At 43.6% G+C, this 249,032-nt stretch overlaps 1 protein-coding gene across 15 annotated transcripts; it reads right to left on the bottom strand.

The window, feature by feature from the left end:
- Positions 1 to 33,331: 33,331 nt before the first annotated feature.
- On the bottom strand, positions 33,332 to 205,496 carry R3HDM2 (R3H domain containing 2). Of its 15 annotated transcripts, none has more exons than XM_040340927.1 (27): positions 205,141 to 205,496; positions 164,602 to 164,661; positions 123,452 to 123,642; positions 116,970 to 117,011; positions 111,231 to 111,317; positions 110,730 to 110,750; positions 105,591 to 105,708; positions 102,929 to 103,007; positions 98,858 to 98,917; positions 94,211 to 94,351; positions 93,924 to 94,032; positions 90,933 to 91,028; positions 89,077 to 89,108; positions 86,350 to 86,403; positions 74,513 to 74,742; positions 72,364 to 72,527; positions 59,408 to 59,500; positions 52,802 to 53,044; positions 48,164 to 48,290; positions 47,580 to 47,737; positions 43,392 to 43,546; positions 41,816 to 41,913; positions 39,759 to 39,931; positions 38,627 to 38,771; positions 38,376 to 38,509; positions 36,186 to 36,264; positions 33,332 to 34,553 (listed from the first exon to the last, which is right to left on the bottom strand). In XM_040340927.1, exons 3-27 carry the CDS (start codon positions 123,617 to 123,619, stop codon positions 34,204 to 34,206), a joined length of 3,156 nt encoding a protein of 1,051 aa, XP_040196861.1. In that variant the 5' UTR covers positions 123,620 to 123,642; positions 164,602 to 164,661; positions 205,141 to 205,496; the 3' UTR covers positions 33,332 to 34,203. The 15 variants fall into 15 exon arrangements, with proteins under 15 accessions (XP_040196861.1, XP_040196866.1, XP_040196870.1 ...); XM_040340932.1 differs by having other exon boundaries at positions 38,412 to 38,509; XM_040340936.1 differs by lacking the exon at positions 59,408 to 59,500.
- Positions 205,497 to 249,032: the final 43,536 nt, after the last annotated feature.

The raw sequence follows: 249,032 nt of genomic DNA, 5'->3' as shown, positions 1-249,032 counted from the left end.
GTAGAAGTTAGAGGGTTGAGATAAACCATTTATCACTGATAGAGGTGCTTACAATTATCAGCTTTTGTTAATTTAAAAACCTTAAAAAAAACTGTTGCTGTAACTGCTTAAAAAGTGTTAGTTGGAGTTCAGCTTCAATTTTTTAGCTGCACTAGCAGATTAAAATACACCAACACTACCCTCCTCTCAGATTAGCAATGCTGCTGTCCAAAGGTGTCTATATGCTCATTCATCCAGATTATAAGCACTATAATACAGGAGGTGTGTTACTGGCCAGATCACCAGGTGAAAACAAAGGGAAAAAAGCAAAATCAAATGTAATAATTGTTAGAAATTAAACTTAGACAATGAAAATGTAGTGTAGTTTTAAATTTGTGGTCAGTAGGGAAATTGTCCCCTCTTTATTAGTGGCCAATGAGAGAAAAAAAATGTATTACATTAGTGATGAGTGCAAGGAATGCCCTGTTACAATGTTATTTAATGTAGTGTTTAAACAGGAAGAGCCGTTGATCAGCTTTTCCTCACTCGTGTCTGACAGACATGAGTAGAGGAGAGCTGATCGGCTGCTCTCCTGACAGGGGGGGGGGGTCTGCGCTGATTGTTTATCAGCGCAGCCCCCCCTCGGATGCCACCCAGGACCACCAGAATGCCACTAGGACCACCAGAGATGACCACCCCACCAGGTATGCCACCCTAGACTCAGTGCCCAGGCAGCTTTCAATTAGTGCCCATGGAAAATGCCTGCCAGCCTTCAGTGCCCAGTGTCCCCAGATCAGTGCCACCCTTATCTGTGTCGCCTTATCAGTGCCCATCAGTGAAGGAGAAAAACTTTCTTATTTACAAAATTTTATTTAAATAAAACAAAGAAAAAAAGAAAAACAATTTTTCTTCAAAATTGTTTTTTTTTATTCGTTTAGCAAAAAATAAAAACTGCAGAGGTGATCAAATACCACCAAAAGAAAGCTCTGTTTGTGAAAACAAAATGATAAAATTTTAGTTTGGGTACAATGTAGCATGACAGCCTTTTTTTCGGGAGCAGTGAATTTAATAATGCTTAGAGTAAAACAATAAAAGTGAAATACTCCTTTAAATTTTGAATCTAGGGGGGTGTAAAGTAAGCATGTGAAAAAGCGCATGTTTCCCGTACTTAGAACTATCCCTGCACAAAGTGTCATTTCTGAAAGAAAAAAAGTCATTTAAAACCGGACTCGCGGCTATAATGAATTGTCGGCTCCCGGCAATTCAGAGAGAATTCATTCATAAATCTTTTTAAAAAGCGTGGGGGTCCCCCCAAATTCAATTACCAGGCCCTTCAGGTCTGGTATGATATTAAGGGGAACCCTGCCGTCAATTAAAAAAAAAAAAAAATGACGTGGGGTTCCCCCCAAATATCCATTTCAGACCCTTCAGGTCTAGTGTGGATTTTAAGGGGAATTCCACCCCAAAATGTTTTTTAAAATGGCATGGAGTTCCCAACAGAGTGTCCCCCCCTCTTTTCTGCGACCGGCCAGGTTAAGGTGCTCGTATAAGGGGTCTGGTGTGGATTTTTGGGGGGAACTCCACCCCAAATTTTTTAAAAAAATGGCGTGGAGTTCCCCTTAAAATCCACACCAGACCTGAAGGGTCTGGAATGGATATTTGGGGGGAACCCCACGTCATTTTTTTTTTAAATTGACGGCGGGGTTCCCCTTAATATCCATACCAGACCTGAAGGGCCTGGTAATTGAATTTGGGGGGATCCCCACGCTTTTTTTTAATGAATGAATTCTCTGAGCCGACAATTCATATATTAAATTACTTTTTTTCCTTCAGAAATTACACTTTGTGCAGAGACAGTTCTAAGTATGGGAAACATGCGCTATTTCACATGCATACTTTACACCCCCCCCCAGGTACGAAATTTAAAGGAATATTTCACTTTTATTGTTTCACTCTAAGCATTATTAAATTCACTGCTCCCGAAAAAACTTCAGTTTTTAAAACTTTTTTTGCATTCATACCTGTCCCCTGGGGCAGGACCCAGGTCCCCAAACACTTTATAGGACAATAACTTGCATATTAGCCTTTAAAATTAGCACTTTAGATTTCAAACGTTCGAGTCCAATAGACTTTAATGGGGTTCTAAAATTCACACAAACATTTGGTGTGTTCGCAGGTTCTGGTGCGAACCGAACAGGGGGGTGTTTGGCTCATCCCTAGTCCTGGCACTACATGGTTTTGGTAAATCTGAAGACAAAAATCTGCAGAAAATATAATAGTGTGTATGGGGCCTAACAAGGAGATGGAGTGGCCAAGATGGTTGCTATTGGAGAGGAGTGGGGAATACTTAACCTTGGGCTGGTCAGCTTTAGGCTTACCAGGCCACATACGGGGAGGATGAAACAAACACTCCACCACTGTGGTATAATCTCCACTGTATAAATAGGCAAGTCCAGGAAGACAGCAGGAAGCAGGATAGGAAAGGGATGACACTGGAGTGTAGCTCAGTTGCAGCATGTCCAGAATGGTTCACAGTACAGCCATACCCCAAAGATCTAAATGTGGAGGGGGGGCATGAACTGGGGGGGGATTGCAATGGGGACAGACTGACCATTGGAAAGGGATTGTAATGGGAGATAGTCTAAAGCTTGGAGGGGAATGGGGATGAGAGGATTTGTGTTGGCGGGGTGGAAGATGATTATTGCAAGGAGGTAGATGCGGGGGAGAGGATCTGTGCTCGAGAGAACATGGGGGGGGGGGGGGCGAAGGATTTCTGCCAGGCGTGAGGATTTATGCTGCCCATACATTATACAATTTTCTTCATAGATTTACCTGCAACTATGTAGTGCAAGGGCCTACCTGGATGTATACAAATTTAAAGTGTTTAGGTTTGATCTCACATTATACGATTTTGGTCAATACAAGAAACTTGTACAATGTATGGCCAGTTTAAGAGGGAGAGATTAGTATATTTGGGGGTGATGGAGAGGATTTGTGCAAAGTGGGGGAATAATATTTGTGTTGGTAGCGCTGTTTAATTTACATTGTCTGTGTATACAGCTGATGGCATTTAAATTATTTCTATAAAAATAAAACATCTAAGTTCCTTTTTCCAAATCGATATACAGCTGTCATATGACCCAGCTCTTTCCCAGTCTCTCTGCAGGGAAACATAAGCAGGGGGAGCTTTTAGTCATCTGTTGCTGACCACATGTTTGAGAAAAAAAAAAGCTTTGAGTATAGTACAGAATAAAATTAAGTAAATATCGTTAAACTGCTCTAACCATGTACGGACCACCTTATTTTACACTTCAGCATAGGGGGCGCAGAGGCAGATCCGCGGGGGCTGGGCAATAGTTGACTGCCAGCACCTGCTAATCGTCGGGCACAGACACAGAACGGAGCTCTGCCTATGTAATCAAGGCAAGTCGGGAATAAAACCCATCACTTTCCTTAGCAAAAGCACTCAACATAATACACAAAAACACAGGCCAGGCACACAGTTAACCCTTTGATTGCCCTAGATATTTAACCCCTTCACAGCCAGTGTCATTAGTACAGTGACCATGCATATTTTTAGCACTGATCACTATTAGTGTCACAGGTTCCCATTGTCAAAAGTGTCCTATTGTCCACCAAAACATTGCAGTCCTGCTATAAGTTGCTGATTGCCACCATTACTAGTATAAAAATAGAAATTCCAGTATATATCCCATAGCTATAAACTTTGCACAAACTAAATGAATATACCCCCCCTTTTTTATATAAAAATATGTAGCAGAATACATATTGCCATAAATTTATGAAGAAATTCTTTTTTTTTTCGAAACAGGATTTTTATAACAGCTTACCTGTAAAATCATTTTCTTTGAGTACACCACGGGACACAGAGCCATTCATTACATAATGGGTAAAGGGTCACCTGCAGTGATTGGACACTGGCACAACCAATGGAAGACAGTTCCCCTCCATATAACCGCTCCCATCGGGGAAGTACCTTCGTTTTGTAGCAAGCAATAAGGTTCCCATAAGAAGGGGGGGGGGGGTACCTCTGTTTCCTGTGGTGTACTCCAAGAAAAGGATTTTACAGGTAAGCCACTATAAAAATCCTGTTTTCTTTCTCGTACACAATGGGACACAGAGCCATTCATTACATAATGGGATGTCCCAGAGCAATGCTCAATGAAGGGTGGGAGACACAGATCAAGCAGGCCGCTACGGACAAGAAGCCCTATACTGCTGCTTGCAGCACACTTTGCCCGAAGGTGGCATCCTCTTGTCCTTTCACATCCACTTGATAGAATTTGGAAAATGTGTGGTATAAAGACCAAGTTGCAGCTATACAGATCTGAGCCAATGAAGCCGGGTGGTGCACTGCCCATGAAGCACTTATCGCCCTGGTAGAGTGCGCCCTAACAGAAAAAGGAGGAGTCCTGTTCTTTAGACCATAGGCTTGAATAATTGTTTAGCGCCAAATGAACAAATCCCGGGTGAAGTAATCTACTTGAGACAGGGAAAACCCTGAGACACTGTGTTCAGATAGACAGGTTGCCCACACTCAGGTGGCCCGTATGTGGTGAGGGTGAAAGACTGAGTAGGAAATATTGTTACTTTCCCACAGTGTCTAATTGTTATCAACCTCATCGTGAAGTATATATACCCAATCAAGCTTACTGGGTGGAAGGATTGTATTCACGCCACCATCAGGGTGGATGGACTTATGATTCATTTTAGTGACTTCTGACAGTGATTCGAGCTGTGTTTTTCAACTGCACATTCCAAGTGCATGAGGCTCGCCACCAGTACACGATTGGTTTTAATCTGTCTTGCAGTATTATGTGAACTGTTTTTGTTTGATCCATACCAATATACCAACAGTTGGATTTTGGGCCATGTATGTTTGAGGTGAATATATGATCATTTAGAGGTATCATCACTACTTGGTATCCACTTTTTGTATTTTCACTTATCAACACAGCACAAAAGTTTTTCTGGTGACCCCTTTTGGGACACCTGAAGTACATTAATACTCTGCTGGGGTTGATTCACTTATGGATCACAACTTTATTTTTATATTGTGATCATCACAACTTTATATACTTGGGTCAATTACTCACTAGTTTTTTTTCTATATATATATATATATATATATACACACACGAGTATATACGAGTCATTGTACCATAGTCACTGTATTTACCTTTCACGATAAGGTTGATAACAATTACAGACACTGTGGGAAAGTAACAATATTTCCTACTCAGTCTTTCACCCTCACCACATACGGGCCACCTGAGTGTGGGCAACCTGTCTATCTGAACACAGTGTCTCAGGGTTTTCCCTGTCTCAAGTAGATTCACTTCACCAGTGGATTTGTTCATTTGGCGCTACACTTATATTCACATTTACTTTTGCAATTTTCCTTGTTGTGTTGGCTGCCTACACATATATTTATTTATTATTGTTTTTTTCGGGTTTTGCGCAATATATCTACACAAATACACTTTTTGAATAATTGTTTGTCGAATCCACCTGGAGATAGTGGATCTTGAAGCAGCTTGTCCCCTCTTGGGACCATATGGCAAAATAAACAAATGTCTGTTTTGCGTATCTGAGCGGTTGCCTGCAGATACACCTTTACTGCTCTCACTAGATTTAGAGAGTGCAATAATTGTTCCTCCGCTGTCTGCGGATCCGGAAAAAAAGAAGTCAGAACAATGTCCTGATTTAAATGAAAAGCCAACACCACCTTAGGTAAAACAGCAGGATGGGGTCGTAGTACAATTTTGTCTTTGTGACAATTTAAACAAGGCTCTTTGCAAGAAAGAGCTGCTAATTCAGACACTCTTCTAGCCAAAGAGATAGCAATCAAAAGAGGCAATTTCCTGCTTAAAAGGATCAGCAGAATCTGGCAAATAGGTTCAAAAGGTTGTTTCTGCAACACTGACAGTACTAAATTCAGATCCCATGGGCACAAGGGAGACTTGACTGGCGGATTGATCCACAGTACCCCCTGAATGAAAGCCCCAACTAGGGAATGAGATGCCAGCGGTCTTTAAAAGACGACTGATAGAGCTGATATTTGACCCTTAATGGTACTAAGGGCTAATTTCATATCCACTTCTATCTGGCAAAAGGCGAGTGTAACGGGAGGGCCCATGGAACCCAGAAGCTCTTAGAAAGTATGAGCCAGAAAATAATGGACATGCAGAATATGTCTTGGATTGCTTTAACATGGGTCTGTAATTCACAATATATTCCAGGATATCTGTAAAGATCTATTTACTGGTTGTTGATTCTGAACTAAAACGGGGTAATTGAAAAAGTGTGACTCATTCATAATGTGGGGACACATACTGTTAGATGCTATTGCCATCAACTGCAGCCCACCTGTCTGTTGTGATTTAAATGAATCTAGAATGGCTTCTGAGGATCTTTAGTTGTGGCTTGTGCTAATTGACCCTGTATTGTGTGAAGGAGTCCTGTGATAATGTGTATTGTAAGTTAGCAGACAACCTAAAAGGTCAGGTGTCTGAGTCGTATTATTCTTAGGGGTCCCGGTCACCTGACTGTGGTGTCGGTAGCTGCCTTGTGTTCGGGAATGGAATATTCTAAACGGCGTTAACCCCCTTTCCCAAGATATGTCATATCTTTGAGGATTCCATTTCTTGGTTTCACACCAGAAAACATATGCCTTCCAGACTCTATAGTAGGTGCCGTTACAGTAAGAATCCTACTTATGTCATATCTTTGAGGATTCCATTTCTTGGTTTCACACCAGAAAACATATGCCTTCCAGACTCTATAGTAGATAAGCCTGGAGGCTGGCTTTCTAGCATTAAGGAGTGTAGAAAGAACTAGACCCGAGATCCCTCGTTTCTTCGAAATGTGGGTCTCAGCATCCAGGCCATAACATTTAGCTTTTCTAAGGAAGGATGGAACACTGGACTTTGCGACAGCAGGTCGTGACGAAGTGGAAGCTTCCAATGTCTTCCTATCGCCATCTTTATGATTTCGGCGTACCAGGACCTTCTGGGCCAATTTGGGGCCTCTAGGATTACTGGAATTCCTTCCTTCTTGATCCTGCAAAGTAGCCTTTGTAAAAGAGAGCAATCAGCAGAAACGCATAGATCAGTGAAAACTGATTCCACGGAATTATTAGAGCATCCGATCCGTAGGCCAGAGGATCTCTCGTCCTGGACACAAAGTTTTCCAACTTCCTGTTGAACCTGGAGGCTAGTAGATCTACATCCGGGGTCCCCCATTTCTGGCATATAGCCTGAAAGATATCGGGGTAGATAGAACACTCTCCTGGTAATAGTTGCTGGCGACTCAGATAGTCCGCTTGCCAGTTTTCTACCCCTGGAATGAATATTGCAGAGACAAGGAACATGTTCTTCTGCCCATGTCAAAATCTGATTCACCTCCTTCTGAGCACCCTGACTGCGGGTGCCTCCTTGGTGATTGATGTAAGCTACTGTAGTAGCATTGTCGGATTAAATCCAAACTGGGTGGCCCTGTAACCTGTGTGTCCAGGTTCTGAGGGCTAAGTATACTGCTCGCATTTCCAGTATGTTGATGGGCAGACTCCTTTTGGTCTTGGCCCAGGTTCCCTGGGCTGAAGCTTCTTGCAACACTGCTCCCCAGCCCATTAGGCTGGCATCCGTAGACACCACCTTCCAGGTGACTGAAGAAAGGATCTTCCTTTCCACAAGTTCTTGGTTTTTAACCACCAACAGGTGGCTAAAATACTACCTTGAAGTAGTATCGAATGAAACTGGGCGTAAGGGACGGCCTCGAAAGAGGCTACCATCTTCCCCAATAGCCTCATGCAAAGGCGAATAGATGGTGTTTTTTTTTTACCTTGTCGATCAGGTCCTTTAGCGACTTGATCTTTGGCTCTGGTAGGAATGCCTGGCTTTGGGCTGTGTCTATGATCATGCCCAAATACTCTACCCTTCTTTGGGCTTGTAGAGAGGATTTTTGTGAGGTTACAATCCATCCTAAATGCTCCAGGTGTCTTATTGTGGTGAGCACAGCGTGATCTAACCCTGCCACTGACTAATCTATCATGAGTAGATCGTCTAGGTAGGCTGTTATTGCTATAAATTGTGCTCTGAGATTTGCCAACAGAGGGGCTAGTACCTTTGCAAATACCCGGGGAGCGGTAGCCACACCAAAGGGAAGAGCCACAAACTGGAAGTGGCAAATTGCAATGTTCCACCGCAAACCTTAAGAACTTTTGGTGAGCGGGATGGATAGGCACATGTAAATATGCATCCTTGAGGTCTATAGACGCCATGAAATCTCCGCCTTGTAGGGTGGCGACCACTGATCAAATAGTTTCCATTCGGAAATGGCGAATGTTCAGAAAATGATTTAAAGATCCTAGATCCAGGATGGGGCTGACATCTCCATTTGGTTTTGGAATCACAAAGAGGTTTGAATAAAAACCTGAACCTTGCTTCTTAAGGGGTACTTCTGTGATCACAAGTGGTCAGGGTGCTCAGAAGGAGGTGAATCGGATTTTGACATGGGCGTGATCCAATCCCTTGAAGGAGGACGCTCTTTTTAGTGGATCTTTGGAGAGCCTTGAGCTTCGTAAATGAGGAGATGGGATCTCTCGAAATTCCAGCTTGTTCCCTAGGGATACTGTGGATACTGCATCAGAAACCCATATAATGTTACACCGTCTGATTTAGGTGCAAATTAATTAAATGCTCTCAGTGAATTATTAGTGCGTTCTTCCCCTCCAAGTAACCAAGTTATTGGCTAAATGACACGGGAGAAAAAATAATAAAAGATAAATTCACACAATGGTACTGGAATGTACCAAAAACCAGAAACTACAATTAATAAAAACTGTGTGACATATATATCAATGGTGCAGTATATAGAAAAGTCCCGTGTACAAAAACGTGACAACCTCAATATGTAAACACATGCATTGAACATACAGTGTATATCAAGAAAAATCCTGAATACTTGAAAAACTGTGAAAATCAATCAAACAGTGTGAAATGAAAAGTCCTTGTGAGATTGCAATGGAATAGACATGTGATCTCCTCGGCTAGTTTGGAGTGGAGTAAGTATTCCTCAGATACAATCCTCAATATGGACATAATAAAAATGAATGGGTACTCTTACCGGAACTGATGGACCCTCTATCTTTCCATATAGTGGGAGGGTCTTCAGAGCTTTAAGTAGACCGACTGTCTAGTCCGGATGTCCCTAAGGAGATGATCCTGGGCAGAGATGGTCAAGTGATGGACAAGTGATGGAAACTCCATAAAAACATATAAAAATATCAAAGCCACACGTATATGGAAATAAGCAAACTGAAAAAATATAAACAGCAGCAACTTCAACCCAGGGTGATTGATCCATTGCATCTCCACTGCATTTTTATTCTCTTTGGAATACTCCTTACACCTATCAAGGGTTGGAGTTGCTGCTGTTTATATTTTTTCAGTTTGCTTATTTCCATATACGTGTGGCTTTGATATTTTTATATGTTTTTATGGAGTTTCCATCACTTGTGTGAACTTTTGGAATTTTTTATTGGATTAAAAATCAGTTTTACACTATGAGGAGCCCCTCCCCTTTTTTTCTTTTCTCCTCTCCTATGACTGGGAGTGTTTGAGTTACTGTCAGCAAGTGGATTCCTTATTCATCAATCCTCTGGATAACTAGGATTAATTGGGGACCATCTCTGCCCAGGATCATCTCCTTAGGGACATCCGGACCTAGACAGCAAAGGCTCCAAATGTATAGGTACGTCAAAATTTACAGGGGAGGAAGGTACCGAGCAGGCACGGCTAGAGCCCCCTGTCTCAGGTGGCTGTGCTTTCTTGTCTTTTAGTTCCTGAATTCCTTCTAAGGGAAGACATATTACCAAGCAACAAGTCGAGGTACCACAACACATATACTACTGTGCTCAGTTTAGCAATCTACATATAGTATGCAACTTAAACACACAGTTTCATGCAATGGAGTAGGTGTCTCTCTTGGTAGTGCTCCACCAACCACCTAGACCTTACATGCCCCCTGAATGCTGCTGTGTCCCAAAGTAAGAGCTGCCAGCCTCCGAGACTCCTTTATTGCTCCTGTATTGAGCGCCATTGCTTTAAACCAGCGTGCCCATGCGCAAACCCACTCCTCCTCCGCCGATAAAGCGCGCGCGACCTAGGGCAAATGGCGGCTGTGCTGGGAAGAGGGAGAGCCTCCCCTGCTTGTCTGACTGTGCTGTGGTGTTCTTGCCCAGCATTTGGAGAGAAGCGGTGGCCGTTCTTATGCAGCGGAGGAAGTGTGCTTGTTCTGCTGGATACGACACTGTATAGAGCGTGGTGAGTAAAACACAGTTCTTTACTCCCTCTAGTGGTGAAAAAAGAGAAGACATCCTGCTCAAAATTGGAAAAGGGTGCTTAAGATTGTTCTTAGGATTCCTTTTCCTCTTACCTTTATCCCTGCCGCAGGTTTTTCTGCTGAAAATTCAGACAGCACCAATCTTCAACCATCACGGCGGGTTTTGTGTGCCAACCTTCAGGGATATGGCTTCCTATTTAAAGGAGACCTCTCCCCTGGGCCTTGTAAAAGACTCTTACCAGGACTTTTAGAGCCCAGTTTTCAGAAGAGAGACATTACAGGTGACACCTCGTGCATGGGGCCCGGATCCCATCCAGGTTCAGCATAATTTATGTGGCATCTTGAATGGATCCAAAAGCATAGCTCTTTTTACCCCCAGAGGGTCTCTTTGGCAGAGCTTTCCTTAGCACATCCTACACGCATCCAACACAAAAAAACGGAGGTACTTCCCTGATGGGAGGGGTTATATGGAGAGGAACGGTCTTCAATTGGTTGTGCCAGAGTCCAATCACCACTGGTGACCCTTAACCCACTATGAAATGAATGGCTGTGTACCGTGGTGTACGAGATAGAAATGTTATTTGTGTACAGCATTGCATGACCACGCAATTGTCAGTTAAATTAAAGCAGTGCCATATTGCAAAAAATGGCCTGGTCATGATGAAAGTGTAAAGTGCTTAGTCATACGAATACATAATTTTAAATAAAATCTTTATTATTTTGTGGAAATAGCATGGTGGGGCAGATTTCCAGTCACAGGCTGCCACACTCCTCCAGCCACCATTAATCTACATGTAATATCCTGCCCTTGTTGTGTTTAGATGGTTAGTGGATATATGGAGGAGGAGAAGGTAGAGAATGGGCTGCCATTTACCACTGTGTATACACCCACATGTGTGACTATAGTCACAGGGGCTGTTCAAATGTGATAGGAATGAAATGTTCAGCATAGAAACTCACTGAAAACTGAGCATGTGCAGAGCAAAAGCCCTAGCTAAATTGGGGACACAAACAGAAGGTGGCGATAGAGAGCAGCAGGATCAACCAGTTATTTTTGCAAAATGTAGAAAACAAATCTCATAGTGACTGAGCGAGTATGAACAGCATGTAATACAATTTATTGGTAGTTCTCATGACGTGGGTGTATTGACACTAAAGCATTCTGACCCTTTTTAACCACTTCCATACAGGGCAGTTATACACACATCCATACCAGGCCTATTCTGGCACTTCTCTCCTACATGTACAAATCATATTTTTTTTGCTAGAAAATTACACAGAACCCCCCAAACATTATAAATGTTTTTTTAGCAGACACCCTAGGGAATAAAACGACGGTCATTGAAACGTTTTATCTTGCACGCCATTTGCGCAATCATTTTTCAAATGCCTTTTTTTTGGAAAAAAATTGTTTCATGAATTAAAAAAATAACAAAACAGTAAAGTTAGCCCAATTTTTTTGTAAAATATGAAAGATGATGTTACACCGAGTAAATAGATACCTAACATGTCACGCTTTAAAATTGCGCACTCATGGAATGGCGCCAAACTTCGGTACTTAAAAATCTCCATAGGCAACGCTTTGAAATTTTTTACAGGTTACCAGTTTAGATTTACAGAGATCTAGTGCTAGAATTTTTGCTGGCACTCTAACGCACGCGGCGATACATCACATATGTGGTTTTAACGGCGTTTATATATGTCAGCGGGACTTGCGTGTGCGTTCGCTTCTGCGCGCGAGCTACTGGGGACAGGGGCGTTAAAAAAAAAATATTTTTTTTTTTTACATATTTATTTATTTTTTTACACTTTTTTTTTTTTTTTTATTATCACTTTTATTCCTATTACAAGGAATGTAAACATTCCTTGTAATAGGAATGTGTGTGTGACAGGTCCTCTTTATGGAGAGATGCGGGGTCCACAAGACCGCACATCTCTCCTCCAGGCTGGAAAGCATGAAATCGGTGAAAAAAAATTCACCGATCTCATGCTTACGGTTGCTTAGCAGCCGCAATTGCGGCTTTGTTTACTTACGGGGACCCGGGCGTGACGTCATCACATCGCGCCCGGGTCCTCCGACGGTCATAGAGATGACTGGTGACCATCTGGTCACCAGTCATCTCTATGCTTCCTGCCAGCGCCGGACGATTCGTTCTCCGGGCCCCCGATGGCACGGGAGAGCCCGGAGAAGCACCGGATGGCGGCGTGAGGGGGGGGGGGTGTCCCCTCCCGCCGCCTGTAAGAACGATCTAGCGGCGGAATCGCCGCTATGATCGTTCTTACGTTGTGCAGAATCGCCGGCAGGAGAGAAGGATATCTGAATGATGCCTCGAGCTGCAGGCATCATTCAGATATCCACCCGGAAAGCCCAGGACGTCATATGACGTCCTCCTGGATCGAGGAGGGGTTCCTGCCGCCGTCATTTCACAATGACGCGGTAAGGAAGTGGTTAAACTGTCACACTTGGCTTCCCAGTATTACAGAGACACTAATCTCTGATTGAAAAAAAATGTATTATATTTAGGTATGTATTCATTTAGATTTGTAGTGTGCAAAGCAAAATGCACATAACACAACTAACCTGCAGTGCTTGTTATAAGCAAACATAAGTGAGAAGGAAAAGGATTGGGTTCAGGAGCTCACGGAGGACAGCACAAAGCAGAACACCACAACAAAAGAAACAACTTCACAAGTACTAGATTACAGGGCCATGAAGTAGAGTGAGTGAGTTCCTTTTTGGAGAATATGGGTATTGTTGAACCACTTGCGTACAGGACACTTTCACCCCCTTCCGGCCCAAGCCATTTTTTCAGCTTTCAGCGTTGTCACACTTTGAATGACATAATGCACCATCATGCAACGCTGTACCCAAATGAAATTGTTATAAATTTTTTCACCACAAAGAGCTTTCTTTTGGTGGTATTTGATCACCGTTGCGGTTTTTATTTATTGCACTATAAATAAAAGAAGAGGGACAAGTTTGAAAAAAAAAAAAATATATATTTTTTACTTTTTGCTATAATAAATATCCATTTTTTTTGTTATTCAAATTTTTTTCTCAGTTTAGGCCGATATATATTCTTCTACATATTTTTGGTAAAAAAAATAAAATAAATCGCAATAAGCGTATATTGATTGGTTTGCGCAAAAGTTATAGGGTCTACAAAATAGGGGATAGATTTATAGCATAGGCGATCAGCGATTTTTATCGTGCCTGCGATATTGCAGCAGACACATTTTTGGGACCATTCACATTTAAACAGCGATCCCTGCTATAAAAACGCATTGATTACTGTATAAATGTGATTGGCAGGAAAGGGGTTAACACTAGGGGGCGAGGAAGGGGTTAATGTATTCCCTAAGGAGTGATTCTTACTGTGGGGAGAAGGGAGTGACTGGGGGAGGTGACAGATGGTTGTCCCTATGTACAAGGGACACACCATCGGTCTCCTCTCCCTGACAGGACATGGATCTGTGTGTGTAAACACACAGATCCACAGTCCTGCTCAGTTATTGGGCAATCGCAGCCGCCGGGCATGCACATCGGGTCCCCCAGTGACGCGGCGGGCACGTGCGCCCCCTAGTGGCTTAAAAGGGCGCAACGTCATAGGACGTCCACCCAGGTTCGTTTTTTATTTTCTAAATGGGTTCCTTTAAAGCGGAGGTTCACCCTAAATTTTCACTTTGGGTGAAGTCAACTACTAGCCATAGACAAGAAATAATCAACGTTTTTTTTTTTTTTAATTGCCATTGTTACCTTTGTACTGCTGCCGTCTGTGTCCTGTCAATCAAAATTCCCCGCGGGGAGTGGGCGTGTATGATCCTTTTCCCCCGACCAGCGCTATGCTATGTCTCCTGGGAGTGAGTGCTGAGAATCCCAGGAGACGCGCTGTGCTCTAATCCCGCGATATCTCGCGGGTCACGTGACTGAGCAAGTGTGTAGTGTTGACGGCGTATCCCGGAAGACTACCCTGTGGGCTTCACAGTGCCCGCAGTTAAAATGGAAACGCACATCGCTCGTTTTTATAAAATATCGTTTCCTCGAGAATACAGATTACGGCGGCTAAAGGAGTGGGACACACTGGTGCAGGGGTGCTAAAGGTAGGAGCGCAAGAATAATATATAAAAAAAAAATTGATAACCCGCGGAACCCCCGCTTTAAGCTAGTGCATTGTTGGTTCACTTACCTTTTCCTTAGATTTCCCTTCTAAATGTTTTTTTTCTTTGTCTGAATTTCTCACTTCCTGTTCCTCCTCAGTAAGCTGTTCTGGCTGACTAACCACCACTCGGGATGATGGTGGCAAGTTTACTGAGGAGAAACAGGAAGTGAGAAATTCAGACAAAGAAAAAAAACATTTAGAAGGGATATCGAAGGAAAAGGTAAGTGAATCAACAATGCACTAGCTTATAGGAACCCATTTAGAAAATAAAAAAAGGAACCTTTAAGTCCAATTTATAAATCACTGCCAGCCCCTCTATTAGAGCCTGGCATGCCACACTACGCAAATAATTTCTAAAAACGAGCATTGTAAATACCCATTTAGAGCTATCTTCATGCCAGTCACGTTGCGCAGCCACTTTACAGCTCTGATACATGGCTTCTCTGGGATATAAAAGTGTGTATTCAACAAAATATGTAATTTAGAGTGTCATGTACCACATTCAGTGCAAAATATGTGAATGCAACCCTATCACAAAAAAAACACTCAATCCCGTATATCAACACATATTGCCAAAGCATAAATCAAATATACTGTACATGTGTAAATGATCAATCACCTGTACATATAAGTAACAAAAAATAATATAAATAATACATTTTATAATTATTTACCAAGTTTCCCAGTAACAGCAATATTACATTTGAAATGACTTTTAAGAAAGTGGAGTCCATCAGTTCCAAAGGGAATCAAGTGCTCCTCCCCTGCAATATCACTTTGTGCACCCCTTGCCACACTTGTCTGCTTACCTTAATAAAACAACCTGGGTAATAAGGCTTGTTAATAAGGCTTGAGGTCTTAGAGGCTTGTTTCCAATGAAGGGTTAAACTAGTGATAGAATTTGTCCCCTGGTTAAGTACCCCAAAACATAGGCACCAGCTATATATTCCTCAAAGTGAATGAAGACATAAAAAAAGATTGAAAATGTAATAGTGATCACTATATTTATTGTGAGCGCATGTCGAGAAGATTAAAAACATCCATAAATAAAATGGACTTTTAATGTGACCTATAAACTGTACAACTCAGTTGAACAACAAACTGAAATCTTTTAGGTGGAGGGAAGTAAAAATAAAATATGGTTGCATAAGTGTACACACCCTTAAACTAATACTTTGTTGAAGCACCTATTGATTTTTTTTTTACAGCACTCAGTCTTTTTGGGTACGAGTCTATCAGCATGGCAATATTTGCCCACTCTTCTTTGCGGAAACTCCAAATCTGTCAGATTGCGAGAGCATCTCCTGTTCACAGCCCTCTTCATATCACCCCACACATTTTCAATCTGAGTCAGGTCTGGGCTCTGGCTGGGCCATTCCAAAACATTAATCTTCTTCTGGTGAAGCCATTTCTTTGTTGATTTGGATGTATGCTTTTGTGTCGTTGTCATGCTGAAAGATGAAGTTCCTGTTCATGTTCAGAGTTCTAGCAGAAGCCTGAAGCTTTTGTGTCAATATTGACTGGTATTTGGAACTGTTCATAATTCCCTCTATCTTGACTAAAGCCCCTGTTCCAGCCTTAAAGCATGATGCTGCCCCCACCATGTTTCACTCTGGTTATATTTTTGGGGATGTGAAGTGTTGTTATTGCACCAAACATATATTTTGGAATTCTGCCCAAAAGGTTCAACCTTGGTTTCATCAGACCAGAACACATTTTCCCACATGCTTTTGGGAGACCTCAGATGTGTTTTCGTAAAATTTAGCCAGGTTGGATGTTTTTCTTTGTAAGAAAAGGCTTCGGTCTTGCCACTCTACCCCATAGCCCCGCTATATGAAAAATACGGGAGATTGTTGTCACATGTACACCACAGCCAGTATTTGCCAGATATAGCTGGAGCTCCTTCAATGTTGTTGTAGGCCTCTTTTCATCAATTTTGTTTTTTTTTCGAATATGTTTATTAGGTTTTAAATAAATAGAAATACATATGCACATTACAACTTTTTTGTAACATTAATACAGAAGTGCAACATCAAACAGTGAATAATCATGTAATCCCAGAATAGGGGGGGGGGGAGTACAATCATGTAGGAAAAATAAACGAGTATATATCGTGACTCGTGAATGGGAAAGACATACATAGGAACCAGGAATATGAGGGTAGTGAACTCTTCCGTCAAGAATCAAGATACTTAACAAATGAAATAGAGATGTTGAAAGGAAATTAAAAAAAAAAAAAAAAAAAAAAAAAAAAAAAATATTCGAACCCTATATAAAATTAGTTGTCCAACAGAAATCTAAATCTACTAGACATTGTGAATTGTAACCAGCACGCCCATTTGCTATGGAATTTTCCGGAGGGATTACAGGATTGGTAAATTAGATCTTCCATATTTGCAATGTGTTGAACCTTACGCAACCAATCAGAGATAGAGGGAGGAGTAGGTTGCATCCATTTAACAGGGATGCACAGCCTAGCAGCATTGATAAGGTGCAAGACTATCGAATCTCTGTATACAGAGTGTGGTAAGGTGGAGTGATGCAATAAATATTGTTGTGCGGTATGATCAGGGGTAAAGGTAGTGATTTCATATATCAAGTCGTGGACTTTTTCCCAGAAAGGTTGAATCTCTACACATTCCCACCATATATGGAGCAGTGTTCCGGGAGCAGATTTGCATCGCCAGCATAAAGGGGATATATTTGAATTGTATTTGCTAACAATCTGAGGGGTCCTATACCACCTTGAATATAGTTTGTATCCATTTTCTTGGGTTAGCACATTAAGAGAACCTTTATGTAACCTTCTGAAGATAGTTTCCCATTGGTCTACCGAAAAAGACGTGTTTAATTCCTCTTCCCATTTGAGATTCGTCACATCCGATTTGAGATCAAAGTCTGAATAAAATAATGCGTGCATTGTGGAAATTAAATGCTTTTGGGGGGAGTTTTGAAGGCATATCTTTTCAAATGGAGTTTTAGGTCTGTGCCAGTCATTGCAGTTATTGTGTCTTTGTAAGAATTGTATGATAGTCTCAAAATCATTCAGAGATACTTTAGAGCAGGGGTGTTTAGCAAGGAAGGAGACATAAGATATGACAGTACTCTTTTCATAAAGTGTGCCAGCCCTTAACACATCAGTCCGCCTTTGAGCAGCGGTGATAACGGCAGTGTTTTCCAAAGGTATATCTGGGTTGTATAATAATGGGGTCAAGGGACCACATATAGACGAGATGTAGAATTTCTTACAAAGTGATCTGAAGATTTTTAATGTGGTTCCTGTTATGGGGTGGGAGGCGATCCTCTGCAGGAGCTTACGAGGATTGATCCATGGGAGATGTGTAAATGGGGCATGGTAAAAACAGGAGGATTCCTCTAGAGAAATCCAATCCTTAATATCATAATGAAGATGCCAATCAACAATTCGGGTCAAATGGCATGCCCAATAATACTTTTGTAGGTCTGGTAGACCTATCCCACCCAATAATTTGGGGATAATCAGCTTATCCCATCTGATCCTAGGTTGTCGCATGTTCCAGATAAATTTCAAACACATCTGTCGAAATTTCTTAAAAAAAGCACCAGGAATATTGATTGGTATAGTTTGTAGTAAATATAAAAATCTTGGAAGAACGTTCATTTTAATTATATCCGCTCTACCAAACCATGAGAAAAATCCTGAACCCCATTTAAGTAGATCAGTTTTGACCTTCTCGAGCATGGGTACAAAATTTTTGTGGTATAAATCCGACACATTAGGTGTCAGTTTAATTCCCAAGTAAGTCAAACATTCTGTCTCCCATTTAAAGGGAAAGTTTAGCTTGCATAAGTCAACCGTGGGACTAGGTAAAGAGATGTTCAAGGCTCTTGACTTGGCGAAATTAATTTTCAGATTAGAGATATTGCGGAACAAGGAAAAATCCTTCAATAAATTAGGTATTGTGGTGATGGGGTTGGACAAGAATAGGAGGATATCATCCGCAAACGCTGCTAGTTTATATGTTTTATCTTTAATGGTGACACCCCTAATATCAGTATTTGCCCTTAGTTTGCACAAAAACGGTTCCAATATGAGCACAAATATTAACGGAGAGAGTGGGCATCCCTGTCTTGTGCCGTTTGACACAGAGAAGGCCTCCGACAGTTCTCCATTAACCTTAATCTTGGCTGTGGGTATAGAGTATAATAAGTCTATAAATTGAAGCAAACGATCCTTTATACCCAGAGCTTTTAGTGCTTCGTGCATGTAGTCCCAGGCTACCCTGTCGAAGGCCTTCTCCGCGTCAAGGGACAGTAAAAATCTCGGTGATTTAGAATTTTGAAGCCACTTTTGAATAAGGATTGCTTTCGTAGTATTGTCCCTTGCCTCTCTGCCAGGGATGAATCCCACCTGATCCAGGGAGACAATATTAGGCAACAAGGGTAGCAAGCGATTGGCGATAACTTTAGCGTACAATTTTATGTCCACATTTAAGAGTGATATCGGCCTGTAGTTGGAAACCAGCGTTAAATCCTTATCCGGTTTAGGGATGACTGCTATATGAGCCTCTAATAAATTCTTGGTAATAGGGGGGGGAGCAGGAATAGAATTGAAGGCTTTTAAAAAATTTGGGATAATTGTATCTGCAAAGGTTTTAAAATAATTTACTGTAAAACCGTCTGACCCCGGGCATTTGCCTGTATTTAGTTGCTTAAGGGCGTAAAGGGTCTCAGAGAGCTCCAAAGGTTTCTCCAAATTGTCTGCAACTTTCGAATCAATAGGCTTAGGACTATATGATTTCAAAAAATTAGAAATCAAATCTTTTCTGCAAGGTGAATCTTTTAAGGGGGTAATAGAGGGTAAATTGTACAATTTGGAGTAAAATTCATGGAATTGGTTTGCAATGTCCTTAGAATTGTTGTAGATCCGACCACTAGAATCAGAGATAGAATATATGTTATTATATTTCTTTTTATTTTTTGAATCAAGGGAACTAGCCAGAAGTTTGCTGCTCTTGTTGCCAAATTCATAAAAAATCTTCTGCGATAAATGCAAATTTCGTTTAATCTTTTTTTCTAACAACAACAGAAGGTCTTCCCTGACTTTCAGAAGTTCTGTAAGGGTATCCTGAGCTAGTGATTGTTTATGTTTATTTTCCAAGTAATGAATCCTATTCGTGAGAGTATCGATGCAGGCCTGTCTTATCTTATTTCTCCTTGCAGCTACAGCAATCAATTCTCCCCTAATCACGCACTTGTGGGCAAGCCATATGTTTAGAGGATGAACATCAGTCGATCCGTTTTCATCAAAGTATTGGGTAATTTTAGAACCCAGTAATTCTACACATGTAGCGTCATTAAGCAGAGAATTATCCAGCTTCCAGATTCTGGGGACAATAGGCTTGTCTTTAAAGGTTAGGGATATAGTTATTGGGTTGTGGTCTGATATAGTCATTGGCTCTATCGTGGCTTCTACAAGTGTATCCAGGTCTTTTTGAGAAATTAAAAAATAGTCAAGCCTTGAGTACGTATTGTGGGGGGTTGAAAAGAAAGTAAAATCCTTAGAGTTAGGGTATAAAGTGCGCCACGTATCATGCAACGTCAATTTGTGTAATGAATCTTTAATCACTCTCAGAGCTTTATATGAAATCTTTGAAGACCCAGAGGAAGTATCTAATAAGGGATTGAGGGCCAGGTTAAAATCTCCCCCAACCACTAGCATGCCAGTTGTAAAAGAATTAAGCGTTTCTAATGTCTGAGCAAAAAATGGGGTATGCAATTTGTTGGGTGCGTATATATTCGCGATGGTGACAGGTTTGTTGTATAGAGAGCCTTTGATGAATAGAAATCTGCCCTCGGCGTCTATTTTGGTGTCTGTTAGCTGAAAAGGACAGTTTTTAGACACCAGAATCGAGACCCCCCTCGTCTTAGAATCAGGATTAGTAGCATTAAAGATTTGGGGAAATCTTTTGTCTTTAAATGTTGGAAGGTTGTCAGTTTTAAAGTGAGTCTCTTGGATTAATAAAATGTCAGCCCTTGACCTTTTCAGTAGCCATAGCAACTTGGATCTTTTTTCCGGTACATTAAGGCCCCGTACATTCATGGAAAAAAATTTGATTTTTTGAAGCGGGCTCGAAGAGACTTTATTCGGAAGAGCCATGGGGTTAAAAAAAAAAAGGGGGAACACAGGAAAAGTAGTGGGAATGAGGGGTAGCTGTATTCAAAGTCTAACTATGAATAATTAAAATAAAAAAATAAAAAAACAGAAAAAGAAAAATGTAAAATTAGAAGTATCTATAAACAGTCAGAGTAATATCAAAATATGAATAAATAGAAACAACCCTTAAGGGAAGTAAAAACTATAAGATAAATAGCAGAGCCTTCCCGTCGCAAACCAGGGTGGAATGGAGACAGTAAGTTCTGCTATATGGGGGTTGGAGTGAAACAGAACCAAGATAGAGCACAGAATCACCATACTACCCGTCACTACAGACCAGCATAGTTTAGTAAATGCTCATAAAAGAAACAGAGAGAGTAAGCCTAAAGACACATCAAAAACACTCATGAGTGAATGAAATGTCCTGGGGATTAACTGTATATCAACAATGTGTAAGTAACTTCAGGACATTTAGATACATAGTATATATATCATAAACACAGGTGGACCTTAGAGAACAAAAAAAAAAAAAAAAAGGAGGCAAACAAATACATTTCCACCATTTAAATAACAAGAGAGAATTCTATCCTCACTGTATACTAGTTACATTGTCATGACAATCTAACAGCGCCCAAGGAAAATAAGCAATATTAACATGGGCTAAAAAATATCTTAAAGAAAAAGAGATACATATGACCCCTGTAAAACCATCAAACAATTCCAGCCAGAGAATTAACAGCAGGAAGAGGAAAAAAGAGTATATATAGAGTATCCAGCATACCCTTAAAAAAAAGTGAATTGGTAGAGAGGAAAAAAAAACACACACACACACACACATTCCTACCTGCAGGCATAGACTCAACAGTAGTATAAATTACATATAGTACATGGCCAACAAACTGGATAATAGTGTGCTGACTAAAAGTGTGAGGTGTTAAACACTCCCGGATGGAAACAAAGAAAGCAAAGGTGTATATGTCAAAGGAATCAGCTACTTATGTGTCATACATGAGACCTGCAAAACAATAAAAATGAAGGAAAAAATAAACAACAGAAAGTCCTCAGTATTCTCTTCTAGCTTTTCTGTAGCGTGATGAGGCTGGTGAATGGAGATCGGAGGGTGGATCCTTAGAGGAGATGGGCAGTCTGTCCGCAGATTGTGAACGACGTCTTCTAAATCTTGTGGGAGCCGCATCCATTGAATCCTCATGCATACTGTCTTTTTTAGTAGATTTAAACCTAAAATCAGCATACCAGTCAGGTACATCCATGTAGGGGATATCCATCGCAATGCAAAAGGGACGCAAATCCTCAGGCACTCTCAATAGGGCTGAATGGCCCTGATTAGTGGCTAACAAACCAAATGGAAATTTCCAGCGATAAATTATATTCCTGCTGCGCAGGGCTTCCAGAAGGGGCTTCAGATCTCTTCTATGCTGGAGTGTTATGTGAGAAAGGTCCTGGAAGATTTGAATCAATGCGCCTTCAAACATACATTTCATCCTGAGTTTTGCATTCCTTAATACCTCTTCTTTGAGTTGATAGTCACTCAGACAGCAAATTACATCCCTCGGTGGGTCATTAGCTCTGCCTTTGGGTCTAAGGGCTCTGTGTATTCTGTCCATTTTGACTACAGTCAAGGGGGGGCGACCCAGAAGGTTGTTGAATATGCCAGTGATCGCATGAGTTAATTGATCATTTTCTACTGCTTCTGGTAAACCCCTAACTCTCAGATTGTGACGTCTACTATGGTTTTCCAAATTCTCCACTTGACGGTGGAGGTCTCTGAGGTGCAAGGTATGAGCATCCACTTTGCGGTTAACATGTCTCATCACTGCGCTCTGTTGCGCAGTTGTTTTTTCCACCTCTGATACTCGCGCTGTAACTGCGCGTACATCGATACTAAGCTCAGCTATGGCTGCAGCTAAAGTTTTTTTTATGTCCTCCGCAACTGAATGGAGGTCGCTCAAGTTGGGTCTTTGTGATAGATCATTTACAGCCCCGGTATTGTCATCAACATTAAGGGATAATGTCCCCTCAGGACCAGATTGGTGATGCGTTAACCCCTTCATGGTCTCCATCATATTAGGCAATGTAGCACCGGAGCGGTACAACTAGGGGCTTCCAAACAGTCAATTCCTATCGGATCTTTCCGCTAATTTGACAATGTGTGCTCCGGTATATACCGATTCCCGATCCAGTCTTTTTTTGAACCAAAATCAGCTTACCGACGCTCTATTTCGCTTATTCAGGTCCGCAGCAACGGGAGCTGTCAAACTAAGCCACCATCTTCAGTCCCGGCTAGACCACGCCCCCCTTTTCATCAATTTTGGAGGGACGTCCAGTTCTTGGTAATGTCACTGTTGTGCCATATTTTCTCCACTTGATGACTGTCTTCACTGTGTTCCATGTTATATCTAATGCCTTGGAAACTCTTTCGTACGCTTCTCCTGATACCTTTTAACAATGAAATTCCTCTGATGCTTTGGAAGCTGTCTGCAGACCATGGCTTTTGCTGTAGGATGCAACTAAGAAAATGCCAGGAACTACCTACTAGAACAGCTGAACTTTATTTAGGGTTAATCAGAGGCACTTTAAATGATGGCAGGTGTGTACTGCCTCCTATTTAACATGAGTTTGAATGTGATTGCATATTTCTGAACACAGCTACATCCCCAGTTATAAGAGGGTGTGCACACTTACGCAACCATATTTTATTTTTTAGTCTCCCTGCCTTTTAAAAGATTTCAGTTTTTTATAGGTCACATTAAAAGGTGGAAAAAGTTCTGAAATTATTAATTTTTTGACTCAATTTTTTACATCACAGAAACCTGACATTTTAACACGGTGTGTAGACTTTTTATATTCACTGTATACAAGTGACTTAGACTGATTAACATTTATGCATTGGAGATATGTAGTGATTTATGTGATTTTGTACACATTTTTAGAAACACACCAATTATCTGTGGTTGTTATCTTGGTTGGGTATAGTGAAAAAACTCTCAGTGTTGGCTTGCTGTCCTTTCAGCAGCAGACATAATTGCCCAGATTCGATTTGATTTTCTTATTTGTATTGTGTCACCAATTTGATAAAATGTCCCCCAATGTGTTTCTCCCTCTCTGGCTTGACCGATGTATTTTTTTGTGGTCGGTTTTGAACTAGTGTTGATTCTTATTTTGTTGAGCATAGGTGGGAAAAAACACACGATTCCACCATTTACTACTCTAAAATCAGCGTTTGCTGCTTCATTAAAAGCTTTTTTATTTCTTCTTCGTGTAGACCACTGCGGAAATCTTTACTATAACCCAAACGGTTGAATACTATCAAACAAAAATCTGCAGGCAGACCCAGAGTATAACCTTTCTCACCACAAACATTCCTTCATTATTTAAAATTTTTAGTAAAGCAGTCCAGAGAAGATGATCACAAATATCTGTGTCTCTCAAGGGACTGCAAGAAAAACAATTTACAGCAAGTGAAAAAATCCTATTGTCTCTCTCATAGATTGAGGGACATGGGAACAGAGCCAGCGGGCTGAATGAAAAAACGGAAGTGATTCACCCATCCACACAAGGGAGGTGGATGAAGGAATCCTCTCCGCTTTGCCACTGTATTATAACAGGACTCTTCCACTTTCCAAAATACAATGATCAGCGGCTGCACCTGCTGATCAACAAAAAATTTCCAACGATCGACTTATGTCAAGTGGGAAAGGCCATTGATGGATTCAAATTTGGCCTGCCCCTGCTAAACCAGCATGGCCAGCTTAGGTATCCCACAATGGTGATGCTGCAAGAGCACAAGGTCAGCACTGAGCCAACACCCTGGTGTGGCAGGGCTACAAACTGGTGCTGCAGTGGTCCTAGAGTAATGCTCAGACACAGTAAAGATGCAGGTAAGCATTTTGATGTACACAGAAGCCAGAAAGTCTCCCTAAGAGACAATTACAGTTCTAGTGGATTCCATCCAGAATGAGCACCCAAATGAAGACATTCAGGGTTTGGGATTTGGAACAGTGATCAGATTGGAAGTGGAACCCCTAGAACAATTCTGCAGCAAGGACCAGGGTTATGGCACCTTGGGCCAGAAGGAACTTCAGGAGGTATTACGTAAGTGTTTTGTGGGAGAGAGTGATTAGTAGTAGGGTGTTTTTATTATTTATGCAGGGAATGCATGGGGGGGGGGGCAGATAAACTTCCCGGCCCACCATATAGCAAAATGACGGACAGAAAGTGGTTGTTTTATCCAAAGACGTCATAGGACATCCAGCAGGATAAGCCACAGGGGTGCGGTGATCAGTCTGACACACTGCATCTCCTCCGATCTGGGAAAAGAGCTTATGACGGGTCTTATCAGTGCAGACCCATTGAAGATGCCCCATGGAGACCACTAGGGATGCCAATCAGTGCCCATCAGTAATGCCTGCCAGTGGCACCTCATCAGTGCAGGAGAAAACATTTACAAAGTTTGGTAACAAATGAAGAAAAAAAATATATTTTTTTTTCAAAATTGTTGTAGCGCAGAAAAAAAAAAAAACAGTGGTGATCAAATACCACCAAAATAAACCTCTATTTGTGGGGGGTGATACACATGTTGTTTGGGTATAGTGTTGCATCACCATGCAATGTGCAATTGTCATTCAAAATGCGCCAGCGCTGAAAATTGGACGAGCCACGAAGGGGGTGAAAGTGTCCTGTATTAAAGTGGTTAAACAGGAAAATATTCCAACACATGCTCCTTATAGAAAAACTGGTCTGGATGTAAAAATTAAAGACCCTGCTGGCTGCCACCACCTAAACTGATTGGGGAAAAACTTGTAAAAGACCTCACAAAAGCAGTATGTAGGACAGTCATTCTTGATATCCTTACATGCAAGCTACCTGGCTGCCTTTGTCAATACTTTAAGTCACTGCCCTGGTGCAAGTGAAAGCAGATTTTGCTCTTGGTTAGCAACTTAAAGTATTGAAACCAGAAGGTGAACATGACAGGCAACACGCAATAATGTAGCTCTGAATTCATTAATACATCATGAAATGCACAAGTGCCCTGAGTACTCAGAATTGTATCCTTTCTAAACGCAACTAAACTGACTGCACTTAAACGCAGGTAAATGCAGTGTGAATGGAACCAAAAAAAAAAGTTACATCAATTTATGTGCTTTTAGAAATGCCCTAAAATTGCATATAAATGCAGCATTGACAAAGCTATTTTGAATGAGACCTTGGCTCAGGGGTCCTCAAACTACGGCCCGCCAAGGTGATTTACCCGACCCACGGCACGGACTGCCCCTTTCATAAGATTGCAGCACTTCCCCCTCCCCTCTGCTACATTATTCACACAAGACGCAATGCATGACAGGTATAGACAAAGGGCGGGACTTTTCGAGTTAAGAAGCAGGTAATTGGTTACTAGACAGTGGGGCGGTCCCAGCAATCAATCATCTGCCTTTCACTTGAAAAGTCACGCACTTTGTCCGGACCTGCCGTGCTTCGCATCTTGTGTGAATAAGGTAGGGGAGGGGGGAGTGATGCGATCTTATGGAAGGGACAGTGTAATATCGCTGGGGGGAGTCTGTGAATGAAGGGGGGGGGAAGTCTGTGAATGAAGGGGGGGGAAGTCTGTGAATGAAGGGGGGGGGGGAAGTCTTTGAATGAAGGGGGGGGGGGAAGTCTTTGAATGAAGGGGGGGGGGAAGTCTTTGAATGAAGGGGGGGGGGGGAGTCTTTGAATGAAGGGGGGGGGAAGTCTGTGAATGAAGGGGGGGGGAAGTCTGTGAATGAAGGGGGGGGGGAAGTCTGTGAATGAAGGGGGGGGGGAAGTCTGTGAATGAAGGGGGGGGGAAGTCTGTGAATGAAGGGGGGGGGAAGTCTGTGAATGAAGGGGGGGGGGGAAGTCTGTGAATGAAGGGCGGCGGGGGGGAAAGTCTGTGAATGAAGGGGGGGGGGGAAGTCTGTGAATGAAGGGGGGGGAAGTCTGTGAATGAAGGGGGGGGAAGTCTGTGAATGAAGGGGGGGGGGAAGTCTGTGAATGAAGGGGGGGAAGTCTGTGAATGAAGGGGGGGAAGTCTGTGAATGAAGGGGGGGAAGTCTGTGAATGAAGGGGGAGGGGGAAGTCTGTGAATGAAGGGGGGGGGGGGAGTCTGTGAATGAAGGGGGGGGGGGAGTCTGTGAATGAAGGGGGGGGAAGTCTGTGAATGAAGGGGGGGGGAAGTCTGTGAATGAAGGGCGGCGGGGGGGAAGTCTGTGAATGAAGGGCGGCGGGGGGAAGTCTGTGAATGAAGGGCGGGGGGGGGGGGAAGTCTGAGAATGAAGGGCGGCGGGGGGGAAGTCTGTGAATGAAGGGCGGCGGGGGGGAAGTCTGTGAATGAAGGGCGGCGGGGGGGAAGTCTGTGAATGAAGGGCGGCGGGGGGGGGAGGAAGTCTGTGAATGAAGGGCGGCGGGGGGGGAAGTCTGTGAATGAAGGGCGGCGGGGGGGAAAGTCTGTGAATGAAGGGCAGCGGGGGGGAAAGTCTGTGAATGAAGGGCAGCGGGGGAGTCTGTGAATGAAGGGCGGCGGCGGGGGGGAGGGGAGTCTGTGAATGAAGGGCGGCGGAGTCTGTGAATGAAGGGCGGCGGGGGGGGGGGGGGGGGAGTCTGTGAATGAAGGGCGGCGGGGGGGAGTCTGTGAATGAAGGGGGGGAGAGTCTGTGAATGAAGGGGGGAGTCTGTGAATAAGGGGGGGGGGTCTGAATGAGGGGGGGGGAGGAGGAGTCTGTGAATGAAGGGGGGGGAGGAGTCTGTGAATGAAGGGGGGGGGAGGAGTCTGTGAATGAAGGGGGGAGAGTCTGTGAATGAAGGGGGGAGAGTCTGTGAATGAAGGGGGGAGAGTCTGTGAATGAAGGGGGGAGAGTCTGTGAATGAAGGGCGGCGGGGGGGGAAGTCTGTGAATGAAGGGCGGCTGGGGGGAGTCTGTGAATGAAGGGCGGCTGGGGGGAGTCTGTGAATGAAGGGCGGCGGCGGGGGGGGGGGGGGGGAGTCTGTGAATGAAGGGCGGCGGAGTCTGAATGAAGGGCTGCGGGGGGAAAGTCTGTGAATGAAGGGCGGCGGGGGGGTCTGTGGAATGGGGGGGGGGAGTCTGTGAATGAGGGGGGGGGGGAGTCTGTGAATGAGGGGGGGGGGAGTCTGTGAATGAAGGGGGGGGAGTCTGTGAATGAAGGGGGGGAGTCTGTGAATGAAGGGGGGGAGTCTGTGAATGAAGGGGGGGGGGAGTCTGTGAATGAAGGGGGGGGGGGAGTCTGTGAATGAAGGGGGGGGAGTCTGTGAATGAAGGGGGGGGAAGTCTGTGAATGAAGGGGGGGGGGAGAGTCTGTGAATGAAGGGGGGGGGGAGTCTGTGAATGAAGGGGGGGGAGTCTGTGAATGAAGGGGGGGGGGGGGAGTCTGTGAATGAAGGGGGGGGGAGTCTGTGAATGAAGGGGGGGGGGAGTCTGTGAATGAAGGGGGGGGGGAGTCTGTGAATGAAGGGGGGGGGGGGAGTCTGTGATGAAGGGGGGGGGGAGTCTGTGAATGAAGGGGGGGGAGTCTGTGAATGAAGGGGGGGGGGTCTGTGAATGAAGGGGGGGTCTGTGAATGAAGGGGGGGAGTCTGTGAATGAAGGGGGGGAGTCTGTGAATGAAGGGGGGAGTCTGTGAATGAAGGGGGGGGAGTCTGTGAATGAAGGGGGGGGAGTCTGTGAATGAAGGGGGGGAGTCTGTGAATGAAGGGGGGGAAGTCTGTGAATGAAGGGGGGGGGTCTGTGAATGAAGGGGGGGGGTCTGTGAATGAAGGGGGGAGTCTGTGAATGAAGGGAGGGGGGGGAGTCTGTGATGAAGGGGGGGGGGGAAGTCTGTGAATGAAGGGGGGGAGAGTCTGTGAATGAAGGGGGGGGAAGTCTGTGAATGAAGGGGGGGGAAGTCTGTGAATGAAGGGGGGGGGGAAGTCTTTTGAATGAAGGGGGGGAAGTCTTTGAATGAAGGGGGGGGGGGAAGTCTTTGAATGAAGGGGGGGAAGTCTGTGAATGAAGGGGGGGAAGTCTGTGAATGAAGGGGGGGGGGGAAGTCTGTGAATGAAGGGGGGGGAAGGAAGTCTGAATGAAGGGGGGGGGGAAGTCTGTGAATGAAGGGGGGGGGGGAAGTCTGTGAATGAAGGGGGGGGGGAAGTCTGTGAATGAAGGGGGGGGGGAAGTCTGTGAATGAAGGGGGGGGAAGTCTGTGAATGAAGGGGGGGGGGAAGTCTCGTGAATGAAGGGGGGGGGAAGTCTGTGAATGAAGGGGGGGGGGGAAGTCTGTGAATGAAGGGGGGGGAAGTCTGTGAATGAAGGGGGGGGGGAAGTCTGTGAATGAAGGGGGGGAAGTCTGTGAATGAAGGGGGGGGAAGTCTGTGAATGAAGGGGGGAAGTCTGTGAATGAAGGGGGGGGGAAAGTCTGTGAATGAAGGGGGGGAAGTCTGTGAATGAAGGGGGAGGGGGAAGTCTGTGAATGAAGGGGGGGGGGGGGAGTCTGTGAATGAAGGGGGGGGAGGTCTGTGAATGAAGGGGGGGGGGAAGTCTGTGAATGAAGGGCGGCGGGGGGGAAGTCTGTGAATGAAGGGCGGCGGGGGGAAGTCTGAATGAAGGGCGGGGGGGGGGGGGGAAGTCTGAGAATGAAGGGCGGCGGGGGGGAAGTCTGTGAATGAAGGGCGGCGGGGGGGAAGTCTGTGAATGAAGGGCGGCGGGGGGGGAAGTCTGTGAATGAAGGGCGGCGGGGGGGGGGGAAGTCTGTGAATGAAGGGCGGCGGGGGGGGAAGTCTGTGAATGAAGGGCGGCGGGGGGGAAAGTCTGTGAATGAAGGGCAGCGGGGGGGAAAGTCTGTGAATGAAGGGCAGCGGGGGAGTCTGTGAATGAAGGGCGGCGGCGGGGGGGGGGGGGGGAGTCTGTGAATGAAGGGCGGCGGAGTCTGTGAATGAAGGGCGGCGGGGGGGAGTCTGTGAATGAAGGGCGGCGGGGGGGAGTCTGTGAATGAAGGGGGGGAGAGTCTGTGAATGAAGGGGGGAGTCTGTGAATAAGGGGGGGGGGTCTGAATGAGGGGGGGGGGAGGAGTCTGTGAATGAAGGGGGGGAGGAGTCTGTGAATGAAGGGGGGGGGAGTCTGTGAATGAAGGGGGGAGAGTCTGTGAATGAAGGGGGGAGAGTCTGTGAATGAAGGGGGGAGTCTGTGAATAAGGGGGGGGGGTCTGAATGAGGGGGGGGGGAGGAGTCTGTGAATGAAGGGGGGGGAGGAGTCTGTGAATGAAGGGGGGAGAGTCTGTGAATGAAGGGGGGAGAGTCTGTGAATGAAGAGGGCAGAGTCTGTGAATGAAGGGCGGCGGGGGGGGGAAGTCTGTGAATGAAGGGCGGCTGGGGGGAGTCTGTGAATGAAGGGCGGCTGGGGGGAGTCTGTGAATGAAGGGCGGCGGCGGGGGGGGGGAGTCTGTGAATGAAGGGCGGCGGAGTCTGAATGAAGGGCTGCGGGGGGGAAAGTCTGTGAATGAAGGGCGGCGGGGGGGTCTGTGAATGGGGGGGGGGGCGAGTCTGTGAATGAGGGGGGGGGGAGTCTGTGAATGAGGGGGGGGGGGGGAGTCTGTGAATGAAGGGGGGGGGAGTCTGTGAATGAAGGGGGGGGGGGAGTCTGTGAATGAAGGGGGGGGGGAGTCTGTGAATGAAGGGGGGGAGTCTGTGAATGAAGGGGGGGGAGTCTGTGAATGAAGGGGGGGGGGGAGTCTGTGAATGAAGGGGGGGGGGAGTCTGTGAATGAAGGGGGGGGGGGGAGTCTGTGAATGAAGGGGGGGGGGAGTCTGTGAATGAAGGGGGGGGAGTCTGTGAATGAAGGGGGGGGGAGTCTGTGAATGAAGGGGGGGAGTCTGTGAATGAAGGGGGGGGAGTCTGTGAATGAAGGGGGGGGAGTCTCTGAATGAAGGGGGGAGTCTGTGAATGAAGGGGGGGAGTCTGTGAATGAAGGGGGGGAGTCTGTGAATGAAGGGGGGGAGTCTGTGAATGAAGGGGGGGGAGTCTGTGAATGAAGGGGGGGAGTCTGTGAATGAAGGGGGGGGAGTCTGTGAATGAAGGGGGGGGAGTCTGTGAATGAAGGGGGGGGGGTCTGTGAATGAAGGGGGGGGGTCTGTGAATGAAGGGGGGGAGTCTGTGAATGAAGGGAGGGGGGGGAGTCTGTGAATGAAGGGGGGGGGGGAGTCTGTGAATGAAGGGGGGGAGTCTGTGAATGAAGGGGGGAGTCTGTGAATGAAGGGGGGGAGTCTGTGAATGAAGGGGGGGAGTCTGTGAATGAAGGGGGGGGGAGTCTGTGAATGAAGGGGGGGGGAGTCTGTGAATGAAGGGGGGGGGGAGTCTGTGAATGAAGGGGGGGAGTCTGTGAATGAAGGGGGGGGGGGGGAGTCTGTGAATGAAGGGGGGGGGGAGTCTGTGAATGAAGAGGGGGGAGTCTGTGAATGAAGAGGGGGGAGTCTGTGAATGAAGAGGGGGGGAGTCTGTGAATGAAGAGGGGGAGTCTGTGAATGAAGAGGGGGGGAGTCTGAATGAAGGGGGGGGGGAGTCTGTGAATGAAGGGGGGGAGTCTGTGAATGAAGGGGGGGGGGGGAGTCTGTGAATGAAGGGGGGGGGAGTCTGTGAATGAAGAGGGGGGAGTCTGTGAATGAAGAGGGGGGGAGTCTGTGAATGAAGAGGGGGGGAGTCTGTGAATGAAGAGGGGGAGTCTGTGAATGAAGAGGGGGGGAGTCTGAATAAAGGGGGAGGATTCGTTTATATGTTTTCCAAACTATAGTCCGGCCCCCCAACAGTCTGAGGGACCATGAACTGGCCCCCTGTTTAAAAAGTTTGAGGACCCCTGCCTTAGCTTCTTGCAATTCCTAGTTCCAACTGGGAGAGGAAGACGTAGCACAAGAAACCAATTAGTTGTGCTGCAGTGCTCATGTGCCAACAAAATACATTTTGAAAACAAAATAACAGAAAGGTTAGCTCATTTGTGTGCTGCTTTTCTTTTCACTCTAATCAAACGCTAGGTGGGGGACATGCTCAAAGTATTAACCACATCAGAGAACGTTCAGGTCTCCTGTCCGATAGGACTGTGCAAATCTCCCTACTGCATGGGCAGAAATATGAATCGTTGGCAGGTAAAATGGCTCCCATATATGCATTTTATTTTTGTACCTAGCCATTTGCCTGCTTATCACCATAAAGCGATTGTAACATTTTTTTCTCTGTAGAAATAAACATGTTATACTTACCTGCCCTGTGTAGTGGTTTTGCACAGAGCAGCCTAGGTTCTCCTCTTCTCGTGTCCTTTGGCTCTTCCTCCTGTTGAGTGCCCCTACACCAGTGGTCTCAAAGTACCGGCCCGCGGGCCATTTGCGGCCCGCGGACCAGTTATAAATGGCCCTCAGGCAGGGTGGAAGTGAGGGGAGCAAAAAAAAAAAAAAAATTTTTTTTTTTTTTTTGAGCTGGTGCCATCTGGTGGTGGCCGTTGGTATTACAAGTTAAGCATTACAAGTTAAACAGCAATTCTAATGTCATTTTACACTATTTTCACTGCCATATTCTTCCCTCTAATTAGAAACCCCAAACATTATATATATTTTTTATCCTAACACCCTAGAGAATAAAATAGCGATCGTTGCAATACTTTCTGTTACGCCGTATTTGCGCAGCGGTCTTACAAGCGCACTTTTTTGGGAAAAAATTACACTTTTTTTAATTAAAAAATAAGACAACAGTAAAGTTATCCCCATTTTTTTTAATATTATGAAAGATAATGTTACCCTGAGTAAATTCATACCCAACATGTCACGCTTCAAAATTGTGTCCGCTTGTGGAATGCCGACAAACTTTTTTACCCTTTAAAATCTTCATAGGCGACGTTTAAAAAAATCTACATGTTGCATGTTTTAAGTTACAGAGGAGCTAGAATTATTGCTCTCACTCTACCAATCGCGGCGATACCTCACATGTGTGGTTTGAACACTGTTTACATATGCGGGCGCTGCTCACGTATGTGTTCGCTTCTGCGCGCAAGCTCGTCGGGACGGGGTGCGTTTTCTGGCTCCTAACTTTTTTAGCTGGCTCCTAGATTCCAAGCAAATTTGTCAAACCCTGACTTACACCAGTGCTGGTGGTAATAATGCGCTCGCTGACACCAGTGCTGGGGGTTAATAATGTGTTCGCTGACACCAGTACTGTTGCTTTTGAAGTTTGAAAGTTTGCATGCGGCCCCCCATGGCATATGAAAACTCGTCTTGTGGCCCTCAGGTAATTTGAGTTTGAGACCCCTGCCCTACACCAAGCAGCTTGCTATGCTATCCATTCAGACACAGAGCCCCAGTTCGATGCCGCCCCCCCTCTCTCCCCCAATTGGCTGACTGTGATTGACAGCAGCGCAAATCAATCAGGAGATAAAAATTCTTCTGCCTTTGCAACCACTTTAAAGACAGGTGCAACTCTGCTGATGGTAGCAATCCGGGTAATAGCCGATTTGATGCATTGGAGTCTTGTGATCTGTATTTTTTTTCTTTTTTTGGAGGGGGGGGGGTGCTGGATAGTTGGACAGCAATAGTAATAGACGATTGGTGTTAATAACAGAATGACACCAGAATACAGAACACAATATAAATCTTGTTTTACCAAAACTATAAAGAAAAAGACACACTTTGTTAATGTGACACATACTTCTTTTTTCCATATTTAAAAACAAAATCGGATTAAATAAAATTTACAGTGAGTACAGCCCATTTGTGCAAATAAATACCCATGTTAATGTACTCTCACAAGCATCAAAAAGAACAAAAAAAAAATCTATACAATGTTCAGGGACAACCAACTCTGAGAAAAGAAATAAAAAAAAAAAAAAAAAAAAAGGCAAAATGTTCAAAATTCCACTCAGGATGAAGAAAAAAATTCTGTCCATTCCTTTACCCTTTTGCCCTATGGCAGCTTTATACCCGCTACAGAGCGTCTCTGCTCTCGATCAGAAATTGGGTAATGTCTTTATAAAAAAGTACCGCAGAGAAGAATCTGACGAGAAAAACCAATATATAAAATTTGACGTAAAAGTAGAAGAACCTGCGGTGTCCGCAGGATGCGCAAGAAACAAAAGGGCATCAATGATATGGTGGTGGCGCTCATAGATAACAGTGTGCATCAGGAGACATTTGAAAGAAAAGCCAGACAACATAAAAAGAGGAAAGCGTGCAAGTTTAGGAAAGAAACAAAACGGGTGATATAAAGAAAGCAAGCAACTTAATAGATGTGTGAGTATTTGACAGCGAACCAGAAGTGGAGAACGATAAAACAAATTAAAAAGATGGACAAACAAAGTAAAATGGCTGAAGGAAGCGATTGAAAACAATAAAAAGTGCAGGGAGAAATAGAGGCTAGAAAGGTAGAGGCTGTATTTATAAGTCCAGTGTGCTTTCTTCAACTGGTGATGGGAAGAGGAGAGAGAAAGAGGCATGGTTAGAGGGGGAAGAGATGTATTCCTCCTTCTGTCCCCTCCCTCACACCTTCCCCCACCTATCTTCACATGCTATTGCGAGCTGGCACGTTCCAGTATGCGCAAATCATAGTTCTTTTTGATGCTGCGCAACTTGAAGCGGCTGAGTGGACTGTTTTGCTGCACTGAGGCGTTCTGTGCTGCCATGGTGCTGGGGAAGACTGCCACGATGGTATAAAAGGCTGCCAGGTCATTGCTGTGAATTTGGCGGCCATTTTCTGCAGGTCCATTATTGTTACCACTAGGCCCTGGGGCATGACCCTGAGCGTCCCTCAACCACTGTATTTTGGCCCCAGACATTGCCAGCTGTGTGAAAAGTTTTCCTGCTTCCACTCGAGTAATGCCTTCTGGTAGGTCTGTAATCTCCAGAACACGGCCCAGGACTACAAAAAAAAATAAAAAAATAAGGAAAATACAGAAACATTAGCATGTCATGCACAAAGCAAACAGAGGAAAAAGTAAATCGCTTTCTTCTAAAATGATGCTTGAATTGTGCACATCTGTTTAGATTAGAATGTGTAACCATTTTTCCTAGAACAAACAAGTTTAAAATCAATGAAGCAGTACAGAGTTAAAGGAAATGTGCAAAGTGTAGTAAAATAGCAACTAATCATTTTGGTTGCTCTTTTGTTATATAGAAAGCATACATTCTAGTTGATGTATATACGGTGCATTGCCATGAAATGAGATTTGCCATGGAATGAGATGGTCCGCCTCCATCTCATCCTATTGGCTCACTCATGTCACGTGACAAAACATCAGTCACAGCTAGGCTATCATAGGGAGAGGATCTCCTCTCCCTGTGATAGCCCGATAGCACTGTCAGCAGCGTGCCTCCCGCCAGCGCTAAGTACACCCCGCAGCTCTACTCCCCGTCCCCCGCAGCTCTACTCCCCGTCCCCCGTTAAGGCTCAGGGAACGGGGCGAGTCTACGCTATTAGACCACCAGCTCTGCCATCATTCTGGGGCGAGTCTACGCTATTAGCGTAGACCTAGCGTTGGCTACGTTACGCTACTAACGTAGCCAACGCTAGGTCTACACTAATAGCGTAGACTCGCCCCGTTCCCTGAGCCTTAACGGAGGACGGGGAGTAGAGCTGCGGGCGCGGGGTGTACTTAGCGCTGGCGGGAGGCACGCTGCTGACAGTGCTATCGGGCTATCACAGGGAGAGGAGATCCTCTCCCTATGATAGCCTAGCTGTGACTGATGTTTTGTCATGTGACATGAGTGAGCCAATAGGATGAGATGGAGGCGGACCATCTCATTTCATGGCAAATCTCATTTCATGGCAATGCAACGGCACTGTGCATATTATCAGCTGAAATGTCTCTAAACTCCACCTAAAACCTCTAGATTTGTTCCTTTCACAGTAACTAACAGCCTCCCGTTTTTACTGTCCCCTGTGTTAAAGTGGAGGTTCACCCGAAAACTTAATTTTTAACCTTAGATTGATGCTCATTTTGTCAAGGGGAATCGGGTAGTTTTTTTAAAATCTAAGCAGTATTTACCATTTTAGAGATAGATCATCTCCGCCGCTTCTGGGTATGGGCTGCGGGACTGGGCGTTCCTATTTGACAGTCTTCCGACGGTCGCGTCACGATTTTCCGAAAGTAGCCGAACGTCGGTGCGCAGGCGCCGTATAGAGCCGCACCGACGTTCGGCTTCTTTCGGCTACTCGTGACGCGATGACTGTCGCGAGAAGACTGTCAATCAAGTAGGAACGCCCAGTCCCAAAGACCATACCCGGAAGCGGCGGAGAAGATCGCTCTCTAAAATGCTAAGTACTGCTTAGATTTTAAAAAAAATACCTGATTCCCTTTGACAAAATGAGCATTAATCTAAGGTTAAAAAAAAAAAAAATTCGGGTGAACTCCCGCTTTAAAGGAGCCTAAAAAGGAGTCACTATGGGGCAATACTGCCCTTATTTGAGCTACATTGATAAAGGAGATCTAGTGAGTCTTAGTTAAGAAGTCAAACAAGAAAAATGACAAAAAGCCAAGCCTGTTTTACTTGCCTATATCCGCTGAACCAAGGTCTGTAGATGCCGATTTTAGTGCTTGCCTCTTTCCTCGGTTCCCATGTTTCATTCCTGTCTGTGCATTTAGCAGCATAAGTTTGAAGAAAAAAAAATTGATAATGAGACAGACATTTTGAAGTGTCCAACACCCAAAGCATGCAAAAAAAAAAAAAAAGACACAAAATATCAGCTCCGAAAAACATTTACCTATAGAAAGTGTGACACACTGCAATGCATTATACTACACTATACTATGACAGACCTGGTAGATTCCATGCAGAAATACTGGCCCCAAATTAAAACATTTAAGGGGTTTGAGCTCCAAGTTGAGGCAAATGACCCCTTTTAGTTTGATTTAGAATAAATCAGACTCTAAACCTCAGGAACTGGGACAATCACAACTTGCTTGAGAAAGCATATTAGGCTTGCATTGAGATCTGCTAACCTGTTTTATAGTGCAGGTACATTCGAACTAATGAAATGAAGGAAAGGGGGTTGGGAGTGAAATCCTAGTTTGCAGCCCCTGGAAACCATTTTCTCTTTCACCAGCCATTGCAGATGCTGGCTGCCCAAAGTTCATATAGGTTAACACAGACTCCCCACTTTGTAAAGTGGTGCCCTCCCCCCCCCCCCCCCCTATGCTGCAAAAGGCTTATCAGATGGTCTGAAGGACTTTGACATCCAGGGTTTAAGGGCAGAATGTGAGCCACATTTGGGTTTGGCTTTGTAAGGCCTGGGACTAACAAAAGGCATTCTTGTTGGATTCTAACAAACAGTGAGCCTCTCCTAGACTTCTTTGCCCTCAGTGAGATCCTTGATGAGGGTATTCACAGGGTTTCTAAAGAGATGCTGTGCCTCTAAGGGCTTGCAGAGCAATGAATTTTTGCATGGGGGTTCTCCAATTCGAAATTTTGACTAAAGGGGACTTTTGTCAACTGACAGGAGATTCATACAGGCAATGAGGCAGAAGACATCTAAAAATCCGTCCACACAGTTCGGGCTGTGAACATGAGCTCCAAACACTATATGCCCATAGGGATCAATTGCCATAGTGTTGAGGTCCCTTCTGATGGCTCTAGACCAGTCAGCTATAGTTTGGAAAGTAAAGGTCATGGTCTGGACAGGTTGCAATGCAGGGCCTGCCAGAACAAACAGGGTTCAAGAGAAGGCCTAGGGTTGCTCGTTGACGGGGGTTCTTTAAAAAAAAAAAAGTGCATCCTCCACTGAGAAACACTTTCTGAAGTTAGGACACTGTCGGGTCCAGAGGGGGCCAACCACCTTTTACTAAAAACCTCTTCAAATGAGTACAACGTTTATTGACACTTGCGAGGGGGATATACAGCTTATCAGGGTTCTTCCAGTCTCCATTAAGCAAGACTGCAAACAGCAGGTACACAGGAATGGATTTTACCATCTTAGGTGCCCTAAAGAACCTTCGAGAAGCGAACTGGTGTAAGCTATGGGCTGATCCTCAAGCTTTAGGGTGGTATAAAGCAAGGCATTAGGAGCCAAGAGCCATGTCTTGAAGTAATGGCAGCCATTCCTTCTGTAAGGAATCAACTGTCACAGTCTTGGTGGCAGAGAACTCAGGGGTTGCGAAGGCTGCAGGCAGATCAGATAGTGATACTGCAGGGGGAAGTTGTGGAAGTCGGCTTATGGCCTCTACAGTTAGTCAGCAATCAAATGCTCTATTTGATCTATAGAAATCCTGCCTAACTGCACTGAAATATTACAGGGATAGGGTCGCCCAATAAAGTGAAGGGCAAACAGAGTATGTCACAGATTCTAGAAGAGCTGAAAATTCTAGGTCATCAGTGTCATGCACCTCAGGGGCACACTGCTGGCAGCAGTTAGTGAAGTATGAGCTGAAGGGGCATGGTACTGAGGAACTCTCTGCCCCGTGTCTAGAACCAGGCATGTTGGGGTGCAAGCCTGAATGCAACTTTGCCTGGGTACAAAGTTAGACCGCATGTACTAAAGAAACTGTCTGCTGAAGTGGGGGTAGGTGGGTAGCAGAAACAAACAAGTGAGTTCCATGTGTCATCTACTGTTAGTAGCAAGATTGGAATATTCAGCACTCTCAACAATTGCTGGAGTTGAAAAGATAAGCGTTTAGACAGGTGCAAAAAAAAACAAAAAAAAAAAACAGGTAAAAAAACACAACACATTACGCAAGTACGAATGCACCTTAAAGCTACATTTCCCATGCCAATCAAACTGTACCAGTTGTGCAGAATAGGGGGGCTGGCTGTGCAGTATTTGGGGACAGACTGAAAGGTTGTACTGAAGTGGTTGTCCAAGCAAAGAATACCGAGCATCACCTAAAAAAAAAAAAATAAGAAAAATGTATATGCATACAATACACATGCAAATATAGCTTTTTTTTTTACATATAGGTTGGTCAGAATACAATTAAGGTGTCAAGTTATGAAATATACCTTGTGCAGGGCCAACAGGTCGGGGAAACTGAGGAATGACTGATAGTGGTGAAAGTCCAGTGCAGACACTGTTCATGTTAGAGCCCGGAGAAGGCGTTGGTGACTGTGCTGGGGATGTGATAGGGCTGTTCATAAGATTACTGGCCTGATAAAGAAGAAAAAAAATAAAAATAATCATGTATATTAATATTACAGTGTTTCCATTTTTAACCATGGCTATAGCAATAAGTCTTAAGGTATTCCTAGACGTGACATTACTGCTGCTTGATTTAGGCACACACTTAGCTCTGAATAGCACATCAACCAACTTAAAGTGGTATTACACCCAAAACCAAAAATATAGAATATATTGCAGCTTGCCAATCCTTAGATGTGGTGGCTGCATTAGTTTTCTTATTTTTAGGCTTTTCTCTCTACACTTTCACCTGGTGATCTAGCCAGTAACACCAGGATTGCCCCCCCACTGTAGATGAGGGAGTGCCTTTGGATAGTAGCGTTGTCAGTCTGAGCAGAGAGGGAGTGTTAGATGTGGTATCAGATTTACAGTATGTGTTCACTTTTGCACGCAGGGTTGGGGGCACTTTAATTTTCCTTTTAACACTGTCCCTTTAATTTGTATTTTTTTTTTATTGCTTTTATTACCATTACAGCTGCTGGCTGCTACTGAACTCAGTCTCTACAGCCACCTCCTGGTTTTAAAGTAAAAGAAGTGCAGCGTGTAATGTCGTTTTTTTGCAATATCAGTCGCACGCAATTTTAAGATTTGGAAGGTTTGATATTTGACGCAACTTTATTTTATATTTTACCAAAAAATGGGTATTCTATTGTGTGTGTTTGCACCAAAATGTATTTTATATTTTTTCCTTTAAAAGTTGTGCAAACATGTGACAAACATTTGCAACCATCATCGTTTTATTTTACAGGGCCTCCACTTTCAGAACATATACAATGTTCTGAGGGTTTTAGTAATTTTATTGCCAAAAATGAAGATTTTTTACATGTGTGCAAAAAATTAAAAAACAACTTTTCTCAGAGTTAAAGTGGTTAAAGGACACGTGCCATGTAGAAACTAGATGGCATTTTCCTGCTTGGTTGCAGGTTACAATAAATTGCTGTGCGTTATTCTTCCTACCTGAGTGCTGGCTTCTGCGGCATACAGATGCTCAGGTTTCTGACCCCTTTGGTCAACACTAAAATATTTGCAATGGTTCCATTGGACTACTGGTGGGTTCTGTGATGTTGTCTGTGGGCCATTGGGTACATTCAGCTGCATTACCACCACACCCATGCTTGAAGGGTTGACACCTGTAATGACAATACATGGTTACCTGAGAAACTTGTATGTCAAAAAAAGCAAAATGTGTGGATAATTGCGAAGGAAAATGCATTCGGCTCTACCTATATTTAAACATATTAATATAGAACAGACATGCAAATAGATGTTCCAGATAGAGAAGCAAATGTCTTGGTGTGCATGTTCCTTCAGTGAGTATTCCTGTCTATAAAACAGATGGATGGCTCACAAACTCTTCATTTCACATATTCTTCGCTTATTTTTAGGTATGTGTACATAAGATGAGTCACATGTTTTGAGAGACTTCGTGACAGCGGATTGCTACCTCTCACCAGTCACACAGCAGTTTACTGGAATTCTGAAGCTAGATTTTTGTTTTCAGGAAGCAAGGTGGCTTTAACGCTTAAAAACAGATGACATGTTCACAATGCCACTATGAGTGCAATTCGGTTTTTAACTCTTCATCCGCCAACATACAGCATATAAACATTAATGTTACAGTCAGCTTCAGGCTTTCAAATAGAAGTGATTCAGCTCTACAAGCATGTGTTCTAGGCTCATCTGTACCCTTAGGAGACCCAGGACATCCATGGTCAGCGTAAGGATAGAGAGAAGAGGTGGGTTGAGAAACATTTGTGTTCCGATATTCCTGTAATTAACCCACAAGCACTCAGCTCACTGAGCTATTCCAAGGTCTGAGCTGTCAAGATACTAAATGTTCCAGCTGGAAAACAGCAGATTAATGACAGCTTGTATTCAACTTGCTTGAATGGAGTACAGAAGAGCCATTAGGAATATAAAAACGGCCGTACGTGGATCGATAATCAGCTGGTTTAGCAGGGACCAGGCAAATTTTGATCCATGTATGGGCACGGAGGTAGTACCGAAGGTGATGGGTAAAGAGACTTCTGTACAACCGTCCTGTTGCAGTTTCTTCTCTCAATTTGCGCTGCAGGCTATAGCCAGCAATACTGATCCGTGAGGGGAAGTCTATCTGCTGTCAGAATACCATAAGCTCAGAGGAGAGGATTCCCCCATCGAGTCATTTTTTTCCCATTGAACCAGCTGGTTGAAGAAAAAAAAATAAAAAAGATCTATGGGCTGCCTAACAGACCCCTGATTGCTGCCATAAAGTGTACCTGTCAGTCCAAATATGTCATCACATGGACTGCTGCCATATAGAGTACTTGTTAATATGCCATCACATGGACTGCTGCCATATAGTATTTGTCAGTGTAAATATGCCATCACATGGAAGGCTTGACAGTCTCTTTGCGACAGCAATAAAGTAGAATTTAAAAAAATAAAAAAAATAAATGTAAAAGCCCCACGCATAAATATGTGTATGGGGTACACAAATATGTAAAAGACAACTGCGCAACGCATACATATGCAACACAGCACAAACTGGAGAGAAAATAATGCATCTTCTAGGCCCTGGGCCATCATTTACTTGTTAACACCAAACTGATGAGCTCTAGTTGTGCCTGTGGATAATTTTGGGTATTGTTTTTTTTTTTTTTGTTACTGTTTTGCAGGCATACAATTTTAAGGCTCGATATATCCTTTTTCTCTACAGTCTCATCATATATACATACACACAGCAAATTTGGAGATCGCCTCTATGAAAAAGCGAAGACTACAAAGAAAAATGTAAACACAAGCTCAAGGCTGCGATTGCACCCGTGTGCTTGTTTACAGCCCATTACCGCTGCATCATAGTACTTATGAAAGCTGGAGCAAAAAGGGAAAATCTAAAGTTACCCCTACAGTGGGGATGCAATTTTTATTTTCTAGGGTACAAAACTCAGTTTTAAGTTCTACATGTGCAACAAGTAAAAAATATCCTGCCCTTAATGTTCTGTTTTCCCAAGGCATTTTATTCATTTTCTTACCTGAATACTGCTGTTGCATTTGCTGAGGACTGCAGGGAGAAGGAGACTGAGACATCTGGTACTGTTCAGAGCCAGGAGGAAGATAACCCACAGAGGTGCTATGGTAAAGCAAATCAAGTCAACATCAGTACAAGAGCGTTTGTAGTACATAATAATGATTAAACTGATTTTATATCTGTGCAAAACAAGTCTTAAAGTGTGTGTTACCCTAAAAAAACAAAAAAACAAACCCTGTTCCTTTAAAAGCATTTTATACAGCACAGTGCTTGTGCAGTATAATCCCCCCCCCCCCGGTATTCACAAGTACAGAAAGTGTACTTAACCTGGTGGTATGATTCTTTCTGGTTTTAGGTGCTGAAAGCGGTACCATTATTTTGCAAGGAAATTTGGCGTTTTACATTGTAGGCCTGCAATTCTTAGGAATAACTCACTTAAATATGTACAAACAAGAGTCTAGTAGACATCCCGGGTATGATAAAGTTTGAAAAACAAAATCATAAATTATAATATAATAAAGAACTATAAATAATTATAACAAATAATAATATAATAATAAAAATATTCAATAATGTAATCAAATAAAAAAACACTGAAATTTGCTCAGTTGCAGAATTGTCGCTGTCATTACTTTTATTTTTTGATGACGAATTTCCCCACAAATCGCTATCGCTCAATTCTGCAAGTGATTATAATTTTTTATCGCCGTTTTCTAGCTGCTCTAAAACCACTTTTGACATAAAGGGACACTTTTGGTTGCTATGGATAATCTACAGTTTGCAGGCAGAAAGAACCGTTTTTATTATACAAAAGTACATGTAGGTCACTGGGCAGACCACTGGGGACAAGGGGGGTGTGTATTTTTTACATACAATACTGTAATCTATAAGATTACAGTATACTGTATGTAATGTGTTTATTTACTTTTTTTTTTATTTGGCGCCGTTTTATTTGGCGCCGTTTTTTTTATTTGGTCGTAAAGTCGCAGGGAACGGCGGCACACGGGCACTGTGTGAATCGAGCGAGGACGCCGCTCGCTCACACAGCGGGGAGGCATCACAGGATACAGGGACAAGGTAAGTAAACCATGTCTGTGGACACTGCAAGGCGATCACGTGTCCGGTTTGGGGATACCGCTTTTGGTACTGAAATCTTACCCCGAGCTAGATTCGGGAATACCGCCAGGGGGGTTAAAGTTATCATGGGGTCCTGCAGCCCCATTCCCAATAATGTAACTGCTGTACTTGCTATGACTCCTCTCTGTGTGCTATTAAACATTTTTGATAACACAGATGTTAGATTTGTGGACTATATAGTCTTCTAGTCTTAGAAGTATCATTATGATCAGAAAGGTTCATAGGAACTCAGATTCTGATAAATGACACTGGGGTGATGAGGAATTGTAGAGAACTAAAAATGCACAATTACGGAAGCCTTCTGTGCCTAGAGGCCCTGTACGTTAAACTTAAAATTGAGCATATACTAGTTCAAAAATGCCCAGCGCAGCATACTGCATTATGCCAATTACTCGATAGATTCCCACACAAGACCTGATTTATAAGAAAAAACAGTGTCATACCTGGAACCATTTTGCTGTGCTGGTGGTATAACACTGTAGTAGACTGGCATCCCTCCAGCTGGCATAGTTCCCTGCACAGTCTGATTGGTGGGAACAAGTACAGATTGCTGATAGGTCTGTGGCACAACTCCCTGTGATTCGTTTCCCACTGGAACCTGTTTCAAGGGCAAAGTTCATCTTACACAAACGGATTACCATTACTGTAAACGCTTCTAACTAGAAAAATTATTCAATTTAGTTATATAGAGCGCACTGCATTGTTCTCTGAGGGCTACAGAATCATGTCAGTAGTCCCACATATTTCTGTTATGCTAATACACAAGGGTGAGTGTTGTCTGTCACCCTAGGACAGGAAATAGGCTACTGGCAAAACCAACCAAAAAAATACAAAAAAAAAGAGAAAAAAAAAAGGGGGAAAAATAATGCAGACAACACATAGGATATTACATTTTGGTCTTTAACCTCTTGCCGACTCTTTAATGCATAAATGTGGTTACAAGAAAGGTGGTCTTCAATGACCTGCTGCTGCACAAATGCATTCATGTTCGCAGGAGGTTGCGACAATGACTGAGCTGTAACTGACACGGGGAGCAGCACCCAAAAAGTTTTTTACAAAAAAAAAAAGTTCTAACTTTAGAACCACTTTAACCACTTCAGCCCCAGAAGATTTTACCCACTTCCTGACCAGACCATTTTTTGTGGTACGGCACTGAGTCATTTTAACTGACAATTGCGCAGTCATGCGACATTGTACGCAAACAAAATTTGTGTTATTTTTTCCCCCCACAAATAGAGTTCTTTTGGTGGCATTTGATAACTTCCGCAGTTTTTATTCTTTGCACTATAAACAAAAGCAAAGCAACAATTTTCAGAAAAAAATATTTTTTTACATTTTGCTATAATAAATAACCCATTTATTTTATTTTTTTTTAAACACAAAAACAAAATTTCTCCTAAATCAGTTTAGGCAGATAGGTATTCTACATATTTTTGGTAAAAAAAAAAAAAAAAAATAGCAATACGCGTATATTTATTTGTGCAAAAGTTCTGGCGTCTACAAAATAGGGGATAGATTTATGGCATTATTTTTTTACCAATAATGGCGGTGATCAGCGATTTTTATCATGACTGCGACATTGCGGTGAAATAAAAAAAGGAAAAAAAAAAGGACAGTTAACACTTTTTTTGGTACCATTGTGATCACAGCTAAAAAAAATAGCCACAGATTACTGTAAAAAAGACACTGGCAAGGAAGGGGTTCAAACTAGGCAGGAAATTAAGGGGTTAAGTATGTTCTAGGGAGGCGCTTCTAACTGTAGGGGAATGTGACCGACTAGAGGAGGAGCCAGATCGTTGTTCCTACTAGTTGCTCCCCTGTCAGAACTGGGATTTGTGCGTTTACACACACAAATCCTCGTTCTGACTTTCGTGCCCACGATCGCCTGTAGCTGGCAGCAAGCGTACCTACTATGGCTCTTAAGGTGGCGCCGTACATATAGGGCGATTCACACAGAAGCCACCCTGACTCCGTATATGTACAGGAGCTGATCGGGAAGTGGTTAAAGCAGAACTAAACCCTACTAACCTTTTCAGCCAAGGAAGCTGCCATCCTAGCTTAGGTTTGATTTGCAAATGTCATAGAGCTGCACATGTGATCAGTTAGGACACCAGCCATTTGATGGTTTGGTTGAGAGCACAATCAAATGTGACAGTTAGCATTCAGGAAAGAGATCAGTTTTTTAAAAAATGTTTGAATAGAAACTTTGACAAAGCAAATTTCAGTTGATTCCAACCCCTCAAAGTAACAGACAGCAGTTCCTAATTTTCATAGTTCCATTTGTGAATAATGGGAACTTCGTTCAGCAGATAACTCTTCTGAACAGACTGAAATCCATCTGTACAGAAATATGGCAACTGTCGACTTAACAGATCAATTGATAAGAGTCTGAAAGGAGGGCTGCAACTAACGATTATTTTCTTAATTGATTAGTTGGCCGATTATTGTTTCGATTAATCGGTTAATAACCTTAGAAAAAAAGAATTTTGCGCCGATGTGCATTTTTTACTTTTTCTTTGGGCCAATTTGTTGTTGGGCAGATTAAAAAAAAACACAAAAATTGCCGGAAAAATGCATTACATGCTTTTCTGTAGCTTCTCCATTGGAGTATATTGAACCAAAAAAACATAATAGCATCGTTTTGCTTTAAAAAAAAAAAAAAAAGTCTTTGCCCTTTCCAAATACACAGCAGCTGAAAAAATCATGCATGTGAACCTGTCCCATAGGAAACCATGTAAATAAACTGTTTTTGAAAAAACACCTGAAAACAGAGGTGTGACCCAGACCTGAGATGTTTAGTAACAATGGGGTTAAAAAAACATTAACATTAGTACAAATAATCGCTACTGTAAGGGGTTTATTTTTTACTGTGGGGACAGTGAAAGTAATATTTACAGTAGCGATTTGCTCTTTTTGTACTATAAAGGGATATTTTTTTATTTTTTTAACCCCATTATGTTACTGGCCGATCGATTATGAAAATGGTAATCGATTAATTTCATAATCGATTAGTTGTCGATTAATCGATTAGTTGTTTCGACTCTATCTGAAAGTCTTTTCCTCTGAAAACCAGGCAGTTTTTAAACAGGACATTCAGTGCTGCAAAATGCACATCTAGGTGCTGTTCTTATGGAAAAATTCTTCTATGTCACCCACATCCATATACTACTCTCCGAGTCTTATTCAATTAATATGTTTGTTTTAGAGTCTCAATTTTACAGAAAGCCGATGCCAAATACATATATAGGAGCCTTCCTGATATTTACAAAGCCCCTGCACAGACAGGTCACCCTGACTTATGTCTAGTGCAGTTACGCAGAACAACTTGGTCAGGTACCCGCCCACAGCCTATCACTGAATAAAGCAGCACACTGATGACATAACTTCTCTGTTCTCTCTTCCCGTCACTGAATGCAGCACATATTTGCCTGTACTGCATCTTCCCATCCTAGTATAAATGCATCTGTATAGGCGATTACAAGAGGCTAAAATCAAGTCAGATTTAAATGGGTAGTAAAGGTAAATGTTTTTTCACCTTAATGCATCCTATGCATTAAGGTGAAAAAACATCTAACAGCACCGCCCCCCCCAAGCCCCCGTTTTACTTAACTCGCCCCTCAAAAGTCCCGAGCTCGTCCCTGTCATCCTGTTTGGTTCCCAGCCTGGTCGTTGATTGGCTAAAATGGATTGATAGCAGCGCAGCCATTGGCTGGCGCTGCTTTCAATCACATCCAATGACGTGGCGCGCCGGGGGGCAGGGCCGAGTGATGCAGTCGTCGGCTATGACCGCCGCTGTATCACAGGAGCGCGTCCGCAAGTACTTTCCACCATGCCAAAACATTTTTATCTTTAGTGTCGCTTTAATATCTACCTAGAGCAGGATTCGAGTGCCAGGTCGCACTTACGACTAGAATTAGCGACCTGGCGCGGCACAGCTGGGGTATTCTGTGTCTCCGTGCGCCCCCCCATCTTGTGGTGGCCGTTGGTATGACGAGAAGAAAACCAGCAATGCTAATGGGGCTTCCTGCCTGATTTTACTGCCCGCCCATCTCCTTCCCAAAGTGGAGAAGAGAAGGAAGTGTTTGCAGCCGTCATCTGGCGCCTAATGGAGAGTGTGGGATAGCTGGTTTAGATAGCTTCACCTTTTTTTTTGGAATAGCTTTTATTTTTATAAGTAAAAACTGTTTATTATTTTTTTCTTAATTAAAATTAATTCTTAGTCATCTCCCTGCTTGGCCCCTTTCACATGGGCTGTCTGATCAGGCTCGCTTGTCAGTTTTTCAGGCGGACCTGATCAGACCCTTAGACCCCTTTCACACTGAGCCGCCCATAGCGGTGGTGGTAAAACTCCACTATTTTTACTGCCGACGCTATGGGCGGATTTGCGGCGCATTTAGGCAGCTAGCAGGGCGCTTTTCAACCTACTAGCAGTTGAGAAAGGGTTAAAACCACCCACAATGCGCTGCTGCAGCAGCGTTTTGTCGGCAGTATAGCCGGGCGTAAAGCTCTGTTGGCTGTTATAAAAAAAAAAAAAAACCTGGCTCCTAGATTCCAAGCAAATTTGTCAAGCCCTGACCTAGAGTTCCACTTCAACAGTGAAAACATATTGACACAGATCTGTGTACACTCACCTGATATGAAGGGAGTGGAGTGTACTGCACCATCATGCTTTGCATTTGATTTCCAACACTTGCCCTCTGGTTATTAAGCATTGTAGGATTTTGTGACTGCTGGACACCCATCATTCCCTGGTAAGCAGGTGGCTGGTTGGAAATTATGGACTGCATACCTGTGATATACAAAATACAAAACAAAAACAGACAAAACAAGTTGTAACGAAAATGTGTGTTACGTTAACTTCTGTGCTGTGATATTAGCAAACCTAAAAGACAGTTTATGTAAGTAATGAGTGTATGGACTTCATCCTACAGGCAAAATAAATCATTACTACTGCATGCTTTTCCTTTTATTACAGCCAAAACAAACCACAATATCAAATCCACAAGTTAAAATTAAGCAAAACTAACATTTCTTTGATGCAAATGGACATTTAAAATAATAATTCCCAAAGAATGAAAACAAGGATGGAGGTGAAAAAAGGATGGGGAATAAACATGAGAACATTGTATTATACCCAGTATGATCAAAGAAAATCCAAGATAAAGACATAACATGTCCATTATAATAAATTCCCCATGTTTAAAGAACATCTCACCAGGTTGCTGAGGCGGCTGGGTGACCTGCTGATTGCGCTGCGAATTGTAGGCCGCTGGGTGCGAGAGAGGTCGGTATTGCTGGCTAGAGTTTGGGTACTGACCCGTGGGATAATAAGAGACCTGAATCTGAAGAAAACAAAAATACATGTTTTTGTAAAAGGCAGTTAACAGCAGTTTTTACCTGTTGGTCAAACAGGGTCATGTGGTTCCAAAAACCACAATTCAGTAGGCTAGACCTCCGCTCACAATGTCAAACACTCCAACGAAGGTTTCATATAGGTATTCGTGGCGGTCACAAGTCAGCATCCCATTCAGTTGTCATATGTAAGGGAACATCAAAAATGACCACAGTACAAACTGCCAGATGTTTATTTAACCACTTCATTACTGGGCACTTAAACCCCCTTCGTACCCAGGCCAATTTTCAGCGCCGACGCATTTTGAATGACAATTGCGCGGTCATACAACACTGTACCCAAATTATATTTTTATCATTTTCTTCCCACAAATAGAGCTTTCTTTTGGTGGCATTTGATCATCTCTGCGATTAAATTTTTTTGCGCTATAAACAAATAGACAGAAAATTTTGAAAAAAATAAATAAAAACACAATATTTTTAATTTTGTGTTATAATAATATCCCAATTTTTTTTTTTTTTTTTTCCTCGGTTTAGGCTGATACGTATTCTTCTACATATTTTTGTTACAAAATAAACATAAAAAATAAATCGCAATAAGTGTATATTGATTGGTTTGCGCAAAAGTTATAGCGCCTACAAAATAGGGGATAGATTTAGGATTTGTTTTTTATTAGTAATGGCCGCGATCAGCGATATTTTTTTTGTCAGGCCTGCGATATTGCGACCATACACTTTTGACACAATTTTGGGACCATTCACATTTATACAGCGATCAGTGCTATAAAAATGCACTAGTTAACTGTATAAATGTGACTGGCAGTGAAGGGGTTAACACTAGGGGGTGAGGAAGGGGTTAAATGTATTCCCTGGGTGTGTTCTAACTGTGTGGGGGGAGGGGACTGACTGGGGGAGGTGACCGATGATGTGTCCCTATGTACAAGGGACACAGATCGGTCTCCTCTCTCCCTGACAGGACGTGGAGCTCTGTGTTTACACAAAGAGCTCCACGTCCCTGCTGTCACCGCCGATCGCGGGTACCTGGGGGACATCGCGGCCGCCAGGCACACGCATCGGCTTCTCAGCGATGCGCCGGGCACAGTGTTTACCCGCTGCGTGCCCCCAGCGGCGCGCGCAGGTAATGCACATAAAAGGACGTCCACCCGGCACTTGAGAGCCGCGCTGTGGACATCTTTCGTCTATAGCGCGGCTCTCAAGTGGTTAAAAAAGTACTAAAACTCTTACAAAATCAGGAGAATAACGGCACTTGTAAAAAAAAAAAAAAACATCTCCACTTTATGAATATGCGATGACATCACAAGCACAGGCTTCACCCAATGTAATTTGTCATATATGGAACATGCGTTGGAACGTTTGACCTTGTGAGCGGAGGTCTAGCCTACTGAATGTTGGTTTGGCATCGCATAAGCCTGTTTGATTCTATACAGAGTATGCACATATACTGAGTTTGCATTGTTTTTATAAAGTGGTGGATCACTGAGTGATTTCATGGGTCATGGATTGTTACTCTTGAATACACCAAGATTCTCAGTGATTTTTGGACTTGATTCTCTGACTATCATTGTGGTTTTTATACAACTTGGACTTAATTCATGACTGCATTTTTTTATTCCCTACCTTTATTTACAATGGCTTTTCATATATAAATATCACGTTCTGTATAAAATTTGCTGAATGTAATTTATTCACATTTTTGTATCACACGTAGCTACTAGTGCTGCACTGTCTTTTATACTTACTTTGTGTACAACCAGCCTGACGGGTCTTTCCCAAACAATCAGAGCTACCGGCTGTAGCTGGCAACACTGATCATTGTATTCTGCCGGCAGAGAAGTTTCCCCGCCGGTAAAATACAATAGTATCACATGTAGCGCTGCACTAATTTTTATACTTACTTTGGGTCAATTGATGGGCTAGCGGCTGTATCCGCAATTCTCCCTTTATTGTATGGTTGTACATAAAACCATCAATAGATGGAATTGTGTACAACCAGCTAGCCATTACATGTATTGAAATTCAGGCAAGTTCCTGCAGAACCGGCTGAATTTCAATCCATGTATGACTGACTGGCTTTAGGCAGCAGAATTATGGAACACACTGTGCATTATAAGACTCTACCTCCAAAAAGATTAGAGATAATACAAACATTGCTCCTTTCAGGTGGAAAGTATCAAAAGCAAATGCATTTTCTACATTTCCCTGAACTGGTTGCACTGTACATAACAAAATGTACTAAGTCCATTCACACTTATGTGACTTAAAAATCATGTCATTTCCATTGCGACTTTACCCTACGACATGATGTGATTTTGATGCCAAATGCAACTTTGTTACGCCGTTGACCAATGTGATAATTTTGTTTATGTTCTATAAAGTCATTAGACCTGTGCAGAATGGAAAAAATTGTTTAGTGGTGTTTGGTTTCTATATTTTCTACCGCATGCAAAGGATGCTGCATGCTCAGATAAGGGTCGGGTATAGATTTTGTGAACGGGGGACCACCACGCCCCCCCCCTTTTAAAGTTTTGCTGTGGGGTTCCCTGTAAAATCCATACCACACCTGAAGAGTCTGGTATGCAGTCTGGACCCCCCAATGGCAATTTTTTTTTTCCATTGCCGGCATTCTTTTAACAAGTCGCATCTATATCATCCAGGTTCAACTTTCATGGGAGTTTTGAGAGTTTACATTGCGGTCTATGGACCTCAAGTTGCATGAAATTCAGACCAAGGAAGTGCAGGAACCAGGGCTGTGGAGTCGGTAGATAAATGTTCCGACTCCTCAGTTTTATGTACTTCCGACTCCGACTCCTCTGTATTAATATGCAAATGTATTTTATACATTCCTTGAGGGAAAGAAACGCAACCTACCACAGGACTACTGGCTGGGAAGCCAACAGTCTACTGTATTGCACAGTTTAAGCAAAAGACAAACACAATGAAAACAATCAAGTGGCTGGATAGTAGCAGCAGGCATAAACATCAGGAACAGGATCTTTACCAGTTCAAAAATACAAACCACATTATTTGGTTGTTTTAGAACAAAAACAAAGCTTATCTATAATGAACCAAAAACAAAATCTGTAAAACCTAGAAATGGTTTATATTAATCTTGAAATGTAGTTATAGGCTTAGCAAATGCAAATCAATTCAATGTAGAGTTCTAAGGAAGAGAATTGCCTCTGCCAGATCCTCTTTCATAGAGGCTCTTAAGTCAGACTTTATTATTTTTAGGGCTGAAAATAATCTTTCGACACTGACTTGGGTGGGTGGCATTGCAGTAACTATTCTGGCCACATCACTAACGATCTCTGGATAAACAAGGATGGCTTCTTCAACAGTAAGTTTTGATGAGCGATCATACTTTTCAACTTCTTTTAGTGCTTTATAAAACTCCTGTTGGAATTTTTTTATTTGGACACTTACTGGTTCTCTAACATGCGTTCCCTGTAAAAGCAGAACACAACACTATGGAAAGTATAAGTATTGCAGCTCCTAATTGTGCGTTGCGTGCCATATAGTGAAGCACATGAAAAGCATGCTTCTTCACGGCCACTTAACGTGTTCGTTTTGCGGTTACGCGAGGCACTGCATGCATTGGTCTTTATTCTTACAGTAGAGAAGTCATTAATTATAACTTTTTGTGAATTGGGACATTTAAACTTGCTTTTTTTTTATTTTAATTCCAATCTAAATTTAGTAGGAGTCGGTGCATTGTTTGCCGACTCCAGGTACCCAAAATTTCCCCCGACTCCTCGACTCCGACTCCACAGCCCTGGCAGGAACTACTTTGAAGTCGATGCGACTTGAAGTCGCACAGATATGTACGGTTATAGGGAAACACGGGTGCGACTTTGGGGTCCAAAGTGTTAAATACCCACAATTCACAGACTGCAATAAAAGAAAACGTGCAATAAATGCAAAAAGAATAAAAAATGAGCATACAGAGATAAACATAACATTTCTCAATTGTATTTAGAGCTGGCATGTCAGATTAGATTATTTTGGGCCACATTAGGTTCTTTAATTACTAATTTGCAGCCTTCAACTGGATTAACAATTTAAAGTGGACAAAGGCCCAGCTTTTCTCCAATTAACCACTTAAAGACCAGGCCTTTTTCTGTATCTTTTTGTTTAATTAGAATTTTTTAAAAGATTACTTAGAACCCACAAATAGTATACATATTTTTTTTTAGCAGACACCCTAGGAAATACAATGGCGATCATTGCAATTTTCTATGTCACACAGTATTTGCGAAATGATTTTTTAAATGCACTTTGGCATGGCTGTGCAGGCAGGAATAGAGTGCCTCTGTAAACTATGCTTGTTATTACACCCAAAAAAAAAAAAAAAAAACTTGGTGACCCTCAGGTCAATATTTGTGCTGGTGTACGCACACCATCATATTAATCGCCACATTGGTGTAAGCACAATTGGGCATAAAGACATTACAACCATATGATGTTTCCTTCCAATACCTACTTGCTGTGGAGGCTGCATGAATCCCTGTGGTGGCATGACTTGCTGCGTTGGGGAAGGGTGCCCTGAGGAAGGGTAGCCAGTTGAAGCGATGGCTTGTCCCCCAGATGTCATGATGAAGCCTGCTTGCTGGGGATGCTGGGAAATAATAGGTGACTGGTACATGGCAGTAGAAGGATCAGGAGCCTCAGATGAACCCTGCCGACTGAGAGTCATCTGCCCAAAGTGACTATTCAAATCATCAGCCTGTCATTAAAAACAGTTAAATTAGATAATTAGGTTCTGCACATACAATGACCTTGTAAAAACAAAGAGCCTGATATGACCAAGTCAAAACCGTGAGCAAACTGTTTGAATGGCATAAAAAGCATATTTTATTCAGGTAAAAAAGAAAGATCAGTATTAAGCCATCAACGTAACAGTTATCCATAGGGAAATAGTCAAGCAGATACATATTATGAAGAACAGAAAAAATGGAACCCTGCTTGTTGAGATTTACGCAGTAAAAAAAACAATTCAGCTAAGCAGACTTTCAAACATTTGTTTTTAGTGAAGGCTATAAAGTGAGTCATAATTCCACATTCATTAAATGTAATGTATAGCTGCTGGAACGCTGTATCTGGTTTTACATGTGCCTACAACTTCTCCCACAACAAAGTGCAAAGTGCTTAAAAAGCATAAGCAGCTTTAATGCACTGGACCACACTCAAAGTTTTCTCAGTTTTTATTTTTACATTAAAACCTTAGTCCTGCAAAAATGCAAATGGTAAGGAGCAAGAACATTTATGTTAATTGTGCAGCACCCTGGGATGGAAGGAACAATGTCCTGGTTGAGCGTGAAGGGCAGGAACTACTTTAGGAAAGTCCTGTGCTTTAAACACCCATATTTTCCCTGTTCAAAACCAAAAAGTGTTCCTTCCAGCAGTGGTTCTTAACCACTTCAGCCCCGGACCATTTGGCTGCGAAATGACCAGGCCACTTTTTGCGATTCGGCACTGCGTCGCAGAGCGACAATTTAAAGAAAACATTTTTTGGACTTTTTGCCATAATAAATATCCCCATTTTTTATTTTTTCTAAGCAATTTCTCAGTTTAGGCTGATACGTATTCTACATATTTTTGGTTAAAAAAAAAAAAAAAAAAAAAAAAACACGCAATAAGCGTAAATTGATTGGTTTGCGCAAAAGTTATAGCGTCTACAAAATAGGGGTCGTTTTATGGCATTTTTATTTATATTATATATTTTTTTTACTTGTTATGGCGGCGATCTGCGATTTTTATCATGACTGCGACATGGCGAAAACAGACACTTTTGGCACCGTTTTTGGACCATTCATATACAGCGATCAGTGCTATAAAAATGCACCGATTACTTTGTAAATGTGACTGGCAGGAATGGAATAAGTGTGTCCTAGGGAGCGATTCTGTTAGGGGCGTGGCTTACTGTGACACGTCACTGATCTCGCTGCTCCCGATGAGAGGGAGCAGACGATCAGCGACATGTCACCAGGCAGAATAGGGAGATGTCTTGTTTACAAAGACATACCCCTGTTCTGCTGTTCCGTGACCCGATTGCTGGACACCAACGGACATAAGAGTCCGCAGGTCCCACGGGCATGGTCACGGAGAACGGGGCAGCCGCCATGCTAGAGGGCAGGTTTGAAATTATATATATATATATATATATATATATATATATATATATATATATATATATATATATATATATATATATATATATATATATATATATCTTCCGGGTCCTCCCCTCTGCTAAACCTAAAAGTTTCTCCGCCCGGGAGTGTTCCTTCCCTCCAGCTGCCTGTAATGTGTACTCGCCCCGGCCCAGAGCTAGTGCGGGCAGTGAGGTCTGCTTGCGATGAGGTTTCCTCCGGAGCCCTATGGGGGGGGGGGGGGGGGGTGGTGTCAGTCACACAGGCGAGACGCCCAGAGCTGGTGTGATAAGGAGTGCTTGTGTCCGGTGCCCTGAGCTGGTCTGATAAGGGGGGTGGGGGGCACAGTGGCTGCATTTGATGGGGCACAAGTGGCTGCTTATGATGGCCACAGTGGCAGCATTTGATGAGGGCACAGGTGGCTGCATTTGATGGGCACAAGTGGCGGCATTTGACGGGCACAGTGGCTGCATTTGATGGGGCACAAGTGGCGGCATTTGACAGGCACAGTGGCGGCATTTGATGGGGCACAAGTGGCGGCATTTGATGGGGCACAAGTGGCTGCATTTGATGGGGCACATGTGGCGGCATTTTACAGGCACAGTGGCTGCATTTGATGGGGCACAAGTGGCTGCATTTGATGGGGCACATGTGGCAGCATTTTACAGGCACAGTGGCTGCATTTGATGGGGCACAAGTGGCTGCATTTGATGGGGCACAAGTGGCTGCATTTGATGGGCACAGTGGCAGCATTTGATGCGACACATCTCTGCTGAGAGCTGTCATTGGTTGCTAGGACTGCCAGCATGCTAGCAACCAATTACATCATGCCCCCCCCCCCCCCTGCGGAGTGCTTCTCCTTTTCAGCTACTGTTTTCTGCTTGCCAACTACAGGGCCTTGTAGCAACACGACTTGTTGTCGGCAGGTCACAGCATCTTGCCTGCGGTCATAAGATCCCGTCCAGCAAGCAGCACACCGTGACAGCAGGTCAGTTCCAAAATCAAATTAATCAGAATTTCAGGGGGGGGGGGGGTGACACCATGTTTTACCGCACCAGGTAACACCAACCCTAGTGACGCCACTGTTCCTCCCACTTTCTCATGTCGGCATGTCTGCAGCACAGGACAGGAGAGAAGAAAGCTAGGCCGGGGGGAAAAAGAGAAAACTCAGAAAAAATCATGTACAGTACTACAGGAGACATGGAAATAGAAAGAGGACTGTGCTGAGGGAACTAATAGCCCCAGCACCACCAGATAGAGCCACACTGTACCCGCACCACCAGATAGAGCCACGCTGTACCCGCGCCACCATTTTATTTAAAATATATACTGTCATTTTTGGTAAGGGTCATTTTCGGTTTCGGTTTCGGCCTGACATTTTTTTTTATTTCGGTTTCGTTTCGGTTCTGAAATTTCCATTTCGGTGCACCTCTAATATATATATATATATATATATATATATATATATATATATATATATATATATATATATATATATATATATATATATATATATATATATATACACACACACACACACACACACACACACACACACACACACACACACACACGTTGCTTTGACTGCCCGTGCCATTCTGTCGACGAATATCTACGTGAGGAAGTCGTCAAGCACCTCAAACAGGACATTTTTGCAGATTTTCCTTCATCTTGCACAGGTGCCTTAAATCAGAGTCAATGGTTTGGTATTATGGACAGCTATTTTATAGCACACTTTTAAGGGTACTTGAGGACAGAGTTGAGAACCACTGCCTTATAGGATATGGCTGTCACAGTTCAGGCATCCTCCTCACTGTGACTTACCTTATGGGTGAGAATAGGGAAAAGTTTCTAATTGGTTTAAATGACAAATTTCTGAAGCACAGAGAAAACCAGATTCAGACCCAACAGAGTCACTGGGGAATTACATAGCAGAGCACCTGTAAAGTGGTCTTAATCAAAGAGTGAGGCCAACGGTCTGAAAGAAACTAGAAAGGCCAGAAACCTAACCCTTGAAAGTACTGAGAGCACCACACAAACCCAGCTGCAGTAAAGAGAATTAATTTCACAAAGAAACTTCAGGGGTGGAAGCCCCAAGACTCACAGTTAAGTATGCCTTCTATGTCTGATGATAGACCTTGCAAGAAGCAGACTTCATATGCTCCATCATTGTAAGAATCACACACTCAGATGTACTTGCCCAATAGAATCTAGGCTTCAACAGCTGTGTCAATGAAGCCAGCAACTGAGGCGATAAATCAAACCGATCCTTGGGACAGAGGATCCTGATGATTTGATAGCACCCATGAAGCCTTTGCCAGTTACTGGGCCAGGTGCATTACATATGTCTGTTCCAGTCTGAAACAATAAGGATCACTGGAATACTCTCAATCAAATAAGGAAGAACATTCAGGAAAGGAGTGGCATAGATCAGGGCATAACTACCTCCATTAGATGGCTCCTATACCTGTATATAAACCTGTCCAGGACTTTAGAGATGGGAAGCCAAACTTTAGTCAGGACGTCAAGGCTGTGTAGTGCAGAAACAAAAAAAAAAGGGGACATTTCCCAATAGACTGAAATGAAAATTTCTTCAATTAAGATGAGGAATACAAAAAGCACATTCAGAAACGCATCCAGAATGCAGAAATTGTGGTGTGAACAGGGCCTTAAAGACAGACATGTCCCCTACTAGAATACAAATTGACCAGTTAATAACATACACGGCCTAATCCAGAGTAGGAATAGACCATTTCTGCACAGAATCCTCACTAAATAGATACAAATCCAAAAACCACTCGGGGAAAGTAAACAGCTTCTCAGAATATTTCCAATCTGCATAGAGAAACAGTTGAAACAGCAGGTGCCATGTGAAAAAAAAGTGTTTACAGCATTATGAGTATTTATAAGAGCCAATAGCGTCTTCTTTCAATTTTGGGAAAATAGCAGTAGACTGCAAATCCTTATGGGTAAGCTAATCTGTCAAGGACTGGAGCGACTCAAAATCAGTCTGAAGCCATTGGCTTGTAAGACACTAAAACTGGAGAAATTGGCATCTGCAGGAGAGTGTGTGGGAGCTCCATGTTTGTGGCATCTGATCAGTGTCTGAATAACTGGGTGATTTGGGTCGTAAAATCTTGCATGACAACGGGAGAGAAAAAAAAGTAAACAAGGAAGCTCAGAGGGTAGCAGAACATACACTAAAAGATAACATGATTAAATACTGAAGATGTTACACCCTCAATCAACAAACAGCCGCAGACCCTTTTGTATGTTAGCAGGGGACACCCAATACAGCAGGACTACCCCTAACCATGTTTAGAATCAGACCCCAGGGGAGATAAGGCGACTTGTAAGCTTGGGGTAAGAAAAAAGTCCTCAGTAACCAAGACAGTTGTTAGTAGGGACAGGTGGCCAGAGGTGACCAAAGTCACTGTGGTTAGTGAGCAAGAGTGCATCAAATATTGAATTTCCATGCATCTCATATCAAGCAGGATCCACATTGGGGTGAATAGTTGCCTCCTTGATGCTGTATGCTGGGAGGGAGAGAGCTTGCAGCACACATGACACTCTCCCAAGCTTTAAACCCTTTCATGGCAACACCAGTGGAAACAGGAACCAAAGGCACTACAGCAACCAATATATTCATGCAGCTCCTAGGGTTTGGCCTGACCAGCCTACTCACAAAGAAGTCTTCAGAGATGGGGGAATGCACCGGGGCATTGCCAAAAAGCTCTAGGCATAGAAAGTGCTCCACAGCTAACTTTCACCAGAACAGAGTCTGAAAAACCTTGTGTGTGGGGGAGGGAGGAACCCGGTCAATAGACTGTCTTCTGTTGAACAGACCACTTTCTGCTAAACCGACCGACTTTTGGTACATGTAAACCCAGCTTTAGTCTCAACATAACAAAGTTGTTCAAAAGACATCCATCCTACTAGAACACCAGAAAAAAGGCATGTGTAGGCATGGGCTGGTCTACAGTTTGTTTGCCAGTGTCCAATCCTTTTCTTGGAGTTTTAAGCCTTCCTATGTCCCTCAATGGATGACAACATACGACATTTAAAAAAAAAATTATCAGCATGACACTCATAATAGGCACAGCAGTGGGGTGATGTGGGAATTTAAAACGTGTAAGAAGTGTAATCGTTGCTTAACACTAAAGTCTTATTTTTAAACTTGTACCTTTAGGTGAGCCTATATTACCTGTGGTTACAGTGAATATCTCCTAAACTTGCACAGTTTCAGAGATATTCACACTGCATACAGCCAGGTGATGTCACCGATGCATGTGCTCTGAAGGGATGGCATAACCGTGCTGTACCTTCAGAGCTCTATACCGCAGGAGTGATGCCATTGTGGCTCAGCCAGACAGCTGGAGCATGTGAAACCTGGAAGGAAGACTGTGTGTAAATGGAAGCCCTGTCAGCGAAAACAGCGTGCCGCTATAGGGCTTAGTTCGAAGGTAAGCATTTCATAATGTGCTAGTATGAGATGCATACTAGCACATTATGTCATTAACTTGCATTTTTTTTTTTTAAAGGATGCAGTTTACTACAGCTTTAAATTGTTCCGTCTAGTATTTGAATATCAGCTTTAGTTGAACTAAATAAGTCATTACTAAATTAAGAAGGCTTCAAATGCCGGTGCCTCACACTAAAAAAAATCCTGTAAAAGTCTTTAAAGTGGGTACATTCCTGTACTATATTAAATGAGTATGCAACCATAGCCTTTTTTGTAAAATAAAAAAACAATTGCTGCTTAAAATGTCAAATGTCTACCAAACTACAATGAATGGAATGCAAGTGTGATTGCATCAAACCTATACTCACAGTCCCCAAATATTTTTCCATTTGAAAGAACTGCTAGCTGTTTACCAACTCCTCAAACAAGCAGAGATCCAATAAGAAAGGAGGAGGGAACAGTTAAGTGAATATACCAGATTGTACTGCTGGGGAGGTGAAACTGGCAGAAGGACTTGGGGGCAGGAGCTGGCGGAGTACTGGACCGGTTGTGGAGAGGGCTGAAGGGTCTTGGCGCCAGCACAGCAGCATGCAGAGAACAGGACAAAAAAGGGTGGGATGATGCAATGTGAGAAGATGAAGGGGAACAGTGGTTGGATATTAGGAAAGGGTTAAGGAAAAAAATAAAAAAAGACAAAAGGAAAAAAAGGAAAATAATGTTAGTTGTGCATTTTTATTTCCAAGTTATATATTTAGAAAGACATTTAAAAGCAAAGCACTATTTTAATTAGTTTTGTTTTCCGATTCTGGAATCATGTACTGATATAGGCTTCAAATGAGTCATAACTTATGCTATAAAAACCTGAAAACCATTTTAAAATCATATTCCCATTAACCCGTGATGAGAAAGGCAACAGAAAAACATTTTTTTCCCTTATGAACACTCCAATATTCCACTACAACCACACAAATGATCCAACACAAATCCCAAATGAATATACAGTATGGTAAAATAAACTGGATTCTTCAGAATGATACACACACTAGTACTCCTTCCTTAACAAGAAATGCTACAATCTTTTTATAGGAAAGTCTCACGTGTATGATAACATTTCCTTGTCAAAATATGTTTATTATGCGAGTCAGAAAAAAATTGTGCAAGTAACATAACAAATACATTACATAGGGGAGAAACTCCTTTGCGCATATACAATAGTATATTAAAGGGGAGGTTCCCCTAAAAATAAACTTTTAACATTGCATTTCCCACATTAATGACAATTAGAATCGGCTGGTTTTATTAAAAAAAAACGTCCGTACGTACCGTTTGCTATATGCGTTCTCACCGCCACTTCCGGATATGATGGTGGGGCTGGGCATTCCTAATTGATGGACAGGCATCCGACCGACGCATACATCGCGTCAGGAGATGCCGAAAGAAGCCGAACGTCGGTGCGGCTCTATACGGCGCATGCGCACCGACGTTCGGCTTCTTTCGGCATCTCGTGACGCGATGTATGCGTCGGTCGGATGCCTGTCCATCAATTAGGAACGCCCAGCCCCACCATCATACCCGGAAGCGGCGGTGAGAACGCATATAGCAAACGGTACGTACGGACGTTTTTTTTTTTATAAAACCAGCCGATTCGAATTGTCATTAATGTGGGAAATGCAATGTTAAAAGTTTATTTTTAGGGGAACCTCCACTTTAATGTATGATAACATTTCAATAACAGACCAGGATATCACACTATTAAGATATAAAAGGGCTCAATTCACAAAGCCAACACCTAGCTAGGGATCTTGCCCCCCCCCCCCAGTGACAGATAATAGCAGTTTCCAATGAAAAGGAGTTAAAACATCCTTCAGGTGTTTATTGCCGTTTGTGTCCTTATTACAGAAATGTCTTTGTTTTGGTGACCCCCACCAAGCGAGAGTCTAGGCGGGCATGCAAACGTGCATTTTTCATGCACTCCCATTAAAGTCACTGAGGCCAAAAATGTGCAATTCTGCCCCAAAAGGAGCTCCTGGAATTTTCTGAGCTTGACACCCAAGCGACAACGCTTAGGTGTGAACATGTTCATTGAGAATAAAATCATCTTAATGTTGAACATTGTCGCGATTTGGGACAGACAGATTTACCAGAATACTAATCCTAGATGCCTGTAGTCCAATTAAAAGGCAGCTTGGTACCCAGAATGTGGCTATTCTGGTTTTTGCACATTTAAAAAAAGGCCAATATTTTTTGTTACAAAACTGGGAATAATCATGTAATTAGGGTAAAGTTCTTCCTACTCAGCACTCCAATTTATTTGTTTATTACAGGGATTAAAGCAGATACTTTTTTTATTTTCATTTTGGATAGAGCAAGGGAAGATTATAGCCCCGGTCATATTCCTTTTTTTGTAGAGGTGCACCGAATGGAAATTTTGGTGAAGAGATCGAATCGAAATGAAGGATGCACTTAGCCGGGAAAAACGAAAAGCCGAAAATGACAGTTTTTAACCACTTGACCACTGGGCACTTAAACCCCCTTAATAACCAGACCAATTTTCAGCTTTCGGTGCGCTCACATTTTGAATGACAAATAGTCATACAACACTGTACCCAAATTAAATTTTCTTTTGGTGGTATTTAATCACCGTTAAAAGACTGAAAATTCTGTAAAAAAATGAATTTTCTTTGTTTCTGTTATAAAATTTAGCAAATTTGTCCACAAGCTATGGTGCCAATATCTGAAAATTGATCACACCTGAAGTACTGATGGCCTATCTCAATTCTTGAGACCCTAACATGCCAGAAAAGTACAAATACCCCCCAAATTACCCCTTTTTGGAAAGAAGACATTCCAAGGTATTTAGAAAGAGGCATGGTGAGTTTTTTGAAGTTGTAATTTTTTCCCACAATTCTTTGCAAAATCAAGATTTTTTTTATTTTTATTTTCACAAAATGTTCATATTAGCAGGTTATTTCTCACACACAGCATATGCATACCACAAATTACACCCCAAAACACATTCTGCTATTACTCCCGAGTACTGTGAGACTTTAACACAGCGTGGCCACATAGAGAGACCCAACATGCAGGGAACACCTTCAAGCGTTCTGAAGCACCCAGGCCAATTCTGACATTTCTTTCCTCCATGTAAAAATCAATTTATTTGCTAGAAAATTAAATAGAACCCCAAAACATTATATATGCTTTTTTAGCAAAGACCCTAGAGAATACAATGGCAGTCGTTGTCTTTTTATCGTGCACGGCATTTGCACAGCAATTTTTGGAACGCATTTTCTTTGGAAATAAAACCGTTTTGTGCTTTAAACAAAAAAAAAAAACATTAAAGGTAGCCCAATGTTTTTGCATAATATGAAAGATGGAGTTACGCCGAGTAAATAGATACCCAACATGTCACCCTTCAAAATTGCACACGCTTGTGAAATGGCGCCAAACTTCGCTACTTAAAAATCTCCATAGGTGACATTTTAAATATTTTTACTGGTTACATCTCTTTAGTTGGAGAAGAGGTCTAGGGCCAAAATTATTGCTCTCACTCTACCGTTCGCAGCGATACCTCACATGTGTGGTTTGAACACCGTTTTCATATGTGGGCGGGACTTACGTGTGCGTTCGCTTCTGTATACGAGCACACGGGAACAGGGGCGCTTTAAAAAAAATTTTTTATTATATTGTTCATTTTACTTTATTTTAGTTTGACACATTTTTCCCCAAAAATAAATGTAAAAATAAATGCAGAGTACTGCGCGGGGGGTATTGCAGAGTACTGCGCGGGGGGTATTGCAGAGTACTGCGCGGGGGGTATTGCAGAGTACTGCGCGGGGGGTATTGCAGAGTACTGCGCGGGGGGTATTGCAGAGTACTGCGCGGGGGGTATTGCAGAGGATGGCTGGATTTGTGACTGCAATAGTCACAGATCCAGCCCACAGCGCTGCCGACACTCGCTCTCTCCTCTCACACTGTACCGATCGGTACAGAGAGAGGAGGGAGGAACCGGCGTCATCAAATGATGCCGGTTTGTTTACATGTGATCGCTCCGTCATTGGACGGAGCGATCACATGGTAAACGTCCACTATCAGCAGCAACTTACCGTGATCCGTGAGGACCAGGCGGTCAAGGACATTCCCACGTGCGCGCCCCAAGAGCGCGATTCTGGGAGGACGTACGTAAATGTACGCCCTCCCAGAGTTAACGAACCGCCCTGTAGACGTATTTTGTCTATGGGCGGGTCGTTAAGTGGTTAAAAAATATTTATATACACAATTGTATTATATTAGACTTATTAGCACCTTTCGCGCAAGAAAATCTTAATTCCTTTAACCACTTCAGGCCCGGGCCAATTCTGACACTTTGTTTCTTTGCTAGAAAATTGCATAGAACCCCCAAACACATTATATATATATATATATATATATATATATATATATATATATATATATATATATATATATATATATATATATATATATATATATATATATATATATATATATATATGTTTTTTTTAGCAGAGACCCTAGAGAATACAATTTTTTTTGGGGGGGGAGAAACGGTTCCATGCTTCAAAAAAGTTAAGTTAGCCCAATTTTTTTGCATAATGTGAAAGTTATGCCGAGTAAATATATACCCAACATATCACGCTTCAAAATTGCACACGCTCGTGGAATGACACCATACTTCGGTACCTAAAAATCCGCATTCATTTTTTTTTTTACTGGTTACAAGTTTTGAGGGCTAGAATTATTGCTCTCGCTCTAAGGTTAACCGCGACACCTCACATGTGTGGTTTGAACACCGTTTTCATATGTGGGCGGGTCTTGCGTATGCGTTCACTTCTGCGTGCGAGCTCACGGGGACTTAATTTTTTTATTTTGACACTTTAAAAAAAATAGGATTTTTATAACAGCTTACCTGTAAAATCCTTTTCTTGGAGAACATCACGGGACACAGAGCTGCATAGCCATTACATGTGGTTATAGAGTCTACCTTCAGGTGATGGACACTGGTGTAATCAATTAAACAGGAAGTTCCCTCCCTATATAACCCCTCCCCTACTGGGAGTACCTCAGTTTTTGTAGCAAAGCAATAAGTGTCCCAATATCCCCAAACAAGAGGGGTGGGAGCTCTGTGTCCCGTGATGTACTCCAAGAAAAGGATTTTACAGGTAAGCCGTTATAAAAATCCTATTTTCTTTATCGTACATCACGGGACACAGAGCTGCATAGCCATTACATGTGGGATGTCCCAAAGCAATGCTTACTGAGGGGAGGGAGACACCAACAACGCAGACCGCCATCAGACGTGAGGACCTATAATGCTGCCTGCAGCATACTGCGCCAAAAAGCTGCATCCTCTTGCCGTCTTATGTTCACCTGATAGGAGTTAGTGAACGTAAGCACAGATGACCAAGTTGCGGCCTTGAAAATCTGCGTCATAAAGGCTTGGAAATGCATTGCGCATAAAGCGCTTACCATCCTGGTAGGGAGCACCCCCACAAAAAACAGGGGGAATCCTACTCTAACCACAAGCCTGAATAATAACCTGATGAATCAACCTTAAAAACAGTTGATTTTAGACGCTGCCTGCCCTTTCCTGGGGCCTCCTGGTAGCGCAACAACAGAGAGAGAGAGTGTAACTATTTTAATAGCTGACCTGAACACTGCCTGCCCATCTAGGGTCTTCTGGCAGCCCAATAAAAACGTCAGCTTTCTATATCTGAAACCTTCAGATAGGTATTTAACTGCTCTCATCTCAATTGAGAGAAAAGCAATAACCTTTCCTTCCGTGAAACAAGGTTTTGAAAAAAGGGAAGGTAAGAATATCTAGATTCAAATGAATACTAGATCCTTCTAGTAAATAAGGTTGGGTGAGGGTGAAAATCACTCTACTTGTAAGAATAATTGAGTATGGCTCTATACCAAGAAAGTTGCCAATACTGAAACTCTCTTGGAGGCTACCACAACCAAGAACACCAATTCCTTGTTAAAGGATGAAGAGAAATATGGTGCATCGGCCCAAGGAGCTGACCCTGTAAGCCGACAAAACTAGAGCCAATCCTCCGAGCACAAGGGCGACCCAACTGGTGGACTTATGCACGTCACCCCTTGTATAACAGCCCGGACCAAAGAGTGTGAAGTAAGCGACCTTTGGATGCAAGGCCGAGATCGGATCCTTGATATAACTTAAGGCTAGCTCCGTCTCCTTTCCAAATGTAGGAAGGCAGGAATTTTACCTTTGACAAACTTCCACGGATGCCACCATCTGGTTTCACACCAGGAACATGGGTCTTCCAGACCGTAGGATATCTGGTCCTGGAGGCCAGCTTTCTTGTATGAATCAAGGGAATTGCCGCTGATTCTGAAAGCCCCGATCCTCGAGAATGTGGGCTATAATAGCCAGACCATTAATTCACCTGTTGCAAGGCAGGATGTAATACCCCCTGCAAAGTAGGCCTGGACAAGATGTAGGGGACTGTGGGTCCTCTACTACCACCCTTACTGTTCCTGCACCGAGAGGTCGTCAGGGTTATGCCGGAGTAATCAGGCCAGCTTCCGTTCTCCGTTCTAATGTTGCATAGAAGCCACAAAAGTCGCGGCACTGGGGGGAGAGACACAACCAGTGACAACTGGTCCCCCCGGATTACAAACACATCTGCCCCGCATGCGGGTGGATCCTTTATCCTTGACCCCAAGCTGTTCAATCTCTTGTTGAGCCTGGACGCCAATACATCTTATGTACAGGGTACTATTTCTGTGACATTTGGTCAGGAAAACAGTCGGGGTGTAGAGGTCATTCTCCCGGAGACACTTGTTGACGGCTCCAGCGAATCGCCTGCCAATTCTGCATTTCATGAAATGACGAATGTCAATAGGCAAGGCACAAGCTCCTCCTTGGTAAATTAAGTAAATCACTAGTATGGCATAGTCTGATTGTACTCTGACAGAACCAACCTGCCACCTGAACGTTCAGGCCCCTAAGCCAGATGCTCCATCGGTAGCTCTAGCTGACAGATAAGGCTCCCTTGGAGCTTGACTACTTCCCCTGGGCCATGGTCTCTTCCTGACCTGGCAAACCCTTTTAGTTAAGAATCACCAAGAGGAATTCCAGCATATCTCTGGGACCGGGTTCTTTGGATAACGCTAGGTCAAGATCCACTCTTTCTAGGCCGACAAAATACTGTTTATAACAGCCCTGAATAAAAGTTAGTATAGGGAACTGTCTTGAATGAAGCCAGCATCTTCCCTAGTGCCTTAATCAAAAGGCCAAAAGTAAGGAACTGTTCCTTGCCGTGACCACATAGACCAGTTTTCTTATAGCGATGGTCTTGTCTGAGGCCAAAAAACTCTCCTTTTTGGACTGTGCCAAACATACCCAGCTTCTTGTCAAATGAAAGAATGTATCTTTAGAGTTCCAGAAACTTGACCATGCTGGACACCCTTAGGTCCAGCCATGCTACTGACTGACCCATCAGCAGGAGTTTGCTTCGGTATGCCATTACTGCTATACCCTGGGCCTACAGACCTGCTAGAGGTGGGCCCTAGCACCCTGACAACCCAGGCACGGAGGCTAACCCAAAAGGGCAAGACCACCAACTGGAGATAGTGCTGTTCCCCTGCGAAACGCAGACAACCTCTGCAGACCCAAGTAAATAAACACATATGCAACTGGCTCCCCATGTGTGTATGTGGCAAGTGTTAAAGCCATATGCCTCAATGGAAGTGTGTGTACATGGCAGCGTGTGTTCCTGGAAGCATGAATTCATATAAATATGTTTTAAGCAAAACATGCATATAGCATGTGTGCTCTGGAACAAGCATCTTGCAAGCAAGCATGCGCTATAAACGTGTTATGCAACAATGTGCAACATGAACCCATGCAGACACGTATTTCTATGCAAACACAAGGAATCCTGTATTGCTTAATTAGGCCGCCATGTGCAACTTTAAAGTAATCATGCATCCTTATGCGATTCAGCATCTTCCATGCGATCAACATCTTATGCATTTTAAGCACTACTGTGCGGACAAGAACCCTTGTGTGACCAAGGACTCTTGTGTGACCAAGCACCCCTGTGCGATCCAGCATCCTTATGCACTCAAGCATCTTAATGCGACTTTAGGCATTTCTGTGAAACAAGCCTCTCTATGTGATCAAGTATCCTTGGGTAATCCAGGACGCTGTTGATCCGACAACCATGTGTGATCCAGCTTCTTTTTGCATTCAAGCATCTTTAAGCGATCTTTAGGCATTCTTGTAGAAACAAGCCTCTCTGTGCGACCAAAATATCCTCGAATAATCAAGGACTTGGGTGATGGGGTAATCATGTGTGATTCAGCATTTTTATGCCTTCAAGCCTCTTTATGCGATTCTAGGCATTTCTGTGGAAACAAGCCTCTTTGTGTGACCAAATATCCTTGGGGAATCAAGGGCTTGGGTGATCAAGTAATCATGTGTGATTCCAGCATTTTTATGCATACAAGCATCTTTATGCAAACTTAGGCACTTCTGTGTAAACAAGCCTCTCTGTGTGACCAAATATCCTTGGGTAATCCAGGACGCGGATGATCAGGTAACCATGTGTGATCCAGCATCTTTTTTGCATCCAAGCAACTTTATGCGATTTTAGGCATTTCTGTGGAAACAAACCACTTCTGTGTGACCAAACATCCTTGGGTAATCAAGGATTTGGGTGATCAGGTAAACATGTGTGATCCAGCATTTTTATACATACAAACGTCTTTATGCGATTTTAGACCTTTCTGTGGAAACAAGTCTCTCTGTGTGACCAAATATCCTTGGGTAATCCAGGACTTGAGTGATCAGGTAACTAGCATCTTTATGCACTCAAGCATTTCTATGCAACTCTAACAAACATGCAACACCATACAGACAGAAACATGTATCCTTATGCGATCCACAATAAAACATGCTCGGTTACTTGTTTTTATCCCACATGCATTCCAAACTCATGTATCTTATGCAACATGCGGACTGGTAAAGAGGAAGTTATCCTCTGTAGATGTGCGTTTCCTCAATTAAAAGACGTTAGCAATGTGTACCAGCAACTGTGCATCCCTCAGATGTGCATTTGGTTAGCCTGAAGCCAACACCAGGCTGAGGACCATATGGAGGTCTTACTAGCCACCTATAGGAAAACCTCTCTTTACACTCTAAGGAGAAGATAGAGGCTTTGGCCAAGTAGGCAGAGGGAAGTTATATGCATCATGAATCTCTGAAAAGACTGCAGGTGCAATCAGAACCTGTAGGGCTTTTGATAGCTTCTCCTCGTTAGGCTGCAGCTCCTGTCTCCTGTCCTCTGACAGTGAACCTTCATTCCCAGCTCTTCTAATCCCTTTGTTTAAGGATTAAAGCAGGAAAAGGGACACACCCTGCTTTTTTTTTTTTTTGCTTCTTGTGAGGATGCTGCGAACATAGCAGTTAACCTCTTGTAGAACAACAAATGTGATGCAAAAAACAAAACACATGCAGAGTGGCTGCAATGTTGGGGGAGGCTGCTTTGATTGCCTGACAGGTCTGATGGCTCAATCTGTGAGCTGTCTCTACAGGGGAGAATAAGGGGCCACCAGGTTCAGGTGGCGATTCCTTTTTATATTCCTACCCCTGACCTTATTCAATGGGGAGACCAAAGTCCTAAGCTAAAAGCAGAGGAGCTTAACCCAGGTGTATCAACAGCTGAACTTAGTCTGGCAGCAACAATGCCAGCTAGATGCGGAGTAGGCGTCTTAGATGAATCTGTATCCAACTCACACAAGGTGCTTGCGTTTGTGTCCCCCCAGCTTTACAGAGCTCTGACGTCTGGGCCTTTTTGAAGAGCCCTCTCTGCGACTGCACTGAGCCGGTGAGCACGTGCGACATGGTAGAGCCTGAAGCTGAGGAAGTGGGACGCACAATAGACCAGCTAACACTTAAGCTTCCGTCTTTGGAAAGCATGGTAAGCGAAAACATCAGGCATGTCTTTTACTGCCCATAGTAGTGGAAAAACAGATAAGACTTGCAGCTACTCATGGAAGACAATGCTTTGCATAGGATTAAGGGCATTTTTTTTTTTTTTTTATGTACCAGCCCCTTCAAGGGGAGATATATGGGTACTACAGCCATCCTGTCTGAACAGACATAGTGGCCCAGGCTACATGCCGGCTAGGGGAGGTATATGGGTGCCCTGAGCCATCCCGTCTCAGAAGACATCGTGGTTTACATTGCCCATGCATAAAAACATAATATAGGCGAGACCCATAGTCCCCTACAGAAGACCTACTGTCGAACCAAGTCCCGTAGGTCCCTCTCTTACCTTTCCACGCTGCAGGGTATTGCCAAGCAAGAGGCCCAATCTTCCCCCTTCACCATGGGTATAGTCCTAGACCTTCAGGGACCGGGGTCCATGGCAGGAACACCACACCCCTGGACCTATATAGCACCCTGGCAGCAGAAAAAACATTTGGTCCTTAGAAGGCACAAAGTTCTGGAACCCAGGATCCAGCCCTCCGCAGAAAGAGACATTATAGGCTAAACCTCGTTCTTCGTACCGAGGCCCGGGTACCGTCCACTTTGGCTATGAAGCACCTTGGACGGATCCGGATTTATGGAGGCTTTTTACATCCAGCATGGATCCCTCCAGTGGAGCTCCTAAGAGCACATGTTAACTCGTGACCAACACCTTAGACACTGATGAAAAAACTGAGGTACTCCCAGTAGGGGAGGGGTTATATAGGGAGGGAACTTCCTGTTTAATTGATTACACCAGTGTCCATCACCTGAAGGTAGACTCTATAACCACATGTAATGGCTATGCAGCTCTGTGTCCCGTGATGTACGATAAAGAAAAAAAATTTGATCACTTTTATTCCTATTACAAGGAATGTAAACATCCCTTGTAATAGTAGTATGGCATGACAGGACCTCTTTACAGTGAGATACGGGGGTCAATAAGACCCGCTAAAAATAGCAACGCTTTACTGCAGATGCCCCAACCGCCCCAGTGTGAAAGGGGCCTAAGAGATGGTGGTCGGCTGTTTAATAACAACCGATGAGGCTGAAATCGTAAAGCAAACGGGAGGGGACATGTTAGGCATCTATTTACTCAGTGTAACTTTATCTTTCACATCATGCAAAAAAAAAATTGGGCTAACTTTACTGTTCTTTTTTTTTTTTTAAAGCATGACATTTTTCTATGTAATTTTCTAGCGAAAAATTATGATTTTCACATGCAATAAGCGTAAAATGATTGGTTTGCACAGAAGATCACGTCTACAAAATAAGGAATAGATTCATGGCATTTTAATAATTTTTTTACTATTAATAGCAGCGGGCCTGCGATATTGCGGCAGACAGGTTGGACACCTGACTTTTTTGGGAACCAGTGACATTATTACAGTAATCAGTGCTAAAAATATGTACCGTTATTGTACCGACACTGGCAGGGAAGGGGGTTAACATCAGGGTCTACAAGGGGTTAAATGTGTTCACCGTTTGTGTGTTAACAGTAGAGCTGCACGATTAATCGCGGAGAATCGTGATTCTCCGCCCCCCGCAATCTCAACTGCTGGATTTGGCGATTCCCAGCGTGAGGCTGCCTGTGTCCCTGTGTTGGAGAGGAGGGCAATCATCGGCCGCGACGGAGCCAGCGTGAAACGCATATGGCTCGGAGATACCGGAACTGACGGCAGCTAAGACGGTATCTCCGAGCCATTTGTGTTTCACGCTGGCTCCGTTGCGGCCAATTGGCAGCAGGACTCCTTCCCAGGGGACAGTGCAGCTAGTACAAGGCAAGGCAAGCCTGTATATGTCGCACACTGCGCACAGGCAAGTGTAATGTAAGCTGCTGTTAGTATATAATTTATGTATGCGATTGTGTATTCTCTCTGGCAAACATTAACTTAATATATTATTCTCTGGCAAATATTCTCTTAATATATTCTCTGGCAAATATTCTCTTAATATATTCTCTGGCAAATATTAGCTTAATATATTCTCTGGCAAATATTAGCTTAATATATTCTCTCTGGAAAATAGTTTTATATTCTCTCTGGCAAATATTAATTTTATATATTCTCTCTGGCAAATATTAATTTAAAATCTTTCTGTCTCTCTGGCAAATATTAATTTTAAATCTCTGGCAAATAATATATCTCTCTCAAATAATTAAAGCACCAAACCCCCTCCCCCCCCCCCCCCCGTGAGTTTGCATGCAGAACGCATACGCAAGTCTCGCCCGTATATTTAAATTACTTCCTAATTTTCAGAGTTTGTAAATTTTTTAAATAACATTTTTGAGAATCGTGAGAGAATTGTGATCTTCATTCTAAGCAAAAGAATCGCGATTCTCATTTTTCCCAGAATCGTGCAGCTCTAGTTACCAGTATGGGGAACTGTGTGACTGGGGAACTGTGTGACTGGGGAACACACAGATCTGTCTTCCCGAATACACACGCAGATCCCCGTTCTGTCACTGTGGAGAGGAACAACCGCGGGTGGCCGGCGGACATAGAGCCCACCGGACCAGCTCATTGCCTCCCCCGCTGGCCTATGGGAGCGCACGCACAAAAGTACAGCTACGGTGATTTGCGGGAACCAGCCACCTTGGTTAAAGGGTCACTAAAGGAAAACATTTTTTTTTGCTGAAATGACTGTTTACAGGGTGAAGACACATAAAAGTTTACGGATTCCTTTTAAAAATGATTAAAAATAGATTAAATTGAATCCTATAATGTGCCTCTAGTTTTACTTTTGGTTTTAAACTGGTTTCATGTTTCTGTGAAGTAAAGAGACCCACAGAACAAAAACAAACAAATCCAGGGCAGTGTTTTGTTTTTAAAATGAATCCGATTGGTTCTGTTAAGTTTTAGACACACAGTAATGACAGCTTAGACCACCGTGAAAAGCTCCCAGTACTGTGGTTATAAGGAGCCAGACAACCAGGAAGTGTGGAGATCACAGCAGAATTACAGCTACTTCAAAGCAAAAACGAACTATGAGGACATGAAACCAGTACTGCAGTAAGGTAAAGGAAGCAATTTAGCTTAAAAAAAAAAATCCTTTAGTGATCCTTTAAGGCATCTGAGTGCAAACAAAGTTCTCACACAACATAGAGGGTGAAGTTATGAAACGAGCAAAGAAAGCAAGTGGATCAACCTTTGATGACAGCATTTTAGGGTTCAGATAATTTAATGGATTTAAAAAGGCGTATGCTACACTTATTCAGCTCAGGTCAACATAAATACATGAAAGAATGCAGGCGAAATTAAGCAAGATAGAAAAGCATCACACAACCCACAGTCAAATGGAGACTATCAAACACAAAAACGTATTATTAAAAGGCTAGAGTGAAGGTGACTGCAGATGTATGCAGAGTGACAGGATGTACAAGCTGGACTGGATGACACTGTCTGGTGACTCACCTGTGACATTAAGTGGTTATTCATGGATTGTTGCTGAGGAGTGGGTGGAAGTGCCTGGTGAGGATGGGGATGTTGTTGCTGTGCAGTGCAAGGTATGATGCTTCTAGTGGACTGCTGCGAGGAGGCGGCTTGGCTGCATACTTCTGGGGTGCCGATTGGCAAGCCTGCCACAACAAACAACAAAGAGCAGATAAGAAATAAAATTTCAGTTCCAAAAAAATGGACGACTGCCTCACTATTGTCAATACTATAATACCATATAAATTAAACTGCTACAAAAACAGCAAACCAGATATACAGACTTATGCAGCTAGTGTACAAGAAAAAGAAAAAGCGCATTGACCAATGAGTCCAGCAATGACTAAAAAGATAAACCAACTAGACAGATTATAGCAAATCCTCCGAACAAGGACCTGACAGAAGATGAAACTCATTCCCTGTTGTGAATGTAGAGTTTATGTTCTTTAAAGTTCTTAATAGTGCAAGGATGGACTTCAGTCCCATTTTTACTGAAAACTGGGGCGTTCAGTATCCAGGTGATTTCCCCTCACATACTGTTCTGATAGAAACCATTTCGCCAGAAAGGAAATTAAGCTAAATCTCCAGCAGCAACACAGAATGGAATAAAAATGCTTTTTTAAAAGGGTTGTAAAGAATTGTGTTTTTTCACCTTAATGCTTTCTATGCATCAAGGTGAAAAAGTACCTGGCAATGACAGCAACCTCGTTTTACTTACCTGAGCCTGTTCACCTGCTGTGCGCGTCCCCCAGCGTCCTCTTCTCCACTGCTTATTGGGGTTGATTGGATAGATTCATAGCAGCGCAGCCATTGGCTCATGCTGCTGTCAATTAAATCCAACGACACGGCTTCAGGGGGGGCGTGACTGAGACATGCACTCTGTGTCTATGGACGCAGAGAGTATGAGATGGAAGCGCGCCCGCAAGTTAACCCCATCAGGAGAGAGCTTCCTGAGGGGGTTAGCTATTGCAGGGAGGAGCCGAGACAGCCAGCAAGGGACCCCAGAAGACATGGATCGGGGCCGCTGTGTGAAAAAATAACTGCACAGTGGAGGCAAGTATGACATATTTGTTATTAAAAAAAAAAAAAAAAGGAAGCTTTACAACCCCTTTAACCTCTTTGGCGTGCGAGAAGGCTAGGATTCAGAATTTTTTTTTTTTTGTTCGGTCAGTGCCTTGTCATTTCTGGTGACCATTATCCTTGTGTTATTAAAGTGATTGTTAACCCACATTTCATAGTTTATACAATCCTCCTGGGCTCCCAAGGATATGTCCCAGTGTGTGTGTTTTATTATAATAAGCCGTCCTTTACATCATCTCAGGGGCTCTCTCCTCTCACTGTGACAGATGCAGCGATTCCCCTGCTGTCAGTCTGTAGGGGAGGAGGAGAGAGTCGGTGGATCACGTGAGCACCGATCGGCGCTCCAAGATAAGGTAAAGGAAGACTTATTTTAATAAAACACACACACAGGGGGACATATCCTTAGGAGACCAGGAGGATTGTATAAACAAATGTTATCTCAGCAGCAGGAGGGGGGGGGGGGGGGGGCGGTTCCTGACACAGGAGCCGACAGGCAGGGAGGAGAGGACAGGAGAGACGCGGATGACAGAGGCAGGTAAACTGACCATGTGGTCAGCTTACAGGGGGAAGGGTATAGCCAGGCTGGATCAGCCAGGTTTTTTTAGGCGTTACAGAGGGTCAAATGACACAAGCACTCTGCTGTATAACATGCTTAAAGGGAACAGGCTCCACAAACGCTTTAATTATTCTCTCAGAGTAATATATATATATATATATATATATATATATATATATATATATATATATATTTATATATTATATATATATATATATATATATATATATATAAAAAAATAAAAAATAAAAACACAGAAGGGATTCTAATACTTCCCCACCATCTAATGCTAAAAGTAAAAGAAAAAATGCTTGGGCTAGGAGTTTCACTTTAAAAACAATACTACAATGCTCGAACGAGATTTTTTTTTTTCTGTGATGAGTTTTACTGTAGAATAGCTTGTACCGGTAATTTACAACTTAAAAAACAAGTGCTCAAAAACACCAAACATTTATAAAGTAGGAAGAAATAATGCTTTAAACAGGGATACATCACCTGGTCGGCCTGTCCGGTTGGCTGCGTTCTTATTGCTGCCAATGCTATCTCCCCTGGTCAGGATTGAAATGCCACTAAAGCTGCTTGCTTTGGTTACAGGAGGACGCATATTACGGCAGGAACCATCAGAGTCTGTGCTGCTCCAAGGTCTTGGATCCAGAGATTTCAGTTCACTTTCGGTACTGCTCTGTCGACTACCAGAGCCTCTATTCAGAAAGTCTCTGTTGCCTCTACAGGTAAAAACAATACATGCATTAAAGTATATATTTATTTTACTCCTTTCATTTCTGTAGTAAGGCAGGTCTTTTTAATTAACAGGGAAATGAAAGCTATTATAATTGTGCATAAGGGATAAATATTTTCCAAAAGAGCTATAGACCGAAACTGTTCCGATTTTTACAGAAAAGTCTTGCTATGCTTTTTGGTTGCAACAGAAAAATTGGATTTTTGTACTCACTGCAAAATGCATTTCTCTGAACTCATTGGTGGACACAGTGCCTCCTTAATCTTGACCATTGGGTTATATTGCCTCCGGACTAGGCAGAACAAAAAACACCCGGCTACACCAATGGGCTGTCCCTTAGTAAATAACCCCCTCCATGCTCTAGGTATTCAGTTTAGTAGCAAGCAGCAACAGAACGCCCCTTTGTAGAAAAGATTCGAGACACAGAAAAGATCTAGAATGTATGCCAATCAACTCACATCAAGAAATGTATGCTTTCCAAACACGATGATATATCTTACTAGAAGTCTACTTCCTCGTCTTCACCATAGTAGAGATTACTGATCCCGACAGATCCCCATCTCTCAATACCTGGCTTTCATTGCCAGGTCATTAAAACCAGATACTGTAAAGCAGGATGGAAGCTCAGCCCTCAGTACAACTGGTCCATATTGAGACGTAGATTCCAAGGGACGTTTACGGCCACCAGAATATCCAGGAGACTTTCGCCCTCAGTCCTTGGCAGACACCGCAGAAGAGGAAGGTGTTGGCCCCACAGTGGCACTAGGACGACTGCGGCGTATACCAGAGGAACCACAGGTCTCAGTTACTTCCTGTTGAATTGAACCTGCTGATAGTAATCAACGTTTGAGAAGAAAAACAACTAACCTGAATAGCATTCACTCCAGAGTCAGACCCAGGTAACTCAATTTCCTGGATGGGGCTAGAGGGGACCTTGGGTAGTTCGGACGTCACCCGAACCTTTACAGAAATTATACCCACACAAGGAGACACAGGGCCTCCCGAAGTGTACGAACTCTGACCCCCTTCTTTTTGTTACCCCCAAAAGGTTCAATTTGTGGACCCCCTTGATGCTCACGAAGGACATCCATGAATCTGGAAACCAGCAAAAATGTCTCCCCACCCCAGCAATGGGTGAGGGCAGACCTTTATGCTAAGAGAGTCTTGTCCATGGATCCGGAGAAGCCTGCTCTAGGCTTACCAGACCAAGATTGTTTAGATCTTCCAGGGGAAGACAGAGATCCGTTTCCTTTATCTGCAGTCCCGGGGAGCCCGGAATTTTTTTTATGGTCTGAGAAGGAAGGTCCCGTCTGTGACAAGGCTCCCTTCCTTTCCTAGATGGAGGCAGGAAGGTACACCCCTGTGACAACCTTAATGTCATCCAGGGTAGTTACAAACAGGCGGTCGCCTTGAAAGGACAGATCAATGAGAGCTTTCTTAGAGGCTTGGTCTGCTGACCAAATCTTAAGCCACAGCACACAACTAATCACCGCTGCTGAAACAAAGCATGGACAGCACAGGAGCTGCTGCATCCAAGGCTGCATCACAAATATACAGCAGCCCATGGACCAACTGGTCCGCTAAATCAACATAAGCAGCGGGAACCTGCTCACTACAGAGACTCTGGAGCAAAAGCTAGGTCCATTCAGTTGGGGTCGGCGACACCAGGATGGGTCGTAATGCCAAACCAGTCATAGTAAACATGCTGTGTGCCAAAGCCTCCGCTTTCCTGTCAGCCGGGACCCGCAGACTCGATGTCCGCCGGTGTCCCACGATCAGGTCACGCAACAGCAGAAGAGGGGGATGCGTTTGTAAACAAGGCATCTCCCTGTTCTGCCTAGTGACACAAACACTGATTGTCTGCTTTCTCTCATCGTGAGCAGGGATCAGTGACGTGTCACAGTAAGCCATGTTCCCCAACCCTAGGCCCCTAGTTAGAATTACTCCCTAGGACACCTAATATTTTTCCCACCCCCTACTGGTTAACCCCTTCCCATAATAGCGCCAAAAGTTTCTGATGTGTCCGCCATAATGTCACAGTCACGATAAAAATCGAAGATCGCTGCCATAAATAAAAAAAAATAATAAAAATGCCATAGAACTACCCCCTATTTTGTAGACGCTACAACTTTTGCGCAAACCAATCAATATACGCTTATTGCAAAAAAATATTAAAAAAATTACCAAAAATATGTAGAAGAATAAGTATGAGGAAATTTTTTTTAAATTGGGGATATTTATTATAGCAAAATATTTTTGTATATAGCACAACAAATAAAAACCGCAGAGGTGATCAAATACCACCAAAAGAAAGCTCTATTTGTGAAAAAAAACGTCAATTTATTTTGTTTTGGGAGCAAAACAAAAAGTGATTCTTCAAAGGGATAGCGTACTGAGAAACGTATGGGGACCACAAAGGGTAACTTTGGCTGTTCCCATTCCTTATAGGTAAACCTATTAAAATGAGCAAGATAAGTAAACACCTTTGGTGTGCGAAGTGACATATGCATACCAAAGGACAAAGTCACATCTGTGGCCGTCAGACGCATCCTCCATCTTTAGAATCTCCCGCACCTCAGTAACAAGTGCGTCCACCAGTGCCATTTTACTGGCTGCTGAGACCACAGAGGAAACCAATGGAAAATGGCCACCTGGATGTCATCGGCCGTTTGATATGCGAAAGCATGCTGCTAGGATCCCTCAACATCGCTGCACCCTCTGCCAAGGAACCCCCCTTGATAAAAGGAACTGTACTCCACCAGGCAGGGTAAACACTCAAGTGGACTGTTGTGCACTCTGCACCGCCCAAGGCACTTTAGGATGGGAGGAGGGATCCTGCACGCAGGTCCGACCATCCCTGGAGGGTACCTGCATCCTCGCTAAACCACAGAGTGGGAAAGGGGGACTGTACTTACTGATCCATGATGCGGGTGACCCTCCAGACGGAACTCCTCACCACCGCAGTGGGGGAGCTGTCGGACATGGGACTGCTGCGACTCGGGCCAGGGCCTGGTCGAATCCAACCCTGCGAGACGTTTAACTCACATGTCAGTCTCCGTCCTTTGAGGCTATGCCACAGCTGACCTAGGGCATAGCTGCAATCTGCACATGCTTGCTGACTGGGCAGGGACGACCACTAGATCTAGATTATCCAGCCCATTGCCCAGCCCAGCAGTTAATTGTAGCTCTTCCAGGAGTAAATGCATGGAAGAAAGACAAAGTAAAATTTGCTAGGACCACAAGATCCCAGCAAGGAGCTAGGTCCTTACTTCTAACTAGACAGAAATAAACCAAATACCTAGAGCAGGGTTATATACTGTCTGAGGTTATATACTGTCCCAGCCCATGGGCGTAGCCAGGTGTTTTTTGTTCTGCCTAGTCCTACTCCTGCGGAGGCGATATAACCCGCTTGTCAAGATTAAGGAGGTACTGTGTCCATTGATGAACAAAAGAAAAATTCTTATATCCACAACATTCTTTTCCCCTAACCCAAATGTCCCGCCATCCGATCATTCACAAGGATATAATCTTGAAATAATCATAACTCCCTAAAAAGAAGTTTAAAATGGTGAAAAATGAAGCTGCTACATGCCGTTACCCAGAAATTAGTATGAAAGGAGAAAAACAAGCTTTCAGTGGACAAACGCAGATTTGCTTGAAGCACTGTTAAAATCACAACAATGGCCGAGTATTACCTTGGTACTGAGAAGGGGCAATGCATTTGATTCTTGTAATGATTTAAAATATATTTGAAAACATCTGGGTACCAAAAAACATGCACAGAAAGGGCATTTTATCCTTTTTCTCACCAATATAGACATTAATTCAATAGTTGATTGCAGTGTTTGGTAAAGTGTGAACATGAACTACCAGTGGCACATGCCCTCTATAATCACTTGTCCTACCAAGGTACATTTATACCCCTTTCACACTTGGCCACAGCAGAGCTAAAGTGCCACTCGTTTTAGCGGTGCTTTTTGGACGCTAGCGGAGCGATTTTGACACCAAAAAGGGAGTCAAAAGCGCCCGTGTCGCGATGCTTATGAATAGTTTTTTTTAGTTGCTTTGGAAGCACTGCTCATTCATTTCAATGGGCAGGGTGTTTTGGGAGTGCTGTATACGGCGCTCCCAATCCGCCCCAAAGATGCTGCTTGCAGCACTTTTCCCAATGTCCCGCAAGCGCACTGCCTCAGTGTGAAAAGTCACATTTAAATTAATGGGAGGTTGTTTTCAGTCGTTAAAGGCCATTTCTAATGCTGAAAACTGCCTCAGTGTGAAAAGGGTCTTATAGAGTTTAACAAGTGGTTAAATCAAGCTCCCAGCTGCAGCTGGGAGCCTGATACCAGGTTTGTGAGCCAATTAATTTTTTCCCCAATAAAAGTGATCCAATAGACCCCCATTATCTCCATAAGGAGAACCTGTCACCTGCCCATGCCATCATATAGAGGGCTTGTTAGTTACTTTTTACAGCAATAAAGTAAAAAAAAAAAAAAAAGAAGGAGTAAAGCAACCCAATTACCCCCCTGCACGTGCGACCACGTGTTTGTAAACATCAAATGCACCACACATATGAGGGCAACATTGCAAATGTCAGAGCGACAGCAATAATTATAGAGCAATCACTGTTAACTGATATGCTGTAAAGGCTTTTACAGTGTCGCCTTTGAAAAGAAGAAGCCGGAGACGAGGGGATCAATAGTTTGCTAGGTGTCTAAAGCTGACAATGAATGGATCGAAAAGGAGCCAGTTCAACATGGACCAGCTAAATTTCGATGTGTGGCTACTGAAGTTGAACCGAATTCAATAATTTGATTGACTTCTGTTCAATCACTCTGTCATAAAAAAGCCACTCAATCAGCAAAAGGCAGCCGAGCTGATCTGTGCATTCTGCTGCTGTCAGAATGCAATAGCGCATCAGGTAGCATGTTCCCCTCCACCTCGAATGTGTGGATGGGGAAAGCCCTCTATGGCCAGCTTTAGTGTATGTTCATTTTGCTATACTTTGACATGTCCATCAGTTCTTGGCACCCAATTACACACAAGAAATCTTTATTTTACTAAAAAAAAAAAAAAAAGAAGAAGAAGGAGCAAATGTATCCACAGACTCCGAGTTTTTTTTTTTACGGTAAAAAAACTAATTTGCATATAGCCAAAAATTCCTCTCACTATAGATCTTTAAACAACAAATGAAAACCAAACAGCTGGGATGGCTGATATGTTAATATGCCAACACATCATTCAGTGAACTTATTAATCAGACACGTCCTTCACCCAAATGATCCAGGAGGTCTGGCGTGGCCCCAGAAACACCAGTTCTTTTTTGGTTGACCTGATCTTAAATCACATATTAGCACCATGAGCAAATACTCCTTGCAAAAGTCTAAGAACATGGTCTGAAAGAATCTGAACTGCACAATTAACCACTTAGGGACTGTCTCTTGCACATTTATGTTGGCAGAATGGCATGGCTGGGCACAGGCACGTACCTGTACGTCCTCTTTAGTGCCCAGCCGTGGGTCGGGCGGCACGCCCACGACCCGGCCCGAAGCTCTGTGACCGGGGGACCTGGTCGCCGCCGGTGTCCCGTGATCGGTCACAGGAGCTGAAGAACGGGGAGAGGTGTGTGTAAACACACCTTCCCCGTTCTTCACAGTGGCAAGGTTACTGATCGTCTGTTCCCTGATATAGGGAAAGGCGATCAGTGACGTCACATGTCCAGCCCCGCCCCCCTACAGTTAGAAACACATATGAGGTCACACATAACCCCTACAGTACCCCCTAGTGTTAACTCCTAAACTGCACTGTCATTTTCACAGTAAACAATGCATTTTTATAGCATTTTTTGCTGTGAAAATGACAATGGTCCCAAAAATTTGTCATAATTGTCCGATGTGTCCGCCATGTCGCAGTCACAAAAAATAAAAATAAAACGCGGATCGGCGCTATTCGTAGTAAAAATTTTTTTTTTTAAATAAAAATGCCATTAAACTATCCCCTATTTTGCAAACGCTATAAATTTTGCGCAAACCAATCGTTAAATGCTTATTGCAATTTTTTTTTTACCAAAAATATGTAGAAGAATACGTATCGGCCTAAACTAAGAAAAAAAAATGTTTTTTTTATATCTTTTTTGGGGGTATTTATTATAGCAAAAAGTAAAAAATATTTTTTTTTTTTCAAAATTGTCGCTCTAGTTTTGTTTATAGCGCAAAAAAAAAAAAAAAAAAAAGAAAAAAACGCAGAGGTGATCAAATACCACTAAAAGAAATCTCTATTTGTGGGAGGGAAAAAAGGACATCAATTTTGCTTGGGAGCCACGTCGCACGACCGCGCAATTGTCAGTTAAAGCGACGCAGTGCCGAATCGCAAAAACTGACCAGGTCCTTTACCTGCATATTGGTCCGGGTTTTAAGTGGTTAAAGAAGAATTTCAGGCATGGTATAATTTTTACATAGTTTTATTGGTCCACCATGAACCAATATAACTGGGTACAACTCTTATTGGAATTGGGGTTGTATATACCATACCTGACGCATGCCCCTGGAAGCTGAAAATCACTGAAGTAGACACCGCTACTCCTGTGATTCCCACTTGCTTTTGGGTCCCATGCTAAATGGCTGGACTCATGCACTGCAAACAGTGGAGGTCAGCCGCCTTTCATCAACGAGGTGGAAAGCACGACATCACCAGTCTCTCCACCTTGTCCAATCATAGAATGCTTTGCTTTCATTCAGAAAATGCAAAGCCTTCTCTGGATGGCACCCGCGCCGAGCAGTCAACCTCCTGCATTTGAGATGCATCAGGAAAGTGGAGATCACTGAAGTAGCAATGTCTGCTTCATTGATTTCCAGCTTTACAGAGCAGTGACCAGGTATATATGCTAAATCAATATAATCATGTAAAAATATATCATGCCTCAAATTCTTAAAAAAAAGTCACAAAGTACCAAACGGAAGATTCAACCTTGGGCAGCCATCAACAAAGAATGTGTAAATCTATTTTATGACCATAAAGTCTTTGCCCTCTGGTGGGCTTAACCCCTGGGTCTTCAGGGACAAGAATCCAGACAGGTGCATTGTGACCCTGGACTTTGAAAGTGCGCTGCAGCTCACTCTCACATTGCAAACAGGTGTCTAAGTGATCGCCTTCAGCAAAACCCAATGTCTAATGACACATTAAATGCAGGGCCCGCTTCTTCTCATTGGGGTCTGGGTATGGCTTCTATGCCAGTACTGAGGATAAATCCATCTGGAAAGCTGCAAAATGAGCCCCTTCTGGCTCTGCAGCAACTGAAAATGTCTCGCTTTTTATCAAGATTGTTTTACGTTCCGAAAAAGGTTTTCCTTCTCTTTAGAGGACAGAAGACAGCCATTCTCATTGGACACTAACAAAAAAACTAAAGCATACTGAAGTGGGGGGGGGGGGGGGGTTTATACTAGGCAATCTTTTTTTTGCCAGTGTCAAAACCCAATGCCCCTGAATTACTTCACCCTGTATCATTTAAAGTGTTTGAAAACCTTTATTTATAGCCAGTGACCGGCCTCAGGTGATAGAGAGATGAAGCAAACCTTCCTACAAAAGTTGTACCTGTTTTTTTACAGCAATCTGTCCTGTACAGCCTTCAACACACAAGAGTTTACACAATCTCTCAGCATCACAAATAAGGGGGTGGTGATCTGAATGCACACACTGCAGTTAAGGGAGAAGAACTGAGCCCTGATTGTTGGGAAGGGACATACCCCCACACTACAGCTGTGGCTGTCAATCACAGGCAGTGTGTTGGAGCTCTACTCTCTACCATGTTTTCACTTGGTGTCAGGGAAAAGTGATCAGAAATGACTAAGAGAGATAACAGAGGAATGGGGCAGCAGAGAGAAATCACACTCAGAGCTTTTTGGCTAAAAGTACACAGTATAGAAGGATATGTTTTGTTCAGATTTCATGTCTGAGGTTTACAACCACTTTAACATAGGAATATTAAAAAATATATATTATCGTGTATTTATTTTTTATATAAAAAATAAAAATGGTTAAAAATCACTAGATGTGCAAATAAATGTCCATCAATGAATAAATGAAGAGCTGAAAAACATATGGCCACATCAATCGTCATAGACAGGACATTCTTCCCAGCAAAGGGAGTAGATGAAATATTCTTACCGGATGGAGAGGATCTGCCCGTAAACGCATGGATGGTCCCTAATAGGATCCACTCGACTTGACAAAGGCCGGATGGTGGAAGTCACATGGGATACCCGAATGTGTTTCAATGGTCCTGGACTGGAACCTCTCAGTGGAAGGGATTCGATCAGGGTCAAGACCAAAGACAGAGGCAGAAAACCTATTACTCCAGGCAGATGGTGCGTAGTAGGAGAAAGTACCCGCTCAGGGGTAAAAAGGCACAATGGTGAAGCTTAAAACCTTAGTCCAGCAGGTCATAAAGGGAAAAAGAAATAACAATGCTCCGGGTGGTGCAAGTAAAAAAGGATTGTTTTATTGTAATAAAACCAAATAATGACATAAAAGTGATCACAAAAACAGATAAAATGAAAGATGAAAAGCAATATGAGTAGGCGTACGCCTGGGCTTGGTACGCCTACTCCTCATATTGCTTTTTATCTTCCATTTTATCTGTTTTTGTGATCACTTTTATGTCATTATTTGGTTTTATTACAATAAAACCGATCTTTTTTTACCTGCACCATCCAGAGCATTGTTTTTTCTTTTTCTCCGTATGACCTGCTGGACTAAGGTTTTAAGCTTCACCATTGTGCCTTTTTACCCCTGAGCGGGTACTTTCTCCTACTACGCACCATCTGTCTGGAGTAAAGGGTTTTCTGCCTCTGTCTTTGGTCTTGACCCTGATCGAATCACTTCTACTGAGAGGTTCCAGTCCAGGACCATTGAAACACATTCGGGTATCCCGTGTGACCTCCACCATTCAGCCTTTGTCAAGTCGAGTGAATCCTATTGGGGACCATCCATGCGTTTACAAACTGTTGTCGCTGACAGGCAGATCCTCTCCATCCGGTAAGAGTATTTCATCTAATCCGTTTTGCTGGGAAGAATGTCCTGTCTATGACGATCAATGTGACCATATGTTTTTCAGCTCTTCATTTATTAATTGATGGACATTTGCACATTTATTGCTGTTTTTTCACTTATATGTTCATCACCCATTTGTCACGCTAGGTGACATTATCATTAGCGCTACATATTTCTTCTACCACTTGTCTAATTTTTGTCACATTGTTGTGTAGCTGATCACAATTCACTCATTTAGATTAGCGCAATTTTTTCTTCTTTTTCACATTTAAAAATCACTAACTGATGGCCTACAAATATAAGTAACTTTACATGCACAGCCGCCTACCTTGTGCTTTCTAATTTAGGGTTTGTAAACTGCATCCTATTATATAGTGAAAGGGGACCATAAGAAATCAGATGTGGAAATGTGGCCCACCTACACTTTTGTTCCATAGGTCTCACTTTTAGTCCAACTTTTTTTAGTCTTTAAATTATATGGAAGTGCATAACATGGAACTTTGACAATTTATAATCTGGCACTAGTATTTATAATAGAATCCTAAAACAGAGTGCTTTTACATCAGTGAGTCCAAGGAAAACCAAGGCTTACAGCATCTACATGGACCACTCTTTGAAACCAATTTCTGACACTTCACAAACATCTCTATTTAACAATCTGGCTTTACACATTCCATGTAGCTGGACTGTTGGCAAATACTGGCATCCATTAAAAAAAAGCATAACGGACATCCCTTTAAAATAATTCTGCATGTGGACCTTAGAATTTTGGTGAAAAGTTTAACATATGTACATGCATTTGCCTAACAAAATGTGCCACCCAAATTAGACTTAAGGATCTGGGCCAATAGGCTTTACAATGGCATCAGTTTGAGAAGCTGCTGAGATCATCCAGAAGTCATTGGCAGGAGCATATTACTTGTAGCTCACGCCATTCTGACCAGCTCACGGAGGGTTTTGCATTCCTATAGACAGTATGATTATATGTTTTCTGATATGAAAGGGTTAAGCTAAAACTAATGAGTTTTCATATGACTTGCACCTTGATATTGTGTTGCCTTTAGAAATCCCAGCACTGTCAGCATCTGGCCACTAGTGGGTCTGTTAATAAGGGTTAATCCCTCAATACCAAACCAGGCTATTTAAGGATGCTTACAATGGTGCTGGGTAAACTTGATAAAGGAGGCCGCGCACTCCGAAACCTTGTATGTGATCAAACATAGCGGCAGCTGCATTTGGTCCAGGACTGCTGCCATCTCAACAATGTCAGCTGGAGCTCCTATTAAGGGCAGTGAAGGAATTTTGGTGCACAGTACTATGGTGGGGAGATGTGATTGATAAGCTCTGACTTATCTTTGCTTGTGAGTGCTTTTTTGTCTAGTTATATTACAAAAATAAAGGGCATTGCACCACATCCTGTGCACGCTTGTCTTCTGCTTGTGTTTTATGGAAATGCAAAGCCTACTTGAAGTGAAGAAAAGCCCATTGACAAAGGTCCTAACTGCCTCTACAAGATACCACTTACACAGCCTTAAAGTGGAGTTCCACCCATTTTTTTATGTTTGTCTGTGTTGCATGCTCTAATCTCATAGTGTTCAGAATGGACAATTTTTATTTAATTTGTTGCTTGTAAATACCTTTATTTTGTAGTCCTTCATTACTTCCTCCTCCTTATTTGCCTAGGCTATTCGCAAGGGTTTCTGGGATAGGCATCATGTTTCCCAGTAGTCCTTGCAAACCTGACTGAAATCTATTACATTGCTTGTGCACTGAGCATGTGCGAGATATGCAAAGCTGAAATCCAGGAAGTCATACAGTCTGGCTTCATGATGCCCACACTTAAGATGGCCACGGTCTATTTCTAGATTATAAACTAAATGCTGTAACAACCTAACAAAACGGACCTTAGTTTACAGACTAACTTTACTAGAATACATTAAGCTTGTGTATTACAGGGGTATTTATATTTAAAAAGTGAAATTGTGGGTGGAACTGCCCTTTAATTTGGATTTTCGGACTAATGCATTTTTTTTTACGAAAAACGAAATAAATAAAAAGGAATTTTGGGAGTAACTAAATCAATTTATTTTTTCGGACGATAACGAAATTACGAAACAAAATATTTCAGTGTGCACATGTTTGAGGTATACAGAATGTAATGTTATATACTTGTTTTTTGGGTGAACCTCCGCTTTAATTTACAAGTCAAATATAAAACTGTCGGAAAAGCAGAAAAACGGTAAGAAATACAAAGCACATCATATTCTGCTAGCCTTTCTGTATTCTGGACCTTGTGGTACAAGAGCACTGAACAGCCAAGAGTTGTAAATGTTTTATTAAACAAAAAATGATGGACAAAAAAACATTATGAAGCAGCCATGAATATCGGCCGATGGAGAGAACAGTTCTGCCCGATGCCCCGACATTACAAAACAGGACACTGCAACAAACTACATGTCAATAAGAACCTCACAAGCAGCCATGCGAGGAAGGCGTGGGTATCAGTGACCTTGACAGATAATACTCAAGTACACAACATAGAAGATACCTAAACAACTGTCTCCTTTTGTGAGAGAGGGTGGAAAAGCCTTCTCTGTAGACTCTGTTGGTTACATTAAGAGGGAAGGAGAGAAACCATTTTAAGTCTTCTTTATCCTATTACAGCAAAGTTTTCAAGGTGGATAAGAAGAATTACAACTAAAATGATGTGATGAAATGCATATGTACTGTCCAATTCCAAGTAAAACTATGCTCATATATAGAACGTTTGATTAAATCGAAAACGACAAAATCTGAAGGAATTCTTCACTTTAAAAGCATCACCCATGTTACAGACTATTCCATTGGAGCAATTCAAATAGGTCCACATCTGTCACAATTTTTCCTAAACTGGAAGGTGCATCTCTAGATTTCACTCAGCAGGTGAAAATTTGTATTGCAAATTACACACTGTGTACAGCAACTATGGCACACAGGTTCAGTGGAGATCTCCTTTACATAAAGATGTTTATATACTATGAGTAGATCCACTTGTCAGTATGTACATTTGCACTAAATGTACATAACAGCACAAATAATGTTAATATAGTTTACAAGGACCCATCATCACAATTAACCAAAAATTAAAAAATAAATAAAAAATCTGCTTTAAATTTCCTCATGTGACAAAGTCTAGGCAGGCTACATCACTTGGTCTATGGCCATTATATAATAAGAAATTGCTGAGTCTATTGCAAGGATCCTCAAACTATGGCCCTCCAGCTGTTGTAGAACTACACATCCCATGAGGCATTGTAACACACTGACATTCACAGACATGAATCTAGGTATGATGGGAATTGTAGTTCCTGAACAACTGGAGGGCCGTAGTTTGAAGACCCATGGTCTATTGTTTCAGTCAACTGGCAGACCTGTTGCCTGCATATGGAATGTTCAAATATGGCTGTTGCCAAGTACATATGGACTTCAAACCTGAACCAATACATTTGCTTACAATGATGAAGTTATTTAGATTACACAAACCTTGTCACGTGCATAAAAAAATGCCATGTTAAAGTGCACAAGCCACCTATACTCAGACGCAATCTATAACTGACCCATAAATCCATCTGGTTCCTTATGATAGAGATCAGTGGGACCAAGGACAATAAAATACTTCTACTCATCTATACTCTTAAAATGAAGGTGACAGCTTAAAAAAGATCCCCATATCAAGTTTAAACAGTTTAAAACGGTAGCAGTAAACATATGTAGTTGTTGCCCAAAAATTATACTTTAAATACCAACTCCAGAAAGAAAAACAACCCTAAATACATTCCCCCCCCCCCCCACTTACCTTGAGCTGCGGTGACATGATCATCCAGCGCTGGGTCTTCAGCTGTGTGTTTACGTCCTGGATGGATCCTTCCACTGGGTGTCCATGTCACACAGGTTTTTACTGGCTGGCTAGAGGAGGGATCCTTTAAAGTGGTTGTGAACCCTATTACACCACTTGTACCTACAGGCAAGGCTATAATAAGGCTTACCTGTAGGTACTGTAACTTTCTCCTAAACCTTTATGGTTTAGGAGATATTTAACATATATGCTTGTGCCGACGTCATCAGCGCATACGCACGGAAAAATTACTTAACCGCGCGCATTTGTGCACGAGTGGCGTCATTGCAGCTTCGGAGCAGCAAACTCAGAAATAAGTAGTATGCAGGGCCACTGCAACAGCTTAGAACTAAGGTAAGTATTTCATAATGAGCGAGTATGTGCTGCATACTCGCTCATCATGCCTTTGTCATACAGCCTTTTATAAATGTATTTATTTTCAAGTTTACAACCCCAGAAGGGGACCGAGATCAGACAGAGGGGAGTGAGAAGGTTCAGCTGGTGGGGATTAATATGCAGGACTGGACTAGCAGTCCCTGCAGGTGGGTACAGCATCAGCATCAGCAAGGGACCTAGATAGGGGGTACCTTAGGTGAGAATAAAGGAATTCACCAGGTATGGAAGATATACCCAGTGAAGTGACTAGCCTCAGGTGATGCAGAGATTAAACAAATCCCCCTACATAAGCTGTATCTGTTTATTTGCAGTCTTCTCTTCAGCTGCTCAAAGTCCAGAATTTGTAACGCTTTCCTGAGCCATCAGGAAAAAAAGGGGGCAGAATTCTGGACTTACACACTGCAGCTCAGTGAGGAGAGCTGATTGGAAGGAAGGAAGGAAAACACCCCTTTACACAGCACACAGGAACAGAGCTGAGGCTATCAGCTGCAGGTACCTTCCCGTCGCCTATTTTTCTTACGGTCAGGAAAACTTGTCAGAAGTGATTCATGCTGATAGAGGAACAAAGCAGCAGACAGAAACGACACTTTGAGCTCTTAATGAAGACAAGTACACACTATAGAGGGATATGCGTTGATCAAATTTCATGTCTAAGGTTTACAACCACTTTAACAGCTGGCAGGATGGATTAGAGGGGGGTAAGGGAATGGAAGGAGTAATGATTCTGCTTGGAGTTGGGCTTTAAAAGCAACCACCTAAATTGGGCAAACACCTTCCTCTCAAAAACCCATAAGTAGATCTTCACGAACATCAAAAAAAATAAAAGAAAAGAAAGGGAGGTGCATACATTTCAAGAGCCAAGCGATTATCAGGCTGGGTCTAGTCATCCCACACAATCTAGCCAGCACTGCTGGTCACAGGTACACATTTTCTTAAGAAACACACAAATATTTTATTGTACCCATAGGGTGGTGAAAGGGAAACGTGATGCAAGGCCTGGCTTACCTGCCATCAGTAATATGACCATTCTGGGCTGACTGAAAGACAGAAATTAAAGAAAAATTAAGAATCATGCAGAAGAAATATATAGTTCTATTTTATGCAGGACCATGCAAAAGTGACTATGGTAACCCAGTGAATTTTTCACTATCCATATTTTATAGCTGGCAAACATTTAAGTCTGAGACAGACAAATACACTTGCTATGCACTTCAAGTGGTTGACCACTAAAGTTTTTATTGCTTGTATGAAGAGCATGCCCGGTTTTATTAGCCTTGGAAGGTTGTCTGCCTGCAGGGGGCAGACCATTTCCCTAGCTGGTTATTCAACCGCATGTTCTTTAGCACCAAGCTGGACTTTTAACCTGCTCCTACTCATCAATGGGTGGAACACACCCCAGAAATAAAAGGATAGTGACTCCCTTAAAGCAGAACTTCACCTTAAAGGGGAAGTTGTGCCAATGCTCCTCTCAATTCCCCCTCCTCCGGTCGCGTCATACATTCCATTCACAGTCTTCTGTGAATGTGAAAACTACAAGTACCGACAGCATTTGTGGCTATCGGTTTGTATTTCTTGGATGAATGAACTATCAGAGCACGTTTTAAGTGTTCCAGGTAGTTCATTAAGTTTCCTGTCAAGAGTGTAATTGCCTGCCATGCTTTACAGGCTCCTAACAACATTTTTTTTTTTATAAATGCATATTTTTTTACCTGAAAGCGGTGCAAGTTTGGGGGATGATCTGACATCCATGTGGGTTCATGCACAAACGTCTATTGAAATCACCCTCGAAGTAACCAAAAGTAGTGCAAGGAACTACTTTTGGAAATCAGTGTGGTGTTGCATCGATTGGGACAACGCCACTGCTGGCAATAGGCTGCTATTTGACATGTCAAATTGCGCCGATGTAAAGGGGGCTTTAGCAAAAAACATATTCAAGCAGACTTCCACTACCTCACATCAGTTCCAAAATAAAGGAACCTGGGTCTGGGATAACTTTAGGCATACTGAGGTGTGCCCAACTTATTTAAGAAGCCCATCAATCAACATAGCAACCTTAGTGAACAATTTCCTGACTGAACTGCTGTTACACATAGTTGTTGCGTTACTGCATGCATCACAATTGTGAAGTTTCCCATGTACAGAAACAGGTACCACAGGTAAATGTGACAAATGTTACCTTTACTGGGAAACTGATGGGAATATGTGGCAAATGGGCCTGGCAAAAACATTGCACACTAATATTAATCTTTGAAATCTTGTTCCATCAACACAGCACCAAGTGATTTGCATAGCAGGAAAAGCACACTTTTGCCTAAATGCTTAAGAGGGGAGCTAGGAAAATCTCAGTGAAAACCAACAACGTTACGAAAGTCTAGACACATTTCATATTAGCATTCTTAAGCTGGTCTTGGATAGATCGAATTTTGGTCGGTTCCTGAAGAACCAGACAAAATTCCCCATGACATCATGCCGAAATCCTTGAATTGAAAAAAAAAAAATACAGGTTAAAAAAAAAAAAAAAAACTTGTCTGTTGAACATCCAATCAGATGCAGGCATTGGTATTTGACAGCCGGCGGTGCCGACTGTCAGAATACAATGAGTGAGTAACTTGTATAGCGCTACAAATGCGAACTAAACCGCCTCAATAGCTGTAGCCGGAGATTTGTCCATCAATGCCGTTTAGCACGAATGGAGGAAATTGTTAGATTATTTTCAGCCCACAGACTGAACAAAAAAAGTCTATGCATGTTTGGACAGCTTTAAACACTAAGCACTGGGGAAAAAAGAAATACATTTATAAAACGGACTAATTCACTTTAAAAATATGTGCTTGCACAGAGTAATCGTAATCTTAACTTACCTCCCTTGCGAAAATTCTCTCCCGAACCCTCTGATACTCCTCCTCTCGCTCTTCTATGGATTTACTCCTCCTTCCATCTTGCAAAGGTACTCGAATCTGTATTTATTGGGAAGATCAATGAGATAAAAAAGACATATGTTGGAGTAATAGGAATCATTTTCTAATGAACACCATGAGATAGAGCAGTTAAACTAGTAGCTTGCATAACCCACCAGAGCCTAGGAGGGACACCACCTCCAAATACCATGAATATTTTACAGACCCAAAAATTCAAGAAGCAAAACACATTTAGACCTCTTACAAAAGGGTGGGCTCAATGGGAGTCCGCCGATCCCCACTGAGCAGGTCCATCCGTGTTTGCTCCACTTACGCAGAGAGGGCACAGACTTAGCCCGTTGTCCTCTATGGGCGATCAGATGTAAACAAACCGCCTGTTCGTTTACACCTGTTTGCCATCTGACCTGCCAGACAAATGGGGAACGGATCCCCAAGCGGCTATTTTTACCAGATAGGATTGGATGTCGGTGGGAGTGAACCAACATGTCCATTGGACCCTCGCCGCTCCATAGGAGGAGACTGGAGGGTACGATAAGGTCCGCCTGAAAAACCATCAGGCGGACCTAAATCGGTCCACCCGTATGAAAGGGCCCCAATACATTATTAAAGTATAAGCAAAAGTAAAAAGTACAACACACAAGCATTACTGTAATTAAACACAAAACAGACATTGAAACAAAATGAGTTTCATATGAAAGTGGTAGTAAACCGCCACAAAAAAAAAAAAAAAAAGTGCACCCCTGTAGGTTTTAAGTCATAATGTATTAGTATGCACTGGATACCACTACATTATGACCAAATTACCTGTACAAGAAGCCCTCCAGCGCAGTACTGTCACGGATCCCCGACGTTTCCAGCTTCACCCGGTCTTTCTTCTGGGATCGCGGGCGCCAGATGTATAAATAGCCAGTCCTGCAATGATGTCACTCCTGTGCATATGTGTGCGGGGGCTCCGGTGCGAAGCTCTGAAGGTACTGCATGGGTATGTCGTCTCTTCAGAGCGCAGAAGGCCGGTGACGGCACCGGATGAATCCCATGTGAATATCTCCTAAATAGTGCGGGTTTAGGAGAAAAATCACTATACCTACAAAGTAAGTCTTATTAAAGGCTTACCTGTAGGCACAAGTTAATAAGTGGACTTTATTTTCCACTTTAACAAATAGCAAGGTAACCAATTCCAGAGACCTGAGAGTCTGGTCAGAGTTATGATGCCAACTGGAGGAGAAAGACAGATCATATAAAGACTCCTTGTCAACAATGCTTCAACTGAAATTTAGAGCTTGTTTACCCTAGCAATGGAATGCATTTTTAAACGCAGTACAAATGCCAAATGTAAGAAATATTAATGTATGCCAATGAGCCCAATTTACACCATTGTGGTGCTTTCATGTTTTTTCTTTTTAAACAAAGTATGGTATGCAGCATTTTTTCATAAACGTACCAGAACACACGTAAAAAAAAAAAAAAAAAAAAAAAATGGAAGCACCACAAACTTGTAAATGCAACTCAGGAAAAAAAAAATCATAAATACCCCGAAAAAATGCAATGCAAAAGCAGAACTCCACAGTGAACACTGGGATTGCCGTGTAAATGAGACCTTACTGTGTAAACCAATGCAGAATGGTTAATTTTGGACTTTAAAGGCACACTTTTGAAGAAAACAGCAAGGTCCTAAATCTGATTTGCCATATTTCCAAATACATTTTATTAAAATCTATCCTTACTATCGCACTTATTGAAAGAATACGAACAAGCAATGGCCTACAATGATGCTTTGCTTCCAAACTCTGCTCATCTTTTTGCTCTCCTGGTATACACTTATCACTTCATTTGTTAAAAAATAGCAAGTCCCTAAGGCGGTTTTCTTCATATCTGGGACGCGTTCTGTTCTGAAGGGCGTTCTCAACAAAACTGTAAAACTCTGAACACTGTGGAATATTTTGTATTGTACCTTTACATTCATCTCTAAGTTCAGCAGTGTGTGTGTATATATAAATAAAACACACACACACACACACACACACACACACACACACACACACACACACACACACGGTTCCTTAAACCGCTATGTTTTTTTTGCATTCAGGCATTTTTCTTCACTGAAGCTGGGTTCACACTAGTGCGATGCGGGAACCCTGCGAATCCACTGCGGTTTAATGCATCGCACCTGACTCGCAAGGCGGTTCACACTGCACTATGCGAACTGCTGAAAGTTTCAATAGAAAGTTAATGACACCCCAAATCAGTTTGCATATGACCGTGTATGGTGTTTGTCAGTTCAGACATGTAACACCCATGCGATCCGATTCTGGTGGAGACCAAAAAAAAAGGGTCCTGTGCGAGCCTGGTCAGACATTGCATGTGATTTGCAGTGCGGTGCGAACATCATGCAATATCGCACGGTGCACTGGTCTGAACTGCGGCTGATTCTAAATATAGCCTATTATTTTATTGGGCCTGTAGACACATGCAAACTAATGTGTGCCATTTATAGATCAGTGAAAAAGAATAAAACTGAGCTGGCGGTAAGTATTTTTACTCCTGTGTACATGAAAATATTCATACACGTCACATTCCCTTGATTTAAAAAAATAAATAAATAAATAAAATGCATGACTACGAGCAAGTGCTAAACAGTTTATTCTTGTGCATTTTTCTGCCAGGAATACCTGACGTTCATGCATCATTACTGTGTACCCTAAAATGCATAGAGTACTAAATAAGCATAAAAGAGATAAAAATGTTAGCACATCAGTATAGAATGATGCGGTCAAGAATTTACATTCTGAGAAGAGAGATAAATAGAGTAAAAAATAGTAGACATTACATGTTACTTCAATTGAAGGTTTAGTTAAGCAGCTCAGAAAAAACAAAAAGAATTAACACAAACAAACAAAAAAAAAAAGTCAACTGCCCACACACACCCCTTACCTGATTATCATCACGGTCCATGCTGGCATCGTCTCTTTTTAGGATGAATCTTTGTTGAAATTCACAACTCTTTTCATCTTTGATGTGCTCAGAGAACCTTTGCTCAGGTCTACAGAAGAAGAATATATGCAACTTTTAAACCAGAGTAGAACAGTTTAAATGAAGTCTTTTTTGTAACAGAAAGATAAATGTGACTTACAAAACTCACACATTTGTCAAATACTGTCAAACCATCCCATACACATACATAAAGATTGCAGCAAAGACTGTCAAAACAAGCTACTTACATTCTTGTGTTACTGGTTTTATTAATGATTACGGCTTTGCCTGTTTGGTCTACGTTATGATCCATGCCAAAATAAGCAGCAGCACGGTGTAAAAGCATCCTGTGATATGAGGTCATCTGTGGAAACTTCTTAAACTGATTGCTGAAAAAGGGAGACAATGTACATGCAAGGGTCAATAGATTTTTCCAAGAATGTTTTAAATTTATGTTTTTTCAATGGATGTAAACCCACTCTCATCCTTTCTAAACTACTGCCATAGTGCTGATCTATAAGGATATAGATCATGGGTGCTCAACCTGTGGCTCTCCAGCTGTTGCAAAACTACAATTCCCATAATGCCTCAGCCTTTGGGAGACATGCTTGTACCTGTCAGCGGCTTGCAATGCCTCATGGGAATTGTAGTTCCGCAACAGCTGGAGAGCCACAGGTTGAGCACCCATGATATAGATGCTTCCTGCATGTATCCTTACCTGTCAAATGTCTCCCCTCTGTTATAAGAACTAAAAACTGCAGATTCTGTGGGTGGGTCTGTTGTCTGGAGCTCGGTGGGTGAAGTTGTGATGTTAGTAGACTCTCCGTCCACCTCTACACTCCCCTTACACTAAATTCTGCTATGATCACCAACATCCAGTCAAAAACCAGAAAAGTAACCACATGACTTCAGAAAAGGAGTGGGAATTAAAAAATAATACCTGTCTCAGGCTAGTGCATGAGATATGTAAATAACCTGTCACTCACAGCAAGGGGGCGGAACGGACTAAGGTTTTTCTCTGTAAGTCCGTTTTATTTCACTGAACAATAAAAGAGGATTGCTCAGAGCTGGATTAACTCTGTGTGGCAAAACTGGGCACAAAATGATAGCAAATCTTATACTCTACATTGTGACATTTAAAAAAAAGTTTGGGTTTACATCCATTTTAATGTCTATGAACTGACAGAAATGTTTTAAATGTTATCCTCTGCTGCAGTGTAAGGCTTCATTCACACTTGTACGACTCCAAAGTCATGATTACTTTGGAGTACAACTTTGAATGGGTGGAACTTGGATGCGACTTGTTGTCCCTCTGCAAATTCAGACTCACTGTTGCATGTAAAACATTCTGGTATGACTTGCATGCAACTTTTGAGGGTAAACATTAAAGTCTATGGCCCTCAAGTACATGAAAGTATGGCCAAAGTAGTGTATGAACGACTTTAAGTCATCATTGGAAAACATGGTGTACAAAAGCGACTGATGTCCAAAGTCGCACAAGTGTGAATAAGGTTCACCTGCTGTTGCGGTTTTGCATTCAGCTGTGCTACATTAAACAGCTCTTGGGAAACGCATTGGAACATTTGTCTTTGCTTTAAAGTAATGAATATCTACATGGTTTTCTATAACATTACACGTGAATTACAATAAAGGCAGTGTCATATTGCTAAACTTAAAGCGTCACTAAACACACATCATAAAAAACGATCAATAAATCGTGTATTACATGCTGTTCATACTCAGTCACTCGGAGATTTGTTTTCTGTATTGTGCAAAAAAAAAAACCTGGTTGATCCTGCTGCTTTCTCTTCCCCTTTTTTCCCTGAGTCACCAATGCAGCTAGGAATTTTGCAAAGCAGTGTTGTCAGCTCTGCACATGCTCAATTTTCAGTGAGTTTCCACCATGAGCATTTCCACCCCATGACATCCGAGCAGCCCATGTGACTATAGAGTCACACATTTGGCCTTCTACACAGTGGTAAATTACATCCCACTCCCTCCCTCCTCTATGTCCACTAACCAGCTAAACACAATGGAGGTGGGATATTACAAGTATATTGATGGAAGCTTCGCCATCCTCTTATTCTAAAAAGACAGGCTGGAGGGGCGTGACAGCCTGTGACTGGCAGAAATCCACACGTTATTGCCAAAACAAAGATTTAATTTCAAATATACAAAAGTGAGTACACCCTTCACATTTTTTATAAATATTGCATATCATCTTTTCATGTAACACTGAAGAAATGATGCTTTGCTACAATGTAAAGTAGTGAATATCCAGCTTGTAAATTTGTGTAAATTTGCTCTCCCCTCAAAATAACTCAACACACAGCCATTAATGTCTAAACCACTGGCAACAAAAGAGAGTACAGCTTTAAGTAAAAAGGTTCAAATTTGTCCCAAAGTGTCAATATTTTGTGTGGCCACCATTATTTTCCAGCACTGCCTAAACCCTCATGGGCATGGAGTTCATCAGAGCTTCACAGGTTGCCACTGGAGTCCTCTTCTGTAGCTCCCCAGTGCCGGCAGCAGGACACCCTTTACATTGTATAAAATGTAATTTCTTCAGTGTTGTCACATCAAAAGATATAATAAAATATTTACAAAAAACGTGAGCAATGTCAATTTAAAACAGTTTATTGATATTATTTCTCCTGCAAGCAGCATCTTTGGAGCGGTGTGTATACCGCTCCTTCCCATTGAAAACAATGGGACCCCGCGGTAATACCGCTGGCAATGCGCCTCTACAGAGGCGCATTGTCGGCGGTATTAACCCTTTTTCTGCCACTAGCGGGGGTTAATACCGCACAGCTAGTGGCCGAATACCGCCGCTATACTGGCACCGCACATCCTGCCCCAGTGTGAAAGGGGCCTTACTCTGAATTCCAAAGGCTGTTTTTTTTTTATCTTGAACATGTGACCAGCAGCGGAGGACTAGAAGCTCCTCTTGCTTCTGTGTTTCTGTAGACAAATTGGGAAAGAGCAGATTCATGTTACTCCCATGTTGTGTGCTGTGACTTGTAGTGCATTTTTCCTTTTTTAATTAAAGGCAACCATCAAGGTTTTTTGGAGTGCGGCTGTCCATGTTTTCTTTTTCCAGATTCATGCGACTGCTGTATATCGATTAGGAAAAAGGTAGTTGGATTTTTTTTTATTAAAATAATTACAGTGCCATCACCCAGATACAGAAATAGAATGGACAATGTAAATTAAACCATGTGTGTTCTTTGTATCTGTAAAAGAATGGACAGTGCGCCAGGACGATGTAAGTCTAGTGTGCATTTGTCTTCATAATCAGTAGCCATCCTTCGACCAGTGACAGAAGATGCCCATTTAGAAGCAGCAGCAGAAAAGGAAGCAAGGATGCTTCTTTCAATATTGCTTGTCTGGATAAGTGTAGGTAGGAGAATGTAAACAGGAATCATAGGAATGCACCCCTGAATGTCCCTGGCTGACAAAAATCTAGTGGCAGTTCAAGTGTATGTAAAGCCAAAACCTGTTCTGGATGCAATGTGAAAGGGTCAGCACCTCTGTTTTTACTTCTGACTATGCCCAAGATTTATTCTCTCTAGGAACCATTATCTCATTTACAGGAAGCGATGCCAATCCAAAATTTGCATCTGTCACAGGTAAAAAAAATAATTCTAATGGGACACCAGTTCTAATGGCAATTGTCCAATGGGAGACCACCACTTGCTTCCAGTAACATTTTTTGGAACAGGTAGTGAAGAGAAATCTCTGTGGCTGGACAACATTAATAAAAAAAAAAAAAAAAAAAAAATTGGGATCTCCACCATTCCCTAGTCTTCCCAAAACAAAAAAATGTGTTGTATACATTTTACGCATATGCAGTTAATCACACAATTGATATGCAGAACTACATACATGTATGTGTTTGTATGCATTTTACATACATGTGTATTGCTTAGTCATCATGCAATATGAGAGAATAAAAACCAATAATTATTTCATAGTACGGTTGCAGGAATTTTTAAGAATGCAACGCACATAGATTTTAACTAGGTACAAACAAAAGGATGAGACTTTACCTTGGAATACAGTAAAGTTTATGCATTTTACTACAACACAAACAATTTTGAACACTACTATATCACCAAGACTCCTTTCACACTGGGGTGGTGCGGGCATTAGCGGTAAAGTGCCGCTAGTTTTAGTGGCACTTTTCTGTCACTAGCAGGGCGCTTTTAACCCCCTGCTAGTGGCTGAAAGGGTTAATAGCCCCCGTGTTGCGGCGCTTCGGCAGCACTGCTCATTAATTTCAATGGGCAAGGCGGTTTGAGTGCAGTGTATACACCGCTTCCACCCCAAAGATGCTGCTTGCAGGACTTTTTTTTACGGCCCTGCAAGCGCGCGACCCCAAAAAGTGAAAGCATTCAGGATTTTACACTGGGGTGGCTTGAGAGGCGCTTTACAGGCTCTATTTTTAGCGCTAAAATGCCTAGAAAGTGCCCCAGTGTGAAAGGGGTCTAAGAAATACTGGTTTACATTGTTCAGCAGTGATCAGGTAATATATCAGTACTAATAAGCATGGCAGTAGCTTGGGTAGAAATAATTCAAAATAGCAGACAAGATAATGATGAAGGAATGAAATGCATGTTTATAAGACCAGAATAGGCATTATGGCTTTTATCTTCCAACTACGATCATTTGAAGGCATGTAATCTAGTGTGTAAGAATTCTTTCCTTTCCAATGTGTGAATATACATCTACATCATTATCTTTAATGTTTTTTATTTAGGTCATGTGGTAAAAATACGATCACATCTGGGATTAGCACTACATAACATGCTACATTAAAGCAGGTTGAAGCTTGTTTATTCACAATATGCTTCTAGCTGTTTACATGGTGATAAGGATCTTTAAATCATACTTACCTATTATCATTAATAAATTCAAGGATTTCTTGTTCTAATTTTAGCAGCATCATTCTATCCCTAAAGGAATGAAATCAAAATTATTTCCCATCCATATAGAACAGCAATAGCACCTTTAATACAGCATAGTCTTAACACAGCAGTAGTAGCTTCAAACAGATCTAAAGTATAGCATGTGAAACCTTTGGTTACATTTGCCTGAACATCTGTCCTTCACTATACATATTACAATTGCAAAATAGAAAGACTAAATTTGCAAGAGGTAATGACATGCCTTTATGATTAAGCAATCATAAGTACTTAAAATGTTAAGTCCTTAAACATCTGAGATGTTATTAAAGAAAATGCCTGGGATTGCTGAAGTTTGATCTAAGAGTATAAACAGACCAGATTTAACTTGTTCATTGTCCAACTATGGGCTCAGGAACAGCTGGTAAAACAAACTGTATTGCCTAAAGCAGAGGTCCGCCTAAAAAAAAAAATATTAAAAGCCAGCAGCTTTTGTAACACCGGAGGGGTGGAGGGTTCCGAAAAGCGGAGGTTCCATTTTTGTGTGGACCCCCGCTTTAACTGCAGTATAGAGGAAGTAGCGAGGCTGTCTGGTTGAACAGTTCTAAATATTTTGGCAGACAAGAGTAATTGCAGAAGAGAAAAAAAAATAAAAAATCATGTGAACCCCCTAGAATTAACTGTTTTCTTCAGTAATTTGTCCAAAAATTTGATTTGAGCCTCATCTGCGTCACAATAGACAAAACATATTGTGCTTAAGCTGATTACTATTCTAATTTCTCTGGTCTTTACTGAACACTCCCATTAAACATTCAGTGTTGGGAGGAAAGAGTAAGTGAACCCATAGACTAATAACTTCAAATGCCAAATTGGAGTCCAATTGATGAAATTTGTTTGGAGGTGTAGTTTAGATTGATAGAAGACACTGACATTTTAAGATTGCCGATCATAAGAAGCATCAGCTGATGTGAACCATGCCTTGCCAAAAGGAGCTACTACTATTTGAAGACATAAGATCAACGAGAAGCTAACCTGCATAAGGGGGGCATTTGACAAAGACAAACTGTCTATAAATGGAGACCGTTTAGTATTGTGGCTACTCTTCCCAGAAGTGGGTGTCCAGCCAAGATCATTTCCAAGGCACAAAACAGAATCCTTAATGAGGAAAAGAACTACAAACATTTAACAGCTAAATGGCTTGAAGACATCACTGGACCTGTCAAACATCCACCATGTGCACGTCATTGAACAGACAGGGTGTCCATGGCAGAACATGGAGGAAGCTGCAGCTTTCAAAAAAAAAAAAAAAAAACATTGCTGCGTGCTGCGTGCCTGCAGTTTAGCAAAGAGCACCATGGCAAACCGCAGTGCTACTGGGAAAAGGTTTTATTGACTAATGAAACAAAAGTTGAATTGTTTGGGAAAACATTCAACATTATGTATGGCGCAAAAATGGGCATAGCCTGCCAACATCAAAGCATCATCCCAACTGTAAAGTATGGTAGAAGAAACATCGTGATTTGGGCTTGTTTCACTGCCTCGGGGCTTAGACCACTTGCCATTAGCAAAGGGCAGATTTATTTTAACAAAATATCCTACAGGATAATGTCATGGTGGCCGTCTGCCACCTGAAGCTTAGGAGAAGTTGAGTGATGCAGCAGGACATTGACCCTAAATATAAAAGTAAATCCACCACATCTCGTCAGAGAAAGAAAATACTGTTTTTGGAGTGGCCCAGTCAGAGCTCAGACCAAAACCCCAAAAGATGACCTCAAAAGAATAATTTACACCAGACATCTTACAAATGTGTCAGAGCTGAAGCAGTTTTGAAAAAGAAGAATGTCAAAATTTTCTCCTGAGCATTGTGCAGGTCTGGTCCAGAGCTATAGGAAGCACTTGCTTGAAGTCATTGCTGCCAAAAGGAGGTTCGACACACCATTCATTTCAAAGGTTTACTTACTTTTTTTTCCCAGCACTGTGAATGTTTAATTGGTGTGGTTCAATAAAGACACAAAAAATTTGAATTGTTTGCATAGTTTCAGCTTAAAGTGGATGTAAACCCACTCTCATCATTTCTAACCTACTGCCATAGTGATGATCTAAGGATATAGATGCCTCCTGCATGTATCCTTACCTGTCAAATGTCTCCCCTCTGTCTGTTATAAGAACTGAAAAACTGCAGATTCTGTGGGTGGGTCTGTTGTCTGGAGCTCGGTGGGTGGAGTTGTAATGTCAGGAGACTGCACCGCCCCCCTCTACACCCCCCTTGTCAACATGCATTTTCTCCTGTGTATTTCTTACACTAAATTCTGCTATGATCACTAACATCCAGTCAAAATCCAGAAAAGTAACCACATGACTTCAGAATAGGAGTGGGGGTTCAAACTAAAAAATAATGCCTGTCTCCAGGCTAGTGCATGACATATGTAAATAACCTGTCACTCACAGCAAGGGGGCGGAACGGACCCAGGTTTTTCTCCGTTAGTCCGTTTTATCTCACTGAACAATAAAAGAGAATTGCTCAGAGCTGGATTAACTCTGTGTGGTAAGACTGGGCACAGATGATGACATTTTTCTTTACATTGTGATAGCAAAAATAAATATATATATATATATATATATATATATATATATATATATATATATATATATATATATATATATATATATATATATATATATATATATATATATACACACATATATACACATATATACACACACATACACACATTTTGGGTTTACACCCACTTTAAGCATATTGGGGCTGATTTACTAAAGGCAAATCCACGTTGTACAACAAGTGCAGTCGCTGTAGATCTGAGGGGAAGCGCTGTCGATTTGTATCATCCAATCATGTACAAACAAAAATGCATTTTTTTTCTTGCATGCCCCCCTCAGATCTACAGCAACGCATGCCCCCCTCAGATCTACAGCAACTGCACATGCAATGCAAAGTGGATTTGCCTTTAGTAAATAAACCCCATTGTCCATTGTTGAAACTTAGACAAGAATCAGACGACATTTTAGGTCAGGTTCACATCTGTGGTAACCGGTTCACACCGGTTACCGCAGTCACCTGCACAGAAAAATGTGGTGGATGCGTGCGGGACTTAGGGCAAATTACTGCAGGAACCAGCTAAAGCAGTAAACTAATGGAATAAAAAAAGGTGGGCTCCTGGGAAATTTAAGCCATAATGTGCTACAATGCACCGCATACTAGCACAATATGACAGACTTGGCTTAAATTGAAGCCCTTCAGCGAAGTCAGCTGTCCACACTTTCATCTTCACCTGGTCTTCCTTCAAAGTTCGGTTTGTGCTCTCTGGCCAACAGAATGGTTGGGCCATGATGATGTCACTCCAGTGCATGAGCACGAGTTCACAGCTGCTAAACTTACAGCACACACTGACATCACCAGTGCTTCAAGTATGAATATCTCCCAAATACTGAAGGTCTAGGAGAGATTCACTGTACCCACAGGTAAGCCTTATAAAGGGCTTCCCTGTAGGTACAAGTTAAAAGGGGGCGTTAATTACCACTTGAATTCCAAGGAGTTTATGTATTTATTCTTGTCACTGGGGTCAGCTTAAAAGGGAAGGCAGATAAAGAAAATAAGCAGAAAAATACTGTACCCCGGGTACAAACTAAGCTTTTTTTTTAGTGCAGAATACTCCGATCAGCACTTTCTGCCATTGGCTGGGGGCACTGATCTGGAGTCGGTTGGATGCTAGTTTTTCAGAATCCCGGGCAGCTTCTGTCAGACTAACATACACACGGGCCCAATGTCAGTTTTTTTATTTTTTTAACAGGCAGCGGTCACATGACATTTGGCTTATGTGTATGGTGCTTAAGGAAAGGAGGTTAATTAGGGCTAATTAGAGTAAACGAGGGGTAAAGCAGCAACTGGTGTATGTGCTGGAATCACTATATCAGCGACAGTTGCAGTTCAGCAATATTCAATCAGCTCTTTGACTTGCAATCCTGCTAAAGATGCTAACAAAAAAGATTGTCAAATTAAGTGCCCAATTTTGAAAAGTTAAAATTGCATTTACAAGATACCTTGGGTTATTCTTCAGTGTGTTCACTAAAAATTCATGTACATCTATTCCAGTAGAATCCGTGTACTCCTGACTAGAATCTGTGGGGACAGAAGAAAGAAAATCACTTCTTATAAAACACCAAGTCTTATCTTGGAAGTCAGTAGTGTCTTTATAAACACAATGGATCCAACTTGCATTACTTTATAGAACATAATAATCAACAGTAACACTACTGCCATGGGAGTGCACCACCCTCAATAGACCCTGCTAAACACCAATTACCCTCTAGCGACATTATACATCACTGGTTTCACTTCAGAAAACAAGGGTCTATGTCATTGGCAGTCATACAGACATGGTAGAATAAAATGGGATTGTGTTTGACCACTGCTCACCCTCGTCTCTCACAACTAAGTGAATCCTACTCATAGGAAGCCAACAAAAAAAGAGCTTCATATTCGGGTCCTAGTGATGCAAAGGGGTTGGCAGTGAAATACCATCTCCCAGTAACCTTATAGTAAGGCACACTAGTAATAGCCACAAATATATCTTTCATTAATTCTATTTATAGGCAACTCTCCAAGCTTTTGAAAGTTAATCATGTGAAAATAGAAAAAAAAAAAAAAACGTGCTTAGTGAAAAATCCACGGAGAGACACAGAAATCCAGAAACTGATTTCATTGCCACCTACAGAAGGTTAGGACATTGGCAAACAGAAAAGTTGTAAGACAGCACCCCATATAACATCTCTTCTACCCAGCATGCCTCAGTTTTGTGAGAAAGCATTACAAAAGGCCAGCCAAAACACAGGGGAATGGGACATTGGCCCCTCAATGGACTTTAAGGAATATTAGCCACACTACTAAAACAAACTGATTAGGGACAGGCACGAGGAAGGAATCTGTAGAACTTCCCCAAGAGGCTGCAAATCAGCTGCAGAAGGAAGAAAAATCCATCTTTTGTGATCAGGTCCCATGAATGCCTCCAGATTTACACTATCCTCTATAACGGGCATGTGGGAGCACAGGGCTATCCCACAATGAATATGTGCCAAATAGGAAAGAAAGAGCAACCATGCGCTTTCCGACACTTCAAAGTGAAGACCAAGTGTTCAACGGTAGCATACCCAGCAGACAGACCAGGCAGAAAAAGCTTTCCAATAGGGGGTGGTAAGAAGGTGCCATCCAGTTCACTGTAAAAGACTGATTGCGTCTGGAACTTCCTGGTCTGAAGAGACCATCTGAATGTCTTTGCCTCAAGTCCAAGATCCCAGAAAGAGGGGGAGGCTGAAAAGAACCACAAGTCCACAAGGGAAGGAACCCAGTTGGGTGAGAACTAATAATCTAGAAGTCCTAAAAGGAGATGTAGGTAGAATATCCCCAACTGATAAGGAAGAGATCAATGGTCCTCTGTGAATGGACTACTTTAATGAGGATTTAGTGAGCAGAATAGCATTGCCCATGGAGAATTCAAAGTTACCAACGACAAACATCTGGGAAGCCGTATCCAGAGGGGACCTAGGTCTATCAGGAGGGTTAAGACAGAAATAGCCAAGAAAAAAAATTCTAGTAAATTGTTACATCCAACTGGAGTTGTTCTGTAATGTTGAAACAAATCCAGCTGAATGTGATTAACTACTGCTAGATATATCATGCACCACCACAGACAAAAAACCGACCCCCCTTCAGTGAGGATCTACAGAGCATATCACAATAGGGGATGACAAGGAAAGGTACTAGGGTGGACAGAAGATCCAGTGTCTCGAGCAGTTATAGGTGCTTCTGGAGGACACTGAAGGATCAGATCCTTACTAGGAGAGGGAACAGTAGGAACTGATCCCTATTCGCCTCATAAGTCAGGGAGTTGTTTTGAAAAGAGTGAGAGATAAGGGGCATATGAAAACGCAAAGGCAAGGTCCTACCACAGAAAGAACAAGATTACAGCGTGTGGGGATTCCACTCAGACCTTGTAAGATACACTGCCAAGTGCAGTAACACCCAAACCATGGTTAGGGGCAGGTGAATAACTTGCCAAACTCAAGGGTTTAGCTCGATGGCTACCAGGGGCGACTTGCGCACCCAAATGTTGAGTTGGCAAACTATCCAAGGAATCATCTGGGTAAACCAACATCCCTAACTTTTCGAAGTGGAGGGTGCAGTTGTCCCCTCAGCCTTAACCCTTACCACAGGAAAAATGGTGGTGGTGGGAAATTTGAAAAGGTGCCCAATGGTGAGGTAGCTCTCAATGCTTTAGCCCAACCAGCACCTGAGGCTATGACACGGCTCAGGACCTGGAAAGCAATCCATGGCGAATAGGCAAAGGTCTGGAAAGTCCCACAATGCCCAGTGCCCAAAGGTCACATACCTGGCTAGCCCTGCAAGTTATACCTTCCAGAGGAGTCAGTGTATGGCCTTCAAAGAATTTTATGAGGAAATGCTGATCCAGATAGCTGCTAAGTAGGTAGAGACAAGCACCAGTGTAGGAAAAATCCGCAAGAGGGGTTATACAGGGGCTGGCTTACAACTCTGTTTGCCAGTGTCCTAGCCTCCAGTAGGCAGCAGTCCAACCCAACTTTCTAAATTCCTGTGCCCCTCAAAAGGACAATGTAGAACGTCTGTTTTGACAGTAGCTGACAGTACTAAATCGGTCTAGACCAACTGATGTCACAATATTAAACCCACCTCTAGAGAGCATTTTCTTTGGCCCTTTTTCTTTATTTTTCTCATCCTTCTCAGGCCCATCCTTACAGCACTTCTCTTCCTTATCAGAAGGACAGCTAATATGCAAGTGAATGACATCCTAAAGCAAAAACAAAAAATAAATAAAAAAAAGTTCACATCACACATGCAGACAATAAAGCATGATTTAAAAACAATGCACTGTTCGGTATATTCAATGAGTAGCATATAAATCACTACCAATTAATAGAGCAACATTCAAATAATCAAGTAACAAAGCCCCTACACACCAGGGGGAGGCAATCAATTTGACCTAGGGGCCACGTGAGAAACTGGGACTGTTGTGGAGGGCTGAACTTTATTCGGCTCATTCATTTTGGACCTGGGAAAGTCCATATGTACGTAAGAATATAGAAAAAAAAATGAAACTAATAACAGGTAGGTGGGTGGTAAAAACGCTGATCAGCTCCTACAGTGGAGCCTTCACAGTCCTTGGAGCTCTCCACACAGACATCTGTCAGCATGCCTCTTTGAGCATGTCAGCCTCCTCATTGAGGAAGCAGACAGGCTGAGAACCACGCCGATAGTGGAGGCATCGAGCACTAACTGACAGACAAAGGGCCGGATTTAGCCTTGGCACCACAATTCGGCCAGGTCTGCCCTAAACCATACCTAGGAAACAGACAATACATTTCAACCATCAACTAGATAGAGAACTAGTTAAAGGTATATCAAATATGACAGATTCCAGGGTGCTAAACAATGGATCGACTCTCTAAGCTTCCCCCTTTGTGCCTGACCTCTACATACCCCCAAGGTGTCTCTCCCTGCCATTCTTATTCTAGTTCCTTACCTTCGCCATCATTGAGGAATTCCTTGTTGTACAGTTTGGACCAATCATTTCTTTCTCTTGAAAGGGACACAATAAAAACTCAAGCCCCCTTTGATGTGATTACTCTTCCATATTAATCAAGATCTATACCTAGCAATCAGAGTCATGCATTCTCTAGCCAGTATACATTCATTAAAGTGGTTCTAAATGCTCAAGTTTACCTTTGTGCATGTTAAGCATCAAGGTTAAAAAAAACTTCTGTATGCCGCAGCCCCCAAGCCCTCCTAATACTTACCTGAGTCCAATTGCAATCCAGTGATGTGCACGAGCTGGCTCCTGCTGCTTTCAATCACAGACAGTGAGCCAATGAGGAGAGAGAGGCGTGGCTGAGAGAATAAACATGCAGAGCAGCAGCTCAGAGGCAAGCCCTGCTTGGGTGCCCCTATAACAAGAGGTTTGCTCTGGGGGCACTTGGCAGGAGCGAGGGGCCAGGAGCGCTGGGGGGGACAAAAGAAATAGATGATCAGGGATGTTCTGTGCAAAAACTACTGCATCTTTTAAATGACTGACAAGTTCCTGGCATACATAAAGTACATCTGGATGAAGAGACATTTCTCTAATCTGCCTGCTGGGGGAGGTTCAGGGCATTCTGCAAACTTGGCAGTCCTTGGACAGTTTTGGGGTAATGTGTAGAGCCATGGTGCTGTTAGGCAAAGACCAGTACTCACTGCATCAATGTGTCCGCAGTAGAGAACATTTGGCACAAAGTTGTAGCTTGTACTCTGCTGTTTCTGCTACAAAATCAGGGACCTAAATACTGCCCTCCTTAACCTCTTTACCACCGGGCTTGTTTTTCAGATTCGGTGTTTACGAGACTAAAAGTTTTTTTTGCTAGAAAATTACTTAAAACCCCCAAACATTATATATATTTTTTTTCTAACACCCTAGAGAATAAAATGGCAGTCATTGCAATACTTTTTGTCACAACGTATTTGTGCAGCGGTCTTACAAGCGCACTATTTTTGAAAAAAAAAATCAATTTTGAATTAAAAAAATAAGACAACAATAAATTTTGCCCAATTTTTTTATATATTGTGAAAGATAATGTTACGCCGAGTAAAATGATACCCAACATGTCACTCTTAAAAATTGCGCCCGCTCGTGGCATGACGTCAAACTTTTACCCTTAAAAATCTCGATAGGCGACGTTTAAAAAATTCTACAGGTTGTATTTTTTGAGTTACAGAGTAGGTCTAGGGCTAGAATTATTGCTCTCGCTCCAACGATCGCGGCGATATCTCACTTGTGTGGTTTGAACACCGTTTTCATATGCGGGCGCTACTCGTGTTTGCGTTCGCTTCTGTGCGCGAGCTCGTCGGGACAGGGCGCTTTAAAAAACATTTTTTTTTTGTTTTCTTATTTATTTTTATTTAGTTTATAATTTTTTACACTGAAATTAAAATAAATAAATTGATCACTTTTATTCCTATTACAAGGAATGTAAACATCCCTTGTAATAGAAAAAAAGCACGACAGGTCCTCTTAAATATGAGATCTGGGGTCAAAAAGACCTCAGATCTCATATTTAGACTTAAATGCAAAAAAAAATTTGAAACGGTCATTTTTTCAAATGACAAAAAAAAAAAAAAGTTTCTTTAAGACGCTGGGCGGGACTGACGTTTTGATGTCACTTCCGCCCAGCAGAGCTATGGGGACGGGCGAAGGAAGTTTTTCCCTCACTCGCAACCCCAGTCAGCTGCCGAACGGACCCGATCTCCTCCGCCGCTACCGACGGCTCTGGTAAGCGGCGGAGGGCGCGGGAGAGCGACGGGAGGGCCCTCTCCTGCCACCGATAACGGCGATCTCGCGGCGAATCTGCCGCGGAGACCGCCGTTATCTTGTACAGCAGCCCTCAAAATTTGTACTTGCCTGCTAGCATTTGGCGAGTACAAATTAACTGGTTGCGAGTAGCAGAAAAGGTGCCCAATCAAGTGGCTTTCTCCTGTTGTCTCCCAAATCCCGCCTGTTAAAATGATTGGTTGCTAGCGTCCTAACAACCAATCAGGTGCTTGGAGGACTGGCAACCTGCTGACAACGGAAGGGAACAGGAGAGGACTTGCTGTCTGACACTTCTGAGATGACTGGCTGGGAGAATGAGGGGACCTGTGTGCTGTCTGGATCTGGACACTGCTGACGATTTGAGTGAGAAGAGAGTGAGCAGAGGAGTCCGACACTCAGAGCAGGGGGAGGGGTCAGGGATCACACTGAACAAGTGTAGAGGGAGGACATGTTCTCCCAGGTCCTAGAGCTGTGTACACTGAGCTGCAACACCGAGCCATTCATCGCCACACCATCCACAGTACCTGTACCATGGCTGCAGTCTCTCTGACCCTCTCCCTGTCATGCCTGCAGTCTCTCTGACCCTCTCCCTGTCATGCCTGCAGTCTCTCTGACCCTCTCTCTGTCATGTCTGCAGTCTCCAGTCTCTCTGACCCTCTCTCTGTCATGTCTGCAGTCTCTCTGGTCCTCTCCTGTAGTATGTCTGCAGTTTTTCTGACCCTCTCCGGTAGTGTTTCTACAGTGGGCACAGAAATGTTTGCCCAGGGTCCAATTAACATTATACGACCCTGCATACCATGTATGATCTGAATAAAATATGATCATTTACAAGGGGCAAGGTTGGGTGGGGCAACTGGCGGTGAGTAACTCTTTAGGCCTGGCTAGTAGCTCAGGACTTGAAATTTTGAGCCCTGGTGTACAGGACCGCCCACTGAAGAGATGGATATCTCGGTTGTGGCAGCAGCTGCTGCCGTTACCGAGATATCCATATTTAAAAAGAGGGCGTCTTTTTACCATGGGGCGGTGGTCAAGAGGATAATACCAAGGAAAGGAGCTTCTGATTTCTAAGCTGGGTCAGGTGGAAGAGAGTACATGTAAATATTGACATTCCAGAAGTTTCATAAAAAATTCATATATAGTGGTACAGAATTATGCCTTTGTCCAACAGGCCACATGGTGCGTGCCTGCTACGGGGTCAATCAGATAAAAGGTAGCAGTGTCATTATTGTACATTACTCAAGAGCAAAGGACAGCCATCACCCTGAGTGGTATTTCATAGTATCCTGTAGGGCATCTTTTTCAAGAAAAAAAAATACACTTAAATATGTTTTAATGCACACAAAGACAATACTCCATTTTTGGTAGAATTTTAACGAAGTTACACAGTAGATAAGATACCCAACTAACTTTCAAACGGCGCATTCTCGCAGAATCCCTATAAATACAAATAAGTTATCCATGAGGCTAAATGCTTTTTAAAGCCTTTACAGGTTACCAGTTTAAAGATATACATGAGGTCTGGCTCTAGGCTTATTTTGCCCTTGCGCCAACGTTGACAGCAATAACTCATGTGTGATGCGATCAACGTTTACATACGCGTGCAGCAACTACTTGCACATTCACATTTGTGTGCGGGCATGAGGGGACAGGATACACTTTTTTTTCTTTAATTCAACTTCATTGCCATTACAAGAGATGAAAAACATCCGTTGTGATAGTTGGGTGGTGACAGGTACTCTTTATGATGAGCTCGGGGGCCTATTTGACTGTAGATTTCTCCTCTGCCCTTCAAAACAGCTGATCTAATTGATCAGTTGCTTTACCAAATAGGTTATGTCTAGTCAAAAAAAAAAAAAAAAGTGATGAGATACTTGTTGATTCCAGTTTTTTTATGCCACAAAAAGAACAGAAATTCTGCTCACTCTTCATGGTAATTCCAAAGTGACAGGTCTTTTGTTCCACTGGGGGAACTTCATTCTGCTCCATGTAAAAGTGACAATTGCTTTTACATAAAAGAATCGTTGGCAATAAGTTTTGATGCTGGGATCATGGCTGCAGCTATGATCCTGGTATAACTGCTTCTCAATGAGGATGTAGATGTGTGCGTACAGCGGTCAGGAAGCGGTCAATTCTAGACACTGACAAAAAACGAGCAACATTTTATGCTAGTCAGAGGTTACCAATAAATGCAATACATTCATCTAACAACGCCAACAAACCCCCCTGCAAGTTTCATGGTTTAGCATGAGCTATAGGTTCTGCTGTAGTCCCATAGAGGGGGCGAGCACGACACTCCACACCAGGGAGAAAGCTTTGCATTACGGTGTGTAGTTACAGACAGAAGAACAGGAAGTGAGGATTTCTCAGAAGAAATAAGGACATTTAGAAGCAAAATGGAAGGATGAGGTAAGTGAAGGAGGAATGCACTAAGGTAAAGGAAGCTATTTAGGAAAAAAATACAAAAAATGTACCTTTACAACCCCTTTAAAGGCCTACAGAAAAAAAAAAAAGCACACTTATCCAGACAGCCTTCACAGATACCAAACCATTACAAAAGATTTTATGTCTAAAGCCAAAAAATAAATAAACATTTGGAAACATATCGCAGCTTACGGGTCTTTAGAAGAGGTGGCTGCATTTATTTTCAGGCTAAGAACATTTTGAGCAAGGGCAGAAAACACCCGTTGATTTCTCCAGAAATACATTGTCACTTCCCTTTGTGCTTAATTGAAAGGAAAAACACTCTTCTCAGCCTGTCAAGGTGTCCATTGAAAACTACCAATTACTCTACACCCCACATAATGGATACAGAAAATGTATTAATGATCCAAATCAAGAAAAAAGCCTGACCGACAACCATGGCTTCTTCTATATACAGTGGTAAAGTTAGTATAGCCATCCAAGGACAGGAAGTGTTATTCCCATAATTACCAGGTGAAAATAAGTAGGAAACAAGGAATACACAATATTACCTGAGGTTCCAAACATCCATCAACAAACGGCCCAGATGACTCTTCACACACCGCTAAACTTCTTACCAGCTTCAGTTTAGAGTTTGACTGGAGAAAGGGAGTGAAAAGAGACTTCCATTAGTAAAAAAAATAATTAGAAAAAAAAAAAAAAAGTTAGCATAGCAAACTAGAAAACATAAAAACCAATAGGGTTTAATAAGTTGCATAAGACGGTTCTCTATGTAATAAGTATCATTCTACTTGCCTTTAAATCCTTTTCTTGGAGTCCATTGCAAGACAATGGAGTTCTGATATGGTCGGGTTATACAGCATCCCACAAGCTGATCAACCATAACCCACCAAAACAGGTGAAAAAACAACAAAATTCAAATGAAGGGAAAAAAAGGGACCACAACCTAAAGTCATCATCAACAATAAATGGGACCAAGTCCCTAGAAGTAACAGGTCCAAAGAAGGAATGTAAAACAAAGGTCCAGACGAGGCGGACCAGTCATTCTAGAGCCAAAAGCCTTTACACCCCTGACATCCTAGAACCGATGAGCGTTCCACTTATGAAAAACTGAATGGTCACAAAATCAATCAAGGAAAACGCTAAATCAACTAGAACACAACCACATACAAGGAGTGCGACGTGATCCCCGAGTTCATCTGAGAGGACAGGACATAGAATCCCAAAGCTCAGAGATCAAGCATCTCGTCTACCAATGTCTTTAGCTACAGGTTTACGAATGTTCCTGACACCCCACAAGTGGCAGTATCCAAAAATGTTTGCACGATTAAAAGATAAAAATAAAGCTGGCCATAGACTCTGCGTTTTTTTTTATTTATTTTTTTCGCGTGTTGCGGGAAACACAATCACTCGATTCCACAAACAGCACAGTCGGTCAGTGTTGAGGCTGGAATCTTTTCCGCAAAAGCCATTGTGTTCTCCTGGCGGGGGAGAACCCTCCCAGCTAGGAGACACAGTGATTATCGCTAGCGGCCATAGCCGCAGGCAATAATCGCATGAAAGACAGGGTTCCCCCTACCATTTAAAATCGGGTTTTGATTTTTATCAAATTTATTTTAATAGTTAGAGTAGACATCTATCTAAAAAGATAATTTTCTATTCAAGATACATGATTTAGTTTATTCAGCATGAAATGGAACTTAGTTATGTAGCACAAGGCTGTATATTCGGCAATATTTAAATTTTTGGTAAACTCATTCAATGAATCCAAGCTCTGCAAGCTGAGATAACACGCAGTGGCAATATTATTGTTTTAATGAAATAAAATCATTTGAGTAGTTCAACTGTGTGATTAACCTATTAACCTCAAATTAACCTAAAAAAACGGTTATGAGGTTGCTGTTTTACTAACCTGACAGCTTATTATTCTAAATAGGAAACCTTAATTTTGATTGCAAATACTGGAAGACAGACAGACAGACATGTTTTTCTTATTAGACGTTCCTCTGACAGAACAATTGTCTGCCTTGCTTACATAGCTATCCAGCGAACGATCAGTGGGTCCTAGTGGCCATCGCTCCTGATGAAGTAATAGATCGCGTGCGCGCCTGCCCCAGATCCCTTACTCTATCCAAAATAAAAAGAAAAATGTTTTGCCTATAGTTCTACTCTAATAAATTAAACTGGGCAGGGTTGCACATTACTGTACAGCAGCACACTGCTGTATGGTGACATGAACAAAATGTCAGTTTTGCGCACTTCAAAAAAGGTGCGATGCTCTGAAATGCACATCATACTGTCCCCTTCCGCTGGCCTGCTGCAGCCAGAATGGTTTTCTGTAAGGCAGCTGTCCATTTATGTGTGAATGGGCCCTTAATGTCGTAGCCAGTTTTTATTTTTCTGATCCCATAGTATCTTCATGCCACAGATGTATTTAGAAAGGAAAATAAAAGTTGTGTGTCCTTTAATAATGAATGAAGCCATTTTCTCCTCTTGCTGGGTATACTTTTGTCTTTTATACAACGTACTTCTCTATTTGCTGCTTTTTTTGTTTGTTTTAGCCTTAGTGTGTGATATACAATTAATGCAGTTGCCATTTTGATTAAGAAAATTTGCATACATTTGTGCTTCGGAAATCTAAAAACTTTTATTATTGTAAAATTATTTCAGTTTGTGTTCCAATTTTCATTATTTCACCCCAATTTTTTTCTCGTCTTATTACACAATCCCCTTTTATCAGTACCAGGTCTAGAATATGATATCCTCTGCCTGGGCTTTTTGTAAGTTTTGGAGAAACCCCTTTCAAAGCAAAAGCAGCTTCTAGATTTCTCTCAGAAGCTTCCCAAACATAAGATTTTTTTCAAAAATGTAGCAGAATAGTATGGCGATCAAGTAAAAGGCAATCTCCAAATATCTGAAATTTCCTAAAAAGTTTATTTTTTCCCCAAAAAGTGTAGCAAAGTACCAACATCCAAAGAAAGTTTGACTCCCGTCGTAAATGTGCTTTGTATCTTATATGACAAACTGCAAAAATAATCTGTATAAAAAGGTCAGTTTAATAATTAAATTGAAGTGCAGGAATCTAAAATAATAAGTAATATTAGGCCTGCTGCACCCGGGCCAAATGTCGGGCGGCAGCAGCCAGTTCAATAGAAGCCAGCCGACATTCAGCCCGTTTGTACTGCAGTCGGTCCGAGAGAAGCCGGCTGAAAGGGTCATGACCGAAAAAGGTCTGCTGATCAGCGCGCTCAGTCAATGAAGACGTCCTCGTCAGAACACAATAGCACAGCAGGGAAGATCTCTATACCAACATTGCATAGTTAGTACAGCGGCTCCTGAGCTGTCAGTTTTTTTTTTCCCATTCAGCCCATTGGGTTTAAAAAAATAAATAGTAGTGTGTACTAGGCAATCTTTGCCTAGATAGCTGCAAAATCGATCTGAGCTGCAGCTGTCCCCCCGGCGCCACTGCGCTGAGAACTGAGCAATCAGACTTAGGGGGGGGGGAAAAAGCTGCTCCAGGTGAGCGAGCCTCTGGTTAATCCCCACACACAAGTCAGGTGCTAGCCCAGCTCGCATGCTGTGTAACAAAGAAATAATTCCGGACAGCTGCACTTCAAAAAATCCTTTTATTGAAGCTTCATATGACAAGTGGTTAACAGATGGAGCAGGGGACAAAAAGGTAGACGCATTTCGCACAAGTGTTGGCGCTTAGTCATTACCTAATGAAGGATTTTTGGAAGTGCAGGCGTCCAGAATTATTTCTTCATGAGCAATCAGACTACTGTCGCTCAGTTCTTGAGTCCAGAATGAGCGGTGACTGTTAGTCACTGCTCTGCACCTCCAGTGCTCACTGGAGTGCTGGGCTTGGAGGGTAGATGGGAGCAGCTGGCTCGGGCTCTCAACAGTGCACTGAGAGGCTGAGCCAGCTGCCAGACAGGCATCTGGGCAGATACCGACATTATTGCAAGGATCCATGCAGAATCTGGACTGGCTGTTTATCAGCAGCTGATAGACTTTATCCCACTGTCGGCTGAATCTGGATCACATGGGTACACTCCTGTGACCCACAGGAGAAGTATGGCCAAAAGAGATTTAAGATTAGATCAGGTATGCAGGGACAAAAATTGGTGTTACTTTGTCACTTTCACAGGTCTGCAATTTCTGTGTGCTTCTGTGTTTGACACTCACTAAGAGCAAAAATCAATAAGAAAATTCTATATTTTTAATGAAATCAGGAGGAAGGGGAGGGTGGTTACAGTTTTCTACAAGAGAAGTTACAGAAAATCTTATATTATTGAAATCATTCCAGTTAACATGACGCAGTGAGATGCACAGAGGGAGCAAAGCCTACCTGTTAGTGAGATGTGGCTGAAAAAAATAAGCAAACCATACTTTCGTACAAGGTCTGCTTTAAAATATCCGCTTATCTGTACATTACCAGTCTCTCTCTGATTGCAGAACCAAATAACCTTAGTAATAACCACAAAGCGCAGTGGCTTAGTAGTTAGCACTTCTGCCTTACAGCACTAGTGTCCATGGTTTCCCTTTGGCGTTTGCTTGCGTGGGATTACACTGGGTACTCCCTTTCCGCTCAAAAAAAATCCTTGTAGGTTAACTGGCACTGTCTAAATTGGCCATAGTATGTGGGTGTAAGTGCACTGCATGTATGCAAGTAAAAACAATGAGGTAAACTGTCAGAGCAAAAGACTAGTGCATAAAAAATGTAAATAAATATGGACAGATCTAAAAAACAGTCACAGGGGTAGATTCACAAAGGAGATACGCCGTCGTATCTCCGAGTCTGAGCCGTCGTATCTATGCGCCTGATTCATAGAATCAGTTACATAGAATCAGTTACGCATAGATTTCTATTAGATCTGACCGGCGTAAGTCTCTTATGCCGTCGGATCTTAACTGCATATTTACGCTGGCCGCTAGGGGCGTGTACGCTGATTTACGCCTAGAATATGTAAATCAGCTAGATATGCAAATTCACGAACGGACGCCCGACGCAGTACAGTTACGCCGTTTACGTTAGGCTTTTCCCGGCGTAAAGTTACCCCTGCTATATGGTGGCGTACATGCGGCGTACCAATGTTAAGTATGGACGTCGTTCCCGCGTCAAATTTTTAAAAATTTACGTTGTTTGCGCAAGTCGTCCGTGAATGGGGCCGGACTTCATTTGCGTTCACGTCGAAACCAATACGTCCTTGCGGCGTACTTTGGAGCAATGCACACTGGGAAATTCCACGGACAGCGCATGTGCCGTTTCGTGAAAAACGTTAATCACGTCGGGTCATGGTTAATTTACATAACACACGCCCACCTCTTCACAATTTGAATTAGGCGGGCTTACGCCGGCCTATTTATGCTACGCCGCCGCAATTTTCTATTGAGAATACGGCACTTGCCTGTAAAAGTTGCGGAGGCGTAACGTAAATAGGATACGTTACGTCTTCACAAAGATACGCCATTCTACCCCACAGTTCTTTAGTCCATATTCTAATATGTGGTAATAACCAATCCTTTAAAAAAGGGGAGGAGAGGGATAGGAGGATAGTAGGCGGCAGCTGTCCTCAGAGAAAGCCGGCTCTGTAAGGGGAAGACAGTGGAACAAAACAGGAAGCGCCACCTAAGTGCAATATGTTAGTCACAATTTATTGAGTTAAAAAGGAAATGCACTTACAAACATGTATAAAAAAATGGGCTCATCTGTGTGCTGTAATCGCGGTGCGGTCCGGTCTCAGGTGCATCCAGGCTCGAACACAGCGTGGAACACAGACGATGACGTCACAGGAAGTGAAACCAAAAAGAGCACCGGGGGAAGGACAGTATGAGGCAAACCACTGAGATTACAGCACACAGATGAGCTTGTTTTTTTATACATAAGTGCATTTCCTTTTTAACTCAATAAATTGTGATTAACATATTGCACTTAGGTGGCGCTTCCTGTTTTGTTCGCATGTATGCAAGTGATTGATGTGAAAGTACAATATGTAAAGTGCTTCAAACATTTTCAGCACCATATACAGTAAATACCGGTAGAAAATAGACTGTAAAAAAAAAAAAAAACGGTCATTGGAAACTATAGAAACCATCTTTGTTTGGACCAGCACTTAATTGTAGAATTTTACTTTGTCCCCAAAAATATGTACCTGTACTCTTGCATAGAATTGTAGGTATTTGAGCAGTGCAAGCAGAACATAAACTGGAAATGTAATGCGTATAAAGAGCATAAGTAGCCAGTGATTATTTCTAAAATGTGGGAGGCATGAGTTATACTTGTGTACCTTGGCTCGTTTCCTAGCATGGCCGTGGCTTGGATTCCGCCTCTGCGCCAGTGGTAGAAAATTGAGAGAGAAGAAAGAAAAATAAAACAGTAAGTGTAATGGAAAAACAAACACAATCCAATTTAGACACCGAGCATCTTGCATATCTTTTCTAGGGATAACTAATGAAATGCAATACCCTAATAAAGGCTGGGTTTACCTTAAAATGCTTCTCACATTAGAGCCAAAAGCACAACACACACACGTGCTAGATATATAAAACAGCAGTGCCTAAAGTAAAAGTTCCATTTCACAGTTCATCCTTTCCTATGAACTAATGAAATGGGAAAGTGTAATTCAAAATGCCAAATGTTTTTTTTTTCCCCCTTTGTGAATAGAGTAATGGAGGCACCCATCTTTTTCCCCATCTGTGCCCCATTGGCAAGATATCCCGTCACTTCATGAAACTTCATCATAAAAAAAAAAAAAAATACACACCCCATACATGTGCGGGGGTGGGGGAAGGTGGTCGGGGGTGGAGAGGAGCCATGTCAATATAAAGAGTAACTATACTTTTGTTTATAAAAGAAAATTGCAAGAATTTCAAAAGATTCCTACCTTTTGGAATTCTGAAGGAATAGCTTGTTTTTGTCTGTGTCCATGTGCAAAATGAAAGTATATTTAATTTACTTATTGATTTCATATTTATCAATCATCTGCTGCACATGTGGGGCTCTATTGAGGATAGTTTTAGGGTCTGCATCCCTTTAGATGCGGTTTCCTATTGGGAGGGTCTCATCAAAAATGACAATTTTGTTGCAGGGGCTTCTCAAAATCTGAGTTGTATTTTAGCCAATCACACAATCAGGAGCCGGTCAAGGCTCAGGCAAGATTGCAACAATGAAGTTGGGATCTGCCCACATGCATGGACCCGCACCCAGTTACGCATCTCAGTGAGCCGCTGAGAGCCTTAGCCGGGCACTCCTGCCTCCTCCACAGCCTAGCACTCCAGCAAGCGAGGGGGGTGTTAAAAAATTAAACATTGTAAAACACTGATGTATGGCACTGTTCCACATTGCAAATAATCATTTACTGCCAATTCTGCAATATATATTAAGTGCCGGTTCACACTACAGCGACTTGGGATCCGCCTTGTCAGACCTCAAGTTGCCCCAAGTCGCTGGACATAAGAAATTCCATTGAAGTGAATGAGAGCTGTCTAATGTAATGTACACTACTGAAGTTGCTCCGACTTCAGAAAAGGTTCCTGGTACTACTTCAAGGCGATTTCTAGGCAACTTGTACCCATAGATTTCAATGGAAGTCGTCTCCAAGCAACTTTACAGGAAAAGAAAATAGTTTACCCAGGCAAACCCTTCCCTCCCACAGAGCCGATTATTCTGCGATTGACCAAAGCCAAAGATGCCTGTCCTGGAGGCAACCTCAAGTTGCATTGTAAGTTGCTCAAAGTCGTGCTGAAGTCGCCTTGCAAAGTCGCGCTGTAAGTCGGGTTGCCCCTGTGTGAACCGGCACTAAGAGATTAATTTGCATCGATGAAGCAAAGGAGCAGATAAATAAAAGTATACAATTCTTTACAGATACAGCAGCTATTAGTCGTAACCACGTAATCTTCTCTAAAAGAAGATCAGGGCGGAAACCAATGTCCCAAAAAACGCATACATGATGGTATGCGCAAATTCAATGAAGAATGATGGAAAGCATACACATACGTCATGTATATTTGCTCTAATGGACAATGGTCCCAAGAAACAGGACCCGAGAGGTGGATAAACTGGCCTCCATTGAAGTCTTATGAAATATTTCCCTCACAAAAGATGTTCTGCCTGAAAAACTGCAGAAACTATACCATTTTTACTATTTGCAAAAAAGAGAAGAAAAAAAAAAAAAAGATACAAATGAAAAATAACTCCTCTCTTATTGTCAAAGTTGCATAAAACAAATGTATGTGCTCTTCTCCTTATGTATTGATAATTTCAGAACACAAAAAAAACAGTAATATTAGCCCAACATGGGATAAAAAAAAATGAATAAAGAGAACAGTGCAGTACAGTGAAGGAAATAAAATGCCATCCCCAAAACAGCTGGGTCTGGAAGCATTCTGAGAGTAACATTAGGACAAGCAAGAAATAAAGAGGAATTTGGGAGACCCCTATGGTGTAGTAAATTTAAAGCGGTTGTAAACCGCATATACAATTTTTTTTTTTTTTTTTACCTGCAAGGCAAAATGCATAATCAGCTAGTATGCACCGCATAATAGCTGATTATGAAATACTTACCTCAAAACGAGGTGAACAACACTTACCTGGTTCACGCCGAGCGAGATGTCATCTTGCTCCGGCGTGTCTTCCGGGTATCGCCGCTCCAGCGCTGTGATTGGCTGGAGCGGCGCCGCTCCAGCGCTGTGATTGGCTGGAGCGGCGATGACGTCACTCCCGCGCGTGCGCGCGGGAGATTTAAAATCGGCATGGTCCGGCGGCTGCCGGATCTTCTGCCGTGGATCCCTCCTGCGCATGCGCCGCCCGCATTGCGAGGGGAATATCTCCTAAACCGTACAGGTTTAGGAGATATTCTTTTTACCTACAGGTAAGCCTTGTTATAGGCTTACCTGTAGGTAAAAGTGAAAAATTAATGTTTACAACCGCTTTAATAAACCATAAAAACCAAGCTGAGTATCTAGGAAGTCAACATTCACTAATTGCTTATCACGACTTGTGCCAAGAATTGCAAGCACTGAGAAGACAGCGAAGGCAGCCTTTGAGTCAGCTATAGATGGAATGGCTCTCCCTTATTTCTGCATGTCCTTATTGTCAAGGAGCAGATAAATACTCACTGGACATTATGCAGTACAATGTGAAAAGGCAAAATCTTTACAATGAATTAAAATCATAAAACTCAGATATACCTGGCATTGAAACCACTAGGACATGGGTCTTCAAACTACGGCCCTCCAGGTGTTCAAGAACTACAATTCCCATCATGCCTAGTAGGGGTGTGCATCTTCACTGGTCTCACGATTCGATTACGATTATCTGGTCAACGATTCTGCGATGCATGACGATTACCGACGAGCTCTCACTTCCGCTTGGGCCGCCTAGGCCCTTCCTCCCTGCAAACTTCTGAGACACATCACAGGTCCCAGAAGATTGCCCGGCTATGCGGGACAGCGCAGTGAGACATGCGCACCTGGCTGTGAAGCGGCAAGCTTTCACTGCTGGATGCCCACAGTAGTATTGCCAGCACCGTGGACAGAATGGAGGGTTCGAGCGGCCACGTCGCTGGATTGTGGGACAGGCGAGTGTCTTTATTAAAAGTCAGAAGATAGCTGCTACAAAAAAAAGTGTATCTTCTGACTTTTAATAAAACAAAAAATCTACTGAACTCTGCTTTTAAATAAAAATAACCTCACTCCCTTAAAGTGGAGTTCCACCCAAAAGTGTAACTTCCGCTTTAAGCACTCCTCGCCCCCTGACATGTCACATTTGGCATGTCATTTTTTTTGGGGGGGGGGTGTCCTCTTTTTAGTGGGACTTCCTGTCCACCTAGGTGACTCCTCCTCTCGCCCTAGGTGGCCCCTCCCTGCCAGTGATCTTCTGGGACACAACACAGGTCCCAGAAGATTGGCTGGCCAATGGCAGATCACAGTGCGCGCCTGTCCATGAAGCCGTAAGCTATCATGGCCAGGTGCCCACAGTAGATATGACGGCGTTGAGGAGAGGAAAGGTACGGGGCTCTGTGCGGCTGCATCACTGGACTGTGGGACAGGTAAATGTCGGTTTAATAAAAGTCAGCAGTTACACTTTTTGTAGCTGCTGACTTTTACTAAACGAAAAAACGGTGTAACTCCGCTTTAAGTAGTGCACTAATACGGTGCACTACAAGGTACAGGAATATACGCATGTGGCTGCTAGGAGGGATCAGAATCCACAGAAAACAGTACTGTCTCTGTGTTGAAATTTCCCTGGGCTCCCAAGTTTGCACATTCCAGCACACTAGGAGTTAACATAATGGAATGTGCAAACTTGGGATCCCAGGGAAATGTCAACACAGAGCACGTGGGGGAGAAGAAATCATACTGCTGTTAGAATACCGTTTTGGAATACATGCCGTCATAATCCATTAAGTGGCCACCGATGTATGTGTTTTTTTTAAATATATGCAGCTTCTCATACCTGCATTTCGGTCTGTGTATACTCCACACATGTGACTCTGTCCGGCCCGCCTCTCGTTCTCCTCTTTCCTGAGGTCAGTGGGAGTTCTCGGCCCCGCCCACCGACTGTACTGTAGCTAGCTATCAGATCAGAAGAGATGCGGCGGGGCTGACGTCAGGAGAGATGTGGGAGGTGAGAGGCAGGCCGGAGCAAACAGTCACATGAGCAGAATATACAGAGTATACAGACAGAAATGCAGGTATGAAACACTGTATATTTTAAAAAGCACATGCAGCAGTGGCCACTTAATGGATTATAACAGCATGTATTGCAAAACTGGTATTTTATTAGACACGCTCGGAGCGATCTCCCGGGAGGGACGGGGGAAGTCGGGGTGAAGTCACCCGACATCGATTAATGGGGACACATGCATCGATGCTGCATCGGGGACCCCCGAATCGCGATGCATCGATTATATTCAGCACCCCTAATGCCTAGTCATGTCTGAATGTCAGTTTTGCAATGCCTCATGGGATTTGTAGTTCCGCAACAGCTGGAGGGCCGTAGTTTGAGGATCCCTGCACTAGGCTATATATATATTATATATATATATTATATATATATATATACATATATATATATATATATATATATATATATATATATATATATATACATATATATATATACATATATATACACACACATATACACACACATATACACACACATTTGAGGATCCCTGCACTAGGCTATATATATATATTATATATATTATATATATATATACACACACACACACACACACACACACACACACACTTAGGCCCCATGCACACGAGACGCTGCTAAACTCGAGTTTAGAGGCATTTGGGCATTTTTTTCAACTGCCCCTGAACACATTTAATGTTATCCTGTCCATGCACACAATCACGTTTTTTGGCGTTTTAAAAGCAGTTGGGTTTATGTCCGTTTTTTCAGACGCAAAATTTTGGGTTCAGAAGCGTTTTATTCTTGCGTTTTAAACTTTGGGAGGGTCTACAATGTCTTTGAGATAAGCGCTGACAGCCGCAAACGCGGTGAAACGTCGCTAATCACGACAAAACGCTGCGCAATTTGCGGCAAAAACTGGCGTTTTAAATGCCGGTTTTTGCCTTTGAAAACGTGAGTTTAGAGGTGTTTGTAATTGCTTCTCAAGTGCATGGGGCCTTAATATACCTGTACTTGCTTCAAGTAATATAAAAGACCAACTAGGAAATCACAAGTAATTAAAATGCCTCTCGGATGTGATATTGTATACAAAATTGTAATTGGTTCCAGTAAAATGTTCAATAAGATTAGAACATTAAGACTCAGGAGGCAAACCGCTAAAAACTAAAGCCTTGTAGAAATGACACATAGTACAAATACACATAGAACGCAACAATCAACTATTAGGCTCCATGTACACGGGACGCTGGTGCAAACTCATCTGAACAAATTTTTTTAAAGGTTAGATACCGGGGTTCAGAAACGCACGTTTTGCCACATTTAACCGCGTTTGCATCTAGAAGCGTTTATCAAGATAACCTAATAGGACCCTCCCCAGCTCCAAAAACATTGAGTGAGCAGCAGAGAGAGCAGCTGTATACTTGTATTTGCCTCTATTTCTGGGCTTTTTTTTTGCAAGGGATCCCATTACGAGCATATGTGAGGAAATGCTATTGATGAGGCTAGAACGACGTAGAAAATTGCGTGCTAGGTCCAGAGTCAGTTTGTCACTATTGGACCCATCCGTTGATTGAAAAATATCCTACAGACATTTGCTGCGCAAACACGTATGTACAGCTGCGTACCTATCCAACAATTTTTTTTATTTCACACGCATGTCCATTGCCACATTTGATCTTCTAGTAGGAATGGTTGAAAATGTTTTTTCATCGTTTTCTATCATATTTTTGTATTTTCAGGTAAAAAAATAGAGTACCTTTAAAAATGCTTATAAACGAAAATAAGCGTACCGCGTTTAGCGTCTGAAACGTGGAAATCTTCTGCGGCTGAATCCATTTTTTTGCTTTCAAAGAAACGCTGTTAAACGCAACAGCATTAAAACGGCAATAAACGAGACTGTGTACATGGTCACATAGGACAACATTGAATCTGTTCAGGAGCAGTTGAAAAAAAAAGTGTCCAACTGCCTCTGAACGTACGTTTAGCAGCGTCCCGTGTACATGGGGCCTTAAGAGATCTTAAACACCTGTGTGGCTACAAAAACTAGCTGTAATGCATAAAGAATATGTGTATGTGGGGGGGGGGGGGGGGGGGGTATAGAGGGTCCACTGAGAACATATCAACCTGTGGTTCTTGACGTGAATTCGGCTCATCTGATTCTGGTTCCTCTTTACTTGGTGATCTTGATACGGCCTTGCTTCTGTTTACAGACTCTTCAACCAGGCGTTTTTCAGACTCCTTCATGATCTCCAGGGTTTCCTGGGTCGTGTGGCCATGGGACATCTTCAGCATAGTACAAAGCAAATGGTAGAAACCTGCATTTAAAAAAAAAAAGGGGGGAAAAAAAAAAATTATTCACAAAAATGTTTATAATTATATATGCTACATTTTGTTTTTCTATCATTAATGGATGCAAACATATAAAGGTTTTAAAAATTCACAGAGCCACTTAAAGCGGAGCTCCACCCTAAAGTGGAACTTCCGCTCATCGGAACCCTCCCCCCTCCGGTGTCACAGTTGACACCTTACAGGGGGGTGCCACTGTTATTTTTGTCCTGTATGTTTGTCATTGTTTGTGTCTTCATTGTGCTGTTTGATGCACGTAATATGAACTAGCCTCATACGTGCATGTTTTGTGGCCGGTCAACTTATATAGGTTATCACTATAGCTAATTTAGCTTTTCAGTATCATAATTGTATCATTGTCCCATGTGTATCATATATATTATGTACATTATAAACTATTTATTAAACTTAATTTTTTACTACACAGATTGTCCGTCACTGTCATAGTAGCCTCTTGGTTGTCCCAGGGGTCACCACCTCTTGGTCTACCTGTTGGGGCAACAACCTTTCTTTTGTATATGCCTGTTATTGGCTACGCCAGTGTTCCCCTTATTAGAGGAAGTGATAATGTGTAAATAACTGGGACACTCACACTTACAACACAGTGTGGTAGAGGTAGCTTTGCTCATCTTTCTTTTTTATATGGGTGCAGATACCTATCTAAAGACAGGAATTTGCACCCACTTCCAGCCACACAGTCTGCGGGCAGGACGTCCGATCCCGTCCCATCCCCCGTTGTGTTCTGGGAGCTGTGTGTTTCACCGGAACACAGCGGGGACCAGTGAGCCACGCGCACACACCGGACTCGCGCATGCACCGTAAGGAACCGGGCAGTGAAGCCGCAATTGCTTCACTTCCTGGTTCCCTCACCAAGGATGGCGGTGGAGGCAGCAGAGTGACGAGCGATCGCTCGTCCTCTGCTGCCGACGGCACTGGACTCCAGGACAGGCAAGTGTCCTAGTATTAAAAGTCAGCAGCTGCAGTATTTGTAGCTGCTGGCTTTTAATATTTTTTTCAGGGGCTTGCACACACAAAAAAAAAAAAAAAAAAAAAAAGAAGTGGTGAAAGGCACTCAGTGGCCTCCCAAAAGAAAAAAAAAATGTTCATCAGTTTTTTTTACCAAAAATAACACAAGCGTACATTGGATTGGTTTGCGCAAAAGTTGCATCTACAAAATAGGGGATAGATTTGTCATTTTTTTTATTTTATTTTTATACTAGTAATGGCGGTGAGCTGCGATTTTTATCAGGACTGTGACATTGCGGCAGACAGATCAGACACTTGACACTATTTTGGGACCATTGACATTTATACAGCGATCAGAGTTAAAAATAGCCACTGATTACTGGCAGGGGCAGGGAAGGGGGCAATCAAGGGGTTAACTGTGTTCCAACTGTAGGAGGGGAGGAGACCGATCAGTGTTCCTACTTAGTAAGAACAGGCGATCTGTCTCCTCTCCCCTGAGAGAACCAGGGTGTGTGTGTGTGTACACACACACACACACACACACACACACACACACCTCCCCGTTCTGTGACGAGCGATCGTGGGTGCCGGTGGACATTGCGTGCCTGCCATGTCGTCTTAAAGAAGCGACATATAGCCATGGCGAATTGCGCAGCCATGCCAACCTGCCGCAGTATAACTGCGGAGGCTGGTCAGCTACCGGTTAATCCTTATGCTGTTAGCATTAGTAAAAAGATAGGAAGGTATATTATATTCACTTGTTTTCTTTAGTTGCCTCCTGTTTTTTTTTATCTAGGCCAAAATAATGTCACAAACCAGGAGACTTCAAGGGCATTGTTTTTTCCCCCCTCTCATTTAAAAGAGGGGAGGAGGGGTTTCTCAGCCAAGTACATCCTCCTGCCTGCATGCCTGGTCTAAGGGCAAATGGAATCCAGGAAGTAAATGCTACATAAAGCATCTGCCCTTAATAAAGATGGTCACAGCTAGACATATTGGGGAGGTTTTCTTAAAATAAAAGATTTCGTAAAATAAAAAGCATGGCGAAGTTTGCTCTGAATATCAGAAAATAATTAAATAGTGTTTTTAGTTTGTGATGCTCAGATACAGATAAAGTTCCACTTTAACAAGCATTTAGCCCTGCAGTGCTGGGAGAGAGCTCATTGCAAGTTTTTTTCCCTCGTGCCATATTTGCCCTTTCCAAACAGGAAGCGCGAGTTGGATATCCATTACTCGATGAATGAAAGGTCAGGTGATCCTATTGAACGCCTAGGACCCTCTTCTGCAATTAGAGGACCTCCAGCTGTTGCAAAACTACAAGTCCCATCATGCCTCTGCCTCTGGGTGTCATGCTTGTTGCTGTCAGAGTCTTGCTATGCCTCATGGGACTTGTAGTTCTGCAACAGCTGGAGGTCCACTAATTGCATATCCCTGGCCTAGGAGAAGGGGGATGCGCGGCGAAAGCCGTCATGATCCACACCACAAAAAGAGGCAAGAAGGCGACCAGATACGCTGCCCACCTGACCGCTTCCAAGATGGGGTAAGTGGCAGTGGCATGGTTTACATTTTGATGTCCCGGCTGTCCTCCTGGGGGTTGCTGCCTGACCGGGGAGGGGGTGGCGATTTATTCTCCCCCCCAGCCGCCACTGACACATGCAATCTTTCTGAATTAAAAAGGTTTCTGGAACAAAGTAATGAAAGTCTTTATACTGCATTACAGGTCTCCTTTTAGGGATGGTACACACCTTATTTTGTCAAATGAATTGAAAAAAAAAAAAATGAGTGCTGGTTCACACATATGCAATGTGGGAACCAATGCGATTCCAGAGCCGGTTCCTGCATTGGTACAACGTGCAGGCAGTTCACACTGCCCTATGCGAACCGCTGCGGATATTAATACAAAATTACACCCCCAGATCGGTTTACAAATCGCAGTGCGAACTGTGAATTCGGACAGGAATCGGATTACATGGGTGTAAACACTTATGCGATCCGATTCCAGTGTGGACAAAAAAAAAAAAAAAAGATTTTGGTCCGAATGCAATTGCAGCCATATCTGTATGGCTAAATTTGCATCGCACAGAAATCGCATGTGATCTGCACAGCAGTGCTGTGTCGGTCATCGCTATAGTGTGAACCAGCACTGATAGTCACTTGTATCCCCAATATTAGCAATTAAGCAAATTAACAGAAACAGGCACTCACCAAGAAGTGCACTGGCACAATATGGCAAAACATACCAGAAAAATAATCAACCTGGATAATATTGCTCTGCAGGTCTGCTCAATTCTGGTTTCTTTCATTAAGGTTTTCTAAAAGGCAGGCAGTTTTCACTGTATGAATGAATCAGTATGCGTCCCCCAGGACAGCGTGGGAGGCTGTGAGGAGGAGGAGGAGAGAGACATGATCATCTTTGACAAGAGCGTGCAAGAGCAAACATACAGTGGGAAGCAGGGGGGTAAGGTGCAAGTAAGAGCACAGTGTTTCAGTAAATGGCGCAACAATGCCAATAGATAAAGAGATGAAGTGCACATCAAGGTGCCCAGAGAGAAAATAAGCTTACTTCCATGTAAACAGATTAATCATGTTTCTACCTATCCTCATAGGTGATAACAGTCAGACAGGCACGACAGCGATACAAATTAGGTGACTATATTTATTACTACTGTGCTCCTCAAGACCCCTTTCGCATTGGGGCCGTGGCCACATTGGCACTGCTCGTTTTAGCTGTACTATACCGCTTAAGCAGCGCTTTTTGGCCATTAGCAGTCAAAGAAGGGGTTAAAATCGCCGTGTTGCAGCACATTCCCGAAGCGATTTTTCAGGCGCTTTGGAAGCGTTGCCCATTCATTTAAATGGGCAGGGCGTTTTGGGAGCGCTAAATACAGCGCTTCCAACCCACCGCAAAGATGCTGCTTGCAGTACTTTTTTTGAAGTACCGCAAGGGCACCACCACAGTGTCAAAAGACACACTGAAACACTTACCGGTATATGATACATAAGTATTTGTACAAATGTTATAATCGTGTACAATCATAATCGTGTAATCAATAAGAAGACACTCAAATGAATGGGAGGCGGTTTTCAGTTGCTATTTAGAGGCTATTTCTAGCGCTAAAACGCCTGAAAGGCACCGCAGTGCGAAAGGGGTCTTAACGCAACAGCCACATATACTTTTGTTTAAGTTTATCTTATTTATAGCTCATGCTTCACAACCTAAGCCACTGTAGGCTGTGCTCCTGCTAAAAGTCCCTTCTAACCCACCAAAACTGAGGTCAAGTTTTATAAAAAAATCCGCCAAGTTGGAGGTCAGCAATATGTCAATTGCAGGCATGCGACAGGTGGATTGTCTCCCAACTGTGCCGACCCGCCACCGCATGTGCTTTCCCCCGGAATGCTGAGCGGGGACAGAAAAGTGGCAGCGAGACAAGGCTACCTCACAATGACAACCAACCAGTGCCCAATTCATCAGCTATGGTCATGCCTACCCCTGTGATAATCTTATCTAAAGCTGAAGCGAACCGAGCTGGACGTGGGAGCGTGTACCTGTCAGCACCAGATACCCCACGCACCCCCAAAAGGTGGCAAATGTGGCGGAGGCAGACAAGTGGAGCTTCCCCTTTTGGGTGGAGCTCCGCTTTAATAATCTCAGAGAAATTATTAAAGCGGTGGTTCACCCTAATTGGCAACTTTTTCTGTTTCAAACCAGCTTCCACAGTACGCTCTGCATCCGTTTTTTTTTTTTTTTAATCAGCCTCCTTACCTTTGAACGAGGGCCTTTAGTGAGCTGTCACTCACTTTTCCCCGCGGGAGTGGGCGTGGCTTTCAATCCCCCACCAGCGCTATGTCTCCTGGGAGTTAGTCCTGAGAATCCCAGGAGACGCGCCGTGTTAGAAAATCCCGCGATATCTCGCGGGTCACGTGACTAGTAACTTGTCTGCTAGTCACAGCGGGGAGTGTCCTTTTCAGGACGCTGCCGGCCGTTGTCCTAGCAACGGCGCAGTGTTGACGGCGCTGCTCGCCGTCACACTGTGCGTGCGCCTGATACAATCACTGCATCCCGGAAGGGCTTCAGGAGGGCTTCAGAGTGCCCGCAGTCAAGATGGCAATGTCCATCATCGATTTTTATAAAATATTCTTTTGGGGGAAATCGTCTTGGTAGCGGCTGCAAGCAGGAGACTGGTGAGTACAATTTTCGTTGTACCATCAGTGTTACAAAAACTTCTTTAAAAAAAAACGTTTTCCAGCAGAACTCCCGCTTTAAGATACCTATTCAACAATACCATTACCAATATTTGCAAGTTAAATACAACAGTATAAAACCACATAAAAAAAAAAAATCGGGATCATAAACCGGAATACTCACATCTAACACTCACATCGAAGAATTATATAATTTGATGGTCACATATAAAGAATTATTTCTGGCGTCACCGGACGCTACATCATGGTTGTACAGAGAGGGTGTTACAAGGAGGCAGAAAAATACAGTAAAACCCTGTTCACACGTGAATTTTAGGCGCAGTGCGATTACATTTTGTATTATATATACATACACACACACACACACACACACACACACACACACACACACACACACACACACTTTGTTATTCATTCATGGCTGAGGTATACAACCACTTTAAAGCTGTTCTCCAGGCACCACCTATCTTCCCCACATCAATTTCTAAAGGCCCCTTTCACACTGGGGCAGGAGGTGCGGTGGCGGTAGAGTGCCGCTATTTTTAGCGGTGCTTTACCACTATTTGGCCGCTAGCGGGGCAGTTTTACTCCCGCTAGCGGGCAAGGGTTAAAACTGCACGCAATGTGCCTCTGCAGAGGCGTATTGCGGGTGGTATAGCCGCGCTGTCCCATCGATTTCAATGGGCGGGAGCGGTATACACACCATTCTTCACCGCTCCAAAGATACGGCTAGCAGTACTTTTTTCCCGTCCTGCTAGCGCACCGCTCCAGCAGCTGTTTAGGGTCGGTTTGCAGGCACTATTTTTAGCGCAATAGCACCTACAAACCGTTCCCGTGTGAAAGGGGTATAACTGATGGCATTATAAAATAAATAAAATAAAATCCACCAACACACACACACACACACACAAAGTGACTACCCAGGCCATTTCTGACACTTCATGCATTTTTTTCTAGAAAATTACTTCGAACCCACTTCGCTCTGTAGAAGTGATCAAGCAGCATTTTCAGCTGGTTGAAATTTTATACTGGTCTGATACCTGCAGGAGCAAACATCGCGGTATAGCCATTTCAACCCAAGGATATACGGGTACATCCTAAGGGGTTGAAGTGGTTAAGCTGCGCTCAAGTGACAATCTGTTTAAGCACTTCCTGTCCAGGGTATGTTCATAAACATCCTTGGACAGGAAGGGTGATCTCTTAGCCATCGCTGCAAAAATTATCAAAATATCCTATTTTAGGGCTGGTGATTTCTGCACAAAGTAAAAGTAATCCGAGCGGCTAAAGAGCCTGTGGATTAATAAAAAAAAAAAAAAAAAAAACGAAGAGGCATGGTGAGGCTGTGACCAGTGCATCCAACTCTAGGCACACAGTAAGATAAACAGATGCTATTCCTCCCACTGTGTGATGTCAGAAACAGGAAGCAAAGAGGATTTTGTCACTTCCTGTTTGGGGTCTTTGTTTACCTGGTCGTTACCAGCCAGGGAATCAGCTGGTCAGACCAATTGGTGTCTGATTGACTGCATTGGAGGCCAGAGGAGAGATCTAGGATTTAATAGACCCACTATCTTTCCATAAAGAGGACCTGTCACAGGCCATGCTACTACAAGAGATGTTGATTATCCCTTGTAATAGCAATTAAGTTAGTATAAAAACAAAAAACAAACACAAAATATTGAAATTGAATTAAAAATATAAAAATAAAGCGCCCCCGCTTCTCCAAGCGAACATGCACGCATATGTAAATTACGATTGTACCACACGTTGGGTATCAGAGCGAGACTAATAATTTTAGTGGCGTTTTTAGTGCCATACCTCCTGTACAACTCTAAACTGGTGATTCGTAAAGGCTTTTAAAGATGCCTAGATATTTAGGTGCTATAATTCAGGCTGTTTCACGGACGGACACAATTTTAAAGCATGACATGTTTGGCATTCTTTTATATTATACCAAACAATTGGGTATTACATTGTGTATTAAAATCCATTAAAGTGTAATTAAAAAAATAAAATAAAAATGGTTTAAAAAAACGCTGTGCAAATGTGACAAAAATATGCAATGCCCACCATTTTATTCTCTAGGGCCTCATATATTATATATATGAGGCCCTAGAGAATGTAATGTTTGGGGGTTCAAAGTCATTTTCTATCAAAAATAAATAAATTATGCCTTTTACATGGAGAGGAATGCAAGAAATGGCCTGGACTGAAAGTGGTTAAAGAATGTGGGTCCTTCAGGTGTCCGTCACTTCCTAATGCCTCTCTAGCAGTGGGTCCTGTCAGGATCCAGAAGAGGTGTCTGCAGTAATTTCAAGAGGCATACCAGGACCTGACTTCAGGAAAGTATAGTTCGTTTTAGAGAAAAGTCACCGCTCTGAACTAGTTTAATTTTGTGACAGTAGTGAACCTTTACTAGAAAAAATATTGGGGTGGCCATTACTAAATGCTGCGTTGCTGGCCTAGAATCAGTATTGGATGTCATTATCTGCATACTAGTCCTGCATTAGTGACTCAAAGTGTTGAAACAAGAGTCAGCATGATTTTCAGTAAATTAGCATCTGAATAATGGGAAATCAGCACCGGAAGCCTAGAAAGGCTTGCTTTAAAATAGGTTTAATTTATTTATTTTACTAGAAAGCAATCTCTTACATTTGTAATAATGCATCATACAGAAAGAAAAAAGGTTGCTATATAGAAGAATTTAATGAGTGAAATATATCCATTATTGTCAAAATACATTTTAACTGTGTTAAGATGTCTTTACTTGTAAACTACCTACATGACCATTGCTCAGAATATATGTTTTAAAGTTGACCTGAACTCAAAGTGCATTTTTTTTTGCTATACAGCACCAGAGACATAATTTACTTGTAATGAAATGTGTCCCATATCCAGATGGCTACTGCACAGTGTAAAAATCAAGGAAGAATGTGTAAAAACATAAAAATAAATAAAATGCCCCCCTCCACCATAAGAGCCGCTCACACAGGGGCAGCACAACTTGAGTTGCTCCTATTAGAACGGTTGCATAGTACAGAACGGAGCGCGACTTGTCAGGCCTGACGAGTCGCGCCTGTGTGAAGCGGCTCTTACAGTGTAAATTGTCCAGTGGCACCACAAAAGTGAGATATAATCACAACAAACATGTTGAAAATATAAATAAATGATGCACTAAAAGCGCATATTTTTTTTTACATGCTGCATAATGTAGAAATCTTTTCTCTGTGGCGTTCTGTGAATGAATGATGGGCAGATGATTTATAGGACCTGCCTCTTCCTTTGAATTTTAGGAAAGAATTCTAAAAGTTCTACAGTGCCAAAGCAATACCCTGAGGACAGTATTATATACCATGGTAAAGTGGTAAAGTAGTGGTAAAGTGGTTGTAACCCCCCCCCCCCCAAAAAAAACCTGCAAGACAAAGGCATAATGAGCTAGTATGCATAGCATACTAGCTCATTATGAAATACTCACTTTAACCTTACCTGTAGCAAAATAGTGGTTTGTAGGTGTTTAACGGACATATGACAACCATTTATTTTGAATGGCACCTCAACTTACTAAGGCACCTACCACCACCATGCATTGCTTTCAGAAAAAGCCCCTTGCTATGGGGCCCCTCGAGCCGAAGGCTGTGTGTCCATTCAGACATGGAGCTACGGCTCGGCACCACCTCCTCTCTCCTCATTGGCAGCAGCTGGCATCTGAGTCAACGAGGGAGAGTCCCCTGACAGCTGAGGCGCTCGTGTAACATCGCTGGATTGAAATGGGGCTCAGGTAAGAATTAGGGGGACAGAGGCAGCTGCATACAGAAGGTATTTTATCCTAATGCATAAAATGCATCAAGATAAAAATAGGCCAGTCGCTTCACTGGGTTTACAGCCATAAATTTTGCAGTTTAAACTGGAGTGTGCCTTTAAACAACACTTAGCAAGTATCTGGAGGTGCCCATCTTGGTTTACATATGAAGGGAAGCACAGGATGAGGATATGTATTAACCCAGTGCTATTTTTCCAGTGCCCGAGGCCACTTGAGAAGCACGAAGATGAGCGACTTCCTGTATTTATGTAATGCTGATGCTGCTGCATGGAAGGAGGAGAAGCAGCGACACATTCAGAAATCAAATGTGCTGCTCATACCATTAACTTGCCTTAAAATCTTTCCAAAACCAACTGCAGAAAGGAGAATGCTACACTACAAGGTTACATTGATGACATTATAAAGTTCTTTAATCTTACTGGAAGATGATACAAGCCAATCAGAATTTAAGCTCCGTGGCAACCAATTCTATCACCAAGAGCAGCCAGCTAAGATGCGATCCTTGTAGAGAAAAGCTCTGGAAAAATAAAACAACCCATTTGCAATCTATGCAGCCCAATAAGATGAGGACTACATTAAACTCACAGTGTAACGTGTATAAAATCCATACAAGTAGCGCGTCTTATTTGCTCTCTTTTAGTCCAGGAAATAGAACATTGAAGTGGTGGTTATAGTTGTTCATTAAAGCAGTATATTAACCTCAAAAATATAATATATTGTAGCTTACCAATCATTAGATGTGGTGGCTGCATTAGCTTTCCTTTTCAGGCTTTTTTCTCCTGGAGATCTGACCAGTAACACCTCCTGTATTAGAGTGCCCCCACTCTGAGTGAAGGGGCTACAGTAACACCTTGGAACAGCAGCATTGCCATTCTGGAGGCAAGCGTTAGATGTACTTGAAGATTTAAATACACCAACAAATTGAAGCCAAACTCCAGCTCAAATGTTAAGCAGTTGTCTTTTGTGATGAAAGGTTTAATATACATAAAAGCTGATCATTTTAGGCACCCATGTCAATGGTAAATGGCATGTCTTCACTATAACAAAAACAGACTTCCTGGCTAGCTCATCAGGTGACAGGGAAAGAAAGCCTAAACATGAAAACTAAATGCAGCCATCGCATCCAAGTTAGTAAGCTGCAACACAGTAAAAGGTTTGCTTTTGGGTTTAATGCCACTATAAAGCAGTTGAGATTTTTTTTTTTTTGTTAAAGAGGTTATATTTACCCAATACCTCGATCCTTCTGCTCTAGGATCCACTGTCAGAACTCTTGGCTCCTCCTCTTTTTCCATGTGCCACCATAGGAAGTCGCTTCCTTTGGTGGCACAAGTGCAAACTCAGTCCTGAGACAGGTTGTGCGCACCCATTGATACACGCAAAACGCAGCTCAGCCTCGCCCACCTGCTCACAGGTTTTGATTAGTAGCAGCCAATAACTTCAACTTTTATATCTGTCCTGTGAATGCAGGGGGAGTCTCTCGCTACAGACGGGCACAGCTCAGACTTTTTTTTTTTTACGATAAAAACCCCCTTCTCTTATGTAGCCCTATAGAGAACAAAATATCAGTAATTCGTCACATATTACTACAAAGGTTTAGGAATCGCAATATATTAGAAAAAAAAACATTAAAAAAACATTAAAGTTAAAAGTTATTTTAGGGGGGCAGAAAAACAATAAATTACCCAATGTTTTGGTCAAATACAAAAGACAAGATTGCAAGTAAACAGATACCAATATGTCAAACTTTAAATTTGCGTGCACCCATTAAATGGCGTCAAACCTCAGTACCCCATATTTTCCATACGCAAGGCTTTAAAAGGTCAACAGGTTAGGGTTACGAAGGTCATCTGGTGCTAGAATTATTGCTCTCATTCCACCATGCACAGCCGCTGGAGTGATTCTATCCAACAAGTAAACTGCCTGGTATCCAAAACGACATGTCCCGGGCGTCGGACAAAAGGAACCGTGCATCCCTGCGCAATTTATAGTCACCATGGCGGTCTGGCGCCTGAGATTTTTTAAGCCCTCCTTTAAGTGCATAAATATAGCTTTACACCCTGTCACCAGGAACCGTCCAACTTTCAGTATGTTTAAGATGGTTCAACAAAAGCCAGTCTAATGATCAGCTTTTGTCAGACGGTCTTGCTGGAAAACCAACAGATGTTTAGGGATTGCATTCAATGGCACCATGTAGGACGTTATTGGAGCTATCCTTGTGTACGTGTACCAAATAATTGCAAAATGCATAATGGGAGATAAATCCAAAGTCCCTACTGCAATTACATACAGGCTAGCAGATAAAATGGTGAACCGAGTACCGACAACCCCCAGAAAAGTGTCAGGCGATGAAGATTCTACAGCAAGCTTAGCTCTTCCAAACCGTAGAGATAGGCAGCACAAGCAGCAGGGCTAGGTAATTATTGAAGTGTATGCAAACCCAATCAATGAATTCTTATGTGCACTCTTTTGGCCTGGCAAATATACTGATGAAAGCATTACGATAGATCAGTTTGGAAAGTGCACTTAAAAATAAAAGAAGAAATCCTGTGCTGCCTTGTTTCCAGTGCCCTACGCAGATTTAAAGCTGAAGTTTAGTCTCCCTTCTGTTTTATTACATACATATTACGCCTTGAGGCGATTAAGTTCGCATTTGCTGCGCTATATAAGTCACTCACTCACTCACTCACTGTACCTCATTTTAGTCCCAGTGAAATTCATCACTGGGTCCATAGGCTCCTCTATACAATGTAGGCAGATCAAGGCTGGTTGGAGGGGCTGAGAGTGTGCTATATATGGCAATCCTGAAACCAAAGTACTTTTCCTCAATACCCCTCTCAAAAGCCTTCAGCGCTGATGCAAAACAGTGGACTGGCTCTTCAGGATTTGTAAAAATATTTAAAGTGGTTGTAAACCCATACAGACCACTTTAACCTTCAGGTAAGCCTAGATTAAGGCTTACCTGTAGGTGCAACAAATATCTCCTAAACCTACACGGTTTAGGAGATATTTGCAAAAGAAAGACGCCGATGTCTATGGCGCGCAGGCGCATTGAGTGTGCCGTTACCAGCGGCGATCATGCCATTAGTGGTTTCACTCGCGCGCATGCACGGGAGTGGCGTCATCGCGGCTCTGGCCAGTCACAGCGCTGGAGCCGCGATATGCGGAAGTGAATCGTGCAGAGATGCAGCCGCTGCCTTTGCCTTGCAGGGTTTACTTCCTCTTTAAAGTGGTTCTAAAGCCTAACAATTTTTACCTCTCTGCATTAGAAAAAAAAGTTTAGATCTCAGTATCGCCCCCTTACACCTGTCCAATTCCTCACTCGATCAAGCGCTGTGCCCATCTGCAGTGGCTGTCTTCTCTCCCCACTCTCACTGGCCTTACTGTAGCAGCGGGAGACATTGCTGTCAGCGAAATTCTGTGACGAGAGAATGGGGTGGGGCAGAGCAACTCATACTGTGTCTATGGACGCAGGGAGCATGGCTCAGGATGAAGCCCACACTAGTGCTCCCACAGAATGCAGTTTGCTATGGGGGAACTTGCAAAACAGAAGTAGCCAGCAGTGCCAGCAGATGACCCGAGAAGAGGTGTTGTGGGCAACTCTGAGATTCCAGAAAAATAGAACATGCATGTTATTTAAAAGTCTTAATGGGGGATGGCCAGTATGAAGGCGATAGGTATTCCTAGGCAGGCTGCAATGCATGCAGACTTTCCCAGGTAACAACCACATACGATTCTGTTCCTCCATTATTCAAAGAACTGAAATCCAATGAATGATAGTGGTGGGGCATGGACAGAAAGGCAGGGGGGGCATTGGTTAGAGAATGTAGGACATCCACCAGCCAAGAAACTAGGTGAGCGCTGACTTGCTGCAGTTTCAAATGCACACAGAGAAGGTTGAAGTCTGGATTTATCTTCAGCAAGGTTAGTAGTCCTGCCTAGTTCAGCTCTGGACTACAGACCCACCCCTCCCAATGTAGTGGAGATGGAGGAAAGGGAAAGGTGTTTTGTAGTCCCTGCACACTTCTTGTTCAAAAGGTAATAAAGCTGCTTCTCCATAGATACAGTTAGTTCAGTGTAGTAAAAATACTAAAACAGTGCCAGCATCTGAAGGGGGCAGACAGGGCCACCCACTGAGCATTACCTGCATGGCCAGTAAGGCTCCTATGTAAGAAATGTGTGCAAAGAAATAATTATTGCCCAAATCAAATTATACAGCTTCCAGTGCAGATTTGAAAAGGGAACAAGGATTCCAATTCATACAATTATATAAATAGGCTTTTTGCTTCTGCTGCTCCATTGTTGCACAAAAATACAGCTTGAAATCTGAAGGCAACCACACAGCCATTGTCCACGAAAAAGGCAGCATGCATTTCTATTGGCTGCACTATGGACTTCAATAATTAGCCAAATACAAAAGTTGTAATGTAAATATTTTATTTGAGAATATATAGTGATATAATAATAATTAAGCAGGATAGGGGATGAATTGTGTCAGAAAAATATATGGTCACTTTTATGACAAAGCCACAAGAACATATCATACAACGCCTCCTTCCTCCAGGGTTCAGAGTAATCAATCACACTGATAGTCCAGGTTCATCTATTCACTAACGCTCCTAGCTACATTAACTTGTTCAGACCTGGGAAATAACTGCAAATCACTGGAGACTGCATTGCAGATCTACAGGCATTTAATGGGTTACAGCACATTTATTTTTAGCCTGGGAACTGCCATTGACGTCACACATCTGTCACTTGGCAACCAAGACATAGGGATATCCTCCACGGGGGTTCCCATTTTGGCTTACATGGAAAAAGATTCAGGCTTTTTGCAGTTAAATGAAGGTTTAGTCACGAAGGGGCATTTCCAAGAACGTCAAGGTCATTATAGGGGATCTTGGTCTTGAATTTTGCTGAAAATCTCCTCAACAACCCATGACAGCAATCCCCTCCCAGTTTTTCCTCTGCATCTTTCGTTTCAGGTTGCCAATGTGCGTCACACAGACGGAAATCCCAGCTGACGTAGATGCATCAGGACAGATGCTATGCAGCTTCGGAGAGGAGGAGGAGAATGCAGATATTCCAGCAGGGCAGCATTTCACAAGAATCACAAACATCAGCACATTTTCAATTAGCCTTTCCCTTACCACAAAAACTAAAATAAAGAAGAACAAAAAGACACACACTCCTGTCCACCTATTCCCATAGGAAAGGACACAAAATAATCTATAACGATGCAATTTTTCAAAAGAACACACAATAACAACTGTCAATGTAACAAAACCATGCAACTTGTAGATGCACTCAAGTATTTCCAAGCAAATACAAAGTATGTCCAAAAAAAATAATAATATATATATATATATATATATATATATATATATATATATATATATATATATATATATATATATATATATATATATATATATATATATATATATATATATATATATTATCTCTATCACATATACACACACACACACACACACACACACACACACATATACAAAACACACGACAGGTAGATAAGAATCAGAAAAAAGCAGTCAGAAGATCACAACTTTGTTTTTAAATCCACTCCTCTCGTGCATATTAAAGCGGTGGTTCACCCTCCTTAACATCAGTCTAGCATTACATTCGGCATCGTAGCGCGAGCTACAGTATGCCGGTCTTACATTTTTTATCCCTGTACTCACTGTGCTATCGATCATTGAAGATTCTGACTCCCGCGGGGAATGGGCGTGCCTATGGAGAGGGAGGATGATTGACGGCCGGCTCTGGCACGTCACGCTCCCCGAAGACAGCCGGAGTAGGTCTCGGCTCTTCACGGCGCCTGCGCACAGGCTATGCGCAGGCGCCGTGAAGAGCCAAGCCTATTTTGGCTATTTCCGGAGAAGCGTGACGTGCCAGGGCCGGCCGTCAATCACCTTCTCTCACCATAGGAACGCCCATTCCCCGGAATCTTCAATGTACAATAGCACAGTGAGTACGGGGATAAAAAATGTAAGACCGGCATACTGTAGCTCGCGCTACGATGCCGAATGTAATGCTAGAATAATGCTTTTAATAGGGTGAACCCCCGCTTTAAGTAAAGTCAGCCATAGACTTGGCAATATTGTTTCCCTGCAACCCAAAAATCACTCGACTCGACTCCTTCCCCCCCCCCACATCGACAGTCAGTGTTGGATCAACTTGGGTACATTCAGCCTGCCCATACTTGGTTCGAATCGCGGATGGTTCAGCAATATTCAATCAATCTATGGCTGACTTATAACTGCAGCAATATAAAACAGGCCCCTGACCAATTCTTGTGTGTTTTTTAGGTGGGGGACAGGGATAGTTTGCAGAACTACAAACAAACATGATTTCAAACTACCAGTATTTGCTAAATGCACACATTTTGTATGGAATCCCTTTACTCCCCACAGCCATGCATGTAGAGTAAATATGCAATCTAGGACCTACATGTAGCCATTTTCCGAACATGCTACTGCAAACAAGGGTGGGAGTTGGAACAGACTCCCGCTTACTCTGGATTGAAGGAATGAAAACATAAAAAGGGGAAGGACGAGAGAAAGAGAAACATCCATCAAGCAGTCCCACAATTTGCAATTCTGTGCACCCTGTTTTATGGTCCAGGCACCTCAGCACCTTACACTCCAACAGAAGAACAGCCTGGCTAAGAAATCTTGCCAAAAACACAGCGCAGTGTGCTTATTGGACGGAAAAGGATCAACAGAGCACTCATGTAATCAGTTTGTGCCTCTTTCCCAGGTTTCCCAACAAAACGTGTGCAGGCAACAGTCTGATAAGTCTGAATCACCATGGTCTCCCTCGATTTCAGCCCTGGTAACGAATGCCAGGTACTCAGATTTAGAATTACAGTATTTATCAGCGTATAACACACACTTTTTTCCCCTGAAAATAGGGGGCAAATCGCGGGTGCGCGTTATACGCCGATATACAATGGAAGGTAAGGAGGGGGGACAAAAGGTCAGAATTCACAAGCTGTCATCACACGTCACACACACAGTCCCACCTCCGCCACTGGCATTGGACCAGTGTTCTGTCTATCACAGGAGCTGGTCCAATGGCGGAGGCGGGACTGTGTGTGACTGCAGAGAGCCAAACAGGAGTAAAAAAGGGGCATTGATAAGGCTGCTTGATGAGATGGGCATTGATAAGGCTGCATTTATCAGGTTGCATTGGAGATACGTGCTGCAGATGGGCATTGATCAGGCTACAGATGGGAATTGATCAGGCTGCATTGATGGGCACTGACCCATTTTAATTCAAAGTTGTTTAAAGTTTTTTCCCTGAAACGTTCCTCTTAAAAATGTAGGTGCGTGTTATATGCCGATAAACACGATATTTCAATTCCCCCAGCAAAATCCATATTCTCTACTTGAAATGTGATAATGGATTGGTCATGAAACCATTCTTCTAATGTATGGCCAGTATAAATGCAGTGCAAAATATTATTTCTAAAATTTTCTTTGATAGATATTCAGGGATATGCAATTAGCGGACCTTCAGATGTTGCAAAACTACAAATCCCATCACGCCTCTGGGTGTCATGCTTGTGGCTGTCAGAGTCTTGCTATGCCTCATGGGACTTGTAGTTCTGCAACAGCTGGAGGTCCGCTAATTGAATATCCCTGATAGAGAGATAGATAGAGATTATATATATATATATATATAAAGATATGGAGTTTACAAATTATCCTTTAAAGTAGGGTAGGCATAACACAAATTATATTTTATCAGCAGTCTTCCCAGCTTTAGAAACTAGGGCAAACTTGTTAACAGGTTTATATTTAGAGGTCTAAACCGCTCTCGCATTGCAATTTATGCAAACATTTCTATTAAGGCACAAGCTCTTCTATTAAAAAGATTATATAATTATTTTTTAAATAATAAAGAGGAGGATATATATTCAATCACATGTTTTAATCACAAATCCACAAGAAGTTTTTTTTTGTGAACAAGCTACTAAAAACATGCATAACAGATCCAGATCACATCTGCCACCTTAGCTGGCCCATGCCCCTTGCATTCAGTCAAGAGCCTCAGACTAGGAATCTAGGTAAATGTCGAATTGCTGTGAAGGATGGTGGGAATGTGCTTTGGATAAGCAGGTGGCTGTGGGGGATGAAGAGCAGGAGGGGGTTGTGAGGGCTGTTAGCAGTTGTCGGTGTCTTTTTTTTGCCTAATTAAAAATAAAACAGAAGCAAGATGAGGACTCGGCACATGGCAGATTTTGGGAGACATTTGTTAGCGGCAGGCAGAAGCAGCGAACAAGGTGGGAGAAAACGAAGTCACATTTTGCAATCTGTCAGTATACTTGTATGGCTTGTAGAGTTGCCACCAAAACAGACAATTTTGAATGCTAAATGTAAACTTGCAATCTGATAAGAACTTCATTAAATGACTTGGGTCCACCAAAGGCAGACTTTAAAGCGGGGGTTCACCCTTAGAGGGCACTTTTTAGCCTTAGATTCCTGCTCGTTTTGTCTAGGGGAATCGGCTATTTGTTGTAAAATATGAGCAGTACTTACCCGTTTACGAGATGCATCTTCTCCGCCGCTTCCGGGTATGGGCTGCGGGAATGGGCGTTCCTTCTTGATTGACAGTCTTCCGAGAGGCTTCCGACGGTCGCATCCATCGCGTCACGATTTTCCAAAAGGAGCCGAACGTCGGTGCGCAGGCGCAGTATAGAGCCGCACCGACGTTCGGCTTCTTTCGGCTACGAGTGACGCGATGGATGCGACCGTCGGAAGCCTCTCGGAAGACTGTCAATCAAGAAGGAACGCCCGCTCCCGAAGACCCATACCCGGAAGCGACGGAAGAAGATGCATCTCGAAAACGGGTAAGTACGGATCATATTTTAAAACAAATAGCCAATTCCCCTAGACAAAACGAGCAGGAAGCTAAGGGAAAAAAAAAAAGGAATTGGTTGAACTCCCACTTTAATAAGAAAACATTAAAAAACACAAAAAAATTGATGGAATCACTACGTATACAATTTGAAGGGAAAGCAGATACTGAATAAGGGGCTTTAGGAATAAAAATAAAAGCATTGTCTCGATATCAACCAAGCAGCATTCATGACATAAGAAAATTGAGACTTCTATTACTAAAAGCGGACTTAAGTTCCATTCTACAACTGCCATTTTCCGATGAAGGGTCCACCATGACAAGGTTGTTCATTTTCTATTTTTATACCCCTATTCTCTAATCTCTGTAATGGGGGAGTTTAATGTGCAGCAGTTCCTAAATGAATGTGCGGAAAATTTTGCTGTAGTGCACTATATACCTACCTCTTACCAACGCCAAATCAAACATCCATTCATGAACTACATACCTAAAATTCTTTAATGACGTTACACGGAAAAATATATTAATAGTATACCTGCTGCAGCAAATTATTAATTGTTCAAGTCAGATTACCATGCATTTCAGACACAACCCATTTAACAAAGCACAACAAAGAGTGCACACAGCATAGTGTCATTGGTGGCAGTCATCTGTGAGATTCTGGGAAATGACAATCACTACACATGTACTTATTGTTTAAACCAATCCGTATTGTCTTTAGAGCAGGAGAAAAGGGGCATATTTTTTAATCAAAGTTTGGCAGCAGATCCTGAATGCATCTGACGGTGGGAATCCCCTATAATGCCAAAGGCACATCAATGACGCCATCACATGAATGAATGGAGAGAGGGAGGGAGGGATGAATGAGAATGGCAAGAAAAGAATTTGTTCTTTTTTTCCAATAACCTCTTTAGCTGAAATTCACTGCTGACAGACATAGCAACGCTCTTTTACTGCAAAGAATATGTTTAAATGTCTCATTTGCTGGAACAAATGGATCACCTTAGATTTAAGCAAGCCGACAAAAACATGCATTTCATTTTTCTTACCCCTTCCAGAAAAACAAATGTATTGGCAGCAACAATGAACATACATAACCTGACACATACGCAAAGCATCTAAAATATAACACAAAGAACGCCTGTCTTCCCTGGAGCCAGCGAGAACATCCTTGCTGTGTATAGGCATTTTAACTCTCTAACCACCAGAGGCTTGGAAAACATGAAATGGCCTTGCCATCACCGACACGAGTTTATGAATGGGATAAAACAATCAGTGAACAGGGAAGGGATGAAGTGACGGTCGCTGCATACAAATGACTTCCACTCACCGTTAGAGGAGGGGGCGAGAGGCTGATTGATGAAAATCAGCTATTCCAACCTATGAAGGAGATCATCTTTGTCATGTGCAGGAGCAGCTCGATTTCAACGCAATTCAAATGCTGGATTTTTTTTCACATCTTTTCTTTTTTTTCTGCCAAACTGCCTTAAAATTTAGCCCCCTCCCCTTTTCAATTTTTGCTCTTCTTGTGAATGGATTGCTATGGACTCTGGCTGCCTTTCCTTTGCCAAGATAATTGCTCCGACAAGCTGCTCCGAAGCAGGGCAGAGCCCAGCTGTTCCCATCCGCTGTCACACTGAGAGTTCTGCCAATAGTCGCGCACACAGCCACCCACCCACACACACACACACACTCGCTCGCTCTCCCTCTTGCTCTCATTCAAAACACTTTAATGGAACAACCTCCGCAGCTGCTTAAAGACACAATGTACCTTGCAAAAAAAAAAGGAAAACTACTAGGTTGAAAGTCCACAAGAACAATGTAAGGCTCCTTTCACACTAGCAGCAGTGTGTAATGTTCCCTAAAAAGCGATCCGAGTTGGGCTGCTTTCCAGAGGACAGTGAAAAGAGGTTTGCCTGCATTTAGGAGGCAACACTTTGCCTTTTTTTTTCAGTTTTTGCATCACAGGATCGCGCCTGAACTGAAAGCCAATGGGTTGGGCTGGTAGTTGGAGACACTGCCATTCACTCGTATGGGAGAGTTTTACAGTCAGAGCCCCCTGTCAATCTCTGAATATTGCATTAAAATTCCCATGGCAATGTGTACGCCCTCAAACAGCACCATACCCACCTATAGGTGGGCAGCAAAACAAGAAGTCAAAACAAACAAGGAAAAAACACCAAACAAAAAGGCAAAACTCTAGACTTGTTACCTTTCCAGTGACATTTAGTACTGAACTCTTGACGGCCAGAACACTTAGGATAGATGTACATGTATACATTTCTCCATCTACACTAAACAGGAACAAAGTAATCTCTCCAGCATTCTATTTTGTTCGGACAGCCGGTGTCCAGCCGAGAATTGTCCCCCGGCAGATTTTGCCCGCTCTGTCCTGCGCAGGTGCAGCGGACCTACGAAAATTGTCGAACACCCTCAACACACCTCTTAATCGCCTGGACACGGCGCATGTGCCTTGACCACAATATTGTGCCACACACTGGCGCACGCTGCCGATGCTCACTCCACTCTGCAAGGGGAGCGTGTATATTACACTTATATCGTGTAAGGGGCGGATGCCACAAAGTCACCCATCAACAGTGCAAAACTCGCCCTTCTTTTCATACACCCGCCCCCCCCTTACAGACGATATAATAGTAATACACGCCCCCCGTGGCGTAGGTATTACTATTAAAAACCGTCTGATGGGGGGGCGGGTGTATGAAAGGGGCGAGTTTTGCACGGTTGATGGGTGACTTTGTGGCATCCGCCCCTTACATGATATAATTGTAATATACACGCCCCCCCCCCTGCAGAGTGGAGTGAGCATCGGCAGCGTGCGGCAACGACTGTCACTATGCCCTGTTTATTGCGCAGACGCAGTCTCCAGCTCATGCCCAGCTCTTCATGTTCTGTAATTTTCGGAGCTAGAGTGTTTCGCCTGCGCATCCCAGGGTGGTCTTTATCCGCCAGGGGGACACATCACGGCAGAACACCGACAATTCAGCTGACAATTTTCCACCTGACTGCTATGATAAAAGTCAATTGAAAAAAATGGACTTGAAAGTTGGGTGATGCCAACAGGGCCACTCATGGTGTAAATTCTGGCCCATTCAGCAGGAATCAGCCAAAACTCTTGCAATTTATGACAGGCTTTAGTTTATCATACACCATCATAGTCAAACTCAGTTCCTCAAAGGCCTTACAAGCCAACATTTAGAGTGGACAATAGACTTGCTTAGTTTAGGCAACCTTGGTATTCCAGCGGTTGTGAAACAGTTACATGAGGCATTGCAAGACTGACATCCATGGGCACGAATCTCAGAGGCATGTAGCTTCACCACAGCTGGACTATTAATGTTGCCTTATCCTGGTTGAGGGAATTCAAACATAAAAAAAACAAAAACAAATACAGTATAAATCTTTTCTAATGGCAAAACAGTTTTCAATCCCTAAACTGAAAAACAAATTGTCTGGGTAAATCTCGAAAACCAGACATCCAGAAAAATGTGTCATCTGTGCCTACATAAGGAGAACTATGGAGTTTCCAAAAAAAAAAAAAAACCTCAATACTCACTTTAATGATGTGAAACTGCAGATGTCCCATGTCAGCTCTAAGACCGAGAACTGAGAGATCCCACAACTGTTAGGCTGCATTCACACTATAGTGTACTGATTTGCTGCGTTTTGTCCCGCGAATTGCGGCCGCAAATAGCGGCGTTGTGTACCGCGATTAGCGGTGATAAAACGCCACGATTGTGAATGCAGCCTGTGACCCCCTCTATGGAGATGGTTCACATCTCCTAGCCGAACGCCGAAAGACACCTGAAAAAAAGGTCCGGGACCTTTTTGCAGGCGGCAGGCGTGGAGATGTGAACCATCTCCATAGAGGGCAATGCTAAAGCATCCCTCTGGCGTGTCGGGGCGGCAGCGGCATTCACACTACAGGCGTATATACGCCTAGGTGTGAACGGGGCCTGAATCACTCAGTTTTCTGCCTGGCTCAAAGCAGAGAGCAGTGACTGTCAGTTATTGCTCTCCGCTCTGCTGGAGAGTGATTGGACGCAGCTGGCTTCGGCTCTCATCCGCAGACTGAGAGCCAAGTCCAGCAGTCAGGCTTCTGGGTGCATCCCTACAACATGGTTGGGATCCTTCCAGAGCCTGGAGCGGCTTTGCCATGTCTAACAGCAGACTTTTGCCTGCCGCCAGCAGATTCTGGATCGCAGAAGAGCAAATAAGTGGACTCCTATGACAAAAAAGCTTTGGTCATATTTCCATTTCAAAATGTACCTGTAAAGATAGTGATACCTTAGCTGCCATTGCTTACTTTGACATTTTTTTTTTTAAATGTGAAGGTTCAAGGGATGTATACCTAGTAACCAACTTAAAACAAGCAAGCAAAAAGTAAAGCCAATAGCAGCCTCCATATTTATAGCTTTCCAGGTACCTTTTAAGATCACTGGGTGTCAGCGTACATCATTCTATAGCCACTCCACCTTTAAGAGAGAGGTGTCTGAGTGGTGGTTCTGAGAAGGCCACAACGCTGGTCCACCTCTAAAGAACTACTATTGCCGTGGACATCCCATTTTTGCAGAAAGTACACCATGGTAATATTAGGTGGCCAGACCTGAGTGCACTGCATGTTCCACAACCCCCCCCCCCCCATGCAAACAGTGATTGCATCACAAGATAGAGATCACCGCAAAAGCGCAATAGTTCTAGGGAGATCATTCATTGTTTGAAGACCCATCTAAAGGCTTTGCAGTGTTACCTTTTGACAACATTAGGTAAACCCAACATTTCATATTCTTGATATGTGTCTGCTGTACCATGTACTTGTATGAAAAAAAAGTACCTGTTCTCGTTCTATTGCTTTCTCTGTGTGAAATCCCTGGTGTTTCCGACAGTCCTACTGCTTTCCTTTAAAAAAAACTGACCACACTAGGCAGAACACCACATGGTCAGTTTTCTAGCTATGCTGGGAAAGCAGCCTGCTCTCCTTTAACGATCAGCATTGTCTTGACACATCCTACAATCTAAAAAAGTCCAGCAATGGCAGTATTTTAGAGGAAAAAAAATTTGAGAAAGCATGCGCTAGCCAGGAAAGGTATATTTCAATAAAAAAAAAAAAAAAGACGTTTAACTGGGTCCCTTCCTTTAAAAGTCAAGGATCACTACAAGTTACACCTTTTATCAATATTAGCAGCCAGTACACGCTAAACCTTTCAATGTGATAGAGATGTGGCAGATCTGTGGTTAAAATTACCCTTTTAAAACATTTTTTTTACATATCTTCAAAACTCGCTGTAATTCTCCAAACGCTAAAATGAACTGTTTTTGCTCAAAAAGATTTTTTTTCAGTTGTACAGGGCATAAAGCCAACCATACCAGTAGATGGATAAAAATTATTCTGACTCCGCAGGAACGCGCCAAGTTTCAATCCAAGTAAAGCGTGCCTGTTCAGCAGCCACTGATCAATGTACTGACAGCGGAGAGTCCTGCTTCCAGGATACAAAGTGCCAGCGGGGGGATTCCTTAAAGTGGAGTTCCACCCAAAAGTGGAACTTCCACTCATCTTATTCCTCCCCCCTCCGGTGTCACAATTGGCACCTTTCGGGGGGAGGGGGGACAGAATACCCGTCTGACAGGTATCCTTTCCCACTTCCGGGAGTCCCTGCCGCAGAGCTGTGACGTCACTGCGGGGCTCCCTCCTTCTCCCCTGCCTGCCGTGCCAATAGGAGACAAAAGTGGGGCCTCGCACATGCGCAGTAGGGAACCCGGCAGTGGGAAAGGATACGCGTCAATGCCGGCGGAGCGGGTGCCGACATCGCTGGACTCCAGGACAGGTAAGTGTCCATTTATTAAAAGCCAGCAGTTGCAGTATGTGTAGCTGCTGGCTTTTAATTTTATTTTTTTTGGGGCTGGAACACCACTTTAAAAGATTATAAAGTCTTTTTTTTTTTTCTATTAAAAAAACAAACATGTCATACTTACCTGCTCTGTTGTAGTGAATGTGCACAGAGCAGGCCAGATCCCCCTCTTCTCGGATCCCTCCCCTCCTGTTTAGTTCAGTGCCCCCACAGCAAGCAGCTTGCTATGGGGAAACCTGAGTCCATTCAAACACAGAGCACCGACCTGTCCCCCTCTCTCCCCTGACTGGCTAGCTGACTGATTCACAACAGCAGCCAATGGCGTCGCTGCTGTGTCCCAGCCAATCAGTAGGGAGAATCTGGGAAGGCTGAGACACACTCGTGGCCATTGCTGGATAGAGAGGGACCTCAGGTAAGCATTAGGGGGGCTGTTGCACACAGAAGGCTTTTTAGAATAGAATGCATTAGGATAAAATAAACTTCTGCCTTTACAACCACTTTAATCCACCTCACTTGTGTGGATTTAGGAGGGCTGAATCAAAAAAATCATTTGTACAAATGCATTAAATACAAAAAAAAAAAAAAAAGGCAAACCCCTGATGAGGACAGAGCACAATATGCAAGAATAAAGCAATGATAAAAGGGTGTTCAGATATGCAGCTAAATATTTTTTTTCAAATTAATTTCCATTTCCTAAGAATCTGCCCCATTATTTCAACCAATAGAATGTAGTGGTATTGCAACCATTCTTGGACACTGACAAAAACCAGTAGCACCATTTGTTACACGGATAACAGGTGGGCCGATCTCCGATTACTAACTTTGCAAACAAATATATAGGTCATTTGATTATCAGTAAGGAAAAGAGCCTATAAATTGATTCAATAAGTGCTCTTTTACTAGACATATCTATTTAAATGAATTGGATCTGGTTTTTGACAATAAAAAACATGTAGGGCTTCTTTTTTGTTGACTCAATTAGCTATAAGCCACTCCAGTAACAAGAGGGACGGCAGCTGCTGAGACTCGGCACCCACACTGTGCCTGAAGGGAACATTCATGCTTCTCCAATTTCTGATGTATAACAGAGAAAAACTAAACGGTCCTTCTATTATTTACTGCAGATAGATGCCTTCTCAGAATCCCTTGCTTTGATATAACCCAGTGTCCGCATCGCAGGACATGAACCAATTCTGTCAAGGGCTAAAGGCAAGCATGTGGCCATTAATAAGAGAAAAATTATCAATCCATTCCGCTCTGAACAATGATAAATAATTCATAGAGAATAAAATAAATCTCCTGACATACAAAGAGAGAAAAAAAAAAAAGACTAAAAATAGTATAAATAACCAAGCCTAAATAAAGAAGGGACCACTGCAATGGAATAGCATATTGGGGGCGACTGAAAATTCTTCCGTTTTACATGGGTATCTAAAGAGCGCACAGTTTTATACGATCACATATCTCTATGGTTACAGGCTTCAGAACACTCCAGAAGGGACAGTAATCTCACAAATGTATTTCCAGAAGAGGCACTTAAGCAGAAATGTCTAAAACACCTGAGGACATTCTTGGCATTGCTGCTTAAAATCTCCAGCAGGAAGTGGAATCGGTAGTTCACCTTTCGGTGGACAAAGTTGTATAGCCAGCAGGGTCAATATAAAAATGAAAGCCCATACCTCATCATAAGATGACATATACATAAGGGTTCCCAAGCACAAGCCAACACATTTCATGACCCTTTTGCTTTAACCCTACATGCACATCCCATAGGATGTGTCAAACGGTTACACTTTATCACACAGAACAATTTCTCAGCAGGTACAAAGAGATCTTTGGGAACCAGTTTTAATAAACCAAAATCAATGCCTGGTGCAACAATTTGCCTGTATTTATGGGCTGAAGCTGAACTCCAAGCAGATAAAAAAAACGCAATTTGATGCAGATCAATATTTATGAATACATCCTAAAGTGTTTGTAACCTTAAATAAGGTCACTGGGAGCCCCTCTATTTTATGCAGCCATAATGCATAATTTTTTAAACAAAAGCCTCTAAATACCTTTTTTTTCCCCCCAGAGATCTTCAGGCCACGTGACTCCCAGTGGATCTCCTCTGATCCAAGGTTACATCGGGAGGGGCCGAGATCTCACGGATGTCAGCCAGGTGGCCACGTAACCACCGTGCTGGCTGCTCAGCCTCTCCCACTGTAGCCCTGGATAGAACGTGTAGCGTGGCCGGGTCACGTGACTGGCCTGAAGCTATCTGAAAAAAGGTATTTAATGGCATCGTTTTTTACACAGGGCATTATGGCTGCATAAAATAGAGGGGGCTCCCAGTGAAATTTGTAAAGGTAAATCTTCTGACAGCGGCAGGAAGGGGGGGAGGGGAGACACAAACACAGACTCCAAGCTGATAGGCAGGGAAAGAGCAGAGCAGCGGTTGACAGGCATGTAAACTGACCACAGTAATCAGGGCTTAGCAGCTCTGATTACCGTAATTAGTACACAGCATGGGACACAGGAACTGGCAGGATCAGCTAGCTTTTTTTTTTTTTTACAGTTTAGATTGGAGCAGATTAGACTGTGCCATTTAAACTGCTATAAAAAAGGTAACAGATTCTCTTTTTTTAGGGTTACACCCACTTACAACCAAGTCTGGGTGAACACATATGCGATGCAGGAACCAGCACGATTCCAGTGCGGGTTCCCGCATGGCATGTCACTCTTCTGCGAACCACAGTGGGTGTCAATAGAAAGTGAATGACACCTTCAGATGGGTTCGCAGATTGCAATGTGAACTGTCAAATGGTACAGTAATTGTATAGCATGGATGGGAACACGCATGTGATCCGATTCTAGTGCGGACCAAACAAGGGTCCTGCACGATTTTGATGCAAGAGAGATTTCCAGCCAGTTCGTATGGCTGAATTTGCATCGTACAGACATCGCATGTGATCTGCACAGCAATGCAGTGCGAATCACGTGCCATGTCTGTTCGCACCAGTGTGAACCTAGCCAAAAAGTATCCATTCCCAAACCCCCCCCCAGTACAGAAATGTGGTCTGGTATTAGTCCTTTGCAGTTTCAGTAAAGCAGATCTCAATCTGGGGGAGGGAGAAGCACCACAAGAAGCCAATTAGTTACACTGCAGTGTACAGAGCATGCAGATAGCAGAAGAGAACAGAATCACACAGAGATGGGTCCATCAATGTGTTGCTTCTCCCCTTCCCTGTCCAGTCACAAACTGGGGGTGGACAGGACACAGTATGTATTGCTTAACGCAGGAACTTAAGTTCCACTTTAAGGTTTCTTCGATTTCTCAGGATTTCATGAACGGGGTTTACAACCACTTCATGCAGGCAAGATTTTTTTGCAGGAGACACATATACAGTCTCTTCTGCAATGAAATGCCTTTATCTACCTGCTCTGTGTTCTCCAGTGTTGTAGACTGAGCTGTGCATGTGCAGCTCAACATACAGTGCTGGGCCCATCACCAAGTGCCAGGATAATTGCCTCCTACGCAACAGCAGAATTGAAGTTACCCCCTGCTGGCCAATGAAGAGGCCCAAAGCCCAGCACTTAGAAGATGCATGTGCCAACGAGGGACAGTTGGACAGGTAAGTATTCGCCCTTTCGTTACGCTTTAAGTGCAGCAGCAAAAAAAGCGGGTCTTCTGCCTTGGCAGAAAGGCCTAAGCTATGTGGCTTGACTGTGTAAATCTCAGAATGGAAAGAATACACAAATCTTTCTGCAGAGGAAACAGTACTGTGTACTGAACTGATTGTCTGGAATTCAACTTTAAAAGTAGAACCGCTGGCAAAACATTCCATATTAAATAAGAAACATGAATTATCAGTTACTTAATGGAATAAAAGATGCATTTAGGTGTGTAGAAGGAAAGCAGTCTATCTAATACAGCCTTATGACAACTAGAAGACTCAAAAGAGGTAGACAGTGGTAAGCCAGCCGTCAACTTCCTTTAAAGTTTAAGGACTACCTGGAGGAGGCGTGTCCAAAGTCTGCCCCGGGGGCCCAATCACGGGCCGCGTTCTGGGTTTTCAAAGGCCCGTCTGGTTATTTGGAAACATATAACTTTCGTGACCCACAACGATCTCCCAGCGCCGGGGCCATAAAAGATATATTTGCTGGCTGCCTTGGAGGGGACAGGGAGGAGGCGGGACGAGTGGCGTACATACAGGAGGAGAATTTCTTGCTTACGGGTGGCCTCTGTAATCGAAAGTCCCGTCTCCTGCGCTGCCATTGGATGACTGTTCTGTTGAAAGGAGGTGGGACTTTCTATTACAGAGGCTGCCGTGTAAACAGGAGATTTTCCTGTATGTAATCTTTTGGTGCTCATCATGCCCCCTCCAAGGCTGCAGATGGATAGGCATCAGGCTGCATTCCTGGCAATGGTGGGTGCTGCATTCCTGGCAATGGTGGGTCTGCAGATGGGCACTGACCCTTATTTTGCTTCACAGTTCTTCATTTAAAATTTTAAGTTTTTTTCCTGAAACTTACCTCTTAAAATAAAGGCGCATTTTATACGCCAATAAATACAGTATATCCAAATAACACGTTCATCTCTTTACTCACAGCCACAAAGGCAAGCGAATTCTTGTTGGGAAGTGTATTAGCTGCTCGAACGAACACACTTAAACTGAATTCTAATGGTTCAAAGCATGTCCGACAAAACGGTCAGCCCTCACGCATGTTTAGTTCATTAAATCTGGCCCTCTTTGAAAAAAAAGTTTGGACACCCCTGACCTGGAGACATCGGAACCCGAGGATGCCCAATTACAGTAAACTTTGTTATTTATGCCTTTGCCAACACCCTGTTAAACATGCCAGTAGTTTTGCAGTCTGAATCCATAACTTTGATGGTCATGGACCATCTTCTTGAAGAAGAATGCACCAAAAGAAGGCAGAAGTCAGTACTCCCAATCTACAAACTTGTTAGGTCAGTAACACAAGGAGTTGTGAAGATCGAGGATCAGCATTAGAGCCAGATAGCTAGCATGTTCATTAAGTGTAGTCAGCAACGAGAGCTTTCAAATTTCTTCTACCAGTTGCTAGTTTCTTTTCGTGCAACCCTGTGACTTGCTCGAAAAAATAAAAAAATTAAAAGCTGTACTATGCAAGGTTAGTTCGGCGACCTCCCCCCACTGAGCTGTTGTGTTTCGACAGGGGGGGCAGGGGGTGACAGATCACTCCGTTGGTCGGACGCTTCTGTCAGACAGACACAGGCAGAATGTCGGCTGGTATTTTTTGTTCCACAAATGTCTTCAACATTCTGCCTGTGTGTACGGTGGCTTTATATCCTATGAGCAGGGCTTATTTACACAAGGAAGGGCAAGAAAGGGGGAATGGGATAAAAGAAAAGAACCAACATAAAGGCAAACTTTTTCCAGTCTGGCTGATAAAAGTTTTATGCTAAAAAGACCACCACAGTAGTCAGCATTTACTTGAAATGTTGGTATACAGCCCATGTAAAAAAAAAAAATATCTCAATAGCTTTGCCATTTTATATAGGGAACTGGGGAGGGTAGGAAGAAATATGTGCTCATTATACAACCTTCAGCCATAACATATCTCAGCCCTTTGATCACTGAGGACACCAACATTAAATCTCCATGGATATCAAATATTCTGGTTGTCCCTATTCATTTTTTTTACAGCTGGGTGGAATGAAGTGGAAGCTGATGATGGGTTTGAATTGGGCTAATATGACATCGGAGTATTGGAACAAGGCAGTCTTTGACCCTCCCAGGCTGTGACTGGACAGTGAAAGGAAAAGCAGCACCGCAATGAGCTCATATGGTCACTCTACTTTCTCTTCCCATCAGCATGATTCTGGTCAGCACATGAATGTTTTGGTTCCTTGACCTGCTCCTTCCTCTCACATTCCAGGTCAAATTAAGGTACTTACACTGCTTGTACATAAGAAGCCCAATTGATGATGGATTAATAATTTCAGAACAGAATTAAAGGGGTTGTAAAGGTACAATTTTTTTCCTAAATAAAGGGATTTTTATATACAGCTTACCTGTAAAATCCTTTTCTTGGAGTACATCACGGGACACAGAGCAGCATAGCCATTACCATATGGGTTCTAGAGTCTACCTTCAGGTGATGGACACTGGCATTCTCAGAAAGGAAGTCCCCTCCCATAGTGGGAGTACCTCAGTTTTGTAGCAAGCAGTATGCCTCCCAAAGTCTTCCCCATAAGAGGGGTGGGAGCTCTGTGTCCCGTGATGTACTCCAAGGAAAGGATTTTACAGGTAAGCTGTATATAAAAATCCCTTTTTCTTTATCGTACATGACGGGACACAGAGCAGCATAGCCATTACCATATGGGATGTCTCAAAGCAATGCTCAATGAGGGGAGGGAGACATCACAAAAAGAAAAATCAATTTAAATTGAAATAAATCAAAGTAAGGGTGCCCCGGACCGGAGGATCCTATACTGCAGACCCGCCTGCCCAAAGGCTGCGTCAGCACTCCTAACGTCCAACTGATAAAACTTTGTGAACGTATGGACTGACGACCAGGTCGCAACCCTGCAAACCTGAGCCATGGAGATCTGGTGGTGCGCTGCCCAGGAGGCGCCCATGGCCCTAGTAGAATGGGCCTTCACCGACAAAGGAGGGGATAATCCCTTTAAGCCGTAGACCTGAATAATCAACTGTTTAATCCATCTAGAGATGGTGGACTTCGCTGCAGCCTGACCCTTCTTAGGTCCATCCCGTAGGACGAATAACACATCTGTCCTCCGAATCCCCTCTGTGGCCTTAAGATAGAACTTCATGGCTCTAACAATATCTAAAAAGGTATGCAGCAATCCTTCCTTTCTCGAAGTAGGCTTTGGAAAGAAAGATGGTAGGACCAAATCCTGGTTTAAGTGAAAATTAGATATGACTTTTGGTAGGAAGGACGGGTGAGGACGGAGAACCACTCTGTCCTTATGCAGAATGAGGTATGGTTCTCTGCAAGACAAAGCTGCCAGCTCTGACACCCTTCTAGCAGAAGCCATCGCTACCAAAAACACTAACTTCCTAGTTAGTAACAACAGCAGGACCTCTGCCAACGGCTCAAAAGGCTGTCCTTGCAGAGCAGATAAGACCAGATTTAGGTTCCATGGGCAAAGGGGTGTCTTGACCGGAGGATTAATACGCAAGACCCCCTGCAAAAAGGTTTTAACCAGAGAGAGTGGGTGGCCAAAGGTCTTTGAAACCAGATCGATTAAGGCCGAAATCTGTCCCTTGATAGTGCTTACTGCCAGGTTATTTTCTACTCCTAGCTGTAGAAATTGTAAAACCCTGTCAATGGTATATTTTCGGGGGTGCCACCTCTGGGACTCACACCAGACTACATAGGCCCTCCAAACCCTGTAATAAATTACTCTGGAGACTGGCTTCCTAGCCTTAATCAGAGTAGAAATTACCTGGCTAGACAGGCCTCTACCCCTGAGAATCAGGGATTCAGCTGCCAGGCCGTCAAATTTAGATGCCGTAAGGCAGGATGGAGGATCGGACCTTGAGAGAGTAGGTCTGGCCGAAGTGGGAGCGTCCAGGGCTTTCCCACCGCCATTCTCACGATTAGAGAATACCACGATCTCCGGGCCAAGCCGGAGCCACCAGAATAACTGGTCTGTGCTCTACCCTGATTCTGCGTAGCAGGCGGGGCAGCAACTGTAACGGGGGAAACGCATACAGTAGATTGAACTGAACTGATGCCAGGGGCAAACCAACGCATCGGTTCCGCAGGCCAACAGATCCCTTGACCGGGACATGAACCCGTCTAGTTTCTTGTTGAATCTTAATGCCATGATGTCTACATCTGGAAATCCCAACCTCTGGCAAACCTCCTGGAAGACTTGGGGGTGGAGAGACCACTCCCCCGGGAGCAATTGCTGGCGATTTAGAAAATCTGCCTGTAAGTTGTGCACTCCGGGGATGAATATTGTCAAGATACAGGGAACATTAGCCTCTGCCCATAAAAAGATCAAGTTCACCTCCTGAGCGGCTTGACTCTTCGTGCCCCCCTGGTGGTTTATATATGCCACGGCTGTGGCATTGTCGGACTGCACTCTCACCGGTGACCCCTATAAACTGGGGGTCCAAGCCTCTAGGGCTAACCGTGCAGCTCGGATCTCCAAGGCATTGATGGGTAGGAGTCTCTCCGACTCCGACCAAATTCCCTGTTGGGTCATTCCGTCTAGAACCGCCCCCCAACCTGTCAGGCTGGCATCCGTGGTTACTACCCTCCAGGTAACGGGGCTGAAGGACTTTCCCTTCCGCAGGTTCTGAGGGACCAACCACCAGCACAGACCTTGCCGCACCCTTGCAGAGAGGATCAAAGGAGGATCCAAGGTCTGCTCCCTCTTGTTCCAAGCCGAAAGAATGGCTGCCTGCAGGATTCGGGTGTGGAACTGAGCGTATGGTACCACCTCGAAAGTGGCCACTAGCTTGCCCAGTAACCGCATACATAGGCGAACGGTTGGTTCTCTCTTGCTCAGAACCAATTGGATCAGTTTCCTGACCGATTCGATCTTTGCTTGAGGTAAGAATATCTTCTGGCGCTCTGTGTCCAGCAGCATGCCGAGGTATTCCAACCGTTTCGTGGGCCTTAAGGCCGACTTTTCTCGGTTTAAAACCCAGCCGAAGGCCTCGAGGTACTGAACCGTGAGGGCTACTGCCTGATCCAGGCTGATAGCTGAACGATCTATGATTAGGAGGTCGGCCAAGTAAGCCAATACCGTGACCCCCTGTGTCCTTAGATTGGCTAGGACGGGAGCCAGGACTTTTGTAAAGACCCGGGGGGCCGTGGCCAGCCTGAACGGGAGAGCTACAAATTGGTAGTGGCGTTGAGCCACCGCGAAGCCCAGGAACCTGTGATGTGCCCGACAAATCGGTACATGAAGGTATGCGTCCTTTATGTCCATCGACGCTAAAATAATTGTACCGTTGCAAGGTGGCGGCCACCGAGCGAATGGATTCCATCCGAAAAGGGCGAACCTTTAGAAAAAAGTTCAAACCCTTCAGGTCTAGAATTGGCCTGACGTCACCATTGGGTTTTGGTATGATGAAGAGATTGGAGTAAAAACCCAGCCCGCATTCCTGGGCTGGTACCTCCACAATCACCCCCTGGAGTATGAGGCGATCCAAGGCGGCTAGAAGCGACGCCCTTTTTACCGGATCGCTTGGCAAACTTGACTCCTGAAAATGAGGAGGGGGGTGGGGGGGGGTGGAGTCCCAAAACTCCAGTTTGTAGCCTACGACCACAGACGAGAGGACCCATTTGTCAGGAAATCTGGCTTCCCAAACTTCTGAAAAGAATTGAAGCCTTCCCCCCACCCGAATGAGTGGGGGCGCCCCTTCATAATGCTGATTTGGGGGCAGGCTTTGCTGGCTTGCGAGACCAGGGTCTCTTGCCACCTGAGGTCTGTCCTTGCGGCTTATTGCCATAGCCTGATCGTGATACTGCCTGGAGGCTGAGGGCCCTGGGGCTGGTGACACCTGCCTCTTAAACGTGGGGCCCCGAGCTCTCTTCTTCACAGGCAGGAGAGTGCTCTTGCCACTGGATATTGTCTGAATATACTTATCCAGATCCTCTGCGAATAGTCTTCCCCCATGAAAAGGGAAACCCGCCAATAACTGTTTGCACGGAGTTTCAGCCGACCAGTTCTTTAACCATAAGAGCCTTCGCATATGCACCAAAAATAGTGACAAACTTCCGAGAAGCCTGTTGGATGGAGTATTTTATAGCGTCTACCGCAAAACACAGGGCTCTAGGGAGGTCAGCCAGTTCTCGAGCCTGATGAGCCAGAACATCCTTTAACATCTGTTTTGTCTGGTCCTTCAAGGCCTGACAAATGCCAATAGCAGACACCGCCGGCTGTACCACTGCGCCTGCCGTGGAAAAGGAAGCCTTCAGCAGGGTTTCCAAGCGCTTATCGACCGGATCCTTGAACATCTGCATGTTCTCAACCGGGCACGTTAAGGACTTATTGACGCAGGAAATGGCTGCATCCACAATAGGGAGCGCCCACTTCTTTGAAAATCTTTCTTCCATAGGATAGAGGAAAGAGAACCTCTTAGGGGGAATAAAAATTCTGTCAGGCCTCACCCAATCCTGAAATATCAGGTCCTCCAAAAGAGGGTGGACTGGGAAGACCGCGTTACTTAGTGGCGCCTTCAAGGAGCCCAAAGAAGATACCGCGGGACCCTGCGGTTCTGGTAAAGGCAGTTTAAATGCCGAGCGGACCATGTACGTTAAGGACTGAATCCACAGACCCTCTGGCTGGGAGGCAGAAAATGTTTCCTCTATAGTGGACTCCTCCACGTTGGAACCGTCAAGGTTCTGTTCTGCTTGATCCTCATGCGACTCCAACTCCTCTGGGGAGAGGACCTCCGCATCCGAGGACGCGAACCTAGGAGACAGGGATCTAACCCGTTTCCTCCCTGAAACCGAGTTGGCAATTAAAATTGCCAATCTTTGTTCTAGCCCACCCAAGGTGGTCGCTAGCATCTCCTCCGTGAAATACACAGGGTTGGGTTGGATAGGGCCAGCCACAGCACCTAGCAACCCCGATGGCTCATCCAAGGCAGCTTCCTCTGGTCTTTCAGGAGAGGATGGACCCGGCGGAGCCTGACCAAGATCCTCAGAGCCTGAGGGGGAACCCTTTTGTTTTTTAACATTTTTAGCATTCTTTGCTGTTCGAGCCTTTGGGAGCCATACTACAATATTGAGGCACTCCGCTGACAACAACTAACTGTCGTAGCAAGAAAACAAACCCAGGGAAGGGGAGTATTAGGAAGAACCTATCGCCCCTGCCCCTAGAAAGGTATAACATCGAGGAATCTTAATACCACCTTCCTATGCGATGTGATAGCTGAGCTAAAACAAACTCAGGCTGCTGTAAGAGACCCCTGGCTTAACAAAAAAATGGGGGGGGGGGGGGGCGAGCACCAGGTAGCAAGCTGAAATGACTGTTTACAGGGTATAGAGACATAGTTAACTGGTTCCTTTTAAAAACTATTAAAAATTGATAAAAATCAATCATATAATGTACCTGTAGTTTCGTTTTTGCAGGTTTCCTGCTTCTCTGCTGTACAGAGCCACAGAGCCAATACAGGGCAGTGATGGTTTGGAAAACGAAACTGATTGGTGCTGAGGGGTTTTAGACACACAGTAATCACACCTCCTTGATTAGTGACCACAGAGAGAAAGCTCCCAGCACTGTGGTTATCAGGAAACAGACAACCAGGAAGTGTGGAGATCAGAGAAGAATTACAGCAACTTGAGAGCAAAAACTAACAATGAGAACATGAAAACAGCACTGCAGTAAGGTAAAAGGAAGCTATTAAGATAAAAAAAAAATTCCTTTACAAACCCTTTAAGATCCATAGTGGAAATATAAATGTCTGCAGTATCAGTTGGCTTTCGTTTGGCTTTTTAGTTAAATTTTACTTGTTGCCCACTAAGGAGTCAGCTTATGTAAGTCCCAATGCTGATTATTACACTGCATAGCCCTCTTTCCTTTATGCATTACATTAAAACTACATATGTGATCACAATGTAGGCAAAGGCAATAAATACTTTTTCACAAGTGGTAAACATGCAAGTTATAAATTGGTCTCCTCGCATTGCTTCTTTGCCATCATCTTCTATATTGGTTGACCCAATTCTAGCATACAGCTTTACACTGTGCAGTGTGATAATTGCAAATCTCTCAAAATAGTTTGGCTGCCATTTCACCAGTTTGTGTTCTCCAGCTATTCAGAGATCAGCTCAGCATGGTGTCATACATTTAAAATCAAGGTGAAGGAAAGGACGAGAAAAAAAATCTTGTTGAGAAAAAATAAAAAATCTCTGAAATCTGTTACATTGCATTTCACAGATGTAGACTGACAATAAACACAATTGGAAATTTGAGAATAGACAAACTGTCAGAACCAATTATAATTTACCTACAAATACAATTAAATGGAAGAAAAATAACTAATAAAAAAGGGGCAGGCAACCTGCCTGCTTTGCGTCTATATTTAATCCAGGGTTATTCATACAGTAAATCTGTCAGCACAACTAAAATAATTGCCAATACATTTGCCAAGTACAAGTGACGAATTCCTTAGTTCTAAGGGCCATCCCCTTAATGTGTGTGAGAAATGTGAGGTAGGCGAGTAGTACAGAATCATGAAGCAAGAAGTCCACAATCCCACCAAAAGCAGGAAAGAGAAAAAAGGCTTATGCCCTGTACACACGATCGGAAATTTCGTCAGCAAAGTCCGATGTGAGCTTTTGAACGGAAATTCCGACCGTGTGTATGCTCCATTTGACTTTTGCTATCGGAATTATTGGCAGCAAAAGACAGAGCTGGTTCTCAAATTTTTCAATGGAAAATCCGATCGGCTGTAGCAATTCCAACGAGCAAAATTCTGACGCATGCTCTGAAGCATTGAACTTCGTGTTGTACGTGATCGCGTTCTTGACGGTTGAAAGCCCAGAGAACTTGTGACCGTGTGTATGCAAGCCAAGCTTGAGCAGAATTTTGTTTCCGACGGAAAATCCGATCGCGTGTATGGGGCATTAAAGCGGAATTACAGCCCGCCCCTTTAAAAATGAAAAATCAGCAGCTACACATACTGTAGCTGCCGACTTCTAACATAGGACACTTACAGTATCTCACAAAATTGAGTACACCTCACACACTTTAGATTTAAATTTAGATTTTATTCCATATTTTCATGTGACAACACTAAAGAAATGACATTTGGTCATAACGTAAAGTAGTGAGTGTACAGCTTGTATAACAGTGTAAATTTGTTCTCCCCTCTAAATAACTCAACACACAGCTATTAATGTCCAAGCCACTGGCAACAAAAGTGAGTACACCCCTAAGTGAAATGGTCCAAATTGGGCCCAAAGTGTCAATGTTTTATGTGGCCACCATTAGTTTTTCAGCACCGCCTTAACCCTCTTGGGCATGGAGTTCACCAGAGCTTCACAGGTTGCCACTGAAATCCTCTTCCACTCCTCCATGACGACATCATGGAGCTGGAAGATGTTAGAGACCTTCACCTTACCTTGGGGTTCCCCCACAGATGCTTAATAGGGTTTAGGTCTGGAGACATGCTTGGCCAGTCTATCAACTTTAACCCTCAGCTTCTTTAGCAAGGCAGTGGTCATATCGGAGGTGTGTTTGGGGTCATTATCGTGTTGGACTACTGCCCTGCGGCCCAGGGGGAGGGGGATTATGCTCTGCTTCCGTATGTCACTGTACATGTTGGCATTCATGGTTCCCTCAATGCACTGTAGCTCCCCAGTACCGGCAGCACTCATGCAGCCCCAGACAATGAAATTCCCACTACCGTGATTGTAGGCAAGACACACTTGTGTTTGAACTCCTCGCCTGGTTGCTACCACCTACGCTTGACACCATCTCAACCAAATGACCACCATCTCAACTCAAACCATGACACTCCCACCACAATGCTTGATCATTTGAACCAAATAATTGTAATCTTTGTCTCATCAGACCACAAAACATGGTTCCAGTAATGCTTGTCCTTAGTCTGCTTGTCTTCAGAAAACCGTTTGTGAGCTTTCTTGTGCACCATCTTTAGAAGGTTTCCTTCTGGGACGAAAGCCATGCAGATCAATTTCATGCAGTGTGCGGCGTATGGTCTGAGCATGGACAGGCTGACCCCTCAATCTCTGCAGCAATGCTGGCAGCACTCATGTCTATTTCCCAAAGATAACCTCTGGATATGACGCTGAGCACGACTCAACTTCTTTGGTCGACCATGTGGAGGCCTGTTCCGAGTGGAACCTGTCCTGTTAAACTTCTGTATGACCTTGGCCACCTGGCTGCAGCTCAGTTTCAGGGTCTTGGCAATTTTCTTAAAGCCTAGGTCAGTGGTTCTCAACCATGTCCTCAAGTACCCCCAACAAGCCATGTTTGCAGGTTTTCCTTTATATTGTACATGTGCTCTAAATCAGAGTCAATGGCTTGGTATTTTGGAGAGCTATTTTATCCAAGTGAAATTCCAACATGGCCTGTTGGGGGTATTTGAGGACAGGGTTGAGAACCACTGTCCTAGGCCATCTTTATGTAGAGCAGTGGTTCTCAACCTGGGGTTAGGGACCCCCTCAGGGGTCAAATGACAATTTGCCAGGGGTCACGGAATCCTGGGCTGAGCCTCAAAAACAGGAAGGCCAACTACCATCAATGCATTTTGGGCTTGAAACTCTCCAAGCTAAACGGAGGATGGACTTTTTTGAACTAGACACAGAGGATATGTGGGAATACCATTTTTTCCAATTAGTGGCAGTCAAGGATCGCTCAATTCAATTCAGGATTCTACACCGGGTGTATTTAACGCCACAGCGGCTGAACACAATTTATCCTGGAGTCTATCCTAGCTGTTAGAAATGTGAGGCCGGTTTTTGTCATATGTTGTGGTCCTGTCCCAAAGTGCACCCTTTCTGGGTAGAGGCGACAATTTATAGCCTTGCTGTTAACAATCCCAATGCCGCAGACTTTACCAGTCTGCCTGGTGGGCGCTTTAGCGCACTGCACAGCAACCAAGACCCTCATAGGACTTCTGCTCTTTTACGCCCGTAAAGCAATATTACTAAAATGGAACCAGATGCGCCCTCTCACGCCCGAACTCTTGGAAAGCCTTGGTCAATTCTACAATACCATTATATAAAGCCACATATGACTCCCGTGGGTGTATTGCTAAATTCGACAAAGTGTGGAAATTATGGCTTTGCCTCCACTAATGCTGCTCAAGAATAGACGGTTTATCTGATACACATTAACTACCCCTTCCATGCTAACACCTGCCAAGACCCTCCAGACACCCATATAGTTGAACCCTTAGTATTTTAGGCCTAGTACAGTACCAAAGTTCCCTCTTGGAGGGAGGAGGCACAGCAGAGATTTTTGTTTGCAGAAGCAGCAGCCTGCAGGTAATGAGATGCACCATATACCCACGATTAAGATCATGTCAACGATTCAATTTGATTCCGCAATGCATCACGATTGCAGCGCAAGTGCGCATGGCTCTCCCCCCGAAATACTAAAGGAGATGGTCAGAGACTGCAGACATGCTACAGGAGATGGTCAGAGACTGCAGACATGCTACAGGAGATGGTCAGAGACTGCAGACATGCTACAGGAGATGGTCAGAGACTGCAGACATGCTACAGGAGATGGTCAGAGACTGCAGACATGCTACAGGAGATGGTCAGAGACTGCAGACATGCTACAGGAGATGGTCAGAGACTGCAGACATGCTACAGGAGATGGTCAGAGACTGCAGACATGCTACAGGAGATGGTCAGAGACTACAGACATGCTACAGGAGATGGTCAGAGACTGCAGACATGCTACAGGAGATGGTCAGAGACTGCAGACATGCAACAGGAGATGGTCAGAGACTGCAGACATGCTACAGGAGATGGTCAGAGACTGCAGACATGCAACAGGAGATGGTCAGAGACTGCAGACATGCTACAGGAGATGGTCAGAGACTGCAGACATGCTACAGGAGATGGTCAGAGACTGCAGACATGCTACAGGAGATGGTCAGAGACTGCAGACATGCTACAGGAGATGGTCAGAGACTGCAGACATGCTACAGGAGATGGTCAGAGACTGCAGACATGCTACAGGAGATGGTCAGAGACTGCAGACATACAACAGGAGATGGTCAGAGACTGCGGACATACAACAGGAGATGGTCAGAGACTGCGGACATACAACAGGAGATGGTCAGAGACTGCGGACATACAACAGGAGATGGTCAGAGACTGCGGACATACAACAGGAGATGGTCAGAGACTGCGGACATACAACAGGAGATGGTCAGAGACTGCGGACATACTACAGGAGATGGTCAGAGACTGCGGACATACTACAGGAGATGGTCAGAGACTGCGGACATACTACAGGAGATGGTCAGAGACTGCGGACATACTACAGGAGATGGTCAGAGACTGCGGACATACAACAGGAGATGGTCTATATTTTTCCTCCATACAGCCCAGTCCCTGCCTGCAGTGACAATGACTTATGACAGGTGACACATCAGATTACACTACATGCCTGTACCCCCGGATCACAGCACCCTCCTCCTCTGTACTTACATGTTGCTCTGCGCACAGAGGATGATTGGAGGGAACCTACTTGTGTCATTGCAGCCTTGTAATGAGATAGGCGATCTGCCCGCTCACCATCCCCCGATCTCCATTCCAGCTGTCGTCCATTCTCTCGTCAGCAGGATGTTTGTATATGCCGCACCAATGTGACTGACTGCCCGGTCCGCCTCTCCACTCTGCTCTCACGTCTCTCCTGGCGTCAGCCCCGCCCACTGAGAACGCTCCGTTCAGATGTTACCTTGTGTTTGTATATGGCGCGCTCATGTGACTGCCCGGCCCACCTCTCACGTCTCTCCTGGCGTCAGCCCCTCCCGCCTTTCTACTGATCTGATAGTTACAGTCAGTGGGCGGGGCTGACGCCAGGAGAGACGTGAGAGCAGAGTGGAGAGAGGCCAGCCGGGCAGTCACATGAGCACGCCATATACAAACACAAGGTAACATCTGAACTGAGTGTTCTCAGTGGGCGGAGGGGAGAGAGGCGGGCCGGCCAGTCACATGAGCGTGCCATATACAAACACAAGGTAACATTTGAAGGGGGGGGGGGCTAAACATCGATCATTACGGTCGCATGCATCGGGGACACCCGAATCGCGATGCAGCGATTAAATTTGACACCCCTAATACCCAACATGTATGATACTATATAACCCCCAAAAAAAAAAATAATAATAAAAAAAATGCATAGTCTGCGCACATGTTCCCATCAACATTTTAAAACTGGAGTGTAAGGCTGCCATCATTCTTTTTAGATGCGAGTGAACAATTTAAACACCTACTTAAACAGATAAGCGAACAGGTCTGATAATGCTGCAAATGTCAAGGTCCTGAAACAACAGACACTGAACACCAGTGATCTCATGCATCAGTAACATTACCAGCTTGGAAAACAGAATGCACATTAAAGACAGAGTATTAACTATTTTACTCGATTTACATTTCCAGACACATTGGGCCTGGTTTACTAAAGTATATGCACATATGCTGGTACATCATTCATGCGCACAGAACATTTATATGCAGAATTTACTCACAAGTGTTCTTTGGAATGTACGCTTCAGTGTCCTTACATCAGCCAGCTAACCCGTGCGTACCTAAAATAAACATGTGAACTTGTTTTTTTTTGCATCTCACCATTTTGAAAGCTGCATACAATAAAGGAATCAACAATGCACATCAATCATTAGAAGAAGCTGAAACCCCTTCAAGTGGTTCTAAAGTCAAAGGCAGGCCATACACAGTTTGAATCTCAGCAGGTTTAGCAGGAACCGGGCAAGATTCAAATTATGTATGGAAAGCAAATTGTAAAGTCTCATTTTTCTTTCTATAAAAAACAATGTTATACTTGCCTTCTATTGCAGTGGATTGCACAGAACAACCCAATCCCTCCTCTTCTCTGGCCCCTCCCTCCTGTCGAGTTCCCCACAGCAAGTAGCTTGCTATGGGAGACAACCAAACCAAACTGCAGCTTCGTGTGTCCATTCAGACACGAAGCTCCGGTTCGTCCCCGCCCCCTTTCTCCGATTGGCTGGCTGACAGCAGCGGAAGCCAATGGCGCCGCTGCTGTGTCTCAGCCAATCAAGAGGAGTGTCCCGGACAGCCTTTTTACCTTAATGCATAGCATGTATTAAGATAAAAGAACCTTCAGACTTTACAACCCTTTAACCACTTGCTTACTGGGCACTTAAACCCCCCTCCTGCCCAGACCAATTTTCAGCGCTGATGCACTTTGAATGACAATTGCGTGGGTTATACAACACTGTACCAAAATGAATTTTTTATAATTTTATTCACACAAATAGAACTTTCTTTTGGTGGTATTTAATCGCCAGTGGGGGGTTTTTTTTTTTGCTAAACAAAAAAAAAAAAAAGATGGAACATTTAGAAAAAAAAAGAAATCATGTTTTATATTTTGTTATAAAATTTTGCAAACAGGTCATTTTTCTCCTTCATTGATATGCAATTATGAGGCGGCACCGATGGGCACAGATAAGGCGGCACTGAGTAGAGACTTTGATAGGCAGCACTGTGGGCACTGGTAGGCCGCACTGACAGGTGGCACACATGGGCACAGATGAGCTGGGCAGCTCTCCCTGTTCGGGACCGATGTCCCACTGTCACCTGCTGGTGATCGGCTTTTAATTTTCTCCTCACACTGTCAGCGCGGGGAGAAAAAATAGATTACCGGCTCGGTTTACGTCACATGATCAGCCGCCATTGGCTGACAGCTAATCACGTGGTAAGGGGTCGGGATCGACCCCTTACTCCAACCTGTGATCCAGCGGGTCTCAGACTCGCTGATCACAGAGTGAGCAGTGGGCTCCCGGCAGCCGAAATTCGGCTATAGCGCGGACGTGAAGTGGTTAATGTACCAAGCTGATCGATCAGCTTGGGTACAACCAGCATGCCAGGTTTGGGAGGGTTTTTACCTTAATGCAGGGAATGCATTCAAAACAAATTCATTGTTCCCCATACCTGTCCCGCTGCCCCTTCCCCAGACACTTACCTGAGCCTGTCAGCAGTTCATCGCTGTGACTGGCTGCAGGTTCTCTCCGTTCACTTCCTTTTAAAATGTAATTGTTAGAACTTTAAGGCCAAATCACATTTTGTGTTGGGGTAATGGGCATGTTACATAGGTTGGTGTGATGCAGTGGCTTTACTTTTGAATAACACATTAATGGACTTAAGCAAGGTAACACATTAGTAAAGAGAATCGCCAGGCTCCTTCAGAATAAGTTAAAAGTCAGCAGCTACAAACACCAAAATGAGAAAAAAAAATCCTTGTATGACCGAATACAACTTTCGGAAGGAAGATAAATGTATTCCTTCGCTTTCATGCATTCCGCGGTCTTGCTCTTCCTATTTTTTTTCCAGAAGAATATTGTACCGATTAACCACTTAACCTCCAGAAGATTTACTCCCTTTATGACCAGGCCTTTTTTGCTTTTTGCCACTGCAATACTTTAATTAACAATTGCGCAGTCATGCAAAGCTGTACATAAATTACATTTATGTACCGTAATTTTTTTCCCCCCAAATTTCTTTTTCTATTGGTGGTATTTGATCACCACTGGGTTATTTGTTGCACTGAAAAAAAAATGAAAAAGACATGTTTTTTTATATTGGATAAATTGAGGGCGATAAGTATTCTGCTACATTTTTGTGGGGGGGGGGGGGGGGGGGGGGGGGGGGGGAGGGGAGAAACTACGATGGATAGATTATATATAGACAGATAAATACATACATAAATACACACACTGGAGTGTATTTTATATTCTAGTAATGGTGCTGATCAGCGACTTATAGTGGGACTTACGAAATTGTGGTGGACAATCTGACACTTTGTAGAAACCAGTGACACCAATACAGTGATCAGTGCTAAAAAATATGCACCGTCACTGTACTAATGACACTGGCTGGGAAGTTGTTAAACATCTAGGGTGATCAAAGGGTTAAATGTGTGCCTAAACAGTGTACTGTAAGGTGCTTTCACAAATGGATGTGCCCATTTTTATTCCTCTGCTGACAGGACAGAGCCATGTATGGTTTACCTTAACAAGGGTTCTGTCCTGTCTACCTTCTTGCCGATCAATGGGTGCCTACGTTCCAATCACAGTCGGCGCAAGTGCCCCCCACCCAGAAGTGCCGCATCGCGGTACTAGATATCCGATTCAGCACAAAAGCCGATCTTCCGCCGCACTCGGCAAGTGGTTAACTGGTTCAGCCCTGGAAGGATTAACCCCCTTAAATGACCAGGCCATTTTTGCGATACGGCACTGCGTCGGTTTAACCGACAATTGCTGACAATCGTGTGACGCTGTACCCAAACAAAATTGATTGCCTTTCTTTTCCACAAAAAGAGCTTTCTTTTGGCAGTATTTGATCACCTCTGCTGTTTTTATTTTTTGTGCTTTAAAAACCCAAAAAATAAAATGGACAATTTTGAAAAAATGTGTATATATATATATATATATATATATATATATATATATATATATATATATATTAGCTGAATACCCGGCGTTGCCCGGTCTTCCTATCTTAACCTTTTGGGGAGGAAAATCATAGCAATATAAATATACCCATCTTTTATATAAGGGTGTAGGTAAGGGTTAATTTAACTGTCATATTTTTATTTGGCATACAAGTAATATGTGTACCAGGTATTATTGAAATATCTCCAGGCGTACAGAAGTTATGTGGGAACATACATTTCCCATTGATTTGCATGGGACTTTAAACAAAAACCCCCACCCTCACAAATGGGGGTAGTTAAGGGATAAATTAACTATCCTATAGTTTAAGTGGAGATATAAGTAACATGTGACCAAGTGTTATCAAAATATCTACAGCCGTTTGGAAGTTATGAAGTAACATGTATTTCCCATAGAGTTGAATGGGACTTTAAAGAAAAACCCTGACCATGGCAAATGGGGGTGGGTAAGGGGTAAACCACCTATCCTATGTTTGTTGCTGACATATAAGTAACATGTGTGCCAAGTTTCATGTTAATATCTTTAGCCGTTTGGACGTGATGCTGGAACATACATACATACATACACACACACACACACACACACACACACACACGTTGAGTTTTATATAGATATAGATAGATAGATAGATAGATAGATATACACAAAATATATATACATATACATATACATATATACACACACACACACACACACATTTTTTTTCCCGTTAAACATCCAAAAAAAAACGTGCACACACACACACTTCTTCAGTTTAGGCCAGGGGTTGACAAATTTGCTTGGAATCTAGGAGCCAGCTAAAAAAGTTAGGAGCCAGAAAACGCGCCCCGTCGCGACGAGCTTGCGCGCAGAAGCGAACACATACATGAGCAGCGCCCGCATATGTAAACAGTGTTCAAACCACACATGTGATGTATCGCCGTGATTGGTAGAGCGAGAGCAATAATTCTAGCCCTAGACCTCCTCTAACTCAAAACATGCAACCTGTAGAGTTTTTTAAACGTCGCCTATAGAGATTTTAAAGGGTAAAAGTTTGACGCCATTCCACGAGCGGACGTAATTTTGAAGCGTGACATGTTGGGTATCAATTTACTCGACGTAACATTATCTTTCATAATATAAAAAAAAAATGGGGATAATTTTACTGTTGTCTTATTTTTTAATTAAAAAAAGTGTAATTTTTTCCCCAAAAAAGTGCGCTTGCAAGACCGCTGCGCAAATACGGCATGACAGAAAGTATTGCAACGATCGCCATTTTATTCTCTAGGGTGTTAGGATAAAAAATATATATAATGTTTGGGGGTTCTAGTTAGAGGGAAGAAGATGGCAGTGAAAATAGTGAAAAATTACATTAGAATTGCTGTTTAAAAGCGGGAGTTCACCCATTTAAAAAAAAAAAAATAAATCTCCCCTTAGCTTCCTGCTCGTTCGGTCTAGGGGAATCGGCTATTTATATTAAAATATGAGCTGTACTTACCCGTTTTCGAGCTGCATCTTCTTCCGTCGCTTCCGGGTATGGGTCTTCGGGAGCGGGCGTTCCTTCTTGATTGACATTCTTCCGAGAGGCTTCCGACGGTCGCATCCATCGCGTCACTCGTAGGCGAAAGAAGCCGAACGTCGGTGCGGCTCTATACTGCGCCTGCGCACCGACGTTCGGCTTCTTTCGGAAAATCGCGACGCGATGGATGCGACCGTCGGAAGCCTCTCGGAAGCCTGTCAATCAAGAAGGAACGCCCATTCCCGAAGCCCATACCCGGAAGCGACGGAGAGGATGCGTCTCGTAAACGGGTAAGTACTGCACATATTTTAAAATAAATAGCCGATTCCCCTAGTAATAACGAGCAGGAATCTAAGGGGGAAAAGTGCCCTCTAAGGGTGAACCCCCGCTTTAACTTGTAATGCTTAACTTGTAATACCAACGGCCACCACCAGATGGCGCCAGCTTACACATCTGGTGGTAATAACTTGTAATACCAACGGCTCACCACCAGATGGTGCCAGCTCACCAAAAGCTTTTTTGCCCCCCCTTCCAAGCCAAGTCGCCAGGACCCTATTTCTAGTCGCCATGGCGACCGGGATTTGTCGACCCCTGGTTTAGGCCAATATGTATTCTACATTTTTTTTTTTTCTTTTTACCAAAAATAAATCACAATAAGCATATATTGACTGGTTTGCGCAAAGGTTATAATGTCTACAAAAATAGGGGATATATTCATGGCATTATAATAATAATTTCTTTTTTACTAGTAAAAGGCAGGGAGCAGCGATTTTTAGCCAAACTGCCACATTGCAGCAAACAGATTAGACCCTTTTGGAACATTAAAATACAACTAAAAATAGCCACTGATCACTGTATAAATGACACTGGCAGGGAAGGGGACACTAGGGGTGTTCAAGGGGTTAAGAGTACAGAGAGATTGCTGTTCCTGATCACTAGGAACAGCAGCTCGCTCTCTACTCTCCTGTCAGAACGGGGATCTGTTTACATCGATTCCCGTTCTGGCTCTCTGTGGAGCGATCGTGGATGGTCGGCGGACAATTTACATTTTAGCCCTTTGGATAATTTCGGATGAACTGTCGAGATTGACACTCGAAAGCGGTGTACGAATGATCAGATAATCGCACGATCGCTTTAAAAGCAGTATTTTTGTCAAATTTTACTTAAAGCGGAGGTTCACCCATAGAGAACACTTTTTCCCCTTAGATTCCTGCTCGTTTTGTCTAGGGGAATCGGCTAGTTGTTTTAAAATATGAGCTGTACTTACCGTTTACGAGATGCATCTTCTCCGCCGCTTCCGGGTATGGGCTGCGGGACTGGGCGTTCCTTCTTGATTGACAGACAGTCTTCCGAGAGGCTTCCGACGGTCACATCCATCGCGTCACGATTTTCCGAAAGAAGCCGAATGTCGGTGCGCAGGCGCAGTATAGAGCCGCACCGACGTTCGGCTTCTTTCGGCTACGAGTGACGCGATGGATGCGACCGTCGGAAGCCTCTCGGAAGACTGTCAATCAAGAAGGAACGCCCAGTCCCGCAGCCCATACCCGGAAGTGGCGGAGATGATGCATCTCGTAAACGGTAAGTACAGCTCATATTTTAAAACAACTAGCCGATTCCCCTAGACAAAACGAGCAGGAATCTAAGGGGAAAAGGGAAAAAAAAACCTAATTGGGTGAACTCCCGCTTTAAGAGTTAACTACTTTAAATATTTTGTTATTTTACTTTCTATTAGAACTGCATGATTAATTGTTAAAGAATCAAAATTGCGATTCAAACCCCCCCCCCTCGCAATCTTAAAACAGCATTGCTTCGATTCAGTGCAGAGTTCTCTGCTGACAGCTGCTCAAAAAAACAAAAAACAAACAAGCAGCCTGCCAAGTTCATTACAACACTGCTTAGGCAGAGAAAGAAAAACATTGTAAAATTTAGTTATTTTCGATCAAAAGGAAGGAACTTCGGTCTGTAAAGGTCAGTTTAACCACTTACAGACTAAACCTTTTTCTGACACTTGTTACTTACAAGTTAAAAATCTGTATTTTTTGCTAGAAAATTACTTAGAACTCCCAAACATTCGTTTTTTTATAGCAGAGACCCTAGAGAATAAAATGGCGGTTAAAACAATATTTTATGTCACACTGTATTTGCACAGTGTCTTTCAAAACACAATGTTTTGGGGAAAAAAATACACTTTAAAAAAGTATGGGTTTGGGGTTCCCCACCCCCCCCCCCTAGTAATACTTACCTAGGTGGATGCTGCATCTGTCCCCCCCCCCCCCATTTCCTCTTCACTAAGAACCGAGCCATTGAACATCACCAGTGAGCGGGTTCTCACAGATCCAAGCAGAGAGCTTCTGACTGCCAGGCCAGTCCAAGCTCAATGGAGCGCTGAGCTGTGGAGGGGCAGGAGCTGCCATCTTAGCAGCTCGCTTAGAGGCTGAGATGCCCAGCAGTCAAGGCATCGGAAGTCTGGATCCACCAGAAGTCGAGATGACACGGTGCCTGGACTGATCCTGGTGACGTCAGCATAGAGTTGACTCCAGACCGCTCTCTGCTGAAAATGGGTCACAGGAGTGCAAAATGAATTGCACTCCTCTGACCCTTAGGAGAAGCCCAGCCAAAAGAGCTCCGGCTGGACTACTTTAATAAATAATAAAAAAAATAAAAAAGTAGCGAGAATTGTGATCTTTATCCTAAGCCCAAAAAAATTGTGATGCTTATTTTAGTCAGAATTGTGTAGCTCTACTTTTTGTTGGTGCAGAATCTTGCCTGTCTGCTAGCTCTCTGGCATAAACATACATCAGGTGGTTCTAAGAAACCAACTGAAACTTCACCTAAGATGGACTTTATTGTGATCTTCCAGAATTGTGTAATACAACAAGCAATTAGAGATTCTTTTTTGATGTCCCTCTGGTTTAAGAATACCAGTAAGTAAATATTTGAACTAGTTGAGGACATTGGACGTGCTAAACTACCCCCAAAAAATGTCATCAAAAGTAGCATGTCCACTCCTTTTACCCTGCTGCCAACTAGGGGTGCAACAGATCAAATTGTTCCTCGGATCAGGAGTCATGGATCGGATCATTTTTCGGATTGGCAAAAAATAAAATAATAATATCCACATTTCCCCCCCCCCCCCCTGTAATATCCACATCTCCCCCACTGCAGTGGCTGCAGGGTTGGTGTCACCCGGTGCAGAAAAAATTGTGTCACCCCCCCCCCCCCCAACTATAGTCCCCCCTCAGTAAAGAACCCCCTCGGTGCAGGTAGTGCAGACAGACCCCCCCCCCAGGTAGTACAGACAGACCCCCCCCAGGTAGTACAGACAGACCCCCCCCAGGTAGTACAGACAGACCCCCCCCCAGGTAGTACAGACAGACCCCCCCCCAGGTAGTACAGACAGACCCCCCCCCCCCAGATAGTACAGACAGACCCCCCCCCCCAGATAGTACAGACAGACCCCCCCCCAGATAGTACAGACAGACCCCCCCCCAGATAGTACAGACAGACCCCCCCCCCCCCCAGATAGTACAGACAGACCCCCCCCCCCCAGATAGTACAGACAGACACCCCCAGTAGTATGACTCCCAGCGGTGTGTCCCACGAGTGTGGGCTCCTCCTCCTCTGTGGGTGTTGAGAGGAGGGCCGCCGCCGGGTGTACCAAGATGGCCGTGGCTCCGGAGCTAGGCCGAAGCCGTGGCCTTTCCTAATGTTATGGCCGCAGCTCCGGAGCTAAGCCGAAGCCGCGGCCATAACATTAGGAAAGGTGTGAGCTGAAATGGTTAGTGTCTATAGTCTGCATACAAGTGCATTTTAATTTGTGAAAAGTCTCTGAAATGCATTAAAAGCTTCTTCCCTGAAAGTAAGGTTTTAAAATGAAGAATTCCCTCAGAGGCTGGTTACAAGCGAAGGCTAAATTTAGCAGTGTGATGGGATCAACTGAAAAGCATGAATTTCATTTTCTTATAGCCACTTCCAAGCTGGCAGACACTTGGTATCTTAACAGATCTCCCTTAACACAAAGGATAAGAAGCATCATTTGCTAAAACCAATCTTGCATTGTAGAAATACCAGAATATTGCATAAGAACACAAATGTAAAATAAATATTCAAAGGGGTGTTATTTACAAGCACTCAAATGCTTTAAAGTGGTTGAAATGTCATATTTACAAATAACTGGCATCCCCTCTGTTGTATGAAGAGATGTCAGTTTTTCTAAAATTAAAATCCTAAATACCCTTTTGCACAGCTCCGCTGTGTGGTCACGTGGCCTTCCTCCGCTCTCCTTCTCTGATCTAAGGAGGGGAGCGGGAGGGACTGAGATTTCCCTATGACATCAGCTGGCCAGCAGAGGGAGATCACTTGACAGCAGAGCGGCATTGTGCAAGTGGATATTTAGGATTATAAAACTGACAGTACTTTATATCTTCGTACAACAGAGAGAATGCCAGTTATTTGTACATCTTACTTTACAGAAGCAGGGAATAGCAGGAGGGGTGAACACATTGCAGGATGACTGAGGTACGCAAACTGACCACGATACCATGGATCTGCAGCCATGATTACTGTGGTCAGTACACCTAGAGTGAAAAAACAGGCAGGATCAAGTCAAATCAAGTATTTTACAACATAGAATGGGACAAATTACACTGTAGAAGCACTAATAATTATCATGCTTTAAAAAGGAACAGAAGCTTATTTTCTTTAGGGTTACAACTAGGGTTGTCCCGATACCGATACTAGTATCGGTATCGGGACCGATTCCGAGTTTTTTCGGCGGTACTCAGACGCCGATACCCCGCCCCGATACACAAATAGAATACTTAACCCCCCCCGCGCCGCCGCCGCCACCGGAGCCGCGATCCGCCGCCGTTACGCCGCTGACTGTGTAATACGGGCGGGAACATTACAGCTTTGAATAGCTGTAATGATTTGCGCCACGCATAGACACTCCCCCTTGCTCGGGTGAACTGTCCAATCCCGAGCGAGGGGGAGTGTCTATACACGCAGTGTGGCGCCAATCATTACAAAGCTATTCAAAGCTGTAATGTTCCTGGCCGGCCGTAGTACTTTACACAGTCGGCGGTAGCAGGTAAGCGGGCCATGGCTGCATATGGGGGGGGCACATGGCTGGATGGGGGGAGACACACATGGCTGCATGGGGGGAGACACACATGGCTGCATGGGGGAGACAATGGCTGCATGGGGGGAGACAATGGCTGCATGGGGGGTGACAATGGCTGCATGGGGGGTGACAATGGCTGCATGGGGGGGAGACAATGGCTGCATGGGGGGGAGACAATTGCTGCATGGGGGGGAGACATTGCTGCATGGGGGGGAGACATTGCTGCATGGGGGGGAGACAATGGCTGGATGGGGGGGAGACAATGGCTGGATGGGGGGGAGACAGTGGCTGGATGGGGGGGAGACAGTGGCTGGATGGGGGGGGAGACAATGGCTGGATGGGGGGGGAGACAATGGCTGGATGGGGGGGGAGACCATGGCTGGATGGGGGGGGGAGACAATGGCTGGATGGGGGGGGAGACAATGGCTGGATGGGGGGGGAGACAATGGCTGGATGGGGGGGGAGACAATGGCTGGATGGGGGGAGACAATGGCTGGATGGGGGGGGAGACAATGGCTGGATGGGGGGGGAGACAATGGCTGGATGGGGGGGAGACAATGGCTGGATGGGGGGGGAGACAATGGCTGGATGGGGGGGGAGACAATGGCTGGATGGGGGGGAGACAATGGCTGGATGGGGGGGAGACAATGGCTGGATGGGGGGGGAGACAATGGCTGGATGGGGGGGGAGACAATGGCTGGATGGGGGGGAGACAATGGCTGGATGGGGGGGAGACAATGGCTGGATGGGGGGGAGACAATGGCTGGATGGGGGGAGACAATGGCTGGATGGGGGGGAGACAATGGCTGGATGGGGGGGAGACAATGGCTGGATGGGGGGGAGACAATGGCTGGATGGGGGGATACATGGCTGCATCTGTGGGGGGACATCGCTGCATTTGGGGACACATTTTAAAAAAAGTATCGGTATTCGGTATCGGCGACTACTTGAAAAAAAGTATCGGTACTCGTACTCAGTCCTAAAAAAGTGGTATCGGGACAACCCTAGTTACAACCCCTTTAACCACTAAAGCCCCGGACCTTTAGGCAGCTAAATGCCCAGGCCAGGTTTTGCGATTCAGCACTGCGTTGCTTTAACAGACAATTGCGCGATCGTGCGACGTGGCTCCCTAAACAAAATTGGCGTCCTTTTTTCCCCCACAAATAGAGATTTCTTTTGGTGGTATTTGATCACCTCTGCGGTTATTTTTTGCGCTATAAACAAAAATGGAGCGACAATTTTGAAAAAAAATGCAATATTTTTTACTTTTTGCTATAATAAATATCCCCCCAAAAACATATATAAACATTTTTTTTTCCCCTCAGTTTAGGCCGATACGTATTCTTCTACCTATTTTTGGTAAAAAAAAAGAAAGAAAAAAAACGCAATAAGCGTTTATCGATTGGTTTGCGCAAAATTTATAGCGTTTACAAAATAGGGGATAGTTTTATTTTTTTACTACTAATAGCGGCGATCAGCGATTTTTTTCGTGACTGCGACATTATGGCGGACACTTGACCAATGGTCCCAAAAATGTGTCAAAATTGTCATTTACACAGCAAAGAATGCATTTAAAGCGGTAGTTCACCCTCCTTTCCATCATTAGACCATTAAATTCGGCATCGTAGCGCGAGCTACGGTATGCCGGTCTTAAATTTTTAATCCCCGTACTCACTGTGGTATCGATGATTGAAGAATCCGACTCCCGCGGGGAATGGGCGTGCCTATGGAGAGGGAGGATGATTGACGGCCGGCTCTGGCACGTCACGCTCCCCGAAGACAGCCGGAGTAGGTCTCGGCTATTCACAGGCTATGCGCAGGCGCCGTGAATAGCCAAGCCTATTTCGGCTATTTCCGGAGAAGCGTGACGTGCCAGGGCCGGCCGTCAATCACCTTCTCTCACCATAGGAATGCCCATTCCCCGGATTCTTCAATCATCGATAGCACAGTGAGTACGGGCATAAAAAATGTAAGACCGGCATACCGTAGCTCGCGCTACGATGCCGAATTTAATGGTCTAATAAAAAAAAACTTTTTTTTTTTTTTTTTAACAGGGTGAACCCCCGCTTTAAATTGCATTGTTTATTGTGAAAATGACAGTTGCAGTTTGGGAGTTAACCACAGGGGGCGCTGAAGGAGTTAGGGTTCACCTAGTGTGTGTTTACAACTGTAGGGGGTGTGGCTGTAGGTCTGACATCATCGATCGAGTCTCCCTATAAAAGGGTTCACTCAATCGATGCAGCCACCACAGTGAAGCACGGGGAAGCCGTGTTTACATACGGCTCTCCCCATTCTTCAGCTCTGGGAAGCGATCGCGAGGGGGCGGCTAGAAACTAAAAGCCGCGCCCTCGTCCCGGATCGCTCCCCGCGGGTTACCGACCGCCGCATGTATCGGGGGGGGGTCCCGATCGGACCCCCGGAAAGGCAAGGACGTACATGTACGCCCATATGCCTGTACGTGCCATTCTGTGGACGTATATGTACATGCGGCGGGCGTTAACCGGTTAATCTTTGCAAACACACAGCTCTCTAAGTGGAGGATGGAGCTAGTAATGGAAAATAAGAGTCGCAGTAGTCTAAAGCAGAACTCCAGGGAAAAAAATTCCATGTCCTTGTTGCTGATCTTCTACCTTTATCAATTATGCCATCCATCTTCTGAGCTCTGTAGTTCCTCTGCAACAGCCTGCTAATCTTTCTGAAAAACCATTACTGCCCAGTTATAGCCTGTTTGTAAGACCGCTGGCTGCTATTCCTACTGTATCCTCAGCCAGCGATCTTGTCACTTCCGAGTTCTCAAAAGCAAGCATTTCCTTCTTGCTTGCTGTAGTGTGCCTTCCATGGAGGTGGTGTCCTTCTCCTCCCTCTGCTTCCTGCCAGCACTGCCACTGCCTGCCATCTCAGTGCAGAGTGGAGGATCATCTCAGTGCAGAGGGGGATTACCAGAAATCTTCCAGGTGACAGAGCAGGGATCTTGAGCTGTGACAGAGCTTGTATGCGAGATGCCAATAGTCGTAATGTCCCTCCTTTACGGCATTGGAACAATGTGCTGTCTATCAATACCGGCCTAGGAGGCAGGACTTTAAGGCAAACAATGTTTTCACATACAAGATCTGTCCCTGCTCTGTCATCCGGATGATTTCGGGTAATGATCCCCAGTATGCACATATGGTCACTGATAAGCTGCACAAATGAGACCACACTGGTGGGAACAGATAAGACCACACTGAGGCAGCACTGATAAACTGCACTAATGGGCACTGAAAAGCTGCAATAAGGCAGGACCAATATGCTGCACTGATAAGCAGTGGAAACTGTTCAAATATCTGTAGGACGGGCTTCCACCATCCCTGCAAAGTTTGCAGTCATTTTTTATGTCCCATTTTTGGTCTGATGTGTATTATATGTGATGTTAAATATGACAGAGACGGGTATTGTGGTGATATTGAAGTTTGAAATGTCCTTACATTAGAGGGTGTCACCATTATTGTGGTATTAGTAAGTTAGCGCTGCACTTTGTTTTTCTCTTATGCCGACATTTACTTGTGCCACATGCTGATGTAAAGCAGCATGGCCCGGCTCTGTGTTGCGGCTAAAGATGTTCTCATACACCATACCAGCACGGATTCCGGTTAGAAAGAATGTCAAAGCTACAGCAGAAGGAGGAATATTTATAATACCGAATTATAGCAGAGTACAGTGTGTAGAATATATTTTTATGGACATGTGTCTACAGTTTAGCAATTATTACATAAAGCATGCAAGGCCAATATGTTCAGCTCCTGTTGTGGCTGGAGGGGGAGAGCACAAACATGCTTTGCATTTTTAAGACTGTAACCTACCTATCCTGCTGTGCGTCACTGAGTAGCATGGCTTGCTGCCAGAAGACTGAGGGGGTGATTTATGTTGAAGTTGGCTGGTTCACCTTTATAGGAGTACCACCCACATTCTCTCCAATCCCAAAGATTCATGGGAAATGTAGTTTGATTACAGTGTAGAGCGAGAGGAGAGGATATGATGCAATCACTGTTCCAACAGCTCCTCCTTGGCAGAATACATGATGCATTTTTTTAATTAGAGAGCCGACTTCCTGAAAATTCAATTAGACTTTTCAATAGTAAGGAATTTCACAAATGTAATAACTGTTTATAGTTGTTCCAGCACATGGGGACTGGTTGGGGCTTTACTCCAGTGCCGGCAGCACTTGCCTACCTGGTGAGTACCATCTGGGACCTTGATATGTTCGTGGACCTTCAAATAATGTATGCCCTGGATCAACCTGAAATGTGCTTATGTCGTTACAGATATAACATGCAATGCATGCCTGCTCCTGACGAGCGAAACGCGTAGAGCTACCATCTTCATGCTTCAATATGGATTTACTGCAATATTTCATTGTACTTCCTGTTTGTACACCTGGGTCACTGCTGAAAATAACCTTTTCCCCAACCAAGTCTGTAAAGTGTATATGTTTACCAAATATCTTCAATAATTCAATATAGTCATGTACGATGCATTATGTGAAAGTATTAAAATAATTAACTTACAACCTATTCCAGATATAATATTTTCCCCCAACCCATTGTAATCTGTTCCCCGCACATGCTTCATTTAAAGTCCCTCTCTCTCCTTTTTCATTATATAATTATTAGGGATGGAGGTAATTGACCTATTACCTCATTTAACGTATCCCCCCCCCCCTTCTCAACTGTTTATAGGGTTTTGTGTAGAGGTGTTTGTACCAACGGGAGATTTTTTGTCAATCCCAGAGTTCTGTATTACAATAAACCTACGCCTCTGAGATATGCATGCTGCACCCCAGAACTTACCAAGTAGCCAGACAATGCTCCTTGGGCTCACACAACTCATTGAGGTTCATTTACTAAAATTGGAGAGTGCAAAATCTGGTGTAACCTCAGCTTGTTCAATTAAGCTTTGTAAAAAAAATAAAAAAAATAAAAGAGCTTTAAAACCACTGGAAGAAATTGTTTTTATTTTTCCAACATGTTTGGAAATGTAATTGCCAATAACCAATCATTTCCTATCAACTGTAAAAAAGTGTGGAAATGTTTTTGTAACGTGTTGCATTCAGCTATAAAGTGATTGGGATAATGAGAACCAAACCCAACGGGCATACAACTTCTCAGAATGAGAAGATTAACTTTTGGCCATCAATGGCTTGTGCTTGGCCACTTTTCAGGAACAAATGTCCTTCAACTCTTAGACCCCTTTCACACTGAGGGTGTATTGCAGGTTCTAGAGCGTTAAAAAGACCGCCTGCAATCCGCCCTTAAAAAGCTGCTCAATTGTGTCCAGTGTGAAAGCCTGAGGGCTTTCACACTGGAGCATTGCGCTAGCAGGACAGTAAAAAAAAAAAAATCCTGCTAGCAGATTCTTTGGAGCGGTGTGTATACCACTCCTCCACCGCTGCTGCTATACCGCCTGCAATGCGCTGCTTCAGCGGCGCATTGCGGGCGGTTTTAGCCCTCTCTCGGCCGCTAGTGGGGGTTAAATGCGCTTTGCTAGCGGCCGAAATTCGCAGCCAATCCGCCCATAGCGTCGACGGCGTTTTACCACTTATGCTATGGGCGGCTCAGTGTGAAAGGGGTCTAATTCCATGCTGCCCCAAATGGCTGTACCCCAAAAGGATTGTGAACACCTTACAGCCTAAATACATAGATTAGAGAAATTCAAATGAACGATGGTAGATTGAGCAACTCAGTGAGAGTAGAAGCTCATGAAAAGAATTATCCTTGTGCATAACACACTAAATAAAGTGTGGAATGAAACAGTGTGTCAATTAACCACTTAAGGACCGCCTGACGATATACGTCGGCAGAATGGCACCGCTGGGCACAAACACGCACCTGTACGTGATTGTATAAAGCCCATCGGTGGGTCGCGGCGCGCTCCCGCGACCCGGTCCGAAGCTCCGTGGGACTCGCGGACCCGATCGCCGCTACAGTCCCACGATTGGTCCCCGAAGCTGAAGAACGGGGAGAGTCGGCTTCCCCGTTCTTCACTGTGGCGCGGTCATCGATTGTGTGTTCCCTAATATAGGGACGCACAATCAATGACGTCAGACCTACAGCCACACCCCCCCCTACAGTTGTAAACACTTCAGGTCACACATAAGCCCTTCAGCGCCCCCTTGTGTGTAACTCTAAAAACTGCAACTATCATTTGCACAATAAACAATGCATTTTAACCACTTGCCCACCAGGTGAATTCTGGCACTTCTCTCCTTCATGTGAAAATCACAATTTTTTTGCTAGAAAATTAATCAGAACCCCCAAACATTATATATTTTTTTTTAGCAGACATCCTAGGGAATAAAATGGCAGTCATTGCAATACTTTTTGTCACACCGTATTTGCGCAGCGGTCTTACAAGCGCACTTTTTTTGGATAAAAATCACTTATTTGAATTAAAAAATAAGACAACAATACATTTTGCCCAATTTTTTTATATATTGTGAAAGATAATGTTACGCCGAGTAAAATGATACCCAACATGTCACGCTTAAAAATTGCGCCCGCTCGTGGCATGGCGTCAAACTTTTACCCTTAAAAATCTCGATAGGCGACGTTTAAAAAATTCTACAGGTTGCATTTTTTGAGTTGCAGAGTAGGTCTAGGGCTAGAATTATTGCTCTCACTCTAACGATCGCGGCGATACCTCACTTGTGTGGTTTGAATACCGTTTTCATATGCGGGCGCTACTCGCGTATGCGTTTGCTTCTGCGCGCGAGCTCGTCGGGACGGGGCGCTTTAAAAAATTTTTTTTTGGTTTTCTTATTTATTTTTATTTAGTTTTATAATTTTTTACACTGAAAAAAAAAAAAAAATGATCACTTTTATTCCTATTACAAGGAATGTAAACATCCCTTGTAATAGAAAAAAGCATGACAGGTCCTCTTAAATATGAGATCTGGGGTCAAAAAGACCTCAGATCTCATAATTAGACTTAAATGCAAAAAAAAAAAAAAAAAATAAAAATTTCATTTTTTCAAATGACAAAAAAAAAATGTTTCTTTAAGAGGCTGGGCGGGACTGACGTTTTGACGTCACTTCCGCCCAGCAGAGCTATGAGGACGGGTGAAGGAGATTTCTCCTTCAGTCCCGTCCCCGCTCAGCTGCCGGACACATCCGATCCCCTCCGCCGCTACCGACGGCTCCGGTAAGCGGCGGAGGGCGTGGGAGAGCGGCGGGAGGGGGGGGCCCTCTCCCGCCACCGATAACGGCGATCTCGCGGTGAATCCGCCGCGGAGACCGCCGTTATCGTGTACACCACCGCCCCCTGAAAAGATGAATATCTCGGTTGTGGCAGCAGCTGCTGCCGTTATCGAGATATTCAACTTTAAAAAGAGGACGTCTTTTTGACATGGGGCGGTGGTCAAGAGGTTAAATGCATTTTTTGCTGTGATAATGACAATGGTCCGAGAAATGTGTCAAAATTGTCCGCCATAATGTCGGTCACGAAAAAAAAAAAACGCTGATCGACGCCATAAGTAGTAAAAAAAAAAAAAATATTAATAAAAATGCAATAAAACTATCCCCTATTTTGTAAACGCTATAAATTTTGCGCAAACCAATCGATACACACTTATTGCAATTTTTTTTTACCAAAAATAGGTAGAAGAATACGTATCGGCCTAAACTGAGGAATTTTTTTTTTTTTTTATGTTTTTGGGGGATATTTATTATAGCAAAAAGTAAAAAATATTTTTTTTTTTTCAAAATTGTCACTATTTTTGTTTATAGCGCAAAAAATAAAAACCGCAGCGGTGATCAAATACCACCAAAAGAAAGCTCTATTTGTGGGGAAAAAAAAAGGGACACCAATTTTGTTTGGGAGCTACGTCGCACGACCGCGCAATTGTCAGTTAAAGTGACGCAGTGCCGAATCGCAAAAAGGGGCCTGGTCTTTTACCTGCATTTTGGTCCGGGTCTTAAGTGGTTAAAACATCCGCTTCCTCTATAGCCGTCTACAGTGAGGAAAAAAGGTATTTGATCCTCTGCCGATTTTGTACATTTGCCCACTGACAAAGAAATGATCAGTCTATAATTTTAATGGTAGGTTTATTTTCTGTTACAATAGTTTCTATTGAGAATGTTTTTATGAGCGTCACAAAATAGAGCGGCAAACAATCCTTGCAATGCTCAAATCATTTGACAATACAAATACAAAGGGGACAAAAGTGAGGGGAATTGGGAAATGCAATTGAGGTTTCGCGAATAAGACAGGTCAACCTTGGCAGCCGATATAGGCACAAGACCAAACATTACGTGGATGGTTGCATAAAGAAAACACACAAGGCCCCCCGCGGATGGAAGAAAGGGCCCTTCCCCGGGTAATGTTAGGTTTATTTTAACAGTGAGACAGAACAAAAATATCCAGGAAAATGCATTTTTAAAAAGTTATAAATTTATTTGCAATTAATAAGGGAAAGAAGTATTTGAACCCTTCACAAAACATGACTTGGTACTTGGTTGCAAAACCCTTGCTGGCAATAACAGATGTCAGACGTTTCTTGTAGTTGACCACCAGGTTTGTCTCACTCCTCTTTGCAGATCCTCTCCAAGTTCATTACGGTTTTGAGGCCGACGTTTGTCAACTTGAACCCTCAGCTCCCTCCACATATTTGCTATGGGATTAAGGTCTGGAGACTGGCTAGGCCACTCCAGAACCTTAATGTGCTTCTTCTTGAGCCACTCCATTGTTGCCTTGGCTGTGTGTTTTGGGTCATTGTCATGCCAAATACCCATCCACGACCCATTTTCAATGCCCTGGCTGAAGGAAGGAGGTTCTCATCCAAGATTTGACAGTACATGGCCCTGGCCATCGTCCCTTTGCTGCAGCGTTGTCCTGTCTCCTTAACAGAAAAACACCCCTAAAGCATAATGTTTCCACCTCCATGTTTGACTGTGGGGATGGTGTTCTTGGGGTCATTGGCATTCCTTCTCCTCCAAACACGGCAAGCTGAATTGGTACCAAAGAGCTCAATTTTGGTATCATCTGACCACAACACTTTCACTCAGTTCTCCTCTGAATCATTCAGATGTTCATTAGCAAACTTCAGACGGGCCTGTACATGTGCTTTCTTGAGTAGGGGGACCTTGCGGGCCCTGCAGGGTTTTAGTCCTTCATGGTGTAGCGTTACCAATTGTTTTCTTGGCGAGTATAGTCCCAGCTGCTTTGAGATCATTGACCGGATTCTCCCGTGTAAGTCTGTGCGGATTCCTCACCGTTTTCATACTCATTGAAAATCCACAAAACAAGATCTTGCATGGAGCCCCAGACCAAGGGAAATTGACAGTTATTTGTTTCTTCCATTTGCGAATAATCTTATCAACAGTTGTCGCCCTCTCACCAAGCTGCTTGGTGATGGTCTTGTAGCCCATTTCAGGTAGGTCTACAATTTTGTCCCTGACATCCTTGGACAACTCTTTGGTCTTGGCCACAGTGGAGAGATTGGAATCTGATTGCTTCTGTGGACGGGTGTCTTATACAGGTAACAAGCTGAGATTAGGAGCACTCCCTTAAAGGGCTCTTTCACACGTCCGTTCAGTTTTTCAGATCAGTTTTTTTTTCATCAGTTGATCCATTTTTGCATCCGTTTTTGCATCCGTTTTTTTTTTTTTTTTGTGCTTTTTACATAGAAAAACGGATGTTAGCGGAACGGATGATAAACGGATCATCCGTTAACGTCCGTTTTTTAGACGGAAGAAAAATAGGGGTTTCTTCCGTCCAAAAAAACGGAACTGAACGCAGACGGATGCTAACGGACGTTAGCGGATGCTCATCCGCTAACGGACGCTAGCCCATAGGGAAGCATTGCGGTCCGTTAACGGACGTCCAAAAAACGGACGAACGGAACGGACGTGTGAAAGAGCCCTAAGAGTCCTAATCTCAGCTCATTACCTGTATAAAAGACACCTGGGAGCCAGAAATTTGATGATTGATAGGGGGATCAAATACTTCAATCACTCATTAAAATGCAAATCAAGTTATAACTTTTGAAATGTGTTTTTCTGGATATTTGTTATTCTGCATCTCACTGTTAAAATAAACCTACCATTAAAATAAGACTGATCATTTGTCAGTGGACAAATGTAGAAAAGCAGCAGGGGATCAAATACCTTTTTCCCCTCGCTGTACCAAACAGCAGGAACATGTGTGCCATTTGGAATGCTCGGCAGATTGAAAAGAACTTGGCAATGGCTTCTTCCATCTTTTTGATCTGACTACTTGTTTTTGAAGGTGCATGTTATATGTCCATCCTATACCTTCTTGAAGCTACAGCTGGCAGATGCTCATCAAAGCAGGATAATTATAGATTGGAAACATTTTACCTGGCCCAGGCAACCCCAATTCTGCTAAGAGGTGCAGAATTAAAAGGGCATACGGTCAGAATTCAGTGCAAACACTGTCCCCAGTGTTTGCACCAAATTCTGACCGTATGACCCAACATTATGAGACACCGCTTTACAGCTCCGATGGATGGCTTCCCACAGTATCCATCCATACAGAGGCCAAAAGCGGCGGGGCTGGTCGGAGACAGACACAGAGAGGGGGCTGACAGATAGGAAGGAGATGTGAGGGGGAGAGAGGGGACAGCAGCATATGACGGAGCGACGCACTCTGACCACAGTAGTCAGGGCTCAGCAGCACTGATTTTCATGGTCAGTATAGAGAGGGTATGCAGGAAGTGGCAGATTTAAGTAGGCAGATTACACAGCACAAGCACTGTGCCGTTTAATGTGCTTTAAGGGACCAGGATCATTTGTTTTTGTGGGTTAACTAACACATTTGGAAGAATGATGAAAATTCGTGTTTTTTTTTTCTTTCACACAAAAGCAGAAAATTATCACTTTACTAAAACATTAGTAATCATGTCACTTTCTGCATGAGAGAAAGAAAAAAAAAAACAGAACGGCTCTAATAATATAGAGCACAGACTAAATATTCAATATTGTCCTGCCCAAGCAAAGACCAGGCATTTAGAAAATGTACTTTCCTTCAAAAAAGGTACCAATTTATATTTAAGGTTTAGCGAGATGGCAGCTTGCTGCAGTCCCCTATATTTATCCAAACAACGTTTTTTTTGTTTAGAAGCCATGCTAGCATTTGGGCCAGGATGTCCCAAACAGACTAATTAAAGTGAAAGTGCCAGGGCCATGTGTGCCTTCTCAGGGATGCACAGGTGTTGTGTTCATCTCCATGCAGGCCATCCTATTCATGTCAACTAATATGCAGCAGCTGCATGGACAAGAATAATGGAAATCCTTTGGCGCAGGGGGAGTGAGTGACTAGCTTTAGTATATAAAAACACACTGGTAGAGCCTGGGAATTAGAAAAAACAGCCCACAAAGTCCATAAGATTCAACAGTCCATAGCGATTAGAAAGCGCTATATTGTGCACCGGCGGCTGCCATCTCAGAGTATTGCGCCCACCTCTGTATCAAGATATAAGAACAGAAAAGAGCCACCCAAGTGCAGTGAAAAAAATAAACACCATATTCAAGGATTAAAGTGGATTTTCTCTTCCTGGTTAACACAGTGTGAGGTCTGGGCATAAAGCCAAGATAGCCAACATTGCTGATTGGAGGAAAGGCACACACACTCTACCCTCATAGGCAGAGACTCTTAGAGCTGTTTTGTAATAGGAGCTGCTCTCTGCTACTCTATTTTAGCAACCTCCTCCGACAAAAGATTCAGGCTGCTTTTGTCTAAAAAGTTAAAAAACATGTCAGGAGTTCTCAGGCTGATAACAGAGGGTTTGTTCAGAAGAGAGCTATAAGACTTAGCTAATTGAAAAGAGATAACAAAATACTGCAGATATATGTTTATATGTGCCCAGCTCAAATTTCATGAATCAGGTTTACATCCACTTTAAGTCATGATCCAATCTATGAGTGCATGAAGGGAGAAGAGCACCAAGCAGCAATGATGCCTACAGTCAAAAAAGTTGAAGGATCTTATGTAGCCATCAATAAATCCAAACTAGAATCTTTCTAAAAACTTTTCTAGTCCACTCTTACACATTAGTCTTTTTTTTTTTACTTTTGGATCTCAGAGTTCCTGCATGCTTTGCATAGTCTCTTCTGCGGTTTACTTTCAATTTCTAAGGACTACATATCCCATGATATCGTGCTGCCTGCAAGCAGTGATTTCTGTACTGACTCCCGAAACCCCCCTGCCCCTGAAGGCAGGCACTGTGAAATGTGTGACAAAGCAGCACATATTTACAAGGCATAGTGCATTTACCTTGCAGGACTCAAGGAAGTAAAGGTGTAGGATTCTTCAAAAAGTTTACAAACTTCAAAATACTTCAGATTAATAGGTGGTCTTCCTCAACGAGAAAGCCAACAGGCTTAGAGAGGCAGGCTGACAGATGTCCATGTGGGGGAGCTGCAAAAAATGTAACAGAGCCTGAGGAGCTGATCGGTACCAGTAGGGAAGTTTGGTTCTGGCGGCACAGCGTTGCCTAGGACAGCCCTCAAAAAAAATCCACTTGCCTGCTCAAATTTTGCGAGTCGATTTTAAGGGCTGGCGAGCTATATGGCTGCCTGAGAGCAGGAAGGGGGAAAGCACCGCCGGCGGCCTGTGTGGAATGGGAGTCCTTTTTCCAGCAATCGTGAAGAGGGAGAGAGAGCGCGCGCCACACCGGCGATCAGAGCACAGGCAACACAGCAATAACAGTTTATTTCAATTGCCGTGTTCCACGCCGCTCACTGTCAGATACAACCCCTCTTCCTGGTCACGAGACTGAGAGACAGATCACCTGTCCAATCCGGGTGACTGGTGATCTGTCAAAGTTCCCAGGCCAGGGGGCAAGGCTGTATACGACGTTGAGCGGCGGGAAAGCGGCAATTGAAATGAAAGCGGTTATCGCTGTGTTCCCTGCGCTCTGATCACCTGGGCGGCTCTCCTGTTGCTCTCCTCCCCTGCACAGGTAGGCTGCTTAGTGGACACAGGCTTATTTTGTATACCTTAATGCTGCATAAAACATTTAAGTCTCATTTCATGAGATAATTTATGAGGAGCGGAATTAGGGGCAGGGCAACTGGCGGCGAGTAACCCTTGAGGCCTGGCTAGTGGCTCAGGACTTGACATTTTGAGCCTTGGCGATGCTCCAATACTCTACCACCACTCTGATACCTGCCCGAGTTCTTCCTGTGTTAGTGCCTGCGTGCTGCAAACCCGAGGAGCACTTGTACTTCACTCTAATGCAGGATCTGCAGAAATCCCTGCTTTACCGATCTTTCTCTCTCTCTCCTTCTGCAGTGTTTTTCTGAGAGCATTTGACAGGCAGCGAGTAGCATCTATATCACCTACTCACTGCGTGATTTAACTCTAGAATGCCGTAACAACAATTGGCTAGCTTGACAAGCGGGCTTGGCCACCCGTCTGAAAGAAACCCATACCATACATATTAGTCCTAGCACCAGGTGTCTTATTTCTATATTTTTACATACTTACAAACCTTCTCAGGTTCAAAATTAAATATTCAGCAGAATTAAAGAGGAACTGCAGTCCGCTCACATAATTTGTAATAAAAAACATCCTTGCCATTCTGAAGCTTCCCTCCAACCACTTTGATTCTGTACTTGCAAACAATCTGCAAAAATCTCCCTCTACTGAGTCTGGCTGCCACCATTTCAACTGTGGGCAGCTGAAGCTGCTACCTGGGCACTTCCTGGATTTACGCACACACACAGCTATGAACCCCTGCAGCTTTCATTGGCTTTCTTCTGACTCATCCCCCCTCCCTTCCTGGCAAATTCCCACAAGAGTGAGGGAGAGAACTTCGCATGACGTCATAAGTCTAAGCTTTTTACCAGAAAAGAAACAGGAAGTGGGCTGTATAAGGTATTTACTGTCAGAAAAAAAAAAAAAAAGTTTTACTATCCAAAGTTAAAAGCGGTGGTTCACCCTCCATAACAACATTTTAGCATAAAATTAGGCATAGTAGCGCGAGCTACAGTATGCCTGTATTTATTTTTTTAGCCCCGTACTCACAGTGCAATCGTATATTGAAGATTCCGACTCCCCGCGGGGAGTGGGCGTTCCTATCCAGAGGGAAGGTGATTGACTGCCGGCTCTGGCACGTCACGCTCCCCGAAGACAGCCGGAGTAGGTCTCGGCTCTTCACGGCGCTATACGGCGCCTGCGCACAGACTATGCGCAGGCGCCGTGAAGAGCCAAGTCCTATTGCGGCTATTTCCGGAGAAGCGCGACGTGCCAGAGCCGGCCGTCAGTCACCTTCCCTCTGGATAGGAACGCCCATTCCCCGCGGGAGTCGGAATATTCAATATACGATTGCACAGTGAGTACGGGGCTAAAAAATAAATACAGGCATACTGTAGCTCGCGCTACTATGCCTAATTATTATTATTTTTTTATAGGGTGAACCCCCGCTTTAAAACAAGGGCAGAAGATTTAATAGCTGGAAAGTTGAAAAATAAAAATAAAAAAAAGACTAAAGGCGCTTCACAGCAGTCCCAATTTTTCATGTGGCCCCATGGGAAAGTTAATCGTCAACCCCTGGTTTAGATTTTTCAAGGCCTGCATTAGCAGGCACTATAAAAAAAAAAAAGTTAGAACATTAAAAGTAAACAACCATTTTAGGCAATTTTAGTTCAGGTCTACAACTTGGTCTAAAACCTGAAAAAGTAAATCAAGTAATGCAGCCAGCATATCTAAAAACAGCTAACATTTTTGTTACTGGGTTTGGATATGATTTAATATAATACGAAAGGATTTCCAAAGCACTAAGGATTAGCTAAAGAGACAGCACAGCAAATGCTGACAGACTGGAGAACTGAAAGTGTATACTGAGCTGTGTGACGGCGGATAGGTTATCACAAGCAGCAATTACCTTCCGTTAGTAAATATCAGTCTGAGCCATTGATGACTCTTAACACGTTCCCTACCGAGTCACTGTAAAATTATGTCGGCGGGAACCCTTCCTCCTTCAGAGTGGACGTCATATGACGTCCTTGCATTCCTGGGCGGCTAGGGGGCGCACGCCCCCGCCGCATTGTTCAGGACCCGGTACGCGTGCCCGGTGGCCACCATGTCCGCCGGGCACCCGCGTTTGCCCGCAATCACGCCAGGACCATGGATCTGTGTGTGTAAACACACAGATCCATGTCCTGTCAGCGGTGAGGAGACAGATGTGTGTTCCCAGTACAGAGGAACACACATCGATCTCCTCCCCTTGTGAGTTCCCCTCCCCCTAAAGTTGGAACACACTTTAGGGAACATATTAACCCCTTCCTTGCCCCCTAGTGTTAACCCCTTCCCTGCCAGTCACATTTACACAGTAATCAGTGCAGTTTAATAGCACTAATCGCTGTATAAATGTGAATGGTCCCAAAAATGTGTCAAAAGTGTCCGATATGCCCGCCGCAATGTCACGGTCACAATAAAAATAAAAGCCATAATTCTATTCCCTATTTTGTAGATGCTAGAACTTTTGCGCAAACCGATCAAATGCGCTTATTGTGATTTTTTTTTACCAAAAATATGTACAATACGTATCAGTCTAAACTAAGGAAAAAACGTTTTTTTTTTTTTAAATTATGATATTTATTAAATCAAAAAGTAAAAGATAGTTTTTTTTTTTTCAAAGTTGTCGCTCTTTTGTTTATAGCGGAAAAAAAAAAAAAAAAACGCAGAAGTGATCAAATACCACCAAAAGAAAGCTTTATTTGTGGGAAAAAAAGGGCGTCAATTTTGTTTTGGAGCCACGTCGCACGACTGCACAATTGTCATTCAAAGTGCGACAGCGCTAAAAACTAAAAATTGGTCTGGGCAGGAAGGGGGTGAAAATGCCCTGTATTGAAGTGGTTAAGAACAGGATTAGCCTATTTCATTGATCATGTAGAAAAACAGCAGGGGACCTGCCCACTGTCTGTGTTATGGGGATACCAGTCTTGCATCAGTGAGTGCAATATATTTTACATAATATATATTATAACTGAGTGAATCAGTCATCATTAAAATAAAAAAATTGGGATTGGTAACCTGCTGTTCAATCCTGTGAAGAGCCTGCTTTAGGGGAAAAAGGTTGCATTTCCTCCCTTTGACAGTTTTTTTTTTTTTTTCTAAGCAACTTAAAAATAGCAGTACTTGGCAGCCGCAAAGTATTTTTCATCAAGAAGCTGAATTAGCACTATAAGTCAAGCTGTATAAATGTGTCAGCTACAAAGAGCGTTAGATTTTTAGTACACGTGCCCTCTGTCAGGCCATCATTCTGCACTGACTAGCTCCTCACAACTCTCACGCAGCAATTGGGCTCATAATGTGCCCTGCTTGTGAAAGATGCTGCAGGCAAAGAACTGGAGAGCCTCCAAGGTATTTCTTACAACCTGCTCTGGTGGGACTAGAGCAGAGCTTAATTAAAATGGTAAGACTGTGTGGATACTGAACACTCTTTAAACACCAAGAAGGTGGGAACTAAAATATGGAGAGTAATAAGGAGCATAAGATAATAAACACAATCTTTGGTGCTAATGAAAAAGGAAGGACATTATTGCAAAGTATGAATATACAGATTAGTATCTTGTAGCTTTTGCTCTTTCCACAGGTATGAGACCAGCAATTGACAATTTCACCGGCCTGTCATTTTGCTGTAGAGTACCACTCTATAAAGAAATCTTTTGTCCGCCATCTTGGATCATTCCTGCTTGTGATGAGAGAACACCCTGCTGCCTCTTACATACTAAAAAGCCTCAGCACAAGAGGCCGTACTTACATTGTACTAGAAGTGTCCCCTGGTCCATCCATACACGTTGTACTAAAAACTGTGCTCTATGAACGGAGGAGGCAGAAGTGATAGTACGACTTCTATGAATGGCGCTGGAAAGGGCAGCGTCACCATCCTCCTAGCGAGATCCCAGCGAACGCTGAGAATCCCAAATCTCACAAAATTACACTTTAGCGCAGTGCAGAAACATCTTGCAAGATTTTGGCCAATTGGTATTCTCCAGGATCTCTCTGGGTGAGATCCTCGCCCTCCGCAGCACAGAAAGCAAGGGTAAGAAGTATATATACTTAACTTGTTTTTAATAAGGGACACAAAATCAGATTTTGTAGCCATCCTCTATTCCAGTGGTTTCCAAACTATGGCCTGGAGGCCAGATGTGGTCCTTTGCCAGCCTTTATCCAGGCCCTTAGGGCACTATTCCTCCCGTTGACGCCAACAGTGGGGCATAATTCTCGTCCCCGACACCAATGGTGGGACTACTTTACAAGCGCTATATAAAATTTTTACTCCCACTGACCACCAAATCTAAGACCTTTGCTACTCCAACTGACCACAATCCAGACCGCTAAAGTCTGAAAGACGGTAAACTGGCCCTTTGTTTCAAAAGTTTGGAGACCCCCGCTCTATTCGATTCAGGAAAGGCATCTTTTATTTTTAAAATGTGTTGGAAAGTTATCCTAACCCGTCTGCAAAACCATGTCATGTCGGCTGAGCCCATTCAGCATAATTACAGCCGTATTATTCTTCAGCCTACAGCCTGTAATTGACATGAAGGACTATGTGCTGCTGTACTCAAGCGTACAACAGTGCTACTGCAAACAGGAGTACAGCAGTATGTCAAAAATAGAACATTGGCTATATTTTGCATAGTCCCACTCGTAAAGAACAAACCCTTTTGCTTTTTACTTATGTTACACCAAGACCACTGAATTTTTTTTTTATAAAATTACCTTTACTAACAAACATGTAAATTATGGTACATATGTACAGTTCTAAACGCAGAATGCATTTCCCCAAGAAAAAAACAGCTCTCTAGAAGATCTTCTAAAATCTGAAGGTTTCATTTTCACAGTATTCTGATACACCAGTGCAACACCCACTGGATACACTGACTCATCACTCTGTTCTATTAACAAATCCAGGTTACATGCAACTAGAATGAATTCCTTGCTTTAAATATATATTTAAAGATTTTCACCACCCAAGAAAAATAGGTGCAGCAAATACAACAAAACAAATCTCTATTCCGTTTGTTTGATAAACTCTGATAATTGGATAATATGCCTAATCTAAGACGGAGCAGATTCTATCAGTCAGGTAACAAAGACTACTACTGAAGCATGCCTTTCTAATTATAACAAAACACAAATCATGATCTAGTGCAGGGATATGCAATTAGCGGACCTCCAGCTGTTGCAGAACTACAGATCCCATGAGGCATAGAAAGACTGACAACCACAAGCATGACAACCAGAAGCAGAGGCATGATGGGACTTGTAGTTTTGCAACAGCTGGAGGTCCGCTAATTGCATATCACTGATCTAGTGGTTACTGGAATGTACCGTGGTTTTATAAGTCTACAACTTTACAGCAGCTGGCCAAAAATATCAGTTTCCAAAAATCGAATCTTAAAGTGAACTTAAAGGCTCTCCTTTTAAATAAAAGGCCATACTTACATTCTCTGTGCAGTGGTTTTGCACAGAGCAGTCCAGATCCTCTTCTTCTTGGGTCCCCATCTGTGCTCTTGGCGCCTCTCTCCTGCCGAGTGTCCCAAGAGCAAGCAGCTTGCAATAGGGGCACCTAAGCAGAATCATTCTCAAGCCGCACCTCTGCGCGTCCATTCACAAACAGAGCTGAGGCTTGGCCACGCCCTCAATCTCTTGACTCACTGGCTGTGATTGACAGAAGCGGCTCCACTTCTCAGGTACCCTGCCTGTGCTCCTGCCAAGTGCTCCCATAGCTCACAAGCCACTGCTCTGTCTGTCAATTCAGATACAGCATGACTCAGCCCCGCCCCCCTCCTCATTGGCTGAGATTTATGATGAGGTGGCAGAGTCCCCGGAGAGCCGAGGTTCATGTGCTCATCACTGGATTGAGATGGGGATTATTGAAGTATTGGGGGGGGGGGCCTGCTACGCAGAGGTGTTTTTTTTTTTTTTTTTAACCTTCATGCATATACTGCATAAAACTAAAAAAAAAAAACTTGAGCCCTTAGAACCACTTTAAAGATCCCAGTGTGTATACATTTATTGCTTAAGTGATGCTTTGTAAAAACGATATCACGCTATGGAGCCTCCTTTTACATATGACGAGCCTCTTCCTACTGTTTACATATGAGAAGACATCACCAGTGAGCAGCTTTGAACCATCTAGAATCCTTAAAGGGGTTGTAAAGGTTTGTTTTTTATTTTCTAAATAGGTCCCTTAAAGCTAGTGCATTGTTGGTTCACTTACCTTTTCCTTCACTTTCCCTTCTAAATGTTTTGTTTCTTTGTCTAAATTTCTCACTTCCTGTTCCTCAGTAAGGTGTTCAGTAAGCTGTTCTAAAGGACTTTCCACCGCTCGGATGATGGTGGAAAGCTTACCGAGGAGAAACAGGAAGTGAGAAACTCAAACAAAGAAAAAAAACATTTAGAAGGGAAATGGAAGGAAAAGGTAAGTGAACCAACAATGCACTAGCTTAAAGGAACCTATTTAGAAAATAAAAGACGAACCTTTACAACCCCTTTAAGGCGATTCACAAGCGTGGCTGACCAAACTTAATTGTGAGGTCACACGCTCTGAGGTGAGCAGCCATTACCTGAGGGTGGGGAGTACCTGAGTGTGGACACTGGAACACATTTTTACGGAATCACCATTATAAGGACTGTACACAATCTGTGTTGGACTGACTTTCATTTAATCAGGACGTCACTGTTTTAATGCACTGCAGCACTTTATGATTCACGTTTGTGGCACCATATATATTTGCTGTGAAGTGTGACACGCAGCACAGATTAGTTCTCCACAGGGACGAAGGATTAATTATATATTTTTTCAGCTTGATTTACTGTCACAATTTATATTTGGATGTTTTATTGCAATGTTGGCACTTTAAAATTCATCATTGGGAAGATTTTGAATGAGATTTTTTTAAATTATATTATTGCACAGAGAAGTCCATTAGGCACCTTACACACGGGGCGGGCCCGATGGAGTCCGCCTGCTCAGCAGGGGATCTGTCTGCCGATACCCGCTGAGAAGGCAGATGGGCTGGTCTGTGTTCGCAGCACTAAGGCTCCATGCACACTGAAGCTCAAAACTGATGTTTTTGGGAGTTTGGGCGTGTGTTTTAAAAAAGTAAAAAAATAATAAAAAAAGCCATACAAATACCCCCTATTTTGTAAACACTATAACTTTTGCGCATACCAAACGCTTATTGCGATTTGTTTTTTACGAAAAATATGTAGAAGAATACGTATCGGCCTAAACTGAGGAAAACAAATTTTTTTTATATATTTTTGGGGGATATTTATTATAGCAAAAAATATTCATTTTTTTCAAAATTGTTGCTCTATTTTTGTTTATAGCGCAAAAACTAGAAACCGCAGAGGTGATCAAATACCACCAAAAGAAAGCTCTATTTGTAGAGAAAAAAGGACACCAATTTTGTTTGGGAGTCACGTCGCACGACCGCGCAATTGTCAGTTAAAGCGACACAGTGCCGAATCGCAAAAAGTGCTCTGGTCTTTGACCAGCAATATGGTCCAGTGGTTAAATGCACACTGTTATTAGCATTACAGCACAAGCTTCCCTAAGCCAGCCATAGATATATCAAAAATTCAGACAGTTAAGCAGGAACCAAATTGCCATCTATCTATGGGCAGGCTGCCTGTACATAAATTAATCCCTCGATTGACTCGGAACATTTTTGCTCGATCCGTGCCGATAGGTATTCTTGATGGCAAAGAATACCTATCTGCTGTCAGAATACAATAGGCCCACATCCACCATGAATGGTTGAGCGAAAGAAAAAGCATGGCCTGCCCTACTACAAACATATCTATGCATCACCTGGCATATCCTGCAACACTAGAGTAGAAATCCAAGTCCAAGATCAGCAAACAACTGAAATATGCCAGCAAAGAGGAGCTTCCTTCGATGGCCCATGATGTCTACATAGCATGTCTACATCACTGAAAACAGCTTTTATAAGGTTAAGTTGTTGTGAGTGAAGTCTGCAAAAAACAGGTAGTCCGAGATCTATTCCGTCTATATTGCCATGACAATCCACTGAAACGTCAACAGTTCACTCCAAAGTGGGTGAGCTGGTTTTCACAAATTCTCAAATCTGCTGCCTGCAATGATTAACAAACACTCATTCCCTACACTGAGTAGTCCTAGAAAGTCTTAAAAGTGGACCTCGACTCTGGCAACCTTATCCTCTAAGCAATGTTAGTTACAAAGCATGTTCAACTCCGTTGTGTCCGTTTTGCCCAGGCCAATTTTTTGATCCTTGGCAGTGACTAGGTGGAAGAGTTCTCCTTGTTCATAGACCCTGCCCACTGATGGCACTGATCAATGCAATAAATGACCAAGGCAGGAGTGGGCTGGATATGCCAAACTTTGGTTAGGCTCCTGAAAGGCTTAAAAGGACAGAGTGTGTCTAGGCCCTGTCACTTAGGTAAGCACTCAGCATGCTCTCCTCCAACCATCAGACTTGTCCTGACACGCCCCTGCTGCACAGCCATCCAAAGGGAAGCTCAGTGTTCTGCTGTTTCTCCCCCAGTTCTTAGTCTCTATTCACATCTAGGCGACAAAACGCCCGACGCTTGTGCCGCTAGAGGGGGAAATTCCCATTGCTGTCTATGGAGATGGTTCACATCTCATAGACGCCGTACGCCTGTCGCCTGAAAAAAAGTCCCGGACCCTTTTTTTCAGGCGACATTGGCATTCGCCCATTGACAGCAATGGGAAGAATTTGAAAAAAAAAAAAAAAAAAACACTATCCGCGGCAAAATACGCCGCGTACGCGGCGTTGCTTGTCGCGGAGATGTGAATGGAGCCTTATGCAGCTGAGAACAGAGGCTGTGATTTTATATTTTTATAATTTTGTGGGTTGTTTTAGAAGGCAAGGCTATATATACACTGGGACTCATTGTTTTCACGGAGTCACCATTATAAGGACTGTATACAAATCTGCATTGGACCGACTTTCATTTAATCAGGATGTCACTGTTTTAATGCACTGCAGCACTTTACGATTCACGTTTGTGGCACCATATATATTTTTATTAATTATTTGTTAGATAGATATATAGCTATATTGTACATATATGTAGTACCGCTGCACGATCCTGGCTAAAATGAGAATAACAATTTTTTTTCCTTAGAAGATCACAATTCTCTTGCCGTAACCTCATCTCACATTATACAAAAAAAAGTTGGGCTAACTTTACTGTTTAGTTGTTTTTTTTCCCCCCTTTCATTAAAGTGTATTTTTTTCTGTGCAAATACAGTGTAACAAAATATTGCAACTGCCATTTTATTCTCAAGGGTCTCTGCTTAAAATGAGAATTATTATATATATATATATATATATATATATATATATATATATATATATATATATATATATATATATATATATATATATATATATATATATATATATATATATACACATACATATATATATATATACACACACACACACACACACACACACACATTTGGAGGTTCCAAGTAATTTTCTAGCAAAAAAATACAAAATTCTAACTTGTAAGCAACAAGTGTCAGAAAAAGGCTTGGTCTTAAACCATGGAGAACACATTTTCCCCTTCGCTTCATGCTCGTTTTGTCTAGGGGAATCGGCTAGTTGTTTTAAAATATGATCCGTACTTACCGTTTACGAGATGCATCTTCTCCGTCGCTTCCGGGTATGGGCTGCGGGACTGGGCGTTCCTTCTTGATTGACAGTCTTCCGAGAGGCTTCCGACGGTCGCATCCATCGCGTCACGATTTTCCGAAAGAAGCCGAAGGTCGGTGCGCAGGCGCAGTATAGAGCCGCACCGACGTTCGGCTTCTTTCGGCTACTAGTGACGCGATGGATGCGACCGTCGGAAGCCTCTCGGAAGACTGTCAATCAAGAAGGAACGCCTACTCCCGAAGACCCATACCCGGAAGCGACGGAGAGGATGCATCTCGAAAACGGGTAAGTACAGCTCATATTTTAAAACAAATAGCCGATTCCCCTAGACAAAACGAGCATCCAGCTATGGGGAAAAGAGGAAAAAAAACACAAATGGGTGAACTCCCGCTTTAAAGCGATTAAACTGCCCTCATTTACAGACAGAAGTTCATCCCTTTCATCCAAAAGAACTAAATGTTACAATGGCTCTCTTTATCTCTGCCTAAGTGATGTTGTGATAAACTTGGCAAACTGCCTGTTTTTTTTTTTTTTTTTACAGCTGTCAGCAGTGAGCAGAGACCATTCTGCATTGAATCAAGGAAAAGTTGTATTGAGATCATGGAGGGGGGGGGGTCGAATCGCGATTTAATGATTCAGCCAATTCCCCTAAAATGCAGAACACAAAAATTACACATTGACTGGATCTAAAATTGTATGCCATTTGGTGGGCTGAGCATATTTACACTTCACATGGTCTTATATGAATGTAAATATAGTTGGCAACATTACAAACATGTTCAGCCTTCACATATTCAAGCAGGAAAACATCTGGACACACATGCTGTGTGATGAATACAAATATGAATGCAGTCACTACAAACATGCAAGCTCTCATTCCCTCTAATGCTTTAATTTTCTGGAATGTATGTAGGTAACATCTGACTTTCCCAATCAGTATGCTCATTCCTGGTCCGGGATTAATAAATAGAACTGGCTCATCGGGATAACAGCCATTCAACTAGTATTTTCAGGAGGAATAGGAAGTGCCCTTCTTATGCTCATCCAATGTTTACTAGCCAGAGTTTCCAAAATGTTAAAGTGGATGTAAACCCCATTTTTTTTTTTATTTATTGATGTCACAATGTAGGGTATAAAAGATTTCCTATCATCTGTGCCCAGTCTTGCCACACAGAGTTAATCCAGCTCTGAGCAATCCTCTTATTGTTCAGTGAAATAAAACAGACTTACAGAGAAAAACCTTAGTCCGTTCTTCCCCCTTGCTGTGAGTGACAGGTTATATACATATCTCATGCACTAGCCTGAGACAGAGGCACATCCTGTGTAAAAATTTCACAATTCACATCCCTCTCCTCTCCCTTCCAGCTCTCCCAGGATTGGCTGCATTTACTGTGTTTTGACTGGATGTTTCTCATCATGGGGTGTAATCCACAGTTCAGTGTGACAGGAAATGCATGTATATTGCAGTGAAAACACAGAACAGAAAGCAGAATATACACACAGACAAGTGATCTGATTTAGGTTAGATGTATCTAGTGAAAGCTGGGCAGAGGAGAAGCTTGAGTGATCCGATTGTTATATTGCAGAATTTGTCTGAGGTCACCTGATCACAGTTGCAACATCAGGTTATTTACATATCTCATGCACTAGCTTAGAGACAGGCATTATTTTTTTTAATTCCCACCCCCACTCCTTTTCTAAAAGTCACGTGGTTACTTTTCTGGATTTTGACTGGATGTTAGTGATCATAGCAGAATTTAGTGTAAAGAATACACAAGAGAAAATGCATGTTGACAAGGGGGGTGTAGAGGTGGGCGGGGAGTCTACTGACATCACGACTCCACCCAACGGGCTCAAGACAACAGACCCACCCCACAGACTATGCAGGGTCTTATAAAAGACAGAGGGGAGACATTTGACAGGTAAGGATACATGCAGGAGGCATCTATATCCTTATAGATCAGCACTATGGCAGTAGTTTAGAAAGGACGAGAGTGGGTTTACATCCACTTTAAGGGTTGGCTAACTGGGAGGTAGAACATGGTGCCTGCACGTCCCTTTATTAAAAGCAAACTAAATACACATTCAAAATACATTCTGTATATGGTAGCTGTCCTATGCGACAAGAGATTTCTATCTACCTAGTTTTGATATATACAAAGCACTGCCAGAAAGCATAGTCAGACGGCTAGGAGACCTGAATTTCACCTGTTGCAGTTAAAGTGGTTGTAAAAGGCTGAAAGTAAACAACCTTCTGTTTGTTTATAGCCCCCCCCCCCCCCCTTAAGGTCTCGTACCCACTGGACGTTTTAAGTGCCTTTTAAAATAAATAGATTTTTTATCAAAAGATAATGCACTTATAGGCCTCATGCACACTGGACGTTTGACGTTTTTCCAGCAGCTGTTTTTGTCAGTAGACGTTTTTTTCTACAGTCATTAAACTCTCCATCATGGTATCCTATGTGTCCCTGCACACATAGGCTGTTATCAGCAGTTTTGGGCAGTGGCGTTTTTGAGCAGTAAAAAAAAAAACTAAAACGATTGGGTCGTTTTTCAGCAGTAAAAACGCTCTAACGCTGATAAACGCTTAAAAACGTCGCTCACCAGCGTTTAACGCTTTTGATCCAAAAGAAAAAAAAAATTGTCTTAAAAAAAACGCTAATAAACGCTATTGCAAAAACGTTGACTTTTTACAAACTCCCTGCAAAGCTACAGACATTTTTTTGTAACGTCCAGTGTGCATGAGGCCTTAGTCTTCCTACAATTTTTTATCATCCATCATGAGCTGTTAGACAGGAATCCACTTCAAGGAAGGTATAGAGCAGTGGTTCTCACCCGTGCTAGTGCCGTGACCCCTTGATAAAATTTCCCGAGTTGTAGGGACCCCTAACAGTAAAAAAAAATTGTAGCGTGGGTTGTCAGCACCCAAGTAATTTGCGCCCCTAACCCTTACATTTGTGAGGTATTAAAACCCCTTATGGTACATTTTAGTATGTACCACTCTTTGTTCTCCTTTCTTTCCCCTTTTATCTCTCTATCCTAATTTCTTTTTTTTCCCCCCATCCCTCAATCTAGCAGTCTTTCTTGCTCGCTCTCTTAATCTTTCTCTCTCTTTTAATTTGTTGTTCCCTCTCTTTTGCTTTGCTTTCCACATAATCTCTATTTTTATTCCTTCCCTTACTCCTTGGGGGTGGGAGAGTTGGGATGAGTGGCAGTGCTGGTGGGAGAGTTGGAATGAGTGGCAGTGCTGGTGGGAGAGTTGGGATGAGTGGCAGTGCTGGTGGGAGAGTTGGGATGAGTGGCAGTGCTGGTGGGAGAGTTGGAATGAGTGGCACTGCTGGTGGGAGAGTTGGGATGAGTGGCAGTGCTGGTGGGAGAGTTGGGATGAGTGGCAGTGCTGGTGGGAGAGTTGGATGAGTGGCAGTGCTGGTGGGAGAGTTGGGATGAGTGGCAGTGCTGGTGGGAGAGTTGGGATGAGTGGCAGTGCTGGTGGGAGAGTTGGGATGAGTGGCAGTGCTGGTGGGAGAGTTGGGATGAGTGGCAGTGCTGGTGGGAGAGTTGGGATGAGTGGCAGTGCTGGTGGGAGAGTTGGGATGAGTGGCAGTGCTGGTGGGAGAGTTGGGATGAGTGGCAGTGCTGGTGGGAGAGTTGGGATGAGTGGCAGTGCTGGTGGGAGAGTTGGGATGAGTGGCAGTGCTGGTGGAGAGTTGGGATGAGTGGCAGTGCTGGTGGGAGAGTTGGGATGAGTGGCAGTGCTGGTGGGAGAGTTGGGATGAGTGGCACTGCTGGTGGGAGAGTTGGGATGAGTGGCACTGCTGGTGGGAGAGTTGGGGATGAGTGGCAGTGCTGGTGGGAGAGTTGGGATGAGTGGCAGTGCTGGTGGGAGAGTTGGGATGAGTGGCACTGCTGGTGGGAGAGTTGGGATGAGCCAACTTAGGTGCTCTTGATCAAGGTAATTTGCTGATCTGAGAACTATAGTGGGGACTTTTAATGGGAACTCTAATCACAGGTAGTGTTACTCACTGTGTCTCCCACTTCACATTCCTCACCAGTCAGCTGACCTAAAGTCTCTGTCCCCCCCAGCCATGTTGTGAACAGAATGGGTGGCTGCAAAGAGGCTGTGTGTTTCAGGAAACAAAGAGGCTGGGTTTGTTTCCTGAAACTTCCCTCTTAAAGTTAGGGTGTGTGTTATACACCGATAAATATGATAATTGGATGTTTTCCATTCACTCTGCTGAATGTGATTTGCTTTCACATAGACTATTTGGAACCCAAGAGAGACTGCTGAGATACATTTACTAGTCATTTTTTTTTTCTTCCTTTCTAGAGATATAAAACACACACACACACACACACACACACACACATAGTGTTGAATTGCTTTTTATATATATTTTTTTTGATTATGCACATACAGTTTTAGGAAATGTTGCTTATACACATGTGTTGCAGGTCAATCTAGACCGTACACTTGTTTCCAATGTACCCATTGTGTTCACATTGGGCAACATTATTGTGCATTATATTTTATTATTTATTCTTTGATATTTTCCACCCTTTACATATCAATGTTTTATATACTCTAATACAAGAAATGCGTTACTAGCCAGATCACCAGGTGAAAACAGAAGAAAAAAAAATGAAACAAATGCAGCCTCCACATCTAATGGATTGGTAAGCCACAATATATATGTGTGTGTGATTCTGCATTTGCAGGCGGGGGAGAGAACGTGGCCGGCTGTGCTGCAATTGGTTACAACACATGCCAATCACTGGGTCCCAGCCAATGATTGACCGCTGGCACCCAGTGATCAGCTGAGTCTCGCAGAACACAGCTCTGTGAATGTAAACAACAGAGCTGTATTGAGTGACAAGAGATCTTGTTTTTTTCTTTTTCATCCCCCCCCCCCCCCCAACTAGATCCCCAGTAAAAGCACACACTTAAAGCAGGAGTTCACCCATTTATTTAATTTTTGCCCTTTTCCCCTTAGCTTCCTGCTCGTTTTGTCTAGGGGAATCGGCTAGTTGTTTTAAAATATGAGCCGTACTTACCCGTTTTCGAGATGCATCTTCTCCGTCGCTTCCGGGTATGGGTCTTCGGGAGCGGGCGTTCCTTCTTGATTGACAGTCTTCCGAGAGGCTTCCGACGGTCGCATCCATCGCGTCACTCTTTCGGAAAATCGTGACGCGATGGATGCGACCGTCGGAAGCCTGTCAATCAAGAAGGAACGCCCATTCCCGCAGCCCATACCCGGAAGCGACGGAGAGGATGCATCTCGTAAACGGTAAGTACGGATCATATTTTAAAACAACTAGCCGATTCCCCTAGGAAAAACGAGCATTCATCTAAGGGGAAAATGTGCTCTCTAAGGGTGAACCTCCGCTTTAACCCCTAGATGTTAATCCCTTCCCAGGCAGTGATCACTGTAGTATCACAAGTGGTGGCAATTAGTGTCACATTTCCCGCCACACTATCACAGTCTCGTTATAACTCACTGATCGCCGCCATGACAGTTATAACATCTACAAAGCTATCAAAATACACTTATTGTAGCAGAATACATATTGGTCTGAATTTGTGAAGAGATTTGATTTTTTTTTTTTTTATTGCATGGGTTTTATAGAAAAAAATAAAAAACATGTTTTTTCCCCCAGAATTGTCATTCCTTTTTTTGGTTTATAGCGCAAAAATTACACCAAAAGAAGGTTCTGTTTGTGGGGGAAAAAAATAAATATAAAATCTAATTTTTGTACAGCATTGCATGACTCCGCAACTGTCAGCTAAAGTAAACACAGTGCCAAATAGAAACAAATGGCCTGGTCAGGAGCGGGGGGGGGGGGGTAAATCGCCGGGAGGTCAAGTGGTTAATAACACTTCAAGTGTGAATGGGGTCTGACCCTCCCCCACTCTATCCAAAACAAAAGGCTTTGCCTAGAGATCCCAAAAGTAAATAGTGCCCGCCATCTGGTTGTGCAGAGCTGTATGAAGGTCATGTCTGGATTGACAGGTATGGCTGTATCTTTCCAATGTACTAAGCAGTCCCTTACCTTAACCCCCCCCCCCCATAGTTCTCCACAGGTCCCTTACCTTCACCCCCCCCCCATAGTTCTCCACAGGTCCCTTACCTTCTTCACCCCCCCCCCCCATAGTTCTCCACAGGTCCCTTACCTTCTTCACCCCCCCCCCCATAGTTCTCCACAGGTCCCTTACCTTCACCCCCCCCCCCCCCCATAGTTCTCCACAGGTCCCTTAACTTCACCCCCCCCCCCCCCCCATAGTTCTCCACAGGTCCCTTAACTTCACCCCCCCCCCCCATAGTTCTCCACAGGTCCCTTACCTTCTTCACCCCCCCCCCATAGTTCTCCACAGGTCCCTTACCTTCTTCACCCCCCCCCATAGTTCTCCACAGGTCCCTTACCTTCTTCACCCCCCCCCATAGTTCTCCACAGGTCCCTTACCTTCTTCACCCCCCCCCCCCCATAGTTCTCCACAGGTCCCTTACCTTCTTCACCCCCCCCCCCCATAGTTCTCCACAGGTCCCTTACCTTCTTCACCCCCCCCCCCATAGTTCTCCACAGGTCCCCTACCTTCACCCCCCCCCCATAGTTCTCCACAGGTCCCTTACCTTCACCCCCCCCCCATAGTTCTCCACAGGTCCCTTAACTTCAACCCCCCCCCCATAGTTCTCCACAGGTCCCTTCCCTTCTTCACCCCCCCCCCCCATAGTTCTCCACAGGTCCCTTACCTTCTTCCCCCCCCCCCCATAGTTCTCCACAGGTCCCTTAACTTCACCCCCCCCCCCCATAGTTCTCCACAGGTCCCTTAACTTCACACACCCCCCCCCCCCATAGTTCTCCACAGGTCCCTTACCTTCTTCACCCCCCCCCCATAGTTCTCCACAGGTCCCTTACCTTCTTCACCCCCCCCATAGTTCTCCACAGGTCCCTTACCTTCACCCCCCCCCCATAGTTCTCCACAGGTCCCTTAACTTCACCCCCCCCCCCATAGTTTCTCCACAGGTCCCTTAACTTCACCCCCCCCCCCCCATAGTTCTCCACAGGTCCCTTAACTTCACACCCCCCCCCCATAGTTCTCCACAGGTCCCTTAACTTCACACCCCCCCCCCCATAGTTCTCCACAGGTCCCTTACCTTCTTCACCCCCCCCCCCCATAGTTCTCCACAGGTCCCTTACCTTCTTCACCCCCCCCCATAGTTCTCCACAGGTCCCTTACCTCCCCCCCCCCAATAGTTCTCCACAGGTCCCTTACCTTCACCCCCCCCCATAGTTCTCCACAGGTCCCTTAACTTCACCCCCCCCCCCCCCATAGTTCTCCACAGGTCCCTTAACTTCACCCCCCCCCCCCCATAGTTCTCCACAGGTCCCTTAACTTCACCCCCCCCCCCATAGTTCTCCACAGGTCCCTTACCTTCTTCCCCCCCCCCCCATAGTTCTCCACAGGTCCCTTACCTTCTTCACCCCCCCCCCCATAGTTCTCCACAGGTCCCTTACCTTCACCCCCCCCCCCATAGTTCTCCACAGGTCCCTTACCTTCTTCACCCCCCCCCCCATAGTTCTCCACAGGTCCCCTACCTTCCCCCCCCCCCATAGTTCTCCACAGGTCCCCTACCTTCACCCCCCCCCATAGTTCTCCACAGGTCCCTTACCTTCACCCCCCCCCCATAGTTCTCCACAGGTCCCTTAACTTCACACCCCCCCCCCATAGTTCTCCACAGGTCCCTTAACTTCACACCCCCCCCCCCATAGTTCTCCACAGGTCCCTTACCTTCTTCACCCCCCCCCATAGTTCTCCACAGGTCCCTTACCTTCTTCACCCCCCCCCCCATAGTTCTCCACAGGTCCCTTAACTTCACCCCCCCCCCCATAGTTCTCCACAGGTCCCTTACCTTCACCCCCCCCATAGTTCTCCACAGGTCCCTTACCTTCACCCCCCCCATAGTTCTCCACAGGTCCCTTACCTTCACCCCCCCCCCCATAGTTCTCCACAGGTCCCTTACCTTCTTCACCCCCCCCCCCATAGTTCTCCACAGGTCCCTTACCTTCTTCACCCCCCCCCCCATAGTTCTCCACAGGTCCCTTACCTTCTTCACCCCCCCCCCCCATAGTTCTCCACAGGTCCCTTACCTCCCCCCCCCCCAATAGTTCTCCACAGGTCCCTTACCTTCACCAACCCACCCACTCACTCCATAGTCCTTCACAGGTCCCCTACCTTCACCGCCCCTCCCCCATAGTCCTCTCAGGCACAGGTGTCTTACCTGCTCCTTCCTTGCCGACAGTGTCTCCTGAGGCGGTGCCCCTATCACAGCTGGACACTCAGAGAACTAAAGGCGATGAAGAGAAGTGGAGCTGCGATGATGGCAAGCCGTGGTAGAATGACATGGATGCCTCTCTCCCTCCAGCCCCGGTTCAGCCCCGGCAGTGTGAGAGAAGGAGAGGAGGAGGAGGGGAACCCGCCGGAGACACACGCGGGGGGCTGGGGGGCATCACAAGCGACAAGAGCGGAGAAAACGAGGGATGGGGGAGGGGAGAAAAGATAAACGGATGGAGAAAGGAGAAATAAAGAGAAAGAAAAGAAAAAGGAAATGAAGGAAGGAAAAAAAAATGTCCAAACCCCTCCTCCTCCTCCTAGCGAGCGACGTGAGGACGCGTTGACGTCTCGCAGCAGTTGCTCACGTGACGCTGCGTAACGTGCAATGCTCGCCAGCTTAGCACTAGAGGTCGAAACAGGAAGTGTGGGGTGGTCTCTGAGGTAGCCATTGTCTCGAAGCCTTCCGGGGGGGGGGGGGGGCTGGCTTCCATTGCCATTTTCTTTTCTCTCCGGAAGTTGCCTAGACTGTTTTTATGCAACCTTTCTGCCTGCTGCAAGCTATATAATAACTCACAAATGAAGATTGAGGAGCAATATGTATACCAGCTTTGTCATTCTTACAAGGCATCTGCACAGCCTTGGGTGCTGTGGTACTACAAATTCCAGCGTGGCCTGTCATATATATATATATATATATATATATATATATATATATATATATATATATAATGTATAAAAGTCCACTCATAAATTCTCATAAAAATTTAGCACCCCCTTACTTTCAGTATGGGCACTACGCTAAGGTGACCAGATTTTTTAAATGAAATCTGAGGACATATTTTTTCTTTACTAGTAATGGCAACAATCAGCGACTCTCTGCCTGTCGCCGCTCGCCTCACAGCCTCTCAAGTCTTACTCTTTGGGCCCCGGCTACTACTGGATGGGGAGCGGAGGAAGATCACTCCACCAGGGAAGACAAGGAGGTAGGCAGGTGGCTGGTCAGGATTTGAGCCAAGGCAGAAGAACATGCGAGCGAAGCTGAAAGGGCATTTGCCCGAAACTGAAGAAATATTTTCTCCGCTCCGACCAGCACATGATCATCAGAAAGGGGAACAGATAATGGAAAAAATCGAACCCCCGTATGCTAGTAGGCACAGCAGAGAGGGGGTGTGTAATTCTATTTTTTTTTTTTTTTTTTTTAATTCCGCACTTATTCTTTTTGAAATTGCCCCTGCCCCCTATTAAATCCAATCTGGGGACAAAACCAGGGACAGACTTGGTCTGGGGACAGTGTACTCAATCAGGGGACTGTCCCCTGAAACTGGAGATGTCTGGTCACCCTACACTACGCTAAAGTTAGTGGGGAATGGGAGAGTTATTTTCCCCTTATTCACAATTTGTCAAAATTTGGGCTGCTATTGTTCCTGAACTGTCCTGTGGATCAGTCTGTGTTTTTCCACCCCTGAGCGACAGGTGGCGCTAGAGGGGTTCTGGCAGAGCCGCTTTTCCCCAGCAGCCAATTAGAGGAGTTTTCCCTCGCTGGGCATGCTGGGGGAGGGTATATCTGTGGCAGACGCCATTGTTCTTGGTCCTTCTTCTTCCCACGGGGTCCATGTTCCAGGTGCGGCATCCACCTTCAGGGTGCACGCATCCAACGGACCCCAGCGATGGCCCTCGGGACCGGGGGCACATTCTACGCGGAGTTCCATGTTCCTGAGAAGGGCCCCAGTGACTTAATGGGTCCCCAGTTCCATTGAAAGGATCCCAGGCTGGGTGCCGTTCGATTGGGGGGTCGGCTTGAGGAGAACCCGGAGGCAGGTTATTCAACAGGGCTTGAACGAACCAATCGGGGATCTGGTGACCGGAATGCTGACAGGTACGCTTTGCTGTCATCCGGTGACCTATGCTTAAATCTACGCAGGAGAGGAGCCACCCTCCCCTGCGTGAGACGTGGCTACAGTTTCGCGCCAAATGAGGAGAAGAAACGCCCATCTTCGCGCCAAAGCAGCAGAGCCACCATTTTCTTCAAGAAGGACGGATCGCTGTTGAGGATTTTTTGGGGGGGGCTTCGGTAAGAGCAGTAGTGTATTTAGGTTTTGTGCTGCCCTAGGTCTGACTAAACTCTTGCACCCCCTAATGTAATTATGACCCACCCCTTACTGTCAAGGCCACACCCCTTTCCGTTTAAGAATTTTGGAGTGGGGACACTAGTTCTAAGGTCTGGGGGGGGGCAATGAATTTCCTTAATTTCCTCTCACTTCCTGTTTGGCTATGGGGCAGGAAGTGAAGGGAAATCTCTGCAATGGGACAGGGATATTAAAAAATAAGCTGACACGGCTATAACCTTCCCTTACTCTATCCAAAATGAAAAGTGTTGCCTATAGTTCTACTTTAAGCACAAAATTCTGATAATTTTATGGAGAGGATTAAGAAGTTATAACCATGTCAATGGTGCAGCAGGAAACATATAGCACAGTGAGGAAGGTTTGTGGTCTAGGATAATAGGACAGTCAAAATTAGAAGCAACGCCGCCCCCTCCCACAGCTGCAGAATGCCGGCCACCCGCATACCTGAAGCAGTGTGGCCACTTTATGGGGGTGCTAAACGAATTTTCCTCTTAACCCAGTCAGGCCCATAAGACTGGTGCTACACTAACAGTCCGGTGGGGTCTCTTTCCATGCTGCCCCCCCCCCCTGCAAAGTGCTGCTCTAGGCATGGGCCTTGTTGGCCTTGGCCAGGATACAGCATTGGGTAGGAGTGGGACTTCTTGTCCTACTTCCACCTACAGGCTGCCTAGGAGACTCCTCATCTCGCCTTAGGCGGCCCCTTCCTCTAGGTGATCTCCTGGGACACGTGACAGGTCCCATGAGATCGCCTGTCCACTCCTAGAGCGCAGCGCGACTCACGCATGCGCAGTGCGTGTCTTGCCGTGAAGCCGAAAGCTGTCGCAGCCTGGTGACCACAGTGTGAATGGAGGCACCAGCAGAGAGGGGGGAGAGAAGCGATGCTTTGGGCAGCCGCATCACTGGACCAAGGAACAGGTAAGTGTCTGTTTATCAAAAGTCAGCAGCCACGCAGGTGCGCGCTACGTTGTGTGATACCTTTGTGTGTTACCTTTTTTTAAATAACAAACATGTTATACTTACCTTCTCTGTGCAGCGGTTTTGTACAAAGCAGCCCCAATCCTCCTCTTCTCCGGTCCCCTGCCGAAACTCTAGGCTTCTCCCTCCTGCCGAGTGCCCCCAGAGCAAGCAGCTTGATATTGATGCACCCAAGCAGGCTGGATCCCGAGCCACTGCTCTGCTTGTCCATTCACACACAGAGCCACAGCTCAGCCCCACCCCCTTTTCTCCTCATTGGCTCACTGGCTGTGATTGACAGTAGCGTAAAGCCAATGGCTCCCGCTGTTGTCTCAGCCAATAAGGATGGGAGAATCCCCGGGGAGCCAAGGTTCTCATGCACATCGCTGGATCACAATGGGACCCAGGTAAGTTTTAGGAGGGCTGCTGCACTGAGAAGGTTTCTTACTTTCATGCATATGCATGAAGGAAAAAAACCTTGAGCCTTTAGAGTCACTTTAAATATTGTATAGCTCCCTTCAGTTCCGCTTTAATACAAAATCCAGCTTTGTCTACAAAAACAAAATAAAAAAAACAGGCCTTCAGGAAGTAGTATCACCTCCTGAATGCTTGGAAACCACTGAAAAGTGATTCACTACAGATTACTTTTCAGAGGAGTGGTACAAGTTGCCGCTCATCTGAACAAGGCCTAACAATGGGCATAAATGCTTCGGTTTTATTATGTCATTGATGTGTGATTTGATCAAGGTGATCAAATCCACAAAAAATAGTCGAATAGCTTATTATTTTAGACTCAAATAGATCAAACTGAGTCAATAGGCCATGGCAGAATATTATCAACTGTTTTGCATTAGATGGTGGCACTGAAGTACAGTCATACTTCCATTGATCAGATTACATGGTGGAAACAAAGATGCAATGGATAACATGATCAAAAACTATGATTTTATATTAACATATCAATCAAAATGCAGTTCCCTGAGTGTGGCATATAGTTCGAATGGATTGTCAATTATAGATTGATCATTCCTATTGGAAGAGATCAATCAGAAAAGAAAAAGAGCATTTTTGTGAAGAATTTACAATCCAACCAGCTTTAAAGCAGAACTAAACCCTCTGATTTAAAGCGGAGCTTTACCCTTAACAACTTGATAAAAAATAATGTTCTTTAGCAAGGAACATGCATTCCACATTAATAATTATGCTACCAAAATCAGTGTGTGCTGTAAATTGCCTCCAGCATTGTTTCTGTCTCTTCTTGCCGGAGACTGCCAGTTTGCTGAAGCCCAGAGCCCCTGAACAGCAGTAAGTCATAAAGCAGAACTAAACCCGGCAATTTAACGGTTTCAAAAAATATTTACATTTCTGTAAAGCCGGTGATCTGACGTGCTGGTTCCAGGTATCACGGAAGTTCCAGCGCATGCGCGAACTGATGCGCTGAGGTGGTTCCAGCCATCGGGAAAGTTCCTTCAAGCACTGCGCAGGTGCAAACTTGCTGACGGAAATCCCCGAATGGCGGCCGGCATCCAGGGCGACGTGGACTTAGAGGAAAGTGGCCAGTCGGCCTCACGTCCTCGCTGCGCTCGGACGGCTCGCTTCGCTCGCTCGGCCTCCTGGCTCTTTTTTTAACATCCTCCAATCCACGGGGATGTTAAAGAATGAGCCTGGATGCCGTGCGAGGTTCGGGGATTTCCGTCGGGAAGTTTGCGCCTGCGCAGTCAGTGGAGGAACCTCCCCCATAGGGGAACATTGAGGACAAGTCACCGGGATTGCCAACTGTCACATTTGCTTGTGTTCTCAACCAATTATCAAAATATTAAATTGTCGGTGTCATAACTGATCACATGTGCAGCACCATGGCAGTAAAGGATAGGCAGATGTAATTATACTTTAACCACTTAATCACCGCCCACCGCCGAATAACAGCGGCAGGGTGGTTCCTAAACTCTGGGAGGACGTTATATAATGTCCTCCCAGAATCGCGCTCCCGCGAGCCCCCTGGGGCGCACACACGGGAGTCTCCGTGACCGCCGGGTCCGCATCACGGTAAATCGCCGCTGATAGAGGCCGTTTACCATGTGATCGCTCCGTCCAATGACGTGCTCTCTGCATGTTGGGCCTCTGTATGTGGCCACGCTGTGTAAAAGTCTCACACATGTGGTATCGTCATACTCGGAAGTAATAGCAGAATATGTTTTGGGGTGTAGTTTGTGGTATGCATATGCTGTGTGTGAGAAATAACCTGCTAAATTTAAAGAGAAATGGAAAAATTGGAAAGAATTTTAAAAAACGTGGAGCTACACAGAAAAATTAAGAGTGCTGTGATAAAAGTAAAAAGTAGGGAGAAAAGCAAAAACTACCAAAAGAGAAGAGTAAGAACAATGAGGATGGGGGGGAGGAAGGGATGAGGGATCTTAGTAGTGTGACAGGAAGTCAGGTAAATCTGTGGGTGTTGTCACAGACGGGAGATACATTTCTGCCTTGTTTGGACAATACACCAATTATTATCGGGTGTCGGCTGCAGAAGTAGCCAGAAAGGTTTTAAGGCGTTGAAAAACTTCAGCTGTTCAGAATGAGGCAATTAAGGCCTCTATATGTAATCCACAGGATTATTACTTTTTGCTGCATCCTGAGGCTTTCTGAGTGAAGGAGAGCAGTAGCAGAAATACTTCTGAAGAGGTGAGGTGCTGTTGATTTTTCTGTGTGATAAAAATCAAAAAAAGACTATTGTTTTCTGCTGTAGGATCAGCAGTGTCTACCCAGCAGTAGGCTGTGCTAGACTCCATAGATAGGTTCCTGTGTGGTGAAGGTAGACGCCCCAAGTGGCCAGGGTTTATTTTATGTTTGATTTTGTTTATGCTGTTTCGATGCTTGCACTTGTTTCCAGCAAGATGGAAGAATAAACCAAAATCTTTGTTTTCAACCGTCTTCGACTGCCTTTCTGTATAGTTCCGTGTGTAGTGAACCCATCCAGAGGGTCACACACCCCCGCTACCGAGCTAATCCCTTACACATGGTGGAGAATGCGGACAATCTAGACGGTGGAATTTGGGTCCTTGCTATGTGTGGGGCAGCCAGGCGAACTGCATTGCGCAGAAGTTTATTTTGACAGACTGTGTTGCATACAGGTGGTGCAGCTGTGAGATTTTTTTACTGCTGTGAACTGTGTAACAAGCTGCTGTGCATGCGACTGCAAGGATGAGGCAGTCAAAACACAAGAAGTTCATGTTAAAGCAAGTTAAAGGGGAAGTGAGCTCAGCGTGGCCTGAAATGTCTCCACCTAGGAGGGCCAGTCAAAAGGGGTCAGTGGTGTATAAGACTGTGAATGAGTGGTTCAAGTGGAACCAGACTAAAGAGTGGGATGCAGTGCAAAGGGCTGAAATAGTGGCCTCTGACTATATGCAACCCATGCTACCTACAGAGGAGGTTGGAGACTTCCTGGAAAAATTTGAAAAAGTTGCTGTAAGGAGGAAATGGCCTAGAGACTGGTGGCCAAAATTGCTGCAAACCTTATTACTGGTAGAGTACCGGTCGGTTTACCATTTGATGGACAGTGACCACGATGATTACTGCCAGTTTAAAAAGGAAATCCTTCTTAGAGGAGAGTTCAGTCGCATCATGGGCCGCCAGCAATCCTCCAGCAAAGGGAGGTCATCACCTATAGCAACAGGAGAGGCATCATGGCGACAACAAAGCACCAGTCGAGCAATTGCTCAGGAGAGCATGTGTGTGCATCAGCGTACCAGCCCTGCGTTTTCTGCAAACATATCGGTTGTCACCCCTGGCAACAGTGGCAAGAAGTCTGTGTGGCCTGCAAGGGGTACCAATGAGCATGAGGAAAGTAAAGATGTGTATTATGGCTGCTTATGTGAAGTGGTCAGCCCAGAAAGGACACAACAGTCTGTAACCACCATGAGGTGTAGCCAACCATCTTTGGAGTGCTGGTCTGCTGTTAACCCTAGCAACAGGGATCCTGTGTTACATGCAGGGGGTGTTGGTGGGTCTGGAAAGGCTGCAGTGTTTCTCCATGACCACATGAAAAAATCAGCCTATGGAGACACCACAGATAAGAGACAACGCACTAAAATGAAGGCTATGACAACGGCTACAGGAATTGGTAAAAACAGCGGAAGTGTTTTCAGCGGGGAGATCCGCAGTACAGGTGGACTTGCTACAGTGTGCTACCCAGAGTAGGGGGGAGGCACAGGGTAAAGCCCAACTGTCAGCAGCACTAAAGACGATAAAGGACATGGGGACTCTGTATGTACCTGGTGGAATCCAGCAGAGGGCTGGAAGAGCTGTACTAGGGGTGACCAAAGAAATCCGTATACCATGTTCCCTAGTGACAGAGACAGGTGCTGTGGGGTTGCCCAGGGAAACCTCCCAGAAGCCCATAGTGTTGGAGCGGAGGGTTTCCCAGGTCAGCGGTAGAGCTGTTCAAGTGGGTAAGGGACCATCCACAATAGCTACAGCTATGTCTAAGTGTCATGATGATCCTCTAAATATTGAGAAATGTATTTCTGGAAATGTCATATTTGAGAGTAATATTGATGATATGTTTACTAAAAAGGATGGGAGTAGGATATCTTCCGTGACCGCCAGAGGCAGAGCTGCAGGGTTGTCCATGGAAGCCTCCCAGGATCTCCCTGTGTTGGAACTGGAGGTTGTCCAGAACCGCTCTGGCACTACTCTGGGGGAACAAGGAGGGACTACACCACACAATGAGAGTGTGTGGGTGCAGACCACCCGCCTGGTATGTGACCAATTTGGTGAAAAATGTATTCACCCTGTAAAAGCTAGTAGTGTAAAGCGGGATGTGATGGTAGCGCCACCAGAACAATCTGGTCAAAATAGTGTGTTGCACCCTACGGTTTGTGGCGAAGCATCGTCCCAATGTGACATAAGTGAAATTGTGCTTGTTCAATGTGATGCATAAAGAGATGACAAATGTACTGTATTGGGTAATGAGTCCCAGATTCCTTTGGTGCCTCTTGGAACAGGGGATGCAGCACTGCAGATTGCCTGTCAGGGAAGTACCACTGACTGGGACAGCTGGGCCAAAAAATGCTAGCCATGCTGGATACATAACACAGATGTGGACATAACACCTGCTATGCCCAACGGAGGGACTGCAGAGTGGCCAGTGACCAAGGGTGTGTTGGCCCCTGCAGAGATCGATCCCCTCCAGTCAGAAGGACCGGTTAAGGGCGCATGCATGGCAGTTGTGTTATCCGCAGCCCAACCGCTGGAAAATAGTGAGCGCAAAAATGGCAATGTGACTTATGACCTGCAGCGGCTCACTGATGCTGTGGCAGAAGGGATAAATGTGAGACATACATCTGACGGCGCTTCAGTTGAGCACCAGGCTCGCGATACCGCCAGTGAGGTGGAGGTTGTTGAAAATGTCTCTACCTTTCCAGTTTCAGTGGATGAGCCCCTCCACGTCATTGATAAGGGAAAAGTCCCTAGAAGGGTCTGATATGTAGATGCGGGTCGCATTAAGATGACTAATGTGTTGTTGAAAATGCTTGAAGTCCAAAAAGCGCATTTGCTGTACACTTGGGTGTCTCCACCGTGGTCGGACAAGGTGGTACTGCGTAGTATCAGTAGGTGGAGCCAAGTTGTACAGGCTATGCCTAATGTTAATCACAAGAGGAACTGGTTGATACCAAATATGTTAGCAGTGTGGCAGATGGTCTCAAGGTTCTCTGAGAGGGTTCTTCCAGTTACCAGTTTGAATGGAAGACGCTCAGGAGAACGTTTGAAAACATCAGAAGTCTCTCCGCCTGGTGCAGTGACTAGGAAAATTTCTGCTGATGCTTTCTGAGTGAAGGAGAGCAGTAGCAGAAATACTTCTGAAGAGGTGAGGTGCTGTTGATTTTTCTGTGTGATAAAAATCAAAAAGAGACTATTGTTTTCTGCTGTAGGATCAGCAGTGTCTACCCAGCAGTAGGCTGTGCTAGACTCCATAGATAGGTTCCTGTGTGGTGAAGTTAGACGCCCCAAGTGGCCAGGGTTTATTTTATGTTTGATTTTGTTTATGCTGTTTCGATGCTTGCACTTGTTTCCAGCAAACCAAAATCTTTGTTTTCAACCCTCTTCAACTGCCTTTCTGTATAGTTCCGTGTGTAGTGAACCCATCCAGAGGGTCACACCCCCCCGCTACCGAGCTAATCCCTTACAGTAGTTAATATTTATAATTGTGTGTATATAAGGATAACTATTCGGCCGCCCTCTATTGGAATTATAAAGGCCAATAACCCTTCTGGATTTTTTGGTTATAAATTTAAAAAAAAAATTTGTATAAATAAATGAGTAAAAGAAAATCACAAATGATGCGAAACCGCAGTAGAGACAATATAAGCTAAGAAACCATGAGCAAGTCTCGTGTGCAGTGGTGGAGTCTGAAGTGGTAATAAAAAAAATAAAAAATAACCTGCTAATATGACAATTTTGTGAAACAGAAAAATAAATCTTGATTTTGCAAAGAATTGTGGGAAACAATGACAACTTCAAAAAACTCACAATGCCTTTATCTAAATACCTTGGAAAATCTTCTTTCCAAAAAGGGGTAATTTGGGGGGTATTTGTACTTTTCTGGCATGTTAGGGTCTCCAGAAATGAGATAGGCCATCAGTACTTCAGGTGTGATCAATTTGCAGATATTGGCACCATAGCTTGTGGACTCTATAACTTTCACAAAGACCAAATAATATGCACCAAGTTGTACTTATTTTTACCAAAGATATGTAGCAGTATACATTTTGGCCAAAATTTATGAAGAAAAATTACTAATTTGCTAAATTTTATCAAAGAAACAAAGGAAAATTCATTTTTTACCAAATTTTCTGTCTTTTTTTCTCTTATAGCGCAAAAAAATAAAAACCCAACGGTGATTAAATACCACCAAAAGAAGGCTCTATTTGTGTGAAAAAAATGAAAAAAGAGTAATTGTCATTTAAAATGCACCGAAAGCTGAAAATTTGGTCTGGTTATTAAGGGGGGTTAAGGGCCCAGTTGTCAAGTGGTTAAAGCCGAACTTAAAGGGTCACTAAAGGATTTTTTTTTTTTTAGCTAAATAGCTTCCTTTACCTTACTGCAGTCCTAGTTTCATGTCCTCATTGCTCGTTTCTGCTCTGATGTTGCTGTAAAACTGCTCTGTTCTGGACACTTTCTGGTTGTCTGGCTCCGTATAAAAAAAGTCATGGGAGAGTTTAGTTTCGTTTTCCTAGCCATGACTCTCTATGGCACTATCCAGCACAGAGGCATAAAATAACATGCAAAGACTAAACTACTTTCAGTTTCGTTTTTGCATCTAAGAGGCACATTATATGATTGATTTTTATCTATTTTTAATCGTTTTTAAAAGGAATCAGTTAACTATTATGTCTCTATACCCTGTAAACAGTCATTTCAGCAAAAAAAATGTTTTCCTTTAGTGATCCTTTAACTCATAACAACTTGATAAATAATGTTCTTTAGCAAGAACCATACATTCTACATTAATAAATATTTTACCAAAATGAGTGTGTGCTCTAAGGGCTCATTTTCACTTGCTTCGGCTACAACACAAATTAACGTCTAGTTTACACTTGCTTCAACAAGGCTTTGGACAGGCTTTGTTAAAGCTCTCTGAACGCTAGTCGAAGCTCCTGTCACTAAATAAAATGATTAGCTTACAGTCCTGTTTACACTTGCTTTTGCTTTGCCTTGGCTTTGCTTAAAAAAATATACCCCATGTAGCTTCAGTGGCGCTTCAAAGCCTCCATAGAAGTCTATGGGAAAGCTTGCCTGAAGCCCCACCAAAGCCTCGTCGAAGCCCCATTGAAGCTCCACCAAATCCTCATCGAAGCCCCACTGAAGCCTCATCGAAGCACCAAGTAAAAACAAGGTGTAAACAGGACTGTAAGCTAACCATTATATTTAGTGACAGGAGCTTTGACTGGCGTTCAGAGAGCTTTAATAAATCGTGTCCGAAGCCTTGTTTTGAAGCAACTGTAAACTAGCCCCAAATTGCCTCCAGCATTGCTCCCAATTCTTCTTGCTGGAGGCTGACATTTTGTTGAAGCCCAAAGCCTCAGCAGTAAATCATAAAGCAGAATTAAACCCATCAATTTAACTGTTTAAAAAATAGTTATGTTCTTGGAATGCCGGGATTGCTAACTGCCACATTTGCTTGTGTCCTCAACCAACTGTCAAACCATCAAATGGCTGGTGTCATAACTGATAAAATGACAGTAACTGATCAAACAGAAGCAGCTTTATTGGCTGTAAAGGATAGGAAGGTTTAATTCCGCTTTAAGGCTGTCATTAGATCGGCTTCTACAAACTCGCCAGTGCCTAAAAATGGAGAGCAACTGAGCATGTGCAGAGCAGGGTGAGACATTGTATTACTGGATTTTAAATAGTATAGACACATTTTTTTTATTTTATTTTTTCAAAATAGAGAGTCAATACAATATAGGAAACATTCAGAAAAAAATACAATTAACTTCCTGTAGAATTCACAGACAAATCTTTCACCGCTCCAGGTGAGCCTCACTTATCATTAAGGGCTGTTGAACCACCAGGGTGCTGGCGATGCTGATTGTAGCAAATAGATGAAAAAAAACTCTGGACTGCCGCACTCCAAAATGACTAAAACAAATTAGGTCTTTATTTTATTCACATGATGGTGGTTTTGATATTTATGTTGTGTTAGTTTGAACCCATGTTAGCCATGACTAAGCGCTGAAGTACAGCGTGAAACGCGTCGGCCTATACTGTACCTTTTTGCTTGCGGTGAATGCATGTGCATTTGAAAATAAAGACCTAATTTGTTTTAGTCATTTTGGAGTGCGGCAGTCCAGAGTTTTTTTTCGTCTATTTGCTCCTGTAGAATTCAGAGACCATTACAATAGACTCAAATATATAGTATTACTCAAACAAGATCATAACAATTCAGTTGATACAAAATAAAATAAAAAAATGATGTATATGGCTTTGTTATAAACAAATATATATTCTATGGAATCAACCACATAGTAAGTTCTACCAGAAAAATCTAACTCCAATAATAAAAAAAAAGCAGAGGAAACCTCTGCCCCCCGCCACCCCTAACGGGATCAAGCTGTGGCCGATAAGGAGAGACGGTCCCCTCTCCAGTTATCCAGTATTCATCAGGAGTTACCTGTATAGATATGAAGAATATAATATGGAGAACCCTTTTTTTTCCTCCGCTCCATGGCCCGCCAACACACCAGACCTCATATGTCGTAAAACTGCGTAAAGAAGGATCACTATCCCACAGGGTCCTGACAAAATCAAAAATCTGATGAAATCTAGAGTTTTCTGTGGAAGGAAGTTTTAGTACATCACTAAAGTGTTTAAGAGTCAGAGGGCCCGTGGGGGACAGGAATTGGCCAATACGGTACACCCCTTGCCCTGCCACCATTTGAAAGCTTCAACATCTATTCCTTGCTTAAAAAGAGGATTCTGGAGCAGAGAGGCCAGTGGTTGGAATCTAGAGACCAGAGAAGGAAGTTCTCGAAGAGAGTCCCACAAAGCGAGAGACTGAAAAAGTGTTGGAGATAGGATAGGCGGTCTGCTTTTGGGGGGACACCACATTAAATGTTCCAGAGAGTAAGAGGGGGCCGCATGACCCTCGATCAGCACCCAGTCCGGTTGCTCTATTTGAAAGTAAATAACGGACAATTGCGCCAATCGCGCAGCTTGATAATACCATAGAAGATTCAGAAGGCCTAAGCCCCCTTGTCTGGTAAGATTATATAGGCTGCGGTTAGCAAGACGTGGGCCTTTCTTATTCCAAATAAATTTAGTGAGTTTACCTTGAAATGATTTATGATGATCCCTTTTAATCGGAATAGGGAGAGAACGAAATATGTATAATAGTCTGGGTAAAAGGGTCATCTTGATTGGGTTAATTCTGCCAATCCAAGAAATATTGTGCGTCTCCCAGTCCCTAAGGTCAGTCTCTAGTTTCTTGTACATAGGAGGGTAATTAGCTTGATATAAATTCTCTATCTTTGACGTAACATTAATACCCAAGTACTTAATGGATGAACTATTCCAACATAATTTGTAGGTTTTTTGTAAGAGGGAGACCGTAGCATCTGGGAGAGACACATTAAGAGCTTGTGACTTAGACATATAAACTTTGAGTCCAGATAGCACTGAGAATTTATCAAGTAATAAGCATAACTCAGATAAGGAGGATAATGGGGAAGTAACAAATAGTAATAGGTCATTTGTGAATAGAGCACATTTATGGGTATGTTGGCCACACTGAACCCCCCCCGATATTCGGGTTACCACGGATGGCTAATGCCAAAGACTCCATGACAATAGCAAATATCAGGGGAGAAAGGGGGCAACCCTGACGTGTACCCCTGCCAATCTTGATTGGATCTGAGAAGAACCCCTGCAGTCTGATTCTAGCTTGAGGGGTGGAATAGAGGGCTTATACAATTCCAATGAAATTCTGACCAAAACCCCAACGCCTAAGGATTGAAAATAAGTAAGACCATGAAACGGAATCAAAGTCCTTCTGGAGGTCCAACGACAACAACATACCCTGTTGCTTGCACCCGTCTGCCCATCCCGATTGCAAGATGGATACAAGATCAACTGTTCAACGTACTTGGTCAGGCCCTTGCCTACCAGGTTAAAACCCGACCTGATCCTTATGAATATAATGTCCTATAAAAGTAGCCAGTCTGTTAGCTAATAATTTGGTAAAAATTTTGAGATCATTATTGATCAATGAAATCGGTCTATAATTTTCAATCTGACTGATATCTCTATCTGGTTTTGGGATTACAGAGATATAAGCCATATTGAGCTGATTACCTATTGGAGAACCCTTAGTCAAGGCATTAAAAAACGAGTTAGATAGGGGGACAAAATCTCAGAATTTTTTTATAGTATGGTTTGAAAAAAAAAACATCTGGACCCGGAGCCATAGCCCCCTTTAAAGACTTTATAACATCAGATACTTCCTCAACCGAGAATGGAGCATCTAATTCAGTTTTGTGTGTGTCTGATAAAGTTGGTAAATGTAAGCCATCCAGGAATTCATCCAGCTCATTTGAGATAGGTGGATCCTCCGTCTTGTATAACAAAGAATAGAACTCCTGGAAAGCCCCCAATATACATTGAGGATTTGCAGTAAAAGAACCATCAGCTTTTTTGATTTTGGGAAGAGTATGCGAGCGGAACCTGGGTGATAATCGACGTGCCAACATAGGGCCCACCCTGTCTCTCTTCTGATAAAATTTAGCTCCAGACCATTCAATGGACCGTTCGGGCTTCCACTGTGAGGGCTAAATTAAGGGCCACCCTCGCAGCATCAAGACTGGAAATAGAGACACTAGAAGGACTTCTTTTATGCTTTTTACTTAAATCAATAAATTCTCTTTCCAGTCTTTCCACTTTTAAAGCCCTCTCTTTCTACTTATTAGCTGCTATTTGTCTCAGTCTACCCCTGATAGTCACTTTATGAGCTGCCCATAGAGTTTCTGAAGAAATATCGTCTATATCATTGAGGCTGAAATAATCTTTTAAAGCATACTGAATATCAGCAACTACCATAGGATCTCTTAACAAAGATTGATTGAGGGTCCAATGAGACACCTGTTGGCTAAGGGCATCTCTTCTAATTTTTAATAAGACCCTCGAATGGTCTGACCAGGCAGCCTCAACAATAGAGGAAGATATTGCCAATGGTATATGTTTAGTAGAGATCAATATGTGGTCTATACGGGAATAGGACTGGTGTGGATTGGAGTAGTGTGTAAAATCTTGTTCTGCGATCTGTAAACTTGTTTTGTTTGGCCAAACTAGTTGTGCCCGTAATGGTTTAGATTTGTCAAGACTTATATCAAAAGCTGTATTGGAGTCTCCTCCCATAATTATGACACCCTCCATATGCGGACCAAGGACCCAAAATAATTTCTGAAAAAACTGTTTTTGTCCCTTGTTAGGGGCATAATATGATATGAAAGTATACAATGTATCATCAATTGTTCCCTTAATCAGCAGAAACCTTCCCTCCTGGTCTCTATGCTCCATCTTAAGATTAAATTTACAGTGTTTCGAGAATAATGTTGCCACACCTCTTGTCTTATTTTCAGCATTGGCTAAGTAAAACACCAGGAAGTGAGCATGTATGAACAAGGGGGTGTACTGCTGTGAGAAATGTGTTTCCTGTAAAAGCACTACATCAATATGATGGGATCGGTAGTCTTGAAAAGCTTTCCTTCTCTTGACTGGGGAGTTCAACCCCTGGGTGTTATGAGAGACAACACGCAAGGGTGTAGAATTAAAGTTAGAGCCAGCCATGGAGCAAAAGGGAAGAAACGCCCCCCAATCCACAGTCACCTACCTCTCCTTTCGTAGAACAGGCAATAAACCAGTCAGGAACGAATGGCCATCTTGGGAATGACCATGTTAAACACACCCCATACTGAATTTTCGCTGGGAGGCAGGCTATAGGAAAGAAAAAGAAAGTAGAGGAGAGAGAAAAACAAAAAAGACAAACAACCAAGACAAAAAAAAAAAAAAAGATAAAAACCATTTCAAAATGTAATAGAACAAAAAGCTGAAAATCAGCCCAGAATGAGAGAAGGAGAAAAACTCCCTCCTCCCATTCATAAAGAGAACATTAGAGCAGCCCTCATGAAGGGCCATGTACCCACTACTCCGAGTGGCAATCAACCGGACTGAGAAGTGAGCGGAGGCACAATGCCACAGCACTGGCCAGGGACAGCACCCATCAAAAAACCGAGAGAGAAAAAAAAAGTGTGGATCCAGCTTACCAGTGAACCCTGATAACATATTAATATAGAGTATTTAACTTAGTGCTTATTAGTGTTGCTCACGAATATTCGCATTGCGAATATTCGACTCGAATATAGCATATTCGAGAAATCGCGCTATATTTCGAAATTCGCGGTGAATATTCGCAATTCCGAATATTCGATTTTTTACAATTTTTTTTTTGAACCAGATCACATCCTAGATATCTCCATCGACGTCTAAAAGCATTGCTGGTATCATTAGAGACCCTGGGCCGAGTAGCTGAAGCGTTCATTGAATTTTCCAGAAAGATCGCAATGCGATTATTCGGCAAACGCAATATCGCGCGATTACTTTCCTCGCCCCGATCTTCCGCATCAGAGCGATTTTTACAGTTTCATTTTTAAAACAGATCACATCCTAGTGATCTCCATAGACGTCTGAAAGCATTGCTGGTATGATTAGAGCCATTGGGCCGAGTAGCTGAAGCGATCATTTTATATTGCCGAATATTCGCAATGCGAATATTCGGCAATAGGAATATTGCGCGATTATTTGCTCCGCCCTTTTGCATCAGAGCCAATCAGAGTTCTCCTTCCACACTCGTCACAGGTTAGCAACCAATAGGAACCTGCCTGCATGGACATTATATAAGCTCACTCCCAGCACCATTTCATTGCAGATTCAGAAGCTGGCTATAGAGTGTGGAGGCTGTTTCTGTGTTCCTGGTTTCCTGTGTCTTTGTTCTTGATTGATTTAGATCATCACCAGCATTGCTATTTAGTGATTCCAGTGGATCTTTTCCAGTATATCAACTGCTTTTTTCAAAGCAATAGACCCAAGAGCTTTTTTCAAAGCTACGTTTTGTGCTGTTTTGTGCTGTTTTTTTCATTTGTGTTACTGTTTGATCCTGCAATCCTCGCTGTTCAGTGATATTTGCTAGAGATTTCAGAACACATTTTGCTGAGCTTTCTAAAAGAGCTTTTCTAAAAGCTAAGTTTTGTTCATCTTGTGTTACTGTTAGATCTTGCAGGTTCGCTGTTCAGTGATATTTGATAGGCATCTCAGTTCACATTTTGTTTAGTTTTTCCTAAAGAGCTTTTATAAAAGCTAAGTTTTGTGTTCAGTTTAGTTAAATTTTGTGTAGTAAGTGTACACACTGTTAGTGTACATTTATTTCATCTAGCTTAGCTTAGTGTGTGTTTAGTGTCTGTGTTTTGTGTTTAAAAAAAAAAAAAAAAAAAAGTTAGTGTTTGTTTAGTGCTTTTTTTTTTTTCTTTAATTTTGTAGTCCTTGTCTGGTGTACTACTTTTCTTATAGTTTAGTAGCTGTCTGTGTACGTCTTTGTCTGCGTGCCTGTCTTGTAAAAAATACACAAAAACACATTTTGTTCACATTTTCCCCCCCCAATAAAGTTTACCCCCCCCACACACATATCAGCAATAATGAGCGGCATCCGTGGCCGTGGCAGCAGGGGTAGGGGAGTTACTCCCAGTGCTGGATCGCTGCCAGCACGGGGTACCTCTCGTGCCCCTACTAGTGGTAGAGGATCGGGTGCAAGGGGAGTACGCCTGATCCGGGAGTTCTTCCCATCGGGCAGCCGCCCGATATTGCCATCTCAGGCTCAAGTAGTGGTGGACTACATGGGGCACAGCAGTGCCACTGAGTCGTCGGTCCCGACTCACAGTAGTACCACCATTACACCGGTGCCTGTACTACCCCCCCCCAGCCCCCAAGAGTCCAGCATCTTACTGTTCGACAGCGACAGTGAGAGGGATCTCTTGGGGGAGGCCATGCATCAGGCAGACCTCCAGCTCTGTCCTGATGGTCAGGACCTTTTTGAAGGGATGGATGAGGAGGATGGGATACCTGCTGGCAGTATCCCAGAGACATCCCTTCAAACTGGTGCTGCTGTTTTGGTGCAGGAAACAGCAGCACCTAGTCAGACCCAGGCGTGGGTGAGGGGACAGCGGAGCCAGGCTAGAGGCTCCATGTCAGGTGGTTCCCTCAGACCAACACATTTCAGCCCTTGGTCTGACATCTCTGGGGGCGAAGAGGGTGACCCATCATGGTTGCCATCTGACGCGTCGGCTCACTACGTCAGTGACGACGGGGAAGGTAGGCACCCTGGTGAAACGGTGCGCCAGGTCACCACCAGGGAGACCATCGTCAGGGTCTCCACTGGTGATGGCAGCAGGAGGTGTCAGGAGGAGGAGCAGCAGCAGCAGCAGCAGCAGCAGGCAGCTCCACCTGTGCGCACCGAGTCCCAGCAGGTGCAAGTAAGCGTCACCCCATCTGACAGGAGGGCGGTGCTGAAGTCACCTGTCTGGAATTACTTTACCCTGGTGGCAGACAACCCTACCGTGGCCATCTGCCGGATTTGTAAAGTGAGGGTGAAGAGAGGGAAGTGTTTGGCTCGGGTGGGTACCACAGCCCTGAACCAGCACCTGAGGATAAACCACTGGGCGGTGTATGACGAGATGAAGCGTGGTGGTGGTAGCAGCGCCACCACCACAAGTGAGCAGGGTACAGCAGCCCCTGCCACATCTTCATCTCTTTCCAGCAGGTCATGCCCCCCCGCTCCCTCTAGTAGAGGTACTGGTACCGGCAGCCAGACCTCTACTTCCACAGCACCCTCCGCGTCTGTGTCCCGCACTGCCGTCCGGCGCCAGGCGTCGATTTCAGACGCCTTTGACCGCACCACTCCCTTCCCCCCTGGAGACCGACGTGTGCGTTCCCTCAATGGGCTCCTGGCAAGGGTTTTTGCCCAACATCTGCTGCCCTTCAACATAGTTGACAGCAACCCCTTCAGGCAGATGTTGGAGCAGGCCCAACCCCAATGGCGTGTCCCCAGCCGCCATTTCTTTGCCAGGACTGGTGTCCCTGCCCTACACCAGCACATTGTGCAGAATGTAACCCTGTCGCTGGATCACGCTGTCAGCGACAGGGTTCATCTGACAATGGATGGCTGGACCAGCAGGCATGGGCAGGGGCGCTACATCAGCTTCACGGCCCATTGGGTTTCCCTCCGAGGCGTCGGTGAGGGATCGGCGGCAACCGATCTTGTGGTGCCGCCCCGGGGTGTCCAGGGGAGAACTGCTGGTCTCCCTCAAGCCACTGTCTCCGCAGCTGCTGAGCCTCCCAGCAAGCGCCCCCGTAGCTACTCAAGTGTGGGGCACGTGCGCTGTCAGGCCGTGCTCCAGCTTGTTAGTTTAGGGGACCGGAGACACACTGGAGAAGAAGTGCTGAAAGCACTTCAGGCTCAGGTCCAGAAGTGGCTGACACCCCGAAGGCTCCAGGCAGGTATGGTTGTCTGCGATAACGGCAGCAACCTACTCGCCGCCCTTAGTGCTGGCAGTCTGACCCACGTGCCCTGTCTGGCACATGTCCTCAACCTGGTGGTGCAGAAGTTCCTGCGCACTTATCCAGGGTTGAGTGACATTGTGGCAAAGGCGCGTAGGATTGCCAGCCACTTCAGGCGCTCCCCAACCGCTACCGCGTCCCTGTCCAAATTGCAGCGGAAGTACAATCTGCCCCTTCACAGGCTGATTGTGGACAGTGTGACGCGGTGGAACTCCACCCTCCACATGCTGAAGAGGTTGTGGGAGCAGCAAAGGGCGGTGAGGGAGTACCTGATGGAACTAGGCACTGAGAGGGCTTCACCACAACTCCCTTTCATCGCCTGTGCGCAGTGGGGGCAGATAAACCAGGTCTGCCAAGTGTTGTCCTCCTTCGAGCAGGCGACCAAGATGGTCAGCAGTGAGCAAATCGGCCTCAATAGCGTGCTGCCAATACTGTTCATGCTGGAGAGGACACTAGATCGCCTGCTCGAGGCTGGGGAGAGTGCCTTGGTGGAGCAGGAGGAGTCAGCAATGCTCCACCGAGACCAGGGCCAGGACGAGGAGGAGGAGGAGGAGGATGATGATGAAGAGGAGGAGGAGGTGGTTGCTGGTGTCGTCCCGGAGTCAGGGCCTGGTCAGGAGGGAGAGCCGGTGTTGGGGGCACCGATAGTCCGGGGGTTGGGCATGTCTGAGTTTGACCAGCAGCGCCTCAGGGATGAAGAGTCGCACCTCATTCACCTGGCCAGCATTGAGGAGTCACAGCGGGCTGTGCTCTTCCCCATGGCTGCCCACATGCTGAGATGCCTCAGGAGGGACCCCCGGGTTAAGACCATCAAGACGAGGGATGATTTCTGGATGGCCACCCTTTTGGATCCCAGGTGCAAGGGGAAACTGGAGCAGTTCATCCCAGCCAGCCGGAGGCAGCACCGGATGGAGGAACTGCAGGCAGCCATTGTCAGACGGTTGGAGCAGGCAACTCCCCGGCCTCCAGTTGTCCCCCCTCATCTCACCCAGCAGGTGGCTGCACCCAGCTGCAGCCGAGCAGGGGACCTAATGGAAGAGATGAGGATGTTCTTCCAAACCGAGCGACCCAGTACCAGCACCAGCAGCAGCAGCAGTCACCACCAGCGGCTGGCCCACATGGTGGCAGACTACATGGCGTCCGTCGGTGCTTCTGACAGTATGAGCACCGACGACCCCATGGAGTACTGGGTTGCCAGATTGGACACCTGCCGCGAGCTCGCTCAGTATGCGCTGGAGTTATTGTCTTGCCCCCCCTCCAGCGTACTATCTGAGCGGACATTCAGCGCGGCAGGTGGGGTGGTCACGGACAAGAGGACCCGTCTGTCCACAGACTCCGTGGACAGACTCACATTCATAAAGATGAATGAGTCCTGGATCGGCGGTGACTTTCTGGCACCCGTCGTCGGTTCAGGGCGCTGAAGGGTCCCTTGCCATGCATTCCCTGATGAAGCCCCGGACCTGATGTATTTACAGTGCTGAATATAACTATTTTAACATCAGAGAAAATCAATGTTAATATTTGGTACAGTAGGCTTTCTTTGCAATTACAGCGGTCAAACCTTTCTTGTAGTTTTACACCAGCTTTGCACACACTGGAGGAGGGATTTTGGCCCACTCCTCCACACAGATCTTCTCTACATCAGTCATGTTTCTGGGCTCTCGCTGAGAAACACGGAGTTTGAGCTCCCTCCAAAGATTCTCTATTGGGTTTAGGTCTGGAGACTGGCTAGGCCACGCCAGAACCTTGATATGCTCCTTACAGAGCCAATCCTTGGTTATCCTGGCTGTGTGCTTTGGGTCATTGTCATGTTGGAAGACCCAGCCTCGACCCATCTTCAAAGCTCTAACTCAGGGAAGGAGGTTGTTGCCCAAAATCTTGCAATACATGGCCCCGGTCATCCTCTCCTTAATACAGTGCAGTCACCCTGTCCCATGTGCAGAAAAACACCACCAAAGCATGATGCTACCACCCCCATGCTTCACATTAGGGATGGCGTTCTTGGCATGGTACTCATCATTATTCTTCCTCCGAACACGGTTAGTGAAATTATGATCAAAAAGTTATATTATAGTCTCATCTGACCACATGATTTTCTCCCATGACTCCTCTGGATCAGTCAAGACAATTATGTCAGCAGTTATTTCACACCCTATATACTCTTATTAATAATGCTGTTCATCATGGCACCTCCTGCCCATGTGATATGACTCTGTATCAACTACTACTGTTAATACTACTACTGCTGCTTCTGCTGCTGCCGCCCAGTCAATACACCTATGTCAGCAGTTATTTGACACTCTATATACTCCTATTCCTACTGCTGTTCATCATGGCACCTCCTGCCCATGTGATATGACTCTGTATCAACTACTACTGTTAATACTACTACTGCTGCTTCTGCTGCTGCTGCCGCCCAGTCAATACACCTATGTCAGCAGTTGTTTAACACTCTATATACTCTTATTCCTACTGCTGTTCATCATGGCACCTCCTGCCCATGTGATATGACTCTGTATCAACTACTACTGTTAATACTACTACTGCTGCTTCTGCTGCCGCCCAGTCAATACACCTATGTCAGCAGTTGTTTAACACTCTATATACTCTTATTCCTACTGCTGTTCATCATGGCACCTCCTGCCCATGTGATATGACTCTGTATCAACTACTACTGTTAATACTACTACTGCTGCTTCTGCTGCTGCTGTCGCCCAGTCAATACACCTATGTCAGCAGTTGTTTAACACTCTATATACTCTTATTCCTACTGCTGTTCATCATGGCACCTCCTGCCCATGTGATATGACTCTGTATCAACTACTACTGTTAATACTACTACTACTGCTTCTGCTGCTGCTGCCGCCCAGTCAATACACCTATGTCAGCAGTTATTTCACACTCTATATACTCTTATTAAGACTGCTGTACATCATGGCAACTCCTGCCCATGTGATATGACTCTGTATCAACTACTACTGTTAATACTACTACTGCTGCTTCTGCTGCTGCTGCCGCCCAGTCAATACACCTATGTCAGCAGTTATTTCACACTCTATATACTCTTATTAAGACTGCTGTACATCATGGCAACTCCTGCCCATGTGATATGACTCTGTATCAACTACTACTGTTAATACTACTACTGCTGCTTCTGCTGCTGCTGCCGCCCAGTCAATACACCTATGTCAGCAGTTATTTCACACTCTATATACTCTTATTAAGACTGCTGTACATCATGGCAACTCCTGCCCATGTGATATGACTCTGTATCAAGTACTACTGTTAATACTACTACTGCTGCTTCAGCTGCTGCTGCCGCCCAGTCAATACACCTATGTCAGCAGTTGTTTAACACTCTATATACTCTTATTCCTACTGCTGTTCATCATGGCACCTCCTGCCCATGTGATATGACTCTGTATCAACTACTACTGTTAATACTACTACTGCTGCTTCTGCTGCTGCTGCCCAGTCAAGACACCTATGTCAGCAGTTGTTTAACACTCTATATACTCCTATTCCTACTGCTGTTCATCATGGCACCTCCTGCCCATGTGATATGACTCTGTATCAAGTACTACTGTTAATACTACTACTGCTGCTTCTGCTGCTGCTGCCGCCCAGTCAATACACCTATGTCAGCAGTTGTTTAACACTCTATATACTCCTATTCCTACTGCTGTTCATCATGGCACCTCCTGCCCATGTGATATGACTCTGTATCAAGTACTACTGTTAATACTACTACTGCTGCTTCTGCTGCTGCTGCCGCCCAGTCAATACACCTATGTCAGCAGTTGTTTAACACTCTATATACTCTTATTCCTACTGCTGTTCATCATGGCACCTCCTGCCCATGTGATATGACTCTGTATCAACTACTACTGTTAATACTACTACTACTGCTTCTGCTGCTGCTGCCGCCCAGTCAATACACCTATGTCAGCAGTTATTTCACACTCTATATACTCTTATTCCTACTGCTGTTTATCATGGCACCTCCTGTCCATGTGATATGACTCTGTATCAAGTACTACTGTTAATACTACTACTGCTGCTTCTGCTGCTGCTGCTGCCCAGTCAAGACACCTATGTCAGCAGTTATTTCACACCCTATATACTCTTATTAAGACTGCTGTACATCATGGCAACTCCTGCCCATGTGATATGACTCTGTATCAAGTACTACTGTTAATACTACTACTGCTGCTTCAGCTGCTGCTGCCGCCCAGTCAATACACCTATGTCAGCAGTTGTTTAACACTCTATATACTCTTATTCCTACTGCTGTTCATCATGGCACCTCCTGCCCATGTGATATGACTCTGTATCAACTACTACTGTTAATACTACTACTACTGCTTCTGCTGCTGCTGCCGCCCAGTCAATACACCTATGTCAGCAGTTATTTCACACTCTATATACTCTTATTCCTACTGCTGTTTATCATGGCACCTCCTGTCCATGTGATATGACTCTGTATCAAGTACTACTGTTAATACTACTACTGCTGCTTCTGCTGCTGCTGCTGCCCAGTCAAGACACCTATGTCAGCAGTTATTTCACACCCTATATACTCTTATTAAGACTGCTGTACATCATGGCAACTCCTGCCCATGTGATATGACTCTGTATCAAGTACTACTGTTAATACTACTACTGCTGCTTCAGCTGCTGCTGCCGCCCAGTCAATACACCTATGTCAGCAGTTGTTTAACACTCTATATACTCTTATTCCTACTGCTGTTCATCATGGCACCTCCTGCCCATGTGATATGACTCTGTATCAACTACTACTGTTAATACTACTACTGCTGCTTCTGCTGCTGCTGCCGCCCAGTCAATACACCTATGTCAGCAGTTGTTTAACACTCTATATACTCTTATTCCTACTGCTGTTCATCATGGCACCTCCTGCCCATGTGATATGACTCTGTATCAACTACTACTGTTAATACTACTACTGCTGCTTCTGCTGCTGCTGCCGCCCAGTCAATACACCTATGTCAGCAGTTGTTTAACACTCTATATACTCTTATTCCTACTGCTGTTCATCATGGCACCTCCTGCCCATGTGATATGACTCTGTATCAACTACTACTGTTAATACTACTACTGCTGCTTCTGCTGCTGCTGCCGCCCAGTCAATACACCTATGTCAGCAGTTATTTCACACTCTATATACTCTTATTAAGACTGCTGTACATCATGGCAACTCCTGCCCATGTGATATGACTCTGTATCAACTACTACTGTTAATACTACTACTGCTGCTTCTGCTGCTGCTGCTGCCCAGTCAAGACACCTATGTCAGCAGTTATTTGACACTCTATATACTCCTATTCCTACTGCTGTTCATCATGGCACCTCCTGCCCATGTGATATGACTCTGTATCAACTACTACTGTTAATACTACTACTGCTGCTTCTGCTGCCCAGTCAAGACACCTATGTCAGCAGTTATTTCACACCCTATATACTCTTATTAAGACTGCTGTACATCATGGCACCTCCTGCCCATGTGATATGACTCTGTATCAACTACTACTGTTAATACTACTACTGCTGCTTCTGCTGCTGTTGCTGCCCAGTCTAGACACCTATGTCAGCAGTTATTTGACACTCTATATACTCCTATTCCTACTGCTGTTCATCATGGCACCTCCTGCCCATGTGATATGACTCTGTATCAACTACTACTGTTAATACTACTACTGCTGCTTCTGCTGCCCAGTCAAGACACCTATGTCAGCAGTTATTTCACACCCTATATACTCTTATTAAGACTGCTGTTCATCATGGCACCTCTTGCCCGAGTGATTTGACACTGTATTGTCAATGTCTACTACTACTATTACAGCTCAGTCAAGACACCTGTGTCCCAATTTTTTGGTACACTATTGACTACTATGACCACTACTGATGCTGTAAAGTATTCCCCAAGTGTTTTTATGCTATGTATTACTATTACCACTACTGCTTGTAAATCGTGCCTGTGTGATACTTAGTGGGAATGCTTTAATAAGCATTCCTAGTATGGATACCCATAAATGTATTAATCTTAATTAGTGTGAATGCTTTAATAAACATTTCCAGTATTGATATCCGTAAATTTAGTAATCTTATTATTCCTTACGTTTTTTGGTTCTGCGTAACTTCGGCATACTTTCAGCTATTGAGACCATTCAACTGTAAAAATGTTCGTCTCTTTCAGCAAATGATGGGACTTCTTCAAGTTTTTTCCTACTTTTTACACTTTTATAAATTTTAAGCTTTTAGACCCTTTTTTTAACATTGAAGTCAATGAGAACATCCTTTTCCCCTTTGAATTCACATGCCCTGCCAAAAGTTTCAGCTACTTCATACTTTCACTTACAGACACTGAAAAAACTGTAAAGCGATCACAAAATATTTAGCTATCCGGCTATGACTTTTCAGATCGTTATCGTTTACAATTTTTTGGTGAAAACGCAATTTACGTTTTGCGAATTTTTCACAAAAATGCGATAGGTTATAATGTAATCCTATGGAGGGGATTTAGAGTCTGTCATGTGACCTTAACATTGGAGATCTTTGTAATTAAAAATATCTTTACAAAAAGGGGAAACAAATTGGTCTCACGCCCACAAGATCTACTTTTCATACACAATTTTTATATCAAAACGTAGCTATGCTTGTCTGGTTTATGGCAATGTGATCAATTCTGCGATACGTATTTTAGTTTTAGTTATTGGAGCAACAGCCAGAAATTATGTCTCATAGACTCTCATGTTAAATTATCTAAAAAATGTTGCTGCAGAACTCACAAAGACGCTCTTTTCTAAATCGCAGACATGGCCACATTTTTAAGTTTATCTACATAAATTTCATATCGATGCGTTTACAAGGGCCGTGTATTTGAAACGGTGTAGTCGTTGTATCAATTGCATGTACGTTTGAGGATTTATTAAGCTTTGTTTGGAGGCTTAAATCATGTATTAGATCTGTGAATTAAAAGCGTTTGTAATGTTATTTCTTTCCATAAATCACTTTCCTGACCTCAGTGCAATATTCCTCCTCACTGACCTGGGGGGGAGGGGAAACCTATTGAGGGGGGAGGGGCGACCAGGAAGTCAGCATACTCTATACTTTGCAGATAGAGAAAGAAGCTGTGTGTCCTAAAGATAGTGTAGTGGTTATGGTGAATGTCTTTGGCAAGGGGCTCACCAATTAAGCTATTCAGCATTCCCACTCGCATTTTCCTCAGGAAATGCATTGTCTAGTTATATTATATTTTAATACTCCTGCTGCTGCCTCCATGCTGAGTAAAGCTTCATGACCTCTCTGGCACAGCGGATCCACCAACAGCCTCCGCTACAAGCTACCAGACCGGATCTAAACAGCAAGTGTAACTATAACAATGAACCTTATGTTAAACCCTGTTTTGCGGCATTTATACTGCAACCATTGGGCTGTCTGCAAGAGCTCATCTGCATTCTCTCTCTTTCTTGCTCTCCCTCTCTCTCTCTTTGTATATATATATATATTGTTGCTTTTGTTATGTTCATTTTTCAACAGTTTATTTTGTGTTCGTCGTGTCTGTGTCGTGTGCTTTAGTTTGTCCTAGGTTACTGTTAAATAAAATAATAGTATAAAATGTTTTTGCTTATTATGAAGTTAAATGTGTTGATGTTGATTTGTTTGATGTGAAGTTAGATGTGTTGAAAAACCTACAAATCTATCTCAAAAAGAAATGAAACATTTCCAAAAAATAATATTTATTAATAAAAACATAATTTCAGATATAACTCTGATTGAGCTTCTGAAGGCGCTCCATCTTCTCTATATTTTTTAATTGCTGCTGCTCTAGCAGCACATTTTGTTGAATAAGGTAGCGGATCTGGCGCTGATTTGCCTGGATCCTCTGGTGGGTTGTCTTTATGAGCGCGTTCTGCCTCATCATCTTTCTTGATACTGTTAGGATATAATAAAAAAAAAATTTGGATTTAAAATAACGTTACCAAATAAATAAAACAATTTTTTTGCTTATTAATCAATCATTATCATGTGTATACACTTGTTATGTGTCTAACACATCCCGGGAGTGCAGAATTATTAGGCAAATGAGTATTTGGACCACATCATCCTCTTTATACATGTTGTCTTACTCCAAGTTGTATAGGCTCGAAAGCCTACTACAGATTAGGCATATTAGGTAATGTACATCTCTGTAATGAGAAGGTGTGTGGTCTAATGACATCAACACTCTATATCAGGTGTGCATAATTATTAGTCAATTTCCTTTTCTTTGTCAAAATGGGCCAAAAGAAGGATTTGACAGACTCTGAAAAGTCCAAAATAGAGAGATATCTAGCAGAGGGATGCAGCACTCTTAAAGTTGCAAAGCTTCTGAAGCGTGATCATCAAACAAAAGAAGCGTGTGGAAAAACAAAGGTGCAAAATAACTGCCCATGAACTGAGAAAAGTTAAGCGTGCAGCTGCCAAGATGCCACTTGCCACAAGATTGGCCATATTTCAGAGCTGCAACATCACTGGGGTGCCCAAAAGCACAAGGTGTGCAATACCCAGAGACATGGCCAAGGTAAGAAAGGCTGAAAGACGATGACCACTGAACAAGACACACAAGCTGCAACGTCAAGACTGTGCCAATAAATATCTCAAGAAAGATTTTTCTAAGGTTTTATGGACTACTGAAATGAGAGTGAGTCTTGATGGGCCAGATGGAAGAGCCCGTGGCTGGATTGGTAAAGGGCAGGGAGCTCCAGTCCGACTCAGACGCCAGCAAGGTGGTGGTGGAGTACTGGTTTGGGCTGGTATCATCAAAGATGAGCTTGTGGGGCCTTTTCGGATTGAGGATGGAGTCAAGCTCAACTCCCAGTCCTACTGCCAGATTATGGAAGAGACCTTCTTCAAGCAGTGGTACAGGAAAAAGTCACCACCCTTCAAGAAAAACATGATTTTCATGCAGGACAATGCTCCATCACACGTGTCAAAGTACTCCACAGCGTGGCTGGCAAGAAAGGGTATTAAATAAAAAAAAGTAATGACATGGCCTCCTTGTTCACCTGATCTGAACCCCATTGAGAACCTGTGGTCCATCATCAAATGTGGGATTTACAAGGAGGGAAAACAGTACACCTCTCTGAACAGTGTCTGGGAGGCTGTGGTTGCTGCTGCACGCAATGTTGATGGTGAACAGATCAAAACACTGACAGAATCCATGGATGTCAGGCTTTTGAGTGTCCTTGCAAAGAAAGGTGGCTATATTGGTCACTGATTTGTTTTTGTTTTGTTTTTAAATGTCAGAAATGTGTATTTGTGAATGTTGAGATGTTATATTGGTTTCACTTTTAAAAATAAATCATTGAAATGGGTATATATTTATTTTTTGGTTAAGTTGCCTAAAAATTCTGCACAGTAATAGTAGTCACCTGCACACACAGATATCCCCCGAAAATAACTAACACTAAAAACAAACTAAAAACTACTTCCAAAAAAATTCAGCTTTGATATTAATGAGTTTTTGGGGTTCATTGAGAACATGGTTGTTGTTCAATAATAAAATGAATCCTCAAAAATACAACTTGCCTAATAATTATGCACTACCTGTATACTTCTAGCATCAATACCATATTATGGTTCTACAATCTGACAGGTGCGCTTTATATGTTGTCCATTTTTATATCTACATTTTATTGTTGAAATGTTATTAATCATTGTGCACATATTTACCTTCCTGAACGAGGCTCACAGGACCGCTCTCTTCCTCCTGCTCTTCTGCTTGAGAAGTTGGGGTGGTGGGGGGGGGAAGCTCCTCAGCTTGCTCCTCAGCAGGAGCTGGGGTTGGGGAGTGGGAGGGCCCTGGCTGCTCCTCTTCATCCATCTCCTCCTCTGCCGCATCCTCCTCTGCCGCATCCTCCTCCTCCTCCTCATCGGCCTGGCGCCTTCTGCGCTTGGCGCGGACAACTGGCATTGGAGCTCCTATAATAACACAATGTTCATATATTATAAAAATGTTTTCTAATGACGTATGCAAATTCTGTGTACTCTGCTGTATTGTATATGAATACAAATTGATTTATATAGACAGTTAACCAATGGGACAATGTTATATTAAAGGGTCTTGTGGGCACTACAGGGGACTGAGCGTGAGCTGGGATGCAACCATGTTAAAATGAGCTGTTTTTGTCTCCTTTGTTTTGTTCAGACCATCTCATGTTAAAAAAAGGGCCTGATGGAGCACACGGGATTACTATAACAACCCCACTCCTAACACAGGAATTTAGTGGTAATCTATATATATAAAACTCAACGTGTGTGTGTGCATAAATGTATGTATGTATGTATGTATGTATGTATGTATGTTCCAGCATCACGTACAAACGGCTAAAGATATTTATATGAAACTTGGCACACAGGTTACTTATATGTCAGCCACAAACATAGGATAGGTGGTTTAAACCTTACCCACCCCCACTTGCCATGGTCGGGGTTTTTCTTTAAAGTCCAATGCAAAGCAATGGGAAAATTATGTTCCCACATAACTTCTGTGTTCCTGTCTGCTGTCCCATGTCTTTTTTCAACAGTACTATGAATACCTTGGCTGGTGCTGATATATGTTAGCACAACATGGCATCTTGGTTAACAACATCTGACCTTACATGAATTACATATGACCTTACATAACTGTCACCAAAGGAGCTGCGGTGGCTCCACGCGATTGCCACTGCACTGACAAGTGATTCACCTCTGCAGCTAGGGGTTCGGATCCCGCTCTCGGCTACCTGTGAATTGCGTTTGGTGGTCTCAGCCCCGCCCCTGGTGGGTGTGCTATGCGAGGTTGGGTTGGGAGGACCCCCTCACACCCGCCATTGCGAACCGGGGCATGGAGAAAGGTGGCAGATTGTCTCTGGGGGAGGCCTCCCAACTCCTGCAGGCCGGCTCCTCTCTCTTTCGAGTTCACGCACAAAATACACTTTTTAAAAAAAAAACATAACTGTCAACAATAACTTACCTGGATGATATTTAGCCCGAAGACGTCTGACCTGATCCATTTGGCGCCTCTTCAGGTCAGACCACTTCTTGACAATTGCATTGTGGTCGTGTTGGCCGCCAAAGTCAGCGATTAGGGCGCTGACCACAGCCCTTTTCTCTGGCTGCCTCCGCAGCTTATCGTATCCTGTTTCCAGGAACTTCTGCAAGATGAAGAACAAAGTATATTGTAATACTTCTGTTGACAGCCTTATGGATATATGACGTAAATGTATGCTATTCAACAATTGGAAGCATTCTCGCCTTATTAATCAATGACAGGGGTAACATGAAAGATTTTATATCCTGCCATTTCGGTTGCCACCTTTTTTGCATAAATATAGCAGCCATTATCATTTGCATAATTATGAATATATTATTAACAACACAGGATACACGTATAGGGGAGATATGCGTTGCTAACTCTTTTCCCTGTCAGGAGCCTAACGCCCCGGGGGTCAGAGACGGGACCTTTTCGGAGGGCCACTGACGTATGTACCCGTCGCAGTTTTTTGTGATGTCACTCTTTAGGTGTGTGCACATTTTTCACTGCATCCAGGTGGAGTTTTTGGGTTGTGTTTTGCACGCCACAGGCTTTTCAACAGGAAAAAAACAGCTGGAGGCAGAATGGTTGCAAAACACTACGGGTTTGTTACCTAACTCTGGGTTTCAAGACCAGTCCACCTCCAGCTGTTGCAAAACTACTACTCCCATCAGCCACGGTCTGTCAGTGCATGCTAAGAATTTTACTTTTGCTGCATCTAGGGTGCCACAGTTTAGAGACCCGTGCATAAAGGCCTGAAAAATGGGGGCCTGCAGAACTTACAATACTAGAAGTGCCAGCATTCCCAGGCATGCTGGAAGTTGTAGTTCTGCAACATCTAAAGGGCAATATGTATTCGAACGTCCTTGGGCCTTGAGGACACTGAAGTCAGGACGTTCGCATACGTCCTATGTCCAAAAATTTTTTAAATTCATTATGCTAAATAACAAGGAAAAGTGCCTAAATACACATTTGCCAACCAGGGTGTCTGCAGCTGTCCAGGCATGCTGGGACTTGTAGTTTTGTAAAAGCAGGAGACACATTTTTTGTGAAATACTAATATCTGATCATATATACTAACTTTTAAACTAGACTAAAATGCTGGGCTGGGCTGGGACTTGTAGTTTTGTAAAAGCAGGAGACACATTTTTTGTGAAATACTAATATCTGATCATATATACTAACTTTTAAACTAGACTAAAATGCAGTTGAAGATGATGAAATAACAGTGGTCAAAATACTTACACAAATCAGCAACTTTTCCTCAGACTTAGTGAAATTGCTTCCAACCATGTTGCTGTGTGATTGCGCTGCGATCATAAGTTGGAAACTGGCAAGGCTCCAGGAAATGGTCGCGTGTTGTTCGCGTGTTGATTGCGCTGCTTGGACCGAGATGGGTCCATATGGCTTCGGCTGTATGGACCACAGTAACTCTTTTCCCTGTCAGGAGCCTAACGCCCCGGGGGGTCAGAGACGGGACCTTTTCGGAGGACCACTGACGTATGCAACCGCCGCAGTTTTTTGTGATGTCACTCTTTAGGTGTGTGCAAATTTTTCCTTGCACCGGGTGGAGTTTTTGGGTTGTGTTTTGCACGCCACAGGCTTTTCAACAGGAAAAAAACAGCTGGAGGCAGAATGGTTGCAAAACACTACGGGTTTGTTACCTAACTCTGGGTTTCAAGACCAGTCCACCTCCAGCTGTTGCAAAACTACTACTCCCATCAGCCACGGTCTGTCAGTGCATGCTAAGAATTTTACTTTTGCTGCATCTAGGGTGCCACAGTTTAGAGACCCGTGCATAAAGGCCTGAAAAATGGGGGCCTGCAGAACTTACAATACTAGAAGTGCCAGCATTCCCAGGCATGCTGGAAGTTGTAGTTCTGCAACATCTAAAGGGCAATATGTATTCGAACGTCCTTGGGCCTTGAGGACACTGAAGTCAGGACGTTCACATACGTCCTATGTCCAAAAATTTTTTAAATTCATTATGCTAAATAACAAGGAAAAGTGCCTAAATACACATTTGCCAACCAGGGTGTCTGCAGCTGTCCAGGCATGCTGGGACTTGTAGTTTTGTAAAAGCAGGAGACACATTTTTTGTGAAATACTAATATCTGATCATATATACTAACTTTTAAACTAGACTAAAATGCTGTGCTGGGCTGGGACTTGTAGTTTTGTAAAAGCAGGAGACACATTTTTTGTGAAATACTAATATCTGATCATATATACTAACTTTTAAACTAGACTAAAATGCAGTTGAAGATGATGAAAAAACAGTGGTCAAAATACTTACACAAATCAGCAACTTTTCCTCAGACTTAGTGAAATTGCTTCCAACCATGTTGCTGTGTGATTGCGCTGCGATCATAAGTTGGAAACTGGCAAGGCTCCAGGAAATGGTCGCGTGTTGTTCGCGCAATTGCGCATGCGCGATCGAAAAATCGCAATCGCAATATGTATTTTGGTTAAAATATCATACATATTCGATTTCAGAGTGCTGCTACAGCAGTTTTCGAAATATCTGCAATCAATTTCGCATTCGCATGTTGCGATATTTCGATAACATATCAGGAATATTCTGAGCCAATCAGAGCGCTCCTCCAGTATATTTCGAAATTGCGCAATAAATATCGCATTCGCATGTTGCGATATTTCGATAACATATCAGGAATATTCTGAGCCAATCAGAGCGCTCCTCCAGCATATCTCGAAATTGCGCAATAAATATCGCATTCGCATGTTACGATATTTCGATAAAATATCACGAATATTCTGAGCCAATCAGAGCGCTCCTCCAGCATATCTCGAAATTCCGCAATAAATATCGCATTCGCATGTTGCGATATTTCGATAAAATATCACGAATATTCTGAGCCAATCAGAGCGCTCCTCCAGCATATCTCGAAATTCCGCAATAAATATCGCATTCGCATGTTGCGATATTTCGATAAAATATCACGAATATTCTAAGCCAATCAGAGCGCTCCTACCGCAGTTATCAAAAAAATCGCAATTATTTTCGCATTCGCAATAGCGAAAAATCGCAATCAATTAATTTCGATAAAATATCACGAATATTCGAATTTAGCGAATATATCTCGAATATTCGAATATATATTCGAGATATATCGCGAAATCGAATATGGCATATTCTGCTCAACACTAGTGCTTATTGAAAAAAAAAGGATTGCATCAATAAAACATACTGTAGCATAGTAAACAATATGAAATTACAGCCTAGAGACCTTGCTATAGTCTCAAATTACAAGGCACAATTGTAGAACCAAAAATTAGTTCATAATAAATAATTTTTTACTCAAAAATAAAAAGTAAAAAAATTTGGGCGAAAGAGTAAGTAGTAAAGGAAAAAATAAGTTTCCACAGTGAACAGCAAACTATCCCTCTTCAGGGTGGAAGGTTGTCCTTGACGACTCTCATATGTTTGGACTTGTTCCAAAGAGCAGAGGTGGGGCTAGGAGGAGATTGCCATTTAATTGAGCTCTGTTGTGCTGGTGAAATGTCCATGTCTGTGTTCAGAGAAATGAGCTTTAGATCTAGACATACGTTCACCTTCTGGAAAGTTATGAAAAGCGTAATGTCTACCATTATATGTAAATTTCAGGGCAAATGGGAAGGCCCATCTGTATTTTACATCTCTCTTGGAAAGAGCAGTCAGTAGTGGTTTCAAGTATCTCCTTTTTTGTATAGTAAAAGGAGAGATATCAGAAAATATTTGTATGACTGAGCCTTTGCACTGTATCTGTTCCTGTTGACGGGATCGCTTCATCACTTCATCCTTAACAGTAGTAGTGCGGCTTCACCACAATGTCCCTTGGAGAATCATCCTTCCTAGGAGGGCCTAGAGACCTATGTGCTCTATCCAGTTCCAATTTTTGAACCGTTATGGTAGGGATCAGGATTTTTATGACATCTTGAACAGCAGTGTGTACCTCAGTTATGGATTCCGGCAGTCCCCTTATTCTAAAATTATCTCTTCTTGAACGGTTCTCAAGGTTCCTTGCCTGAGCAGTATCAAGTTGATCCTGTAAAAACTATAAATGGTCAGAATTCTGGTTTGTTTTAGTGATGGTAATGTCCAATTTTTGTTCAATGTGCTCAATCCTATTTCCTAGACTTTGGAAGTCAGCTCTAATCTCTCCAGTAATCCTGTCAAGATTTTGGGCCAAACCCTTATCAAGCATTTCAGATATTCTGGAAAATAAGTCAAGCCGCGTACACACGATCAGTCCATCCGATGAAAACGGACCGATGGACCGCTTTCATCGGTTAACTGATGAAGCTGACTGATGGTCCGTCGCGCCTATACACCATCGGTTAAAAAAACGTTTGTGTCAGAACGCGGTGACGTAAAACACAACGACGTGTTGAAAAAAACGAAGTTCAATGCTTCCAAGCATGCGTCGACTTGATTCTGAGCATGCGTGGATTTTTAACCGATGGTTGTGCCTACTAACGATCGTTTTTTTCCCATCGGTTAGGAATCCATCGGTTAAATTTAAAGCAAGTTGGCTTTTTTTTTTAACCGATGGTTAAATAACCTATGGGGCCCACACACGATCGTTTTGACTGATGAAAACCGTCCATCGGACCGTTGTCCTGTTTAACCTATCGTGTGTACGAGGCCTCAGAGACATTAAAAGTTACCTCAGGAGCCTGTTCTGTTTGTATGGAATAAGAGCCAGTATCAGGAAGGGCTCCTTCCAGTGGAGGGAGTTCCATAGAAGCCATAGAGTTATCTAAAATGTCCACATTGTGCTCTGGTGAGGGAGTTAACCCCTGTAGTTTTGAGGCATAAGAAATATAAGTAAGTGTAGCAGGTTAAACAACCTGCCTGCTAGTTGAAGTGCCTTCAGCTGCAGTCTGTGCTCTCATGTGAGGCGCGGCCACCATTTTGGAAATCTCCTGTTTTTCAATGGGCTTGTATTGAGACCCCAGGGCTTTTTTTTCCGATTTCCCTGGCATAGAAAGGTGCCCGGGTAACTTCGCTGCTGTAACCCGAGAAATTCGGGTCTCTGAGGAGCCGCTGCCCACTGTACTGTGTGCTGTATGGCCGGCGCTGTGAGGAGCTCCAGTCCTAAGCGGCCATCTTAGGATCCCCCACACATGCGCATTCAGTATAGACACTTAGGGCCTGATCCTCAAAAGGGATACGCCGTCGTATCCCTGTTTCTATTCTATCCACAGAATCAGTTTCACATAGATAGGCAAAAGATCCGACATGTGTAAGGGACTAACACTGTCGGATCTTAGGATGCAGTACCGCAGCCGCCGCTGGGGGCATTTCTCGTCGAAATGCCGTTTCGGGTATGCAAACTAGCACTTACGGAGATCCACGAAGCTTTTACGCTTCGTTTTTTCTCCGTAAGTATTAGTTTGCTGTCGCAAAATTAGGGCTACTTTTACAAGGCCTAAACTGTTTACACCTTGTAAAAGTAGACCCTTCTATCCCGCGTCGCTGTCATTTTTTTTTTAATTATTTTTTTTTTCCCGCCGCAACTCGTTTTTTTTTTTTTTTAGCCTGTCGCCATTCTCAAAACCCGGCGCAACGTAAAACCGCGCAAAGCACGTTGGGAAAATGACATCGGGAGCATGCACAGTTCGTCCGGCGCGGGAGCGCGGCTAATTTAAATGGGACTTGCCCCATTAAATTAGGAACGCCTTGCGCCGGACGGATTTAAGTTAGACCGCTCAAAATTTGTAGGTAAGTGCTTTGTGGATCGGGCACTTAGGTAGAGATTTTGCGGCGGTGTAACTTAAACGGGAAAAAATACGCTGCGCCGGGTTTTTGTGGATTAGGCCCTTATTTTTTATGTGTTACATACAGTGGCTTGAAAAAGTATACCCTTGAAGTTTTCCACATTTTGTCATGTTACTACCGAAAACGTAAATGTATTTTATGTGATAGATCAACACAAAGTGGCACATAGTTGTGAAGTGGAAGGAAAATTATAAATGTGTTTTAAAATATTTTACAAATAAATATCTGAAAAGTGTGGCGTCCATTTGTATTCGGCCCTTTTACTCTGATACCCCTATCTAAAATCTAGTGGAACCCTTTTCCTTCAGAAGTCACCTAATTAGTGAATAGAGTCTGTGTGTTATTTAATCCCTGTATAAATACAGCTGTTCTGTGAAGCCCTCTGAGGTTTGTTGGAGAACCTCAGTAAAGACTCCACTGCCGCCCCACTTGTATACAAGCATATTATATCTTAGCTAAATGTAAGTGTGATAGCTGCAATACATTTTTACTTATCCAAAGCAAGATTACGCTATGTGGCCACTTTTATTTTTCATCCCTTCATACCACTGATATCTTCTGAGAAAATCAGCCCGTGGACTTAATTTTCCAGTTTGGGTCTGGCTTTATTTCATCCATTTATCCAGTGGAGGCTATGATGACCGGTCAATTTGAGATCCTTCAACTGATCGTTTATGACACTAGTCATTACAAGCCTTTCTTGACTTTCGGAGACATACATCCCCTTAAGTCCATGTGATCTGGTAAGCCTGCATTTTTCCCGGTGGTGGGAATACTACACATGGAAGACACATGGACTATATTATATATTCACTATCTTGGCAGTTGATACATTATTGATGCACATTTGAATTTTCATTGTGGTGAAGATTGATCCATGAGATATTCTCCATTTATTTACTAGGTGGATTCTCAACATATATGGACTTTATGACAATTTTATTTATTTTGTCAGTTGATACACAATTAACGCATGTTTGAATTCACACTGTTGCGTTCATTGATCTATGTTATATATATTCACATTTAATAATTCTTATAATGTTTGTCATCACGATCACCATTGTCTAAGCGCTACACATATATTTTCGTACATCTCTTGTATTAGGCTGGATACACACCTATGCAGTTTTTGTGCTTTTTGCAGATTTGCAATGGTTTCCTATGGAACACGTTCTGTAGTGCAAATCTGCAAAATGCATAAAGCACTGAAAATGCATAGGTGTGAATCCCAGCCTTAGTGAGACACAACGCTGGAAGAAGAAGAAGAGGCACAGCAGGCAGCAGCATTACCTGTAAGTAAAATGAATATCTCCTAAATGGGCACCATTTAGAAGATATTCATGGAAGATGTAGCCACTGAAGTGATCTGTTTCACAGGTATGTGTAATGCATACTAGTAGGGTTGTCCAGATACCGATACTAGTATCGGTATCGGGACCGATACCGAGTATTTGCGGGAGTACTCGTACTCGCGCAAATGCTCCCGATACCTAAATAGAATACTTTTTTTGTATTTATCAACATGTTCTATGAAAATTCTTTGAGTTTTTTACTACTGCGTGACAAGCAAATAAAACATTTTTATTCATTTTTACTAATTTTTATTCTTTTATAATGTCTTGAGTTAGAGTTCTTCATAATTCTAAAGAAAATATCCTTAGTCTGTATTGTGGTTTGAAAACTGTCACATGACATTTAAAAAAAGTATCGGTATTCGGTATCGGCGACTACATGAAAAAAAGTATCGGTACTTGTACTCGGTCCTAAAAAAGTGGTATCGGGACAACCCTACATACTAGCACATTATGTCATTAACTTGCAGGGAGGAGAGTTTTCCTTTAAGAGTTTACCACTGCTTTAAGCCCAGCTTTTATAAGGTTGCAAAAGCCGTATATTCACAAGGGAACTATGCATCATGGCGAATAAATTAGCAAAGATTCAAAGCTTTTTTTATTTTACTTTTACGATATTTTGAATGACTGTTTGGATACTGTATATCCTAAAAGGACTTTGAAGTTCGCAAATATTTTGGTACGTCTGTGTCACCCTGTCATCCAGCAGATTTGTTTCAAAGGTCATAGACAGAAAAAATAATCTGCACGCAGACACACTTTCACAGACCAGGATGCTTACAGCACGTTTTTCTGTACAAAAAAATCTAGCAATAGAACTCTCAATATCCAAAGGAGAAAAGAAAAGCTTTGCCAAACACTACTTTTATCCAAAGTAATCATATATCGCCATCACCAGCACAAAGCTACAATCCTTTTTCATCAAAAAATATGATTCTACACAATTTACAAAAGCTTTCATCTTGTTTAGGATCTAATCCCCATTGTTGGGTCAAACCCTAAAAACCTACATTGACTGCCCTGTAGTTTGTTCTGGTCAAATAAATGTCCCAGGTAAATTCTCTTCAGTAATATTAGGTAGGCTCAGGTGTCCCTTTTTTGAAAATATTATAAAGCATGCTATTGAACCCCTTGCTGCCTGAACGCTAAAATCCATGTGATTACTATTAAGGACTCTCAATATAAAATTTAATTTCCCTTTTTGCAGATGATGTTCTATTATCACTTACCAACATAAAAATCTTTAACCACTTCAATACAGGGCACTCTTACCCCTTTCCTGCTCAGACCAATTTCCGGTCATGAAATACTGTACCCAAACCAATTTTTTATCATTTTTTGGTTAGACAAATAGGGCTTTCTTTCGGTGGTATTTAATCACCACTGTTTTATTTTTAATTTTTTGCTAAACAAATGAAAAAAGACAGAAAATTTTGAAAAGAATAAAAGTTTTTCTTAGTTTCTGTTTTGTAAATAAGTAATTTTTCTCCTTTACAGATGTGCGCTGATGAAGCTACACTGATGGGCACTGATAGGCTGCACTGATCAGGGAGAACTAATGGACACTGATGAGTCGGCACTGATGGACACTGATATGCAGCACTGATATTCAGCACTGATAGGCAGCACTGATAGGCAACACTTATGGGCACTGTTAGGCAGCAATGATAGGTGGTACTGATGGGAAATGATAGACGGCACATATAGGTGGCACTGGTGAGGAGGCACTGACAGGCATCACTGATGGACACTGGTGGTTATCACTGGTGAGCACTGACAGACATCACTGATGGGGCTGCACTGATAATCATTTCACTGATTATCTGTGTGCATGTCCCCACTGAGGAAAGCCTCTTATCCTCATTTCCTATTTACTCTATGATCAGCTGTGATTGGACACAGCTGATCACATTGTAAAAACCTTACGTCATAGGCTCTTTACAGTGATCAGTAATGCGGGGTGTCCAAGGGGCACACTGAACCACAAATCGCTGTATTGTGTGGACTGGGGGCGTGCATGAGCGGCCTGTTCTGAAGGACATCATATGACGTCTAGCCTAAGGTGACCAGATTTTTCAAATGAAATCCGGGGGCATATTTTTTTTTCTAGTAATGACGGCAATCAGCGATTTTCTGCCCATCGCCCCAGCCGCCCGCCTCACAGCCTGTCAAGTCTTACTCTCTGGGCCCCGGCTACTACTCCCCCCCCCCGGCTACCCCCCCCCAAGCTAGTAGGAGCGGCAGAGTGGGAGTGCGTAATTCAGAATTATAATTTTTTTAATTCTGCACTGACTGTCTTTGAAATTGCTCCAGCCCCTGTTCAAATCCAATCTGGGGACAAAACTGGGGACAAACTTGGTCCGGGGACAGTTTCCTCAATCTGGGGACTGTCCCCTGAAACCGGGGATGTCTGGTCTCCCTAGTCTAGCCAGAGTGGGAAAGCCACTGCCCCGCCTTCAATCTGCTATAGGCTGGACGGGAAGTGGTTAAAGTAGTTGTAAAAGATCAAGGTTTCTAACTGTAGCGGGTGTCTCACGATATAACCCGCAAATCTTACCAAGTTGGTCAGAGTAATGTACACAGCCTTTCCAGTTCTCAGTTAGGAAGAAATTGCCTGCGTGTCTGGGTTTCTTTTCACCCCCCCTCCTCCTTCCTGTTTCACAGACTTGAGGGAGTGTAATATGAGCTGGCACACACACAGCTCTGGTTTCGGTGACTGCTAGTGTGTTCCTAATGACTGGAGAGGAAACCCAATTAATAGCAGAGTTACAACAGCCAATGGAGGAGATTGTACAGAACTGGGGAGAGCAGCAATGGATTCTGGGACATGAAGTTCTCACACCAAATGGCCCCATAGGCTGGTGTACAGGATAGACTACAATATCCTTAGTGCTACTGTGCTACCAAAGTGCATTGCACCACGCACAGCCTGCGGGTGACCTGATATAAGGGGAAGGAAGGCCTCAGCTCTCTCTCTTGGGACGGCGACTTCTAGCAAGCAGGAAGCCTGTGCCGAGGTCTGCTCCAAGGAAGCCTAGGTCTCAGAAGCCTGGGCCTACAGTCGCCAGCGCGGGTCGCCTATCCTGAAGGGGGATCCTTGGCACAGTGTTTGGCCTATGTTTTAAATTGTTCCTATGGATAAAAAAACGATAGAAAAATCTGATCGTCTGTGTGGAACTCCATCGGAGAAAAATCCATGCATGCTCAGAGTCAAGTCGACGCATGCTCGGAAGCATTTAACTTTTTTCGGCTCGTCGTAGTGTTATACGTCACCGCGTTTTGGCGCGGTCGGATTTTTGACTGATGGTGTGTAGACAAGACTGATGAAAGTCAGCTTCATCGTATATCCGACAAAAAAATCCATCGGATTAGATTCCATCAGATATCTGATCGTGTGTACAGGGCTTTAGAAGACCACAAAGGGGATAGGAACTCCAAAAGCTTAAGATGAGCAGTAACAGAGCCAGGAACTATGGTAACTGCGCCACTGTAGTTCCCAGACATTCAACCCACCAGACTCCAATTATACTACAAGTAAAAGATCCCTTTCAGGTGCATTGACCCATATTTCATACATACCACTACCTTAACAGAACTTTGTGCCATAATGTCTGCTCAGCAGATGTCCTCAGCTGCATAAACACTAGATGATTGTCATTAATAATATACATGAGACACCCCCTGCCATTCTTTCCCAGGGAAGTAACCAACTGGACAAGTTAAGACCAGGATCGAGAGTGTCTGCACACTACCTGCACAGTGCGTGCTCAGGTGATAACAAATATAGTGAATATGTTCATTCCATGAACATACACAGATTGTATTTCAAGAAAAGAGTGGGTGGGATGATTAAAGTTTTTCTGCTGTTGATCTCTGCTAATGTGGTTGATACAGTTTGTACATTACTTTTTGAATTGTGTTATAGGACCATTGGTGCTGTTCAATGATCGATGAAACCATGACTTTGATTTGAATAGGTTAAATTATGTTGAGCATCTAAAGAAATGTGTTTTTATGTTAAAGTCTTCTTGAACACTATGTGAGTGTGATTTTCTGGCTGTCTGTGAGAAGATGCCCATATAATTTTCTATGCAGCAAATCAAATAAAGCCAAACTCCTCGCAGATATCAATAATATAAATGAATAGCCATCACTATTCAAGCTAAATCATTTCCTATATATATATTTTTATACAAATAAAATGTAGCTACATGTATTATAAAACTTTAGAGGATAATTGGATCTTTTTCAGAACACTCCCTGTTTACTATGGATGTATTAGTAAATTACATAGTTACATAGTTATTCTGGCTGAAAAAGCCCATCTAGTTCAACTAATAGACTGTCTAACATGACTTTATATTCACCATGATTCTCCAGCCCATTCCTTTTCTGGTCAATAAACAGCCATTCTCGTGAGTGCTGGCGATAGCTGTAGCAAGGCATTTTCTCTGTGTCGCTAAGGTTACTATACACTTAAGCCTAGTACACAAGGGCCGGATGTTGGGCAGCATTGGCCAGTCCAAAAGAAACCAGCCAACATTTGGCCTGTGTGTACTGGAATTAGTCTGACAGAAGCCGACCTGCTGGGTTGAACCAAAAAAAACTACTAGTGTGTATGAGGCTTAACCTCTTTCTGCATGCGATATAGCCGAAAGACAGCTACAGCGTGGGCTTACTTTGCTGCGTGACCCCTGCGGATGGTGGGCAGCATGCTCTGTGATCACTGAGCCCTTAGCTTGATCACAGATTGGGGGTAAAGCGCCAATTACAGTGGCTCTTTACCAAGTCTACCACTCTACCAAGTTTACCACTGCCTATCAGTGCCCATCAATATCACCTATCAGGGCCCATCAGTGCCGCCCATCAGTGCCACCTATTAGTGCCGCCTATCAGAGCCCATCAGTTCCGCCCATCAGTGCCGCCTCTCCGTGCAGCTTCATCAATGCCTCCTCATCAGTGCCGCCATATCAGTGCCCACCAGTGTCACCTATCAATGCCCATCAGTGCCACCTATCAGTGTCCATGAGTGTCACCTAAGAGTGCCCTTCACTTCCGCCTCATCAGTGCCTCCTATTGCTGCTAGCAGTAACCACTGTGTTCTCTGGCAGGGACAGCTTCCCACTGCTGGGAGAAAACAATGGCTCTATGGGAGTGATTCTCTTGTCAACACTGTCTGTGTTAATGGGGGAATCAAGTGATTTTCTTTCCTGCAACCTGTGGCCGGCCAAAGACCAGCCTTAAGGCCCATACACATGATCAGACTTTTTGACAACAAATGTCAGACGGACGTGTTTGATCGGACAATCCGTGCATGTGTATGCTCCATCGGACAATTGTTGTCGCTTTTTCACCAGACAAATGTTCGCTGTGAATGCTCTCAAACTTTTCGGCAACAAATGCCTGATGGAGGCTAATCAGATCGTGTGTACACAAGTCCATCGGTCTAAAGTCCAAAGTGCAAACATGCATGCTCAGAACCAATGCTAAAGATCAGACAACAATAGCAGAAGTTGCCCAAAGGGTGGCACCAAAGAGCTGAAAAAACACGTAGTAGGTCAATTACGTCACTACGTTTGTGTTTGTTGGCTGAAAATGTTCTGCCGTGTGTATGCATACCAAGTTCACGGCCAACACCCCTGTGGACCAAAATCCATGGAAAAGTCAGATGGAAGTCCGATCTTGTGTATGAGGCTTTAGATTTACCAAAACCATATAATATGTGGTCAAACCTAAACACTTTCAATTTGTATGCAATCAGGAAGGCGCTTGCACTACATAGCTGAAGTTAAATCTAAAGGAAATTTAATAAGAAAATTGTATAATGTATGGCCAACCTAAAGCAATTGTAAAGGGTAAAAGTTTTTTTGTTTTTTTTTTTAAATCACAAACATCTTTATACTTACCTGCTCTGTGCTGATGCAAGGAATGCATTAAGGCAGGGGTCCTCAAACTACGGCCCGCGGGCCACATGCGGCCCGCAGAGGACTTGTAACCGGCCCACCCGACCCTGACAGGCAACGCCGGTTACACTGCAGGTTGTAACACAGCAATCCCGCTGTGTCACGGAGATACGGAGATAATAGTGTTAACAGTTCGTGCGCGCTGTGATAAATGTCCCGCCCTCCTCCTCCTAGACTAGCTTGTGTGATAGAGCCAGTGTTCTGGTCTAGGAGGAGGAGGGCGGGACATTTATCACAGCGCACCCAAAGTGTTACCAACACTGTGAGCACAGCGTGACCCAGCGGGACCATCACAGCAGTTGAGTGAGCCGTGACACAGTAAGGAGAAAGTGTTGTGAGGTGGCTTACGATGGTGAGGGAAGGAGGGGGGGCTTGTGATGGTGAGGGGGGCTGATATTGATGTAATGATGATGGTGGGGGCTGA

This window comes from Rana temporaria, chromosome 2 (assembly GCF_905171775.1).
Source record: "Rana temporaria chromosome 2, aRanTem1.1, whole genome shotgun sequence".
Taxonomy (NCBI): domain Eukaryota; kingdom Metazoa; phylum Chordata; class Amphibia; order Anura; family Ranidae; genus Rana; species Rana temporaria.
Note: the sequence above shows the minus strand (reverse complement) of the source record. Positions and strands in the feature narration are given on the sequence as shown.

Coding starts and splice junctions, on each gene's coding strand:
- R3HDM2 (XM_040340927.1), bottom strand. CDS start 123,619: ATGCTGAAGATGTCCCATGGCCACACGACCCAGGAAACCCTGGAGATC. Junction 105,709..110,729: donor CCTTTAAAGGGGTTGTAAAG/GTACATTTTTTG, acceptor TTTTTGCTTTAG/GATGTCATTCACTTGCATAT. Junction 59,501..72,363: donor ATAACCACTTAATGTCACAG/GTGAGTCACCAG, acceptor GCTGGCGCCAAG/ACCCTTCAGCCCTCTCCACA.